This window comes from Saimiri boliviensis, chromosome 11, assembly GCF_048565385.1.
Source record: "Saimiri boliviensis isolate mSaiBol1 chromosome 11, mSaiBol1.pri, whole genome shotgun sequence".
In the NCBI taxonomy this organism is placed as follows: domain Eukaryota; kingdom Metazoa; phylum Chordata; class Mammalia; order Primates; family Cebidae; genus Saimiri; species Saimiri boliviensis.
In genome coordinates, this window is record NC_133459.1 from 65,971,086 (window position 1) to 66,259,443 (window position 288,358).

At 41.8% G+C, this 288,358-nt stretch overlaps 2 protein-coding genes, 1 non-coding gene and 1 pseudogene across 4 annotated transcripts; 2 read left to right on the plus strand and 2 right to left on the minus strand.

Annotated features, from left to right (window-relative positions):
- The first annotated feature begins 18,725 nt into the window (after positions 1–18,725).
- On the plus strand, positions 18,726–20,501 carry LOC101047831 (leucine-rich repeat protein 1 pseudogene; annotated as a pseudogene).
- A 3,593-nt stretch (positions 20,502–24,094) lies between these two features.
- GADD45A (growth arrest and DNA damage inducible alpha) lies at positions 24,095–27,226 on the plus strand. The gene is made up of 4 exons (XM_003921437.4): positions 24,095–24,453; positions 24,930–25,031; positions 25,269–25,506; positions 26,568–27,226. Exons 1-4 carry the CDS (start codon positions 24,410–24,412, stop codon positions 26,679–26,681), a joined length of 498 nt encoding a protein of 165 aa, XP_003921486.1. The 5' UTR covers positions 24,095–24,409; the 3' UTR covers positions 26,682–27,226.
- Positions 27,227–40,593: 13,367 nt separating this feature from the next.
- On the minus strand, positions 40,594–173,279 carry GNG12 (G protein subunit gamma 12). Of its 2 annotated transcripts, none has more exons than XM_039473968.2 (4): positions 173,153–173,279; positions 118,792–118,841; positions 46,383–46,501; positions 40,594–44,677 (listed from the first exon to the last, which is right to left on the minus strand). In XM_039473968.2, exons 3-4 carry the CDS (start codon positions 46,473–46,475, stop codon positions 44,552–44,554), a joined length of 219 nt encoding a protein of 72 aa, XP_039329902.1. In that variant the 5' UTR covers positions 46,476–46,501; positions 118,792–118,841; positions 173,153–173,279; the 3' UTR covers positions 40,594–44,551. The 2 variants fall into 2 exon arrangements, with proteins under 2 accessions (XP_039329902.1, XP_003921483.1); XM_003921434.4 differs by lacking the exon at positions 173,153–173,279 and adding an exon at positions 171,595–172,364.
- Positions 113,670–113,731, minus strand: LOC120366210 (U7 small nuclear RNA). Its single transcript, XR_005580946.1, has one exon. It is a non-coding gene; the product is annotated as a U7 small nuclear RNA (small nuclear RNA).
- Positions 173,280–288,358: the final 115,079 nt, after the last annotated feature.

Genomic DNA, 288,358 nt, shown 5'->3' on the forward strand with positions numbered 1-288,358 from the left:
CAAAATTAAAAGAAAAAATGACAGGGTAAGACTTTACAAAACTACTAGGAGCTTTAAAGGAAGTGATAGTGAGACTAGGCTTGGGACAATGAACTCGGGAAGGACAAGGATGGGAAGAACAGTGAGCATGTGCTGAAGATACTAGGGGAGAGGATCAGGTGAGCAAATTGATCTTAGGTGCCTAAGTAAAGAAATAATAGGATAGGATTTCTAAACCCCATCATGTGCTTCAGCTGGGTGTGGTGCCTCATGTCTGTAATCCCAGCACTTTGGGAGGCCAAGGTGGGTAGATCCCCTGAGGTCAGGAGTTTGAGACCAGCCTGAATAACATGACGAAATCCTGTCTCTACTAAAAAACATACAAAAGTTAGCTGGGCATGGTGGCACGTGTCTTTAATCCCAGCTGCTCGGGAGACCGAGGCAGGAGAATTGCTTGAACCTGGGAGGCAAAGGTTGCAGTGAGCTGAGATTGCACCTGGGTGATAGAGCAAGACTCTGTCCCAAAAACCCAAAAAAGTCATTCTTGCCGTTGGTGCTGTCTCTGTCGCCATCCTCCCCTTCCTCAGCCTCTTTTTCGTCACCCTTGATTATCTCCAGTTGGTCCCCACTGTCTTGAGTATCATCGTCATCCGGCAGGTCTTCTTCCTCAACAGAGCCATCTGTAGCCCCTCAGACTCTGTGTTCACGTTACTCTCACCTTACTTCATGGAGCTGCTGCTCTACCTGTCATCTGACTTCACATTCTTCATCCCTACTCCTTGTTTGCTCTCCTCCTTTTCAATTTTTTCCAGATTTTTAGTAGAGAATCCACTTTTTGTTTTATCTTGGTCAGTTTCTTCTTAATGGCTTGAAGGTCATCTCCTTTCAGTTGGGAAGCTCCTCACTGCTCACTCTTAGAATTGAAGTCACTTTTGCCCCTTTGTGAGGTATTTCCTGATAACATGCTGGAGTTTTGTGGGCATTATGGCCCAAGCGCTAGGAGGAGGAGGAGGAGGAGGAGGAGGAGGAGGAGGAGGAGGAGGAGGAGAGGCATATGTTGGATCACTGTGCATCCTGTCATAATAATCCCATTGAAAGCCACAGTCCAAGTCAAAAGAGAAGCCATACGTCGCTGCAGATCATCTCACACTGGCTTTTCCTCAGGTCACTTCAGCTCTGCAGCCAGATCAGTATCTAAAACTTGGCCGGCAATCATTCTGCCATCCTCTCCTGCCACAGAAGCCTGCATATTTCTCTCATGAACATAGTAAATGGAGGCAAAGCCCTTATGAACAGAGCAACCCACAATTTTGCCATACTTTGAAAAGATTGCTTCCACATCAGACTTCTTGACCACAAGAGTGTTGAGGTTCCCAATAATACTCTGGGGTTCATAGAGTGAGGACCTGACTTGTGAGTAACATTGCTTGCTATTGTGTTTGATGGGAAGGTTTCTCACAAAGTCAGAAACAGGAGTGGGGAGGGAGTTTCTGTGTCTCTAACTCCCGGGTTCCATGTGGAAAAGCCAACTGCTGCTTGAGGTCAGCAACATGGTCACAACTACTCAGCCTTCATCTCAAAGTATTATTTATAAGATTCAACTGTGTTGGTCTAACTACAATTCATTCATTTCACTGCTGTATAATCTTCCATTGTGTGAATATACCAACACTTATCCTTTCTTTTGTCCATGTTTGGCTAATTTTAATTTTGTGCTATCACAAAGATTAGTGGTATAAGGAGTATTATATATATGTCTCCTAGTAGGCATATGTAAGAATTTTTCTAGGTTAAATTCCATGAGTGAAATTACTGGGTTTTAGGGTAGACAATGTCCATTTTTTAGTATAATGCCCCCTCTTTTCATTTTTCAATCTACTAGCCTACTTTTACTTTCTCAATCTCTTCCTTTACTGGCTCAGGACCTGTGCACAAACCATTTCCTTTACTTAAAACACTTTTTTCACTTGCCATTTACAAAGCTTGTCTTTGGCATTCTTTAGATATCAGCCTAATATCGTATCCACAGAGAGGCCTTCTCTACCTACCCATCTTAAAAGCAGATTGCCTCACTTTATTCTTCATCATAGCGCCCTGTTCATTTACAGCCTCTGTCTCTCGCCAGGCTCTAAGGTTCGCGAGTGTAGGGACAGTGGCTATCATGTTGCACATTGTTTATCTAGTGCCTAGCTCGATGCCTGGGATGCAGTAGGCAATTAAGAATATGTTTTCTGAATGAATGAATACATAAGCAAACTAATAAAAGACATTATCGTCATTTTACAAATAAGGATATTGAGGTTCAGGAAGGGTTGTATAACATAGCAACATGATACAGGTAGAAGCCGAAGAAGCCTGGATTTGAATATAGGTTCTGTTTTTCTAGGCTTTGGATAATATAATTAAAGTAACAGAACTTTCCAATAGTTATAAAGGTGATCTCTCTGTTAGTTTCTGGAACCCCTTCAGCATCTTGAGTTCCTGGCCTTTAGGGAAATTTCTTAAGCAGAAGTTAACTAGAATTCATCCTTAGGCTATTGGCCATCTCTTATTCTAGCATGCTAAACACAGGTATTTTATAGACTGTTGCTATATCACAGTAAGGTTTCTATGCAAGATGGGGAAGGATAATACTTGGATATATTCCACAAATTAAACTTGGACTGTTCCACAGACTTAGTATCAATCTTATCTGTGCCTTAAACATAAACTAGAATCAGATATCATGAGTTCTTTGAGTATAGGAACCACATTCTTACATCTTAATGTCCCAAATGTCTAACAAGAGTATTTAACTTACAGCAGGGAATCAACACCTATAAGATGAGTGAAAAGTAGCAGAAGCTGAGTTATGAGGGGGAACGCCATTTCACCTTAAAGGTAAAATCATGCAAATGAGATTATATGCACATGTATTTTATGTAATATATAAAAATACATACATAGATATGTGAATGAAGTAAAATGAGAGAATAGCATATTTTGAAGAACTCTTTCAGAAATGAGCATTATAAGTTACAGAAAAGTTACACAACAAACCAGCTGTTCTGGGCATGACGCATATTAGAGTCATGGAATTATTGGTAGAATTCTCCTATAAAGTAGAAATACATGCAACCACATACTACACACACACTCACACACACAATCCAAAAAGAATTCTAGCAAATACAATGTGGTAGAGACATGAAAGCACAACTAAAACCTAAGTGATAATATGTACCATCATGTTAGCTGTTATAGAAGGCTATGTGGCGTGGTTAAAGATAGGGGGATGAGCATCAAACCTTGGTTCAAACCCGGCTGTGACATTTAGTACTATAAGAACTTGGCAAGTTACAACTCTGAGCTTCAGTTTTCTCATCTGTAAAGTAAGGACAGTAACACCTACTTCACATATTTCTCAGGAAGGTCAAATGAGACAACAGGAATGTTTAAAATTGTTGTTGGCACATGTTAGGTGCTAAGGAAATGAGTGTGTTACTATTGTCATCCTTTTCATCATCAGTATTATCATCGTACTGGCAATTTGAGCAGCACATTCTATTGGTCATCTCATGGAAATAGAGATCTATCATGTCTGTGATAGTACAGAAAGTATTTATTCCATATCCTTGCCATAGCTTCCTTTTTCTACTCAAACAATAGACCATTGTAAAGTACTTGGCCAACTTGATTGATTTGTTATGGTAACAGTTAATGACAGATACATTGGAAATATAAATAATATGAATGCCCATTCCAGGGGAGGGATACTAAGTCCTCACGATCATGGGGCACAGAAGCTCTTGATAACAATTAGAAGAAACAAACAAACACAAAGGTTTGAGAGTGGGAGAAGCACTCTCTTGCACAGTAGAGAACAGACCTACAGCTGAATCGTTGAAGCCAGATACCTTTGTGAGCAGCAGTTTCTTGATTTATAAATTGGGGACATACTGGCCTGTTAAGATTTCTGTGAAGACTAAATCATATAATCTCTGCTAAATTACCTAGTAGAGCACCCAGCACAAAGTGATACTAAAAAAATAAAAATAAAAATAAAAAAATTCAAAACCAAAACAACAAAACAGTGGTCTCCTCTTTCCTTCCCAAACTTCTTGAGTATTCTAAAGCTTCTAAAAGGAAGCTAAAAAAAATCCTTTTTGAGAGTAAGAGGCAGCCGGGTGGGAGTGGGAGAGTCTTGCTGGAGGACTTAGAAGTCTTCCTGTTTTTACAAAGGCGTGAATCAAGAAAACAATAAATAACGGAGCAGCAAAGGAAGAGGAATTACTGAGTGCCCTCTCTTTGATTTTTCTTTGATTTCCACATCTTGTCCTCCTAACATACCTTCTTCTTAGGGTTGCATTGTAGCCTAGATGCTTTTAGAACAAATTGTTCAGATAATACAACCATGCAAATTAAGAATTAAGTATCAGAAGTAATGATAAAGATATCACATTGGCATACATTTTTAGTGGTTATGCATTTTTTAAGGACTAATAAGTTCTGTGAAGCTTCATTTCTTCTTTCGACTCAGAATTATTAAAGATCAACTGTCTGTTAGAAACTGTGCTAGATGTTAGCAATACAGAAAAAAACAGTCAGTTCAAGTTGTTTGCATTCCACATTCTTTCTTCCCAATCCCACAAATGTGTGACTGCAAGAAAGAATATTTGCACAAAGACGAAACTCATCCTGATCTATGACCATTGTCAGCCTTTATAATGAAAGGAAGTCAAAGGGGGATAATGCCAGAAAGCTACAAAGGCAAAGCAGATAGACCCATAAAGAAGAGGGAAGTAATTAATCGATGCAGTAGTTTCAGTATCTCTGTCGATTCTTTTAATCATTTTTAGGCAGTATCTGAAAAGTCTGCTTTCAGTCTTTTTATTTATAAAAATTAAATCAGAAAGATTAATTACTTCAGTTTTGTTTTTGGTACACAAAAAGAACACAAGGCTGGATGTCGTGGCTCATGCCTGTAATCCCAGCACTTTGGGAGGCCGAAGTGGATGGATCACTTGAGGTCAAGAGTTCAAGACCAGCCTGGTAGTGAAACCCCATCTCTACTAAAAATACAAAAAAATTAACTGGGTGTGGTGGCTCATGCCTATAATTCCAGCTACTCTGAAAGCTGAGTAAGGAGAATTGCTTGAACCCGGCAGGCAGAGGTTGCAGTGAGCCGAGATCAGGCCACTGCACTCCCATCTAAGCGATAGAGTGAGAATCTGTCTAAAAAAAAAAAAAAAAAAAAAAAAGAATGAAAGAGTTGGTTGACTTGAGTATCTTGAGATACGTAATTTTCTTACATGTTGTATACTAGTTTCATGCATAGATTCCCACTGAATTTTCTTATATTAAAATTCTCTTTGTTCCATCTTTTGTAGTTATTTTAAATTAACTTTTCGTCACTATATTATTTGCATTGTTTTATGCTACTCTAAGAGCCGTTGGAATCAAGGGAAAATAAATAGAAATATGCCTTTGGCCATTACACTAAATGTGTTGAGGAAACAACCTCTCTTTGTGTGTTCTTTCAGAAGCACAGATTCTCACAAGATTCTTTTACCAGTGACAGTTAAAATATAATAATGGTGGTAACAAATGCCAAATTTCTAGGGTTTTAATTTATTTTCTGAATAAGGATAATAAGTCTGAGTATTTATTTGCCATAGTAACCTACATTTCAGAGCACTTCCCACCTAGTTACAAATAAAATATCTATTAGTAATATTTATGAAAATATATATTAATATATTTACATCTAAAAAACATTGCAATTCCTTTATTCCAATCATTTTCTCACTATATGTAATCAGCAGGAGGGTTAGAGGTTCAAACAGCCCCCTGGAAGTCTTCCTTTTGGGATATCTGCAGCTCATAGCGTGAAACAATATAGCTGCTTAAATTATTAATACCACTTTAATCCTCCGATTAAAACTGTAGTGTGAAGCAGACTGTTTTCCTATGTAAGCCACACCATGGGAGCATGTTAAGCACCTTTAGATGTTATTCTAATTCTTTCTGCACTTAGCACAGAGCTTCTCAGCACGACAAGCTCCATTATACATGGTTTATTTGCTGGGTTCAGATCATTTGAGTGCTATTTGATACACTAAATCATTAATAGGTAAAACGGGATTCATAATTCAACAAACATTTATGGAGAACCTACTATGTAATATGATCACGTCACTCCCATGCTTAAAATCTTTCAGTAATTCCCTATGGCTTTCAGGAGAAAATCCAAGCTTCTTAATACAGAGTAAGAGGCCCTACATAATCCATCATAATGGCAGATAGATGACATGCAGGCTCCCATGCTCCCACAACAAAGGGAATCAATGTATCCTATCACTGTCTCCCGCTGAGACTGACCATGGCTTCAGAATCCTTCACAACACAACATTCTAGGCAGCCACCACCAATAGACCAGAGCAAAAATCTATTTTCTAGTCCTTCCTGATGATCTCGCATTCCAGAACTTCACCAAACACCATTTGCTCCAGTCACATAGAATGACATGTGTTTCCTAAACATGCAAGACTCTTTACACTTATGTGTCTTTGCATATGTTCTCTCTTCCCAGAATAATCTTCTTCCTTTTCCATGTTTAGGTAACTCCCACTCATCCTGCATAATTCAGATGAAGCTTCAACTTCTCAGTCTGATACCAATACTTTTCTTCTGTGCTCTTGAAGTAACTGACACTTAGCATTTTTTTTGGTTTGTTTTTCTTTGTTTGTTTTTTGTTTTTTACTGGATCATGATTATTAGTGGCTCATCCCTCTTCTAGAATAAAGTTAAATTCTTTGAGAGTAAAGGATATGTCTTATTTTACTTTGTGTCTCAGGAAGCCACCACAGAGCCTGGCATACAGTAGGTATTTAATAAATGTCTAAGAATAAAGGTTCTGGGAACACTAAAAAGAATAATACATAAGAACAGGTACATTTATTCAATATTTATTATGAGCCAGGCATTGCTCTGAGCATTTTAAATGTATTATCTTATTCAAAAGAATAATACATAAGAACAGGTACATTTATTCAATATTTATTATGAGCCAGGCATTGCTGTAAGCATTTTACATGTATTATCTTATTCAAACAGTACCAACCCTTCAAGGTAGACTCTGTGCTTGGAAGTACTATAATAGATATAGGTTCAATTTAGAGGGGTGGGATAGAGAAATCACATAGTGATTAATGTGGTAGGGAGTGGAGGGACAAATGATCAGGGAAGTTTTCACTAAAGAAGTGGACTTCAAATTAGGTTTGGAAGACAAAGAAGAGCACAGAAAATAGAGTGAAGGGAAAGATAGGCTAGGCAGACAGAGGAGTGAAACAACACACAGAGGCGTGAACCAAGATGACGTCTGGGCAGCAGGGCTAGCTACGTAATCTGCAGGACCCCGTGCAAAATGAAGATGTGGAAAGAGAGAACATATGCAAAGGCATATAAGTGAGACGGGGTCTCACTGTGTTGACCAGGCTGATCTCAAAATCCTCATCTCAAGCAATCCTTCCATCTCAGCCTCTTACAGTGCCGGGATTATAGGCGTGAGCCACCACGCCTGGCCAGCATGAAGATGTGAGTTTTTTGTGTGTGAAAGAATTCGTTCAGAGTAGTTATAATAGAGCATTCAATGAAATGGAGCCCTTCCAAGCTCAGGGCTCTGTCAAACAGCATAGGTTGCACATCCATGAAGCCAGACGTGCTGGGCACCACAAATGCTTCAGTATTGCTGGAACAAGAAGTACCTGGAGAATCAGTACTTTATGAGCAGGAAATGGCACCCATGAGGTCAGCAAAGGCCAGATTATATGCTATGCTAAGTAGCCTGGACTTCGTCCCATAGTTAACAAGAAGCCATAGAAAGGATCTCAGCTGTGATGTAACATGATAGGATAAAGTTGTAGTAAGATACTTCTGGCAGCCCTACAGAAAGTAGACTGGTGCGTAAGAGAGGAAAACAAGGGAACAGCATGGCAGCAGTGGCCATCGTATGGGCCAGAGAGGCTCAAGCCTTGAACTTGATCTTTTCATGAGGGGATATCCAAGAAAATCAGTCTGAGAAATAAATGGAAGGTATGGCTTGCCGGCATTGACACTCAAGATGCACATGAGGGAAGAGGAATAAATTAAAGGCCCAACCAGGGGTGGGGCAGTCAGGAGAAAATGTTACCATTTTGCTTCAACCTGCCAGATAAATTTAAAGCAATGCTTGGTATAATGATTTAGCATCATTTATGTCAGTGACATTCCAAGCCTAGAGAAGGCTAATGTACAAACTGCAAGGAATGAAGCCATTGTGCAGATTTCCATTTCTGTAACTTCCACAAGCAAAGAGGCACATGAAGAGTCTAGTTATTTGTTTCTTGATCTATTCCCAATGAACAGTGGCTTTCGGGTCACTTGAGTTTTTCCTGTGCAATAAAAAGAGATGATCCTTATGCCATTTCAGTGGGATTTTTCAGCTACCAACCTATTGCCAGAAAGTTTTTTGAGTTCTCTTTGGTTTACTTGCACTATTTGAATGTGATCTCCAATATAATAAGGATAAGATTAAATAACACATTAGTTCTCTGGAAGTTCAATGTAAATATACCAATACTGGCTTCATTTATACAAAGACAGTAAATACCCAGATCCCTGAAGGCTGACAAAAGTTCACACAACAAAATTACCTGTTCTTCACCCTCTAATGGTACATTTTTCTGTTCAGTTGTTGAAGATTCAGTCCATTTGTGGAAACTGTCCTAATCATGCTAACTTCCCTTTCACCTCTTTGCTCATAAAACTTAGAGAGCTAGAATATCAACATACACAAATTTAAATAGTCAAAGTATAGATCTGCTTAGGACTCATAATCCTCTTCATTAAATAATAATTTTTAAAAATGGGAACATAGTGGATTATTTTTCTGGTTCCAGGGATAACTGATGTTTTTTCAAACTTTTCTTTAGTGTTCTAATTGTTCCTAAAGAAGTCAGCAGTCATCTAACAATATGCTAACAATTGGGTAGCTTGGTGTAGCTGAAAGATCATGAGCTTTCAGATCAGATGGATGAAGGTTGGTACAGGTGTGGACAGGTTATTGAACTTCTCTCACCTTCAGTTATTATCCTGGGTATCAACTGGGATTTTTATCTGCATTGTAAGGTAAGCAGAGGAGTGAGTGAGCTCAAAGATATGTAAAATGGTTGTTCCCAAGCAGGTCTTCAATAAAGTCAGGTTCCTGGGTAGCCTGTGTGTGTTCGGTAAGCAAAATTAAATGATGCTTAATACCTTTATAGATTTTCCCTCAATTTTAATTGGTTGGTTAGCTTCTGAGGGTGAGTTTCTTCCCTTTGGGTATAACCAAGTGGGAAGATCCTTCATGATCTCAGCTTCAGAACATCAAGTCCCTTAGCCTGAAATCAGCTCTCCCAGGGTCAGAACCTGAGACGGCAACACCAGCATTGGGAAACTCAGAATCTTCTTACAAACAAATGGGAGCTCTTATATTTCCTTCTTTCCACAAAATGCTTTTAGCTCTCATATTTACTGCTTCGGTAATTTCCTCAGAAGTCTCTCCCGACCACCCTGACCTCCTCACTTGATCAGATCCTGTGCTATAAACTCTTATAGCAACCTGTAATTGTTTCTTTGTAGAACTTACCACAATTACAATTGAGCAATTAATTCTGAAATCAGTTGCTTCAAGTACATCTCAATGTTAATTCCACTGGAAATCTGTCTTGTTCAGTACTGTAGACCCAGTATCTGGTGGGTGCACTCCCTTGCACGTACTAGGTGCTTAACAACTATGTATGACACAATGAATGAATGGATGCTGGGCCCTTGTTAACTGATTTGGATAAACACATACATTATTCATACGCATAGTGATTTGGGTTACATTGCTTGATTCACTTGTGTAGTCTTGAAACTAAGGATTAGTCTTCATCTACTAATGAAGTAGTGATTGGTAATCAGTATACTTATTGAATAGTTTTGATTACAGGGGAATGGATTTATACTGGTCCAGCTATACTCTCTCCCTTAAAAATTATTGTGTCCAATGGTATACACTTATAATTTGGTGAGACAAATGGAACTGGGCAAGTACAAAAGGGAACAGAGTTAAGAGAAACACCTCTCAAATCCACTGACTAAGCTGAGTATGCCTGAGAGTGGTTTTCTGAGTCTAGGACTCTCTGCAATGGCGCCAACAAGTGGGTGGTGGGGAAAAGCAGCTAATCCTGAGAAACTGCCATGTGGAAGACACCTAATCCACGGACATTGATGTATCCCCGAATTGTAGTTGAAGAAATGGAGGCTGATGAATGTTAAGTAAACTTTTCAAGATCATAGAGCTATGATTCAAAATAAAGACAACCAATAGGTAAAGAGTACCAAAAAATACTGGAAAAGGGCTCGAATAAAGGGAAACTGAGAGCAATAGGGTACGTCTAGCTGGCAAAGGCATAAGGGCAGCCTCCTTTCACCAAAAAATTACAATTGTAACAACTGGCTCTGTGACTCATCCTTATATCCCTCACATCCATTCCATTCCTCTTAAAAGCCAAACAGTCCACGTATGTAAGGGTTTGGGAGATGGGAAAAAGGCATCTCCACTTTAGAGCCACCATCATCAGTAATCACCTTAGTAGGGATGAGTTATCAGATACCTGAAAAGGATATGAGGGTTGGTGGAATAAAGGGAGGAACATGGGCAAGAGGAAGAAAAGGTCATCAGAAGAACAGGTGATGGGCACCAAATAAAAATCCTTTCAAGTCACCATTTTGCCCTGCACCGGCATTGTAAATCATTGCCTTTGCCCCAGGGTATGCAATGGATACATTATAGATCCATAGTTTGAACCATGGCCAATAGATGTCTGAACCTCACCATAGTTGATTCATCATCTTGGCTTCCATTGCATAATGATCTGGAAGAAAAAACTTAAATGATTCTATCATTAACCAAGTTGCTTATCCCAGAATCTGAAGTCACTTTTGATACCTCTTCTCGTTTATGTATCACAGCCAATCATTTGCCAAGGCTCAGTCCTACTTCGGTATATGTTTGCAGGGTCACCACGTGTCTTCCTCTTTAACGCCTTCCAGTGCCATTCTATCAGTCTCTAAAACACTTTTAATACAGTATCAGTCTTCCACCCAATTGTAAACTCCATGAGGTTAGGAACCATGTCTATAATTTTACCGGTATATCTCCAGGGCTTAGCACAATCCATGGCATCCAGTAGGAGCTCAATAAATATTACTGGAAGAGTAAGTAAATATTTGTTGACTGAGTAACTGAATAAATAATACCCTTTTATTCAGTCCACAAAAATTTAGTGAGTCAATACCCTCTGCCAGGCAATGTGTAAGGTACTTAGGATACAGTCAGTAAGATCAACATAGTCCCTGAACTTTTAGAGCTAGTAAATGTTTCACCTTTTCTACTGGACTGAAATAACAGATCTAAGCTCTTATAAAATCTTACCTGATTATCTGGCTCTTCTCTGAGTTCACTTGAGCTACATAATTTAACCCTTAAATGCTCTGTGCTAAGCTCTCTGTGATTTTTCTCATTTCCTTACCAAAAAGGTAAGATTCTTGAAGGCAGAGAACTGTTTCAATTTTTGTGTGTATCTGTCCTATCTCAGTCTACACAGAAGCTTCTTTTAAGAGACTCAAAGAATGAAACTCTCTGAACTAATGTAAACTTTATATATCTTGATTAGGGATATATCGCTATTGGGGTTATGTCCTGATTGGGCTTTATATCTTGATTGGGTTACACAAGAATATACATTTATCGAAACCCATCAGATTATACCCTTATGATCTGTTTGTTTCACTGAAGATAAATGTTACCTCAGTGGAACATGTATTTAAAGTAACACACTCTTATTACATAAAAATCACCAAATAAAAGTAAGCAAAAATGAAAAAATAAAAATTACCAGTGATCTCATCACTCTAGGAGGAACACTGAGACTAGATGTGGTGACTCATGCCTGTAATCCCAGCACTTTGGGAGGCCAAGGCAGGACGATTGCTTGAACCCAGGAGTTTGAGACCAGCCTGAGCAACATATTGAGACCCCATCTCTACAAAAAAATAAAAGAATTAGCTAAGTGCGCGCCTGTATCTCCGTGACTCACGAGGCTGAGGTAGAAGGATTGTTGTGCCTGGGAGGTGAGGCTGCGGTATGAGCTTATACACAGCATGATTGCACCACTGTACTCCAGTGTGGGTGACAGAGAAAGACTTTGTCAAGAAGGAAGGAAGGAAGGAAGGAAGGAAGGAAGGAGAAAAAGAAAAAGAAAGAAAAGAAGGAAGGAAGGAAAGGGCAAAAAGAAAAAAGAAAAAAAGGAACATTGCTTACATTTTGAGGTATAGCCATCCAAATTTTTTTTTTTGCACATGCATACACACACTATGGATTCATATAGAATGAAGTGCCTTCTAATTTTTTTTTATAAACAGTATACTGAGAACATACATAAAAGGTCCTTTATAATTAACTCTTGAAGGATTAATTTGCTACACTGTATAAAAATCAGAATTCTAAATTTCTTTTCAAAACTTGGAGTCTACAATATTTCATCATCATTACCATCAACACTTGTTGAATATCAAATGTTATCCCTAAAGAGTTTTATTGGCCAAGAATGATCTTCAGACTGGTGCTAAGGTTGCTAAATCTTAACTGCTAGATGATCACTAACAGGAAATCTTGAAGCTGGTACCAGATTTATAGTCAGCTTCAACTAACAACATTCTAGTGTTCTTAGTGACTAAGAACAACAAGCATCACCTCAGAATTTATCCTTCTGTTCCCCTCACATTATTAAGCTATTGTAAGATCCAATTGATGACATGTTACTATGATATTTATTGTTTAATTTGGGTGGATTCTAATTTAATACAGGGACCCACATAATTGTATGGCTAGACTGTTGTGATCTACATCCTCATAAAATTTACCACAATATGAGCTCATACACGCAAATCTCACATTTATATCAGCAGTTCAAGCCACATCAAACTTAAGACATAATATTTGAAGTCAGCAAAGCCACAGCCCACCTCTAACACTTCCTAAAAAATTCATTGCTAAATCTAGTTCACCATGAAGACGGCATATGGGTAAATATTCTAGTGAGTCCTTTGCTGGTTTCCTGATGGTGCTACATAGACAGGCGGGAGAATTATTTGGAACTACCCAGAAAACGAGAAGAGCAAGGACTAGAAGCAAAGATTTGTGAGAAAGGGAAATGTCTTTTGCTTTACACTTTTTGGCAAATGATAAAAGGCAGCTTTAGTGACAGCAGCCAGATGGAGATCAAATGACAACTGTGAGTTCATAATGGTCTCCAGCATTCTGGCAAGCACAGGGGCAGTAGGGGAAGTGGGAGGGGTCAGCTTTCCTGGTACTACAAGTCAATCTGGTGCACATCAGTGTTATCTGACGTCAGCTAAAACCAGTTCTGAGGCACTACATCGGGACCAGCTGCTAGATACTGAAAGCACCCTGGCCTGCCTCTGTGCACTCCCTGAACTCCTCCTGCTCATAACATTTACAGGGCACTACCAGTTAATTTATGTTCCCTACACTGGGGAGGATACAGATGTCAAGGCTGCAGTTGCTGATTTGAAAGGAGCTCGCAAATACAGGAAGCTCTCGGAGGATAAAAGAAAAACAGAGTATTTTACAGTGCACTTGAGAAACTCATTGTTCTGTATTAAAAAAAAACACACACACAAGAGTTTGAATAACATCAAGCCTGTTCCTTAGCATGCACAGAAACACATAATTCACGTTATCAAAACTGCCCAAAAAGGTCGGTTGTGGTGGCTCACACCTGTAATCCCAGCACTTTGGGAGGCTGAGATGGGTGGATCACTTGAGGCCAAAAGTTCAAGACAGGCCTGGTCAACATGGTGAAACCTTGTCTCTACTAAAAATACAAAAATTAGCCAGGTGTGGTGGCACAGGCCTGTAGTACCAGCTACTCTGGAGGCTGAGGCATGAGAGTCGCTTGAGCCCAGGAGGCAGAGGTGGCAGTGAATTGAGGTTGCAGTGAATTGAGGTTGCAGTGAGCCGAGATCATGCCACTGCATTCCAGCCTGGGCAACAGAGCGAGACCCTATCTCAAACAAAGAAACAAAAACCAGCCAAATAAAAAACGGCCTAGAGATCTAAAATGCACTGACAGGGGAACCTTGGTTCATCTGAGTTTAGAAAGGGAACACGTATATTGGATTCATCTGTGGCTTGCATCAAAATTCAGGGGGAATTTTCACAGCAGAAGGTAAGGACCAGGAAGAGCAGTCAGTACTTTTGCCATTAGCAATGATGCCTCAAATATTAGAGAAAATAGAAATAAATACAATATTTTACTTAGATGAAGGAATTAAGAACAAAGAAAATTAGAAAGGACATTGGAAAATGGGTGCCATCTAATTAAGATTCATGATGTCCTGCTACATGCTATGCACTCGAAGTGCTATACGTATTTTGTCTCATTTAATTTTCATGATAAACTTAAGAGCTAGCTTTTGTCAGAAAAGAGGCAAAAGAGATTAAGCGACTTGCCCAAGCCTGATTCCAGAGTCTGCATGCTGAACAGTATGCTCAGATGCCACGTGAACAACAGCTGCTCTAGAGGAGCATAATGTATGGTTAAGAATGTGAAATCTGCAATCCCACCGATGTGCATTTGCATCTTGCCTTGGCCATTTAGCTATGGGTCTTTTGAGTTCGTAACTAGCTTAACCTCTCCAGGAAGCTACAGCTTACTTAGTAAAACCAAGATAATAGTATCTGTCTCATAGATTATTGTGAGGGCTTAGTGACATCATGTAAATAAAAATTTTACCATAGTGCCAAGCATGGTAAGCATTTAACAAATTAGTATTTTTTCTTCTTTTTATATTTTAAAAATTTATTTTAATTTTTTTAGAGATGGAGGTCTCACTGTGTTGCCTAGGCTGGTCTTGAACTCCTGGTTTACATGATGTCATGGTCTCAAGTGATCCTCCCTCCTCAGCCCCCTGAGTAGCTGGGATTATAGTCGAAAATCAACATGCCCAGCACAAATTAATATTCTTATTAATAAATAAGGCCTAGGGGAGGATCACTTGAGCCTGGGAGGTGGAGGCTGCAGTGAACCAAGATTGCACCGCTGCACTCCAGCCTGGGTGACAGAGCAAGACCCTACCTAAAACAAATAAACAAACAAAAATAAGGTCTAGTCAGGGTAGGGGAGGAAATGTCTTTAAAGGAGCTGGCAGTCCTTGAATCTATTACAGTGTTGTGGACAGCACAACTTTGAATTTTCTAAACATCTCAGGAAGCCAACTCACTGCTGCACACAGATTTTATGAGAAAATTTTCTAAAGGGATGCACGTAAGTTGAAGTTCTGACAGCTCTGGTTTTTGGAAATGATGCTAAGTGTCTTTTCATTAATTAAAACTTGGAGAAGAATGAAGGGAAACGCCCACATCATAGATGACAACCTGAGAAAAAGTAAATTGCAGAGCACTGTACAAACCCAGTGTTTAAGGACGCCTCATGGCTAGAACCAAAGAAATTAGGGTGTACATTGTGGTTAGATTTAAGGTGAATACAGCTTCGGGATCACAGATGGATGTGTTTTGAGAGTTTACATAAAAGATAAAAATCCAAACTTATAAAATGGAGTAGAGGGTCCAGTTGCTAGGGATAATTAGGGACATGCCAAATTAACCAAACTTAATTCAGATGGTCATTAAACAATGACCCCCACCTGGTTTTCGGCCGTTTTACCATCTGTTGCAGCTCTTTCTCCTCAGATGGGAGAGTTCTCGCTGGCTCCCAGGTGTGACCTGTTTATTAAGACGCAATGCCAAATCGTACTCCATAGTATTTGGTAATCAGGCAATAAATAAGGGTTAATAAGGCAAGTTGTAACGTAACTCCAACTAACCTATGAAAATAGATTGAAATTTTTGAAAATTGATATCAAAGCAGAGGAACATGAATGTTTTTTAAAATTCTTTAGACACATTATCCGGTGATTGAATTTTTAAGGCCCAGAAAAATAACTTCTTTCTGTGGTAAAGTAAGGTATTTGAGGTTTTTCAGTGACTGCAGAAAAGTATAGAGCAATTATAGAATAACAAAAGTATTAAGTAAAAAATGTTAGAGCTGGAAGGGTCTTAGAGAACAAGACGTTTCCCATTGTGACCAATATGCACATCTCAGGGGCTACGGGGTGCGTTGTGGGAGGGGAGTGAGAGGGATACTAAACTTGCCAATGATCCCTGACCTTCTCCCCCACTGCCATCTGGGTACAGCAGCCACAGCACTTCCACTTTTATCCATCTAAATGTGGGAATTTTGCCTGCTATGACTTTTGGGGAAAGGGAGTTCTTTTCAAAATTGAAAAGAGTTCACAAATATTTGTCAAATGAGGAAACTGAGGAATGGAGAGGGTCAACAACAACCTGCCAAAGATGATCTCATTCAAGCCACATTCTTGGAGGGACATCAAGTTAGATTTATCATTGTTGACTATGTATGCAAAATAGCCACATAGGTCTTAATTTTACAGCATCGTTTCAAAACTTCCATAAATGCAGACCAGATATACGACATAAACAGATAAGCCTATAAACAGGCCTTCTTGTATTTGATGGTGATGCTTTCCTAAAATAGGGAGGACGGCCTGCCAAGAGGGAGTCTCCAGCTGAGAAAGCAAAATCTCAGACACATTTCTGCTTAGTGGACAGTGATACTAATAAGATGATTTTCCCCTCCTGTATCTTAAGGGGATGAGCTGGAACATATGGCAAAAATCCTTACAGGTCAACAACAGAATGTTAAACACAATCCATCACTTTGCCACAAACTGATATGCTCCGCAAAGCAATGAAGTAAAGTGTTCATAATGGACAGCCAGATAGCAGGCTGTTCACTGCATTTTTTGGTTACTAAAAATGAGGCCACTTTGGATTTTTACAATACAAAGTCACATGGGAGGCAGAAAGACTACTGTCACACAAGGATGGCTGTGGCCCACCTCTAAGACCAGCTATACAGAAATGAGCACTCCAAAGACCCTTTTCAAAAGATCACAGTCTTACAGAGCTTGATCTTAAATGATCTTGTTTTAATATTTAATATCTTTCAGACCTCGAGACTGACATTTTATTGCCAAAATGAGGACCAAACAGAAATATAAGAATGCATATTATTCACAGAACAAAAAAAGAGTCTTATAAGCAATTTCAAAGAATAAGTTTTACTGGCAGAAATTTCCAGTTAGTCAAGATTAAATACTTACAAGCACTGAAGCCAGAGAGAGAGGTAGAAGTTCAAATAGTAGTGAAGAATGCTCTTATTCTCTTTTATTTCATTTTCTTTTGTTCTCGGTCTCCTAAATATTACTTTATTTCCTTAAGTTCATCTCCAATTGTGTTTCTTGGATGTTTCTTCTGCAACATAACCCACCTTTACTTTTAAATCTCCCCTTCAAAACTCACCTTTATAAGACCTTTCAAGGTTGTTTTCCTCATCATTATAATCTCTTTATGCTACATTGAAAGAACAAGCCTTGAAGCTTGGCAGTTAAGCACCTTTTAATCTACTGGGTTTTATGTGTGTATACAATACAGATGGGTACAGGTCAAAATTCTTAGCTTACGAAATGGGCCAGTTTATAGCCCCTGGAAAAACCATAAGAAAAACAGTTGGATGGGGGTGGAGGGACTGTGAGAAGAATATGAACGCAGATAAGGGTGCGCAAGCCTCTGTAATGCCAACATTACAAGCAGTTTTCAGATGTCTTAGAGGATTGAAAAAAACATATAAGCAACAAAACAGTATTTGATCAAGACATCTTCCTTTCTAATATACGAAAAAGACTGCAAAGTTTATAACTCTTATGTTCTAATTCATCAATCATATCTTAAATTCTGTATACCTATTCATTCAACATTATCTGATTTAACAAATATTTATTAAGCGTCCATTCTGTATAAGGTACTGTTCTAGTCACGTAGGGACCAATCCGTGAACAAAACAAAATTCTACCCTATACAACTTATTTCTGGATAGTGGAGTGGGCAGGAGGAGAGTCAGATAACAAACTGTATATAAGTAAAATATGTATGTTCGAAGGTGATTATGACATTTTTAAAAATAAAAAACAGGGCTTAAGGGATTAGTAGTGCCAGGGAGTAGAAGTATTGCAACTTAACTAGAATGGGCAGGGTATGCTTCATTAGGAAGGGGACCGAAAGGCAATGAGCAATATCGCATCAGGAGAAAAATCATTCCAAGTTTGCGGTTAGTACAAAGGCTGTGAGGCAAAAGGAGGTCCAGTATGGCTAGAGAGAAATGAGCATGGGGGAACTGTGTAAGACAAGATTGCAGTAGGGATCAGATTTTTATGGCAGCTTTATTGATATAATTCACATTCTGTACACACCCTAAATATTTTATTCAATGGGTTTTACTATATTAACTGCGTTGTAGAATTATCACCACTATCGATATTAGGACATTTTCATCACGGGCATAGATTTTATATGGTATTTTAAGCCATAGTAAGGACTTTGGGTTTTTCTCTGAGAAAAAAAAAAGCCATTAATAACTTTTGGGGTAAAGAATTGACGGGGATCTGACTTACTATGTACAGGATCACTTTGGCTGCTGGAGGTGAAGAGAGGAAGGGCAACAGTAGAGGGAGGTCAGTTGTTAACATTTTTCCAGGTGGGAGATAACGCTGGTGGTAGTGGTGATGAGAAATGGTTGAATAGCATTTTGAAGTGAAGCCTATAGGATTTGCTGATGTGGGTTGTGAGAAAAAGGAATCAATAATGACACCAAAGTTTGTGGGGGGGGGGGCTCAAGAGTGGGAAGAATGGAATTGCCATTGACCTATTGTAGGCAGATTCGACTGGACAACCAAGAGAGTAACAATTGTCATTTTAAGTTTAAAATGCTTACTCTCTATTGATGCAGAAATGACAAACACTGAGGTTCAGAAGAGATGACTGAACAGGTTGGAAATATATTTGGGAGTCATCAGCATATAAATAATTAAGGCCATGAGACCAGATGAGGTCACCAACAGAGTGAGTATAGAGAAGAGGTATAAGCATGAACTGTTAAGAAGTTAGGAAGAAGAAAACTTTGCAATGAAGTTGATGGGTGAATAGAATTGTCTTTTCTATTTCAGAGAGAGGAAACTCACAAATTATCTGGATGCAGTGGCTCACACCTATAATCCCAGTGCTTTGGGAGGCCAAGGTGGGAGAATTTCTTAAGCCTAGGAGTATGAGACCAACCTGGGCAACAAAGCAAGACTGTGTCTCTTTAAGGAATTTAAAAATTAGGCTGGTGTGGTGGCATGTGCCTATAGTCCCAGCTACTCAGGAGGCCAAGGTAGAAGGATCGCTTAAGCCTGGGAGTTCGAGGTTGCAGTGAGCTATAATGGTACCACTGCACCCTTGTCTGGATGACAGAGGGGTGACCCTGTCTCAAAAAAGAAGAGAAGAAAGCAAACTCATACGTCTGTTCAAGGCGCAAAAACAACCTAACAGTGGCCAGTCACCAACTCAGACCACCTAGCTCCCTCACCAGTGGTTCACCTACAAAGCAGAGACTCTTAGAACATTCCTCTCATGGTAGAAGCCTTCTAATAAACACTTACTGACAGAGAGGTGGAGGCATGGGGGTACTGATCTTGAAGAATGTTCTAGTTAGTCTCCTCATCTGACACCTCCACTGGCTGGTGAAATGTGTGCAGCTGGTGGCAGCAGAAGGTGGCCAGCCCAAAGCTCAAATCAATACCATGACTACGGGCGAGATGAAGCTACACTGTGAGGTGGAGGAGGTGAGCAGCCACCACTTGCCGGCCTTGGGGCTGAGGAACCGGGGAAAGGGCGTCCCAGCAGTGTTGAGCCTCTGTCAGCAGACTTCCAGGAGTCAGCCGCGGGCCCGAGCCTTCCTGCTCATCTCTACCCTTCAGGACAAGCGTGGGACCTGCTATGAGCTAGGGGAGAACATTGAGCAATTCTTCACCAAATTTGTAGATGAGGGGAAAGCCGCTGTTCTCTTAAAGGAGCCGCCTCTGGATATCTGTCTAAGTAAGGATTCCCTATGGTTCTCATATCATTCCATTCCAGCTCTGCCAAGATTTGGACACCGCAAAAACCTGTATTTGTGGAAGATTCTGTCTGAACTCTTTTATTCAAGGAACTACTACCATGACTCTGCACTCTGTTGCCCACATTGTGATCTTAATAGATAATATGGGTGGTACTGAAGCACATATTATGTCTTACTTCTGTTCTCTAGGCTGTTATGTAAATTCCTCTGATATGTTAAAGTAATGAATGATACTACAAAAAGAAATTTCAATTACAGATGAGTTTGGGATGCATATATGATTTTGCAGCATCAAATTGGAGTAAGGGAAGCTTTCTGTATAATGCTGGAGAGGAGGAATGTGTATAGTTTACAATCATTTGTCTCCAAAACTTTTATTAAAACCAATTTTAATTAAAAAAATACCATGACTACTACCATGATTCTTAATAGCTGAAGAGAATTTCCAAAGGGTAAGGATTTATTGAACACACAAAAAAGATGGCATTAAGATATTATACTAGTTTTTGTTTGTTTGTTTGTTTTGTTTTGTTTTGAGACCAAGTTTCATTCTTGTCATCCAGGCTGGAGTGCAATGGTGCGATCTCAGCTCACTGCAATCTCTGCCTCCAGAGTCAAGTGATTCTTCTGCTTCAGCCTCCCAGGTAGCTGAGATTACAGGCTCCTGCCACCACACCTGGCTGACTTTTATATTTTTAGTAGAATCAGGGTTTCACCATGTTGGCCAGGCTGGTCTAGAACTTCTAACCTCAGGTGATCCACCTGCCTTGGTTTCCCAAAATGTTGGGATTACAGGCATGAGCCACCATGCTCAGCCCCAAGTAATTTTTGCATTTTGAGTAGAGACGGGTTTTCATCATGTTGGCCAGACTGGTCTCAAGCTCCTGACCTCAAGTGATCCAACCTCCTCAGCTTCCCAAAGTGCTGGGATTACAGGCGTGAGCTACTGTAATAGTAAACATTATATTTCTTTTAGATGTTAAAGCATTGTTTTCTAAAAGAAAGAATAATTCTGCATTATAGAATCAGTAGTGGGAATCTTTGTAGGATAAGCATGACTAAAATATCAAAAAGATCTTTAATATGTAAAGCAGGTAGCAGTGCTAAAATAATTGAACAATTCTTGAGTATACATTTCCATATGATTTGCAAATATAATCATTTGGCATCTTTACAAACATTACCACAAGGGCATCCTACTCCTGTGTACTTACTGTTCTGAGTCACCTATAGTGGTTTTTAAAATGACATCACATCTTAGAGTTATTACATTGATTATAAATATGTATATATATATATGTCTATATATTATACTGATACAGGAAAATTTCTCTGATTTACCATTGAATACCAATGCCCTCCAGGACTAATAAACAGTTGTGATAAATCATCTATGCCCATTCTCATGTATGACTGCAATCTAACTGTGTAGCTAAATGCAGTTTTTACTCCCAGCCATGAGGCCCAACTTTGAAGATAATCACTGATGAAACATTCTAGGTATACTCAGCAATGAGGGAAAATGATGTAACCTATCTGAGTCAGAAAGTATGACAAATGAATATTTTTGCACACTGGAAGCCCAAGCTTATCTCAGAGAAAATCCCCAAAATACTTGGGCAAATAACTTTCTGATGAACTCAAATACAGCATGCAGTTTTTTTGAGTAGGGGACTAAGCCTATGCTAAGAAGTGACCATTTGATACTACATTTTTACTGCATATGGTTGATTTGGGTGGGGCACTTTAGGACTGTGGTTCATTTGAATTGGTGTGAACAATACATGAGTTCTACTGTCCTACAGGCTCCATTCAGATGACTGAAGTCATGGGACTTTCAGCATAGCTAGCTGATGACAGTGCATACTATTTTGTCCCAAAATCCAGTTCAAGCACGGACATACCAATTAGATCCTAAGCTCTTAAAAGGCAAAGGACCAGGAATTGTAAAGTTCTTGGTATAGAGGAGGACATGACAAAATGTTTTTGAACTAACGTTAAATGTGGAATATGTTAGAATTCATGCGATGCACAGGACTGCAGGATTCTGAGATCTTGTTTAACTCTCAGATTCTATTCAACTCAATAAACTTTGACGGTGTTCCTACTAAATGCAGGTATTGTGCTAGAAGCTGAGGAAACCAAACTGATGAAGTCCTTGCTGTCAGGAAACTCACATGATTCCCTAACTCCTTGTCAGCTTGCTGTGATCATATTTCCTTCCCAAGAACCTCTAAGAAATGCCTAGTGGATAGAACCTTGGAGTTCCACGGAACATATTAACAATCGCCAGATGATGACTCAGGCTAGATTGTGTAATTCAGGTTTTGTCTGCAAAACTGAAAATGCTTTGGTAACCTGCCTAAATTTCAATGCTGAGGAATTCCTTAACAAAGACATCGCATGTTAGGATGTAAGACATGGATTCAAGATAATATAAGCATCCTTGGGTGAATTATGCACTGACCATGACCATTTCTTTACTCAAAAGATTGTCCCTGGCTGAACGCAGTTAAAAAAATGAGTGCAAAATGACAGCTCAAATAAATGAACCAGAAAACCTATCACTGTTCTTTTCAACCAAATTAAGATCAACAGAGCTGGAGAATATTTTGTCTAGAGTGATAATAACATAAGGGTGCAAAACTCCCAGGTACCTTTGCAAAAAAATTACTTCTGTGACCTTTGGCTGTACAGCGACCTTAATAATGCAAGCACTGTTTTGAATACAAGCATGTGGGAGACATTTTCACCACTTTTGGTGACTTCAGTAGGCTTAAGAAATGTTTTGCATTTATTGCATAAACCCATAAAACAAAGGAAGGGACTTCTGAACTACTCAGTGAGAATCTATATATTGAAGTTGGTTTTTCAAAAATGTGTAACTACCATTTGCAGTTATAAAGGTCTGCTTTCCACCTACAAGTTGCCATTATCTCAAAGGTGAAATTTTAGCATATGACTAAAAACTTCCTATAGTTACAGCTTCATGATTCAACATCTAACATCAATAATTCACAGTGAGATCATAGGCTCCCTATGGAAGCTGGTGACATACATACTTTAGGAAAGGAGCTTAGGCATAGCGAGAGCACTTTGAATTTAGACGTGTGGGCTGCGTGGGTGTCAGATGGTTGTCTCTGAGCTGGTGGGCGTCCTGAAGGATCCTTGTTTGGGCAGGGTTCTTTGAGAAAGGCAAATCTGGGTTGCCAGGGATTCCCACATGTGGTCACCAGCTCCCCACGCAGACCGGCTCATGACTTCCCAGTTACACTGGGCAGGTGGGAGACCTTTCTGCTTTCTGTGGAAAAGATTCCAACTTGGTTCCCTGCCATACCTGAATACAAACGGGTTGGTTTTTCTTTTTTGAGCTTCCAACCCTTGCAGCCTTCCAAAAATAAATCAAACCAGCCATCAGGGCACCGAAATAATACTACTACTAATAAGCAGCTTCGCCTAGACTTAGATAAACAACACTTATGAGGTAAACTTTGCCCCAGAGGTCTGGAGACACTGTTTTAATGTAACCTGCTTACTAATAATTACCAGACTTCGGTGCATTAACCCTGGAAATAGATTTTAGTAGCCACCCCTTAAAACAAAAGGCATGAAACGATAATAAGAAAAAAGTGCAGCAACTATTATAGACAAACACTTGGCAGCCTGCTTCAGCCCAAGCTGAGGCCACCTCCCGCCTCTGCTGAAGCCCTCCACTCCAGATGGCCCCCGCCAACCGGACAAGGGAGCCCGCGGGACCCGCCAACCCCTCTCTGCACCGCGCCCACCCCAGCCACCCGCTTCGGCTAGCCTCCAGCGTGGCTCCTCCCTTTTCCGCTCGTCTCAACCTGACTCCAGGAGCTGGAGTCAAATTGCCGGAGCAGACTGATTTGCATAGCCCAATGGCCAAGCTGCATGCAAATGAGGCGGAAGGTGGTTGGCTGAGGGTCGGCAGGATAACTCCGGCGAGCCGGGCCCTTTGTCCTCCAGTGGCTGGGAGGCTGTGGCTGGGAGGCAGCTGCCCAATTATTGTCGTGTGGCCATCGGAGAGGAGAGGGTCGAAGAGCGAGCGAGCGAGCGAGCCAGCCAGGCGGGAGGGGTGGCCAGAGAGGCGGCGGCGGACACTGGAGGAGGAGCCGGGGTGGGCGAGGGGCGGCCGGACAGCGCCGGGGCCTGAGCTCTCCGCGCGACGCCTGTGAGCGAGTGCAGAAAGCAGGCGCCCGCGCGTTCGCCGTGGCCGGAGCAGCCCGCACGCCGCGCTCTCTCCGTGGGCGACCTGCAGTTGCAATATGACTTTGGAGGAATTCTCGGCTGGAGAGCAGAAGACCGAAAGGTAAGTCGGCCTGCGGACTATTCCGGCCCAAACTTCTCTCACCCACCCCGGGCTCCCCGGTGCAGCCGGGCGGTGGAAGGCTTGCAGGTGAGCGAGCAGAAAAGTTTGCACGGGGCAACTCTCGCCCTTGCTCCCTCGAGACTCTCCGTGGAGCGGAAAGAGCATGCCCCCCAACCCGAACTAGCCCCGCCGGGGTCTTTGCAAAGGGCAGCAGTGGCCGTCGCTGCCCGTGCGGCTCCCGCGGCTGGCAGCCTGTGGCGGGGGCACTCTCGGGACTTCCCACGGGACGCCCGGTTCTTGGGCGTGCAGGGGTCATCGGGGGTGACGGGGCCGCCGGAGCTCCGGGTTTGCCGAGAGCCCAGGTGCGCGGTGGTGCTTGCATTCGAGAGGGAGGGGCGTGGTACCGGGCGAGGGGGCCGGCAACGGCCCCGAGGGCACCGGGGCTGACGGGACCCCTCGCCCTTGCCCGCATGTAGGATGGACAAGGTGGGGGATGCCCTGGAGGAAGTGCTCAGCAAAGCCCTGAGTCAGCGCACGATCACTGTCGGGGTGTACGAGGCGGCCAAGCTGCTCAACGTGTAAGTGGGGCCCTTGCGCGTCCCCGGTGGCACCCTTCCCCCACCAGCCCGAGAGGTCGCCTTGGCGGGGCTCCCCTCGCCCGGCCGCGCCACTTCCTGTCGCTTTTCTTCTGCCCCCGTGGCTGCCTGCTCCGGCGGGGAGGGAGCAAGCGGGCCGGGCGGCGACCCCCGGGGACCCGGGCAGGGGTTGCGGGCGCCAGCGCTTCTTCGCTCACCGGCCCTGCCCGCTGCCCCCAGCGACCCCGATAATGTGGTGCTGTGCCTGCTGGCGGCGGACGAGGACGACGACAGGGATGTGGCTCTGCAGATCCACTTCACTCTGATCCAGGCGTTCTGCTGCGAGAACGACATCAACATCCTGCGCGTCAGCAACCCGGGCCGGCTGGCGGAGCTCCTGCTCTTGGAGACCGACGCGGGCCCCGCGGCCAGCGAGGGCGCCGAGCAGCCCCCGGACCTGCACTGCGTGCTGGTGACGGTAAGGGACAGGGGGGCTGCGGTCTGCAGGGTAGAGCCCCGGAACGACAGGAGGCCAGGGCTGGGTCGCCTGATTGTGGATCTGGAGTCGTTGGGAGTCAGGAGTCTAGATGCCTTTGCCCCACCAGAGTGAGGCTGGACTTTCAGCCGAGATGTACGAGTTTCATCATCAGGATTTTCTGTGGTACAGAACATGTCTAAGCACGCTGGGGACTGCCAGCAGCGGAAGAGATCCCTGTGAGTCAGCAGTCAGCCCAGCTACTCCCTACCTACATCTGCACTGCCTCTCGTGACTAATTCCTTTAGCAGGGCAGATTAGATAAAGCCAAATGAATTCCTGGCTCACCCCTCATTAAGGAGTCAGCTTCATTCTCTGCCCGTCAGAGCTAAAAATAGAAATGGTGTAGGAGAGAAACCTTGTTAATTCCCTAGAAATACTTTAAGAGGATAGAGTGGAATTTTTTCTCTGCAGTCTTGCATTTTTTTTTTTTTTTTCCTGATAAAAACCTTTGGTAGGTAGATAAGTTATGTTTTCGGGGGTAAATGTACTGCCCTTGTCTTATAAATTTTGCTCTTTTTTGACTGTTCTAGTCAAGTGACAGCCTGATTATTTTGCTACTTCTGAAAAGTACTACTCTGTCTCTTGGGAGCAGAGTTGATGGCAATTCCAGTTAACTCCTGTGCAACTCTTATCTCATTGTGCACACAGCATGGAAGTCTGTCTCCAAACTGTTTCACTCGGGTCAGCGTAACAAGTTTGGTAGAGCAAACCTGTGAATGATACTCTCATGCAAAACTGAACAGATAGGCAAATATATGTATGTGTTCCGTGCAGGTTGCATGAGTTGAGACTTTGCAATGTGTAGTTTAATAGGTGATTACCCTTAACGATTTTGCAAGGAACCCAGCTACCTTTAAAAACTTTAATTTTTTGTGCTTGTAACTTGTCTCCATGTTACATATTCAAAATATAGAATGTTCAAGTGTCTTCTCCTCAAAAGTATAATTACTAGCAAATACTGATTTTTAAAAATAAGTTTATTTTTCTAAATTTGTTTCCAGAATCCACATTCATCTCAATGGAAGGATCCTGCCTTAAGTCAACTTATTTGTTTTTGCCGGGAAAGTCGCTACATGGATCAGTGGGTTCCAGTGATTAATCTCCCTGAACGGTGATGGCATCTGAATGAAAATAACTGAACCAAATTGCACTGATGTTTTTGAAATACCTTTGTAGTTACTCAAGCAGTTACTCCCTACACTGATGCAAGGATTACAGAAACTGATGTCAAGGGGCTGAGTGAGTTCAACTACATGTTGTGGGGGCCCGGAGATAGATGACTTTGCAGATGGAAAGAGGTGAAAATGAAGAAGGAAGCTGTGTTGAAACAGAAAAATAAGTCAAAAGGAAGAAAAATTACAAAGAACCATGCAGGAAGGAAAACTATTAATTTAGAATGGTTGAGTTACATTAAAAGAAACCAAATATGTTAAAGTTTAAATGTGCAGCCATAAGTTTGGGTATTTTTGATTTATATGCCCTCAAGGAAAAGCTGAAGGGGTTAATCATATTTGAAAACCATATTTTATTGTATTTTGATGAGATGTTAAATTCTCAAAGTTTTATTATAAATTGTACTAAGTTATTTTATGATGTGAAAAGTTATTTATGCTATAAATTTTTTGAAACACAATACAATAAACTGGTATGAATAATTGCATCATTTCTCATTGTGTGCTCTTATTTTTTTTAACTTGTACTTTCTTTTAACACATTTTACTGACACGGCTCTATACTAAGTTTATAGTCAGAAAACAGGTGATTGAATGGCGTTGGGGTTAAGGGGAAAGGATGGTTAGAGATTCAGTTTGCAAAATTTGAATAATTAAAGATCAATGATAGGCCAGGCGTAATGGCTCACACCTATAATCACAGCACTTTGGGAGGCTGAGGCAGGCAGATCATGAGGTCAAGAGATTGAGACCATCCTGGCCCACATGGTGAAACCCTGTCTCTACGAAAAATACAACAATTTAACTGGACGTTGTGGCGCATGCCTGTAGTCTCAGCTACTCAGGAGGCTGAGGCAGGAGAATCGCCTGAACCCGGGATGTGGAGATTGCAGTGAGCCAAGATCATGCCACTGCACGCCAGCCTGGCAACAGAGTGAGACTCCGTCTAAAAAAAAAAAAAAAAGTCAATGATAGTAGTGCCATAATAAGATTATATGCAAAATGTTGAGGAAGCAGAGAGGACAGAGTAACCAAAGCTACCTACCAGTTTTTACTGAAGAGAGATTTTATGTGGGTCTTAATGAGCTTTATTTCCCTAGTTACAGAGAGCAAAGGGATATTGCTAGCAGCTGCTCTAGTTTGTGCAAAGGTGTGGAGGCCTGAAAGACCACAAGCAGGTCAATAAAAGCAGAGTGTGTGCCTCTGGTGTAGAAAGATAAGGGAGCAACAGGGCTGAGAACCAAGGTGGGGAGCAGGCCCAGGCTGTGAAGGGCTTTCTGTGTCACCCGTATGCATTTGGGCTTCCTTCTGCAAACTTCAGACAGTTAGTGGAGCCCTTTAAGGAAGTGGTGTGATCAGTGTTCTAGGAAAGTAACACTGGGGTCTGTGAAAGGTGATTATTGGGATGAGCAGCTGTAGGTGGCAAGGCCAATTAGAAAGTGGCTAAGAATCCACAGCTGTGCATTTTGCAGAACCATTTTTATAGAGCAAACAGGGAAGTGGCCTGGCAAAGGTTTTTGGTGCCCCTAGTCTCTTCCTGAACATTTCTATGGTTCTGAGGGGTCTGTTTAAATTCTATCAGATGGAATAGATGGCAGAGAAGAAAAGCAAAAGAAAAGGCTTCAGCAGAACAATGCTTTAAGTTGCAGCAATCACTTGATCATTAACTGCAACAATCTTGTAGGCATAGACCGAAGAGAGTGAAAATGCTTATGGAGTCAAGGCCTAGCCTTGCTTTAGTCCACAGGAATTTTCTTTGCCTGTTTCTCAAACCATCCCCCTTATGGCTCCCCTGCCATCCGTCTTTCATCCTAGTCATGACTACATACAATCAGGAAAAAGGGTAAGGGAAATCCGCTAATAGGAACAAAAAGCTCCAAGTTTCTGCATATGTAATGAATACATAGGTCCCTGAGTCCTTCATCTTGTAAATGCCTCTTTTCCCACATCTGCTAGAAATGTGGGTGTTTAGGCCTTGTTTAGGCTTCTTGTATCTTTTTTACAAGTGACTGTTTTTCTGTATCTGCTAGAAATACGGGTTTTTAGGCTTTATTTAGGCTTCTTGTATCTTTTTAAAATCCAATACCTACTCCAAAATGTGGTATTTAATACTTGTTTCTTATATTTCCAAAAGATTGAGAACGGTGAGTTTTAAATAGTAAGGTGTTTTGCCTTGCCATTAAAGTAAGGTTTCTTTCCTCAGCCCTTTTTCACAGCAGGTTGGTAAAAACCCTTTTGCAGAGAAAAGTGAATTAAACTGGGAACACAGAGTGGATAAGCCTGCTTCGCTTAGTAGAACGAGCACAGTAGCAGCCGGCCTTGATTAGTTCTCCATCCTGTTTTACTCACGTAAAATGGAGATACAGTTACCTATCTTGCAGACTTCTGGCCCCTCCTACAACTCTGCAACCTCCTTCAAGGTAGGTAATAATATCTGCTTCATAATTGTAGCCCAGCAGTTGACACAAGTGCCAGCAAGCAGTAGGTGCTGAATTAATATTTATTGAATAAATGAATGATTACAAATAAGGAATACCAACTACCTGGCAGATGACAGGTGCTCAGTGGAGTGTGGCTGTTACTAAAACCTGGGTGATAGCAATAGGAAAACTTAATGCAGCAGAGAGAACTGTGTTATGACATGTACATCTATAGAACTGTTTTTCAAAAGGAGTTTTTGATCTTTATTCTAAATTCATTATGCTTAGAGATATGTAATAGTACTTATACATTCTTCAGATTGTTTTGTTTGAGGAAAATCTCAACAATTGCTGAAATGCTGTGTGGTTTCTTCACAAATTTTTAACCCTTATTTTCCTTTCCTGATTGAACAGAACACAAAGTTAACACAGCGTTGAAAACCCCAGTCATGAAACAGTTAATTATAAACAAGTATAAAATTACCTGGATGGCTTCTATCTCTAACTGATGCCAATATTTTTCAGTTCTTGTCTTAAAATCCCTTAAATCTGCTTATTACAAGCCATGTTACAACAAGAACAAAAATCCCCTCATTTACCTAAGGTGAACTGAATGTTGAAAAGTGGAAAATACCTATTTTTTCCACTGACAGCTTCATCTTTATGACAGTGTCATAAATAGCATTGCTTCCTCCTTTCCACACTTAACCTGGGTGCTTGGTAAGTTAAACTTTTATAATGAAAGGACCCATGCAAGTAGCTAATCTCCTGTAATATATACCTTAATTCCCCCCAAAAGAAAAAAAGCTCATTTTTAGGAAAGCATTATTTGTATACTGTCAATTGCAAATATTTCCAAAGCATGTTTTGAGATGCCTTACTGTAGCCCTTGTGAAATAATTGCTAAAATTTCAATTATGTAGGCTGAATTTTGTTCTTTGATATATGGTAAAAGACAAATTTGAGAGATAAGTTCTCTTCAAATTAACAAAACTCAGTGGCATGATTTGACGCGAAGAAAATATCCCTCAAATAAATGATTTTTTTCTTTTTAACAATACTTTCATAAACATAAGAACCTCTGTGAAAAGGTTGTATTCATGAAAACCAAGAAATATTAAGTGAGTGCGTACTGTGGGCAAGGGACTAGGCTGGTTATAATGAAGTCTACAAAAAAAAATCAGATATATACTCTGGCCTCAAGGACTTTGTGTCACTACATAAATACAAAGCAGAAAATTACCAGCAACATAAGAAAGGCCCAAAGAACTGTTATGGAAGTTCAAAGGATAGAAATCTCCAGAAGGCATATAGGAATGGAATGGAGAAAAAGGTTGTAAACTCTTTGTTCGTAAGCTAGTATCGTATTTTGCAAACAGCACAAAAATGTGATCGATTGACTGATTGAATATCGAATATAATTCTGCTAGGTGCTACAAAGAATACAAAGATGTAGCCTATTATAGCATTTGTCCTTAAGTTTACAATCTATAAGGAAATCATTAAGCACATTAAAAAAAAGATAAGCACGTTCATTTCAATCGTGCTGTTTATTGAATGCCTATCGTATTCCTGGCACTGTGTTAGGTACCAAGGCCACAAAGGTGAAAAAGCAGCCGCCTTTAACGATGCGCACAACTTAGCAGGGATACCCGATACCTGTAATACCAGGTGATAAGTGATAACGAGGTATATTCAGACCTAAGTGTTCCTGGGGCCAGGGAATGTTTGCCAGGTTCAGTGAGACATGAGAGATGAAGAGATCTGCCAGGTGAACGCGGAGGGCATTTACTCCGGGAGGAGGAACTACAGATCAGGAAGGTACAAACTAAAGGCAAGTTTGGAGCTAGCTTTTGGGGGACAGCAACACTCATACAGGAGTTACTATATCCTCAGCACGGATCTAAGCCTTTTATCTACGGGAACTCATTAGCACTCACAGCAACCCTGTGGGAGTAGGTACTATTATTAGCCCCATTTTGAAAGTAAAAAGACTGATACACAGAGAGCTTCATTTGCCCAGAATCATACTGAAAATGGCAAGACCAGGATGCAAACATGTCCTCCAGTGATGGGTGATGGAGTGGGAAAGATGGTAGAAACCAGAGCATGATTTTCTTGCAGGCCAAGCGTCTTTTCTGCTAGATGATAGAAAGCCATTGAAATTAATTGGTAAACTAAGAGAAGAGACAAATGCTGTCACCACCAAGAGACAGACATGAAAAGATGGTGCTATAGCTTACAGGGTCCTCATGTGAGGGTGATATATATATATATATAACAAATTCTTCATGTAATTCTTATAAGAGAAGTTTGAGAAACAATGAATGCTCTCTTAGAGCTCTCTACAAATCTCACAGAGTAGGGAGGAAGAAGCTCCTACATGATCAGTTTCCAGTTTCCATTGATGTTAGCCCACCAAAAGGGATGCACATTTCTCTGCAAAAATTGCAGGGATTCTCAGGAAGAGGTGTATCAGAACCATTTGCTACCTGGAGACAGAGTTAGAATTTAGTAGTTAACTCAGGTGATCACCACACAAGTTATAAAAACTACAAAAGTGGGAGAGTTTGCAAACAGAATGCTTCTTACCTCTCCTTGAACTGATGGATCAACACACCTGTTATGTGCTAGACATGGCGCTGGGCACTTTGAAGATGAGGCAGAAGGTGACAAGCATGATTAAAATCTGTTGTTATACAATGAGTACTGCTCAATGTCAGACACATAGTAGGTGCTGAGAAGTAAGTGGGGTTTCCATTTTTCTTACAACTATTAGTTCTTTCTGCTGTTCATGAATTTTCACATTTATTAATTCATTTGGTTCTCTGCTAAAGCAACTGAGGCTCAGAGAAATCAAGAAACACCTCCAGAGTCCCATGACAAGGAAATGGAAGAATCAGAATTTTACCATGAATTCAGTCCTCTTTGTGCTAGGTCAGTCTTTCAAGGAGGCCAATTAGACAGTAGAGATTAGCCTGGGGAAGGATGAAATGAATCGAATCTAATCTTTTACTTATCCAATAAGTGGGACAGAGCCTTGGGAAAGCCAAAGGAGACAAAATACAGGCAAGGGAGAATTCTAAGTATTGTCTTCTTTCATCTTAGAACTGGGAAAGTTCTAAGCATCATTGGAAAGGTGATCTTCATATCCCTGTATGCTTTTATGCTAACACCTTTTCTATAATGATCTGAGAAAATTTATACAGAAAAGCAGCAAACTTTCTTAGTAATATCACTTACATGGTTATATCACCATATTGTAATCATCTTACCATCTTCGAAAGAAGCACTCAGCAAGAAATGGGTCACCTGGAGAAGTCTTCAGATTTGATTTTGCTTCTTTGTATAACTGTGAAGGACAGGGCTAGCAAAAGGTAAGGACGAGAGCACAGCAGTTAAGACAGTGGCGGCTACTCCGGGCCACTGTGTTAATATCAGCCTGCAATACCGGCACTTTGGGAGGCTTGTTTGAGGCTAGGAGTTTGAGATCAGCTTGGGCAACATAATGAGACTGTATTTTTATAAGAAAGAAAAGAAGGGAAAAGAGGAAGAAGAGAAAGACAGTGGGCTCTTAGAGGCAGAAAGATCTGAGCTCGAATCCTGGCTTCTAGCTAGAACTTGGGAAAGTTAGTGTAACTTCTCTAAGCCTCAGTTATTTCTCCTGCAAAATGGGGGAAAAAAACAAGGCTTTCATCATTGGGTTATGGTGAAAATTAAAGGAAACAAGATATAGAAAGCACCTAGCTCAGTTCCTGGAAGCACTCAGTATATGTAAGCTAATAATAATTGCATTTTACATGAGTTCGTAATTTTCTATGCATTTTTATATTCCATTAATATTTGTATTGTTCTGTTTGTAAATTAGTTATGTAAGTAAAAAAGAAACCACCCAGTAAATTACATCGCCCAACATAACTGAATTCAGCAAGACACCATCCAATTAAATTATGTTAATTTTCACTAATTTAGTTTCCCCTCTCTATTTCCGTTAACGTAATTTAGTTCTTTATCTCTCATTTAGGCTACAGAACAGTTTCTGTTCAAAATCAAGGTCTTGAGAACCTAAGTACTGCATATCAAGTACTATCCTAGAGCTTTCTCCACAAAGATATTATGGCGAAGTTTCTACCTGCAGTTTACTAGAGGAAATATAGGAAGCTGACAGACACAGACAATTTTCAAGTCAGTATGGTGCCATGGCAAGCATGGGTATGCACAGTGTGTGTGTGTGTGTGTGTGTGTGTGTGTGTGTGTGTGTGTATAGGGGGTAGTCAGGAAGCCTTCCAGGAAAGGGTGATGCTTGATGTGAGTCTTGAAGTGCATTTAGGAACTCATCAAGGGTGAGGAGTGTGGCAGGTGTGGGGCTCTGCGGTGTTTGCTAGAGGATTAAGTGTTTAAGGAAGAGACTGGAGAAAGGCAGGCTGAAGAGGTAGACAGAAACAGATCACAGAGAAGGCAAATAGGGGGTGGGATTGGAGGAGGGTGATAAGGATTTGGAATGAAAAGGAATTGAAGTATTAATAAAAAAATAGTGAATACCACCCTCACTCCCCACTCCCCACAGAGATTAGAAACCCGAGCTTCAGTTTTTCTTCACCAGTTTATTATCCTTGTTCATTCTAATTATCTTCATGTCAAGACCATGCTTAAAAACCTCTTACCAACTACCCTTCTCTCCCATAAAATTCAATACAAACTCTTGGCCTTTGATTATTTGACCCAGCCTTCCTTCCTGGCCTTGTCCACATTCTCATTTCCATACTTTCGTTGCAAAGATTCCTGCTGCTCTGACTTCCAGGCTTCCTTAGATCATGGGGCTTTTGCACACACTATTTTCACTGCTGAGAATATCCTTTCCTGATTCTTTACCAGCAAACTCTTACTTATTCTTCAAAGTCCAACTAATATATTATCTCTTCTGTTAAACCTTTTCTGACTCATTCAGGCAGAACAATTTCTTATAATAACATTTACCATATTGCACAGAAATTTAACTGTTTATCTTCTATTGCCCACACCCCCATTACCCACACTCCCACTATCCTGGGAGACCCTTGTCTTTTCTGGGTTTATCCTAAGACATACCTGCCATAGTGCTAGTAGGAGCACTACAAATAAATAAATTTCTCTTTGTTCTGTTTCTATAAACTAAACGCATTATCATTTATATTTAATGTTTGAGTGGACTATTTTTCTTTTTGTAGTTACGTTTTATGATCTCATAAGGTGCAACTGACAGTTTAAGTTTGTTGAACTTTGCTCACTTAATTCTATTAGTGGCAGGCTGTCAATATTCAAAATGCATTTCTATAATTCATTTTTCCTTAAAATTCTTTGTAGTCCTGTTGATGAGCCAGTCGCTGAAGTATCAGGAGGTGATTGTTTAAGTATCTTTTAAATATCTATAATTATATACCCACGTATCCTCCATACCCTAGACCAGGCGTCCCCAAACTATGGCCCACAGGCCGCATGCGGCCCCCTGAGGCCATTTATCCGGCCCCCCGCTGCACTTCAGGAAGGGGCACCTCTTTCATTGGTGGTCAGTGAGAGGAGCACAGTATGTGGCGGCCCTCCAACGGTCTGAGGGACAGTGAAGTGGCCCCCTGTGTAAAAAGTTTGGGGACGCCTGCCCTAGACTTTGGTTCTTCTGATTTTCAATTCAAGGAGGAAAGTGTAAAATGACTTGGGGCGGAGATGGCAAGCGGGTTGCTTTCCTCTCAGATTTACAGATTTACATAAAATGTAAAGCTAGAGGCCGGGTGCGGTGACTCAAGCCTGTAATCCCAGCACTTTGGGAAGCCGAGGCGGGTGGATCACGAGGTCAAGAGATCGAAACCATCCCGGTCAACATGGTGAAACCCCATCTCTACTAAAAATACAAAAAAATTAGCTGGGCGTGGCGGCGCGTGCCTGTAATCCCAGCTACTCAGGAGGCTGAGGCAGGAGAATTGCCTGAACCCAGGAGGCGGAGGTTGCGGTGAGCCGAGATCGCGCCATTGCACTCCAGCCTGGGTAACAAGAGTGAAACTCCGTCTCAAAAAAAAAAAAAAAAAAAAAAAAAAAAGTAAAGCTAAAGGAAATGTTAGAAATTACCTAGCCTAAATTTTTTTTTTTTTTAATTAATGAGAAAATAGGATCAGAGTCATAAATGTCCTAAGGTGGCACAGTAAATGATTAGTAATCAGTCCAGAACATACATTTCCTGATTCCAAGATACATATTCTTTCCCTTACATCACACTGGCTAACCTGAAAAAATGGTTTTCTGAAAGCATATCCAATACACTTTTGGGCCTCCCCAGGGCTTCTATTTCATCATCTGTTATGTAGGAATAATAGGGGTGGCTATCTTCTGGATTTGTTGTGAAAATTAAATAAATTAACAGATCCAGGCCAGGTGCAGTGGCTCATACCTATAATCTTAGCACTTTGGGAGAATGAGGCAGGTGGATCACCTGAAGTCAGGAGTTCGAGACCATCCTGGCCAACATGGTGAAACCCTGTCTTGCTAAAGATACAACAATTAGCTGGGCATGGTGGTGTATGCCTGGAATCCCAACTACTTGGGAGGCTGAGGCAGAAGAATTGCTTGAACCTGGGATGCGGAGGTTGCAGTGAGCCAAGATCTTGCCACTGCAGTCCAAGCTGGGCAACAGAGCAAGACTCTGTCTCAAAAAAAAATCAACATCCCCACCACCTCCCACCCACCCCCCCAGAAAAAATAACAGAGGGAAAATGCTAAGAACAGTACCTAGTCATAGTAAATGCCTGAGATATAGCACTGTTTAAGCACTGTTTATTCTTTTTTAAAAATATATATATTTTGTTGTGTTTTGGGTTTTGGGGTATATGTGAAGACCATGCAAGATTGTTGTATAGGCACATACATGGCACTGTGGTTTGCTGCCTTCCTCCCCATCACCTATATCTGGCATTTCTCCCATGTTATCCCTCCCCAACTCCCCACTCTTTGCTGTCCCTCCCCTAGTTCCCCCTGACAGACCCCAGTGTGTGATGTATCCATGTGTTATTGTTCAACACCCACCTATGAGTGAGAACATGCGGTGTTTGATTTTCTGTTCTTGTGTCAGTTTGCTGAGAATGATGGTTTCTAGGTTCATCCGTGTCCCTACAAAGGACATGAACTCATTGTTTTTTATGGTTGCAGAGTATTCCATGGTGTATATGTGCCACATTTTCCCTGTCCAGTCTGTCATCGATGGGCATTTGGGTTGGTTCCAAGTCTTTGCTATTGTAAACAGTGCCGCAATGAACATTCGTGTGCAAGTGTCCTTATAATAGAATGATTTATAATCCTTTGGATATATACCCAGTAACGGGATTGCTGGGTCAAATGGAATTTCTATTTCTAGGTCCTTGAGGAATCGCCACACTGTCTTCCACAATGGTTGAACTAATTTACTCTCATCAACAGTGTAAAAGTGTTCCTATTTCTCCACATCCTCTCCAGCATCTGTTGTCTCCAGATTTTTTAATGATCACCATTCTAACTGGCGTGAGATGGTATCTCAATGTAGTTTTGATTTACATTTCTCTAATGACCAGTGATGATGAGCATTTTTCATGTGTTTGTTGGCCTCATATATGTCTTCTTTTGAAAAGTGTCTGTTCATATCCTTTGCCCACTTTTGAATGTGTTTGTTTGTTTGTTTTCTTGTAAATCTGTTTTAGTCCTTTTAGATTCTGGATATTAGCCCTTTGTCAGATGGGTAGATTGCAAAAATTTTTTACCTTTCTTTTGGTTGCCGGTTCACTCTAATGATTGTTTCTTTTGCTGTGCAGAAGCTCTGGAGTTTAATTAGATCCCATTTGTCTATTTTGGCTTTTGTTGCCAATGCTTTTGATGTTTTGGTCATGAAGTCCTTGCCTATGCCTATGTCCTGAATGGTTTTGCCTAGATTTTCTTCTAGGGTTTTTATGGTGTTAGGTCTTATGTTTAAATCTTTAATCCATCTGGGGTTAATTTTAGCGTAAGGTGTCAGGAAGGGGTCCAGTTTCTGCTTTCTGCACATGGCTAGCCAGTTTTCCCAATGCCATTTATTAAACAGGGAGTCCTTTCCCCATTGCTTGTTTTTGTCAGGTTTGTCAAAGATCAGATGGTTATAGATGTGTGGTGTTGCCTCTGAGGTCTCTGTTCTGTTCCATTGGTCTATATAGCACTGTTTATTCTTAAGGCCCAGGATATTACACTCATGATTACTAACAGACTTATTTGTTTACCTTACCTTTTACTTAATTTAACAATTCCCAAAGTTATTGCCTTTTTAACCTTTATTCAAGCCATACTATAAATATCAAGATAGTCCGTGTGCCGTAGAATCTGCTTGGGTGTATGTATTTAGGACCCACCCTTTTATGTTGTAAGATCCAGCACAATTTTCTTAACTTCTCTGACATTCAGTTTCCTCATCTGTAAGATGGGGTTAAATCACATCTATTTTCCTTTAAAGAGTTGTTTTGAGGCCTAAACGAGAGAACACATGAAAAATGGCCAGTCTAGTGTGTGGAGTTCAGTGTTCCTCATTGCCTTGCACAGATGTCTATAAATGTTGACAGATGTTGCATGGCCAATGTTGAAAGGTACATACATCACCAATGTCGGATCTCAAATATTTAGAACAAAGCACTTCTAGTGCATTGGCCATGGGAAAATGTTTTAAGGTTAAAAGCAGAAATGTGAACCTGTCTGCTTTACATGGGTGATTCTTGGAGCATGATTCCCAAAGGGGACACTTGTCTTTTTACTTGCTTGTATTGTAGGATTTCATTACAATTTTTTCCATATCCAAAACAAAGGTGTGCTATTACATACTTACATTTAAGAATACATAAATTGGTTTTATATTTAACTCTATTTTAGAAGTTAACTTTATATCACAACTTGTGCTAGTTCGGTTTTCCTAATACATATACAACTACACAATTAGTAAAATGTTAAAAAATTAACATGTGTACTACCTAAATCTCACGTGCCAACCTTTACTTAAGGTCAGGGACATTAATGACCAAGTCTTTTAGTGCCTGGCTTAGAGGAGGTAGCACTGCCACGTTTGTTCAGGAGTGACACAAACTTATGGATCCACAGTGCCTTTGCGATGTCACATGGTTGGTGAATGTCTTCTGTTGGAACCATATTCAAGGTATTTTGGTGGATGACACCTTCCCTTCTATCACTAAGAGGGGTGTATGTGTGGAGGGTTGGGTCTGGTTGGCTCTAGAGATCAGAAGCAGCTACGTGAGGCCGGGTGCAGTGGCTCATGCCTGTAATCCCAGCACTTTGGGATGTTAAGGCGGGTGGATCTCCTGAGGTTAGGAGTTTGAGACCAGCCTAACATGGCAAAACCCTGTCTCTACCAAAAATACAAATATTAGCTGGGCATGGTGGTGCACACCTGTGGTTTCAGCTACTCAGGAGGCTGAGGCGGGAAAATTGCTCAAACCTGGGAGGCAGAGGTTGCAGTGAGCCAAGATCACATCACAGCACAACAGAGTGAGACTCTCAGAAAAAAAAAGAAAAAAGAAAAAAAAAAAAAAAGGTAGCAATGTGCACATAGATGTCTCAGCTGCAAATTTCTTGGACTTCCAAACCTGGCATCTTCCCATTATGGATGTCAACCATTTCAATTAATTGCTTTCATCATTGAATAGATTGTCTAGGAGGATTTAGAGGGTAAAGGAATGCTTCATATGTAAAATTAATTCTCAATGCCTAAACTTTACTATGAACTTCCATTTCTTTGTGCTAAGTGTCACTCTCTCCAGAGTTGTATTTGACAGTGCCAGTGGTCCCCCACAGACCGATATATTAAGTCATTTGCACATTAGCATACATTTACTTGGACTGCATTTTCCTCCAGTGCAGAAAAAAATTTTGAAAAAATGGGTGATCAAGGTGAGGGTTCCTTAGACTAATTGCATGTTTGCCTAGGGCTGGCCTAAAGCTAAATGACCTTCATGGATTCGAATGACTCAGACAAGAGAAAGTAATTAGGGTGACAGAGGGTTCATCTGAGGGCAAAGTTTATTTGCCACGCACAGTGGTAAAGGGGTACAGTAGCAAGTATGGCCATGCTTTGAAAACAAGCACAAGGCCCTAGTCATGCCAGGCTGTGCAAAGACAGCTAGAGCTGAAGGTGGGACCAGGCTCCACAAACATGGTCAGAGTCCTAAGCTGAGATTATAAACCTGGCATAGAGAGTGAGAGACAAATACTCAAAAGATGGTCTGCCTAGCCCCAAATAAGGCTTCAAGAGCCCCACATAAAAAGGTTTAGAGACTATCCATGTGTTTGTGTACCTGACCCTCCTACTAGTGGAAAACTGATCATGGCACATATCCAGAATAGGTAGACCCGGTGACATGCATCTCCACACTGAGCTCCCATGGTCACCCACAGGCCTGGGTCTCTTGTCCATGTGAAGGTAGTATACATCTCACCTGCCTCTCAGCTTCATTACCCTCTCTCCTCCCACCTTTTAAATTCACTGCTACCTCATCTCATTCGTCATCCCCAACACAGTGGTCCTATACTGAGAGTTACAAGAACTTGGTGATTTGGTCAGAAGCAGTAAAAACTGCTTGTTGGTTGTGGCCTGTTTTTCAAAACCAATGTTATCTAAATCCTTCAGTCTTACTAGAGAGGGCTGAGGGCCTGTGTTTTGCCCCTACCGTTTCTAAGTGTGGAGTGCTGGTTCTCAGAAGCAGGGCTATCTCTGTAGCATGCCCAGTTCAGTCTGGCACTTGTTGGCTGCCTCCCACCCTTTTTCTTCGATGATTTTGCCCTCCCCTCATCTCTGTGGGAATCCCAGCCCTGGGGGAAGGGGCAGGAGACAGGGCATCTTCAGCAAATACATAGTGAGTATGAGTCACCGCAAGTCTAATGACCTTTCCATGTTATCAGTTTCCATGGCCACAGCTGGTCTCAGGATGGGAAACAGTGCTCCACAAGTTAGAGTCACTACGTCACTCCTTAACAGCCTCTCTAGCCCTCTTGCTGGTTTCAGGATAGGAGGGCGGGATGGGGGGCCTTCTGTACACTGGCTTCTCCTACTTTAGTCTCCTCTCAGGACCTCATTCCAATGCATACTGTTCTTCTCTCATTCGGCCCAAACATCACCTCCCTTGGAAGCCTTTTCAGAGGTCTTTGTCTATGTGGAGCTAGTTCTTCTTTTCTCTGGGCTCTCACAGCACTCCGTGTTCACTTGAGTTATGGCACTTGCCACATGACACTACAATGATTAGTTTACATATCTGTCATTCCCACCCTCCCTGCTCAGACTGTGAGCTTCTCATGGGCTGGTGTGTGTCTTACTCATTTGAGTGTCACAGGAGCCTGACTCTCAGCAGCTTGCTCCCAGGAGCTACTCAGAAGATGTTAACTGAGTGAAGGAAGGGAAAGAGGAAGAGAAATGGTCTTTTATTTATTTATTGAGCAAAACACAAGTAGGATGATACAATGAGGCACGGATGCGGTAAAGAAAGCAATGGTGCTTTTAATGAAACTTCTTTCAAACCTGTGAACATGCTAGCTGTGAAGTAAATGCTTTTATTCTTTCCATAGGACAGATTTGCAAACAATGATCACAGTGTTATGGTTAATAAGATGCTGGATAGATGAGTAGCCAAAGAATATTATAAAACAACAACATCTCATCAATGATACATCAAATGCAAATTTACTGAGACATCAAGAGAATATATGTTTACAGTTACACAGCTAAAAACAAGACATTATTACAGTAACCAAGTCCATAAAACTAGAAAAAAAGCACTGTATAACAAAAAGGCCTTTTATAAGCTATTAAATGAACAAACATTATAGATAAACCAATTTGATATCTGAAGCAGCTTGTAGCACCAACACGTTGGCAGGACCAGCAGAGGGCTAGGGTCATTGGACCAAGGCATCTGGGAACAGGAAGGGCTCTCAGCCATCATCTACTTCAGCCCTTTGTTTTACAAATGGAGAAATGGAGGCCTAGAGAGATGAAGCGCCTTGTCCAAGGTCACACAGCACAGGACAGACTGGGAAATGATCCAGGCTACAATCCAGGCCACTGACTTCAGGTAAGCGCTCTATTTTAATATACATATATAAAATTCTATTTAATGTATTTTTTTCCCCATTAACAGGTCACCATAAAAGAAAGCAATATAATGTACTCTGGCATTATGTTTATTTCACTGAGAAATGACTGGCATGTACTCTAATCATTTTGGGAGCCTATATAGATATCTTTTATCAAAATTCAGAGGAATTAGTCAGATAACACTATGTTAGTTATAAATTGGTTGAGAAGGTGGCATTTGAAGAGAATATTTAGCACATCCTCCACTACATAAGCTAACCTATGCCTCAAAATTACTAAATAATTGGTATAAAGTTTTGGTTTTTTTTTTTCCAGATAGTTTAAAGATTAAAGTACAAAAGCAGTCTAAATTAGAAAGAAAATCAGATCTTTCCTTTAAAAGGTAAGTATGGCACTTTTCATTTTAATAAGGTAAGTAATTAAAAACCCTTTTTTCGGAAGAAAAAAAAATTAGCTACGACCCATCACTTGTGAACCATCTGGTATATAAAATATTTCCCTTATTAAAAAAATGTTTCTGTAAAATACTTTGGAGTCACAAACTCTTGCCATGGTCCTGAGGCCTCAACTGGACAGATTTATGATGAACTAACGAAGATATAAGAATGAAAAAAAGAAAAAGACCACTGTTAACAGAAGCAGCATTAAGGACAAAGTATACTGAATGTATTGAAATAGCTTCATGGAAATGAAGCTAAGAAGTTGCATGTATATATGTAAGTATATCATTACAGTGAGTTGGAAAAAGTAACACACCCTGGGCATTTGTCTATCATTAACATAAACCAACTGCTGCAGACAGTTAAACTGTGGCTCTGTAAGGACAACAAAGCCTGATAAATAAAAGTGACTTCTGCATTTCATATATATGTATACATGTATTTTCTCACATAGGTGTCTAGTTATAAGTAAATCAATATTTAGCTACAGTTTTTCCCCTCTTGGGTCCAGCATCAAAATATTTGATATTTATGAACATGCCCTCTACCTGGTTAGGAAGTTACATAATATTTATACTCATAGCCTTTATTGCATCTGACCAGGGCAAATAAAACGAAATCTCCTGGGACCTCAAGTCCATTTCTTACCACGATAAGTCTATTAACAGATATATAGCTGAACATATTTACCGTTAGGTAAAATAGCATGTTTCAGTACTAAAGAATAAACTATGCCTGCTACCAATAACATGCACATAATGGTATAATAAAAGTAATTTTTCATGAAAATATTTTGAAAGAAGCTGCATTATAAATATTTCAAGAAACCTTAAAAATCAGAGTGAAAATCAGATTAGTGTTCTGAAACTGAGTAGAAAAATACACTTATAAAAAAAGAATGTCTCATTAAGTGAAGCATTAAGTGTAAAATTGTCTTTTTAGTGTAAATTTCAAATCATACCCTTTGAGAGATAAAAATCTTTCTCTCTCCTAAACAGGTACCTATAATTTATTTGGGAACTGGGCATATTGCAGAATGAAGCGGCAGATGATACAAGGCTAAGGGCAGTGCTGTGATTTTCACATTGTCTTAGAAAAGTGAGGGCCATTCACAAGGCTGAGTAGATAGCAACCTAGAGAAATACTGAATAAATGTGAGCAGTGTAAAAATAGTAATGTGTTTGCTCACCCTCAATGAGCATAATACTCAAAGCCCAGATATTTGATTTTAAAAGGGGTTTACTTTCCAGGATAGATTGTACAAAATTTGGGAAAACTGTTATAAATAATTACTTCTTGGGGTTGATTCCCTTTTGAGAAGAAGTTTTTAACCTTTTCTTAGTACTTTTAATGAACTTAAGATGAATTAAAATATCAAAGGCCTTGTGTTTGATTTTACCCTGATGTGACCCTCTTTTCTACTTTGATAAAGTCAAGACACCTTATTGGCCACAGGAGATTCCTCCTTTTGGGGCTACCCCCATGCCTGGAAATTCCAAGGGTGTGAGAGCTCCATTTGGGCCCAGAGGAAAATCAAGGAACCCCATGCCCAGCTGCTGAAGCCCTTGGGCCCAAGGAGTACACCACTGAATCCAAGACTCTCTTGGGTAGCCTATGTGCCTCTCTGATGGTGTGTGGACAAGGTAGGGATGAAACTGCAGACATCTGAAAAGAGCTTAAGCATTTTTACACCTTTGCTTTTTTTTTTTTTTAATGTTTTTTTCCTCACTGTGTTCCACACACCTGTGGCTGGGGAGGGTAATGTTCCCTTTGCAAACAGATGCTCTGGTAAGAGGAAAGATACAGGGAAGGCAGAGACAGCAAGACGGAGGGCTCAGTCACAAAGCTGGGACAAGAAAAGCAGCTGGTTTTCACACATTCCTGCTCCTCTCAGCTGGGCTTATGTTCACTCCGTCTCATGCCAACCATCAGGGTGGAGATTTCAGAGGTGCCTATGCCTAATCCAGTAGAGAACATGAGCCCTGGGAGCACAGCTGCTTGAGGTCCTCCCAGGACTCTCCTCCTCTTTTCTAGACTCAGCATCAATGAAGCTCAGAAGGGTCCCTGTGAACTAATGTCTCGTATTATCAAAGGACTGTCAGTTTAGCGTGGTGCAGTTTATCCTAGCCTAAGAGGTCCAGCAAGACTTCAAGAGAGGAGAGATGACTGCATTATTTGATTACAGTGAATACAATCTTTAGGATATTCTTTCCTTTTTGTACAATAAAGTTTGAGAGGAACTTTTTATTCTACCTATGCACAGCTCAAAATAAAGGTGTAACTTCTGGAACTGAGAAGCTGATGGTATGGAGAGAGGGACATTTTCATAAGAAAATAGCTTTGATATGTGTATACACAAAGTCATATATATATATATATATATACACAAAACACTCCCCTCCTTTGTATACTATATTGGCTGGCACATGCCTTACAAAGAATATGATATAAAGGCTTTAGGATTTCAATTAATTTTGGCATTTTAATTTGACAGGTGATTAGGCAATTCAGGTCCTGACATATTGGAATCCACTGTATATTTAAATTATATAATTATGTTTTTAAAAAGGCCCAGATCAACTTTCCTTAAACAGTAACCCAACATAAAACCATAGTTACCAAGTGAAAAACAAGATTGTTATTCTGTATTAAATCAGTAAAGGGCATTTTAAGAGAAAGGACAACTGGGAAAATAGGGACTTCAGAGTCCATGATTCCAAGTTGAGAATATTTTAGTTATTAGCAGTGGTTACCAAATAAGCTGAAGGTCAATCTCTTCAAGGAGCTGCTCATAATTTGCTTTGTTGAGAAGAGGCGAGGAACTGTTTCTCTATTCCACTATAAGATGATGCAAGTTTTTTTATCCTTGAAAGGGTTTTCTGAAGTTGGTATCCCTATCAGCAAAGGGTCACTCCTGGCATGTTCCTCACAGTAGGACATGAGGTCCGCTGATGCCTTCGAAACCTGACATGGAGATAAATCAAACAAACAAGAAAGAAAATATTTTATTTGTAAACTTTCGGAGCGTATTTGAATGCTAGGCTATCAAGCGGAAGACTGATTTGAACAAGATAATCAAAGTCTCAGAACGTCACTCTCAGATACTTGTCAGATAAAAAAAGGAAATGGTACCTTTAAAATCGTACAATTTGGCAGGTAAGGTCTTTCTTAACCAAGCGACTTAACAATGATCAGACCAACTGGCACCACGCATCCCTTCATGAGAATGCTGAGTCCACACCACCAGCTAATGAGCTAGCATTCCTGCCCAATGTTTAACTGGGGTCCAATCAGTAAACGATCACACCCAAAGTGAGGGTGATTCTGCAAAATAGGTGGCCTGGATTCTTCAAAAATGGCCTGTGTGTTAGGTAGTCTTATGAGATCATCTTGAACTGCAAATAACTTTCAAGAGTTTAAAGAAGAAATTATATGTGTTTTTTGTGTATTTGTGTACAGACAGAAGAGGGGGAGAGAGAGTGCAGGCAAGTACATGTGGTCAAATGTTAATAACTGGCAAACCCTGGTAAAGGGTTTATAAACGTTTGTTGTTACAACTCTTCTGCAGGTTTGAAATGTCTCAAAATAAAAAACTGGGGGCCAGATGAGAAAAAGCATATGTGAATCAAAGGAAGGTTGTATCTTGTTTTCTACCCAAGAAAAAACAGATTGGAATGCAGAACAGACTTTAAGAACTCAATGATGGGCTTGGAGCCAAAACTCTGGAGCCATGTTGTGGTGCTTCAAGAGTTACTGTTAAGAGATTGGGCTTGGGGAAGTAAAAAGAGAGACAAAACCAGCATGGGAAGAGGAGGCACCTTACTCCAGCATGAATTAAACATAAAAACTATCATGCCCTGTTTCAGAAGCCTGGGAGGGAGATTCCACAGAAGAGGATCCCCTCCTACGGGATAGGATCTCTTTGCCCTACGCAAAGAGCAGTGGGGCAGCCAAGCCCTGTCTAGTACAGCCCAGGTGGCCTCAAGCTGGCAACACAGGTGACCATCTCTAGGTCCAGAGGAATGGATCAGGCGACTGCTTCAGTTTCCAAGAAGAACTAGTCACAACATCCCAGGGCACTCACTGCATAGTTCTCTTGGGATTTAGGAAGAAGACTTCAAAGTCAGGTGATCTAAGAAACGCATTCCAGTTTCTCTATGGGATCTCAACTAAGGCTGGCATTATTACTGATTCTGGGCACAGAAAACGCTCACTGAGGGCCAAACACATTTAAAAGCTTCATTTCCCTAAAAAGGAAGCCTAGACTGTTGCCTGGTTATGCAAAGCTGTCTCAGCTGCACTGATAACTCTAGAACACTTGAATTCCAGAGGAATGACTAGGGTGTTTATGAAGCCGACTTGGAACCCCTGTCCCACTTTAGAACACAGAGATCGACGGACTTGACTGTGTTCATTCAGGGAGGACAGGTCCTTGGGAAATCCTGTCCAGGGTTTTACAAACAGAGGGGCTAACGCAGATGCCTTTGAAGTGAGGCCCTTGCTAGATAGGAAAATGGAAGTTAAAATTTGGAGACTCTCAGCCTGCTCTGGGAAAATCCTGGAAGCAAGTGGCATTAAATGGCATTACCTTCTCTGACATGTGGCCCGGCCTCCAAGAAGCTGGGGGAACTGAGCAGAAAGTCCATGTTATCCAATCAGGGCTTCTTACCTTTATTCTTTCAATGGAGGCTTCTAATCTTAGCTGCTGCACAGTTCTCCTTGCCTGGGCTATGTTGTTGGTGCTTGCTGTTTTGCTGGACATCTTCAATGACTGTTTTTACCTGAAATCTGAGAAAAAGTCTTTTTAAAGACAAGTAACAGGCATCTTTCAGTTATTTAAACATTCATAACAATATGTTCTACTTCAAGGGAAATGGATGAATTTTCCCAGTTATCACAGCTTCTTGGGGACAGCTACTAAAATGCCCCTTAGAAATCTGAATGGTGACCTAAGTATCTAAGCTTGTCACCCGTTTGAACTCCTACATACATCTTTAGTTTGCAGAAACCCAGCACTAGCAGCTTAATCGATGCACCCCAACATATGACATAAAGCTAGACTTTTCTAGGATTTCCGAAGAGGAAACAAATTCATAAACATTTGTAGTAGTTGGAGGACCCGTGGCAGAGAGAGCATTTGCTATGGGAGGCACATGACATGTCACTTTAATATTACTGCGACCTACTTTAACAGAAGGTTTGATTTTATTTATTTTGGGTTCTTGCACCCAACTTTCAGGCTCATCGAAGTCCTGGCGACAGAAAATGAGAAGAGAGCTCCTCTAGAGAACTTTGAATAAAGGGTGCTTACTTTTAGGTACTATCATGATGTGAAATTGTTTTAAAAGTTCTAGCACGTAAGGAAGTCTTTATTCATGAAAAAGTGAAACCTTTCAGTGGAGACTCTCGGTGACAGATCCACAGTAAATGTCAAATGGGACACATGAGAAGCCTACAGTCTGCAATAGTGAATGAAACTTTATTTTTATTCCCTCCTTTGACCTCTCCCTGGTCTCATCATGGTGACCTGGCCCCGTGCTAATCCTGTTACTCCATCATGTGTTTGTGGATTGATTCTCTTCTCTGGTCTGAGCTGTTGGCCTCTAGGCTGCCCTGCTGCCCTCTCTCCTTAGCCACCTGGTGTAAAGCAATGGGAACATCCTGACCCTTGAGTTACAAACTGGTTGTCCGATAGCACATTTCAAGAGGAAGACAGGCTGGGGGAAAAGTGCTGCCTGGTACCCTGACACATATGGCTTAAGTTCATTCTCAGCCGGGTGGCAACTGGAGGAAAATGCAGGGCTGGCAGGCCTGGCAGCAGTGTGGCAGTTTTATGACTCATGAGAACAGGTGGACAGTAGGTGTGCCTCCCCAGCACTATGTGAGGGCTCAGCAAAGTCTTAGGGCTCCATGGCGCCAGCAGCAAACCCAGGCTGACTCAACCTTTTGGAGAAGCCGCAGCTGCATAATGCAATTCTACCATAAAGGGTGAGACCCGACAAGGCTGCAGAAAACACCAGCAACCCACAGACTCCAGGGCATCCATCATGTGGGCACTACGGTGCCCCACACTGAGTTTTAACCAGACTTCGAATATTCCCAAAGGCCGAGTTCCAGGACTTAGGGCTTGTAGCCTCTGCAGTTAGGGGAAGTGTTGGGTCAAATGCACAAATAAAACGGTGCTTTTAACTGTGTGCAGAATTCTGAAATCCGCCTAATCAGCAACCTTCACTTTCCAAAGGATTTTTTGGGGGGACTCAATTTGCTGTTGCACATCAAGTGTTTCCCGTAGGACCAAGGCATTCCATAAACTGCAGCTGCTAGTATTTTTATCCTCGGGGGTCACATACAGCACAGTGAATTGCAATTCCCTGTTTACCTGTCTGTTGCGTACCTCCCCAGCACCTGGTCGATGAGCCCCAAAGGTTTTGATTGAGTGGGTCTGGGTGGGGCTATGAGCACCAGCGCTTTTTAGAGTCCCTAGGAAATTTGCGGCCCTAGTGTCAGAGCAGAATGCAAAGACTAGTGGCAGCCATCAGAGGATTTCCCTAGGAATAAGGAAGCTCTAGCAGTATAGGAAACTGGGAGGATAAAGCGTGTGGCAGGGCAGGGTGGCCTTGCCTTGTGCTAAGCCGTGGATAAGTTCGTTTCGACACAGTCCTGGAGTAGCTATGTCTTCCTCAGATTCCTGTCATCCCTGCCCCACCCAACGGAGAGGCCTAAGGTTTCTTTTGATTCTGCTCACACCCAGTGGCCTGGCCCAACCCCTTCTGTGCTCCTAGGCCAGCACTTACTAACAGAGCCTCTGAAATGCAACTGAGGATGTGGGCAACCAAACGCTGAACAGTGTGCAGGGCTCTGACTCACAGAAGGTTGGATATATACCTTGTTCCCTGCAGCAAGTCAAACTGGGCTCCCCTTCTAGCTGGTGCTGCTTCTGAGGCCCCCAGACTCCTGAATGCCAACATGACAACCTTTCTCAGTGACCTGTGGTTTCCAGGCTGCACCCTGATGACCTTCTAAACGCTCCCTTTGCATGAGGATAAAGTCAAGCATTGTCTTCTTCCCAATCTTCGGGGCATAAAGTTTCCAAGGCCTGAGCAAGTTTTCTGGTAACTGCAGAACAGTTCACACATATCTGGACTGGACCAGTAATTGCTCTCACCCGGCATGGCCACTGGCAAGCAGTCCACAGTCAGACTCTATTAATATTTATAAAATGCTTGGGTAGGTCCCCGTAAAGTTGGCGAGACACTCAGCATTTAGTACATGAAGGTCTTTCTTACTTCCTGACTATATTATAGTCAAGATTAAAAACAGGCAGCAATTCATGATGCTTGCCAGCTCCGGCTTCTTGCAGCTTTCCCTCATTCTGGTATCTATGTTCTGACCTGCTCCTTCGGAGAGCTTTCTCCAACCTTGTCACTCAGAGGCTCCCTGCTCCCTCCCGATGGGGTATTCCTGCTGGTCCCAGGTTCTACAAAGTCCACGCAACACATTTATAATTGAGTGCTACTGCTACTAGGTACAATACGTTGGGAATAAATGGGTAGGACAGACACACAGCTCCCGCTCCCACAGAGGCAACATTAAACAAGCCATCAGACACCTTCTTCTGCTTCAGGCATAGCCTAGCCCCTCCTCCTGCTCTGCTACTCCTCTCAGGCTCCTAACTCAAATGCAATTTCTCTTCTGAAAGTCCTTTCCCATCTGCTGGTACACATATGGACAGCCTCACCCAGAATATAAATTAAAGTTTAGGAGATAGGTAATTTTGATACCTTCATAGATTTATTCAACACAAACAACTTTCTATGAGTACTGTATAGAAATCACTTTGGGAAGTTGATTCAATGGGGGTAATTGTGATTGTAAGGGAATAAAAAATGACTTCCCTCTACCTTTCTTGGTTCTGTGGCTGGGCTACGAATGAACCTGACACATAAACAGAGTGACAGGAAGTAAATCGTATTTAATTATGTATGTACGCACAGGAGTGCCACAAAACATGAGACTCAAAGGGGTCAGATGATGAAGGCTCACAAAGGATCCTGAGCTACGGAAAAGAATGGGGGTTCAGGGTTTCTGGGGGTGGTGGCAACATGAGTTACAGGAGGTGAGCGGAAGAAATATATGGTGAATAAAGGTGGTTTCATCATGTACACACACAGTCTCTCAGTTAATACAAGCTGTCCCACAGCAGCCCTGAGAAGAAGAGGTGACCGTCTGCCTGGATGTGGTGTCACCTCCAGTATCCCCTCTTGGGATCCAAGTTAATCTTTCCCTGTTGATAAGACTTCCGGGAGAAGATTCTTGAAAACTGAGTTCCTTTTGGAGGATCTGTCTTTAGGCTGATAAGGGGAACTCAGAGAATGCCTCTGCCTACATCTGCTGTTCCCCAAGTGCCCTCGGTTCAAAGTAATCAGCACACCAAAGTGTTATACTTTGGGTGGCATTTCCTGAATTCCTTCATGGTCATTCTGAGAAAAAGCTGTATACCGGGCCACTGGAAAAGAAGAGAATCTCTGATGGTAACATTCTTCCTATGGAGAGAGCAGATCAAGATTACACTGTTTCAAGTTAAGGAGCCTCTGGTCTGCTGAGTTGCCACACGTCTGCACAAAACGGGCCACTGCGTGATCCCTGAGAGGCAGAGGTGTTTACAGGAACTGGAGGTCTAGCTAAGGACTTCAGAACTTGCAGGGGCTCTGCGCCGCCTCAACAGCTGGGCTGTGCAGGTCAAGACAGAAAGTCTGGGGAAACAAACATCTCCAAATATCTCCGTGCCTTTGGAGGGTTTTCTTTGGTCTTCCCTCAGTGGTGAGGAAGTGTGGCTGTTTGTTTGTTTTACTAGGTAGATAAAAAGCTTGCTTTATTCTTACACCAAGAATAGCTTCCAAGGCAAACAGTACCTGATATCTGCATGGAACCTGTGAGCACACATGTTGCTTACATATGCATTATTCCATGAAGCCTCACTATAATCCTGAATGGTGTATTAGTAGATGAGGCAATCAAAGTTAGAACATCTTGCTTCAGAAATTAATCCAGGCTGGGCACGACGCTCACACCTGTAATCCTAGCTCTTTGGGAGGCTGAGGCAGAAGGAATGCTTGAGTCAAGGAGTTTGAGACCAGCCTGGGTAACAGTGTGAAAACTCGTCTCTACAAATAATAACAAAAGGAGTGGTGGCACATGTCTGTAGTCCTAGCTACTCAGGAGGCTGAACTGGGAGAATAGCTTGAGCCCAGGTGGTTGAGGCTGCAGTGAGCCTTGATTGTACCATTGTACCCCAGCCTGGGCAACAGGGTGAGAACCCATCTTAAAAAAAAAAAAAAAAAAAAAAGTTAATCCAGCTCATAAGCCTCTTTACTCCAGAAGCCACCTTTCTCACTGTACCAAGGAAAGGATTAATTCCAATTAGTTTGATTCATAAACACTTAGGGCATCACTGAATGTTCCACCATGTGTTTCTTTTCTTTTTTTTTTTTGAGATGGAGTCAGGCACCCGCCGCAACGCCCAGCTCATTTTTGTATTTGTAGTAGAGATGGGATTTCACCATGTTGACCAGGCTGGTCTCACACTCCTGACCTCAGGTGATCAACCCACCTCGGCCTCCCAAATTGCTGGGATTACAGGCATGAGCCACCATGTTCAACCACCATGTGGTTCTTAATCAGGGGTGACTGACACACTGTGACCTAAAGAAGGGGGCTTGCTGACTGCCTCGTGTTTGTGTAATACCTCCTTTCTCCTGTATACAAGCTAAGCAAGAATGTTCTCACTCTTAGACAAGGACTGAAGTTAGTTAGCATCTGGAGATCCTGAGCCACCAAGTATTCTATCCCACCCAGAAGGGCCAAGGCCTGTGCATGCCTGTGCAGACTGCCAGTCTGATAACACTCTGACTATCACTTCTGCAGCCTTGCTTTCAATTTTGCATATGGGTAACAGATTTGAATAAACACATGTATTTAGCTATTCAAATATTTCACTTGGTTTTAATGCTGTGGTTCATCGGAATTCTCAGGTTCCTAGAAATTCCGGGGAACATGATGGTCCATTAGGGAAATACGGGTATTTTCATATTTGTCAAGAGGGGCCTGAAGCAGGGAGAGCAGGGTGGGGATGGAAAGAGTGTCACAGAGCCCACTCTGGGAGGAAGGCACCAGGAAGCCCCAGGGTGTGAATCCTGAGTCATTTACAGCCTGGCCAGTAATTGAATCCATGGAGTGAAGCCAACTTTCATGAGCAAACACCCCTGTGGCTGTAATAAAAGAGCAGGTTAAAAGAAAAAAAAAAAAAAAAGCCACTGGCTTCCACTTACTCCCTGGTGTTGCCTTCAACTTACTTTTTTTTTTTTTTTTTTTTTTCTGAGATGGCGTTTCGCTTTGTGGAGTGCAATGGCGCAATCTTGGCTCGCTGCAACCTCCTCCTCCTGGGTTCAAGCAATTCTCCTGCCTCAGCCCTGCAAGTAGCTGAGATTACAGGTGCCCACCATAACACCTGGCTAATTTTTGTATTTGTAATAGAGATGGGGTTTCACCATGTTGACCAGGCTGGTCTTGAACTCCTGATCTCAGGTGATCTACCCGCCTCAGCCTCCCAAAGTGCTGGGATTACAGGCATGAGCCATGGTGCCCGGCCCCTTGCCTTCAACTTTAAATGCCTTCCTCTAGCTCTTTATCTGCCTCTTCTTCTGTAAAAAAGAGGAACTATAATGCTGACCTCAGGGTTGTCAGGAGAGAAACAGAAGCACCTTCCCTTGCACATAACGCACCTCACACATACAAATGTTTACTAAATGCCGGGCCCCTAGGCTCACTAACAAGATAAAAAACATGTGCTTGCTGGAAAATGAGAAAGACTTAGGAAGCAACGGAAGAATTTCAAGCTTATGTGACCAGGTGGCATGAGCTTTCTAATGTGGCCTAAGTGAGAAGGCAGGTAATGCAGTTAGGTTCTTAAGAATAGTTCTTCTATTTTCACGAGCACTTCTTATTTATATCAAAGCCTGCAGGCTCAATCCAGGCTGCAGATGTGTTTGGTTGGGCCCCACACAGTGCTAACTCAATTGTGTGTTTTACCTTTAAATTGAATGTCAACAGTTAAAAAATGGAGAGACTTCACTTTAAAAGGAAGACTTCCGGAAAAATCAGAAAATCCTATATAACTGGGCTGGATCTGAGCAGCTGCCCCTCAAGCACTTGCCAGACCCTCTATCTGAACTTATGGCACTGCCTTTACACTATGCCTTGGATATTTAGTTCCAGGGACACATTCAAGGATTGGATATTTAGTTCCAGGGACACATTCAAGGATTCGCCGGGGGCATCTGGGCTCACTCTTGCCCTGCCACTTCCCAGATCTAAGGCCTTGGGAGAGGACTGGTAATCCATTTAAGCCTCAGTTTACTCATGGGAAAAATGGGGATAACAATACTTTCCTGTCTCAAAGGACTATTAAAGAACATCAGATAAAATAAGTATGTGAGTATAATCACTATGAAGGATACTTAGTTTCTGAGTGTTTAGTACCTGCATTCCTTTTTTCCTTTTTTTTTTTTTTTTTTTTTTTTGAGAGAGTCTCGCTCTGTTGCCCAGGCTGGAATGCAGTGGCATGATCTCGGCTCGCTGCAACCTCCACCTCCCAGGCTCAAGCGATTCTTCTGCTTCAGCCTCCCAAGTAGCTGGGATTACAGGTGTGTGCTACCATGCCTGACTAATCTTTGTATTTTTAGTAGAGACAGGGTTTCGCCATGTTGGCCAGGATGTCTTGAACTCCTGACCTCAAGCGATCCACCCGCCTCAGCCTCCCAAAGTGCTGGGATTACAGGGGTGAGCCACCGTGCTCAGCCTGCATCCTCTTACACGTGAAGTACACCCAGAATTTTGCATTCCTCAATGGACTGGAGCCAGGCAGCAGCTCTACCCTCCTCCTAGCATGCCTCACTGGATTGCGGGGCTGGGACGTGGAAAACTACATCTTCCAGTGTGATGGGCTGAACTGTGTCCCCCAAAAGTTATATGTTGAGGTCCTAACTCCCAGGAATTCGGTACTTAGAAACAGGTTCATTAAGCAGGTAATCAAATTAAAATGAGGTCATAAGTGGACCTTAATCCAAAATGACTGGCATCCTTATGAGGAGGAGAAATCTGGACATAGACGGGTACAGAGGGAAGACCATGCAAACACAGAGGGAGAAAATGACCATCTATTACTAAAAGCCAAGAGCAAGGCCTTGGAAGAAGCTAATGTTGTCAATGCCTTGATCTCAGACTTCTAGCTTCCGGAAACGTGGGAGAATTCATTTCTGTTGTTGAAGCCCCCTGGCCTGTGGCAGTTTGTTGTGGCATTCCTAGCATACTAGCACACCCCGGTTCTCTTGATGCCAGGGATCCAGATGATGCACTCTCTGCCAATTCAATGCGTTTAGGAGAGATCGGGCCGTTACAAGTGAGGAGACCAGTTTCTTGCGGCTTGGCTTATTTCTGCTGACAAGCAGGGTGGGCAAGCTGCTCTTAGGGGAAGTGGAGGCATCACAGTGTCCAGCCACTAGCAACACAGGACTGAGAAGCTGCATGGCTGCAGCAGCCTCTTGACTCTCTACTCCCCACCAGGCACCTGTGGCCACTTCTGCAGTGGTGTCTGGGAGTTGTTCCTGGGGACAGTATCATGAGCCTGCTCCTCCAGCCCTTCCAATGATTATGCAAGCACCTCAATTCTCTGTATTGAAGCTCATTCTGGAACTCTGCCAAGAGCACCTTCTGTTTGCTGTAACTGAACCTTGGCTGACCCACAATTGTTGATCTCTTGCTTTGTAAACTGCGAATAACTTATAAATATTAGCTATTATTTGGATTACTATGACACCATCATTGCTGGACATCCCAAACTCTTAAGACTTGAAGAGAGGAAGAAGTTAAGACACAAAATTCTTTCTCCTTCTTCCCAAAGTTGCAGGTCATTAGGCCAGGGCGCTTGAACCTGTGGCCAGCTGCAAGCGCTGCCCTGGTCCTGCACAGCTTTGAGAGCAGAGAGCAAAAGAGAACATGTTGCTTACTTACAGGGAGCAAAGGAGGGGGAGAGATGAGGAGGGGCCACATAGAGAGGTGGGAAATGTGGTTTGGGGTGGGAAACAGAGTGTCCAGGGCTTTTCAAAGAGAAGTTAACATAGGTTCAGAATCAGCAGAATGAGAAAGAATGAGAAAACAGCCCTCTGAAAACCTCAACAGAGAACATTCTGTAACAGCAGCAGGCTTTCAGATTTGGAAATCCTTTTGAGGTTCCTATCTGGTGTCTTTCATTAATTGATTTTACCCGCCATCCAGGGTACATGTCTCGGAATAATAATAATAAAGATAATAAGTCATAATGATTAATTTTGACAATGACCACCATTCACTGAGTGCTGAGTCTGTGCTAGGTAAGTAAATTCCACGCGTCACTGCATTTAAGTCTCTCAACATCTCTAAGAGATGAATCCTTCTATCATTTCTGTTGGACAGATGAAGCAGAGGGAGGTTAAAAAAATTCTTGCCCAAGATCACACAGCTTTACATGGCAGAGTTGGGACTCAGAGCTACCTGACTTTCAAGATTATCGTCTTTCTTACCACCCTTTGCTGCTTGCCTCTGAAGAGCAAGAATCCAAGGAAGGGGATGGGAGAAAAGAGAGGCAAGGATCAGCCAGAATCACTGAATAAAGAAGACATGGTCTCCATTCAGGGGCTGCTGCTCATTCAGACAGGTGGTCCCCATAGCAATGTCATTCAGACAGGTGGTCCCCGGAAGTGTGGTGCTAAGTGGCTTTGCCAGAAGACCTAAGTGAAGGAGAATCGATTGTTCTTATTTATAAGAACGATTGCCCCAGATTCTAGATAGGGCTATTGCTAAAGACACGAGACGATTCTCCTGTGCCCGAGAGAAGCTGGCAAGGATCCATGAGAATGAGCCAATCTTCAGCAATAAATCTAGAGGAGAGTGAGCTGCAGAGCCTGGGCAGCAAGTTCCTCACTTCACTGTGTGTCTAGAACACCTGAGGAACTTGTTTAAGAAAACCTGATTCAGTAGGACCTGGGAACGGCCCACAGATCTGTATTCAAAGGCCTCCTAGATGATTCCGATATGGCTCCTCTCAAGAAACAGCTATAGTATGATCAGAGTCTCTGCCTCTTGATCCCACCCATGTTTACTTCTGCCTGGGGATTAAAACATGTCAATTTAAAAGTACACTACTCGGCCGGGTGTGGTGGCTCATGCCTGTAATCCTAGCACTTTGGGAGGATGAGGCAGGCAGATCACTTGAGGTCAGGAGTTTAAGACCAGTCTGCCCAACATGGCCAAATCCCATCTCTACTAAAAATAGAAAAATGAGCTGGGTGTGGTGATGCATGCCTGTAGTCCCAGCTACTTGGGAGGCCGAGGCAGGAGGATCCCTTGAACCTGGGAGGCGGAAGTTGCAGTGAGCCGAGATCGCACCACTGCACTCTGGTCTGGGAGACAGAGTGAGACTCTGTCTCAAAACAAAACAAAACAAAACAAAACAAAACAAAACAAGAAGAAAAGACACTACTTTTTTCTGTGCTTAACGTTTCAAAGCTCTGAATAAACTCTTAAAAATTCTAACTCCTTTTAATGACCTTAGGATTAAGTGTTCTTCAGCTTTAAATTTTTCCTGCCATGTAACATACTTTTTTGTTACAAAAGCCTAAATTTGTTTTCCTAACAGCCATCGCTTTCCGGAAAGCGTCTCCTCCCTGGCTTCAGTGATGCTAGAGTCTCCTGTTCTTGCCCTATCCAGTGGTATTCCTTGGGTACAGCTCTCGCACCTTCTGATTAGGTATTCTCAGGGGCTGGAACTCTAGCAGAGTGAACATGGGCTTTTATAGCCAGATAAATTCAAATACTGGCTCATCACTTACTACCCCAAGTTGCTTTACTTCTCTGGGCCTCATTTGCTCATTTGGAAAATGGGAAGGAATAACAATAGTACTTACCTCAAAGAGTTGTTACCAGGATGAACTGAGAGAGCACATACAAGTTACTCAGCACGTGCCTGACATGTACTGGTCCTCAGGAAAGGCAGATGATGCTCTCTCCACCCTATGACGTCAGCTATGACCAACTCACTTCACATACAGCCTCGACCCTTCACCTGAATTCCAATGTGTAAATGACAGCCTATTTAATTTTATGCTTGAATGCTTCCCAGTTGCTTCCAACACAACACAGGTAGAACCCAAGAACGCACCACTGTCCTCCCTCATCGCAGAGACCTCCTTTTGCTTCTGCCCTCCTTCTAACTCCTCAGGCCATCTCTGTTCTCATAAAAAGGCGACCCACCTATGTGATTTAAAATGTTTTAATAGCCGCATTAAAAAAAAAACGTGAAATGTAGTCCCAGCTACTCGGGAGGCTGAGGCAGGAGAATTGCTTGAACCCGGGAGATGGAGATTGCAGTGAGCCGAGATCATGCCACTGCACTCCAGCCTGGCGCCTGGTGACAAAACAAGACTCTGTCTCAAAAACAAAACAAAACAAAACAAAAAAACAAAACCAAACTGTGAAATGAATTTTATTTTATTTCACCCAATATGAAAAAAAACCTGACATGTAATCATTGTAAACATGATTGAAATGTTTTTTGTACTAAACCTGTGAGACCTGATATGTATTTTATATTTACAGCACATTTCAATTTGGTCATGATAGTGGCTGCCTTATTAGACATTGTGACCTGAGACTCTGGACTCTGAAAATTCTCTTGAATTCTACATCTTGACATCCCCCACCCCCATTTTAATTTCCTACATTCTTTCGTCTTCTCTTTTACCTGAGTCTTGGCTCTCTGCAGCTCAGGTCAGGGCTACTGCGTGAGCCCTGTAACAGCACTCCCGGCCTCATCCTTGTCCAATCTGATCGACCCTGACCACTATGCTCAGATATAGTACCCCTTTCAGCCTGGCCCTCTTTGGCTTTTCCAGGACCCCCCAGGAAAAGTCCAAAGGGCTTGACTTTATCCTTGAGCTCCTCTCTAATGTTTTTGCCATCATAATAAAAATCCTAATCATAAAAGCACCTAATTTCTACCCGGAGTTTACTATATGCCAATCAATGCCAATACATTACCCTACTGAATCCTCAAATGGCCCTGTGAGGTAGGCTCTATTTTCATGCCCATTTTACAAATGAAGAAACTGAGGCACAGAGAGGTAAATAGGTGTCTCGTGTCAAACAGCTAGCAAGCTGCTTGGCCGGGATTTGAGACCAGGCAGGCTGATTCCAAAGGCCCAGTGCAGAACCTCTACTGCCACACTGTCATAGTGTCAGGGGAGTGTCACCCCATTTCCTGGCTTCATGGGCTGTGTCTACAATTCTCGCCTGCAAGCCTCCACTCAAGTTCTTTGTCTTCTTCTCTTGACCTACTTAAATTCTCCTTTTGTAGGCCTTAGTTCACATCACCTCTTCCAAGGAAGGTCTGTCTCTCCACAGACTCCTGGGGGTGGTGCATGCATGCAAAAGGTAGGCAGGGGGAGTTGCGCACTAATGCCCTAAAACTGTGTGCAAAATTCGGTGTGTGTGCCTACATTTTGCTTTTTGTTTTCCAGAGGAGAGGACTGAGAGCTACCATCAAGCTCTCAAAAAGGTCTATAACACCATTTATTTCAATGCTTCATTGTATGTTACTTAGTGGTTACTGTGGGTGAATATTGTCTTCCCACTGTTAGCTCAGTAGTAATACAGCAACTACACTTACTCATTACTATGTGCCAGCTACTGTGTCAAGTACTCTATGCAGATATTGGTTCATTTGATATTTTCTGCAACTACAGGAATGAGTCTGGATTTATCATACCTACTGAGACCAAAAGCTCAAGACGGTTACATAATTTATCCAAGAGCATACAGCTATTCCATGACAGAAAGGGGATTTCAACCCAGATATCTGACTTCAAAGCCATGCCCTAATCAGGCAGATGAGTTATCCCATGACATCTTCTCTCTCATATTGACTAATGTGGAGAATGAGGCCTCCATAAATACCTGGATTAGATTAAGACATGTGATGTAGCAACCAACACATCAGCCAGTGTGAGCCTCGCACCCCAGGTGTTTGTGTGCCCAGCGTTTGTTTTCTTAGAAACAGGATACACCTTGCTGCTCCTTCCCACAGGTATCCTGTGAAATACTGACCGTCTTGAGCCCATAGATGGCTCACCTACTTGGTGGCCTGCACAGCTCTGAGAAGCCTGGGAGGACCTCCGGACACTTCCATGCACTTGATTAGGGCCAGTTGCTGGTGCTCTGAACTTTCACCCTCAGCACGAGATGGCCACTTGTGTGGCACCAAGATTCCAAGAGCCATGGTGCCATGCATCCTCATCTTGTGCCTCAAATAAGTTTGCAGCTGGTGAAGTGGGCCCATGGGGAGTAAGTAGCCCTCGGATGGGGACCCACGAAGGAGTGGAACTTAGCCCCTTCTGTCCTCTCCTGGGCCAGAATCCAGCAACACAGATGTGTGTTTATAGTCAACACTAAGAATGACGTTTGCAAACAAGTTTTACTCTCTACCTAGTGTAGCAAGACTGGTTGAGAAAAGATTTGCTTCCATCTGCACGGCGAGCTTAGGAGAGCCAGATATCCCATGTGCCTATCCATAAATGAATAAATGCATGGATAAATTCAGCAACTATTTAATACTGAAAACAAAAGCTAACATTTGGAGTGCTTTTTCTGTGCCGGGCACTGTGTTAAGGGCTTTAGGTAAAGTTATTTTATTTACTCTTCACAACATCCCTGATAAAGGCATTATTATTATTCATTAACTAGTTTTCCAATTTTAAAGGAATTCGCACATTTAGCAAAAAACTTAAACAGTCTAAAAGGTTATACAACAAAAGCTAGGTCTCCTGGTACTACTACTGGCTTTCCTAGGTAATAACTGTTATCAGCTTTTCATGTTTCCTTCTGACATCCCATGCATATACAGACATGATTATGCTTATATCTGTCTTTAAAAATACATGGGGGCGTGTTATACATATTGCTCCAAACCCTGTCTTTATATTTTGATTAACAATGTATTCTTAAAACCGTGGTAAAGTTAGCATTATGAACGCATTTTCCCAGTGAAGCTCTCAGGGATACCTAGTGAATAAGTGCCAGGGCTAACAAGAAGCCTCATGCTCCTAGTCATCATTCCACGCTGCAGGCCTCCCGCATCCCTCAGAAAGTTTCTGAGCCTGGAGAGAGGAAGTGGGAATGATCAGGGAAGCAGAAGAAAACAATTCCTGCCCTAAAAGAACTCATTGCTTTTAGGGCCAAACAATACTATATGAAGTGAGAGAATATTTCCAAAAAACATAAGAAGATATCCAGGACACAGTTTGTAGTACCCCAAGGTGCTGGCAAGTATGAGAGAAGGAGCCCCAGAGTGGAGTGACTCCAGTGAGGAACTCTGCTACAGCTGTGGCTCTCAATGCGGTCATACCAGCCACCAGTGTGAGCATTGTCTGGGAGCCCCCTTAGAACTGCAAATCCACAAACCCCATCCCAGATCTACGGAATCAGAAACTCTGGGAGTGGGCCCTGTCAGTCTGTGGTTTTGTTTGTTTGTTTTTGGAGACAGAGTCTAGCTCTTTCCGCCAGGCTGGAGGGCAATGGTGCAATCTCGGCTCACTGCAACGTTTATCTCCCAGGTTCAAGCGATTCCCCTGCCTCAGCCTCCCGAGCAGCTGGGATTACAGGTGTGCACCACCACACCCAGCTAAGTTTTTGCATTTTAGTAGACATGGGGTTTCACCAGGATGGTCTGGATCCCCTGACCTCGTGATCTACCTGCCTTGGCCTCCCAGAGTGCTAGGATTACAAGCATGAGCCACTGCGTCCGGCCACAGTCTGTGTTTTAACAATCCTCATGAGTGATTTTTATGCTCCCTAAAGCTTAAGAACCACCCCACTTAAAGGAGGCAATTTCTAAACTAGGGCTTTTCACCAGAAGGAAGATCCAACTATCAAGTAAATTAGTATCAGTCTATTTAAACCAAGATTGATCCTTATTCTTAGCATTATCCTAGGACTAAGCTGAGAGTGGAGGATATACAGACAGATCCCACATCTTAAGGAGGTTATTCCTGGCAAGGGACGTAATATCAATCTGTCCAAGAAAGGAGGCAGAATATTCCAAATTCCCTGGTTGAGGACTGCACCTCTTATCTGTGATGGTGGTCTGTGGCCCTTTCCAGACAACTTGTAACTTCCTTTGTATCTATGTGACCAACTGGGAATCTGTCCCATCAGTGTTTCTGGAGGAACTGCCTTTGACCCTCTGCCTGCTCCCTTGGCTGGGCAGGGCTGGAGCAAGTGTCCAAAACGGAATCCTTTACCCTGGATATTACCCACAGTCCAGTGAATCTACCCCCAGTTCCTGGTGGGCTGACAAAGCAGAACAGAGAAAGAACAACAACACAGATACTTATGATTCTAGTCTTAAAGGCCTAGCATCTGACCCACATTAAGAAGAGGGCATGCTTTTGAATATTGCTAAATAAATAGGAGCTCATCCACTTTCTTAGGATGTACTTTAAAAAAAAAAAAAAAAGAAACAGAAACACCTATCCACCTAATGGGGGAGTTAAAAATGAGGCAACAGGCACATGCTGCTGCATCTATTTTAGAATAAGAGAAATTCCCAGGGAGCCACTCCTCTGCGCTGAGTTGTGTCAGCTTCTTGAAGGGGAAGCAGAAATGGATTGAGGAGAGAAAAAGGCTGAGAAAGGACAGAGAAGAGTGTGTGCAGCTCGCTGACATTTGCAGTCGCCAGCTGGGGCTGGGCTTCACCAACAAACAATGAATGTGGGCGACTGGGCTGGCGGTTAAAGGGCTTACCACTCCAGCATGATGGACTGAGCCCTGCACATAAATAAGGAATGTAAGTGGGTCAGTAAAACATGCCAAAGGCAAGCATTAGGCGCTTAGAGAAAGGATGGTCAGTGAGGACTTGAGCAGCCAGAAGACAGACGGAGGAGAGAGGTCTTAAATGGGTCAAGCCTTGAAGGGCAGGAACTTGTCAAGTGGGGGCGGGAAGAATTTCAAATGGTTACTGAGCAGTAGAGGGCAGATTAAAGTTGACTTTCTCATATAGAATAGGAGCCATCAAAGGCTTCTAAGCAAAAAATGGCAGCCATACAGGAACACGGTGGGGAAAATGAGCGAGCAACCTCCCATGCAGGGTGGAACGGAAATGGGAGACAGTGAAAGACCAGGTAAACTACTTCCATACAAGGTTCAGGAGCAGGCAACATGGTCAGGGACTGGGGTCAGATGGAATTGGGTTCAATCCGGATTCTGCCACTTAATGTTGTATAATATTGAACAAATCACTCTCCCTGAAGCCCCGGATTCTCTATCTGTAAAATAGCATAACAATAGTGCCTATCTCACAGGACTATAATGGTTAAATGATACAGAAAACATCCGGCACATAGAAACCACCCAGTGTTCATCTATCAAACATCATTATTATTAGGAGTTAGCGCATGAGATTTCAAACAGATGGAAGCAATTAAAATGCAAAAAAAAAAAAAAAAAAATTTAAGCTAGATGTGAGAGCTGCGAAATGTAAGAATGAACAAGGCTTCTTGTAGAATGGGAGTGACAGTCCAGAGATGGCTGTTGATTTCTGAGGGACTTATGAAGAAAAGAGCCGAGGATGGCTTTGGACTTTCTCACTTGGATAGGGATAGCAGGGCAGTTTCAAAGGAGCAGAGACGGGCTGGGGAAGCCACCCTGGGCAGGGCAACAACCTCACAAAAGGCAGGAGAGAGAGGCAGTGTTAGGGAGGAAGGGCAAGTTAATGCTGTATAAATAAGTTTAGTTAAAAACATATATACCCAGAAAACAGAGTAGAAAAATGTACTTCAACATTTAGCTATTACTAGGCTGTACGAATTTTAGGGGATTTTTCGTGTTGTTTTCAATGCACTCTGCTGGTTGTGAGCTTTTCATTTTTTGGAATAGTTAATACTTATATAGCACTTAGACTTGCCAAGCATTGTTCTAAGGGCTTTACAGATATTAACTTAATTTTCAAAACATTGCTATGAGGTTATTCCTATTGTTCTTCCTAGTTTAGAATTAAGGGAACTCAAGGAGGCAGACACTTAGAACACAGCCAAGGTCAGAGAGAAGGTTAATGGAGGAGGCAGCACTCTAATCCTGGCAGCCTGGCTCCAGATTCTATGCTCTTTAACCACATGAGATACTTTTATGATTAAGAAGAAGAAGAAAAAAAACCACCTAGTAGTTGTTATTCACAAAACCAGGGGGAGGAGTTATTAGTCACTTTACAGGGGTAAAAGGAAGGAGAGGGCAAGAACAGTTTACTGATGACTGGGAGTTACTGGGGACTGCGGAGTAGTTTCCACAGCGTGAAGGGGACGGAGGTCAAATGAGAAGGAGCTGAATACAGAACTATTAATTCAGGGATGCAGGCAGTACTATATGGGAATGCTTAGAAAAATTTGACAGTGCAGTCAAGTTGGAACTGTACAGAAACTTTCAGGGGCAGGAGGGTTGTTTGAGAAATGGTTGGCATTGGATCATTTCCAAAACAGAGGAGGAGTGTTGAGAAACTAGGGGGAGTGAAGATGTGCACAGAGGAGGGTCACTGGGAGGGCGGAAGGGGGTGAGCTCAGGACTGTGTTCAGAAACTGGTCAAAAGAGGAGCTGAGAAGCCAGACCTGGAGGACAGAGTGGTGGAAAAGCAGGAAGGAATGAACTGCTGATACAACACAGGTGACTCTCTCGGACATTATATTGAACAAAAAAGCCAGTTACAGAAGAGCATGTACTGTCAATTCCATTCCTTCATTCATTTGAGACAGAGTCTCACTCTGTCGCCCAGGATGGAGTGCAGTGGTACAATCTCATCTCACTGCAACCTCTGCCTCCTGGCTTCAGGCGATTCTCCTGCCTCAGCCTCTTGAGCAGCTGGGATTACAGGTGCCCACCATCATGCCCAGCTAATTTTTGTATTTTTAGTAGAGACGGGGTTTCCCCATGTTCGCCAGGCTGGTCTTGAACTCCTGAGCTCAACTGATCCACCTGCCTCGGCCTCCTAAAGTGCTGGGATTACAGGTGTCAGCCACTGCACCCAGCCCAATTCCATTTATATAAAGTTTGAGAACAGGCAAAATACATCTACAGTGATAAGAATACAGAGTGAGTGGGGATGTGGATGAAGAAAGACTGGCTGTGAGTTACTTGTTAACTGCTGCAGCAGGGTCACTAAAACAGTTAAGGTGCATGAGGTTCATTCTACTTTATACATTTTTAAAAATTAAAAAAAATTAAAAATAAAAATTATAGTCCTAAACACGTCATATTATACAATAATTATTAACATCATCAGTTGATATTTGTCATAAAGGAATAGAAGATATGTTAATTATTATCTATAATTTCCTTCTTTAGATCATGATCTAACAAGTATGTCCAAGGTCCACAGTGTAAAGGAAGCAGTTGCCTTTTGAGGGAGCGTGGCCATGATTTAAAAAGCCACAATCTGGGCCCTCTGCCCATTTCAAAGAATGCTCAGGCTCTGGTCCACAGACACAGAGGTACCCATGACAAAGGAACGGCCCAGCATTGTGGTGCAGGTACTCATAACTCGGACATGCCAAAAAATGCACAATAAGATAATTCTCTTTCTTCCCTCATCTTCCAAGGAAACATGCCCTCACCACCTTTTAAACATGTCTGGACTTGAGGAAACATGTCTATCAAATGTGCCTGGACTTTGAACAAGGTCAAAATCTGTGGAATTCCTGGGGTGACCAACAAGAGAAATATTTTGTGCTGGCCCTCATGGTTAAAGTACTTGTTATGAGACTCACAGTATCTAAACGTTTACGTATTTTCAAAGGGGAAAGGACTGATGATACAAGATGTTCCTAAGTCAACTTCTGACAGGTCTAACTCAGTTTTTATTTAAACTGATTAGAACTCTCTCTCTCTAAAAGCAAACTTGATTAACAGTTTCTTTTAAAAATGTTACTTGAGAGAAAACATGGGACAGAAATCAAAGCCAAGTCATTCAAAGTGCAAACCCAATCAGCAACATCAATACAATTTAAATAACATGGCACCCATACAGTACGCTTACATTTTAGTTCACTGAGTTTTGTTTTTCAGAATGTCTCCAGTTCGTCTTAAGGAGTGACATAAAATTTCTCAGAAAAACAGATTCAAATTCATTAAAATTTTTCTTTAAAGAGGTATAGAACTTTTAACAAATGTGGTTGAGTCCAACAAAACATGACAGAGCACCACTTATAACGAATCAAAAGATGACACCAGTTTGAAGACTCATGTTACTTTAAACAACTTGCTAAGTTTTCTCACTTAAATTTAAGAATATCACAAAATAAGAGCAAGAAATGGAATGGAGTGGGAGGATTCCTGTCTATAATACCCCCACAAGAATTTCCATGGCTGTTTTCAGACCCAGGTTTCCTGGGCCAGACCTATTTGAAATATTCTGCTCCTTTTGTTATATCAGTAAGTGACCAGACCATGGATCTCAGACATTGGCTTTTTAAAACAACAGTCAGCAGACTTTTTATAAATATTGGCATCTACTTCACCCATGAGAGTCTTTAAGTTGAATCCTCTATCTGATGGTGGGCACCTCATATTATAATTATATAGTCCTTTATATCTTCCCTATGCCTTACACAAAGAATAAATATGTCCTGATTTATTATGAGTTACATGGATGGTCTTGGCAGGAAATGACAGCTTGATCATTCTTCTCAATTCAGGAAACAGGAACAACACATGCCGTGGGTTGGGCACAGAGTGAGAACTCGGTAAACACTTCATCCAGTGAAATGATGACACAGAAATCTGTGGCAGTGTTTTAGGTGAGTGATGATAAGGGCTTGAACCCAATGTGTTGAAAACCAGAATTTGTGAAACAAATGAGATGTCACATTACAAAAGGATTCCTCCAGAGAATACCTTCCCAAATGTATTATCTATTGAATGAAAAGGTTGAGTCAGAGAAACTAATTGTTTAGCTTTTTCTCTAATTAAATATCAATTAGGAACTGTAATAAATATCTCTAAATCAAAATACTACATTTTTGCACAACATCTTGTGTATTTCGAGTACAGTTCTACTTAAGTTTCCAAAGCACACTACCAGTGCATGTGTTCTCATCATTTTTGTACTTGTGAAAGGGAGGGTAATATAGACTTTGGTTTTAGGCTACCTGCTACCTTCGGTTTCAAAAGGAGCCCCTCTTTTGATCTCTGGTCTTGGTGTATTAAAGCCAAATATTGGAAAGTATACATGTTGACTCTGCAAGCTCTGGCAAGAAAGAAGTGCACCACGTGCCTCCATTGCTTCAATCTGCCTGTGCAGGTCAATTACTTAAAGTGGAGGGAAACAGGGCTGCGTCCAAGAGTAATTCATCTTATGAGTGGAACTGGGCATAACATACACCTTAAAGCAAATCCTAATAGGTAATACAACAATGTTATGCTTTTACAACTAAATACGTAAGTAAATAAATTAATGTCAATTAAACTTTTCTAGCACTTAATTGGTCCAGGGATTAAACTCCTGGGAGAGATCACAGGAGACCAGTATTTAGTTGTCTGTGACCAAATAAGAGTTTCAGAAAGTTGAAACAAATTCTATACGAAGTCTGTTCTTGCAATGTTTTCAGAAGTGTGTGAGATTCTTTAAAACACTTTTATGCACAACGTAAGTCAAAATAAATGACATATTTATATTACATGTAGAAATTATAAGATTGATTTTAGTAAATTGACTAAATACAGGCATATATTTATCATAAATAACCATTACCTGTCAGTGTCAGCATTTATAAATGAACAGATCTGGCACTCACATAATCTCTGGATGCAGGTGCCTTCAGGGGCTGGAGGGATTTATAACTGAAAACCATTCTCAGCTGAATTCTGGGAAAACGTACCTATGTGTCCCAAGTAGATACCACCACATCTTTGTATGTCCCCTTCTGCCTTTACCCAATGTAGAAATCTGGTATTGTATTTCTAATGTGGTACGTCTGCTATGATAATAATGCCATCAAAAAGATCGCAATTTACAAGGCACTTTCTCATATCTATATTAGAGAGGGCCAATTAATTACTTAATTTTATTTCATTTCTACTTATGGTCTTGCATGAACCTGTTGAATTTAGCACACAAATACAGGTGATTAATAAGACTTTTTGCAGTTAACTGGAAAAAAACAGAACCTTTTTGCCTCATTAAGAATCCTGGTTCTTAGTGCTGTATCAGTTGCTTTTCCTCTTTTTAGTGTATTTTCACTTCTAATAACCTCATGGACCTTAAACAGAGGAAAATCTTTTTTTTCCCCTTTTAAACAGAACCCATTTAATGATATTTTCTTAGAAGCAGATTATACCTGCACTTAAGAGGTAGGGCAGAGTGAAAGACAAAAATCACAAAGCCACCAGATGGATTCCTAACAGGGCTGCCTTTCAGAATCACCTGGGCATCGGTTTTCAGGCATCCAGGTGCAAGCCTCACCCCATATCTCCAGAATCAGAATATTGGGCAGGGTAGGACTTGGCAAAGTGCCCTCTGGAAAAGCTCTGGGTGAGTCTGACCTGCACTCCTGGTTAAGAGCCATGGGACTAGAACACAGAACTGTCAGTCACCAGGTGTGGTCTCCCCGATTGCTCTGCTTGGTGGCCTTGGTCAAGTCATTTCTTTTCCTGGGCCTCAGCTTCCGAACAAGGGAGAACAACAGAGATGCTCTGCCCCACTTCTTTGCTTCTTTCTGAACAGCCCTCCCTTGCTTGCTCTTCAGAACTACTGAAACCACCAATTTAAGGTTTTGATACTTATATGGTATCATAATGGTCAATGCAGGGACTGTAAATCTCACTAGGGTGAACCTTACAGGTGATAAAAACAGCTGCTGCACTAGTGCCTGACAGAAATATGCACATGGGGAGGGGAGACACGTCAGCACTTAGCAGCTTCTGAAGCCCCAGAAGACTTCACAATTGGGGACTAGCTTATGGGAGAGGCAGGGCAGGGCAACTTTCTTTACCAAGGGGGTTCTCAAGCAGGCAAGCATTCAGGAGAGAAAATAGCGCTAATGGATGTTTTAAGAAAACGTGCCCACACGCACAGAAAGCTCTCCTTCAGCCAGAATGGTTTGGGGAAGGGCATGAGAGCAAGTTGAAATTTCTGGCTGAGTTACCATGAGCAAGGGCACCACTATTGGTAGTTCAAAGAGAAACAGCACAATATACAGAAAACTTGGAACATAAGTGACGGTTAAGAAGCACTTCTGTGAAATGTCATGATTCTGGATAATGCTGAAGAACGCTCTGAACAAGTCCATTTTTTGGCACTGATACTGCTACCCTGGCCTGCTCTCATTTCAGATCCTGGCCCTCCCTTGGGCATGTCTTCACATTTCTGACTGCCCCATGTCCTGGGCTGACATCTTTCCTGCTCTGAGTGCTCTAAACTCAGCAGTCCTTGAAGATTTTGCCCGAGTGCATGTTTTTCCCTCACTTTGTCATCTCTCCTCTCATCCACCTCCAAGGGCTTGCAAAGCACTCTTAGATCTATCTGACTCTGGTCCTGGGGACCTCTCTGTGCGACCCCCACCATTTCATCCAGACAGCTTGCCAGGTACCGGAACACAAAAAGTTGAAGTGCCCTTCTGCCACACAAGAGGCCAATTCTTTGGACTCAGCTTCTCTCTCTCTGCTAATAAAATAACGTTTATGACAGTTACCTAGACTCAAAACTTTAGTTCTGTTTCTCAGACCACCACCTTTGCCCACTTACACCCAGAGCTGACTAGCCCTGCTGGTTCTATCTTCTAATCAGCACCTCCCTTCCTAGTCCTGTGCATCAACCTTTGGCTCAGGCCGTCCCTTGATAATGTGTTGAGAGATTATGGCCTTGGTTTTCTTGGTTGCCCCTGTGCTCTACTCTAAGGCTTTTGATCCATCAGACAGTTGGCAAAAGCAAATTAAACAGGTATGAGCCAGCCTGCTCTGTTGGAGGGTGTGAGGGAAAGGGTTGCTCAGAGCACTGCTACTAACTGGCTTTCCATTCTCCCTCCCCAGTGGCAGCCTCCAAGGGGTCTCTGCAGATTCCCAGGGCTCCCTGAGACAATTTGAAATCGCTGCTGCAAGCCACCAGAGATAGCACAGCCAGATGAATCTTCCTAAATTTCGGCTCTAATGATATTACCCTCCTCAAAAATCATCAACTGGTTGGTGGGAATGTAAATTATGGCAGTACTGACTTAGGTATTGCCATTCTAGTCCTAGGTGTATTCCCAACAGAAACGTGTACCCACTTTCACCAAAAGACAGGTATTGAAATGTTCACAGCAGTAGTATTCAAAACATGTCCCAAATGGAAACTGCCCAAATGACTAAAATAAGAGCAGAATGAGTCACTCAATGGAATATTATATAGCAAATGGCAATGAACAACCTTTAAAAATACACAGGCTGAGCGTGGTGGCTCTAGCACTATGAGAGGCCGAGGCAGGCGGATCACCTGAGTCAGACCGGTCAACATGGAGAAACCCTGTCTCTACTAGAAATACAAAAAATGTAGCCAGGCATTGTGGGGGGCGCCTGTAATCCCATCTACTCAGGAACCTGAGGCAAGAGGATCGCTTGAACACAGGAGTCAGAGGTTGCAGCGAGCTGAGATGATGCCATTGCACTCCAGCCTGGATGACAGACCGAGACTCTGTCTCAAAAAAACAAATATAAATAAATAAAAACACAATATGGATGAGTCTCACAAACATAAAAGTGAGTGAAAGAAGCCAAATAAGAGTGAAAAAGAAGGCTGGGTGTGGTGGCTCACAACTGTAATCCCAGCACTTTGGGAGGTCAAGGCCGGCGGATCACATGAGGCCAGGAGTTGGAGACGAGCCTGGCCAACATGGAGAAACCCCGTCTCAACTAAAAATACAAAAAATGAGCTGGGCGTGGTGGTACACATCTGTAGTTTCAGCTGCTCGGGGGGCTTAGCCATAAGAATTGCTTGAACCCAGGAGGTGGAGGTTGCAGTGAGCTGACATCATGCCATTGCACTCCAGCCTGGGGCAACAGAGCAAGACCACCTCAATAAAAAAAAAAAAAAAAAAAAAAAAAAAAAAAAAAGAAAAGGAGTACATACAGTATAATTCTATTTACATTAGGTACTAAAAACAGGTGAAACTCATGTATGCTGTTAGAAGTTGGGATACCGGTTTCCTTTGAAGGGAAAGGTGGGAAAGGAAATACAAGGCAGCTTCCAAAGCTTCCAAGTGCTGGCTGTGTGTTTTACTTATGATTACATCATTACGATTTGGGTACTTTTCTGTATAATATTTTACTTCAACTAAAAGCTTCAAACAAACAAACTATCAAATGTTCCCAATTAACTGTTGCACTAACTTTCCCTGGGGCCCGGAAATCCTTTTCAATATGGCTGTAATCTGATGTTTCAGGGTATTTTTTTCTCTTTTTACTGGGGGGATTCTTTACCCCTAAGGGGTCCAGATATTCCTATGGAGTGTTGTGGGGATACGTATTTTCTGAGGAGACGCATTCACATCATTCCATAGCATCTGTCAGCTTTTCAAAGGGGCCCCACAACCCAAAAAAGTAAAACGCCATCACTCTCCTTGCTGCTCCTCTGGAATTTAACTCTGTGACTTTTATTCCTATTTTTATTCCCCCTCCACCCCCAGAAAGCCCTTGCCTCTCTGACTTCCCTCTGTTGAGATTCTACCCATGCTTCTCGGGCCTGTGAGTCAGGTCACCTCTACCAGCAAGTCTCTGGATTCCCCAACCAAAAATTACCCCTTTGTTCCCTGCCACAGCTATTTATCGGGGGACTGCTGTGATGCTCTGGTAGTCCCTGAGGATGTACAAATATGAATCTCTGCTCTCAAGGAATTTTCTATCCAGTAGAAGGAAAACAGGTATAAATTTAAGCACATGTAAAATCCACATGTAACTTTAAGCAGAAAGAAGAGAGAGAGAGAGAGAGTTAAGGCCAAAGGAGAGAGATTCCTTTTGGCTGGGGGAAACCAAGCAGGCTTCATGGAGGAGGTGGCACTACCTTGCAGGATTTGGCCCTAGAAGGAAAGCACATTCTAAGTGAAGGACACAGGCAAGTGTTGCGAAAGCCATGAGCTTGTGCAGGCAAGGGCAGGCAGTGTGGTTCACCCAGAGTAGAGGCACCATGAAGAGCTGGAAGGGTGCAGGCTGGAATCAGAAGGTTAGCTTTCAGGCTCTCGATTTTGAATTTTACGCTGGAGACAAATAAGGGCCACTGAAAAGTTTTCAGCAGCGTATCGTATGATCAGATATGTGCCTTGGTATCTCAGAGGGATTAAGATTTTTAGATCCTCTTCCTCCTTCAAGGATCTAAAAGGCATTGTTCTGCCTCTGTGGTACTTCACTGCCATTTCCTTCATAATATGGTGATTTTGTATGTTTATTTTTTTATATTCTCCACCCCAACTTGACTTGGCCCAATGGAAGACAAAAATGGTTTCAGTGCTAGCATACTCTTACATGCAGTGGCACAAAATAGATACTGACTTAATGAACGTGCAATGTCCACTTAAAATCATTTATGAATGAATGAGGAAAGAAGGTGGGAAGGTGCAAAGGAAAAGAGACACAGGAGTAATAGAAATAAGCTGGATGAATTCAGGGAGTCTGTTCAGCCTTCAGATTCTCTATGCCTAAATGTGCACTATTCTGAATGATTAACATCTAGAGGAAAAAGCTGCAGTCATAAAGGAGGGTTTATGGTTACTTAAGGCGCTATGTGAAGTGTAGGTGAGGAATACTGTCCTACATCCTGTGTTCTCAAATGAACTGCTGACTATTGGGGGACCCCAGAATAAAGTGACTATTATTACTGAGAGGCCTGTTCAATGCTTAGCACCTAGAACATGAAATCAGAAAGTCCAGCCTCACCCTTTGCTCTGCTCCCTGACTTCTGGTGGGATCTGGAAGGTGGGGAAAAGAGACCATTCAACCTCTCAGGCCCTTGGATTTCTTATTTTAAAAGAGGGGATTCAGTACTTTAAATACTGCAAAGAAAGGGGATCTGCCTCCAAATCAAGAAAGAACAAAACACTCCATTGGGAGAGAAGTCAGCTCAGGAACTGGGTGCCAGGTCCCATAGCTCTCTACAGCTAATGATATTCATGGTGCTTGTTTCCTTTTTTTTTTTTTTTTTTTTTTGAGACAGAATCTCGCTCTGTTGCTCAGGCTGGAGTGCAATGGCACAATCTTGGCTCACTGCAACCTCCACCTCCCGGGTTCAAGCAATTTTCCTGTCTCAGCCTCCCAAGTAGCTGGGATTACAGGCACCTGCCACCATGCCCAGCTAATTTTTGTATTTTTAGTAGAGACAGGGTTTCACCATGTTAATCAGGCTGGTCTGGAACTCCTAACCTCAGGTGATCCACTTGCCTTGGCCTCCCAAAGTGCTGGGATTACCGGCATGAGCCACTGTGCCCGCTCATGGTGCTTGTTTTCTTTGTATAATGTTGCCTTTTGCATTTGAAGCTCTTTCATGTCTATTACCACACCTCATAATTTTGTCTGGCTAGCATAAGAGGAAACTGAGGCAAAAGGAGATTTAATGACTTGCCCAAGGTCCCCCAGGACTAGGGAAAGGAGCCAGGTTCCTGACCCTCAGACTAGGGTCTCTCTACTCATCTCCAGGCCTTTGTGGGAGCAGCAAGGTTTCTGCAGGGGTGACCAGTGACAGCTACTGCCCTCTTGACAGTTGTGATTAGGGTGGGCCCCTCCATTTGGTCCAGGCCTGGGTGATTAAGTGTTTTATCACGGCCAAGGGCAATACACGGGAAGCTGAACCTTGGAGGATCTGAGCAGCTGGTGTGGCTTACCCAAGGGAGGGTGTGGGAAAGGAAAAGCAAAACTTAGCAACATTTGCAACTGCACAGACTCTCAAGCCACACACTGCACAGCCTAGTTTAGTGTGCACGGTGCAGGGCTGATTGTGACTGGAATCAGCCCATTTTCTGATCTGAGTTTCCTTCCCTCTCACTGCAAAACCCTCCAGTCAGTTAGGCAACAACACCTATCACAAGCTACCAGTATTCAGCCCTATTTTTGGAGCTGGCTTGGGGTGTTTGTCTTTTCGTCTTTTTTTTTTTTTAATGAAAAAAATGCTGAAAATTCAAACTATATGCACGTGTATTGAATATAAAGTTAAAACTCTTTCCTTCTAATTTCACTCTAAAGGCGTAACTACTGTCAATACAATCTTTTTCTTTCCTTCCATACCCTCTTCTGGCCTTTGCAAACATATAATCATATACGTGTGCATGGTCTCTTAAACAAATGGAATCATATTTGCATATGCTTCTGCAATTGCATTTTTCACTCAATAGTAAACATATCACAAGTAACCATCCTTACCCATACAGAGGGTTAGCGTATTTTTTTCTTTTTTCTTTCTTTTTTTTTTTTTTTTGAGATGGTGTCTCGCTCTGTCACCAGGCTAGAGTGCAAGTGGCATGATCTCGGCTCATCGCAACCCCCGCCTCTGGGGTTCAAATGATTCTCCTGCCTCAGCATCCCTATTAGTTGGAATTACAGGCACCTACCACCATATCTGGCTAATTTTTGTATTTTTTTTAGTAGAGACAGGGTTTAACCATGTTGACCAGGATAGTCTTGATCTCCTGACCTCGTGACTCGCTTGCCTCGGCCTCCCAAAGTGCTGGGATTACAGGTGTGAGCTACTGTGCCTGGCTAGTGAGTATATTTTTCTAATTTTAGTTTCTTATTTTTAGATACTTAAAATTTATAGGAAAAAAAAACCCAAAAAACAAAAAGAGCAACATAAAACAATACCTAAAGTCAATTTTGAAAATTTGTAAGTTTCTGCAATTTCTTTCCTTCTCCCCAATGGACTTCCCCTAAATCTTCCTGGGAGTCATTGCAGGATCAACTTCAGAACACACAGGGGAGGGGAAAGAGAAAACCCAACCAAATGTTATCTGCCTGTTGCAGGACTTTCCAACAAATAGCCTAGACAGGCTCTGTGCTGAGAGATGAGCCTAGAAGCTGAGCCTGCAGAATTGTACGGTCCCTCATCCAGCACCCATTTCCCTTGGAGGATGGTCTCAGGTGATGGGGCAGTGGCAAATTCAGTGAGTGTACAATGCTTGAAGATATTTTCTCCTTCTGGAAATCCAGGGGCCAACGGTTTGCAGAGGCAGCTGCCTTGCTCAAATGCAGGAAACTTGAATTCCTTTCTCACCAGAATGTTCTTTTTGCAGATTCTTCCGTGGCCACCCACAGCGTGTGGCTAACCCTGATAGCTGTCTGGTGTCCCAGGGGGAGTGTGTGTTATTCCTGACTTAAGGGCAGGGCAGAGACCTACTGCCTAGACCTGAGCCCAGGGCTGGGGTGCTATCTGGAACAAGCAGATGGTGAGAGGCAGAGAGCACACGGCAGCTAGAGAGAGTACTAGAGGAAAGGAGGGTGATGGCATGCTTCTTTCGTAGGTTTTCTGAAGACCTGTTAAACAGCCTTTTGGCTGTGACCAGACCCCACGGATGGCAAATGTTTTGATTCCCTCTGCCACATTCAGAACTCTGGCTACTTCTCGATGTGCACAACAGTGCCCAGGTCCTTTAGATGCACTGACTAATTTACCCCTCACAGTCACCCTATGCAATAGTGCTATATTTTCCTCACTACACAGATAGGCGAAGTGAATCACAGGAGGCTAAATAATTTACCTGGGGAATAGTAGATATTAGACTTGAACCCATGTTCTCTGGTTCCAAAGCCCTTGTATCTAACCATCACAGTATGCTGCCTTCTTTATGATTTTTTTTTTAAAGATGGGGCCTTGGTCTGTCACTCAGGCTGGAGTACAGTTACAGGAGCATAGCTTACTGTAGTTTTGAACCCTTGAGCTCCAGCAATCCTCCAGCTTCAGCCTCCTGAGTAGCTCGGACTACAGGCACACTATGGACTCTGGCTCTAGTTGCTTTCTTAGTGTGTTGTTTCTCAAAATGCGTTACAATTTTTTTTTGAGATGGACTCTCACTCTGTCACCCAGGCTGCAGTGCAATGGCATGATCTCGGCTCACTGTAACCACTTCCTAGGTTCAAGCGATTCGCCTGCCTCAGCTTCCCAAGTAGCTGGGATTATAGACAGGCACCATCATGCCCACCTAATTTTGTATTATTATCATTACTCTTTTAGCAGAGACAGGGTTTCACATTGTTGGTCAGGCTGGTCTCTTAACTCCTGACCTCAGGTGATGCACCTGCCTCAGCCTCCCAAAATACTGGGATTACAGGTGTGAGCCACTGTGGCTGGCCTCAAATGTATTACAATTTAATAGGCATATCTTAAAATGGGTTCCATACCGTATATTTTGGAAAGCCCTAGTTCACACAATGATAAGCAGGCTTCTTTCATGCAAGACTTCTCAGAGTCTTTTCCTACACTAAGATGAGTTTGTGATCGGGCAAGAGGCTTGTGGCTTGCAGAATTTCCCCAAATTATTTGCACGTAAAAATATTTTCCAAGGCACATCTCATGAGATCGGTGGTCTGCTGGTCATACTTTGAGTGAATGCTGGCAAAGTGAGTTGTTAGGAACAGGGCTTAGGTTCTGGTTTCGCCCTTTAACTGAGTGACTTCTGAAGCTGCTTCATTGGAATGTGTCCTCATCTGCAAAAATGGGAGTAACAACAGTCTCTCCAGCTCATGGAACTGTCTGAGGATTAAATGCCTATGCAAAGTTCCTAAAACTGTGCCTGCCTCCAAACATTCAATAAATGCGACCTCTTACAATGATGATAAAGAATATCAAATCATGTAAGAAGAAAGGAATGATGAGAATTCAATTAAAAGGGGCAGAGAATCACTGCAAATACTATCACCTCTGAGTGATCTTCACTAACAATAGTGAAGCTCCTGTCAGAAAAACATAAAAAATTCTTCCATGAAAGAAAATCCTAAACCATCACAGAGTGCAATATTATTCTAAAGAAAGAAAAAACAAGGAATTTTTTTTTTTTTAAATAGTTCAGACAGTGTCTTTGGCAAAGAGAATCTTCTGATAACATAACAGATGCAAATGAAAGACAAGGGTCAATTTCCTGGGTGCTAAACCAAGTGGAGGGGTTCTCACAAGCGAAAGAGCCAGGTGCTGACCCCTCTGCACTGGGGAAAGGAGGAAGACACACATAAACGTTCTTCGAGGTAGGGGGGTGGGTAGATTCTCATCACTGAACTGAAAATGGCTTGGCATCAATAGGACGTCTTCCTGTTCCCATCTTTTGAAGTGACTCATGCATCTGCCATTTCGCTTGCAGTCACTGTGGGAGAAGAACTAGGAGTCTGTTCATTAGGAACCCTGGCTCCACAAAGGCACCCCCTCCCAGCCTGACACAACGCCCACCTCTTCTTCCGGTTGTGCCTGCCAAGCGTGAGAATGTACAAAAACCAAAGCAAAACAAAAATCCCAACTTCCCCAACCAAGCAGCAGGCAGGGAGAATGTTGCAGTAGAACGCTCCCGCTTCCTGATGCTAACGTGGATGCCACAGGCATAGCCCACAGTTCCAGAACCCACAGTACCTGAAACAATTTGCTCTCAGTGGGCCAGAGCAGCTCTAAACACTAGGCTGCTTCCTGTTGTGCAGCTATGGAAATGAGCCCCGTGCTGGGGCCAGGGCCCAGCTGCACTGTGCAGCAGGGATGTATCAGTTATGTAGCCACCAGGGCAGCTTCTCAGTGGAACTTGCTCGTGCAGCCTGCAGGCTCTACCTCATGATGCCAACCCCAGGAGCAGTGACCCCCTCACAGGGCACCACCTCTGCCAGGAAAACCACCCATGTGGTGGGGACAGACAATTCCCTGGCAAGCACTGTCTGGATCCAGTAACCTCAGCAGATGGGGACTGAGTTGGAGGATGATTAAAACCTAGGGGATTGGATTCCAGACTGAACTCGCAGTGGTTTCCTTGGGCTATTTCTAATCTGCCTCAGTTTCCTCATGTAAGATGAGAGGGACCCATCTCTTTCTCAGGGCTTCATTTGTGCAAGCACCAAATGTGTGTGCTTGTTAATATCCACAGCAACACTGGAAAAGAAATATCTCATTTTGCAGATGTGTAAACTGAGGGTTGGAGGAGTGAGTCAGTGTGACCAACATCATGTAGGTACTAAAGTTGTAGAGCCTGAATTTAAACCAAGAATTGTGGATATTCAGGTGTGTCCACTCCAGAAATTCCACATAGGCTGCTAAGCTTCCTTAAAACGACATTTGCAACTAAAACCAAGTCTTTTTTTTTTTTTTGAGACGGAGTTTCGCTCTTGTTACCCAGGCTGGAGTACAATGGCGTGATCTCAGCTCACCGCAACCTCCGCCTCCTGGGTTCAGGCAATTCTCCTGCCTCAGCCTCCTGAGTAGCTGGGATTACAGGCACGCGCCACCATGCCCAGCTAACTTTTTGTATTTTTAGTAGAGACGGGGTTTCACCATGTTGACCAGGATGGTCTCGATCTCTTGACCTCGTGATCCACCCGCCTCGGCCTCCCAAAGTGCTGGGATTACAGGCTTGAGCCACCGCGCCCGGCGCTAAAACCAAGTCTTAATTTTCTACTTAAGCAGTACTCACTGGGCAAATTATCTATTGCAAATTAAAAATCATACTTTCATTAACCCTTCTTGGGCTTACTTAGTCTTTTGTATTGCCAAATCGACTGTGCTTAGGGGACTGTAATAAATCATTATCTCATAATAAATCATTATCGAATAAACCACTAATATAATTTCATGGGAAAATATAAATGATTTCTGTTCCAAGGCAATACCTCATTTATTGGCCTGAAGAAAGCTGGTTCTGAAAGACAGAACAGTCACATGGATGGTGAGAAGACCTCTGGACCCAGGGTGAAGAGACAGAGGGTCTCTTTAGGTTCAGGTGTTAGTTGGTAAACTGTGTAATTTATGCAAGTTACTCAATCCCCTTCCCTTTCCCTTTCTATATCAGTAAAACAAAGGGCTTGGATTACATCAGTGTTTCCCCCTCTTTTCAATATGAAGACTTTTTTTTTTTCTTTTTTTTTTTTATATGTATAAGCACTAGCTTCTTCCTGCTCCAAAGACAGCTGTGTTTTTGGAGCCTACTGGTTACAAAAATACATAGTAACAAGAAATTAACACAGATCTCTTTATTAATGCAACATCTTCATACACTTTACCAGAGTAGTGGCTTTATGTTTAAGACACTGTTATTCAGTTTATTGTCAATATGTGGCCCCTATAAACACAGGCTCACCCTTTGCAAGAAACTGTTCACTCCCCTTACCATTCTTTGCCTCTACACTTTGAACTTTTGAATGAAATGGCCTCTAAGATTCTTTTCAGTGTCAAGCTTTATTATCTTTTTTTTCTTTTTTTCTTTCACCCAGGCTGGAGTTTAGTGGTACGATCATGTTTTACCTCAGCCTCAACCTCCCAGGCTTAGATGATCTTTCTCACCTTAGCCTCCTGGGTAGCTGGGACAGGTGTGTGCCACCATGCCAGGGTATTTTTTGTTTTGTTGTAGAGATGGGGTTTCATCATGTTGCCCAGGCTGGTCTTGAACTCCTGGTTTTAGGTGATCTGCCCACCTCAGCCTCCCATAGTACTGGGATTACAGGCGTGAGCCACTATCCTTTTTTGAATTTTGTTCAGTTAGTGATTTTGTTTTGTACTAAATCACAATCATTGTGCAACAATAGCCACAGATTTTTCATTAGATATACATAATTGAATGCTAAGTATACAGAGGTGGATAGACACAGTCACTGTCCTCACTGAGCTTTGGTCTACATCAAGTCTTTAACCACAATCCTGAGCGCTCCTCTCTGTTTATCTCTAGCCTCAACATCCCCCTGGAACTCTAGTCTCTAATGTCTACCTGACTGCTCAACATTCCACTTGGATATCTAAAATGCATCTCAAAGCTCACACGTGTAGGCCAGGCATGGTAGCTCACACCCATAATCCTGGCACTCTGGGAGTGGGAGGATCACTTCAGACCAGGAGTTTGAGACATGCCTGGGCAACATACACAGATCCTGTCACTACAAAAAATTTAAAAGGTAAGCTGGGCATGGTGGCATATGCCTGAGATCTCACCTACTCCTGAAGCTGAGGCATGAGGATTACTTGAGCCTAAGAGTTCAAGGTTATAGTGAACTATGATTGTATCACTGCCCTCCACCCTGGGCAACTCAGTAAGACGTTGTCTTTTAAAACAATAGCAATGGGGCCGGGCATGGTGGCTCACGCCTGTAATCCCAGCACTTTGAGAGGTTGAGGTGGGCGGATCACTTGAGGTTAGGAGTTCAAGACCAGCCTGACCATGTTGAAACCACATCTCTACTAAAAATATAAAAATCAGCTGGATGTGGTGGTGGGTGCCTGTGGTCCCAGCTACCTGGGAGGCTAAGGCAGGAGAATCGTTTGAATCTGGGAGGCAGACATTGTGGTTGGATTACATCAATGTAATCCAACTGGAATTTCTCTACCCCGGGTGAGAGAGTGAGAATCTGTCAATTAAAAAACAAACAAATAAACACACAAAAACCCTTCAGCAACAACACACTTAATATGTAGAAATCTCTGGATTACACCCTGTACGCCTGTCAAAATCCTTCCTCCTGTGGCATTCGCCATCTCTGAAATGGTAATATCATTCACCCAAGTGCTCAGGCCCAAAGACTCTTCGTGTTCTGAAATCCTCTCCCTCAAGTTGATATCCCCAGATAGTTGATCACAATGACTAGTATGATTTTCACTCAAGCTAAGTTAATTGGATGCCTACTATGTGGTAGGCCACATATAGAGTCAGAAGACAGAGGGTAGGCTGACATCACACAAGTGATGAAAAGTACTGGCACTGCTATGTTGGAAAATCATCGAATAGGGGCTCTATCTTGTCCTGGGGATCAGGGATGGCTTTTTGAAAGTGGTGTTCACAAGCTACATCTTCAAAGGAAGAGCCTGCTTCAAAGCAGTATACTTGTAAGTTAGAAATGTACTCATGAGTATTCAAAGTATCAGACAGATGAACTTCAGGGTTGAGGGAAGAGTTATGTTCTCACTCCTACAAACCAGAGCAAATCAGAGCTGGGTATAAACCAGACATAGTGAGTTCAGCTACCTGAAGACCAAACGACCTGCTTAATCTAAACCTAATCCAGCCAGGAAAGCCACTGTGAAACTGGAACTTCACAATGGGCCAGGAAGTAGTTACGACTCTGTTTTAAAGCCACTTTCAAAAAGCAAAAAAAGGTTCATATTCTTTGACCCCATAATCTGAACACAGGGAATTTATCCTAAGGAAATAATCTAAAATATGTGCATGGAGATCTTCACTACAGTATTACTTGCTGAAAAATTAAAAATGAAAAATAAAAATTCACAAAACACGGACATGGATAAATTATGGTGTGCCAGCTGGATAAATGTACCATTGAAGGCATAATTTTTCAAGATTATATTGCCATATAAAATATGTTTAGGATGTTACAGTAAGCAAAAAATATATAGTTTTACCTGTGCTAATTAAAAGGTATATAAGATTATATATAAAATGCATAAAGAATGAGAACATACAAAATGAATTAATTTGCTACATAGGACTGTGAATACTCTTACCACTGTTATTTGAACAATAAGAACAATTAAAAATAGAACAAGTCTCCTGTATTTTTTCCGTGCTGATCTGGGGCAGGGGTCTGTAAACTACAGCCCATGGGCCAAACCCAGTCTGCTAATGATTTTTGTAAATAAAATTGTATTAGAACACAGGCATACTCACTTGTTTATGTATTAACCATGGCTGCTTTTGCCCTGCAATGGTAGAGTTAAGTAGCTGTGTTAGAGACTGTATAGTCCACAAAGACTAAAATATTTGGCCCTTTACAGAACAAGTTTGCCAATCCCTGATCTGGAGTAAGGAACGATCATGCTTCATTCTAAAATTTACTACATATGTAACTGCTATGGTTTAAATGTTTGTGTCTCCCCAAAATTCATATGCTGAAATCCTAACCCCAATGGTGATGGTATTAGGAGCTGGTGATTAGATCATGAGGGTGGAGCCTCCATGAGTGGGATTAAGGCCCTTATAAAACAGGCTCAAGAGAGCTCATTGACCCTTCCCACCATGTGGGTACATAGCGAAAGGGCACCATCTATGAGGAAGCAGGACCTCACCAGACACAGAATCTGCTAGAGCCTTGATTCTGGACCTCCCCTCCTCCAAAACTGTGAGAAATAAATGCTGTTTATGAGCCATCCAATTATTGGTATCTTCATTGTAACAACCATGAATATGAATGAACAGGGAATCAGCTACGTTTTATATTTTTATCTACCAGTTCTTTAAACAAAAAGATACAACCCAAACTAAAGAATAAAACCATTCCCCGAAATTATTCTTCCCATTTGTTTCTATTTCAGTGCATATATAAAGGTCATGCATTAATCAGATAGCTTATTATCTAATTTGAACCTCAGTTCATTTTCATAAAATATAGACTGGGGAAACGTGACAGAGAAATGCTCAAGTTAAAGATTAGTGCCAAGAACTGAAAAGCATTTTTTACAACCTAAGGTTTTGTTTGCTTTTTAAAGCTTCTCTGGCCTTTGGGAAAAATAAACAAGTCAGAGTTCCTGGCCATTCTGATTACACACCTGGACTTCATGGCCACCACCTTGTGTAAGGTCACTGACACATGCAGACTACATGGACTTAATTCCTCCAAGCTGTTCCTCCTTGTGCTAATAAATGCACTGACCCTAGAAGAAAGTTCACCGTATTCTATCCAAAGTCCCTCACAGCTACCAGTGCTATTAATTGCCTGGCATCTGTTTCCTCTGCTGAGAGGGAAAGGACTGATGGCTATGTTTAGGGTTAACAGCTCATTCGGAGATTCTAGAGGGGCTGGGATCACCCTAAACAGAAACTGATCATCAAAGGTCTTTGATTCTAGCATCTTCGGGTCTGTAACAATTAAACGAGCTGTTTGATAGTAGAATAAATTACTTTAAAATACTGTATAACTTGAAAAAGCTCTAGAATTAGATTCAGGAAGTAAAGTCTAAGTCAAAAGTTCCAAACTGGCATTTGGAGGGCTGAAGTTGGCTTGTAAACCTGTTTTATTTGGCCTACAGAGAATTATTATACTTTTTGAATGGAGCTAACATTCAGAAATTGGGAGTTTTCACATAAAAATCCAGATTTCTGGCTTTTGTACATAAAGCACATTCCCACGTGGCCGCTCAGTTGGAGCTGAGCAGCAGATGCACTTGGGTATGGCCTGGCCTCAGCCGCTGCACTGCTGTACTTGCCTGGGCCACAGCTGGCTGAGGCTGTGATGGTGGGGTAAGTTATCTTTTGGAGAGTCGTTCCAACGTTTCAAGCAGGCACTGGGACCAACAAGTTTAGGAATTAAAATCATTAAAGTGCTGTGAATGAATTTCAGTTCTTCTGCTTTTCTACTTCGAGGGGGCATCAATGAGGGTGAACTGGGAAATTCTCTAACACCCTTTCAGAAATGACCTAAGTAAATGTTCGCAATATTCAAAAAAAGGCTCACCCACCACAATGTGCATTAATTAATATCAAGAAATGTTTTATTCTCATGACTCAAGTTCTGTTTATTTCCCTGACCTACTCTAAAACAATCTAATCCCTAATAATTTAATAAATACATGTTGGCATCTTCTAGGGGCAAGCTATTATACTATATACTCACAAAGAATTCAGGAATTCTCTGACTCCAAGGATTTGGTAATTCAGCTGGGAAGAAAACTCCCACACAGACCAAAGAGAAGCTTATAGCTCTAACTCTGTGGCAGGCACCGTGCTCAAAGCTCTCCTCCTCAGAATTACTCTATAAGCTATGATTATGATCTCAAAAGAGGAATAAATTTTGGGGTCTGAAATGATAGGTAGGGTCCAAAGAAGTTGAACAAAAGTAGCAAAGAACAGTGTGACATAAAACTATGTCTAAAAAAAGATCTAAAAAAAGAGAAATCTTTTTATTATAAATAAAGTCACTAAATTTCAGTGGATGACCACAGGCAAATTATACCATTTGATTGCGCTCTAAATCAAACAACAAAATTTTCCACTTTTGGGAACGTATAATAATTTCTGTTGGTATATGAACATACATTTATTTTAATAAAAACACCTCATGTTTATTTGAAAAAGACAATTATACATCAAACTAGTGGGTTTATGGATATTGTTTGAGACAAGTATAAGTTAAAAAGTGAGTTGATTTAAAATGGATTTAAAGAAAAGCAGTAAACATCTGATACTAGATAGTATGCAGATTTGAAAAAGACAAAGACAATTATACATCAAATTAGTGGGTTTATGGATGATACTGTTTGAGACGAGTATAAGTTAAAAAGTGAGTCGATTTAAAATGGATTTAAAGAAAAACAGTAAACATCTGGTACTAGATGGTACACAGGTCTGATAAATACTCTGATGGTGGCATGCGAAATACTGGTGTTTAGAATACACTGGCTTATTAGACGAGTGAAGATACAAGCTATCTACTTACTAATCAGGAAGAATAAAGGTTTCTTTTTGCCTGCTCAGCAGAAAACTCCCTTACACTGGGTTCACTAACAATAGCATCTCTGGGTAGAGTTAACACTGAAGCCACCTGCCGGGATCTGCAGCCTAGGAGAGTAGGAACACGGGCAGCTGGATGAGAATGAAACGCTGTCTAGTGTTTTAGGAATTAGAATCTTGAAATCTCAGCATCAAGATTTAGTATGCACTGAAGCTAGTACCAGAAGCAGAAGCAAGGTTCTTCACGCTACTATTAGCTGGGTAGGCAAAATAATCCAAAAACAACAAATAAAACAAAATTCAATACATTTTTGTTAACAATAAAAACTGCATCTAATCTCATGGCATTAACATCTCTATACGGCAAATGACAGAGAATTTTTATTTGCTGCTAAATGCAACAGAAGTAAAGAGTGAAACTCAGAAAAGCCTACATTAGATCAGGACCATGACAGGCCAGAATGCCTTTGCATACAGGGATTTTGCAAGGTAAGAGCCAGGGAAATAAGACAGTTCAGGGTTACTCACACCTGCCTCTATTTGGATTTGCTACGTGACTGCCCCCTACCTCCCCTGAAAAAGCCCTATATATAGCATTTATTTTTTAAAACTTCAGAAACTCAAAGAGCAATTAATTTAGGCTGCTGTAATGCTTAAGACACTTCTATATTTATATTCATAAATAAACTGATTTCTTTAGGAGGTAAGTTATGAGGTGAACCAGTCATCCAGCTTTTTATAAGAATATTGGTCTCTAGGAGGCTGAGAATGTTAGTTGCACGTTAAACAATTTTCTGGAAATATATCACAATGGAGAAAATGGTATTTATCTGTCAGTGAAGTACTGAAAATGGTCAGCAGATTATAACATAGTAAGCCACTTGGGTGTGCTCCTCTGAGTGAGTTTTTGTGCGTGTGCATGGGGAAGAGAATCCTCAAAGGGCATTGCTTGAGTATCGATGATGGTACAAACGATAAACATAACAGTATTTATTGTTTGCTTCCTATGTACCAGGAATAATTCTGGTGCTACACAAGAATTACCTCATTTAATCTTCATACTAACCCTGTAAGAGGACACTACTATCATTCTCACTTTATATATGGAGAAACAAAGGCATGAAGAAATCAAGTAAATTAGAGCTTGCAAGTCATAGAGCTGGGATATGATCCTAGGGTAGATCAACTCTTAAATGTTGGTCTCCCAGCTCCTTCTAAGCAAGGTTGTTCTGGGTTAAACAGCAGAGTCTTTGTACTGCCAACTGCTGTCCACAACTCCAGAGCCTGAGATGAAATTCTCAGTGTCCAAGAAAAGGCAGAGGCTACCCCTGGTGTTTCCCCTCCAGTGTGCACCACACTGTGCTTGAGTACTTGTTTAAATAACTGATTTCAGATACGTGAAGAATGTTTGTAAGAAGGAGCATCAGTTTACAGTCTGCAGAGAGGGCCCACATATCTTAGTCCAGCTCTATGGAAATGGACAGAGACAAGGCACAGTTCCAGAACCCCACATATGTGACTGCTACTCATGGGGCAGGAGCCAGGTGGCTCAGATGTTTTTGTGAAAGGCTATGCAGATGCTATTACCTCATTTCATCCTCTCTAGAACCCTACAAGGTATGTAACATGTCCTCTGTTACAGATGGAGCTCTGATCATCTGTACCGAATTATACACCTAGCAAGGGGTAGATATGGCATTTGAATGTCTACCTCCAAATTTTCTGTCTTTCCTCGCACATCTCCTAAGAGAGAGTGTGATCCTATTTAAAACTACAACCAAGAGTAGTGGCAAAGTTCACAGGCTCAAGCCAGGATGCCTGGGCTTGATCAGCTCTGCTCAGTCCTAAGGGGACAGACACCATTTTCATATGGTGTCTGCTTGCTATATGACTGAGGGCAAGTCACTTATTTTCTCTGCACCTCTTTCTATATCTGTAAGAGGAGAATAATCATTGCACATAGCCTATTGGGTTGCATTGAGAAATGAATGAATGTATTAGTATTTGTAGTGTTTAGCATAGTGCTTGGCACATGGTAAATATTTACTTAAGTGTGTGAAATAAAAAAAAATGTAAAACCTCTCTTATATGGGTAGCTACATACAGATGACAAACCAGGGTAACAGATGTGTTATCACGGCAAATGTATATATCAACTCTCGCAGTATAGCAAGCCTACCACCAACGTAGCAAGCCCACCACAAACACCGCTGTGGGACCTGACAGCTTTCCATCTGCATTGTTGATCTGAAGAATACATTTGGAAGAGTCCTGGGCTTTAGTCTCAGATCTGACATAAATTACTGTGTGACCTGGAGAAGGCATTTCATTCTTCTGGGCCCTGCTTCTTCCCAGGTGAAAAGCTGCCCCAGTGACCAGGCAGCATGGCACAGGGAAGGAAAGAGCCCAGCAATGGTGTCCAAGCCCCAGAGGGTCTGGCTCTCCCACAGACAAATTTTACAACTTTGGACAAAACTGCTTTATTTCTTTGCATCTCTATTTCTTGTCTCTAAAATGGAGAAAATGGTGTCTCTCCCCTTATTTCACAGGGTTGGGGCAAGTAAGAAAGAAAAGGTTAGAGCCCCTTTGCAAACAGGGCTCTCCAAGAGCATCTCCTTTGCTGGGTAGCAGGTGGACACTTAGCAAGTATTCGTGGTTTCCAAGTCACTGTAAAAATCTAAGAGATAAATAAATACATAAATAGATGTTTGTGGAAATGACTTGTAGCACCTACCATTATCTGATGTCGTTTTCCTTGTTTGTTACCTGTTTCTCCATCCCCCTAGAAGCTAAGGGTCCTGAAAGCAGGGACATCTCTGTCTATATCCCTGCAGCTGGTAAACAGTCAGTATTTAATAAATATTTATTGACTGAATTTGTGGAAAGTATGACTATATGAGCCAATGAATAAATGACTCCGAAGTTACATGAGTTACGTGAAGTTACATGAAGTTACAAACTTACCTAAAGATATTAATGAAAGTCTAGTCCTAAGAAACAAGTGATGGTATGCAGGGATAAAGCTCTTGCTGTATCGTATCATCTGACTCCTCTAAATTCTTTTCTTAGGGAAGTGGTTTGGGTGGAGAAATGGCAGAGTTAAGATACTATAAAGTTGTTAAATTAACAAACTCAGCAGGTCCACAGATTTTCTAAAGCTGAATACCAACTGGGATAATTAAAGGCCAGAGCCTTCTTTTTTCGACTCTCCAATAAACTACCTGCTGACAAAGGCATAGTTGAGTTGATTCCTCTAAGAATAAAGAAACTTTTCTCTTCCACTCTTAATTTTTTAAAAAAAGTCCCCCCTTTCCCCTCTAGTTCAATGAGCACTTAAATTCACCAGAATTAAAATGAAAGTTAAAAAATACTTTTTTTTTTTTTCCTTTTTTAAAAACTAAGCCTGTAACATCCCTTCTTCCCAGCAACCAATTCATAAAGGCACGGAAGTGGCTTGTGCTGAGGAAGGCATTTGAAGGAAGCTATGGGGGCGGGGGAGGTGGTCACATCAGCTCTTCACCAAGGGATGGAGAAGTGCCCAGGAGCCTCCCTCACTATTATCCAGCCCTATAGTTCAAAACAAAATCTGCCATATAAAAAATACTGTTCTAAAAAGAGGGAGTGTGGCTTAAATCCACCAGTTGGTGTTTTTTTAAAATTATGTGCAAAAAAATTATGCTTAAGACCCACAGAGCATTAGTAAGTAATTCAAGGAGGTTGCCACTTTATTTTGATTCCAAAGTTCTAAAACATTTATTCTCTCAGAATCTGAGGAAAGGTGAAAGGAGACAACAGAAGGGTAGGTAATATGATGTAGAAGGCTTAAATTCCAGTTTGAAAGTGAAAGGCAGCTAGACGTTCCTAAAGCAAATAATACACTTTAAAAGTGTATTTTTTGTGTGTGTGGGAGGCGATGTGGTGCTGTAATTCACTCTAAACAAACAGAAAAAAAAAAACCGGCGAGTTTCAACTTAATTACTCCTATCTTTCCTCATGTCATTTTGGGATCCAACTTTTATGCACACAAAACTGCAAATAATTATTAACATGCAGCTTTAAAAGCATAAGGAATCTTCCCCCCAACCCCCCACCCCCCAACCCCAGGCTGGAGTGGCGCAATCTTGGCTCACTGCAACCTCTGCCTCCCAGGTTCATTCACTTCTATTCACTGGGGTAAAATGGGAACCCAAAAGAGAGTGACTGAAATGTTGTACTATCCTAATCCTCAGAGAACAAATAATTACAGAACATTGCATATCAGAACAAGAGACTGGTAGTCTGCATGAGACGGCAGGGAGAGAGAGGCAGAGGGCAGAGATAAAGCAATTCTCTTGCCTCAGCCTCGAGTAGCTAGGACTACAGGTGCCTGCCACCATGCCCAGCTAATTTCTGTATTTTTAGTAGAGATGGGGTTTCACCATATTGGCCAGCCTGGTCTTTAACTCCTGACCTCATGATCCGCCTGCCTCAGCTTCCCAAAGTGTTGGGATTATAGGCGTGAGCCACGGCGCCTGGCCCATAAGGAATCTTTTGAGTGTTCGGTGGCCCAAGACTGTAACATGTTTGGAATAAAAGTTTCAAAGCCTCCTTCATCACCCAGCAATTACAACCAGAATGTATTTTCAGAAAGGTGTGCTATTACAGTATCTTGATTAATAAAGATTAATTTCCACATGAAATTGGGCTATTTTAAAAAAGCTTTTACCTAATGAGAGTGAGGTGGGTGAGGAGTGTTATAAATAGAAGCAAGTATTCATACTATCTGCTTCTGGACAGAAAGACTGAAGTACCTTAAATGTTAGATTTTACATGTGAACTTTAGCAACACAATTTTTAGCTCATCTCGACAGACTATAAAGATTTGGACTTGTGTGTGTGGGTAGCATCATGTGTGGACCATGAAAGTTGCCATCTCTCCTCCTCTCCCCGGAACAAACACCCACAAACTGATGGGATGCTCTGAAGGTTAAATCGGATCTTTTAATTGTCCAGGAATGTATGCTATGCAAACAATGTTGGCTCCCTGTGCCAAGGCAGAGCTATTGTGGGACTTGAGGCTGCCGGCTACGAGGAAAAGGATGGTGGGCATAGTTCTATTCACTGGGGCAAAGTGGGAACCCGAAAGAGGGTGGCTGAAATGTTTTATTATCCTAATCTTCAGAAGACAAACAATTACAGAACATTCTATATCAGAACAAGAGACTGTTAGTCTGCAAGACGGGGCAGGGAGAGAGAGGCAGAGGGCAGACATAAAAAACTTCCCTTTTTCAGGGGTGGGGAAAGGAGAGAACCTCAAGAGTGGACTACAATTCACTTGGTAAAGGAGTTTTCTGTTGGTAACACGCTTCCTTTGAAGAGTGGAAGTTCTGAGCGTTTAGGAGTTTGGTTATAGATCAAGAAAGAAATTCCTGGCTTTCCAGAGGCTGGTGGCTATCAATCAAAAGTCAATCAGAATGAAGGTCAGAGTAGCCCTGAGACCGTATCATAGGCTACTGGGAAGATACAACATGCTTTATAAAAAAATCAAAATCAAAATCTCTTCCATGCATGTTTTTTTTCTCTTCAGTGAAACACAAGGGATGTGAGAAAGGCACAGAAGGCAGAACTCGGGGCTTGGTGGACAAGGAGAGAGGGTGGAGGGGACGTGCGGCGTCTCTCGGATGGCAGCTGTTTTATCTGCACCCTTGAGGAGTTCCTGAAATAATTAACGTGCACTGCCATTCTTGTTTTTCCAGTGGTGATTTCATCCAGTCCCTACGGAAACTCAGAATTAAATGTCACGGTTTTGTGTTTTGGAAAGCAAAACTCTTCCCAAAACAAGGGAGTTCTGAATACTGCAGAGAGCATGTGAGATCTGAAATGTCTGCAGAACGCTAAACATTTACACGCTACTTTTGGAGGCAGGACTGCCTCTTTCTTTGCTATCACATTTCCTTCTATTTGATCCTGTCCTGTCCTGGTTTACTTTCTGTTTCTCCCACTCATTACCACGCATTCTTCCGTAACACATGTGAAGTCCAGAATAGCCTCTCCCTTTCTGTTGGCCAATTCAACACTTCCCTTACAAACTCTCCTTTAAAAAAAAATTCATCTCTGACTTACTTTCCAAAGCCTTTCCCTCTTCCCACTCCCCTGGGGGAAAAACAAAACTCTCCATTCCTTCCTGAATAATGTAGAATAAAGCAGAAGTAAAGTCTACAGACGTTACTAACAGTAACTGCAAATAAAAATGTGTCTAAGAAGAATAGTCTGCTAATTTAGTTTGGAGGCAGACAGATTTGGGTTTACATCCTGCCTTTGTCATTTGCTCATGGTGGGACTATGGATAGGTTGCTTAACCTTTCCCTAAATCTCAGGTTTTTTCACCTGCAAAATGGAACTTTACGTTAGGGTAATATTTATTTTAAGATCGCAGTATTAGGAGTTTTAATAATTAAAAAAAAAACTCCTTCCAGGGCTGTAGAGGGAATTAAATGAGACGAAGCATATGGAGTGCTTGGAATACAGTAGGCACTCAATAAATGTTTGCTGCTACTGATGATGTTGTAAATCGTTTGAAGAGAAATGTTATCCTTTCCCCCACTGCATATATCGTAACAAGGATTGTGCTTCTCAAAGCTAAAAGACAGTACCAGGAGGCAGGGTCTGGGTACAATTCTTTGCTGATTGCAGTCCCTAGGAAGCACGCCTCAGAGGCAGCCTGCACAACAGAGCCAATGGCTTATTTTAGGAGCCTCCGATCAGGACAGACTGGTTGATCTGGATGCCTCACCTGGCAAAGCAGCCTCAGTCACACGCCCCTCTCCACAGGCTACTGGCATTCCCGGTGGGATGCACCACAGCCCGACTCCAGGAATTTTACCCACAACTTGTTCCCCTCTCCCAATCTCCCTTCTCCCTTTTGGAGACCTCAAGACTTGAGAGACATGAAAATCAACAGCTCTGCCTGACAAATAAGGTAAGGGCTCTGCCTCTCAGGTCCTGAGTCACTGGTTAGGAACTGTCCCATCTGCAGATTCACCCAGAAAATTACACAGAAACAAAGTTGGGCTCCAAAGCTTGGGCACCCTCAGAAAGACTGATTCACTAGGGCGTGCTTCTGAACTGAAACTCTGGGGACAGAAGGTAACCACTGCCCAGCCTGCCAAGAACCTACCTTCCTTTGAACAACAAAAATGAAGCAGAAAGAGGAAAAAAGCCTGAACTTTTCCTAATAAGGTAATACCACATGCCATTTGTAGTTTCAAATCACTTGGCACGCCAGGATCATATGACATTCACTGCAGCTACGGCTTCATGCCTGTGTGAGGCTCTCCAGGAAAAATGAGAGAGTCTTTGGTGTGCCTCTGGGGATTACAACTGAATAGGGACCATGCTCTGCCCCTGGAACCTCACATTTTCCCGATTCACCACACTTGCCTCACATCCCTCTTTCACACTGCTGCCTGCAGGCCTTTTGCTCTGTGGGCTCGGGCATTGTAAAAGTTCTCAGGTTGCTTTGTATGCAGGTTTTCTCTCTCCAACGAGGTACACGCTTCTTGAGGGCAGAAACACTCCTTTATTTCTTTTGTTTCACCCTTGCTATGCTTATCACAGCGTAATCCACCCAGCAGTTACTCAATAAATGCCTGATGACAGACTAGTGTTGAGAATTTTACAGATCAGTAGGTGATCATTTTAGATCGCTGGCCCCCAACTTACAAATCGGCAGGGTTTCAAAAGTTGGTTTCAAAGAAGGTATTTATGGCACATATTTTCCCATAGAAACAGTGTTAGAACTGGGGCTTGGGTTTCCAGGCCTACTCATTTCTCAGAATATCCTATACCTACTTATGTGCAGTCTTACCTCTCACTTGCCTCAGACTCACGTTAGACTGTCCTTACATGTGCAGAATAAACCAGTTCTTTCAGTTACAGCAACGCTGACTTGCACAGATTTCCTTTCCCACTTATTAGTGGTATTTTCCTATTTTATGACACTATATGTAGCAGCAGGTAATAAATAACTCATCAGATACTTTAAAAATAACACCAACAGGTAAGGAATTATTTCTGTTCCTTATTAAAAAAAGACGCATGCACTTCTGTTTCTCCTTCTGTATTAAAAACTATTTTTCAACAGTTTTTAACCTCAATTATTATTTGGGCCACTCCAGACTTTCCCAACCATCTACACACACTCACCCCCTCACCCAGCCACCCACCATCCACTCATAGTCTACCTATAATCAAGAGAGATTTATAGTAAAAATTGAGCCTCCAGGACTGACCATTTACATGGACACACAGACACACACACACACACACACACACACACACACACACACACACGCACACATTTTAAAATGTATTCTGGATCACCAAAAATATTTATTAGCCATGATAGAAATGAATGACATTAGCTTTCAAAGCAAAAGCTACAGTTGTTCAACAGAGAGGCAGAGCTTGTGAGTCACTCCTCACTAGAGCATAGGCAGAATGTTTAATGGTCTACCTCTGGGAATAATATTATATCTGAAGAAAAAAGCTTTTGGCGGCTCAGGGGGGAGGACAGTCACAGTTGCCTGTCGCACAGTGAGACTCTCTGTGCCCAGTCTCCTCTAGAGTCTGAAGAGTGGCAGCTGCCTGGGAACACTGTCCCCTGTCCAGGCTGGATTCCTCAAACAGGTCAGGGTTGCTGTGTTTGGAATCATGAGTACAAAAGTACACGTACACAAACGTCGGCTGGTGCACTGCTTCTTGGATACTTAGGTAACCTGTAAAGCCATACCCTGGCCCTTATTCCCATTCAATAGCATCCTGAAAAGAAATCTAGGTGATTTTCCAGCATGGCATGTGAGACATCTCGTGTCTCTAAGGCTGGTAGGAAATTATCATGCAGACGCTCTAGAATAGTTAAACCCAAACAATCGGCAAACAGAAACCTCAGGCCTAACATGCTGAACGCATGTGCTAAATGACATGAGCCTCTCTCCATTTTCTAGAGTTCACAACTGTCTAAGTTAAGTCAATGTTTATGGTGGCACAACACAGATGCCAGGTTAACGGCTGTGAAGTGTGACAAGTATCAGTATGGTTGTATTACATGTTTTTAAGAGTTATCACCAAGACACAAGAAACTGCCTTGTAGCACCTCATAGTTACTCAGTGTGGCCCATCCTTGATTGATTATGCTGACCCTTTAATGAGAAGTTCTGATAACCAGATACTCTTGTTAGCATTCGATCAGCTGACCTTTTCTTTGATCAGCTCTTATAGAAAATCTAACATAGGCTCCTTCACTCTCCCAGTGTGGGGAAAAGTATAGTTGAATCAATGCAGTAACTCAGTACCCTGTACTCATCTTTCCTTGGTGTTTTGGGGTGTGGCTCTGGTTCCAGGACTGACGGGTGAGAAGAGGGCAGCTGTCTAGAAGTAGCAAGTATGAGACTGGTCGGAATGTACCAGGATGACAACAGACATTTTGAAAGTTTACTTTGATTGTTTACTTTGTCTCTGAAAAATGCCAAGCATGTAGGAGTTTGGGGTTAACAGGTCGCATGCAGTTAGACCCCGGTTCGTTGAACGATATTCTAATTTAAGGAATGCAGACATGTAGCATGTAGGTTGTCTCTCTTCCTCTTGCATTCACAGCAGACGTCACTAAAGGATCAGCGCTCATGGCAGGTATCACTCATGAGTCATGATGTTCTTTTCTGTTGGGCCCAGATATGAGTTGTTAATATTTGTTTTCAACACCTCACTCCAATCACATACGTTGGAAACAATGAACTATTTTTGTTCTAATTGATTTCGTATGCTTTGATTTCTTTCCTTGAAGCAACCAACAGTCGAGTAAGGCATCACTATTTTAGCCACAACCTCTCTACACTTGTCAGCTAATTCCTCCATTAATCTGAGCTACACATAGTAAGGGGGATCATCCATTGCCAGATACTGTTAGACACTAAGTGCCAATTTATAACCCTGTGTCCTTACAAAATCTCAAGGCAGGGAAAGGTGGCTCGACTCTGGCCTGCATGACAGCTTCCAGGAACTTTCCCAGGTGACTGCTAGGCTGAATTAGTGGCCTCCCTTGGCTTCCTACAGTGTCACCACTGCATTCACTCTGTCGTACTATGATGGTCCGTCCATGTACCCTCTTCCCTCCTTAGCTCCACAACAGCAAGGCCATGTCTCACTCGCCTTTGGATGCCCAGCACCTGGAGCACTGCTGAAAACAGAGTGCGTGTTTGGTAATTGCGTGGAAATAAGTTTTTTTTTTAGGCTTTTGTTTTCAAATACAAGTTGAGCATCCCAAATCTGAAAATCCCAAATCCTCCAAAATCTGAAACTTTTTGGGCTGTGACATGACACTCAAACAAAACGTTCACTGGAGCATTTCAAATTTGGGATGCTCAACTGGTAAGTATATAATGTCAATATTCCAAAATCTGAAAAACAAACAAACAAACAAACAAACAAAAAAAAAAAAACCTGAAATCCGAAACACCTCTGCACCCAAGCATTTCAGATAAGTGACTCTCAGTCTGTACTCGCTGAGTTTCAATTCATGCTCTACAGTGAACGTGACCCATGACAAGTGCCGCGACTGGAGGTGACTGACTTCACAAAGCAAGGAGTGGTGGACAGGCCAGCCAGACCTGAGGCAGGGGCCAGGGCGGCCCCAACACCTTCCCTGAATCTGGCGTTGGCATGCACCTCCCCTCTGAGCACGGAAAGCACCATGGTCGTTTACAGCTCAGCTTCTGCCTCCACGCTTCACTGCCGCGTTTGCTGCTTGCCTTTCTGTACCTCCCACACTGGACTGTGCTCCGTATCTCTAGCACTCGAAGTGCTGAGTCAGTCTTTGAAGGGGTCTGTAGTAAACAGAACACTGGCCCGAGACCCGAGAATGGGCAGCTACTTCCAGAGCTGCTCTGACCCCTGGGGTGGTTTCTGTCTGGGTTGTTTCTGTGGTGGTGGGCATTAAGTGTGGCAGCGTATGTGAGCACTCTGCCCAGGTAAAGGCAGGCACTCCCTTCTCCTCTTCATGAGGCTGTCCTATACAGGCCAGTGTTGTCATTTCAGCGTGCCCTGCCACTCTCTGCCCACTCTCCTCTGGTCCACTTCGTGCAGCTCAGGGTGACACCTTGCTCTTCTTGCTTGTGCCGGAGGGCTGTGAGCTCTCCACCTCTGCACGGTATTTCCTTTTCTTCATCTCTCCTCACCTCCAACTCTGCTGCACAGGTTCCCGGGCAGCTGGATTGGGGCAAGCTCTTGGCCTGGCCCACAGGCCCCGTGTGCTGTGACTGCCGGTCAGCTCTTCAGCTTGGTCCCAACCCCACTCGCCTCCCACACACTGAGCCCCAGTCATACCTGCACTCATCATTCCTGTCCCCACCACAAACCTCCGCCTACTGTTGTGGTCTCCAGCTCAGGGAGTGGCACTGTCATCTGGGCAGCTGCCCAAGCCAGACGCCCCAGAGTCATTCTGGACTCCCTGCTCCACCACGCCCCTTCTTCTGTCTCTAATTCCTGCTTACGCCACCTCAGTATTTCTCAGATTAGTATACTTTTACCCCACTGCCTCGCCCCAGCCGGCACTTCAAGCAGCTGGCCACTGGATCACTGCAGCACTGCCATGGCTGTCTAGTTGGTCTCTCTACGCTCTCCCACCCCCACAGAACCCCTCAGTCCACTCTGCACAGCCAGAGCGATGTTTCTGTAATGAAAAGCTGACTGTGACCCTCCCCTTTTACAGCTTTGTCCACAGTTTAGACGTCGCTGCCCGCAGGAAGCAGTGCTGATGCGGGAAGCTATCGCACCTCCACCTCCTCCATCGGGACCCTGAGCATACTTGTCGGTCTTCTGCATTAGAGGCCACTCCGGGAAGGCTTCCTCGCTCTCCTCTGAGCAGTGGAAGGTTTTTAATCACTCCTTCTGTAGCAGCCTGGAGTGCTCCCCTATCCTTCCCATCTTCTAGGTTCAGGATGGGAAGCGGATTTGACTTGGAGGCAACACGGTAGAGCGTGATGGTTTTAACCTGGTGTGGGTGTGTGTGTGCATGTGTGTGTGACGTGACTCTCCGCCTCCTCATTCACCACACCCCACGTTTAGGCGAGCACAGGCTTCTGTGCTCTGGCCTTCTGTAGCAGGCACTCTAGCCTGCAACCTGGCAGCCATCTCCTCCCTCCTCCTCTCTTCTGGTAGAACAAGTTCACACTTTCCTCATGTGATGAGGGTAAATCCAGAGTGGTCTAGGCCACACAGATGGCCTCAGCTCACTTATGTGTGTTTAGCAGGGGGCATGTGCCCCAGTTCGGACCAGTGAGACATGGGGGGAGGCTGGCTGGGGAGTTTTGAAAGGTCTCTTCATTCATAGAGAGACGCCTAAGAAATAGTTCTTTCTCCGTCCGCCTTGGCGTGGGTCTGAGAGGATGTGATGACTGCGACCTCTCTGTACCTAGGAGGAGAGCCTGCTGATGCTCTGAGGACAGCAGGATGGGTGGAAAGAACCCGATGGTGTTGAGATGCTGAATCACCGAACTGAAAACAGACTACATGTGAACTTCTTTTTATATAAGATGTTAAGTCCCCTTTGGTTCGCGTCATTTTGAATGGGGTTTCTCTTACCTGGAGCTCAAACAGATTACAGATTATTGGGCACTTTTCATTTTCTATTTTATCTTAGAGGTACTTATTAGGTACAAATCTTGTTTCTTTTTTTCTAGACTGTGGGGTCTGGAAGGACAGGGTTTGCATTTTGATAGATCCTTGTATCTCCCAAAGGCTGGTGGCTTATCCTACTCTTGAGCTTGAATGAAGAGCCAGCACCGTCTTCCGGCCTCACACTATAAGGTCTTACGACCTGTAGATGGGTCTTCCTCAGGGGCTTAATTTGCTTCATTTATTTTTAACAAATGTTCAATGTAGGAAGAAACATAAACAAAATATAAAAGCTCTACGGTCCACTCTAGGAGGCAAACCTATCACATCCATCCTCACACACCTTATCATACTGAACACATGCTTCACGCAAAGTGGATACTCAAAATGTTTGCTAAGTGAATAATTTGCCTGTAATGAGTCAAGAGCACTTAGGACTTTTATAATGTCCTAAGGTCATAACGAACAGTAATTACCAACAAATAGTGCTAAATATATCCTGGTTCCAGGAGATCACTAGTGGTAAGTTTTTGTTTGTTTATACGAGACCCTTGATCCACCAAGATGCTAAAGCCTTAAAATAGAATAAGTAGAACTAGGCATTGCACAGTGAAGCAAAAAAAATAAAGTTTAAGCCAGGTGCAGTGGCTCATGCCTGTAATCCCAGCACTTTGGGAGGCCGAGGTGGGAGGATCACAAGGTGAGGAGATCAAGAACATCCTGGCCAACATGGTGAAACCCCATCGCTACTAAAAACACAAAAGTTAGTGGGCGTGGTAGTACATGCCTGTAGTCCCGGTTACTTGGGAGGCCGAGGCAGGAGAAGAACTCCTTGAACTCAGGAGGCGGCAGTTGCAGTGAGCCAAGATTGCACCACTGCACTCAAGCCTGGTGACAGAACGAGACTCCATCTCAAAATAAATAAATAAATAAAGTCTGAGCAGCAGAGCTGCCCACTGGATGTGTACTGAATGTCCATCTTACTTGTGCCTAGCCCTGGGGCTCAACCAGGTAAGACAGACCTACTGTCCTCAAGGGGCTTAGAGTCTGGGAGTGGGAGGAAGAAAAACAATTTCAAAAGAGTGCAATAAATGTTACAACAGGTAAGTTACAGGGTGCAACAGAGATTCCAAGGCCAGACTTGGCGCACTGAGAAGGTCTCTCAGAGGAGCATCTGAACACAAAGGGTAAGTTCATCAATCAGGAAGAAACAAAGAAAAATAAAAAAAACGACTAGCACAATCAGGTCTGTAGTTTATAAAAAGCTGATTCTGACTGTAATATGAGGTAAGAGAGACAAGGCTGAAGTCAGGGAGGCCAGCTGAGGGGCTGCTACAGTAATTCACTGTGGAATACCACAGGTTTCTCAGGCTGGAAACAGGTTAATGTCAAGCCTGGGCTTCAAGAGCTTGTGGTACTACGACTGCCGCTCAAATGATGATGGCTCTGGACACCAGCTCCCATCTTCTGGGTTCAGGATGGGGAGTTGGTTTGACTTGGAGGCAACATGGTACGGTGTGACGTTTTTAACCTGGTGTGTGCATAGGCGCGCGTGTGTGTGTGTGTGATGTGACGCTCTGCCTCCTCATTCACCACATCCCACGGTTAGGTGAGCACAGGAATGGCTCCAGTCCCAGCATGGCCATGGATTCCTCTGTGATCTAGTTCAAGAAGTCATGCCTCTTTGACTCTCCATTTTTTTCACAGGTCCTATCAAGAGGCTGGGCCACACAATCTCTAAAACCAATCAACTGGCCTGCAGGGGTCGTGTGCACTGCAAGGCTGATGATTCTCTAGACCAGGGCTTCTCAGCTGGTGTACCCTGTTGAGGTTCAGGTATGCCTCAGTCCCAAGTGGCCAGGCAGGGCCTGCGCCATCCAGAGCCTTCAGCTATGGGCATCTTCCTCCATGCTATAGTATGACTTTTTTTTTTTTTTTTTTTTTTGAGAAGGAGTTTCGCTCTTGTTACCCAGGCTGGAGTGCAATGGTGCAATCTTGGCTCACCGCAACCTCCGCCTCCTGGGTTCAGGCAATTCTCCTGCCTCAGCCTCCTGAGTAGCTGGGATTACAGGCATGCGCCACCAAAAATTAGTCTCTACTAATTTTTGGTATTTTTAGTAGAGACGGGGTTTCACCTTGTTGACCAAGATGGTCTCGATCTCTTGATCTTGTGATCCACCCGCCTTGGCCTCCCAAAGTGCTGGGATTACAGGCTTGAGCCACCGCGCCCGGCCGAGTATGACTTTTCTAAGTGTGCCATTCAGGTTGAGGATCTATTACACCCCGAAGATTAATGTGGCCTGGGTCCTGCTCTCCATCCTCAGACCTAGTATTTCACCATGACGATGAAATACTTTTGGCTGGTAGCAGCGGCCAGCTTGCTAACCTGGGCAGCAGACCCCACTCTGCCCTTCACACCCCTTGGCATTGGCCTGGTGTCAGGACTGGGGAGTGTGCTGGATGGGGGCTGAGTGGCTGCCATATGCACACTGGAGCACACACCAATGGCACCGCACAGAGGCCTGGGCTCATCTCTGGTAACCCTTCAGCCCTGGCTTTCAGATGCTCAAGAGATGAGCCTGGATACAACGATACCAGAACAAACCCACCCCAAAAAAGGTCCTTGGCAGAAAAACATGAAGCAAATAAAATCAGATGCTCCTTGTGAAAGTGTGTCTGGAAAACATTAGCCTTTTCCTGACTGCTCCAATGGAGGAGTACCTTATTACTAACAAAAAGTTGGGAGTGATGTGTGGGAGCTAATAAAGCAGATCTCATGGAGGTAGAGCAGGCGTCCCTAAACTGCGGCCCCCTGAGGCCATTTATCCGGCCTCCGCCGCGCTTCAGGAAGGGGCACCTCTTTCATTGGTGGTCAGTGAGAGGAGCACAGTATGTGGCGGCCCTCCAACGGTCTGAGGGACAGTGAACTGGCCCCCCGTATAAAAAGTTTTGGGACGCCTGAGGTAGAAAGTAGAATGGTGGTTACCAGAGCTGCGAAGGGAAGGAGGGATGAAGAGTTGGTTAAGGGGTACCAAAATGTAGTTAGGGAGTAGGAAAATTAGAGTCAACAATTTACTGTCTATTTCAAAATAGCTAAAAAAAAAAAAAAAAAAAAAAGAAAGAAATTGCAATGTTCCCACACAAACGAAAGAGAAACGTTTGAGGTCACTACACATTGTACATGTGATCAAAATACCACATGTATCCCCCAAATATGTACAACTATTATACGGCAACAAAAAATGTTTTCAGAAGTTAGGAGTGAAGTCCAGCATGCAGAACACCACATACATCCCACAGTACTAATGAAGGTCAGAGGGTGTGTGGCTTTGGGTGGGAGGAGCGTCAAGTTTATATGGTTCCTTCGTAGGCCGTCTTCTCCATGTTGGCTAATTATAGTCTGAGAACTATGCACCTCGGTAAACGTTCGTCAAGCACCTAACTGCACCCAAAGTACTGTGGGAGGAAGTGCAGTACAGCCATTAAAAAAAACGAACTCTGGAGTCAGGAAGGCCTGGGTTTGTGTTCAGACTCTTCCACCCATTCCCTGTGTGACCCTGAGAAAGCTATATCACCTCTCTGTGCCTCAGTTTCCTTATCTGTAAAATGAAGGTAATAATACTGACCTTATAGGATTATTGTGAGAATAGTACTTACAGTTGCTAGAATAATGCCTGATCTCTAGTAAGTACTTAATATTTGCTGGCTATCATTATTATAATCTTGGTACACCTCAATTTCCTCATCTGCAAAATGGACGTAAGAACTACATGTACCTCAGAGTTGCTGTGAGGGTTAAAATCATGCAAGTATTCTGCATAACACCTTACACATAGTAAGTGTGCAATAAATACTAGTCACTGTTACTCCTAGAAGTTTCCCCAAATTCTTTTAACAAGAAGACACCTAGATCTAAATGATGGTGCAACAAAGAAATCCCTTTCTTGAGCAGTTTCAACAATGCTCAACAAGGCCATTTTTCAACAATGCTCACTCTCATTTCTCTCCACTCTGGGTCCCAGTTATGTACAAAACACTCTGCTTTGTGTGGATTAAGCTCCACAGTGACACTCCAAGGAGTTCTGGTGTCCCTCCAAATATTCTCAGCTTCCCTTTTAACCTGAAAGTGATACACTGTCCACTCCGCTGTTTAAGGGGCTGTTTAAGAAACTGGCTTTGTAAAACAGGGAGCAAGGCAGAAAGCCTGCAAAGCTTTAGCACTTGGTGTGGCAAGGAACAGAAAAACAGCATTTTACAGTATCAAATACCAGAAGTAGCCCTCATAGCCACTAACTCTGTGGTTCTCTTCCTTCACTATGGCAAAGTGCTGACCATGTGACATGCATTACATCACTGAAACCAAGGCTCCGTGACGTTCCAGTGTGTCCAAGGTGCTAGCTGGTGTGAGCGCAGCTGTGGGTTCTAACCTATGCTTCACTTCAAAGTCCATGCGTGCAAATCCTGGGCAACTCCTTGTCTTTCCAAGGCAACCCAGCCAACTCATCCAGAGGTAACTAGCTTCCAATAACTAACTGTATAAGCTCACTCCCATCATTTGGTAGGCTGGTAGAGCAATCAGTTAAACGATTTATTTTTTTGCTTTCTCTGATAATTGACCAACCACGACACCTAGTGGCCACTGCAGCACAAACATGGGTTGCCGGAAAAGGCTGTCGGACGAGTGGGTCCTTTACCTACAGGCACACGTTGCTCATGACCAGGAAAAACCTGATGGATTGTGTTCAAGGTGAAAAGGCCAAGGCACAGAGAAATGAAGCAACCTGCCTACAGCCAAAGCTAACGTAGAACCGTGTGGAAATACTGAACCTTAGCGTTAGAGCTCATATTCTGATTCAGACTTGGCCTAAATTTGATCCTCAGCAAGATACTTCCTTTAGTCATTCAACAAACATTGAGCACCTCCTGTGTCAGGCACTGTGCCAGATGCCAGGTACATGGCAGGAAGCGAGGACACGTCTGAATCCTCGCAGTCAAACAGGAGGAGAAGATAAACAGGGAATCCACAGTAACAACCCTAGCCAATATGTATTAAGGACTCTGCTTCAAGATCTGATGTACACCAACTCGCTTCATCCTTGACACAATCCTATAAATGGGGATGCAATTATTATTCTTGCTTTGAAAATGTACAGCAGAACATTTAAGTTCTGGGTAACAAGCTTAGGGCTCTTATGCCTTTTTAGGTCTAAGTTTCTGAAATAAAGTTGTGCTAGATACTAAAAGATTTCTAAGGTCTCTTTCCAGCTCGGTTTCCCTTCACGTCTAAGATTTTGGGGTAGAGCTGGGATTAGACTTTGGTCAGGTGTACTGACCAGGAGTCCAGTGTTCACTGTCCATACACTGTGCTGGTCAATATTTATGAAAAACTGGAAGTTACTGAAGCCTTACTCTGTGCCACGCCCTGAATTTCGATCAGTTCATGCAATCTTCTTAACAACCTATGAGACAGCTTTAAAGTAGAAATATTTCCTGAGCAAAAAATCATGCTCTAAAATAGTTTAGAAGATTCCCAAGATAAACAGAGAGGCTTCCAACCTAACCCAGCTGTAGGATCCTTAACCACTGTTCTGATTTTGCTGAAGATGGATTTAAAAACTTACGTAATGGTGTCCTCAGGCTCTAATGATGGGAATGGATAATGGGCCCAGGCAAATGGTTCAATGGTAAGTTACTGTTCAGGGAAATTGGGAGAATCTTGTTCAATAACAGCATTACTTGGGGGTAATTCTGAGTCTCTAGAAGTATCTACAAAGCCTGCAAGGTCAAGTGCAGGCCGACTTGGCCCTTTGGTTTTATGATTGCAAATGAATAAAACAAATTTCCAACAGTGTAGCAGGTATATCTGAGAATGGCAAACTCTCTCAAAGAGGTATTCCTATTAACCCTTACTCCCTTTCCCTCCCTGAGGGTGTGTGCACACCATCTAACTTCTCTCGGGTGAGGGAGGGGGCAGGGAGAGGAGCAGGGCAATCAGGAAAACTCTCTCAGTGATCCTGCAAATGGGGACATTGAGTTTAATCAGGGCTCTGTTCCGAAGAAAGCAACTCCTGCCACCTGCAGTCAGACCACTCCCTCCCACGCCCAGGAATGCAGACCCAGCAGGACCTGGAGCTTCCCAGGTCTTGCAAGACTCTGGCCTCGTTGTTCACGGCCTCCAGAATGATACTCCGGTGGGTCTTGGGGAGAACATCCACTAGCTATGCTGGAATGTTTAGCCTAGAAGGCTCTGCTAGGTTTCCCAAACGGCAAGCTCTTGCTGAACTTTCTAGGTCTAGAGATCAACGCCTTCTCCTTTTGCCTGACCACCCTCCCTGCCCTCAACCCAAGCCTGTCCACGGTAGAAACTGCTACATTTGCACAGTACCTAGCAGAAGATTGTAATCACTGACTTGTTTATCTGCCTACCCCATGGACTTGAAACATCTATAAAAGATGAAGTGGGTGGCTTAACCATCCTTACATACTCAGTACCTAGCTAGCACAGCATCTGGCTTGAAGAGGTGCTGACTCCCAAAGAGGTGGAAAGTAAGGCAAGGAATTGCAAAGCTAGAAGAGGCTTAAGAGGTCATCTTGGCCGGTCACAGTGGCTCATGCTTGTAATGCCAGCACCTTGGGAGAACAAGGTGGGCGGATCACCTGAGATCAAGAGTTTGAGACCAGCCTGGCCAATATGGCGAAAACCTGTCTTTACTAAAGATACAAAAACTAGCCAGGCATGGTGGTGGGTACCTGTAATCCCAGACACTTGGGAGGCTAAGATAGGAGAGTCACTTGAACCCAAGAGATGGAAGTTGCAGTGAGCCAAGATCATACTACTGCACTCCAGCCTGGGCAACACAGAGCAAAATTCTGTCTCAAAAAAAAAAAAAAAAAAAAAAAGAGGTCATGTCATTTAAAATCCTGTCCAATATAAGATTTCCCTCAAAATACGTTAAACAGGAGAAAAGCTTAAAAGAGTAGGTATTTATATACATATATACACTTCTACATGCATGCCCACACATATGGCGTCTTCCACTGGAAGGGGATACGTAGTGGTAAAGACACACAGAGCAAGAGTCACTCAGATTTTTGAGTTAGCCTTTGTCTCTTTTTAAAGCTTTTTCCCCGAATTTTTCAAGAAAGACATGCAATTTAGAGAAAAATTTATAAAATAAAGTGAACAGAAGATAAAAGTCAACATGCTGTTGTATTTCCTTCTAATATTTTCTTGGGAGTTTTTTTGTTTTTCCTTTTTTAAAAAAAATCATAGAAAGTCTTGTTCAGATTAATGAGTTTTTAAGGTAGTCTAAATCATAATCTGCTATACAACTTTATATTTCACTCCATTTTAGCAGAAGATTTTCTCTATGTGATTATAAAGTCTTTATAAGCATCATGCTTTAAAACTTTTATTTTTATGTAAGTTCAGACTTAGAGAATAGTCATAAGAATAGCACAAAGAATTCTCTGATACCCTGCACCCAGATTTGGGTTCCTCCAATGTCAACATTTTACCATACTGTATTTAACACCCTACCCTCCCAGGACAGGAAGAGAGAGGGAGAGAGAGAGGGGGAGGGAGGGAGGGAAGGAAAGAGAGAGGGAAAGTGAAAGAGAGAAAAAGAGGGGTGGGGAGAGGGAGAGAGAGAGACATGACAGTGTTTTACTCCTAAATACTTCAGTATATATTTCCTATGAATAAAGAGTTCTCATATATAACCACACCACTTAGTCAAATCAGGAAATTAACTTTGAAATCTTACTATCATCTGATCAATAACCATATTCAGATTTTGACAACTGTCCCCATAATGTCCTTTACAGGGAAAGAAAAATAAGAAATTATACGTTATGTTCAATTGCCATGTCTCTTTAGTCTTTCTTAATCTGGGATGCTTCCTGAGCCTGTCTTTGTATTTTACATTATTGATATTTAAGAGTAAGTGCTGGTTATTTTGTAGAATGTCCCTCAATTTGGGTTTGCAGATGCTTCTTCCTGATTTGATGCAGGTTATGCACTTCTGGTAGAGATACCACAGAAATAAATATGCATCACTTTTTTTTTTTTTTTTTTTTTTTGGTAAGAGACAGGGTGTCACTCTGCCACCCACGTTAGAGTGCAGTGGCACAATCATACAGCTCTACAGCCTTAAACTCCTGGGCTCAAGCAATCCTCCTGCCTCAGCCTCCAGCGTAGCTGAGACTACAAATTCCATTTTATAACAGCATCTTCTTTTTGCAGAATTTTAGGTTGCTTTATAATTTTGCAATAATTCCCAATCAAACCCCCTCCCACCCTATGAACTACCAATTGGCTTTCCACCATTAATTTTTATATTAATAATTTATCTGTTTAAAAATATGTTAAGATTGTCATTAGATTAACAACTTTTGTCTAAGAAGCTCTGCCAATCTGCAGTCCAACAAAGGCTGGAGTGTGAACTCTATGTTAGGCTGACAAGCCTTGTGCACTGACATGCTAGTATTGTATTGCTCTCAGCTTAAAGCATGGTTACAAAGGGCATTGCCCCTCTCATGCCTCTGAATATATTCCTTTGTTCGTTTGCATGTTCGTTTGTTCATTCTTTCACATTCACTCAGTAGATATTGAGTGTATATTCTGGGCCAGTACTTTAAGTATGAGATCAAGATCTCAAAGAAATAAATAAGAAAATATGGGTTGGCTGGGCATGGTGGCTCATGCCTGTAATCCCAGCACTTTGGGAGGTCAAGGCAGGTGTATCACCTGAGGTCGGGAGTTCAAGACCAGCCTGACCAACATGGAGAAACCCTGTCTCTACTAAAAATACAAAAAATCAGACAGGCATGGTAGCGCATGCCTATAATCTCAGCTACTCGGGAGGCTGAGGCAGGAGAATTGCTTGAACCAAGGAGGTGGAGGTTGTGGTGAACCGAGATTGTGCCATTGCACTCCAGCCTGGGCAACAAGAGTGAAACTCTGTCTTTAAAAAAAAAAAAAAAAAAAAAAAAGGAAAGAATAGAAAAGAAAAAGGAAAGAAAATATGGATTGCGGTCAGGGATATGAAATACACAGGCTGGTGCAACAATGAGTACCTGGAGGCAGTGCTCCAGGTAGACAGGGAAGAGCCTGGTGCATAAAGAAAGACAAATGAGCCAGTGAGCTGCAGCTGGGGGACCAGGAGAAAGAGCTGGGGCATCTCTTGGCACTTATCACAAAATTCTATCAACATGCCTGCAGAACACTGCTCTGACTAAAAATATAAACCCTTATTTGGATCTATCCCAAATACCCACCTCCAAAGCCTACCCGCCTAACCTTCTCTTCTGTCTGTCCTAGTCAGCAGTCTAAACTTTAGCATGTTGTAATTTCTGAATAAAATGAAAGCCTGAAAATGCTTTGAAATGAAAGAGAACTTAGATACCATCCTGATGTTGCTCAGCACTGCAATTACCTGACTTCAAGGAACAATTAATGAATGAGTCTGTCTCAACATTAGGTTAATGGTCACTTTCAACAGTGGAAAGAGGATAGATGTCCAAGAAGACAGGTACTAACAGCTGTGTGTATATGAGTGTGTATTCTCCCACAATAACAGGGATGGTGGCTATGGCCACAGGAAGATGGTGTTCATGGGAAAAAAAAAAAAATCAACCTGCCTGTGTTTTGGAGTTAGTCTGGTTCAGCAGAAGTTGCAGCTCCCCAGGCCTCACATCACCTATGGACTTCATCAGAGTAAGTCAAGCAGTAAGAATAGAGAGGAATCCTCCAGGAACTAGACCTGAGAGAAACACCTCCCTCTTTTTCCAAATAAAGCCTGTTTGGTACTTCAGGCAATTAGTTTCCATGCATTCGGGTCAAAAAGCAACAGATTATATTGTAAAAAATTATTTCCTTGCATAAAAACTGCATGAAATTAAAAATTAGACAAAATACAAAATATATAAAAATCAAAGTAGACAGAATATATAAGAATGTTACCATTAGTAGAAACTGCTGTCATATATTGATAAAAAAAACCTCATAATAATCTATAAAATATATGTACACTTTTCTTTCCACATCTTTCTGAGGGAAACAGCCTCTAGTAGGCAATTAATCTGATGCATGGGTAACGATCTCTCAACAATGCCATGCTCTCAAATACTGAAGTACAGCTCAGTGTTTCTAAGGGCAGAGAAAGAAAAAAAAAAAACACTAAAATCATTACTAATACAAACACTATGATTGTATCCTGCACTTGGGGGATGAAAATCTAGAACAATGAGGATGATAAACATATTTACTCAGAGACAAAAGATAGTAGATGAGATTCTCATTATAAAGGCTTTGTTTATAAGGGACACATTAGAAGCTAAATAACTGGGTAAGATTTGGTAATTAAAAGCAGCTGAATAATCAACAATGGCTTAATAAAGGTGTCAGAATAAGATATTTTAACAGAAGAGGAAATATATAGAAAAGTTTATATATTTCAACCATTATCCTTCTGCCTGTTTTGCATTTTTCTTTTAAAAATACACAAAAAGTGTAGGAAGTAGTAGTGATTCCTCTCTATTCTTACTACTTGACTTACTCTGATGAAGTCCACAGGTGATGTGAGGCCTGGGGAGCTGCAACTTCTGCTGAACCAGACTAACTCCAAAACACAGGCAGGTGTTTTTTTTTTTTTTTTCATGAACACCATCTTCCTGTGGCCATAGCCATGACCCCTGTTATTGTGGGAGAACACACATTCATATACACACACTAGGTAGTGAAACTACCAAGTTAACCTGTGACTGAACCTGGCAGTTGATAGTAGCAAGTGTAAATGAAATGATGCAAATGAACTAGCAGGACCAAATCAAAAAGATTTTAATGTGGGTGACATAGCTAAAGTCTATACTTTAAAATCTCTAATACACATCCAGGGGTTGAAATTTTCTGCTTGCTAGTGGGCTTTATGTCTGCTGCAACCCCAAGGAGTGAAAAGAAACTCAAGACTAACAATGATTTGTTGTAGCCAGCAGTAGTGGTGGAAATCTGGCCCAAAAAAGTCCACTAGAAATGTAACAGTTGTGAACTTTACTCTTTATAGCTATAAAAGAGTATTCAACCCCAAGTTTATAATAAATATCTCAAGGCAAAAACTCAAACAAAACAAAGCATGAGCATGCGTGTACACACACACACACACACACACACACACACACACACACACACACAACCCTTATAGATAAGCCCTTTTCACCTTCCCACCTAATGACAGGCTGACAGTCTTTCCAGATTATCAATCAGGGCTCATTTTAAACAATTCTCTGGTCCTCCTCCAGGGGGCGAAGTTGGCTCGCATTTTCCTGAAAGGGGAAATTATTTTCAAACCCTGATTTTCACATAGTGCTAGAAAGATATTCATGTACAAAGGGGACTTTCCCTGCTCCTGTTTCTTCTCAATACATTCCACTTGGGCTGACGAGCAAAGCAGCCCAGCCCAGCCCTTCGGTGCAGGGAGAGGGGGGAAACCGGACTACAGCTGAGCATGAGCAGGGCTTAATCAGCACAGCCCCAAAGGCTGGACAGCCCATTCTCAAACTTGAGATCACAGCTGTGGTTTTGCCAAAGATGATACACTTTCAAGAATATATGGCTTTTTTTTTTTTTTTTTGGTCAGGAAAATTTTCCACTGGGGAAATTCTGAAGCCTCGCACGGGGCTCCCTCCCACCCGGTTTCCTCTGCAGGGCCTCCTCTGAGAAACCACAAAGCTGCTGGAGGTCTGAGTGCCTGCCCTGCCTTCTTGCATGAATGGGGGCCCTTTTCACCCTGAGGATGGCATCTGGTGGCCAGGAAGGTGACTGGACAGCAGTCACCTTCCTGGGCCTCACTTTCCCCTCACAGAAAGGGTTAGGTGTTCCCCCGAGGGAACACAGGTCTAGCTGCAGAAGGGGCACACAGGGGCAATGCCTATTCCCAAGGGAGAATCAGATGTGAGTTTCAGTGCCTTGGCGACCACACAACAGGATAGACAGCACAGAGTGTGTCCCTGGCCCATGGATAGATCCATATTTTGTGGGTTCTAAGCCCTATGCAATTGTGGGGGTCCTCTTTAGAAAAAGGATACAAAATTAGGAATACCACATTAGCTACAGGGCATGGGAACGGGGTGTTGCCAGTGACAGATCCTGAAACTCAAGGCTCTTCACTGCTAGGCCAAGCAGTTATCGTGTTCAGCCTGCCACCACCGGCCCCTCCCCTGCAATAAAACCCCATGTCTCGTGTGCTGGCTCTGGGTCTCTTCTTGGTCTCTTGAAACTGGTGCTGCCTCTCATGAGGCTGATATGGGTTCAGCAGAGGGCCTGAGTTCCATCCGCTTAGGACTGCCCATTGCCTGGAGACAGATACCGGGGTGGAGTTATTGAAAGAAACCCCAGCCCTGCCCAAAGGGAACAAACTCCTCTGCTGAGCCAGTTCTCCACACCTACCTGACCAAGCCTCAGTCACCAGTTCGGGTCACCCCATCAGTTCAGACTCCGCCTTCTCCTCCTTCTCTACCCATGGTAGGTAATTCACCCCCCACTTCCAGACCTCCTTGAGCTGCAAAAAGGTGCGAACTACACTAGTCTTTACTGAAAGACAGGGAAATACAGTGATCTGAATCGAGAGCATTTACCTAAACACAGTTTGTTTGCATATTTTCAGTCCTTGTAAAAATAATACACAATTTTCTCCTTATCTGGTGGCAATATCACTTACTCAAATTTTAACAATAAAATGAGGCAAGGTCTCATAAAATGGAAAGTTGTTTAAGTTTAGTTAATGTAGCTTGTTTTCACATGTGCTACAGTTTGGAATTGGTAAGTAAACCAGAGGTAAACGCTCTTCTTTTTGAACAAAATAGTAAGAACAACTTTTTACATATGAAAGTGTCTTCATAAAGAACAGTTACCACACACACAAAAAAAGTGTTCTGCAAATTTGACTTAAAACCTTTTTTTGGAGACAGATTCTTGCTACATTGCCCAGGCTGGACTCAAACTCGTGGATTCAACCAAATCCCTGGCCTCAGCCTCCCAATTAGCTGGGGCTACAGGCACGTGCCACTGTGCCTGGCCTCCTGCAAATTCTTATCTGTAAGATGGAGTGTAATGGGAAAATAACAGCCACCATTATTTGAGTCCTTACTGTGAACCACACGTAGTCTAAACATTTCACATAGACTATTTCACTTAATCATATAAATAACCCTAGGCAGTATTATCCCTATTTTATTGAAGCAGACATTGAGGCTTTAAGAGGTAAGTGACTTCTCCAAGGTTTCAAAGGGCTTTTGTGTAGATCTGAGTCTGGGCAGGTTGAGCCTCATTCTTAGTCCCTGTGCCAGGCTGCCTCTGTAGCCAAAAATCACTTTCAATACTATAAAGAACTAGTGAGTTTCACAAGATAGTTATTTTTAAAAAGCAGATAATTGCACATATTTACATTTTCCCCCAAATTCCTATTTGATTGAAAAAAAAAAAAAAAGAGCTGAGGAATTGGGCTACTTTTTTCCCAAGGCTTTAAAACTTTTTAGAAATCATCATAATAGTTAAATGCAAACCATGATCATAGCTACCATTTATTGAACATGTATTATTTGACGGGTCACTAGCTAAGTTCATTATGTGCACTGTTTCCTTTAATACAGTTATCTTGTGAGGCAAATGGTATTATGCCCATTTAACAGATGAGGAACCTGAGGCTCAGAAAGATTAACCACTCTGCTCAAATTGTCTCAATAGCTGAGGAAAGTGTGAACTCCAGTCTATCTGCCCACACTAAGCCACTTCCCTACTGTAAAATGTATACAAATAAAAAGCATGCTTTAGTTAAGAGCCTGTTAGTTATTTGAAATACATATCTAGATCTCTGAATAGCCAATGGAAATCACTCAGGCCAAGAGAAAAATAGGTGAGCAGTCCCTGGAGAGCTGAGTTCTCCTATCTAAGCTTCTGTCTCTAGTATCATCTCATATGATGGATCTGGGGGAGGAGGAAGGAGGGAGCTATATCGTGTCATCTTTGTTAACAGCCAGTAAAAATGAGGATATAAATCAGGCTCACATCTGGATACATAATGTTCAGTTTTGCCAAGAGACTAGTAACTGATGGAAATGCATTGGATACATTCTTAGGCCATTGCACCAGAGAGACTCCAACTTTAGCTGACCCAAGCATCTTCCTAGCGTGTGTCACTTGCTCATTTAAGACGCTGCCTTCACTGGGGGTTGGGGTAGGGGTCTACACTCAGTGAGTGACCTAATTGTTACAGGACCCAACATCATAGTGGTCCGAGTGCACATGACAAAGGAGGACACGTTGGCAGACAGGCTGAGTTCACAGCGCTGGCACTGGAGAAGGCAGAAAAATATGCTGACTCCAAACATCACAGAAGCATGAAAAATACCTACATAAGTGAGTGTGGGTCTTTGGGGGAGGTAGGATACATTCTGCAAGGCTTGAATTTGCAGAGGTCAAAAACTCTGCATGGAGCCCCGATCAAATGCAAACAATGGTAATAGCTACCATTTATTGAATTATGTGACGGGTCACTTAGCACAGCAAATCAGTTCCCAGACCAAGAGAAACTATGTTAGTTAGGGTCATGAGCATGAGAAATAGCATGAGCAGTTTCCAAATACGAGCTTTCTGCTGGAGTTATACAGGTGCACACTGGTATCCAGGTAGAGGAAACCCACTGAGGTACACAGGTCAAAGGTTTCCCTGTGGGCTTACAGAACAGAGTGTCTAAGCCTCACTTTGAAATCTCTGAGGCCCAGGCAAGAATTCCAATTTTCCCAAACATTTCCCATTTTTCCAATGTCTGATTTTCCCAGACAAGGCATGCACACACACACACAGTCACACCCACTCACCCACTCTCTCTCTCCTGAGATCCCATTGGAAAGAACGTTACAGGAAGCTAGGTTTGGCTCAGTAGGAGCAGCATCTTTCCAACATCCCCAAGTTATCTGGAAATCTGAATGGGATGATTTGGGAGGGAGGGAGGGAAGAGGGAGAGAGGAAGTTGCTCACCAGATGAAGGACCGATTTGAGAGTATTGAAAGAAGAGTAGTGTCTCATAATGGGTCTGAGGTTAAGATGCTAAAGTGGAAGTTTCCACCATCTCAAGATGTAACAGATGGGAAATTCCAGAGCAAGGGGTCAGATCATTATGCGGAAATTTCTAAGAAGCCGGCTCTAAGACCCAGGAGGACACAAACAGGTCAGGACAGTGGAAAGTGATGGAGGATTCTGTGAGTAAGATTCTTTGGAAATGCTCTGATTCCCCCAGTTTCCAAGGCGGGTGGGATGGAGAGGGCTCAGCCTTTCTTCTCCAGCCTAGAGAAAAGGGTTTCAAAAGCTGTGCTAGGTTTGACATGCATCTACTAGAGTTCCTGGGTTGGTATGTGACATCTGCCTTAGGAAACAAAATGTGAGAGGGAGCTGACGCTGGCTGAGCCAGAAGGGTGGATGCCACATCAGAAAGTGAGCACCGCTCTCTTGCCCCATGGTGGGGGGAGGGTAAAAGGAATATGAACATTGGACACCTCAAGTGCCAGCCTGGGTCTCTTCACAACAGGTTCTCCCCAAGAGGGCTCTGGCATGAGAGTGAGAAGACCTCAGAGAGAGTCCAAGAGGAAACCAGAAGGTGCTGATGGATGGCCACAGCGGCAGGAGGAGAGAACCAGCCGAATCCCAGGGGGCCCAGAGCAAGGCCTCTCAGAGAAGTCCTGGAGAAGGCCACGGAGGCAGCCAGGAGAGAAAATGTCTCACCTTTCCCCGTCGGCCAGGTTCAACTAACTCAGCACCAGGTGTGACAGTCACAGTCAGGTAAGGACTTGCTGCACACTCTCCCCCTGCCCCCACAACCTGGAGAGACCTGAGCACTGGGCAGCTGGAGGCCACTGGAAGAGGAAGTGGTCCTTGGTAGCCGGATGGAGAGAAGTCCTCCCTTGGAATGAATACTGTTTTTTATAGACCAAAGAGGGCATTTTACATTTCCAAAATGAACCTGTGTGCATGTGTGTACGCATGTTGTTGGGGGGGCAGGGGGAGGGAGAGACTGACTTCAAGTGGCCTTAGAACTTCTCATTACCTAAGAGTAACCAGAAAAGTCATGGGCCTCATGAACTTATTACTAGGAAATGGGGTACAACACAACTCCTTGAATAAGCTTTAAAGGAACAGTGGGAGACAAGAATGAAGCTGAGTCTGAATTATGATCATGAGTCACACGGTGCACTATGTTCATCACACACAGTTAACCTTTGTTAAGTCCTAACTACGTGCCAGGCTCTGGGCCACGGACTTCACAGACACGACCTCATTCAGTCCCTCTACCGATTCCTTGAGGCACGTATTTGACAGATAAGAAAACTGCGGCTCAGAGAAGTTAGGCAACTTGCCTAGGGTCACACAGGTAAGTAAGTAAAGTAGCAGGAACCTATACTCAGCCTCAAGCCTGGCATCTATCCGTGACCTCTTCTGTTGTCCCGGATGAGTGGTTTTGAACAAAACCTTTGTGACTGAAGCCGGAAAGGGACTTGGGTCCTGCCCATCCTTCCTCCTCAGGAGTCCCTGAGCTACAACACCCAAAAGCAGAATTTGAAAGCCACTGACAAGCATGATCTTAAGGGTCTCGTACAACATTCTGATTTTATGATGCACCTGTGGGTGGGAAGGTGGAGAGAGGTGGCTCCACCAGAGCAGACATAGGGGAGAGGAAAAGCTCAGAATTTGATCCAGTGTTCCCGGAGAGGCAGCTGGAAGGAGCTGGTTCCAGCAGGTGGATCTGAGGTTCACAGAATTATAATCATATGTATAAATATAGAGTTTAGAAAATGCATGTAAAGCACTTAGCACAGAGCCTGGCATTAGGTAAATGGCAACTATGATTGTGGAAAGTTTACATATATGGCTGAAAACCCCAACATATAATTTAATGCAACATGCTCAGCCACTGATGTCACCACTGTGTCTGTTCCATAAGGAGCTATGTTTATCATGGACACTACACCTTACTAATTGAGCCAAGACAAGAAAGGAATGTGTGAGATTAAGCTGGCCAAGACTAAAACAATTAGAGTGAATCTGAAGCAATGGTTTTTAAGCAAGGGGGACCAGCAGGAGAGGGCAGGCATGGAGTCCCATGAGATGATGATGGAAAACATAATCCTTTCTCCAGTTTAAAAAAAAAAAGTGCGTATGTACAATTCGGCAAATAATTATAGAAGGGTCACAGATCTGCTGGTTTATTCACAGTCTCAAGATGAAGAACTATTCCTGTAGATCATGTGGATTCAACATGAGGTCCTCAGGCCAAGAGCTGCTCACCGGATCCCAGAGTGGGGCCACCTGTCCTTGTCCTCCCCACATGTTCATCATGGGTCGTCTGGATCATGACACAAAGCCTGAGGTAGCCAACGTAACTGTGCAGACTCTAATTTCCAACCTTTCAAGTTTAATAGACTCCAAAACCAGTGGACTCCGGTACCTAGAAAATTTCTCTGCTTGGCATTCTCTTCCTTTCCTTCCTTTCTTCTGGTAGCAACACCCCTCCTTTTAATGATTTTTAAATTTTTAAAATTTATTATGTGTGGGGAGTCTTCCAGTGAAAACAGGAAACGTGCTAAACAAATTCTAAAAAAAGCTGTAACACTATCCCTCCTTTTTCCATGGGGAACCCATTCTGTGTAATTCTGGTGGGACTTACCCCATCTCACGGGACACATGAACAGGCCTTGGCCAAAGGGATGCTGCTTACTGTCTATTGCCTGCTTCTAGCCATGCTGATTCAGGCAGGCAATGCAACCTGAGCTGGTTAAGGGCCCTCCTTGGTACTTACTACTGCTAGAAGCATGGCAAAAGAGGCACCCCCTTCCCTGAGATCTATGGCTGTGAGAATGACAGAAACCCACCTCTGCCCCAAGGGTGAGCGAGAACATGCCTGAGAATGAAGCTGACTGAGTTAAGCGAAGTCAAGACAGAGTGAAAGATAATGGCCTTATGATAGCTTTGGAACTCCTGAATACAGCTGTGCCTGAAGCCCTAACCAGCATGGTCATCCTAATCATATGAGTCACGAGACTAGTTTAAATTGTATTTCTGTTGCTTGCAACCAAAATACTCCTAATAAACTTGATCTAAAGAAAACGTCCCAAAGGAAGTCCCCCTTCATGAGTAGTCCTTGTGGAATTCTGGGTTCCTCTCCGACAATAATCCTGAATGAATTAAAATTTTTTCTTCCGATGACATACTTGACAAACTTCTTTTTTTTTTTTTGCAAAAAAGTCTGGGCTTAACATGATTCCCTTTATCATTCTCTGCACCAGCAGTTCAACTTACCAGTGCCGCCAGTCAGCAAATATCTTTCTCCCCACTCTCGATCCTGCACTCCTGCTTACCTTCCCTACACTATCAGATACCACCTCTTGTAATAAATATTAATGTTACTGATTAGAAGAGGAGAGACCCAAAAATGGACAGTGGTAGCCTAGTTTATAGTTTTCTACCATCAAACAAATACTTGGAGTCAAGTCTCACGAGCATCTCAAACTACCCCCAAAAGGCACTGAATGTTCCAGTATAAGAAATGAACCTAGAACCACGGGGCTCAGAAGAGAAGGAGAGAGACATGGAGCAAGGGAAGAGAATCATGCAGGGTCAGTGTAAATTCTGTGTCTCAAAAGCCGCAACACAGACTGAGTCACAGCGTAGAATGACCTGAGAGTTGAAACAACATTCACAGACCACTATCAGGAATCTGTTTTTTCTTTTAGCACAGGGATGGTAAATAGATTTCAACTCACCTGCCCAATCTGGTCCACAGCTAAAATGCCAAGGCTCAGCATCAAGACAGCCATGACAACCTCAAGTCCATTACGAGGTGGGAAGGGGAGGAGGGTTGTGAATATATGGATTTGTTATTTCAGCTGAAACAATTACATTTCATCCTTGGACTAAGCAAGACCAACAGAGAAATACATACCTGAACTAGAGGGGTTTCTCTGGGACGGCACTCAGCTGTCACATCATTCGCCTATACCAAGGCAGTCCTCATTGTTTTAACTACAGGGAAGTTGTCAGCCACTCTGTGTGGCATCCTCTTTATAAGCACTCTGAAGACATTTCTCTGAACCTTGAATCACGATCAACCTTGCTTCTTCTGAGTAGCTGGTGTGCTTTTATTTTCCAGCCACTGTAAGTTATTAACAGAGCATGTTTTCCTTCTGGTACTGACTGCTCAGAAGCTCAGAGGTAAGACTGTAGGACCAGCAAGTGAATAGCCTTTCCCCAATGAACCAGGGCCTTATTTTATCTCTGACTTCACCCCACAGATTTCTTCCCTTACTTATCCTTCTTATTCTCATTACATTATACCTATGTTTAAAGGCCATCTCAAAAATCTCCGAAGACAGGTACATACATCAGATCAACAGTAATCAACACAAGAAGAAACAAACCAGATGGTGAGTGAAGGAAGGTTTTACAAATGTTGCCCTGCAGTGGCAGCCACAGGGTGATGGCCTTGAACCAGGAATAGCCCTGGGCCAGCACGTCAAGTCAGCAAATATCTCATTCTTCCCACCCGAGATCCTGCATTCCTGCTCACCTTCCCTACACTCCATCTCCCATGGGCAGAGTGCTCCCTGGGCCATTCCTGAGCATCCACACCTATTCTCTCTTTAGTACTACTGGTGGTCGCTTTCCCTCTCCCACCAAGTCAAAACGCCTTCCACCTCTGTCTAGAACCTTGGGCTTGACTATATGTTGCTAACAGTTGATAACAGCATAGTGTCTTTCCTCTCTCAAGGACAGGTATACTTTGTTTTTGAGACGGAGTTTCACTCTCGTTGCCCAGGCTGGAGTACAATGGTGCAATCTCGGCTCACTGTAGCCTCTGCCTCCCGGGTTCAAGCGACTTTCCTGCCTCAGCTTCCCCAAGTAGCTGGGATTACAGGCATGCCCCACCGTGCCAAGCTAATTTTGAATTTTTAGTAGAAATGGGGTTTCTCCATGTTAGTCAGGCTGGTCTCAAACTCCCGACCTCAGGTGATCCACCTGCCTTGGCCTCTCAAAGTGCTGGGATTACAGGCATGAGCCACTGTGCCAAGTCTGGACAGGGACATTTTAACCAGGCATTTTGAAGAGGAAAAAAACCCAAAGTAGTAATTCACTTTGGGTGGAATATACTGCAAAAGCAATTGAAAAGGAGATTCTTCTTGTAAATCTCAAGTAATTCTATATAAGGCAGTTAGCACAGTACTGGGCACACAGTACTCAATACACAGTAGCTACTTATTATTACTATTGTTGCTATTGTTAATCCCACCACTACCGTTTGATCACTCACACTGGCTATTCCTTTTACCTCTACCAAGCAGGCTACTGCCCTTTTCAGAATACTGGCAGACTGGAGATCCACAATCAGTTCATTCATTTTAATCATACTTATAATTTATAATGCACTTTTATGTACATTATCTTTCTGGGTCTTCCTAGCAATCCTCTAGTTAAACATTCTTCTCATTTTGTAGATGGGCAAACTGAAGCTCAGGAAGATTGAGTAAGGCTCTAACCCACATCTTGTATAAATTTATTGCTCTTCCTGTAACAAGTGGTTGCCAACTACAGTGTGATCATATCAGAATCATCGGAATTTTGAAAGTCATAAAGATACTGAAAAAGCCAAACATTAAAGAGTCATCTGAGTGCTTTAAGATTCCTGGGGTCTACCCGAGACCTAATGAATAGAGATGGCCCAGTGGAAGGGACTATGAGCTTGTACTTCAACAGGTGCCTCATGCGATTCTGATGAGCTGCTGGTGGATGAACAAGTGTGATGCCCATGCCGCTTCTGGATTCACCAAGTACCTGCTGCACTCTCAGCCCTGTGCTAAGTACTACAAGGCAGGCATATGTTGCCTTCAGCTCTCAAAGAGCAAAGTGAGTAGGAAGCCAGTAAGTAAGTGAGTAGGAGCTAGGAAGTGAGTCTAGCCAAGTGAAAAAGGAGTGAGCCAAGGAAGGCAATGCTTGCCTTTGAAGGAGGTCAGAGCAAGCAAGATCACAGATGGCAGGAATAGATAGGAAGGCCGTGCCATGGAAAAGAGAAAATTCCAGTAGGTCTTGCAAAATGGGAAGGATTTCCAGGTAGAAAAGGGGTAAATGGAATGAACTATCCTCCAGAGAAATGCTGAATAGATCCTCTGGCAAGAATAAAGGGAATAGCGGGACTTGAATGAGAGAGAATGGAGCCAGAAAACGAGAGGGGAGAAGCCAGAGAAGAGCCTAGGCTGGTGTGGGAGGTGGTAGGGAGGGAGGGAGGTGGTTTTCAAAGAATAACATCCTGAAAGATGAACCAAAGAATGGCGGAATGAAGGGAGGACTGGGGGGTAGAAAACCTGGTCTTGGCAAGACCACCTAGGAACTTGTTGAATTGATTGAGACCCCAGACGGCTAGGGGTAAGACTCAGATTTGACAGTGCTGGCAGTCAGAATGGGGTGAAGAGATGGGGCTCTGCGATGGGAATCTAAGTCCTCTTGCACTCCATGCTCTTCTCATTCACCGCAGCTGCTTTCATGTGACCCATAAACACTACAGCAGATTGCTAAAAACAGCTACATTTCTTCCCCTCCCTGTATCCATGCTCCTTGAAATAGGACTCTGCAGCTCCTTTTTCATATATTTCTCGAATCCAGGCTAGCCATATAGCTTGCTTTACAATCAAGATATACTGGAAACAATGTTGTGTGAATTCTGAGTCTTAGTGTCAAAGATACTTCTGCTCTCTCCCGGAACCCTGCCCAATCATCATGTGAACAAACTTGGGGTAACTTGCAGGATGATTAGATACATGGCTTAGTCACTGTTACCCCTCCAGCTGACAGCCAGTGACCCCCAGAAACAAGGCTTAGCTGACATGGACCTGCAGCTATCTGTAGATACATGAATAGTCCCAGATGAAAGGAGAAGGATCATGTAGCTGGGCCCAACCCAAATCACCAATCCACAGAATGGTGAGCTAAATACAGGATTGTTATTTTGAGCCAGTAAATTTTGACTCAAAATGCTGGCAGCAAATTTTGGGGTGATTTGTTATGCAGCATAAGCTAACTGATACACACTGCAAAAAACTATATAGCTATAATGTTAGGGAGTGATGCCATATGAAGCCCCAGAAGCTTTCTCACTTTTAAAAAAAGTGCATTGTTTTCCTAGCTCTTAAGTAAGTTTTCTACCATGGCAGAACTATTACCTCATAATAATCACATTTAGTTTAGATGAGAGAAAAAATAGAGCAATATGAAAGAGTAAAGCCCCGGTATGTTGTATGTTGTAGCTGTGAGCCAATTTTCATTACAACACACAACAAGGGACTGTTTGAATTCCTTGGCTGAAGTAACACTCTGTTGTTTTGGATACTGCCTGAAACAAGCAGATCATCAACAGGGGACTGGAAATAGTTTCATTACCCAAAAAAGTTTTTAATAGTATTTGGCATGTAATCATGGATCTTTATCCTGTCCATGGTCTTACAAAGGAACATGGGTTGCTCTGTTTTTTTAAGGCATGGAGCCATCATAAATCATTATAGAGATTAAAGAAAAGTACAAATAAATAGACATCTAATCATAGCACTGGTTGGGAAGCATGTAACTTAATAGTGAGTATCTCCTCAAAAATAAAGTCAAACAGTCACTTTAAGACATGAAGAACTTACCAGTAAGACACTGTGTGGTCCACTGTTTTCAGGTTTTGAGTGGAATGAATCTGAAATAGAATTAAACAAACATTCCATAAGTAAATCGCATTTGGAAAGGGTGTGTTTTCGATCCCAAGTGACTGCCATGAGGTTGAACATTTATTCATGTAGTTAAAGATGAACAAAGCTTTTTCTGGCTCCTGATGGAAGAGGGAACATTTTTTGCCGACATAGTTCAACTTCCTGAATAGAGAGAGCATGCTGTCATCTACTTAGGGGAGCATTCAAAGTCTGAGGCCAGTGTAACTATAAATGGTAGTGTTTTTTTCCAAAACTCTCCAAGTCAGGGGAAGCTTCTCTAGCTGTTGCCCTTGCCGTGGTCTCTCAATCTCTTTATGCTAGGACCCAGCCATGGGTCCCTCTAAGACACCACCTAAAACACTGATGGTCCAACATAACTTGAAGGGCAGAGGAGCAGTGTACAAGACCTTCTAATAGTGATTATCTAATCATATGCATAAACAGATTTTTGTCTTCATTGATAATAATGAGCCTAAGGTAGTGCTGTTCAATAGAAATATAACCCAAGCCACATAATATTAATATTAAAACATAGTATTAAATATATTTAATAATTAGATTAACAATATAATTATATTAATATTAGATTAATATAATTATGTATGATACATATGAATTATAATTATATAATTATAAAATATATTTAAGAACATATTAAATGTTCTAGTAGCCACATTTAAAAGCAAAAAAGAAACTGATTTTAATATTTGATTTAACCTAATTTATATAGACTATTATCGTAACAGATAATCAACACTGAAATCATTAACAAGATATTTTACTTTGTGATACCAAATCTTCAAGATTCAGTACATCTAACTTGAGCTAGCCACATTTCAAGTAGTCCACGGCCACACATGGCTAGTAGGTACCATATGAGACAACACCGGTCTAGGGAACCCATTCTTGGCCTTCAGGCACTGGTAAGGCTTCAAGGAGTCTGATGCATAAGAAGCTCTTATTCACCTGTTTTCCTTCTCTCAGTCATCTATCATCACTCCCATTTCGTGATGTCATTTTAGTAGAAATCAGACATAATGACAGCAAATAATTATATATAGCACTTACTATGTGCCAGGAACTGTTCCTGGCATGCCCCTATGTTACCTCAATTAAACCTCACAATAACTTTATGAGGTAAATATATTATTATTCTCATTTTGTAATGAAGCAACTGAGGCACAGAGAGGTTACATCATTTACACAAGACTGGGAGACAGTGACAGACATGGGATTCAAATCTGAGTCATTTGCCTCCAAAGTCCCTACTTTTAGCCACTACCCTCTCAATTAAATTTGAACAGCTCAAAATAAGATAATTACTTTCAGTTTTAATTATAACTATCAAATGATCCAAGTCTGCTCTCATGATAACATGGTTAGATAATAGCGGTGATGGCAGATGGAAGAGTTATTGGATGCGCTAGCAAATTAAATTTAAAACAATTTGGGATACAAGCACGAAAACCATAGCAGGTGGGGTCAAAAAGACTGCACGGGTCCAGGGGCCTGTCTGGATGACCACAGTGGTGGTGGTCGGGGAGGTTAACGTGAGGTCTGTGGAAAACACTGTCTTCGTGATTTTTCTGAGGGAAAGGCCGAATGTTTTCATCAGATGCTGAAAGATTCTCAAAGAGGTCTTTTAGATAGATATCTCAGTATCTGTCTCAGTGGGAGTAGGGAGTTAGGAAGAACCCAGTAAAAGAATTAAGAAGATACATCCTTTTCACTTTATTAATCCATAGGCCCCCAAGGAATCACACTCAGTGAGCAATATCAGATCCCCACATGTGAGTTTTCTGACAAATCAGAGATGGAGGCTGGTCAGTGACACCGTGGGACTGAGGCCACTTGAAGCGCTGCCACGCAGTCTCCTACGGAGAGCCCCGAACCTGCTGAAAATCCTCCCCTGGCTTCCTCCAGGTTTTAGGATCAAGGCCAAGCTCCTCAGACTACTCTAAAAAGCCCCTGTGGCCTCATGCCCGGACTCTCCCTCAGGCATGTCACTGACAGGTCCCAAAATGCACACCCTCCTCTTGACTCCTCTACGCCTTTGCAGATTCTGTTCTTTCTGCCAAATATGTCTTTTCTCTATGGTATCAGTGGGTTCACATCTCAGTTCAAAAGTTACCTCTGGAAAGCCTGTGTGAACACCCTCGACTAGCTTAGCAATGACTCCTCTGCAGTAGCGGCAGTAAAGTAGTATTCATTCAATTCAATTGCAGTTACACTCTACTCTAGTTCCTGAAGGAAGGGGAAGCATTCTGAGAAATGAACTGTTAGGGGATTTCATCATGTCAATATCATAGGGTGTATTTATACAAAACTAGAGGGTACAGCCTACCACACACCTAGGCCACATGGTAGAGCCTCTTGTGCCTAGGCTATAAACCTGGACAGCATGTTACTGTTCTGAATACTGTAGGCAACTAAAACACAGTGGTAAATATTTGTGTATCTAAACATAGAAAAGGTATAGTAAAAATATGGTGTTATAATCTTTAAAATAGGTTTTGTTAAAAACCAGTCGGTACCAATGGTATTGTAGTTTTATGCGAATTCTGCCACAGATGTGGCCTGTAGTTGACTGAAATGTCATACAGCACATGCCTGTACTACCAGTAATATTAAAAGCTGGTTTTTAGGTGCTAGGCACTGTTTAAGTGCTTTACACGCTCCTTTGATCCCCTCAGTAATCCTATGAGGTGGGTTCTTTCATTATTGCATTTAGTGGGATAGCAAACTGAGGCACAGAGGTTAAGCCATAGCCTAAGATTACACTTGTAAGTGGCAGAGCCAAACTGGTTTACAGGCAGTTTGGTTCTAGACCGCGCACTCCATGCCTGCCCCGACCCAGGGCCCACTTCCCTCTGCTCTCATTGCCCTGGTACACTGACTTTACTCCAGTATCTCCAATATTTTAGATTTCCACTTACTGGTGTCTCTCCCCACATGTTTGCAGAATCCCTGAAGGTTAAGAATGTGTCTAGCTCATCTTTGTCTTTCCAGGACCTAGCGAGGTGCTTGGTATATGGCACAGGAAAACACTGGAACAGGAGCCAGGGATATCAACCCAGGGCTGATAAAAAAAAAAAAACACACACACACCAGGATGAAGAATCTTCAAATACACACTTGAACAAAGCAAGTTTTGACTTCGCCTTTTGAATCCAGCCAGTACCAAGGAGATGGTCACTTCCTAGGCCTGTTCAGAGGGAGGAGAGGCAACTCAGAGCTTGGTAGCCTTGCTCACACCTCCAAGTTCATCAGCTTTATTTTACTTTGCATGTGGAAATAAGTAATAACAGGCCTAAGCAACAGCACACCCAAAGTCTTGGCTGGCCATTATCAAGCAACGCCAGGAAAGACACATGCTGAAAATCTCCTTTGGCTGCTTGGACATGGTTTGGATATTTCTACCCTGAGTTCCAGGATATATTTATTTCCATTACTATCTAAACTCCCCTTGGATGGCTACAAAATTTGAACTTGTAGAAAAATACTAACAGTGAGAAAGGCAAAAAGGTTCAAGATCGAGAACACATACAGACCTCTAGGGAGAGATGAAGCTCTCTCTAGCCCAGTCAGAGATTGCATCAGGACTGCGGCCCAGCCTACCCACTCACAAATAAATGCTGTCAGCCATAATATCCACCCTTTATACTGCATCTAGAATGTAAAAGAAACCACCACCTTCCCATGTACATGGATAGATGTCAGCATCACCTGTTATTAACAATCAAACCGTAAATCTGTATTGACTCTTGCCATCTCATCTCCTTCCATGACAAGAAGTAATGACATTAATTTAGCTATTACTAAGGGGTTTACTGAATGTAAATCACGTGCCAGGGACGGTCGCAGGTACTGGAGATGCAGTGGTGAATGAAGTATATTACATTCTTGACTTGAGGCCCTTACATTGATTGTAATGAGAGACAGCAAACAAACACATATATAAAGAAGTAAATAAGATCATTTCAAACAGTAAGTTCTACAAATGTTTTCATACATGCAAAGAGTGAAGTGGCCTAATGAAGAGTTTAACAAGGTCTCTTCAGCAGCTGTGAGGAGGTGTATTGAAGAGGCAATAGTGGACAAATGGTGACCAAGTATGAGGCCATTTGATTGTTCAGGTGAGATATGGTACCTCGGATGGAGAGAAGTAGACAAATTTAGTATAGGTTCTGGAGGTAAAACAGCTAGGACTTGCGGATGAAGTGGATACAGGGGATCAAGCAACTGGGTCAATGATGGTTTCATTTCCTCAGGGAGAAAACAGGTTGAGGGAAGAAGAAAATCAAGAATTCGGATGTGATCTGGTTAACTTTGAGACATCCAAGGGGAGATGTCAAGAAAGCATTAGGAAGCCTAGAACCATGCTGTCTAATAACAGGCACATGTGGGTCTTTACATTTAAATACAACTAAAAACTCACTTCCCAGTTGCATGAACCACATTTCAAATGGCCAAGCAGCCACTGAGGCAGCTACTCTATGGAACAGCACAGGTCCTATATGGTTTCACTTGCAAAGTCTGATATGATGGTATCTCAAAAGGCAAAACAGATGTAAAAGGGCTTTTGACACACATAAAGGCCCCTACGGTAGGGATAAAAGGTAAAAGCTCCACAAAGGTGGGGCAAAGTTGAGGGAAATATATCCTATGCTTTAAGTCTATCCTAAAAATTTGTCTTTATTAGATGTTTGCAGGACTACCAATTTTGTAAAGTAATACTATGTGTCAAAGAATCATAAATTCATTCTTGAGCTCCAAAGGTTAAAGACAATAGGGATTAAAATGCTGGCATTTTGCCCCATTGTATAAGAGCTCTGTCCCAGGGAACAGCACACCCCAAAAGGCTGAAGTGGCCTACTTTAACGAAATGGTACCACCCCATTATCTTCACCTTGGGACTGGCTCCTGGCTGGAAGAGCTGGTCTAGGCTGTTCATCAGGAGAAACTCTTTTTACCTGGTTACTGTCCTAATCCACAGAGAGCTTCTGAAGACTAAGTTTTGTTTTTAATTGAGGAGCTGGTGGTATATGTACTCAACTAACTTAAAGTTGGGAGAAAAGTATTCAGATAATGCCAAAAACAGTATGAATTTTAAAAATACACATAGATTCCTATTTCATCATGCTTTAAGAGAAAAAGTGAAAAAGTTAGGGTAAACAAGAAATTGAAATGTTATACTCAACACATTTTTCCCCCCATTTTTGTACTGAAGGGACAATGGCAGTTTTAAAAGGATGGCATGCTTCTTCGGAATTTACCCATGTTTCTAGCATCCTAGTGCTGCTATTTGTTTTTGCATGTTACCCTTGATGGACACGTGTTTTTATGTGACTATGGCCATAGTTTATATGCTATTGATAGTAAAGGCTTTGGAATTGGACAGATCTAGATTTGAATGTCGGATTGTCAACTAATGAGATGCAATTCATCTCTAGTCCTCAATTTCCTAAAGTGTAAAATGGGGTTAATATTACCTTTTTTTTTTATTTTTTAAGATGGGGTTTCACCATGTTGGTCAGGCTGGGCTTCAACTCCCAACCTCAGGTGATTCGCCCACCTTGGCCTCAAAGTGCTTGGATTACAGGCGTGAGCCACCGCGCCCAGCCAATATTACCTTTTGTATATACTTGCTGTAAGAATAAAAAGAGAAAAGCTTAGCACAGTGCCACTAGAAAAAAACTCCATGATTTATGGCTATTATTCCTTTTAAAAAATTCACTTTAAATTTTAAATATTTTAGTATTTCTATAAATAGACATAGTGTTTCATGTTGAGAAGGCACAATTTCCTAAATCAATCGTCTAATGCTGGATAGTTAAGTTACTGCCAGTTTTTATTATCAGAAACATGATTACATTGGACATCTTCATGGCTTAGCTTTTTCATTCCTTTATCTTCTTTCTCTGGCTTCTCTAAATTCCTAATACAATTACTAGTTTTTGATTTTAAAAGGGTTTTTATTAGCATAAAATAATATCACCTACAAAATAATGCACAGTTCCTGAGATCCTCATATTTTATACATAAAATATTCTTAAGACTGTTTTATTTTGTATTTGTAAGATAATTAGAAGCAATATTTTTTCATGTTTGGTTATGAATGGTTTGCCACCTTGAAAAACAATAGTTTTATGTTTTTTGATCATTCGGGTACTATGATTCTGATGCTTTTCTTGTAAGTTTGAATGAGTTCTTTGCAGTGCACAATAATCAACAGGTAATATATATATTTGCTACAAATAGATTCCCAAAACATATGCAATTTTAAGATAAGTATCTTTTCATTTAGATAGCATTTAATAAATAATATGCCACAACTATATTTTGTACAAACTTCAAGAGCTATGATATTGCTTCTTGGCAAAATGTTTGGCTTTTGATTGTTTCCAAGTCAACTTACATCCACTTTGAATCTTCATAGCAACCCCGTGAGTGAGCTGGGGAGTATAATAATGCCTCCTATACAGCAGAGAAAACAGATCCAAACAGGCCAGGTGACCTAGACAGGATCACTGAATCTTGCAGTTGGCACAACCAGACTCTGAATCCTTCTTTCTCTGAGTCACAGGACCCCTTGTGAAAGGAAGCTTGCAAAGTAAAAGTGAAGAGATGTATTTTGTGCAAAATGGATTATTATTCAAAGCACGAATTCTATATTGTTTCCTATAAGAAAGCCTTTACACAGAGCATGTCTGCTTCACTGGAGGATCTCAGGAAATGTTAGCATCATTTCAGCAAATTTACTATAACAATGGCTTACAAAATGGACCCATCCTCACACAGGTTTTTATAAAGGCAAAATAATTTAAATAACTTAAACCCAAATTAAGTTTTGCTTTATTATTATTATTATCATCATTATTATTACCTGGCATAAATACCACTTCATCTCCCAAGTATTCCCTCATTCTCTGGTGCAATGAAACCATTCTTCTCTTAGAATTTCTACAACCTTTTCTACCTCCTTCTTTTTATCACAGATATTTGGGAATATGTTGCACTTCTGTGGCTGGGTGGTAAGGTCTCAAGGGTCCACATTTTATTTGTATCTCCTAAATTGCCTGGCATTTCACTCTGCATGGAGATGCACTCGTTCAATGTTTTACAGATATATGGGGAAGAATTTTACATAGTTAAGAGAACAGTTTTTCAAAAATGTAATTTCATTAAAATAAGAGCATTAAAGTACAGGTTGCACTAACTGTATTCACTTGGCTACACCATTCCTTATTTTGGCAAGCATACTGTTATGAGACACTTGTAATGCATTCTTAGGCTTGAAGTCTGTATTAACAAAACAACACTAAACTACATTAAACACAACGTCTAAAAATGTTTCCAACCTTATACAAATCTGTATAAATATGTAGCTATATCTGTGATGCTTTTATTTGCAAATTCAGATATAATTTATTTCTCAAAAATTCACTGTGTACACACACAGACACACATATAGCACAAAAGCACTAAAGCCTTGGTCAGCATTTGGGAAAAACTCAGATAAAAATATGGGACATCTGTTTCCTAATACCAGGAAAATTCACAGGAAATGATTAATGTTAACTAGGGAGAAAAAAATAATCTGGATCAAATTATGAAATGAAAACATCCAAAATGCACAGTTTAATACAGTATAGCCTGTGAGCCATCAGATCTTCAAAACTAGGGATGATTTAACATTTTATTGCAATACCTGTCACAGTAGAAACATTTTTATTCCATGTATTTACCAATAAACATAAAACTGAATGCCTCAGCCTATATAATACTCTCAGATTCTGTGTCTCCCCATTGATATTTATGTAATCCTTGGCAGTTGGGGTTAGCTGTTTCATGTGTATTTCAATAATGTGCCCAGTGCCTTGTGGGACAAACTAGGACCTAACACTAAATTGGACAATGGTCCCCCAGATAGAGAGGAGGGGCTCTTTTGAGAAAGACCTAGCATAGCTATGCCTCCCAAGGAGAACTGGAGGGATAATGATGGACAGCCACAGAGCAAAGCCAAAGAAAACTGAAGATGAAGAGGGTCTGTAGCTTGTTGGCTCTTCCACCATGCTTGTAAGTGTCTCTAACTCTACTGTGTGTTTGGCAATGTGGAAGGCGGTAGGGACAAAACAGAGAACAAAATATAGTCCCTCTCTGGGCCGGGTGCAGTGGCTCACACCAGTAATACCTGCACTTTGGGAGGCTAAAGCGGGTGGATCACTTGAGGTCAGGGGTTCGAGACTGGTCAACATGGTGAAACCCCATCTCTACTAAAAATACAAAAAACAAAACAAACAACAACAACAACAGGACAATAAACAGAAACCTAGCCAGGCATGATGGCACGTGCCTATAATCCCAGCTACTTAGGAAGCTGAGGCAGGAGAATTGCTTGAACCTGGGAGGTGGAGGTTGCAATGAGCAGAGATTGAGCCACTGCACTACAGCCTAGATGACAGAGTGAGACCCTCCCGCTCACCCGCACTCTGTGTGTGTGTGTGTGTGTGTGTGTGTGTGTGTGTGTGTGTGTGTGTGTTAGTCCCTTTCCTCAAGGAATCCGCAATCAATAATATAAACACCACCACCATACAAATACAAACAACAGGCCACCATAACTCCAGTGGTACATAATCTAACTGCAGTTAACTCTGAGAAGACAGGGGACACTTATACCAGGCTGGGATGATCATGCAAAGCTTCCAGGAGGAAGCAGGGTGGAAGCTAAAATGTACAGAATAACCAGGGTTTACCACAAGAGGAAAGGAGGGAGGTAGAAGTATGGTAGAGGGAACAGCTTATGCCAAGGCCTGAGAGGAAGCAAGTCCCTAAGCACCTTGAGGGATGCAAAGAGCTTGGTGCACTGGGGCAGAGAGTTCTCAAGTGGAGAGAGGCCTTTTTAACTAACAGGCAGTAGGCAAAACCCAAAGCAGGTGGCTACAGTGAAAAACCACAGGACCAACTGAAATGACCCAGAATCTCCAGCATCTTCACATCAGAAAGGGCTAGCACTGATGGGGGAACAGCCAAAGCCCTTTAAGGTAACAGGCCTCTAAAAGGCAGATGATAGATCGTCCCATGGCCACAACCTCACAGAGCCAACGCTGGTTTCAATTCCAAGGAAAAACCAATAGCCAGCTACCCAACCCAACAGACAGGAGAAGTGAGGAGGCACAATCCCAAGAGGAAGAACAGAGTTATCTCCATCTTACAGACAATTGCTGGCTTTAGAAGACAGTATTTATTAATATTCCTTTCTGTTAATTGATCCAGCTTCTCACTAGGAAAATCAATTCATCTTGCTTTGCCTGGGACTTCCCAGATTTTGTAGTCAAAGTTTCATTCCCAGGAATCCCCTCAGTGCCAGGCAAGCCAAGATGGTTGGCCAACCTGTTCAGAGTTTGTGAGATACATGAAGTGGGCAATGGGATTGATGACACAGGTTTTTGTACCGGGACTGGTGCAAAGTTACATGTGACTGACCTCCCCAAGCTAATTTGGATCCTTTGAACCACGGACCTTTTGGAATAGCTTAGTGGCTTTTCCAAGGCTCCTATATAATTTGCCATACTTTATACTGAATAATATTTGCAAAGCAAAAGCCTAGCTGAGGACTTAGTGATTACTATCTGTGTGCTAACGTCGAAGAATTGCATATTTCACAGCAATTAGCCAGAAGAGTGGTCTGAAATTAGTTGTTGTTAACTGAAAGTTAATCAAGTATCTTTCAGCTTTAACTTGTTTTGAGACAGTGTCTGTTTCTGTCACTCAGGCTGGAGTACAGTGGTGGAATCAGTCACAGCTCACTGTGGCCTCTACTTCCTGGGCTCACACAATCCTCTTCAGCTTCCCTAGTAGCTGGGACTATGGCGCACTTCACCATACCCAGCTAGTTTTTGTATTTTTTTATAGAGACAGTGTCTTGCTATGTTTTCCAGGCTGGTCTTAAACTCCTGGCCTCAAGCCATTCTTCTGCCTTAGCCTCCCGAAACATAAAGATTTAAGGCATAAACCACTGTGCCTGGCCAGCTTTAACTTTTGACATTGAAGATCTTCCTAAAATGAATTAAGTCTACTTACACACAGCATAGTATACATATTTTCATATATCTTTGTTAACTAGGAATCCTAGCCTTACTTATTGCAGTGGCTTACATTCTTACTGTTCAGCAGACTTAAGAAGGTTTAGAAGACAGCAAGAACAGACTATAGTTTCCAATAAATACAGTCACAACAGAGTGGTTGACAAATCTTTATAGAATGAATGATGGTGGAAAAGTGGGTCATACAGAACTACAAAAAAGAAACTGATCAGGACTGTGAATGAGATAAAGGCTATGCTTGTGCTTTTGCTACAGTGCTGTTGACAAAAGCAGCAGGAGCTCCGAACTGATGCACAATTCTTGTCTGATAAAACAAAGCAAAAGCTCTTCAAGAGCAGTCCTTCCTTTACAAGGGTGGTAATGAATAAAATAGGCCATATGGCCTTCAGTCAGCAGAAGATGCAGAAAGACTTCAATGGTTAAAACCAAGGGCCTACTATTAAGTCCCGATTCAAAAGGCATCTCCACTCCCAGGAAGCTCAGGAAATGTCACCCAGGTGAATGCTCCTTGATGAGAATCCTGACATAGGAATGGATGAAGATACGTGCCTTAGAATCTTTCTCTGACAAAAACTGTGATTTCTAAGACAGTTTTGGTTAGTTTTCAATGAAAAGATATTTCTAACATCTAATTGTGTTTGAATGAAACTATATTAAAAACAGCTTTTCGGCCAGGTGTGGTGGCTTACACCTGTAATCCCAGCACTTTGGGAGGCTGAGGTGGGCGGATCACGAGGTCAGGAGATCAAGACCATCCTGGCCAACATGGTGAAAACCTATCTGTACTAAAAACACAAAAATTGTATTACAGGCGTGGTGGTGCATGCCTGTAATCCTAGCTACTCAGGAGGCTGACGCAGGAGAATCACTTGAACCAGGGAGTTGGAGGTTGAGGTGAGCCAAGATTGCACCATGGCACTCCAGCCTGGTGGCGGAGTAAGATTCCATCTCAAAATACAAAACAAAACAAAAACAGCTTTTCATTAGCCTCAGCAAACTAAAAAAAAATTAAGAGTAAAATTTAGCAGTATTTTTTACTGGTGCTATAACAATGATTCCCTCTAAAAATTGCAGTTTTATTAGAGCATTCTAGGTAACTGAGACTTTGCTATATGTTGAAAATAAACATTTTTCCCATGAGGCTTAGTTGTCTAATGCTAATACGCCTTCTGCCAACACCTTTGCATCAGACACAGATAGAATCACAGCAAACATATTCAGGTTTACATCCGCTGCAGAATCAGGCAGCACAATCGGGCACTGCCCTGAGCCTGGATCAGAAAAACAGCCAGAAGGGTTTGTTTCCACTCTGCCAAACCTTTGGTGTAGATGAGCGCACTTCCAAGGCCTTGGACTCAGAAGGAGAAAAGAGAAGTGCTTCTCAGGTGAGGCTGTGAGCCACCCTGCAAGACCTGCACATTCACAGATGTGTGAGGTGGGTGTGATACAAAGTATCCCATGCTGGTTGTGGGACTTTGACTCAGCAGAATAGTGTCTTAGACTCTACCCACCAAAACGTGGATTAGCAAAGAAATTTTTCTGTCACTGAAAACCAAAAGAGGAGGTAAGAGATACGGATTCTAAGGACTTGCTCTTCTTTTCCTGTATCATCAAGAGATCAACAGCTTATTAAAAAACGAAAGCAAAACACTCAACTGTGTTCAACACAATCCACTCAAAGACACAACTCAACAGGAAGACAATTCTGAAGAACACCAGCGTATCCAGTACAATCTACCTGTTCTTATACCTACCACCTGCTTCCTGGGTAAAGCCACCTTTGCTGCCTTTATTGTAATATTAGTTTGCACCCCCACCTCCACCAGGCATCCTTAATAGATCTTTCCATTTCACATACATTCTGAACTACACAGACTATCTGCTGCCCATCATTTGGGGAAATATACAAGCATATAATCATCGTCCCAGCCAAAAAATCCAGAGCCAAGAAAAAAAGTCTGTCATCCACTATACCACAGTGGGGAGATTTAAAGGCAGCTCAGGGCATTCAACAACGTTTTATCTGTCAAGTCAGCCACTTCTGTGCCCAACCCTTTCCCTCAGATCTCCTGTTTCCCATTTATTTATATATCTGCATCAACAATTTGATTCTAAGGTTCCCTGACTGCATGGGCCATACTTTATTCTTATATCTATTTGTTTTCCTTCCCAGAAGAATAATCTCTTTACTTGGAAGCACCCTAGGTTTGTAATAAATGGAAAAAAAAAACTGTGGATGTACATATTTATTCCTAATTATCTAAAATTGAAATGTTCACAGTGGCTCAGGGAAAGGGTAACACAAGAGCTAATTCTGAAATTCAGAAACTGTTCACAGAAACAAAAGCCTGCTTTTGTGCATGTGAGCATGTCTCTAATTTCAGGAACAATTGTGGATATTATGATGTAAATACAGTTTTCCTTAATCTTTTAAAATTCGCACTCACTTCTGCTAACCTTACCTTCCCTAGCCAGATTCTGATATACACATCCTTAGCTGTCTTAGGAAACTGTGATATATATTTTCAGCCTCCTTTGCTGAATTCTCTCCTCTTCCCCAAATCTGATGACTCTCAAATCTGGATCTCCAGTCTCAGCTTGCTCTTTGAAGTCCAGACCTAGTCATCTGAGTGACTTCTTAACATCTCCCCTAGGATGCTTATAAGGCATCACAAACAATTGTGCCGTGGCCACAGTCATCTCCCACACTGCTCCCCCCTTGGGGCTCCCAGGGGACATCAATGGTACCGACAGGACTCCATCATTCATGCCCTCGTTCAAACCAAAATATTCATTCATTTTTGGCTCCTTTCTCACCAACTGCATATCCAATCAATCTGTCAGCAAATCCTCTCAGCCCTACCTTCAAAATACCTCCAGAATCCAATCACGTGTTGGCATCTCCTCTGCTCCCATCTGGGCAAACTAGCAGCATCTCTCACCTGGATGACTTCAAGAGTTCCCTCTGCTGATCCGGGCTTCACACTTGCTCCCCTCCTCAATCCCATACCCACCTCCGTCTAGTCTCCATGAGTCACTACTCCCTAGCTCAAAACTCTGCAACATTTCCCCGGCATGCCTGATACACTCACTCACATCCACTCCTTGGCCCACCAGGCGCTACGAGAACTGGCCCTGGCTCACTCTATCCAGCCACACTGACTCCTGCTTCTCCTTAAATCTGCCAAGCCATGCCGTGTCTCAAGTTCTTCCTTCTGCTTAAACGTCTCACAGTCACTGCAGGCCTGCACGTCTCACTGCCTCACTTCCTCCAGGTCTCTGGGTCAAGTGTTAACTCCTCAGAAAGGCCCTAGTCTCTCTTCCCTGACTCTGCTTTGCGTTTCTTCGTGGTACTGAACCCTTCCTGGCACTCTATTTTCGATCTGTTGAATTGTTAGCCCTCTCCTTCACTGGAATGTAAATGTCGTAAGAAAAGGATGTTGTTTGTTTACTGTTGTATTCCCAGTGCCTGAGGCAACGCCTGACACATGCTAGGCATTTAAGAAAAATTACACATTTTTTGGTTATTGAATGAATGCATATTCTCAACTGGCCAGAAATATTTTATTGCACTGGATTTTTCTGATGTTTGTATTATGAAAATAAATATTTCCCCTTTTCCCAAGTGAATCATAAGATAAGGCATGATTTTTAAACTACATATGCCTTCTCACTTAAGAGTCAGATATCCGCCCATTGGGGTGTTTCAATGTATAAAACCTCATGGCTACATTCTGAATCTTTACCAAGCATCTGGCATGTTTTGTAGTCTTTTGCCTCTATCTAAAGGCTTAAGCTTTATTACCTTTAAAAAATGCTTGCAGAATTAAGCTAATAATGACATTGTCTGCCTTATCTGTGGTAGTGGCAGTGCTTTTTTTTTTTTTTTCCCTCAGTTGTGTCTGAATAAGGCTGGCTTAGTTTTCCATGCCAAGTAGTTTGCCACACAACTTCCGTTGTATGGTTCCATGCAGTTTGGGCCCAGCAGCCACAGAAAACACTGTGGAATGTTAAGAAAACTCCTTGGAGGAGACCCAGAAGGAGGCACAGACCCCTCTGCCAGCAGTCTCCAATACATTTGGGTTTCTGGTTGCTTGGTCGGTAGTGGTGCTTTTGAGCAGTGTTTCTTTCACGAATGAACCCATTTATCATGATGCACTCAGTGGGCAGAGCTAGCTCTCAGGGGACAGCCATTCTCCCAGCCTCTGACATTTTCCCAGTGTGACAGTGAATACCACCCCAGAGAGACTACTATCACTCTGTGAATTCCACCTTGGACGCTTAGCAAACCTCAGCTTCAGAGAGTTCAGTCAACTGGAAATTGTCTCGTGTCTTTTCTTCTTTTCTTAAAGCATAATCTTTCCGGATCTTTTACATATAAGACTGGAATTCTTGTGTAAAAACCAAGATAGTCATAATCCTGACTCATTTGAGAAATAAGTCAGACACAGCTTAGTTCAAAGATCTGGTCAAATTCTAACATCAGTAACATAAATAACACAGATGGGTATCAGTTCTGCCCTTTTACCCCCTTCATAAATAAAATGCCATAAATCATCTGCAAGCCTTGGTGAACTTTGATTTCCAGGCATTTCTTTAAAGCTTAAAAATTTTGATCTTTGTGATATGAAATGCTATTTAACTGTTTGGGAATTTAACTTGTTAGGTGGTTTGTCCAAAAGAAGAAAATGGTAGATATCAAATACAAAAGCATTTGGTCATTCAAGTCAAAAGCTCCCACGAAAGCACTTTGATTTTTTTTTTTTTTTAAAAAAAACACAAATCCAGACTCGTAGAATGTTGTCCTTGAGCAGTTCAACTCGGGACCGAATTCCACGGCAGTGTGCATCCCTCTTGGGCTGTGCGAGTGGCTTTCTTCCTCTGTTCTCTGAATACTGAATTTGGGAAGAGCCAACATAAACCCCACGCTGCTGACGTTCTGAACGACCCCCAAATTCCTGCAATCTTCTGCAAACCTTCCCTGCCAACCCTCCTCCCTGCCCCCTCCTTCCTCAAACACTGTTTTACATGTTTTTCTCTTCGCTCACTTTGTTGGGGAAGTATTTTGTTAACAGTCCTTTGACCAGTTTCAGCACACGGTTTCTGGCATTAGTCAGCGTTGCAGCTTTTCGGAGGCCCACCACTAACTCCAGAACACACTTCTCTATTTGCCTTCGTTCACTCTTTTCTTTCACCATCCAAAAAGGAAGAGTGGGGATCAACTCTCACAAATAGACATACAGTCACAAAAACCTTTCTACTCAGCATAAAATCAACAGACTCTTAAGACACCAAATGTGGGCTCGCAAACCCTGAATCCCTTAACCCAGATAATAAAGTCTTAGAAGTAAACCATATCCACTAAGCTTTAATATTTGCTTTTTCTTCCTGCTTATTACTTCTGTGAAAGTGTGGCCAACATAAGGCTGTCCATCCTACCAGACGGTCCCAACATCTCCTGCTAACAGAACCTGGGCTTGCTGGAGCAGAGACCCTGTGAGCTCAGGAGAGATGGGAGCCGTAGTTCAAGGGTGGGCCTTTGCCCCGATCACTCCAACGAGGCCTGAGGGGAGATGACAGGAGGACGCTGGGGAAGGATTCTGCGTCCTCACAGAAGCCAGGGGTAGCGGGATCCGTGCCTCCTTGGTTCCCAACTTTGAAACTGGTCATGAGGCACAGAACCATGATGGCCATTTGATGACCACGAGAAAGCAGGTCTCAATTTAAAAAACTTAATACAACAAAGAGGGTGGGTCACAGAGATGAAAAGAGCATAGGTCTTCCACCACAAACAGCAGAAGCAGCTGCATCCTCCGAGCTTTAGGAAGATGTGGAGAAACAACTCCCTACTTGTTAGGGCACAATTAGTCCAGTTTTTCTGTTACTTACAGTCTTGATAAATATGAGACAACAAAAGAAACGCTTAAGGCTTCTTAATTCGGTCTCCTCTAACGTAGAATTGAGAAAACTTTTGTTTAGCAAACTTCAAGCTAATAGGGCAAGTATGACTTGCTTCAGATATATATATATATATGTGTGTGTGTGTGTGTGTGTGTGTGTGTGTGTGTGTGTGTGTGTGTTTGAGATGGAGTCTTGCTCTGTTGCCCAGGCTAGAGTGCAGCGACATGATCTCGGCTCACCACAACCTCCGCCTCCTGGGTTCAAGCAATTCTCTGGCCTCAGCCTCCTGAGTAGCTGGGATTACAGGCACGCGCCACCACACCTGGCTAATTTTTTAATTTTTTTTGTATTTTTAATAGAGACAGGGTTTCACCATGTTGGCCAAGCTGGTCTTGAAGGCCTGACCTCATGATCCGTCCACCTCGGCCTCCCAAAGTACTGGGATTATAGGTGTGCGCTACCATGCCCAGCCTCCAGATATATTTGTATTATTCAGTGCAGAGGCCCTTGGGCTTTCTCAATCCAGAGCAGTTGCTCCATCCAGCTATCCAAACAACTAACCATCTATGCACCCACCCACCCACCCACCCATCACCTACCCGCCAACCCATTTCTTCTTTTTTTCCTAATAACAACCAACTACTAAGCCAGGCACTTCACTAGGCACTGTGGATACAAACAATCCAAATGACAGAAAATACGATACCCCTTTTAGAGACGCGGACACAGGTTTAGAGGGTTTCAATGTTTTTCCTGAAGTCTACAAGTATAGAGTTAGGATTCAATGTAGGATGTGTGGACTCAAAGGCCTTGTGCTTTTTAGTAGCCCACGCAGCTTCAAATGCTGGTCATCACTTTGTTGGCCTGATTTAAAAATAACAAAAACTGCTTTTTTTAACCCAATCCTGCTAGTTGCAGTTAAAGTAGTTACCCCACACCCTTTCTTGACATTTGATGTACCCAGACCAAAGATCCACCTAGAAGTCTGACGGATACTACGCCTGCGGGATGGCAGCCCACCATGACGATCTCTTTTTCAACCGCACACCCGGCACATCTGCAGGCTGCTGTCTGCACTGAGAGTCAGAGACCTTTTCTACCTTGCTTACCTGTGCTGAGTACACTCTGTGGTACTCACTAGGTCGTCCATACATATCTGCTGATTAAATGTATAAGAAAAAATAAGCCAAAGAGTAAGATGCTGTCTCAGGAAATCCTGAATGCCAGTTCTTAGGACTCTTAATTTAATGAGTTGGTATCACTTCAAAACCCTTGGCAGAGAGTCCCATTCCAGAAGGTGTTTAATAAGCTGCTGACTAAGCTCTCTGGACACAATGTTTATAGCAAATATGTCCTCATCCGTGAAACCCTGGAAACAACCCAAATATCCAGTATTTGGAAGAAAAGTTGAACCAATGGCCACTTATCAGTGCAGGGGTTTATTTTATTGCCATTACAAGAAAAAGGATGTGGAGTGTGAGGACACAGGAAAAGGGCAACACGAACCAAGGTCAGATGCAATGGCAGACCAACAGAGAATGAATATGCTGACTCCAACTATGCAAAAATATGCACGTGGATACTAAATGGCATGAGAATGTGAAACTGAACTCCTAAGAATACTTTCTCCTACATGTACAATAAAAATTCGGAATTTAGTAACTGACAACTGGCTCTTCTTTCTCCTGTTTAATCTCCGTAACGCTTCTTATGATCAATGTTATTGAATCTTATAAAATGCAGGCTCACAATTTAACACGTGACTGATTTAGAAAAACATGCTGTCTATGTGCCTATGAGGAAAATAAATGCCCTACTGACAAAAGACATCCATTTATTTGGCAGGCTAAACATATCTATTTATTTGGATCTATTTATTTGGCAGGCTAAACATATACTACATTATTCCCAGTGTCTGAATGCTGTGTGTGTGAAAAGCCTGATACACACATACTCTTTTCACGTTTCAGATTCAGATAACCCAGTCTTTCCTTTTCAAGGACAACCATTCCCTGCGGAGACTGGCACACTCAGGATGCTTTCTGCTTGAAGCTTGTATTTACATGCCTTTCTCTTAGCTAAATCTGGTTCATTCAAGAATTCTTGAACTTGAGTGTACCTTTCTCAGATAATAACGAGTACCATTTGTTGACTATTTTACTACACACTAGGTATGTCTGTAAGCACTTTCCCATGAGCTCATGTTAATCATGTTTTCTAGTATGACCTCAAATACAGAGTATATGACAGATAGCAGGCACTCAATAAATACATATTTACTAGTCGAGTTACGCCTTAGTTCATGTAACTCTCATGTCCACATTATTAGAGTGGTATTATAATTATTGCAGAGAGGTAAAGTCAATTGCTTAATGGCCAATATTTTGCTAAGGTCAATAGAAATGGGGTAGTATTACTTGTTTTTCATTGCTATAAAGTAACACCTGAGGCTGGATAATTTATAAAGAAGTTTATGGGGCTCACAGTTCTGCAGGCTGTGTAAGAATCATAGTGCTGGCATTTGCTTCTGGTTGGGGCCTCAGGAAGCTTCCACTCATGGTGAAACGTAAAGGGGGAGCATGTGTGTCACTCGGTAAGACGGACGTCAAGAGAGATGTTTAAACAACCAGCTCTTGTGTGAACTAATAAAGTGAGAACTCACCCATTACCTTGGGGAGGCACCAAGTTATTTATGAGGAATCTGCTGCCATGACCCAAACATCTCCACTAGGATCCACCTCCAACATTGGGGATCACATTTAACATGAGATTTGGAGGAGACAAACATCCAAACTAAATCATGTAGTCAGCCTCCTACCCCGGCTAACCACATTTCAATCCCTGGCTCATTCTCAATGGGAATGTTACACTTTTATAAGTTAAAAATTAAATGATAAAGCACAGAAAGTCATGCTCATCAGAGTAAGTTGCAAAATTATTTTTCTATTCATATCTAACTCGTCCTGCCATTAAGATACAGGTTCTTGAAAGGCAGATACCTCCTGCCTTTGACTGAGACCTCATGCCCTTTGAATGCCAATGGAAGGTGGAAATACTCTCCCAAAATGCCTCACCAAGTAAGGACTAGACCATCCAGAGGCAAGGAGTCCCACTGCTTGTTGCACACTGAGATTCAAAAGCATAACTGAGTCAGGCAGCGCAAAACCATAAGTTAAATCACCTGTGAAAGCAAAACAACTCAAGTATGAACTACGTAAAAATAAAACTTAACCCTCCACACTCACTCTACAGAAGCCAACTAGAAGAGTGTAGCTTAGGGAAAACAGCCCCTCATTGTGAAAGTTCTGACTTTTGAAAAATCTCAACTTATTTCACTCAAATGATTCCCAGTTAAACTGTCTATACTTTACCAGAAGAGGTTCTGACCTAGAAAACAGAATGGGAAATGGAAAAAATAATGATCAGTCCAATTCCAGTCAACCAGGGCGCTACATGTCCACATCATGGCATGCACATAGCATTCAACGAGAGAACCATCCCCTCAGAGCCATGGCCTTCCTCAGGCGACCGCGCCAGCTAGGTTTATCAAGTTCTATCGTAAACAGGGCTGAGGTGACACACGTCTCCACTGGCCACTGGTTAACCACAGTGGCCTCGAAACCAGCCTCTCTGGCTCATATGCCCTTTCCTCAGATCTTTCCTACTCCTTAAACTGGTCCACCCTTGCCCAAACTCCATTTTCAGTCCTCTGTTCAAAAAGCTACAGGAGGTCCCTCTCACTTTCTGCCTCAGCTGGCCCTTTCCTGTTTGCCTTCCAATGCCCTGCACCAGGGGTCCCTAACTCCCAAGCATGGACTGTTAAGAACTCGGCTGTACAGCATGAGGTGAGTGGCAGGTGGGCGAGCATTATCACTTGAGCTCCGCCTCCTGTAGGTGCAGCGGCAGCATCAAATTCTTAGGAAGTGCGGACTCTATGGTGAAATGTGCATGCAAGGAAGCGATGTTGTACACTCCTTATGAGAATCTAACTTAACACCTGATGATCTGAGGTTGAACAGTTTCATCCTGAACTCCTCTCCGACTGCCGGCCATGGAAAAATTGTCTTCCACGAAACTGGTCCCTAGTGCCAAAAAGGGTGGGTTTCTATACAGCCACTGCTGTATACAAACATTTTTGGAGAAATTGAAGAGAAACTGGTCCCTGGTGCCAAAAAGGTTGAGTTTCTATACAACCACTGCTGTATATAAACTTTTCTAGAAAAATTGAAGAGAAAAAGGTCAGACAAAAATTATGATGTATTTCCATAAAGTTACCCTGAGTATTCCTGCCTCCCTTTCCACCTCTGCCACCCTTGAACAGCGAGACCAATCCCTCCCATTCCTCCTCCTCCTCAGCCTACTCAATGTGAAGATGATGAGGAGGAAGACCTTTATGATAATCCACTTACATTTAATAAATAATAAATACATTTTCTCCTTATGCTTTTAATACATTTGTTCTCTAGCTTACTTTATTGTTAGAATGCATTACATACAACATACAACATACAAAATGGGTGTTAAGTAGCTGTATATGTTATGAGTAAGGCTTCTGGTCAACAGTAGGCTACTAATAGTAATGTTTTTGAAGAGCCAAAAATTATACATACATTTTCAATTGCATGGAGGGTTGTAAACCCTTACCCCTGTGTTGTTCAAGGGTCAACTATAGATAGGAACAGGGCTACCCCTTTTTACCAAGTAGTCTGAGTTTGCTTCCCTTAGCAGAAACTGGGCCTTTTAAGAAGGGGCTCTAAGGCATGGCAGACATGTTTACTGGTCTCTCCAGGGAACTGTTCTTTTTCACATCTTTGTTGTACTTAGAATGATATATCCCCAGGCTTGGCCGTAAACAGCAGAGCATTGTATAGTATTCTATAACCATTTCATGTTTATTTGTCCTGACTTTGTATCTAGTGAGGTAGTGCTAATGAACCCAGACCACAGTGATGTTCATGAATAAGCTTCATTAGAGGACTTAGTTTTCACATGTATACCAGCAACTAGAACCATTTATAGTTAGTTCTATTATAGTACTTCTCAAACTTTTTGCTCTCAGGACCCTAAAAAATTGATAATCCCAATGGGCTTTCAATTGTTAGCTTAATCTATTGATACATATTGTTAGAAATTGAAACCGAGAAATTTTTAAAATACTTATTAATCCATTAAAATATAACAGTGACACATTCATTAGATCTTAGCAAAAACATGTATAAAATTATATTTTCTAAAACAGAAGAAATTTTAGTGAAAATTGTTTTGTATTTTTGTAAATCTCTTTAATTTCAACTCTGCAAATTTTTTTAATAGGAGACAGCTTTTTTTTTTTTTAGTTTCTGCTTCTAAATGCAATTTTTGTGATATGTTGTTTTAGTTGTCGTGTATGAAGAGTCTGGCCTCACAAAGATACAGACGAAAAGACTTTTCAGGTAAGTGTGGATATTCTTCTTTGAAACTAAACAAAACTTGATAAGCAGTGGCTTCTTACAGGTTGGCTGAAATCCTTTCAATGAATTTCCTGTATTCTGTGATATTAAAATTGATTAATCTCTCTTGCATTAGGATAGAACGTTAACCCATGCAGTTTTTAACATCACATATCCCAAAGGGGTTGCTCACTGAAAAATATTGGTTCACGGAGTTATACGGGTTTTCCAAATGTTGACACATTACATTGTACAATACTGAAAATGTGCTCATTAATATCATCACTGATCTCATCAGCACTGTCTTAAGTATTGGGAAATGGTCAAAGTTCATGGCGGCAGACACATGTATTTCAAAATTCCAAGTTTTGCTTAAAAGCATTATTTTAGCGTTAAATATAGGTAATCATTTTTCTTGAAGTGATAGGCTATTCTTTTTTGAGAAAATGTCTGCCAAATATCCAGGTCTTAATAATCAGAGCCTGTCAGACATTGTTTCAAGCAAAAACAGTATTAGGTGAAAAAGGTGGCTAGTTCAACTTGGAGCTGAAATAATCACACAAGCATTTTTCCTTGAGACATACTTTATTAACAGCACAAGAGCTTTAGTTTCCCTATTATGTGACACAGAATTTTTAAAATATGCTCTCAAAATTATGAGACTTAATAAATAATTTTTACTACTTCAAGCAATTCTTAAGTGAAAATGGCATTTTGGTTTGAGTGTGTGGTGATAAGGAATATGACTACTGCCTTGTTTAACTTGCAGTTTTATCCACCCCTGTTTTTGTAACATCATTCAAATGTCAACACAATGAAAACATCAAATAATATCTTAATATGATTTTAAAAACACACTTGACCTCCTGAAAGGATCATGGAGACCTCCAGTGTCTATGTATCATGCACTGAAAACAGTTTTAAAAAAGTGTTTAATAAATGTTCTTAAATACCTCAATAAACAAATGTAACTTCATATTATGGAGGGAGGTTCTGCGAAGGTCTAGGAGACGTTTCCAGTTGAGGCACCAAAACCACGCTGGATGTTTAAAGGTAAAGGAGGTTGGGAGGACCACAAGACAAAGCAAAGAGCCAGAAATGCGCAGGGGACTCTCCTAGAGCAGAAGAGGCAAGCGCAACCTCAGCTGAGTAGCACCTTCCACACGGCCAAGTGTGCTACGTGCAAATTACCTGTCACTTTCTCACAATGGTCCCAGGAGCTGGGTCTTATCATCCTCACTTTTGCATCCCTGCTGCATAGGTGAGGAAAAAGGCCAGTGTGGAAACTCTTTGAAAGCAGGGATCATGCCCGTTTTCTTCACTCATGAATATGTGGAAAACTCACACAGTGGCCAGCGCATGGAAAGCACACAATAAATATTTACTGAATGAATAAATGAATGAGGTTCAGAGAAATGCATTATCTGTTCAAGGTCACATAGTTAGGAAGTGGCGGCCACACGACTGAACCCAGGTCTTAGGCACTAAATCCCATGCTGCTTCCCTACACTGATTTCTTCAAAGTGACAGAAAGTCAGGCCATACAGTGGGGGCTTGGATGTCAGCGCAGGTAGTCTATGAACCGAGGAGTTTTTATTAAGAGGGTAACATGAGCACATGTGTGCTGTAGAAAGATTAAACCCAGCAAGATCTGGGATGGCTGGAGTGGAGAACAAAAAGGAAGAGGTGAGAGCAATTGGTGTCCTATTTCAGCATTCTGGGTGAAAAGGCTTGTGTCAGACCTCACAGGTTTCCCCAAATTCTCGCTTATACAGTGTGAATTTGGAGAGATTACCTTTCTTGTATGATTCTTACGTTCCCTATCTGCAGAATGCAATAATAATAATAATCTATAATGCCATAGAGGGTTAAATGAAAAAATATATGCAAGGCAAACAGCATCATTCTTTGCTCAATTAATTTTAGCTACAAAAAAGTGGAAGAAAGGGAGGGAGGGAGGGAGGAAGAGAAGCGGGAAGGAAAAAAAAAAGGAAGAAGGTGAGGAAGAAAAAGGAGGGAGGTACAGAGGAGGAAATACGGCTGAAGGAAGGAAGTATCTGTGGAATGCCTGGGTGAACCTGGGCAGTGCCAGAGGGAGAGCAAATCTATAAGCCCCACTTATAGATGTGGATTCTTCACCAGGGAATGAGAAAAAGGCTTTTAGATCATTCCACAGTTTCAAGCCTGGGTGACCAGAGGAATGAGCTGATATGAAGGGGCCAAGGAGGCTGGTATTGTAGCTACCAAAGGGCAAAGACCTGGAAGGCCTCTGCAGGGAAGAAATGGGTGAGGGAAGGGCACAAGCGAAGGATAAATATTGTTTGCGGGACATGTGATACTGTAAAATAGGGCAAATGGAAAAACGGGAGAAAACAGTATCTGAGAGATGAAAAAGACACACCTACTTAAAACCACTTAACTAGCTCCAAACCCTTGTAGGCAAGGCACACTTAGGCTCTGCTGCTCCATGTCTAGCTACTCCCTCCTGCTGCTCTGTCAAACTTGAGATTTCATGCTTTCAGGCTCCAGACTTCTGCATACTCTGCTCTCACTGCCTCTTTCCCAGAAGCAGAGTTTCTCAAAAAGTGGCACCTGTTATTTTTAAGGTCATATGTTAAGATGATGGAAAAACAAAACAAAACAAAAAATCATCAGGGAGAGCATCATTTAAGGCTCGGGCTCCCTCCCCATCCCGGAGGCAGTCCTGTCCCAGGGTACTTCTCCTTGTCCTCCTGCTGCATCCTCTATGCTCTGGTGCATGCGTGTGCACATACACACACACACACACTCACACTCACACACTCTCTCACACACACACACACTCTCTCTCCCTCCCCACCCACCCACCCCAGCCTAGACAGCCTTAGTTCATTCCTTTCTCAGGGTTCCCACTGGACTTTGCTCCTCCTACCCACCACTCCCTGGTTGGTTTCCTGCTAGAGCAAAGCTAGGTGTCTCCCTCTACACAAGACCCTGTCCTGGGCATCTCTGCATGCAGCAGACGCTTAGTCCCTGTTGTATGGTTGATGAAGCCAGGAAAACAGAGATGGAGCCGTAAGAGAAGCAGCAGGAAGAGGAGCTAAGAGGTGTTAAGGGAAACCAAGAATGATGAAGTCCAGAAGAAGCTAATGCATTTCACAAAGGAAACACTGTTGGGATCTAAAGCGGGCATTCTCCTCCGGAGGGACATTGCCCCCGTTAGTGGGTAGAAGCTGGTTCTCTGGTAGAAGTAAAAGAATTTTCCGATTACATTGATCTGTGGCCCTCCAAAGCTCAATCCTATGTCCCAAAAATCTTTTTCCTTAATATTTATCTCATTAGGGAGAAACTTTTAATTTAAAGTTCATTAGCTGGGCACAGTGGCTCATGCCTGTAATCTACCACTTTGAAGAAATCAGCATGTAGGGAAGCAGCACCGATTTGGTGCCCAAAGATTCAATCCTAGTTCAATACTGTGGCCACCACTTCCTAGCTATGTGACCTTGAACAGATATTGCATTTCTCTGAGCCTCATTCGTTTATTTATTCAGTGAATATTTATTGTGTGCTTTCCATGTGCTGGCCACTGTGTCAGAGTTCCACATATTCATGAGTGAAGAAAATGGGCATGATCCCTGCTTTCGAAGAGTTCCCACACTGGCCTTGGTTTCCTTCTCAGTGCAGAAGGGATGCATAGGTGAGGATGATAAGACCCGTTTCCTGGGACTGCTGTGAGGAAGTGAGGCAGGAGGATTGCTTGAGGCCGGGAGCTCAAGACCAGCCTGGACAACATAGTGAGGCTTCATCTCTATAAATTAAAAACATTTTTTAAAGTTAATTAAATTTTTCTTAATGTTTCTCCTTATATGGTAACAATGAAAAAAAGGTTGAGAAGCAGTGATCTGGAGGACAGTGATTCAGTAAAAGTGGTGAGAGGACAGCAGCAGCCTGGAAGCACTGACTGCAGAAGCAGATCAGGAGGAAACAGTGGTGACAATGACTTTTCTCCTTTTCTTCATGGGTGAGCCTCCTGTGTCATATCTATAATGAGTGTGTACAATATATCAGGCCAGGTATTAAGTGCTTTGCGAGCATTATTTTACTTTTATCTTCACAGCAACCTTATGAAGTTATGTTCCCTTGTTATAGATGCTTAGAAAATGCAGACAACACTTCCAATGTCTCATAACCAGTCAGTGGTAAATGATGCAAGATGAATACTTAGCAGAAGTCTGACACAGGGTAAGGGTTTAATTATCATAACCATGAGCAGAAGAGGCAGGCCTGAACACATCTGTTAGAGAAGGGAACGATGTTTCTGCTACCCAGTAAGTGTACCAACAAAACAAAACAAAACAAACCCACGTTATTTGAATGGGACAGCAGAGAAGCAAAACAGCAAAAACAAAACCAAAACAGAAGTGCAACTGGAAAGGAGATGATGGTGGGTAAGGAATCTAGGCAACAGGATGGATAGAGTCCAGGCAGAAGGGCTGGGTTTGGCAAAAAAAAAAAAACAGAGAAAGAAGAAGGATAGGGAGAAGCTGAGAAAGCAGGTTAAAGGCTGTGGGCAGTAGATGAGGGCAGGGCCTCAGGAGAGAGCAGGAGGGAAGAAATCCTGTTCCCACTGGGGCCCTGCAGCTGAAGTAACATGGCATGAATTCCTGGTGGAATTAACCAACATGATAGTGTGACTTTCTTCAGTAACCTCTTCAAATAAAAATCAGTTAATTAATATTATGTCTTCTTACTTCTCACTGCCCTCAGACTTAGAAAACGCAATCAAAGTGCTTTAGTGAAATAATTCCCAGTCTTTTCCAGTTACGAAGAGAACTTTGTGCCATTAGAAACAAAAACTGAAAACTTCCCAAGCACTTAGCTGCAGAAGTTGTATTTTCAGTGTGCAGTGAGAAAATGCTAGGTGCACATTAACTCTGTTCAGCTGAGATACCTGATATGACCCCATAGTGTCTTTATTATAAAAATGCATTTGAAAAACAGACGTTTAGCCAGTTGGGCATGCAAGGAATTTAGTTGTTGTCAGTCACTCCTAACAACTAAAAGGCTGAACAAACAGAAAAATCAACAACGTTTCTTGGATGCAGTAGAGGTGACAGGGCAAACCACTGCCCCAAAAGTTGGAGAGATAGGCAGGTGGATACAGAAAGTCATAGCATACAGGAATAGAAACCGTCAAGCAGAAGTCTCCGTGGGAACCAGCACGGAGGTAGAAAAACCTGAGCCTAACTAAAAAATTACTAGAGATTTTGTGTACAAGTCAGAGTGTTAAAAACTTCAGCGGAAGCTAGTAATGGGGGGGGGGGGGGTGACATGTGATTGTGAATTTCACCTTCAGAAACTCTCTCAGGTCTTCAGTGGATATAGAATAAAAACCCCCTTGTTTCTGGCAGGGGGAGGGAGAGAAAAGCACTTTGAAATATATCAAAACATTCTATTCTTCCTAATATAAACTGCCCTCAAGGGGAACTATTTTTTCAGAGCCTAACCTGTTTGGATTTTATTGGAGCCTAACCTATCTGGGGAAAAAAAAAATACACAACTCCAGTGCCCTCCTGTTATTATGTACCACCTAAATGTAGAAAAAACACTGGGAAACACTTGTGAAGTTCATAGTCTCGGGGGCAAGACTCATCCAAAGACTGAGATCTAACCACAGAGCAATAGAACACTTCTGCTATGCCACATTTTTCCTCCACGTTACTAAAAGCCTCTTTATCACATTTCCATCACCTAGTACATCATGTCTGCCTTTCAACAAAAAAATTACAAGGCATACTAAAAGACAAAAAACACTGACGGAACTGAACAAGCATCAGAACCAGAATCAGAAATTGCAGGAATGCTGGAATGATCAGACCAGGAATTTTTTAAATTTAAGATTAATAATGTAAGAGCTTTAATGGAAAAAGTAGACAACATGCAAAAACAGATGAATAATGTAGTAGAATTATGAAAATTCTAAGAAAGACTTTTAAAAGACACAAAGAATGTGTTTGATAACCTCATTAGTAGACTGAACAGGGCTGAGGAAAGAATCTCTAAGCTTGAAGATATGACAACAGAAACTCAAAATATGAAAAGCAAAGAGAAAAAAGATGCAAGGAAGCAAAACAGAATATCCAAGAAATATGGCATGTCTACAAAAGTTGTAATGTACATGTAATGAAAATGTTAGAAAAATAAAGAGAGAAACAGAAGCACTATCTGAGGCGATAATGACTGAAAATTCCCCCAAATTAATGTCAGACATCAACCCACAGAATTTAAGCTCAGAAACACTAAGCATAATTCTAAAAAAAAAACAAAAAACAAAAAACAAACAAAAAAAAACCTAGGCAAAAGATATTCCAACTTCAGAAAATGAAAGATAAAAACTTTTGAAAGATGGAAGAAAAAAAAAATCTTAGCCATCCAGGATCAAGGATAATTTCACGGACTTCCCAGAAACCATGTAGGCAAGAGTGGAATGACTCATAAAAAGTATTGAGAGAAAAAAATCCCACTAACCTAGAATTATGCATCCTGAAAAATTATCCTTCAAAAATAAAAGAGAAATAAAAACTTGCTTAGATTAAAAAAAAAAAAGAGGGAATTTGTTGCCAGTAGATCTACCTTGTAAAAAATGTTAAAAGACGTTCTCCAGAGAGAAGGAAAATGATATAGGTCAGAAACTCAGATCTACATAAAGAAAGCATCAGAGAATGCATACGTGAAGGTAAAATACTAATTTTAATTTTTCTTAATTTTAATTAACAGATGACACTTCAAAAAATAACCGCAACAATATATCCAATGATCTATGCTTATGTGTATACATAAAATTCATCCTTGAACAATACAGGTTTGAAATGAGAAGGTCCACTTCTACCTGGATTTTTTTCAAACAAACAAGGATGGAAAATACAATATTAACAAAATATGAAACCCATGTATATGGGGGCCCATCTTTCCATATATGCGTGTTCCACAGGGCCAACTGTGGGACCAGAGGTGTGGTCCTGGAACCAACGCCCTGTGTATATCAAGGGATGACTGTAAAGGGAAAGACACACCATGCTAAAACTAATAGAGAAAACAGGAGTAGCTATATTAATTTCAGACAGAGCTGACAAGGAAGGTTACCAGGAATAAAGACAGGCATCACATAATGATCAAAGGGTCAATTCTCCAAGACAACATAACAATATTTGTCACGTATACACCTAAGAACGGAGTGTCAAAATAAGCTAGGTAAAAAAACTAATAGAACTTCAAAGACAAATAGATCAATCCACCATTATAACTGGAGACTTCAATGCCCTTCTGTAAGAAATGGACAGATCCATAAGGCAAACAATCATTAAAGCCAAAGTTGAACTTAAAGGCACTATCAATCAATTGGATATGACTGACTTCTATAGACTACTTCATCCTACAGCAACAGAATACACATTCTTTTCAAGTTCACATGGAACAGTCACTAAGAGAGACCACATACTGGGCCATAAAAAAAAAAGCTTAACAAATTTAAAAGACTACAAATCATACAATGTCTGCTTTTAGACAACAACGAAATTAAACTAGAATTCAGTAACAAGAAGATAACTGAAAAAATCTCAAGATACCTAGAGAATAAACAACACACTTCTATGAAATACACAAGTCAAGGAAGAAATTATAACAGAAATTTAAAAATATTTTAAACTAAATAAAAATGAAAATATATCTAATAAAAATTTATGGACTGAGCCAAAGAGTGCTTAGAGGAAAATGTATAGCATTAAATACATATATCAGAAAAAAGAAAGATCTAAAATCAGTAATTTAAGCTTCCACCATAAGAAACTAGAAAAAAACAAAGTAAATTCAAATTAAGCATGGGCAAATGATTACTATACCAAAGAAAAATAAAATAAAAAAAATAAAAAAATTAGAACAACATTAAAGCAAAAAAAAAAAATCAATGAAATTAAACGCAGAAAACCAATTGAGAAAAATCAATGAAACCAAAAGCTGTTTCTTAGAAAAGGTCAATAAAATTGATAAGCATCTAGTGACACTAACTGAGAAAAAAAGAAAGAAGACAAATTACCAATATTAGATATGAAAGGGGGGACGCTACTACAGATCCCCTACACATTAAAAGGCTAATACAAAATATATGCACAACTCCATGTTCACAGATTTGATAACCCAGATGAAATGGACCAACTCCTTGAATACAATCCGCCAACATTCACAAAAGAAACAGATAATCTGAACAGGCCTATTTTTATTAATGAAATTTCATCAATAATTAATAACTGTTCAAAACAGCACCAAGCTCAGATGGGTTCACCTGTGAATTCTTCTAAATACTGAAGGATGAAATTATAACAATTTTCTAGAATCTCTTGTAGAACACAGACGCAGAGAGAATACATCCTAACTTAATTTATGAGGCTAACATGACCCTAAGACCAAAACCAGATAAAGATGTTGCCAGAAAATTTAAGCATATCTCTCATGAATGAAGATGCAAAAATCCTCCTAAAATATTAACAAATTGAATCCAACAACGTAAAAAAGAATTATACACTGCTACCAAAGGGGATTTACCTTAGAGTAAGTAAGTCTGGTTCAACATTTGAAAATCAATTAATGGAATCCGTCCCATCAACAGGCTAAAAAAGAAAAGTCACATGATCAAATCAATAGATGCAGAAAAAGCACTTGACAAAATCCAACATCTATTCATGATATTTTTTTAAAATTCTGTAAACTAAAAATAGAGGGGAACTTCCTCAACTTGACAAAGAACATCTACCAAAAAACCCCATATTTAATAGTAAGTTAGAGTTTTCCTGCTCTACAATTAGGAAAAAGGCCAAAATGTCCTTCTCATCACTGCTTTTCAACTTTGTAACGCAAATCCTAGATAATGCAACAGTAAGTAAAAGAAATAAAAGATATACAGATAGGTGAAGAAGAAATAAAACTGTCTTTTTCACAAATGATGTGAACATCTACATAAAAAATCTGAAAAACTGACAAAAAATTCCTGGAATTAATAAGAAATAATAGCAAGGTTGTAGCATACAAGGTTAACTACAAAAGTCAACAGCTTTGCTATATACCAGGATGAAGAAGTGGAATTTGAAATTAGAAACACATTACCATTTATATTAGCACCCCCCAACATGAAATGCTTAGGTATAAATCTAACAATACGTATAAGATCTGTATAAGGAAAACTACAAAATGCCAAAGAAATATATCAAAGAAGAACTAAATGAAGAGATAGTCCATGTTCATAGACAGGAAAACACAGTATTGTCAAGATGTCAGTTCTTCCCAACTTGACCTATAGATTCAGTGCAATCACAATCAAAATCTCAGAAAATTACTTTATGGATATAAACCAACTGATTCTAAAGTACTATGGAGAAGCAAAAGACCTAGCATACCCAGCCCAGTATTGAAGAACAAAGTTGGAAGACTGACACTACTTGATTTCAAGATTTACTATAAAGCTAGAGTAATTAAGGCAGTGTGGTATTAGCAAAGAAATAGGCTAATAGGTCAATGGAAGAGAACAGAGCCTATAAACAGACCCACATAAATATAGCTGATCTTCAACAAAGGCGCAGAGGCAATATAATGAAGCAAAAGTCTTATTTTTAACAAATAGTGCCAAAACTGGACATCCACATGCCAACCCTCTCAAAAAAAAGAAAGAATCTAGACACAGACGTTACAGCCTTCACAAGAATTAAGTCAAAACTGGTCACAGATCTCAATGTAAAAGACAAAACTAGAAAACTCCTAGAAGATAACATAGGTGAAAATGTAGATGGCAATGGATATCGCAGTGACTTTTTACATACAACACCAAAGGCATGAACCACAAAAGGGAGAATATGCTAGAGTTCACAAAAATGAAAACCTTCTTCTCTGCCTAAGACCATTTCAAGAGAATGAGGAGCCAGACTGGGAGAAAATATTTGCAGAAGACACTTCTGATAAAGGACTGTTATTCAAAATACATAAAGAACTCTTAAAACTCAAGAATAAGAAAATAACTTGATTGAAAATTGATCGAAAGTGACCTGAACATATACCTTACCAAAGAAAACATACAGATGGCAAATAAGCATCTGAAAATAGGTTCAGTATCACGTCACTGGGAACTGCAAATTACAGGAACTGTGGGAATGCAAAGTGATATGATACATCAACTTTGGAAGACAGTTCGGCAGTTTAAAAAAAATTAGACACAGTCTTAATCATATAATGCAGTAATCATACAACTTTGTATCTACCCAAATAAACTGAAGACGTACGCCCACAAAAAAACTTGCACATAGATGTTTATAGCTTTGTACATAATTGCCAAAATTTGGAAGAAACCAAAACGTCCTTTAGTAGGTCAGTGGGTAAATAAACTTTGATACATCCATACAATAGAATATTATTCAGTGCTAAAAAGAAATGAGCTATCAAGCCATGAAAAGACACAGAGGAACCTTAGATGCATATTACTAAGTGAAAGAGCCGATACGAAAAGGCTACGTACTACATGATTCCAACTATTTGACATTCCACTATGGAGACAGCGAAAATATCAGTGGTTGGTGAAGGGTTAGGAGGGAAGGAGGAATAAATAGGCAGAGCATACAGGAATTTTAGGACAGTGGAACTATTTTGCATAATACTATACTGGTAAATACATGGCACCATATATTAGTCAAAACCCATAGGATGTAGAACACCAAGAGTGTATCCTAATGTAAACTATGGACTTTGAGTGATAATGATCTGTCAACTTAGGTTCATTGATTGCAGTAAATGCACCACTCTGGTGTGAGATGTGGATAGTGGAGGAGGTTGTGCATAGGGACAGAGGATATATGAGAACTCTCTGTACTTTCTGCTCAATTGTGCTGTGAACCTAAAACTGCTATAAAGTTTAAAGTTTATTAAGACTAAAAAAAGACTGATCTGTGAGACATTCAATATGCCAGCAATGTCTGCTTTACATCTGGATTTGCAAACCAATACAATAAATCCTTCTTCCTCCTCCCCACTTTGTACCACAGGTTGGGAGCCACAGGTCTACAAGGAAAGCAAGTGACATTTTGGATATGGAAGGGGTCTGGCCTTACCCAGACCTGGTTCAAACTCCAATTCTGTGATGATCAGCAATGTGATGACTGGCGAGTTACTGAAACTCATTATGTCTCAGTTTTATTATTTGTACATGGGGACAGAAATACTTTAAAAGGTTTTTAGCACCAAACGACATTGAATTTATCACATGTAATACAACAGGTAGTGTTAACATTTGTTTGCTAGAATCAGTGGTTCACTTTTCCAGGTGTACCCCGGACCAGCAGCATCAGCATCACCTGGAAACTGGTTAGAAATGCAAATTTTCAAGCTGCAACTCAGCCTCACTGAATCCTCTGGTGGTGGGCCCAGCAATCTCTGTTTTAACAGCCCTCCAAGTGATTCTGACACTCATTAAAATTTGAGAATTGCTGCTCTAAAGTTGTGGTTTTCAACTTTTTTTCTTTACAAGCAGAGGACTATTTTCTTTAAAAGGGAGCTTTTAATATTATTTATTTATTTATTTATTTATTGAGACGGAATCTTGCTCTGTTGCCCAGTTGGAGTGTAATGGTGCAACTTGGCTCATTGCAACCTCTGCCTCGCAGGTCAAGAGATTTTCCTGCCTCAGCTTTCCAAGTAGCTGGGATTACAGGCACCTGCCACCATGCCCAGCTAACTTCTGTATTTTCAGTACAGACAGGATTTCACCATGCTGGGCAGGCTGGTCTTGAATTCCTGACCTCAGGAGGTCCACTTGCCTCGGCCTCCCAAAGTACTGGGATTGCAGGCATGAGCCACCATGCCGGGCCCAAAAGGGATCTTATTCAGAATGCTCATCTGTGGAACACACAAATTTGAACTGGTTCTGATTGAACTGGGTAGGGAGGGCTCACTGTGTGCCCTTGAGATCTCACCTGGTTCCCTGCAGCCATCCCCCAGGGACCTCTGGGGCAGGGCAGTGCTCTTTGGCTGTTACAGATACTACAATTTTTGGTGGCACCATTGACAGAATGAAAAGACTAACACAACACTAAGTGATTCAACCATAATTATAAGGCAAACCCTGCTGTGGTAAAATAATACTTCCTGGGGTTTCTAGGAGCATCCACAACTAAGCCACTCTACACTGGGTCACCCTCTGGTCTGACGTGGCTATCTTACTTTCTTGGGACAAACTTCAGAAGTGCCAACTAGCTCTCTTTCCTTGGCTTCAACTTGATGTTACACTGCCTGCTGCCCAAAGCAGGTCAAAAGACCTGCTTTGTGGTTTCAGAAACACATTTTATGTCTCAAAGTTTGGTGGCACACTCCTGAAGAGAGTTGAGGCTCACCAGCTAGTGACAGACATGCCAGTTAAGAATGACTGTCGAGGAATTAAGTTTGAAAACTACTGATGTAGAGGCTATAACCAAGGAGACAATCATGAGAGAGTTTTGACTGTATTTGTTTGCTGGAGAACATGAAGTGCCAAGCATTCAAACGAAACTTACACGGCTGACAATGAGTAAAGGAGCTAAAGAAAGAAAATCAAGATAAAGAGTCATGGTTCTTAGGAAAAGGGATCTGCTTTGGGTTCCCAGATAAACAGCTGAGTACGGAGTAATGGCTTAGGGAATGCCAAGTTAAGCAAGTTAGTATAAAAACTAGCACCCACTGATCAAATCAGTCATTTTTCACGAGTACCATGTCTCCCAACTCATATTTCATATGGGCTGTGGGTTATTATTTTCTCTACTCTGGCAATGAGGATCTGCTGCAGCTTATTGGGGAAAAAAAAAAACCCTCTGTATCAAAACCAGAAGTATTTCCAGACACCGACTATTAAAAAATAAAGGTTGCACATGGAGCGCATCTCACTGATTTTCTACTTTGAGCCTCTCCTAATCTGAGAGGGCAGAACAGGTATTAATTTCAGCAGGACACTGAGGTACGGGAAGACTCTGTGCCCTACTAAAGGTCACTGGTGATCACTGGAGAGCCAGGTCTACAGTCATAATGCTTCAGAGTGGAAGAGGCCTCAATGAGCTATCTACCCCACTTGTGTCAATTTTACAGAGGTGCCAGCTTTCATCTCCAGAGATAGGAGGGGAGGACATGAGACCGAGAGTGATTCTCTTGGTTTGGCACAAAGCAGTTGCACTGGAGCCGTTGGGAAAGAAGGCCTCTCGCTTGGTGAGAATGAGGCAGGCAGTGAGGATAAGCCTTTTGCCCCGCCTAAATGTCTGTAAAAGCTGAGCTATCCCAAACGGTAGCTATATATTCACAAGTTTAATTAAAATTAAATAAAGCGAAATTTAACTCCTCATTTACAGTAGTCATATTTCTTACGCTCAAGAGGCACAAGTGGCTGGTGGCTCCTGCACCAGGCAGACCGAACCTGTCCTTCATTGCAGAACGTTCTGCAGAGCTGCTCTTAAGTCTCTTAAGTACACCCTTTATGAGATGGATATAGTTGTTGGAATGGGCAGCTGGAATCAGAAATCCCGGAGCTGCCACCAATTAGCTATGTGAACTTGGCAAATCTCTGGGCCTCCATTTCTTCACCTGTAAAAAGAAGTTAGACTCGATAATGACAATGGCCCCTTTCTGTTGTAACATCCCATAATTCTGTCCCCAAAGCTCCAGGTGGCAAGCTCCCAATTCTACCCACTCTTCTTTCCAAACTGGGCCCTTTATCAAATTAGATCAAGAGAACATGCTCTTGGACTTCATTATTTCCCGTAGAAATGCAGTTACTGAATAAGAATAGCATCCTCTAATTATTTCAAGGGTCAACATAAGCAATAGCCACAAGAAGAATTTCTCTAAATATTTACCAGGAAGAACCACTTAAGATAGTAAAGGATCGATCCCCAAAGCCCCTTTTCTAAGAACCTACATGATAAATCTGTTGCAGTTTGGAGCCAGAAAAAAACTGTATTTCTCCGGAAGAATTGGTATGTTTCCTTTTAACCAGAGAATGAAAACTACATTGCTCACTTTGATTTTTAAGCATCAGTTAGTGCCTAAGCATGGGAAGCCCCAATTCCAAGGAAACTAGAACAATTATGTCTCCGGCACAGAGCTCCTGTCTTACTTGACCCCACTGAAAGTACATTTTCAGCAGGGGACACATTTACCACTTTCTAAAAGTAGAGTTAAAATGTTAAGTTCTAAAGAAATAGTTCATTGATCTTCCCAGTATACTGTACTATAGTATGTAAACATGGAATACGACGAGAATAAAACAACATGAACTTCAAATCACCGACCTAAACAGAATTAATTACGCTGAAAGAATTTGCAGAAGGCTGAATCGTGGCAACTTTTGCATCTTTTCCTCCCTTATTATCTCTATCACCTCCTCCAATTAAATTAATTAAGTTCCAATTAATTAAAATAATGGCAAGCATTTTTGAGGATCTAGTCTACTTAGTGTCAGGCACAGCTGTAAGCAGTTGTATACATACATATGCATATACTAGTAGCTGCACATGTATATATAATTAAAGCTTATGCCTCACAATAACCCCAGGGGGAAGGTAAAGTAACTTGTTCAAGGTCACACAGGTAGCAAGTATCAGAGCTGGGATTTCAAGCCTGCCAGTCAGGCTCCTGCTCCCTGACACTGCATAAGCCCCCTTTTTAATACTGACAATGAACTTTCTCCTACCTTTTAAAGTAAAAATTTAAAACATCAGTAGAAAACATTACAGAAACACATAAACAAAACAGAAATTGTGCTTGCTTAGCAAATGGCTTCCAGAGTTGTCCCTTAGCAGTCTTCTGCACTGCCAGCCTGAGCCCTTCCTGTTTAGAAATTTTGGAGAATGCCAACCCTTTAATTCTGTCGCTTTTCCAACATTTACTCTGAACTTCCTCCACACTGATTTCTGGTAAAATAACTAAAAATCTTGCATGTAGTGTAACAGTCAACTAAAGGCATAATAACCATCAGCAAAACTGTTCCTACTTATTAATTCCTTGTTTAGCAAGGGTGGGTCACAATAATAAAAAGACAATTGAACCGAGAACTGACAATTCAAGTCTTTGCAGCTGTTATGAGTCAGTTTAAAAACAAATTTACATAAGTGATTGCTGGGCTTTTTATAAACATGGTACCTGCCAGGAAACAGTTCCACTTTCTCTTCCCTGGACTTTCTGTCCTCTCCTAGATGCTGACTCCGTTAAGCCTCGAGCTTTACAATGCTTATATGAAGCATATGGCTTTTACGTTTTATATGCTCATCAGGACAATCTTCTGTGGACAACAAAAGGAAACAGGTCTCTTCAAGGTATTAGAAATTCACACTTGAGCTATGTGTTTCTTTCATCCTGGGGTGGTGTAGTCAAACAGGCACAGGTTTCCATTCTGGCTCTGCAGCCTTGGACAAGTTACTGAAACTCTGAGTTGCACTGTCGTCTGTAAAATGAACTAATTCTATTGCCCAAATGGAGATGTAATGCCAGGTCAATAACACGCACACAACCAAGTTACTTCCCATAATCAAACTTGTAAAAAGTTAAGTTTCAAAACCAAGCTGTACTTTTGAGATTCCATTTTTCATCTGTATTGAGTTTGTAGCCACAAAAGTTCCCAAAGGACTCCTTTCAGGTGCTTCTGGCAAGTGTTACCATACAAAAGATTTCTAGCTTTCGACAGGGAATGAAGAAATATATGTGGATTGGAAATCCAATCCAAACAAAACCTCTCTAAAAAAAATTTTAAACGGTATTTGTATTCAGGAAATCAAGGCCGCAAATCCTTTTGATGAATGAGAATTTTACAGGTTGCCTTCCCTCACAATTTTCCCTTCACTTACATCCCTGATAAAAATAAGAAATGCTGCTGGATATAAAGCAAAATTATCGTTCACCACTAAAGTCATTTCTAGTCTACATATGCCTCTTGAAAAAAAAACAATTTGCTTCCAGCCTCCGTATGATGAAGCTGGCCATGAGTAACACTCACGTCCCAGAATCACCAGATTTAGCTTTCTCAAGAAAACTTCCCATGATTTGCCAGGGCAAGGCCTCCCCAAGGCCAGTGACCCTCATCCGCTGAGTGCTGTGCTGTTACCCTGTGGGTTACTGTGTCAAAATGCAAACGGTGACGTTCTCCCTTCAGTGACATTCCTTTTGTTTTTACCTAGCAGCATATACCAACAATTTGTAAGTAGGAAGTGTTTTCTGTTTTCATTCTTTTTCTTAATGAACAGATTGAGAGAGCCCAAAAATAGGGCTCGGTGTGTGTTGAGGAAGGGGCTCAGGAGGACTGGCACGAGGGACGATTTGTGCCCAAAGGCTTCTTCTCACAACCTCCATAACTGAATGAAGAAATGAGCCAGGATCCACAAAACTCCGAGCAGCCAAATCCGAGTTTTCCTCCTGTCAATCATCTGCACTGCAGAGACTTACCGTACACTCTGGCAGCAAGAAAACCACTCTCCCCGTGCTCCTACCTTGACCGTGCCCTGGAATCACCTGGAAGCTTTATCAGAGACAGTACTCTCTGGGCCCGATGCCAGAGGGGCCCATTGATGCCACAGGGCTGGGTACAGCTGGGGCTCCATGATTTTCAGTCCCTCCTCAGCTGATCCTAACCTGCAGAGAAGTTTATGAGCCTCTGCCCTGGTCCCTTCTGCCTTCAGTGAGGCTGCAGAAGCTGCTAGAGCCTATCTCTTGAGACTTTTTTTCTTTTCTTCTAATGAAAGAAAAAGAGAATGTATGAAATCATAACATTTTGAGCTTTCCTCAAGTCAAGAAAGTTGAGGTCAGAGTCCTTAGCGTGAATGTATCCTTTGCCCCACCCACCTAATGAAGATTACAGTCGATCGAAGTGACTGCAGCCTACAGCATGCTTCTGGGCAGAGTGTAAAGGGCACCCTTTCAAACAGGGTACAAGGGAAATGGACCAGGAAATTTACGAGGGGGAGAAAAGAAGTTTAAGAAACAGATTCACTGCCCTTTGGATATGCATTCAAGGGCTTTCGCAACTTTCCAAGCCCCTGCCTTCATCTGGGCTCCTGCTTCTCTTGGAAGCACTCACCCTCCAGCCTAGTTACAAATTACTCATTCTTAGGACAGGGCCTTCTGGCTCTAGCTCAAGCCAGCTGGAGGCCTCTGCCCTCATCTCCACCCCAGGTTTCCAGGTGAGCTCCGCCACTTAGGGTGTAACCCCTAAATACCTGTGGGGCAACAGTGAGCAAGAGGGGTGGGGAAGGGTGTGGATGGGGCTGTCTCCAGGACTGGCTCCTGCCTACTCAGCCGTCCTCCCAGGACAGGGGCTGGGTGATAAGAGGTCCTGAGCCTGGCCAGCACCTGAAAGCTCCCAGCTCACTAGGTTTAATGAGGCAGCACAAAAGCAGGAAAACCAGAGCTGTGGGGCTCTAACTCCACCTTTGCCCTTTGCTAGCCCATGACCTTGGGTGAGTAACAGAAGCTTTCTAGAGAATGCCTCAGTGTCCCCATCTGTAAAGTGGAAATTAATGTTTGACTAGACTCCTCACCAAGCTTCTTGAAAAGTACAAAGTGCTTAAAGTTATTTCGATACAACTTCTCTGGACATTTATTGAGTCTTCTATGTATGGGACACTGCCTGTCGCTGACAATATAAAGATGAAAAAAAGGCCATTGAATTCAAGGGGTACTATACATCCCGCAGGGAAGACAGAAATGTGGTAGGTAAAGCTACATAATTCAATGCAATAATCGGTATGATGGCTGAATAGCATGCTACTGGGCACCCAGACAGCAGAAAATTTAAATATGTCCAGAGATGGGAGAGACAAGAGGGCAAGAAGGTTGACAGACATCAGGTAAACACTGAAAGTCACGCAACCCTGAGTGAGTCTAAAAACCACTTTGTGAGGTAGGTAGGTACTGCCTTCCCCATTTTATAGATCAGGAAAGCAATACCTACCCACCTCACCAGTTGAGAGAGGCAGGCTCTCAAAGTCACATGGCTAGTGAATGGCAGAGCTGGGCTTTGGCTTTTTACCTGGATTGTAATCTTTCCATAATGCCTCCACCCTAACTATGACCCCACTCCTGACCTCCCCAGTGCCTTGCCCGGGCCCAGGCATCGTGCAGCACACCCCTCCTCTGTGCTTCCGTACTTCTGTATCCACACTGCCATATAACACGCCTATTATTCTGTCATTATTTGTTCATGTGTCTGTCTTCCTCATTAGCTTACTGGTCCTTAGGGAAGAAAGGAAAGGCAGCAGGTGCTTAGTAAACAGTTGGTGTTTGGTGTTTAATAAATTTTTTTTTTTTTTTGAGATGTCTCATTCTGCTGCACAGGCTGGAGTGCAGTGACATAATCATGGCTCACTACAGCCTCAAACACCTGGGCCCAGACAATCCTTGGACCTCAGCCTCCTGAGTAGCTAGGACTACAGGCACATGCCATTGCGCCCAACTAATTTTTAAATTTTTTGTGGCGATGGGGTTTCACTAGGTTGCCCAGGCTAGTCTCAAACTCCTAGCTCAAGCAATCCTCTCATCTCAACCTCCCAATCCAAGTGCTGGGATTATATGTGTGAGATACCACACCTGGCCAATAAGTGTTTTCTCAATGGATGAAGGAAAAAATGAAATTATGCCAGGCTTCAAGAGATGGGTAGGAATTTACTAGATGGTCTGAACATTCTCAAAAGTAGAGGCGGAACCTTATTCATCCTTATGTTCCCAGAGTCTTGCACTTATTACAGGTGCTTAATAAATGTCTAAAGAACTCTAGGCAGAGGAAACAGTGTGAGGAAATCCAGACAGATTTAAGGTTACCCAGTGAGTTTGGATAACCTGGCCAAAGTGAATGACATAGTAGGTGTGTGGGGACACAGAAGTGCTTCTCAAACTATTCATGGGGAAAGACCAGGTTTTTTTTTTTTTACTTCCAATTCAATATGGGCCAATTCTTTCATAAAATTCAGCAAAAAGGAACTGCTAAAGATGGGATGAAATGCAAGTCCAGTTCTTAATCAGATTCAATAGATGTAAAATGATGGTCAAATTGCTATAAAAATTACCAAACACAGACTTATCTAGCTGCAGATGGCTAACAAAGAGGTGTGTCTGCTGACTAAGCTTTGCCTGGCACTGAGAAAGGTAGAGGCAGGGGCCATCGTGGCAAACCACAAGAAAGATGAGCTTCAATTGTTCTATAAAAGAAAGAGAGATCCATAATAAGGTTCACTGAGGATTTCTGTGTGCCCGGCATGGTTATGAGTGCTTCTCACCTATTACCTCATTTGCATTTCACAACTTGTCTGTGAGGTAAATGCTATTACACACCTGTTTTAGAGATGAGTAAACTGAGACACAGCTGCTAAAAATGTTTCCAAGAGGCTGGGCATGGTGGCTCAAACCTCTAATCCCAGCACTTTGGGAGGCCAAGGTGGCCAGATCATGAAGTCAGGAGTTTGACACTAGCCTGACCAACACGGTGAAACCCCGTCTCTAATAAAAATACAAAAATTAGCCAGGTGTGCACCTGTAATCCCAGCTACTTGGGAGGCTGACGCAGGAGAATCTCTTGAACCCAGGAGGTGGAGGTTGCAAACAAAACAAAACAAAACAAAATTTCCAAGATTCCAGAGCTGGTAAGAAGCATCACCAGTCCTAGGACCTGGGCAGTGTGAACCTTCATTACTAGACTGCAATGTCTTCATTACTAGACTAGATGTAACCTTCATTACTAGTCTAGAACCTACTACATCTCCTACTAGTCTAGTAATGAAGGTTACATCTAGTCTAGTAACGAAGATTAGATGAGTTCCCTAAAGGAACATATAGATACCTTTCAGACAGGAAGTGACCCATGGAGATTTATGTTTTAAAGAAGTCATGCTAGTGGCAGTGTGCAGGGTAAAGGTCAGTTAGGAAGCCACAATAACAATCCAGGTGAGAGGCATGGGGGTAGGGAGAAGCAGACATGCGGGCACTTCAGGAGGTGGACGCAGGCTTTGGTCTGGGGCAGGATGTCTGAGGTAGGGAGAGATGAAGAGGAGGGAGGAGCTCCTGATGACTCAAGGGTTAGCAACCTGGTTAGACGGTAATATCTTAGGGAAAACAGGAAGGAAAGCAGGTTTTAAGGGGAAGATGATGAGATCAGTAATCAGCGAATGTCTGTCTCAGGCTCTTCAAATTCAAATAATCTGCAGTTGTGTCTTAGGAAAATTCTACAGACTGTGATCTTCATTTACTGAATTCAGACAGTCACTATTTTTACCCTGGTTCTGCCAAACCATTTTCCTCCTCCTCTTTCCCCTTTGCACTGGTTACACTTAAAATAGCTTAAAAAGCAGGAGTTCCACAACCCTAAACTTTCCTCCCTTCAAAAATAACAACAGTGTATATGCAAAACGCCACACTTATTACAGCTTGTTTCTGAACAAAAAGCAGATTTCCCTGCAAATTCTTATTTGCATTTTCATTAAATCCAGATTCTTAATAATGGCTTATGTGATCTGTTTCCTGTCTACTTCTCCTACCACGAATTCATTCATTGTTCTTTACGCTCCTACCACAGGAGCCTTCCTTTTGTGCTCAGACACGCCAAGTTTATGTGACGCTCCTAGCATATGCTGGTACACAGCTGACTATTATCAACTATCATCAACTTCATCCAATTTACTGCTGGGACACTGTACTCTCTCAATTAGGGTTTCCTAAATGCATTTAATTGTAGAAATAACTTTAACTGATATTAGAGATGATGGATATTACGTGACCACTATGATGATGACGTCAATTGTTAACAATCGTTAACACCTAAGCATTCACTAGTACCACCCTAAGTACTTTATATAGTATCAGCAGCTGTTTTATTCCTAAGCCAAAGATAGTATTTCATCAGTTCTAAGAAGCATATTTTGTTCACATTTTAAGATCCCTGATAACTTGAATGCCTTCATGGTAGGCAGAATGCTCCCCCCAGGATGTCTGTGTCCTAATCCCTGCAACATGTAAATATATTACATTACATGGCAAAAGGGACTTTGCATTATGCAATTAAGGTTATTGACCTTAATATATGGAGAGTGCCCTATAGGTGGGCTCGATCTAATCAAAGGAGCCCTTCAAAACAACTTTCTCTGGCTGTAGGCAAAGAGATACAGCAAAAACAAAACAAAAACAAAAACCAGAGGTTCCAATCATAAGAAGGATTTGTCATAATTTTGCTAGCTCTGATATGGGCTCAAGGGCAAGGACCAGAGGGAGGTCTCTAGGAGTTAAAGAAGGCTCCCAACTGAGAAGCAGCAAAGAGCTGGAGGCCCTCATCCCGTAATTGCAGGGAACCGGATTCCACCCACAACCTGAATGAGCCTAGAAATAAATTCTTCCCAGAGCCTCCCGATAAGAGACCAACACCTTGATTTTGGCCTTGTAAAACCCAGAGGAGAGAAACCAGCCAAGCCCACCCTGACTTGCAAAGTACAACACTGTGAGATAATTCATATTTGTTATGTTAGGCTGCTAAATTTGTGGTAATTTGTTGTGGCAACCATAGAAAACTAACAGACTCCTACAGCTGATGTGGGTTATAGTTTAATCTGCAGCAATTTTTTTTCTTAGTGGCACATAGAATACTGCACATCTAATCAGTGACATCTTAGATTTGTTGGAATATGGTGTTATTATCTCTGTTCTGCAAACGGGAAAACAGGATCTGAGAGGTCAGGTGATTTGTCCAGGAGAGTGAGACTGCAAATTCAAGCTCTAAGCCAGGCGTCCCCAAACTGCGGCCCCCTGAGGCCATTTATCCGGCCCCCCGCCGCACTTCAGGAAGGGGCACCTCTTTCATTGGTGGTCAGTGAGAGGAGCACAGTATGTAGCGGCCCTCCAACGGTCTGAGGGACAGTGAACTGGCCCCCTGTGTAAAAAGTTTGGGGACGCCTGGTAAACCCACGAGTGTCCAATCTTTTGGCTTCCCTGGGGCACATTGGAAAGAGAGGAATTGTCTTGGTCCACAAACAAAATATACTAACGACAGCTGATTAGCTGAAAAATAAATTGCAAAAAAACTCAATTTTTAAAGAAAGTTTACAGATTTGTCTTGGGCCACATTTAAAGTTGTCCTGGGCTACACGCGGCCCACGGGTTGGACAAGCTTGCTCTAAACCACTCTGCATGCTGCCAGAGACTGCAAAAAGCTAGCTTGTCCAACCTAAGCAGCACATGTGGCCCAGGACGGCTTTGAATGTGGCCCAACACAAATTTGTGTTAGTGTATTTTAAGCGTGGCCCAAGACAATTCTTCCACTGTGGCCCAGGGAAGCCAAAAGATTGGACACCCCTGAGCCAGGTTATCTTGTCAAAAGGCCAAGGAATGGCTGACATGACCTTCTTCAGGCCCATGTCTGATACAAGACCACAAATACCCAGCTAGGTCCAGAAGCAGTCAACTTCTTTTGATCAAGCATACAAAGGTGCTAGGTACGCTTCTGGGGACTGGATCAAGATCCTGGCCTTATGAAGCCGACACTATAGTATGGGAGGTTAATACAACAAGAGACTGAGATAAGTTCTAGAAGAAAAACAAAACATTCAGAGAGTTTTAAACCAATCTTCACAAAAGTCAGAATGTACATACTCAGGAGCTGAAAAGAAACAGAGCACTGGGCCTGGAAGATAAAATTTTTTCATTGGGATTTCTCATTGCTAACATGGGAACTCCCAGAGACAGAGATTTACATATATATACATATTTGCTTTTTTTGTTTTTTGGTGGAGATATAGGCTAACTTTATACTAAAATAAATAAGACTGTCACCTCTTATGAATTTCCAAAAACAAAGCCACAGTCATCTTTCCATCAAATCATAATTTCCCTTTCGATGGCATTCAGTTTTTAAAAGATGAAAATTAATTCTATATTAAAATAGCATCCCAAGAGCTGACTGAAAGAGCACTTCAAAAAGAAAGATGATTGTACGCAATCCAAACCCACACCCTTAGGCTCCTGAGCTCTGGCTGGTCTTCTTAGGTTGTACTTTTACTTTCACCTTCTCTTTCACCCTGGAAATAGAGTAGACAGAGCTCTGATAGTGAAATGAAGGAAGAGCAGGAACCCAATTCAGAGAGTAAACAACAACAACAACAAAATGTGGCATGTATAACCTTCTTTCAGGAGGTATGTGTAAGCAGAAAAGTCTAGTCTTCTTAAAAGGAAGTTTTTAAGTTTCGCAGGAAATGTCATTGAGATGTATATATTCTCAATCTCTCTCCTTTGCCTTTGTTTGAGAGGGAGAAATTCCAGACTAGAAGATCATCTTCATCATGTTTTTTGGAGAAGCCCCAGTTTAGTAATACCATTAGCTGAAAACTATTTTTAATTCAGACATTAGCAACTGGCGTAAAACCCTACTTTCCACTTCTCTTGATTTTGCACTGACAATTTGGCAGCCCACTCTACCCTTAGGCCCAAAAGAGCCATCACATTCATAAGTCTTTATTTAGGAGATTCTGACAGTGATGAATGCATGAGGAAGGTCAACAAATGCCCACAGGAGGATCAACATGCTATAAAGATGTAAGAATGGCCCCAAACCACCATCTCGCTCATAATCAAAAATATTTCAACGACTCTAAATTACCATTGTGCAGAAACCAGATTAGTACTTTTATGGCCGGTGGCTGTAAAGAACCAGGCCATCTAATACATCGAATACATCCCTGATGCGAGGGGCAAAGTGGTTCAACCTTTCTGGAGGGGTATAACAGAGCTCTGTGATTCAACAGTCCCACTTCGGGGAATCAATTTTTGGGTACACCTTCACAAAGCAAAATGATTTATTACATCTTTATTCATCACAGCACTGTTTGTAACAGCAAAAGACTGGGAAACAGCCCAAAGGTCCAGCAGTAGGGATTGGTCAAATAAACCATGGTACATCCACATGATGGAAAATTTGTTATTCTGTGTGTGTGCGAGATAGAGAAAGATACTTGCAGAGACAGATGTCTAAAACATACTGCTAATTTTAAAAGGCAAGGTAAAGAAGAGTATATATATACCATCTTTAATGAAAGAAGGGAGAAGAATTAAAATACCATATATTCTTATATGCTTGTATTTACAAGTTGCTACTTGCAGAGAATACGGGAAAGGCGTGGTAAGATGTCAGCAATATTTTTGAATTTGAAAACTTTTGATTTTTGTGAATTTTCTTTTTAAACAAATTTTGGGGCTGGGCGCAGTATATCATGCCTGTCCTCCTAGCACTTTGGGAGGCTGAGGCTGGCAGACTGCTTGAACCTAAGAGTTCGAGACCAGCCTGGGCAAAATGGTAAAACCTCATTTCTCCAAAAAACACAAAAACTAGTGAAGCATGGTGGCAGGCACCTATAGTCCGAGCTATTCAGGCTATTCAGGAGGCTGAGGTGGGAGGATCACCTGAGCCAGGGAAATGGAGCCTACCTTGAGCTGTGATTGACCCACTGCACTCCGGCCAGGGTGACAGTGAGATCCTGTCTCAAAAAAGAAAATAAAATCAATCTTGTAGGAATTCTTGTAAGAAACTGTCAAAAATGTTTATCTTTGTATCTGGTTATAATGTTTCTTGGACTATATATTATATATTTTTAAAAATAAAGAGGTGGTATAAGCAATTTTCTCGGAAGTGTGAAGAAAAGGAGAAAATTGGCATGGAAGAGATAAAGGTGGAGTTCAGCAGCTCAGGAGGAGTCAGGAAAACCTGGGTTTAGGCAGGTAGGTTCTCACGAGAAAGTCGATGAGAGAAATCTCAGTTCAGAGCTCAGGAGGTGAGCACAGTGAGCCTGGAGAGGGTGATTTCTGCCTTGTGTTATATTACTTGCTGGATGTGGGTGGCTCTGAGCTCCCTGATATTTATTACAATCAGAAGGAAGTCAGAACTGTAGGTGAACAGGAGGCAAAGACAGGAACACTAGTATTACCTCCCAGGCAGCCTGCCAGGAGCCTTGATTTGCTCTTGGATAAAGCATGCTCCTCATCAAATATTTACGTTAAAATAAAAGTGGGGCGGGGGGGGGGGTAAGGCATTTGCTGGAATATTCTGCTTAATTTGACAGAGATATTCCTTGAAAACTTGTGACTCTTGGAATTCTGTGTAATCAAATCATACTATAAACACAACAGGTGAATTTGCTATTTAAAGAAATACTGTAAGAAATTCTTAGGAATGCCATCTTCTGTTCTTTCTGCTTTGGGAATCTGAGTATGTCTGAAGACGACTGCATTTAACCAGGTTAAATGTGAAAGGCATTTTCACATTTCTACATCCTCTGGGTTTCTTTTTCTTTTCTCACAAGGTATAGCGTCCCCAGAAAATATCAGATGGCCTAGGTCCAAAGTACGAACCGGCACCTTGATCTTGAGCACCACTGCCTTAGCAGTTAGATTCACTAAGCATAGCTGATTCTACAGGCTGTGCAAATGCCTCCCAGAAGACGAGCCAGAAGGAGGAAGTCGATTCTGACTACAGGCTTTCTAAAGGATCAACTTAAAAAAGCATGCGAGTAGTACCAGTTGGCACTAAGGGGAACACAGATAAACTCTCTGAGTTTGTGGCACCTTTGGCAACAAGACTCTGCATCTCTCAGCATAAACTAGAAGCCTTTTCCTAGAAGCAGCAGCTACTCATAAGTAAGTTCCAAAGGCTCCTGCAACCACTGTTACTTGCATCCTGACCCCAAGGAAAAAGGCCTATGGCTGGTCAGTAAATAACACGAATCCCCGTCCACATTCCCAGTAGTTACTACTCCTCCATTCCCTGCAGCAGGCCAACTACACAGGGGGTGCCAGTGACCCCGACAAGTTTCAGGCAATACTGAGTGTGCTGATGTTTAACTAGCAAGCAACATCAACAGCACCCCAAGTGCTGGTCTTTACCTGCCCCTCAAAAGTAACGAAGAGAAAGAAGCTCCTCATAGGCAATGTGTACCACTGAAGGTGTTTCCTGGCATATATAACCAATATTACTTTTTTACGTGTACCTTGCTGACACACACCACAGAAAGCACGGTTTTATTCCTTCATTCCACTGGCATTCATGAAGTTTATACGTTTCCCAATAAAGCCTGACATGATAAGCCAAACGGAGAAGTGACAGGCTCTGCCAGCTGATGTCACATAGAGGACTACTGTGGCTACAGGGGCTTTGCAAAGCAGAGCTGCTGCTAGCCATATTGTACTTCTGCGTGCGTTCAAAAAGGCCATCCCTCCATGTGCACCCAACTTTTTGCAGGTTTGATAGCACCAGAAAGAAGTTCCCTTTCATCCTAGCAGAGGCAATCCTACTCCAGGATGCATGTGGTTTTTGTTTGTTTAGCAGATGTGAACCTCCCATTTGCCTCCTTGGCTAGGCACTCTTGTGCAGTGAACAACCTGTATAATAGTTCAAGGCATCCCTGCCAAGAAGTCACAATCCATTCCTTCTGCTTCCTGGCCAGACATCCAACTCTCCCATGACAACTTATCTGAATAGCCAATCATGACCTTATATACCCACATGAAGCCCCACGGTCTAATGTGCAGGCCATGGTCTAATAATTCAGAAGACTTCATTAGTCTAAGTACAGATCAAAGGTTTCATTAGTCTAGGTACAGCTCAAAGGTTTCAACACCTTTCTAATTTGCCTGAGATTCTGGTTAAATAAACTGTGTATGATCATGTTACCTCAATAAGGTCTTTGATAAGCCTCAATAAAGCCCAAGAGGCTTTTAGATTTCGATTGCTCTTTCCATCCTTAGATTTAGTTCATGTTGGGATTTAATGGATTTCCGTTTGAGTTTTCGAGAAAAGACTTCATGTTTTTCCTCTGCAATAATTTATCCCACCCCATCAAAAAAAAAAAAAAAAAAAGATTTGAGGTAATTGCAAGATTGCAAGCTTGGGGTCTGAGTCAAAGGGACCCAGTAGGGAGCTAAGGGTTTAGTGTCCAGTGGTCAAGGATGTCTTGACTAGTACCATCTACAGCTAGATAAAAGCTGATAATTTCACATCAGCGAAGTTAAGATTCTGCCTTTAATGGGTTCATGTGGGTTTGCACCCAGCCAATTCTGAATGAAGGCAATTCTCTACACAATGCAAGTGCAGACATGGCAACTGATTCAGACTTCACTCTAGTGAACATGTGCAAACTCAAGTCCAACCAGAGCTTATACTTCTCTCTTCCATCAACCAAAGGGGATCCTATGTCAATTACATGACCTTGCCTGCAAGAGGAGTGGTGGCCTGCTGTGCCAGAAAGCACACGGAATACAAAGCCTTCCGACTCTCTGGGCCCAAAGGCATCCATTTCTTGTACAATCAATGCAAGTGAAAATTACAGAAGATTTTTAGCAACCATTCACTTCGACTTAAAATAAGTTATTCTTTTAGCTACTAACCCTCCAGCAGGACTGAAAGTATTAAGTCTTAACAGCCTCCAACACTCCAGTTTTTATTATACAGTAATTCTCTGAAATGCAGACCCATTGAAAGAAGACAGAAACCCTCCTTGTCACAGGATGGCAACCAGACACTTAACAACTAAGCACTTTTATGATACCCAATAAAGCCTGACATGAACAACCAAACACTTAAGTGACACTAGAAATGATTTTCAAAACAGACTCTCCAATAAACGGAATAATCCAGCTAGAAGTTATCTTCAGTCAAATCACCTACACTGTCTGCCCTGGATCCATGCCACCTGTTAACTACTCTCCTGTTGTTCCCAAGGGAGGAAAGTGGGGAGGTCAGGATCTGTGAGTATGTGCTGGCTCTAGAACAGGACTTAGCAGGCCAGTTCCCTCCTCCGTACTATCCAGGCCCCCTCTGGGAGTCCACGGATGAAAGACGTAGACTTCACAGGGTCACCAAGGACTGGGCCTTTGTGTTTGCTTCAGGCCTGCTGGGTCTCGGCAGTCATTTGGCAGTGCTTATTGCTACAGCTAAAGAGTGGCAAGTCTGATAGAGAGGCACTGATGATTCTCCTCAGGTAGGTCACCTAAAAAGAGTCTCCTCCTGTTTCTCTTGATTTGATTTATAGTCTTTAAACAAAACTGACTCCATAAAGCCCTCTTCACTCTCATCTCTGGCTGGATGCACCTCAATCTCCGTGCAGAGGGCATAAGATGTGGAATTAAGATGCTTCTGGGTCAAATTCTGTTCTTGCCACCTAAGCAAGGCTCACACCTTTAGGGAACCTCAGCTTCCTCCTCTGGGTTGTTGTGAGAACTGAGCAAGACTGCATATAGGAAGGGTCTAGAAAGGTCCCAGGATATGGAATACATGCAATCGTGCTGTAATTATTTTTTATCTGTCCAACCTTGCTGTTAAACTAAGTGCACCAGTATCTGCCTCATTACTGTCTTCCAGGTGTCTGATAGATTGAAGGTGCTGTAAAAACACAGTTCATCAATGCCGGCCTGGATCTGGAAAGTCACAGCTTCCATAAAGTCAAGGTTGCTGGACTAGGTCTATATGCAGACCCTAATAACCCACTGGTAGACTCTTCAGATATTCCTCATGAAGATCAACCTCCAAGCTTCTGAAAGGGCTTCTCTTTTACTGCTAAACAATTCTCACTGCAAAGGTTTTGACATTTCACTGAAGGAAATTCAACTGCCATAAAGTCGTTCTTTTTCCAAAACAAAATCCTGCCATTTGTAGTTAATAAACCAGATTTGTTTTTTAATAACTATTACACAAATGATTTTTTAGTATTTGTAGTTAATAAACCTGATTTATTTTTTAGTAACTATTACACAAATGAATTATTTTTTAGTGTATATATAGAGGATTATTGTGAAAAATAGGGGAAAAGCAGGGTGAGGGTGGGGGTGGGGGTGGGGGCGGGGGTGGGGAGCATCATAATCCCATCACCAATTTGTCTGTATTTTCTTCTAGCCTTTTTTTTATGGTTTAACAACAATTTTTAAGCTACTTGTAATTGTAGTAACACCCTGTAGCTGTGCACATTGCTTTTCCCCATTTTAAACTGTAACAGACTTCATGCATTACTGATTTTTAAAAATCTCTAATAAAAAAGAAAATGGAATTGAGATTTGGGAGAATTTAACAAATTAATATTGCAAACCATTTCACATTTAAAAGACACAATGATGATTGCTTAATTCTCTTATTTTGTAAGTATTATTTTGCGGGACTATTAAATTACTGAGCTTTTTTAGATTTGGGGGAAATGTTAAAGTTTTGTACAGCTGTTTTCCTTTTACAAAAATAATGCATGCTCCTTATACAACATTTAGAGAAAATTTCAATAATTTAATGTTAATATTTATTGAATGTGGACTATGCACCAGGCACTATTCCAAATGCTATACATAGATTAGTTCATTTATTCCTCACAACACTTCACTGAAGCACAGATTAAGTAACTTGCCCACAGTCTACTCACCTAGACGTATGAGCCAGAAATCATTATGCTATGACGTTCTAGGAGTGAAAAGAATCAATAATTTATTCAATCGAATGTTTCAACTGCTTCAGTGCATACTGTCATAGGCAAGAAAAAATTAATAACACTGTACCCTTTATAGTTATTTAAAATTATTATAAACCACATCTGTGTCCCAGTGGAGCAATTAGCAAAATAAGAAATCATCTGTGGCATGAGCTAAGATTCGGGTTCTGCCCAATTCTGTGCACCTGACGTGCATTAAGACAAACACAAGAGGCTTTAAAGGGTTGTTTTAAAGACGAAGGCATTTAAAAAATTTTTTAGATTTTAGAAAATGAGCCAACAATGTGATGAGTAGATTCCCTGAATTAATTGAACACCCATTCTCATGAAAGTTTAAAAATAAAACAACCACTCACAATCAGCCTAACACTTCTTATGACTTATCTGCTGGCCTTGGACATCAGTACACGCAAAAGTAAATAACCAGATACCCTTGGGTCACATTTTTTCATGCTTTAATTAAGAATTATACTTGGTTAAAGATGAATACTTCTGTTCCTTGTTCAACTTCCTACCTGGGGCTAGCAAACACAATTATTTGAAATACAAAATCTCTGTAAATGTAAAGGATAATGTAATGTTTCTGTCAAAATTACGATGCAATTGTAACTTTAGCACGAAAAGCATATTAAAACTATTGATCCTTTAATTATAATTATTCATATTGCTGTGGTAGAAACATCACACATACACACACACACACACACACCCCAGTTACTTTCTGTGGAATTTGAGACTGCTCTACCTAGCATTTCCAGAAGGTTCAAGCTGCCACCTTGCAATCCATCCAGGAGCCTGCCGCGCAAACAAGCTAGATAAATATCTAATAATTTTGACCATGTACTGTGTTAAGTTCAGTGTGTTTTCCAAATTGTTTCATATACTTTCTTTAAAGCCCTACAGATAGAGACCATTTTTATCCCCATCTTATAAATCAGACTGAAAAAGGTTAAATAGCTAATATTCTCATCTAAGTCTGACTGACTCCAAAGCCAACACCCCAAATCACTGTTAAACAAGCTTCTCTTCCAAGTTAGGGCTCAGAAAAACTTACTTGACTTTCACAGCTTTCCTTCCTAGGTTAAGCTTAAGCTGACATAAAACTCTAAAACAAAGCAAAACACAATAAATCACATATTTCTAAATTTGAATTTTTTTTCCTGTTAGAAGTTTTCAACAATAATTTAAAAAGAAAACTAATTTGATCTTGGCTAACCACTTCCTCCAGGTTTTTGACCGTGAAGCCCTTTGCTCTCACACTTTTAACAAACCACAGATATTCTCTAACAAGTGACAACACAAATCCACAAATCTAATTGTTAAAGAGCTAGCTTTTCAAGTAAGACTGGAGCTTTCTGGACAGGAAATTTTTATAATACCATTTTTTTTAGGCACTTGGGAAACACGGATTCACATTTTCACATATTTCTATACAAATCGAAGTGCTGTGTGCCCTATTGGGGGTTCAATATCCAGTAAATTACGCGGGTTAAATACAGCAAAAATAGTACTGCATTACTTATACGGTCTAACGACAGCAGTAGACTGTTGAGCATTTTTTGGACTTAAACCAGGGCTTTACGGCGCTGGTTAACTATTAGAGAAGGCAACGGGACTGAATATTTTATCTGAAAGTCCTTTTATCACTTGTCTGTAAAATGTTCGATTACTTTAAAAATTGTGCGTGTGTGTTTGTGTGTGTGTGTGAATCACATGTTAGTTTACTAGAAAAGGGGCTTGCTAGTACACACAATTTGGTCAAAAAAAGAAAGAAAGAAAAACATAACAGCTCCTTACTTGAATGTGATTGTTTTGGCAATGGTAAGATTCAATCCCGTCGTTCTAGCGCTGCCTGCCTTCCTGGTTCTCCTAGGTGAGGGCCGCCATCCTGCGATAATTTACTTCGAGAGCTGAGAAGCGCTGGCAAGGGTGCAGTCTGGTGACTAGCACTTTTAAAAACAAAGCCAAACTCCGCTTTTAAAATAGAGGAGGCACAGACGCAGACCCTGCCTCTGACGACAGCCAAAAGATTCATTATAGACAGCCTATTCAGGCGAGGCTACAACCGCCCCAGGAAATATAAACTGTGTCGGCAAAGACAGCAGGGGGGAGAGGAAGTAACTGATGGGAAGGAAGCTAATCATGTGAAGTCTGTCCAACTCCACAAGGTCTAATAAATTCCCGTTTGTTTCCGCTGGGAGCAGCCATTAAACGTGTCCTGACACGTGGGCGCAGGAACCTCCCTTCTACCTCTGGTGTGGAGCGATTTCCTTCGCGATCCACTTGTTTGTATACAACCACGCCCGGCAGGATGACCACCCGATGACCGGCCGCGGCGGTGCCTCCACTCACTCCCACTTGGGCAAAGTTTCACTCCGCCGAGGCGACTTGAACCAGAATCACGGCCTCCTTATCTTGAGTTATGAATGATTTAAGCCAAGTTTACAGGACACGCAAAGCGAGGGACGAGTGAGAGACGGGAGGCGCTAAGTGACAGCGTTTTAAAGTTAGGTTTAACTGATATGCCCTAATTAAAACGAAAAACAGAAGTCACCCTGATCCATGGGATAATTGTCGGGGCAATAATTTTTATTATTATTATTATTTTTTTTTTTTTTTAGAAAAAAATCACTCAAGACTGAGCCTCAGCCTCCCCCTTACCACCTGCAAAAACAGTCTGCAGAAGGGCAGCCTCGGGGCCCTGCTCCGGGGTCCCTCGCGGGGTGCGTCCTATGGGCTACTCCCTCTTCGACCGGCTGTTTCCCTGCTAGACCCCCAGCGCCCAGCGGGTTCCAAGGCTGCGCTCCCGCCGGCTGGTCCCGAGAGGTAGAAAGCAGGCAAAGGGGCGTGGCGTCCCTGTCGCCCCCAGATGCCAGCCCTCCTCCAGCGCCTGGCACCACCACGAGCCAGGGCTGGGAACACTGGGGCCTCGCAACTGGGCGCGGGGCACACGGCCGCAGGCTGGCGAAGAGGCGAGCTGGCTGGCGGGGAGACCTTTCCTCCCACCCCCAGCCCAAGCCCCAGCCCCAGCCCCAACCCTGGGGGCGCCGGCTTCCCGCGACCTCTGGCGGCCGCTCGTCGAGGGCGCGCGCGCGCCGTTTCTGCCTCTGGTCAGGGTGCCCCTGGCCCCCTTCCTCCCCTTCCCCCCGGTCTCCGGCGCCCAGCGCCCCGACCAGTCCCCGCCCTCCAGGACACTCTTCCCTCCTTCCTTCCTTCCTCCGCTCCCTCCCTCCATCTCGCTTCCCAGCACCCGGGACTCGGAGGCGGCCCCCGAACTCGCCGGCCGACGCCCCGCGCCGCGCCCCGACCCCGCGGGGACCCGACTCGCCACCCGCGCCCGCCGCCGGGTGCTCACCCGTCTGCCGGTGCGCTGCCCCGCCGTCGCCGCCGGGACTCGGTCTCTAAGGGCTCCTGGAGACTGCTCCGACCTCTCCTCCTCCTCCTCCTCTAGCTCCTCCGGGCGCCGGCTCCGCCTCGCTGGGGTGGGCGGGGCGGCGGCGGCCCCGGGCTCCTTCCTCCGCGCCGGGCCCTGCCTCCCGCCCAGACGCCCTGGCTGTGCCTCCCCAGGCCGCGGAGCCGGCGCGGTGGCCTCGCTGGAGGAGGGGTGAGGCCCGGCCTGGGGAAGCTCACGTCTGGCCGTCCTTGGTCGTCCTCCTTCCCCGAATTCTCATGGACGACCTGAAGTTCGAGGACTTGGGGGCCCCCACTTTTCGACCCACCCTCCGCGGGGCCGCCCCGATTCCTCGCAAGTTTCCCTCGCGTGCGAACGCCTCGCCAGCCCCTGTGCCAGCGGTCCCCAGGGCTGCGAGGATGAGCGCTGCCAAACCCCTACACAAAAGTTAGGCTCTGCTCCAGAAACTTCTGAGGAAAACACTCACAGTCACATTTAAAGGGCCCTGGGGCCACAGAGAGATGTTTCCCAGAAAGTGGAGGTGTAACTGCGGATTGTTGAGTTTGTGGTACCTCCACCCACCATGAGCTTCCAGTCCATCTGCCCCAACCCGGTGAAATTTGTTTCCGAATGTCCAGTACCTGGCAGAGTTCTGCCTAATGAATTAATTGGATTTGGTTGGTCTTTTCTGGAAGGGTTCAAAGTTGGGTAAATGGAGGAGCCATTTCTACTTCCACAGATTTCGTGCCAGGGTCATTTGACAAACATTACGGAGCATCTGCTGTGTACCAAGCTCAGTGCTAAAGGTGAAGGGAGAGGTACAAAAATGAATCAGACAGGGGGCTTGCCCTCTTGGAGTCCAGAAAGAGTAAAGAAGCCGGATGTTCAGAAAACCATTCATCGGACTTCTAGAGTATCCCTAGGTAGCTGCTTTCTTGTTTGACAGGGTGGAAAGAAAAGAGGTGAGGCCAAAGTAGGTCACTTAGAACCAGTGTGGGCAGAGTCCACACTTGAAATGGAGTCTGAAAGCATTGGTGAGGGATGTCTGTGTATTGAGTTTCACCAACTGAAGACAATGGGCCCTGGGGAATCTAAGAACTAAGGACTGCAGGGCATGATATTCCCTCTTGCTTTCCCTCTGACCCCTAGGCAAGTATCAGGTTTAGTGAAATCATTTGCACATGTAGAAGAGGTGTCACAGATAGAGTAAGTGTATGAGTGCATGCCTTGCGCCAGGAGTGTGGTCTTAGCAAGCTGCTGATGGCAGTGGTTGCTGGGGTGCAAGCCACAGACTGCCAGAGGGGTCTTTATTTCCTGTTCTATTGAGAATTGGGAAATGCTTGACTGATTCACATATACTCACAGTTCAAAGGATACACCTGAAACAGAACAGCTTGACACTACAGGGACTGAGAGGGTGGCATACTAGAGTTTGTATGTTTTGGCCACAGACCACAGAATACTCTTCTAAGCCATACCACTAATTTCCCTTGCTGGGACACTTCGTCGTTTAATAAGTGCTTTCATGTACTTACTCTTCTCTCATTAGTCTCTTGCAAAAACCTGGAAGCTGGACCACCAATAACTTAAGTGGCTTGTCGAAGGTTTTCTAGTTGAGTGCTGTTCAAAGTGTGGTTCATATAATAGTGACAATCTGCAAACCGTTACCCATCTACGAGGGGATGAGCATAGAAATTGAAGATGATTATGTAGAAACTTACAACAATTTGACTGACAGAGTAATTTTATGTCTGTTGAATCATTTAAAATGCAGCTTTGTATTTTATGTCTGTTTATTTCATTTTTCTCTTAAGTACAAAAGCATCAGCCTGCAACAGATTGAAAATAAAATATCACAGATAATTTGAGAAGCACTGATCAAGTTAGTATTAGGTTGGTGCAAAAGGTATTACTGCAATTACTTTTGTACCAACCTCATAGCAAGACAGGAATGATAAGAGCTAATACTTAACCAGCACTTTCTGCCTGGCAGATGTTGCTTTAAGTGCTTTACATATTTCGAACCTTTTAATCTTCCTAACAACCCAAGGACGCAGTTACAGGAAGGTTAGGTCATACAGAGCAAAAGTGGCAGAGCCAGGATTCAAACCCTGGGTGGCTGACCCCATACTTTATGCTTTTATCCGTGGGCCTTGATCCAGTGTCCTTTCTACTCTGCTGATGCTTCTCAAACGTCAGTGATTCAGATTCCATTTTCATACCACTGTAACATTCATTTTTATTTATTTACTTATTTAGAGATGGAGTCTCGCTCTGTAGCCAGGCTGGAGTACAGTGGTGCGATCTCGGCTCACTGCAATCTCTGCCTCCCACGTTCAAGCAATTCTCCTGCCTCAACCTCTTTGACTCACTTTTGTTATTTTGTACACGTGTTATCCTGGCAGTTAGTAACTCCAAGCATGTAATCATGGGCTTGATAAGGAAGTGTCAATCTTTTACCCTAGTTCAAGTTAAAGCACATGCCTATTCCAGCAATCTCTATCAGTACTTGGCCATACCCCCTCCAGTCCTTTTCTAGTTTCATGCACACTGATTCCAGGCATGCTTTGATTCCCACCTGCCAGCACCTGCATCTTATTGTCAGAGTACCAGCTCCAGCAGCAGGATTTGCTTTGCCCGGGCACAGGACAGCTGGAAATACCTAAAATCAATGTCCTCTACCTCCATCCCTAGCCTTTAGCCGGTGTGGAGTAATAAACGTTTCAGCTCCTTTTCCCATATTTGTGATAATTCTGGTTGGATCTATATGTCTGTAGAGTTCTCTATGCCATTGGACCAAATTCCAAGAGTCTATTTGGTTTCTTATTTTTGTTTTCTTTTTCTGGCCTTCTTTTAAACATTTTTTCCCTTTTTTTTAATGTTCTTGCTATAAAATTGTTAATGAACTATTTTCTACCCCTTCCCCCAGTGACAGTCAGAACTAATAAATCAGTTGCCTATGAAAGAGTGTCAGTGGAGTGGAGTGAAATTTATGCTTATGAGATAAGGTGTTTGGGATGAAATCTTCGTTTTGCCATGAACAAGCTGTGCAAATTTGGGACAGTCACTTAACTTTGCTGGGTCTCAGCTTGTCTTTAAAATAAAGGTAGTGTAAGAGAATGTCTCTCAAGTCCCAATTCTAGGAAAATTAAGTTTTATTTTTTAAAAGTGACTTTCTTGGCCATATAATCCCTCATGAGGCAAGCAAGAGAAGCGATTTTGTAATTCAGGACAGTTGATTTTTTAAATGAATTGCAATTCATATGTCAATCTACTGTGAATTTCTATTCAATATTCAATAACAACACTGCAGCTAAAGGATGAGTCAGAAAGAGATGAGGCAAATCAGTTAGTCTCTGGGCGATTAGGTCTCCACAGACTTTAGAACAATTCTTTTTTTTTTTTTTAAGAGATGGGGATCTCACTTTAGAACAATATTTTTAGGATATCAGCTTTTGTTCCCTGTGGATTTTATTGGTCCTATTGCACATGGCTACTGTCTTTGTCTGGACCTGCCCTGGAAGGGAGAGAGAGCTCCTTCCTTCTGAGTAGATCACCTGGGTATAAGTGTCTTCCAAACTGGTTTTTCTGCTCAGTCAGAGGCTGCCATATTTCCATGCAGAAGTTAGGTCAGGGAGAAGCACCTACAGTCTTGGAAATCCCCAAGTAACCTGTTGAAACATGTATTGCCACAGGCAGGAGCTATGACAAAAACTGTGGCTACAGATCAGAAGGAAGTTAGCATAGTTCCATACTCACATAGGTGGTAACCTTCAGAGGCCTGGGTGTGAGTGGCCCAAAATGGAGGCATCCGTGCAAGTTAGTTGATTACTAACTCAGTATGAGCTTTCTGGCTGATTACTACAATAGGCCCTGTCACTCTAGAGAGTGGAAGTCCCCAGATACTGTTGTCTAGAAGTCAAAAATATGGGCTCAAGAGTTAATGAATTTCCTATCATTGGAAGAGTTCAACCAGCAGTCATGAAGAAAGTAGAGACGTAGAGGATATCAGAGATGCAACCCAAATGCCCATCCGGTCTAAAACATTTTGAAAAAAAGATACAGATCTAAATATATTCACATGAAAAGATGCCCTCAATGCATTCTTGAACCTAGATGGCAGGTTATAGACCATCATGTGTAGAATTTTCCATTCATGTATAAAAAAGCATACATACACACGAGTCTCTTCTATAAGTGTATCTGCAACGATATTTGGCAAAATATTAACATAGATTTTCTCATTGTGGTAAGATTTCAGGTAACTTACCTTTTTTTATACTGCATGACTTTTTTCACAATGAATGTGTAGTTTTTCTATAAATCGTGTCTTTTTTCATATTATAAATGTATCTTTGTTTTCATAATATAAAAAGACAAAAGGCATTGTGTAGACCAGGAGTTGGCAAATTATGGCCAGAGGACCAAAGAACCACATCTTCTTGTAAATAAAGTTTAATTGGAACACAACCACACTCATTCATTTCGCTGTTGTCTATGGCTGCTTCTGTTTTATAATGGTAGAGTTGAATACCTGTAACAGAGCTTATGGCTTGCAAAGCCTAAAGTATTTATCTACCCCTTTAGGGAAAAAGTGTGGCAACCTCTGGTGTAGACAACTGAACTGAACACGTTTTTAGTATGGCAAATTGCAACCTAGATTTTAGTCTTTCAGATTTTGATTTATGGCTTATGCCTGTACTCCTAATACTTTGGGAGGCTGAGGTGGGTGGATCACCTGAGGTCAGGAGTTAGAGGCCAGTCTGGTCAACATGGTGAAACCCTGTCTCTACTAAAAATACAAAAATTTGTGGGGTGTGGTGGTGCGCACCTGTAATCCCAGCTACTTGGGAGGCTGAGGCAGGATGATCACTTGAACCCCAGAGGCAGAGGTTGCAGTGAGCTGAGATTGCGCCACTACACTCCAGCCTGGGCAACAAGAGCGAGAATCCGTCTCACAAAAAAATAAATAAATAAATAAAAATAAAAATGTATAGGCTATATATTTTAAAGTATATCCCAGTTCTGAGTAGTGGTTATAACAGGGCAAAATGTCAATATTAGTATTTGGGTAGCTAAGGTCTGTATATTGTCCTTTTTCTTCCTCTTCCTTATTCTTTTCCTCCTCCTCTTCCTCTTCCTTCTCATTCTCCTGATTAGATCACCATCTTCTTCTACAGTTTGCTTTCAGATGCTGTTCCACTTGAGAAAGTGCCAGAAGGAGAACTGAGGTTTCCCTTTCCTGGCTTCGGTCTCTCCAAGACAGAGTAATTGAGGAAGTCCTTGACAAAATAAATTGTCCTGGCAGAAGAGGGGCAAGGTCCTAAAGAATAGACCTGCCTGGAGGAGAAAAAAGCAGGGAAGCTGAAGGAGCCCAGCTGAAGTGGAGGGGAGGGTGTCAAGCTCCAGAGGAAAGGCTGGGAATTGGATAGAGTGAATCTCTCTTTTCCCATTCCCCCATGACGCCCTTCCCACATGATCCATCTAGCCTTCAGGTATATAGAGGAGGTGTGGGGATTTTTCTTCTTCGCAGTCATCGGTGTCCAGCGTCAAAGCTCCCGTTTGCAGAACTCACATGAGCAAGGCTAACTAATGCCAGTCTGAGCAATGCCAGGCCCTTGCTCATTTCCAGAACTCAGCCAGAAAAGCTGGATATTGGCCTTGACATGGAATGTACTCTGATACCAAGCAATTAAATGGTTCAGCAGAAGCATGCTCTTTGTCAGCCACTCACCTCAGACTTGCCCTGAAGAAAACATAGGTCCCTGCGGTGTCAGAAAGAAAAGCAGCCTGTGAGATGATGATTAGATTATTGGTTCATCTATAGCCTATGCTATTGGGTCTTGACTCATACACAGGCAACTCTGTGGACCTAAGTGAAGTTAAAATGGGAATGGAAAGTATTTGCTCTGGCACTTTGATAACAAACCTGTTGATTTCTTTTAGCTTTGGATACTGGTGAGAATGGAAAGTACCAAGCCAGCAACCTCAGTGACTCTAATTTATACCATTCCCAAAATACACAAAATTGTTTTTCAGAATATGGGGGAATCTCAGAAAATGTAATACAAATGCTATTTTCTTTCAGTATTCCAGTATTATGTATTTTAGAGTATAGAAATCCTGGCCTTGTTGGTATTATTCAGTTATCTCAGTTTTTTTTTTTTTTTTTTTTTTTTTTTTTTTTTGAGATGGGAGTCTTGCTCTGTCACCAGGCTGGAGTACAGCGGTGCAATCCTGGCTCACATCAACCTCCACCTCCGGGTTCAAGTGATTTGCCTGCCTCAGCCTCCCGAATAGCTGGGACTCGAGGAGTTTGCAACCATGCCCAGCTAATTTTTTGTATTTTTAGTAGAGTTGGGGTTTCACCATGTTGGCCAAGATGGTCTTGATCTCTTGACCTTGCGATCCCCCAGCCTCAGCCTCCCAAAGTGCTGGGATTACAGACGTGAGCCACCTCGTCACCCTTATCATACAAATATGAGCCATTTCTGTCTTGAGACTACCCAGAGAATTACATACCACATTAAAATGTTAAAGGTAATAGAAATGCATTAGTTTAAAGAGTGCTCTGACCATATTTCTCGCCTGTTTAAATCCTCCACGGATGTCTTATTGTTGTTTTATTTCCAATTTCTTGGATTACTAGGGATGTTGAGCACATTTTCTTCTATTTATTAGTCATCTGCAGTCCCAATACCAATTTGGGCATGGATCTACTTGCAGAGGTCTTTGATGGATTGTGCTGGATATTTCTGTATTCCTATAAATATCCTTGAGCTTTATTCTGGAATATAGTTAGGTTATTTGGAAACAGATTTATTCTTTCAGTTCTTGCTTTTAAGATTTGTTTAGCTGGATTGGAGCAGCTACCACTCTGGGTTTTTTGCCTCTATTGAAGCAAAAGGGGACTGACTGTGTGTCTATCCAATGCTCCATAAATCTTGAGATTTTTTTCAGCCTGGATGGTGAGAGGAGGGACTCTTCCTTACCCTGTGTGAGCATCAGACACTGTTCCCTCTAATCCTTGCACATGGTTCTTTTCTCAGCCTTGGGTAGTTGCTTCACCTGCAAGAACCCATCATCACTCATCATATTCATGCTAGTTTCTGGGTTTTCTTTCTGTACAACTCTCTTCTCTCTGGTTTTCTGTCTTATGAATTCTAGTTGCCTTAATCTATTCTTGTCTCCATCTCCTTAACTCACGGAGTCCACCAGATTCTTCCTGAATTCCCCCTCTTTGCTGTGGCCTGGAAACTCCCTCAAGGGAGTGTGCTGGGGGAGTTGTAGGACATACCTCATCTGTTTCCCATCTCTCAGGGATCACTGTCCTCTTGTCACCTGATGTACAGTTTTATCCTAAAGATGGACTTGACAACTGAACAACTTTATTAAAATCCTCACTTGATAATTACAAAAGCCTCTTTTCTGTTTTTTTTCGACTCCAGTCTCCAAGACAGTCCTCTGAGGTGCAGGAAAAAAATGTTAGTAATTGTAGCTACATTTAATTTTTGTTTTTTCCTTTTGTTATTATGGTAGGTTGGGTATATAATTTATAAAGACACATATGTTGTTTCATTTGTTTTACCCATTTTTAGGTTGCTACAGGTAGGGGAGCAAAACTAGTTCTTTACTCCATCTTGACTAAAAGTAGAAGTTGCCCCTATCCCTCTAAAACACGCATTATTCTTCTTTTTAACTTACTGTTGAGGAAGGAGACCCAGGCATCTAGGATCACCTCCCCCATTGACTTCCACACTGTATTTCAATAGAAGAAAAGGCTGGCCAACTGGCACCTGCTAAATCACCTTCCTATAAATAGTAGGCATGGTGTGGGAGAGTCTCTCTGGAAGACACTGTTTTTCCTTTTTTTTTTTAAATTTTACTTTAGGTTCTGGGGTACATGTGCAGGTCATGCAGGGTTGTTGCACAGGTGCATACATAACTAGGTGGTTCGCTGCCTCTATTCCCTCTTTGACTATATCCAACGCTTCTCCCCATTTCATCCCTCCCCACACTCCCCATCCCCCACTGTCCCTCCCCTGGCCCCCCTCAACTGCCCCAGTGTGTGATGTTCCTCTCCCTGAGTTCACGTGTTCTGATTGTTCAACACCCGCCTATGCGTGAGAACATGTGATGTTTGGTTTTCTGTTCTTGTTTCAGTTTGCTGAGAATGACGGTTTCCAGATTCATCCAAGTTCCTACAAAGGACACGAACTCATCATTTTTTATGGCTGCATAGTATTCCGTGGTGTATATGTGCCACATTTTTTTTTTTTTGTCCAGTCTATTATTGATGGGCATTTGGGTTGGTTCCAGATCTTTGCTACTGTACACAGGGCTGTAATGAACATACGTGTGCATGTGTCTTTATAGTAGAATGATTTATAGTTCTTTCGGTGTATACCCAGTAATGGGATTGCCAGGTCAAATGGAATTTCTATTTCTAGATCCTGGAGAAATCGCCACACTGTCTTCCACAAGGGTTGAATTAATTTACACTCCTATCAACTGTGTAAGAGTGTTCCTATTTCTCCACATCCTCTCCAGCATCTGTTGTCTCCAGATTTTTTTTTTTTTTTTTTTTTTTTTTTTTTTTTTTTTTGAGACAGAGTTTCGCTCTTGTTACCCAGGCTGGAGTGCAATGGCGCGATCTCGGCTCACCGCAACCTCCGCCTCCTGGGTTCAGGCAATTCTCCTGCCTCAGCCTCCTGAGTAGCTGGGATTACAGGCACACACCACCATGCCCAGCTATTTTTTTTTGTATTTTTAGTAGAGACGGGGTTTCACCATGTTGACCAAGATGGTCTTGATCTCTCGACCTTGTGATCCACCCGCCTCGGCCTCCCAAAGTGCTGGGATTACAGGCTTGAGCCACCGCGCCCGGCCTGTCTCCAGATTTTTTAATGATCGCCATTCTAACTAGCGTGAAATGGTATCTCAATGTGGTTTTGATTTGCATTTCTCTAATGACCGGTGATGATGAACAATTTTTCATGTTTGTTGGCCTCACATGTCTTCTTTTGAAAAGTGTCTGTTCATATCCTTCACCTGCTTTTGAATGGGGTTTTTTTTTTTTCTTGTATATCTGTTTTAGTTCTTTGTAGATTCTGGATATTAGCCCTTTGTCAAATGGGTAGACTGCAAAATTTGTTTACCATTTTGTTGGTTGCTGTTTTGCTCTAATGATGGTTTCTTTTGCTGTACAGAAGCTCTGAATTTTAATTAGATCCCATTTGTCTATCTTGGCTTTTGTTGCCATTGCTTTTGGTGTTTTAGTCATGAAGTCCTTGCCTATGCCTATGTCCTGAATGGTTTTGCCTGTTTTCTTCTAGTGTTTTTATGCTGTTAGGTTTTATGTTTAAATCTTTAATCCATCTGGAGTTAATTTTAGTGTAAGGTGACAGAAAGGGGTCCAGTTTCTGCTTTCTGCACTTTGCTAGCCAGTTTTCCCAACACCGTTTATTAAACATGGAATCCTTTCCCCATTGCTTGTTTTTGTCAGGTTTGAACAAGATCAAACCCCAACTCCACTCCTCCATCAACCAAGACCCTATCATATGTGATTTCTAAAGCTGTAAACCCAAGACCCTTTCATATGTGATTTCTAAAACTGTAAACCCAAGACCTTTCACTTGTAATTTCTAAGGCTATAAACCTAAGATTCTTTCATGTGTAATATCAAAAGTGTAAGCCTATATAAAGGCAGAGCTTCTCTTTGTTTGATGAGCTTGGTTATTTAGATAAATTGTTGCCTGGCTCCCGGCAGTAACACTAACAATACTAGTGGGGGGCTCCTGCTTCATTGTTATCTAACATTATTGCCTGTCTTCCTCATCAGTTTATAAGCTCCATGAGAGAAAGTGCTATGCCTGTTTTGTTTACTATTGTCTCCCTAGCACCTATAGCATTGCTTGACACATAGTAGTACTCATTAAATATTGAATGACTGAATAAAAGCTAGATCAGGATGGAGATCATGTGAGAACTTGAATGATGAGCAAGAAAATTGAACAGATTTTGCTGAGAATGGAGGCTCCTATTTTGAAACCAGAAGAATGTAGGCCAAGTTCTAGTCACTTGCAAAGTGGGGACCTTGAACACCACAGTGCTGGTGACTTCACTCAAGCTATTTGTCTGTAAATTTGCCAAAGCTCTTGGCAGATTAGGTCACATTTTTGGAATCTGCTTGGAATTCAGGAACATGGCATTAATAATGGATCATACTTTTGGCCCTTCCTCTTAATCTGATTGGCTGTAAGCCCTTTACAAATATTAATTATGTCTCACAATGGAATTGCCACCCTGATCTTTTTTCTTAGAGTGGTAACACTGGACATTGCAGTGTTTAGCCCTCCTATCCCATAATAGCATACCTACTCTTCCTTCCTAAAAAAGGAAAGGATAGGATTCTGTTTCTATCAACATCCTTAAATTATTTAGTCACTATCCTAAAGATTGACAATTGAACAATTTTCTTAAAATCCTCCCTTGATAATTACAAAAGCCTCTTTACTAGGTTTTCTGACTCTAGTCTCCAAGACAGTCCTCTGAGGTGCAGGAAAAAAATGTTAGAAATTGCAGCTACATTTAATTTTTTTTCCTTTTGTTATTATGGTAGGTCTGGTATATAATTTATGAAGACACATATACTAGGACCACATGCTCAAAGTCCTTACTGATGAAGTATACATAAAAAATGTTTGGACATCATAGATGTGGTCTCTGAATTCCCTGTAGTCGAGGCTGGCTTACTCTTCCCATGAGGTACCTCTAATTGTGCCCCTTTCTTCTTCAAAACAAACAAACAAAACCTCAAAACCTTCTGAGGTTTAAGTGTCAGAGAACAACTTTTGCAGTAAGCTGAAGTTGAAAAGAAGGGAGTTTTTCTACGTAGATCAAAATCCAGCTGCAACTGTCAGTCCCCACATTTATGTAGCACATTATAATTGTATACTGCACTGAATGTGACCACAGGCCTTCTGATTTCAGAAGGACGTGAGTCTGCTCTCAGCCAAGATTTGTACATATTTAGTTCTCTGTGAAGCCTCTCAGGTCCACTAAACTATGGACCCAGAACAAATACAAGGCCATGAATATTTCCTAGGTACCGTATTAACAGACCGAATTGCTAAAGAGATGATAGAAATAATGAACTTTAAATATATGAAGTTATTTACAGAAGTAGCAATAGAGTAAAAATGAATCTGCAATATACTGTGGGGTGTGTGTGTGTCTAGGGGTGGCATCAGGGAATACCAAAGTGCCAGACACATGAATGAAGAAGATACTTTGGAAGAGGAAACTCTGACCCTGCCCCTCCTCCCCATCTGACACCAAGTAGACTAGAAATGAACTGCCCAGTTGAGCCTTTCTTAAATTCCTAATACACACACACGCACATGCAGCACACACTCATGAACAAGGTCAAAAGGTTATTTGACTTCTGTTAGTTTTGGGATGGTAGACCTGAGAGTTGTACGCATCATCTGAGTACCTGGATCCAACTCTGCCTGCAGCAGGACTACCCTTGGGTTTTTCAGTAAGCCAGTCCATTGCTTTCAGTTTGCTCAAGCTAGGACAAGCAGAGTTTCTGTCCTTTGCATCCAAAAGAATTGGGAATAATGCAGTAGCATGCTCTCTTTTAACTCCAAAGCAAAAGCTTCAGCTAATCAAATTTCTCAGTGGTTGACTTATGCTCATTTTTGATCTCTGCAATGGCCATCTCTTATTTGATTGATTGATTTATTGATGGTTTATATTCATATCCTTTTTTACCCTGTTCCTATTCCATTTCTTTCCTGTTCATAGACATTCTAAGTGTAATGTGTATCTAATTCTAACACACATCTTTTTATTTGCAGGTGTCCTTATAAAATGTATAAAATTTATTTTTGTGTTATTTTAATGGTACTATATGCTCTATATAGGAAGAATACTTATGAATTCTTCAAATTAAATGTCATGGTGGTCTATAATTTTCTTCAAAAGTTATACATTTCTTCTCTAAGAGATATACGTTCTAATAGTGTCTATTTTTCTTGACAATTGTTTTTTCTTCTTGGCATTTTAAAAAAGAACTTTTATTCTCTGAATGCCTACTTCTTCAACCCCACATATACACTTAATTTTTTAATAGTAAATATTCTGGTTATATGGGTATAGTATAGTATAGTATCTCATCTCTTTGACGGTATTAATTATATATATTTTGGACTTTTCTTGTTCTTTTTATTGTCTTTGTTGTTGCTTTTCAGTTTCTTTTCTTTTGTGTGTTTTAAAACATTTCTTCTTTTTATCTGTGTCTTTCATGTTAAAAGCCTTCCTTAAATGTTGACTGATTCTTGGCTAATTCCAATTGGAACCCCTGTGTGTGTTCAGAACTTACCGAGTGGTGACAATAAGTAATAGTGCAGAGATTTGGCTATTTTGTCTTCAGAGCTCTATTGGTTTCTGTAGATTTCTTCTCTAGGGATAGTCAGATATCCCCAAAAGGAGATCAGATACCCGCTTGGGTTTAGGTGAGGATTTAAGCCTGGCTGCCAGCATTCCAGGAGCCTGGATGTCTCATCATGGTTTTTGTTTGTTTTTAATCCAGATATTCATTTAATCTCCTTGTTTTCAGGACAGTACTCTATACTCAACTGTTTGATCATTATTCATTAAATACATATTGAATGTCCCTTTAGTACTTTGTGACAGGCACAGTTCTAGGTACATGGGGATACATTAGCAATCAAAACAGATGAAAATCCCTGTCCTCATGGAGCTTACATTCTAGTAGGATACACGTCCAGTGTTCTGCCAGAGTCAGAGAGGGGTGGGTGACTGGCTGCAACAGGAAGTAGCAGAAATCTGGAGTTCCAAGGGGCCCTCATAAGGACTTTCAACCAGTCTTCCTGCTATGGTTTGCCTCTTTAACCCTTTCAAACCTCATGTTGAAATTTGATCCTCAATGTTGGAAGTGGGGCCTAATGGGAGGTGTTTGGACCAGGGGGGTGGATTCCTCATGAACAGATTATTACCCTCCTTGGGAATGAGTGAGTTCCCCCTCTACTAGTTCCCATGAGAGCTGGTTGTTAAAAGGAGCCTGGCACCCTCCCCGTACCCAACTTCTCTTGCCCGCTCTCTCATTATGTGGTCTCTGTATTCAGCCTGAGGCCCTCACCAGAAGCAGATGCCCATCTTGAACCTCCCAGCCATCAGAATTGTAAACCAACTAAACCTTTTTTCTTTATAAATTACCCAGCCCCAGATATTCCTTTATAGCAACATAAAACAGGTTCAACCCACATTCTTATCTTCAAAAGTGCTTAGTGCCTGGGATCTCTGAGCCTTTCTGGGATTTGGTGGAATGAGCTAGCTTGCTTTTGTTGGCATTCACCCAACGGACTGAATTACTAAAGGGATATTTAGTAATTCAGATTACTAAAGATTCTAGATATTTGGATTTCAGCTTCCCTTGTTCTGCTAAGCCAGTTGCCTTGCACTTGGATGTTCATCTACTTTCCATCTCTTTTCCCATTTCCTCCTTCTATGCAGGAAAATCCTTCTACAGGCTTATACTTTTTTGTTTTTCATTTAATGTCATTTTAATGTGATTTTTATTAAAAAGGAGGAATAGAGACAATCTTGTGTTCAATCACCTATGTTTAATCATGGGCCAGCAACTTTCTATACAGGCACAAAGTTATTTGCGTGACAGGCAAAAAGGAGGGCAGCCTGGATGGCGGTAGTATCAGGTTCTGATTTCTGATAGTCACATCTTTGTCAAGCTGTATTGCTTGAATTTAGAGTAAGATCACAGAAAGGTACGTCAGCATGGATGTTTCTAGCCTCCCACTGTGGCTCATTTTCTTCCTTTCTCTCTTTTACTTTCTCTCTTGTTTTCATACTTTCTTTTTGTTCTCAGAACATGTTTTATTTAACTCTCTTCCCCCTCAAACTACATTTTTCTTCTCTTTTCTATTATTGACCTGCACATTTTCTCTTGTTTTATAACAATGTAGAGAGAATGTTTTTGACTGAATTTCTAGTCATTTCATGCATGTATTGTGATTTACAGAATAAGAGTATTTTTTAAAGAGTTGAAAGGAAATGATAGGAACACTAGCAGCAAACATTAAGCACTTACTGTGTGCAAGGCATTATCCTAAGAGCTTTATGTGAATCGCCTTATGAAATCTCTATTATCACCCTATGAGGCAGGTATCATTTCTACTTTATGGACGAGATATCAAGTCTTACCACCTTATTTTATAAAATCTAAGCCAAGAGAGAGTAAAAACTTGCCTAAATTCTTACAGCAAATGGGTGAAATTATAAGAATATTCATGAAATGAACATGTTTTATTTATTATTAGAATTATAAGTATTCCTCATTCGGAGTTTGAAGTGGGGTTTTGTACCTCAAACCTCTAAGGCTATCTGCTGAGGGAGCTACATAGCTAAAGATCAATAGCTAATAACAAAACGAAGAACCAGATTTATTTGATAGAATAGTAGCGATTGTCTGGTTAGCTGCGCTGGAGGGTTGAGTCTGGACGCCAATGTGGAGTTTTCTATTCCCTGGAGTAGAGACTGGCTGAGTCTAGAATGGTTAGTCCTGCACAGCAGGTCCTAATCCACTGACCTAACGAGCTATGTAGTAGAGAGAGGCTGGCTTGCCTCACCCACACCATTGCAGACCAGAAAGCTGGGCAGAGAGCACAAGTATTGCTAGGCCTACCTCAAGGAGACAGCTTGTGTCCAGGGTGAGAGTCTCACAGGGGAACAGGATGGGAAAATCAGCCCACTGCACATGGACGCATGGAGGAGGAGAGGACATAGGACACAGACGAGGAGCCATCAGGAAGTGATCCAGTGCGAACCAGGTGTCGTCCCCTGGGATTGGCACCCTCTTGCTTCCTCCTTGGGCATCTGTGAAGTGGTCTTAGAAGTATGGGCAGGAATGTTCTCTCTCCTAGGAGCTGGGTGGAAGTGTCCTCTTTTCTGTGGGTTAAGGTGGAAATGTGAGAAGAAAAAAAAAGATTCCCTTCTTAACATTTCTATTTGGATAAAAATTTAAACATTGCTCATGACTAGTTCTGTATTCTAAATTCAAAACAACCTTTTTTTTAAAAAAAAAAAAAAGATTGAATTATTTGAATTATTTTTTCTGTTTGTAAGGTATTCTGATTTTTTTTTCTTTTATTTCATCTTTTAAATCAATGCTGGTTACAACCCACTCAGGATTTCTTGAACCAATAATAAATCAGGACCATCAACTTGAAAAACACTCATCTAGGAGGTTTGTTGACATAATTTTGGAGCAAAAAACCCCCCAAAAAACAAAACTATTCTTATTTGTAAAACACATAAGTGGCGCTTTGTTATTACATAGAGCAAGAATTAGGGCCTAGATTAGATAGGACTGGTCGAGACAAGATGCCCCGTTTAGTAAAACTGCAAAGGTTGATAAAATTTGATACTCTTCTTGGGTAGAGAGACTATTCTGAAGTTAACTGATTCTTATTTTCCTGGAGTGGTATGAAGGTAGTGCCAAAGATGCAATGCTAGGGAAAGACAAAGACTCTGAGGAGAGAGAGAATTGAAGAGAACACTTTGATCTACATGGAAGTGGGTCCAGTACTGAGGTCCAAATTAGTGACAGCTAAGGAGGCCCTGACTGTTCAGGGATTGGTCCATGAATACCAGGAGCAGAAATATCTGACACTGGGTTTTGAGTGCTATTTATTCACTGCATCATAATTACCCCAGGATATCCTTAAATCTTTAGTGAGGCTGGTTAATAACTAAAGTCTAGTATCAGGCTAGTGACTTAGGGAAGGAAAGGCAAAATTGACTCTGTAGTGGAGGCACCAATACAGTATACCAGCACAAGACAGTACAAGAGAAGACAGTGCAAGTCAAGACAGTAGTTAATAGCCTGTAGCAGCAGTTATGAGATGGTAAGAAGAGACCAGCAAACCTGGATGGAGAAGCTCTCTTCAATGAGAGGTGGCGAGTGCTAACAAAAGATGTGTACCTTTATCAGGAAGCCTACGTCTTCTTTAGGAATCCTTTTTTGGAAGGAAGTACTTTTTTAGAAGGGTGGCTGGATTTCTTGCTGCCACAGAGGTTTAGGGACTTGAGTTGTTTATTTAGGTGTTTCTAGATTTTAAAGAAATTGACTGTGCCTTACATCTTGTTTTCCCTACTAGATCCTGTTCTGTGCCCCAGGAACCTGACCAGCATGAACAGCACCAGTGCACTCCCTTGTCTTCTTGCTTCTGGCAGGGTTTGGCCCATGGGAGGAAATCAAAGAAGGGATAAGACATCGAGATGTTTATTGCCCTAATTTCTTCCCATCTGGGTGTCAGTGGGTTCACTGCATCTTCCCAGTGAAGGCCATAGCTCCTATCAGATGGCTGTCTCCACATAGCTAAACTCCCCCTCTTCTGGTAACCTGTTACATCCCTTACCTCTTCAGGCCTCGGGTGATAACGGTTCCCCTTCTTGCTAGCATCTGGATATATACTACCACTTGCTGGTTTTCCTGAACACTCCCAACATCTTTGTAAGCAGCCACTATTAAACTTTCATCAAATTAATGATCTGTTTCCTGTCAGGTAATACTGAGCTTAGACTCAGAAAAGAGAGGTCTCCTCTATCATGGCTCTCTAGCATGGTCCCATGCCTTACAGGGCCCATTAATCAAGATGAGTGAGTGGAGAAACCTTTTGTAAACTTCTGAAGGAATGCACAAGGACTTCTTTCCCTTAAATCTAATGCTCAGTCCTGGTCTAGTACAACCTGCATTCATACACATGGGCTTTCATGACTAACACTGCTCACACTGCAGGGAAAATGTTTTTCCACATCTCTTCCCTATGTTCTCAATACAAAAGGCCGCTACGTGTGGATGTTGTGAGGGCACATGACTCATGCTACTGCCAGTGTTGGAGATGGGCACTGTTTTAGCATGTGGAGATTTGAGTGATAGAAGCACTTAGGTAAGAGAAAAGACAGTTTGTCAAATCGTTCCTCTCATTCATACAGAGTTTCTGCAGGAAGTGCAGATCACTTAAGCTCTTTGGTACAACAAAGAGAGCCAGAAGGCAGGAAATAAACTCCACAAAACTTCAGGAGCCTGCCATTACAGTGAAATTTCTAGGAACTGGAGTGTGCTGGGGCACCCCTCATGGAGAGGACAAGTTACTGCAAGTGACTCCACTAAGACACGGGCACCATGTATGAAAGCCTTTTTGGAATTTTTTTTTTAATGGCAGTAAGGTCTCACTATGTTGCCCAGGCTGATCTTGAACTCCTGGTTTCAAGTGATCCTCCCACCTCAGCCTCCCAAAGTGCTGAAATTACAGGCATGAACCACATGGCTTTTTGTTTTTTATTTTTTTGTTTTTGCCACCACCAAAGCATTAAAAGATTTTTTTAATTGAAATATTTATTGAGTTAAAAGATTTTTATCATACAGCCCACAACGGTAAGAAATTATATGGAAAGATCTCATGTACTCTTGTCCTGGTTTTCTCCAATGGTGACTTTTGCAAGTCATTTCATGACCAGTTCATTAATGTTAACATAGTCAAGATATAACACATTTACATCATCACCAGTATTCCTAATTGGAAACTGTACCTGGAAAACAAGCACGTGATGTTCAAGTGCAGTGGGAGCAAGAGGGACTCAGCTAAGAGAGCAGCGTATGTGAAGGTCCTGAGGCAGGAACGAGCTTGGGATGTTGTAGAAACCCAAGGGAGGGTAACGTGGTTGGAATGCAGAGTAGCAGTGGAGAAGTGAGGTGAGATAAGTTTAGCAGTATGGGTAGGGCCCAGACCAGAGGCATAGAAATTGCATTAGTTTAAGCAAGAGATGGTAGCTTGAACCAGTGGGTGGACAAAGAAGTGGATAGTTCTCCGGTATATTTTGGAGATAGAATTGACGGGACATGATGAGAAGCTGTACAGGAGAGGCGGGAGAGGAAGACGGAGGTATCGAGAATGACTCCCTGGTTCCTTGACTGAAAAACCTGGTTGATGGAGGTGACTTTAGCAAGATGGTGGAAACAGGAGGAGAACCTGGTTTGTATGGAGAGGTAGGCAGTGGATAACAGTCACAGTTGTAGGTCAACATAAATTCCAAAGCCTGATGCATGTCTACAAAATGAATAAACCCTATTTAATTGCATAGTACAAGCAAGAGTCCTACCCGCTGAGGCTGAAAGAGCTGAGACTAAAAGAGACAACTCAAGTTCAACATATATCACCCTTCCCTTTGTTTTTAACATTGCTCATGAATATTTGTTCAAAGTATTGGCTGGGTGTCCACCAGATGGCAACATTTCTTTAAAAAAAAGCCCAGATCTAGAAGCCATGCCTTCTTAGCTACATCAACATTGATTCCTGAGGGGCACGCAACCAGAGTCTAGTCAAAATCCCGGAGAGTGCAGCCCATCCTGCTGAGTTCTTCCATTAATGTGCACAGCCCATTCTGCTGAGTTCTTCCATTAATGTGCAGTTTTATGAGAAAGATCCTTCTGTGGCCTCTTACAAGGAGGCTCATGTGTGTCAGTGTGTACCTGTGTGCATGTACTAGCCAGGACTTGTGCTTCATATCATGAAAAGCCCCTTAATCCTAAAGGCTCTTAGTGCAAGCACCTGAGTAACATTGGAAGCCTGAGATAAACTCTCTGAGCCTCTTTCTTCATCTGTAGAATGTTGTATATGTATTAGTACCAACTTCATTGGGTTGTGAGTGTGAACATAGATAACGCATGTCTGTAATGTGTCTAGCACAGTCCTGGGACAAAGGAAGCACTTAACACATGGTAGCTCTTATTATTTCCATAATGACCCTTATCCCTACTTTCCCTGCTCCAAGACTCTATTCTTTGCCAGCCTTAGCTGTGAGCAGCCTGCCAGGCATGATCTAATAAGTGAAGCATATGAGTCACGGCAAGATGACTGACTCCTTTTCAGGTTCTCTTAAGCCTTGGCTCCTGAAAGGTGCTCCTCCTTGATAATCCTTCCTCCCAATTGCATTGACACAAGATGGAGTCTTTCTGCAATTGACCTGTTTGATTGGGCAGGCAAGCCATGAAGATGGAGAGGGAGGACGCTCCTGAATGGAATGTGGATGCTGGAAAATCAGTGTCCTCCCAATACACTGCAGTGAATTAAATTACTCTCTATTTAGTAGCTTTTCTTTATCTATTGGAACGTGTACAATGGCTATCTGTTATGATCGTATATTCCCAGCCTTCCAGGTGGGATAGGTCCAAGTGCTCATTTTGTTTGGAGCTTCACATAGTATGAATATAGCACAGATTTACCTAGGGAAGAGGTTGACTTGATGCTAGTGCCTGTGAATCAGCTACAGGGAATATTTATATAGCAAAGCCAGCCAGCTGTCCCCACTGCGTTTATCTACTTCCCCTTTCTCTCCTGGCTCAGGCCAACAGATACTTCATTTTTCTTTATGAAAGTCTAATATTTGGGTGCTTTAAAAACAGGTTTTCAGAAATACTACCAATTAATACTATCTATCTATCTATCTATATATTTGAGACAGGGTATGCTGTGTCACCCAGGCTTGAGTGCAGTGGCACAATCATGGTCAGTGTAGCCTTGACCTCTCTGGGCTGAAGTGATCCTCCCACCTCAGCCTCTTGAGTAGCTGGGACCACAGATGCATGCCACCACACCTGGCTATTCTTTTAAATTTTTATAGAGATAAGATCTCCCTGCATTTCCCAGGCTGGTGTTCAACTCCTGGGCTCAAGGATCCTCATGCCTTTATCCCTGGAAGTGCTGGGATTACAGGCATGAGCCACTGTGTCTGACCTAATTAATACTCTTATTATCTAATAACATTGCTTTTCAGTGGGAGCTTTCTATATCATGTGGGGGCTTGTGAGGGGAAGGTAATAAGGGTGTGATGAGAAATGGATAGGAGGTGTACCTTTATCATAGAGTTTTTTTGGTCTTTCACCTGTATTGCAAGTAGCAAAACAAACGTTCATGTATTTAGTCCATGTGAAAGATCGCTAAGTGAGCAGGGTGTTAACATGTGGTCATGTGGGAAGCAGGCTGTCATACGTCCTCACATGTGCACAGAGCAGCTCTGTTTACAAGGCACACTGTTTCATTGGCCATTTATGTAACTCTTATATTGTAGGCAGGGTTGTGTCCTACATTTTCTTCAACTCGTGCTCAGAAAGATCAAGCAACTTGGCTCATTCAGCAAATTTGTACTGAACGCATACTATTAATATGTGCAAGGCAGTGTTGTAAGTAGTGAAGGAAATCCCTGCCCTCGTGCAGTTTATATTTTAGCAGGGAAAACACACACATAGACAAAGTGTATAATATGCCAGATAGTGATGCGTGACACGGAGAAAATAAAATGGGAACTGGAAAAGGGATTGTGTGTTAGTGTGTGTTTGGAGGTGGCACTGTTGTTAATTTAAGTAGAGTGGTGAGGGAGTGCCTGATTGAGATGATGGTATTTTGGTAAAGATCTAAAGAAGGTGAGAGAGGAAGCTTTGTGAATACTTCGCTGAAAGAGCATTCTGATAAGAGGCAAGGACAGTTGCAAAAACTTAGGGGAAGAAACATGCTAGAGCAGAGCGAATGAATGAGCCAGCCAGGAAATAGGGCTTTGAGAGGTTAGGAGAAGATTGAGGTCTTCGGAGCCATCGTGAGATTTTGAGGGGGATATATGATCTGATATGGATATTTAAGCATCACTCAAGGCGCTGTGTTTGAAGCTGCAATATAGGAGCAAGGGTAGAAGCAGGGAGATCAATTAGGAGGCTATTACACTAGTCGGGGAGAGGTGAGGACGGCTTGGAATAGCAGGACAGTGGTGGGGTGTGAGAGGCAGTTAGATCTGCAGCCGACAGGGTTTGCTGGTGGATCAGCTGAGAGAAGTGAGAGAAATTCAGGAGTGAAAGGTGACACCAAGGTTTCTGGAAGGATGGCGCTGCTGTTTCCTGAGTTAAAAGACTATGAATCAGGCAGAAGAAAGTGGAGAAATAGATTTGGACATAAGTCTGAACTTTAAGTTAGACATCTCAGTGGAGATGTTGAGACTTCAGTTGGATACGTGAGTCTGGGGTTCAGTGTAGAGGTTCTGCCTGGATAAATAAAGTTGTCCACCTTCAGCATCCTGATATTATTTAAAACCTTGAGATTGGAGGGACCTCACCACGGGAGTATCGATAAAGTGGGAGTCTGAGGGCTGAGCCCTGGGGCCCTCCAGGACTTTAAGGGTGGGGAAATGAAGGAAGGATCTATCAAAGAGAAGGAACAGCTGGTGAAGGAGGGGAAACCATCAGATAAGGTTTCTCCAGAGCTGAGCGAAGAGAGTGTTTCACGGAGAGGGAGTGATCAACTGTGTCAAAAGCTGTTGACGGTTTATGTAAAATGAGGACTGAAAATGAGCAACTGGACTTAGTCAAGCAGCCGCAGCTATTCTATCCCATAGCAATCTTTTCTTCATTGACAGTGTCTAAATTTTTCCCTCCCTCCCTCTCTTCCTCCCTTCCTTCCTTCCTTCTCTTTCTTTCTCTCTCTCTTTCTCATTTGCCTCTTTCACTGGACAGTAACAGTAACCCCTGTGAGAACGGGGACCGTGACTGTTTTGGGGCTTAGTGCCTGGCACATATTAGGACTGTGTTATGTAATTTATGTATTTATTTATTTTTGTTTCTGTTTTGACCATATAGTGTCCATTTCCCTTCTCACCTTCCTAATGTTCCAAATCACTTTGGGGAATTACCTCTCTTCTGTTGTGTGTGGTCTTGATGGGATGGCAAATTCCGTGTTTGCCTCCTACCGTGGAAGCCAAAAGATGCTGCCCCAGACCCCTACACCAGGGGGCAGGCTCTGTCCATCAGCAGCTCCTGAGTTACCTGTGGACAAGAGGACTAGTTGAATCTCAGCATCTGTGTCCTGACCAGAGCCCTCCTGGTGAGAGCTGTTGCCATGGTTTCTGCTTCCCAGGCCTCAGCGCTCTCCTGCTTCCTGCCATCACCAAGCCTGCTGCTCCAGCCTCTGTTTCTCTGAGCTCCCAATATCCTTCCAGTAAATCCTCTTTTGCTTATGTTAACCAGAGCCGGTTCCTATTCTTTGCAACTTAAAAAGTTCCTGACACCTAAGCACTTAATACATATTTGCTGAATGAATGAAAAGGTATGGAAGGGGGAGTCTCAAGTTCAGAGAGGCTTACCACGTGTCTAAGGCCACATGCCTTCCAACAATTCTTCTAGGCTTCCTTTTCGCATTCTCCGATCTCTGAAATCAGGATGCTTTTTACAACTGGCAGTGTCTTACAGTCAGGTGGAAGTATTTTTCTGTTTTTAGTGTATATAAAATAATGGATCTTATATTAGCTTAGATTCAATGAAATATGGTAGTCAGTATTGAAGTCAAAATTTAAACATATTTCAAAAGTCTGTATATTTTGACTTTTCAAGGAGCTTACTGTTTAGTTGGAGAAAAAAATAAGTAGGGAAGCCCCACAAACCTCTCAAATATAGAGTAGGGTTTCATAAACACGGAGTGGAGGCCCTCACCAAGGCTGCAGGGGTACATGACTCTGAAGGGCTGGGTGGGGAGCCCAGGGTGGGCATTGATGTTATCTTGATAAGAAAGATTTGGATGGATGGAAATATGAGAAGACAGAGAGGTGGGAGGACTAGGTTCTAGATGATGGCAACCCTGTAGACTCTTAGATGCAGGACTGAGGCATGAGGCTGAGTTTTGTCGTGATGGTTGCTTGGTGTCTCTTTTATGACTCTTTCTCTTCTCCTTCTCCATGGTAAATTATTCTTCCAATTCTCCCTGTGTTCACCATTATAATTGTTTTCTGCTGCAGTCTTTTTCTGGAAAGTTCTCCTCTTCCTACCTCCTGCCCTTTCCTCCCAATCAATTCAGAAATCCCTCTTGGCAGCCTGGGCAACATAGCAAGACCCCCAACCCTACATTTTTTTTTTTTTAATTAGCCAGCATGGTAATGCACACTTACAGTCTCAGCTACTCTGGAGGCTGAGGTGGGAGGATTGCCTGAGCCCAGATAGAAGTTCAAGGCTGCAGTGAGCTATGATGGCACCACTGCATTCCAGCCTGGGTGACAGAGTGACATCCTGTCTCTAAGCAAACAAATAAAAAAGAAATTACTCTGGGATCCAGAAATAAGGGAAAAAGTATTTCAGAGGGAGGAACAGCAATGAGCATGGAGGTGTGATGCATGATGTATGTGAGGAAGAGTGCCTCAATGCCGTGAAAGGGTAGGCTGGGAAGAGGAGTTTACTCATTCATTCAGTGAATGTTTGAGTATACACCAGGTACCGCTCTAGGCACCGGGGATGGAGCAGTGAAATAAAAATGTTTCTACCTTACAAGGCTTACATTCTAATAAGAGGAGATAAGCCATAAGCAAATAACTGTTTAAATACATATGTATATATACCTATGGAAAAAAATCGCAGGTGATATAAAAGCAAAGAAGAAACATGTTGAAAGGATGAAAGAACCAAGAGTGTTTGGGTACGAGCTGCTCATTCAAATAGAAGGGACAGGAAAGTCCATTCTGCTAAAATAATATGTCAAAGGGGATCTGAAAGAAGTGAGAGGCAGAGTCTTTGGAATCTTCAGGTGGAAAGTGTTCCAGGGCGAGGGCACAGCAGATGCCAATGTCTGGATGGGGGCTCACGTTTGGCATGTTTAAGGAATGGTGAGTCTACCATGGAGTGAGTGGGGCAGTGCAATAGCAGAGCACGTGTGGTGGGGACGTTAGCCAGGCTGCAACAGGCAGACCTTGTCAGCATTGCAAGGGTTTTAGATTTTATTCCAAGAGGATGCAAAGCCTGTGGAGAAATTTGAGTGAAAGAAAAGGAATGAGAGATAGATGGGGCCTGATCTTTGAGAAGCTGCAATGTTGTTCTAAATAGTTTGAATCCAATTCTCAGAATTTTCATTTCTGAGTCATTTAAACTGAGCAGGAAATCTATTCTGATGAATAAATACGGTTTTTCTTTCTTTTTTTTTTTTTTTTTTTAAGCACAGAGAGGCCTCCACTTAGAACAGATGTAAGGAAGCGATAGTTTGTTTTGACAGAAAGAGGCTACGGAAGGTTATGCTCCCTCCACTCTGTCTTTGGTTGTCAAGGAGATACCTCTGGAAATCTCGTCTTTTGTATCTAAATGTCACTGGAGAGCACTTAGATTTTTCATGTTCTCCTTTTATTATGTGATTGTAAAGTTCACTATGTAATTTTGCTCAAGAGTTAACAATTTCATCACTGTTGAGTCTATTCGTTGCAATAGAAAACTACCTTTTCTGGTATTCTGATTGTCTTTCTCCATCATGAGGCTGGCTTCCAGGAGAGGGCTGACCTGAAAACTCATCAAACCTGGCTTTAGAAAGGTCCTGAGGGTCAGATAAGCTGAAAAAGGCTGATTAATTCTGAGAAACTGATGCAAAATGTGAACTGATGGATCCAACTAGAGAAAAATACATGTGCTGGGTTGCTTTTGGTGGAGAGCATTATTTCAACTGCTGACCAATAGGGTGGATGTTGTTATATTCAGTTGACAGAGGAGATACTGAGATGCAGTGGTAGAAGACTTAACCACGTAGTGAAGGTAGTCCTGGAACGAGCATCTTCTAGTTTTTAGTGTGCTTTCTATACCACTGTGCTTTTTCAAAGATATAAGCTGGAGATGACAGGTTAATTAGTTCACTCACTTATTCAACATGCCTTTTTACGGAGTGCTTTCTGTGGGCTGGGCACTGTTCAAGGCACTGGGAATACTGTGGCAAAAGAGACAAGCTCCTCATCCTGTTCACACTCCTTCCGTGCCCAAGTAGACATTACTTTTGACTGTCAGCTGGACATAGATGTAGAATTTATTATAGATCAAGATTGGCCCTTTAGATGAAAATCTGCTGTCCATGGCTTAGGTATACATGGTTCAGAGATCAAAAAAGCTAAATATGAAATCAGTTCTCCCTCTGAAAGGAAGTTGAGGTTTTTCAATAAGCTCCAGACTAAAGGACCGGGAAGACTGATGTACACGTTAAGTTGGCCGTGGATCTTGTTGGCCAGGGATCAGCCTCTTTGCAAAGTGTTGTTTCACAACTGATTAAACAATTCTGAGGAGCAAAATTTTCTCCCAGCTTTTAAAATCATGTGCTTGAAAGTATTAAATCTCTGTGCTGCTGTGCACAATTAGGAGTAAACGGTGCACCCTGTTGTCACCTCTTTTCAGCACAAGGGAGGAACCAGGCTGATGTCTTTGGACTTCGTGCATTGCTTGCCCACGGTAGCCATTCTCCCTTCTTGTGATGGGAGGTCTTTAGGGTTTCCATCTGCTAGCAAAGTGCGTTAATAAACACTTTTAACTGAGGAGAGAGTGACGGAGTTTTTATATCTACATGTCTTTTTGAAAGCTCAGTCGGTAACCACCTCATTTAAAGAGGAGTTATACTATTTGTACTACTGTCTGCACATCTTAATATTTCAAGTCTTCCAGGGCTTACCTAAATTAGACAAAGAGGAAATTAATGAGATGCATTATAATGTTTAGACAGATCAAATGAAAATGTGTCAGATACAAATAGCTCACACTGCATTATCTGATTTTGTCCACAGCCTTTGCTTTTTAGTCTGGAATGTCCGGATGTATGTTATCAAGAGAGGCTTGTCTCCTCTCTGCTGTGCTGTTTCTTGAGTGGTCATTTTAGTCATTTAATAAGGGCTATAGGCACCCATTATTCTGGCTTTGTGGCATATCTGAATTTTGTCAATTAGGGGAACTTGGGAAACTGATCTGCAGGAAGATGGCAGTTGATTTGCATAAGAACCCCAGGCATATTGAGACAAGGGAACAATATTCCAAACTCTTCCCTGAGATCTAGTTAGGTAAAGCTTCTGAGAAGGGTTGAAGGGCTCTCTTTAAAACCAAGGCAAAGAAGGCCTATGAGGTTCTTAAAGTTCCTGAAATAAAATCAACCTCAAGGTAGGGATATTTAGGCTGATGATATAGGATCAAAGCCTTAAAATGTCTGAGGTAGGGCTGGTTCCGACACAATGCATCATTTCTACCAGTATCCCTTCCGGATACAGTGAAAACAATGACGGGAAGATTTTCTGAGAATGAGAGTGTCAACTGAAAGACCTGCAACCTCAGAGGCCAGGTGAGGAGGTGAGCATGCGAAGGACCGGGCAGAACTAGTCCCCCACAGGGACAGCAGGCAAAAGACATGCAGTCCTGGATCCCTCAAACCACTTCTCTTTCAGCTTGGGGGCAAGGGACGGGTCTGAACATTGTTGCCTTGTATAAGCTCCAGGGAGGTGGTTGGACTAGTCAGAGTTGAAGATAACTCGAGATGCCACTTTTGTTCATAGGGCATGATGGTATTTGAGTAAGAAATAAAAGAAGTATGGCCATATTTGTGCTCTGAATTCATACAACAGTACCTACTGGTTACTGTGTGTGCGCGCGCGCGCGCGTGTGTGTGTATAAGAAAAGGGTTCACACTCATAGGCGGGTTTTGAACAATGAGAACACATGGACACAGGGAGGGGAGCATCACACACTGGGGTCTGTTGGGGGAAAATAGGGGAGGGACAGTGGGGTGTGGGAAGTCGGGGAGAGATAGCATGGGGAGAAATGCCAGATATAGGTGAAGGGGAGGAAGGCAGCACATCACATTGCCATGTGTGTACCTATGCAACAATCTTGCATGTTCTTCACATGGAACCCAAAACCTAAAATGCAATTAAAAAAAAGAAAAGAAAAGAGTTCAGCTGGAATTTTACAACTCATTGGATACAAAATATCTGCCTCATAGACTCATCACCCCTAGAATTGTAGCCACTTAGTGATCGAGATAGGGGCCACTATCCTTCTCCCTCTTAGTGAGCCTTTTCTGACTGCTTTGTTTCAACTTGACATTCACGCTTCCCCTCCCCTGCTTTATTTCTCTCTATAGTCCTTATTACCCTCCTTATTGTTCACTGTCTATTTCTCTACCAAGATCTAAAAGGAATTTTTGTCTGTCTCTTTTTCACTGCTGCATTCACAGATCATATGAAAACACACTGAACAGTTCTATTGCACAGGTGCTAAAGATGCAGGCAGCAGCACTGGGGCAGGCTTCCCGAGAGCCCCTGCTGAGCCAGGCACCCTGCCTTTGGTTGCTAGATTGTGGGAAATCCAGAGTCCTGGGGCAAAGGTTGGGGCAGATGTGAAGTCAAGGGTGAGGATGATGTTTCTTAACAACCAGTGATGTTGGACTTGTGCATCCTGGCTGAATCCCCAGTGCTTAGAATGATGCTCTCACATGGTAAGTGCTCAGTAACTATTGGTTGCATGAATTAACTCCCATTTTATGGATGAGGAATTTGAGTCTTAGAGAAATTAGGTAATGTGTGCAAAGACACAGCTAGTGAGTGACAGAGCCAAGCATGAGTCCGTTCCCTGCACCAGTCTGGCTCCAGAGCCTGCGCTCTGAACCATTAGGCTCTGTGATTGCAAGACAGTTTATATGAAAAGAAAGATAGAGGAAGAAGCTGCTATTCCTGTACCAGACACGTCAACCTTATCAAATTCTTAAGGACCTTTAAAGGTTCTTAAAATTTTTCTAGGACAAGGTGAAGGTCTACACAAATGAACTAAAATACAGTTCTAAAAAAAGTGACAATAAAATTGATCGATTTTCGTTTGCCACTTCTTCTCATGTGAGTAGCTACTAGAGAATCCAGCAGCATAACACAGGATCAGGAAACATTGAAAACATGACTTCTTACAGACAAAACAATAACTATATGATGCCAGATGTGGCAGGCAGAATAATGGTCTTCTAAAGATGTCCTTGCCCCAGTGACCAGAACCTATGAATGTGTTACCTTATGTGGCAGAAGGGACTTTGCCAGTGTTATTGGGCTAGGAATCTTGAGATGGGAGATTGTCCTGGATTCTCTGGGTGGGTTCAATCTAATTATAATTCTAAGGTCCTCCAAAATTGCTGGCTTTCAAGATGGAGGAAGGAGCCAGGACTCATGGAATGTAGGTGACCTCTAGAAGCTGGAAAAGGCCAGGAGATGAATCTCCCCCAGAGCTTCCAGCAAAGAAAGCAGCCCTGCCCACACCTTGGTGTTAGCCCAGAAAACCTGGGCCAGACTGCTCACTTGCAGAACTGTATTTAAGCTGCTAAGTTTGTGGTAATGTTACAGCCACGATTGAAATGAATGCAGCACATTAAGTAAAGGTGAAGTGGAAAATTCAGTCAAGCTATCAAAGTGTTAAAAAAAAAAAAACTAAAAAAGACCCAACTGTTTTTTTTTAATTGAATTCATTCAAAATAATTGTATTCGTATGTGCATGGATATAATTACTTAAACATTTTTAATTGATATGTTTATTGATATCAAATAAATCCAGTCTTTTAAAATCATGTATGATTTTCTTAATTATTAACTAAGAAAAATAAAGAGGAACATGCTGCTATCTCAGTTAATGAATCTGTATTCCTTTATTAAATCAAGCAGGGTGTCATTTATAGGAAGCCGACTTCATATAATTAGAAGATCATTGCCAGATTTTGAGCTCCCAAGGCTCCTCCACTCTTGTGGCTCCCCCGGCAAATCTAATCAGCCTCCAACCCTGTTATTTCTTCCATCACAACGATCCTTGCATCTGTTCCTTCATTTTCCTGCCACTAATTCAGGCTTCATCACTTTCCACCTGGATAGATAAAACAGGACTCTAACTGACCACTTTGGCTGTTGCTGTCCCGCTCTGATCTGTTCCACACACGCCCTCTAGATTCACCTCTGTAAGAGCCCTTCTCCATCATGCTGCCCTCCTCGGAGAAAACACTCACACCTCTTGTCATCAGGCATAGTAGCGGTTCTCAGCTATCAGTAGGACCTGACTAGTGATGAGGGGCTGCACATGACTTGTGTGTATTCAGTAATAATGGCTAAAGTTTGAGATTTTTTTTAAAATTGAGGCAGATTTACTCATTTATATCATTTCACAAATATGTATTAAGTATTTATTAGATGCCTGGCACTAGTCTAGGTACTGGGGACACAAGGGCAAATGAGAGAGACAAGACAACATTCCAGTGTGGGAGAGAGGTCATGCTCAATGAAATAAACAGGAAATATCTGGGAGGGTTAAATGTTATCCAGAAACATCAGGTCAGGTGAGGAGATAGAATGATGGGGCAGCTACTTTGGACTGAGTAATCAGGGAGACTTGTGGGAGGAGGAGACATTTGATCTGGTGTCTGAAGATCCGGAGGAAGAGCAGGCCAGGAAGAGAGAAGAACAAATACAGAGGGTCTCAGGTGGCTGTGATCTTGGCATGTTCAAGGAATAGAGAGGAGAGTGTGGCTGGACGGAGGAGTGCATAAGCATCCAGGAAAGCAGTTGTTGGATCTCACAGGTCTCAGAAACAGAATACTACATCTCAATTTCCCTTTTAAGGTGGTAGAAAGCTCCTAGAGCTTTAAATCAGGAAATTGACATATACAAATGTTTGTCTCTAAAAGCTCGCTTTGGCTTTTGCGAGGCGACTCTATTATTGAAGAGTCCAGTTGGGAGGCCATTCCTGTGATCTGGACAAGTGACTCTAGTGGCTTGGGCTGTCAATATGATGCTGGCGAGAAGTGTACAGACAGATTCAGAACATATTTTAGATTTATGTCCATCATGACTTGCTGATGGATTAGTTATGTAGGATATGGCAAAGATAGTAACTTCCATTTTTTTGGCTTGATCCACTGGTGGTTGGTGATACTATATTAAGATGAGAAGACTCAAAATTGTCATTATGAACATATAGTATTATAATGTGCTTTCTTGGGTTTATGAGGCATTCAAAGCAATTTGCCCTTGCATGAAATGGCACAAGACCATTATGCTTTATGAGACTTGTTTCTACTTTTCTTTTTAACAATTTTACAGTGCTTGCCTTTTTGACAGGATTCCCACCACTAGAAGTTTCTCCTTTCTCCCTGAATCTGTCCTGGGCTAGGAAACTGGATACAAATGCTCACTGAAAGTGTATGTAAAATACCAGTAAACAGGAGCTGAATGAAGAGATGAAACATTTCTTTTGAGTAAAAGATATGCATTTTGTTTCATGGGCTTTATGACGAAGATTGCTCAGAAACCCTTTTTGTTTAACTTGCTCTGTGAGAGAAACTACTCAATAAATGACCTCTGCATACGTAAGGAGTTACTGTGGCTTTTTTGTGCTTAAGAGTTTCCTGTCTGCCTTTCCCAGAGTTCTCTACCAACGGCGGAACCACCTTGATCTCTATGTCAGTAGGGTTAGCCCAATTGCGTCATGTCATACTTGCTGCTAGTTAAAACTTGATTATGTGTCCCAATTTTAGTTGCTGTGTTTCTGCTCTGCTATTATCACTTGGTCTCCCACACTTAAGTTAGCTATCCAGTGAGATAGACTTTATTATACAACTTTTAAAAATGATGAAACTGAAGCAAGGAGACGATAGCTACCTTTTCTTAGATCACAAAGCTGGTTAGTGGGTGATGGAGTGAGGATGAGAAACCAGAGCAACTGAAAATTCCTTCTTTTCATCATGATTCTGACACTGCCTGTATAGTTTGATACACAAACTTGAGGCCTGTGACTTGCTCAGTAATTTCCTTTCTATGTCTCCCTGCCTCTAAGTTGATGTCCCTCTACGGTGGACTCAGATTCATGCTTCTTTACTGTCACAGGCTCATTTCATTAGCTATGTTAGATGGCCAGGAGCCTATGCTAGGGGGATAATTTGTATTTTTATTTAGCTCCAAACTTTATAAATAGTAAGACAGTAGTTAATAATTGAAGAGTGCACTGGTTAGCTAGCTTCTAAAGTGGGTGTCATTGTTCTTTTTTTAGAAATCAGATAACAGAAGAGATCTTGTAATTTGCTTAAGATCATGTAGCTACTTTAGGATGGGTCCTGGATTTCAACCCATGTCTGGTTGATTTCACTGTATCCTCTTAATTAATTTCTGGGAACTCTTTTTCAAATGGCTTTAGCTTTGGGGCTAACAGGCTACCTATTTTACATGCAGCATTCTGTTATTTTACTTCCCTATAAATCAATGTCTCTATGAGTTTTTATGGTAATAGAAATTTTTAAATGCATTTTCATGCTCTTGTTCAGTCACTCGAAACGGTAAAATTGATAAATTGTTTATGTTCATCTCATTTTGGAACACAGTTCACCTTTTTCTTATTTTGTAATTATGCTTTTGAATGTTTGTTTTGTCTGATCCATGACTTGAAATATTTTGTAAATTTGAGTATATTACTATCTTAGGAAAAGGGAGCTTTTTCTTAATAAAATTGAGTAATGCAATTTCTATGATAAAATTCCTCGATTATTCTGAAATAAACACAATATATCATGGTTAATTCATCATTGAACAACTTAACCACACAAATGCTCAAAACCAAGAGAAAAAGTGGTAAAGGCCAATTTAGTGGAAAACTGGAAGTATTTAATTTTCCTGAAAGTGTTTTTTGGGAAACTCATTAGTCTTTTTAAATATTCTGTCAAAAGAAAATTTTTTTTTGTAAAATAATTGAGACATGCTCTGTATTTTATCTCCTATTAAGGATTCAGAAAATAAGATTTGCTAATTAAAGGCTCTGAGAAGTCCTACTCCTACAGTAAAGAAATCTGATCCCTAATTAATTTTTCGTGTTGGCCATCTGTTGTTATTGCCTGCTTAGTATGTGTTCTCTTTTCTGGGAATAGCAAATAGCACCATAATTTTGTTCTGGGAAACTATGCCTCTTGATTAAATGCAGTGTGAAGGGGGTGTTAATCAGGGGGACTTCCTATGCTCTGGCCAAAGTATGGGCACGTGGCCCAAGATGGACCAATCAAATATTTTCTCTCTGGAATTTGTATCTTGAATGAAACAATGCAGTCATTCAATATGGTTGAAATTCATTTGTCCTGGTGATGGTGCTCCACTTCCTGGATCTTTGGTGCTACTCTTCTTCTTGTGCTTTTAACATTCTGCTTATCTAGCCTTCCTTAGTATGATTGTACAGGTTGTGCACTGCTTAAGGGCACCATGTCTAAAAACAAAGAAACATTCATGTCGTAGATCTATATTAACTCCTGTGAGAATGAGGTGGATAATGGAGAGTCTGGAACTTCTGGTTGCATCTGGAAGTAGTAGAGGGGAGCTCCTGATGAAGTCAGCCTGCAGCAGCATTCAGGAATATACATTCACTTTGGAGACCTGCATGCCCACTTTGGATGCCTTCACAACTAGGTTTTGCCCCTATGCAGCCCCAAGTATTCCATGAGATTGTTTCTCTCATCCTTCCACTGCTCTCAGATACTCTTAAAAACCTATGTAGACACAGTCCCTTTGCATGGAGTGTGCCTTCTGTCAGTGGTGTGTATGTTCCAGTACAGGATGTGGACGAGCAGCCAGGAAGGTGGGCACTGGCGTGCATAGCAATACCCAATCTCTACAGACCACCTGTAGCTCCGCCTGCCAGGGCCCGTGCAGACTTTCTTTGTATGGACTGGAAAACCAAGAGCGTGTGTCCAGGCAAGAGGCTTTAGTTTTTTTTTTTTTTTTTTTTTTTTTTGAGACGGAGTTTCGCTCTTGTTACCCAGGCTGGAGTGCAATGGCGCGATCTCGGCTCACTGCAACCTCCGCCTCCTGGGTTCAGGCAATTCTCCTGCCTCAGCCTCCTGAGTAGCTGGGATTACAGGCATGTGCCACCATGCCCAGCTAATTTTTTGTATATTTAGTAGAGACGGGGTTTCACCATGTTGACCAGGATGGTCTCGATCTCTTGACCTCGTGATCCACCCGCCTCGGCCTCCCAAAGTGCTGGGATTACAGGCTTGAGCCACCGCGCCCGGCTGAGGCTTTAGTTTTATTTTCTTCTGAGTGGGACACGTATATCTGGGTTGCCAGTTTTAAAGAAACATTCAATTTATAAAATAAGAGCCATCATTCTCTTGGCCCTCCTTTTATCCATGAACTTCATTTCCCTCCCCTTCTCTTCCTTTACAGGTAAGGTAGCTACCTGCTTGGTGTCTGCTTTTCCTGGATGGCCTGAGTATGGTGCTTGGTTGTGCAATAATATGCTAATAGAACTATCTTTCATTTGAGGGAGGAGCATTCTTTTAAATTTGTGCTAGTGGCAGTCTTGTCTCTGAGCTGCCTTGAATCCTTCCAGCATGCTTCAGCTACTTGGGTTGCCATTTCCCAAAGCTTAGGTAATGCACTCCTGTCATGTTTTAATACTCCTCAAGTTCCTCAAAATCTTTGGAAACCCTGGCCAAGTGGAAACAGCATAGGATTAGGGAGGAAGAAACCTAATTTTATTGATGAGAAACCCAAAGCCCTTTAAAGTAAATTTTAGGCAGTACTTTCAGTAATGCAGAGTGGAGAAGATAACAAATCCTCTCTTCCAAAAACAGATGGAGAAAACTGTCCAAACCAAACATTTAGGCTTCTGGAAATGGACAGAGGTCAACAACAAGTTGGGAAACATTTATACATGGAGCCCTGCTGAACTTTGGGTAGGAACAATGGGAGTCTGCGACGTTCTTGCTTGGCGATGCCTCATAACCCTAGATTTGTTGACACAATAGTGTTACCAGGGTAGGTCCGCTTGTGCCAGAAGGCGCTGACTTTATTCAAAATGAAAGATACTGTCAGCAAAATCAGAAAACTGGAAACACAGAAGAAGAACCCACAGTTTTGCTAGCCTGGGATTGTGGCCAGAAATTCAACAGGGAGACCTTGGGAATTAGGTAAGTTCTCCACACATCACTGGTTGACTGAGAGGATATGCATGCACAGGAAGTCCTGGTGGGCCTAATGGAAAGTAAAAGCTGGGGCCAGCCTGAAACCCACCTGAAACTTGTATGCACAAAGTTCGACCTCAGGTTCATCAACATTAGCTAAAGTCTTATTAGCTGAAGGTATTTGAGCATTTTCTGACCAATTACTGACCACTAAGCTATGCAGACACAGAAGCAACTCCTAGAAAACTAGACTAAAAAGTAAAAGTAGGAATTAAAAAATACTTCCAGTACTTTGGGAGGCCAAGGCAGTAGGATTGCCTGAGGCCAGGAGTTCTAGACCAGCCTGGCCAACATAGCAAGATCCCATCTCTAAAAAAAAAAAATAAAACAATTATCTGGGTATAACGTCATTCACCTGTGGTCCTAGCTACTTGGTAGAATTTTCTCTCTTTTTTTGAGATGGCATTTCACTCTTGTCACCCAAGCTGTCGTGCAATGGTGTGATCTTGGCTCACTGCAACCTGTGCCTTCTTGGTTCAAGCGATTCTCCTGTCTCGGCCTCCTGAGTAGATGGGATTACAGTTGCGTGCCACCATGCCTGGCTAATTTTTATATTTTTAGATGTTGGCCAGGCTGGTCTTGAACTCCTGACATCAGGTGGTCTGCTGGCCTCAACCTTCCAAAGTGCTGGGAGTACAGGTGTGAGTTGCCATGCCCAGGACCCCCCACCCCTCACCTCCCAGCTGCTTGGGAAAATAAAGTGAGAGGATAGCTTGAGCCCAGGAGTTCAAGGCTGCAGTGAGCTATGATCATGCTACTGCACTCCAGCCTGGATGATAGAGTGACACCCTATCTCTTAAAAAAAAAAAAAAAAAAGGAGAGACAACTGCTATGGCTGCATACTGCAGAGGAGACAGATTCCACAGATTAAGTACAGGTAAGTTACTAAATAAAGAAAAATGAACAAAAAGTTAACGAGAGTTTAGAGAAATAAATGAGAAAACAGAGTTACTACAATATAGTTTGATAATTTTTGATTAATGTCCAGTTGAAAAACTAATTGTGAGATGTGCAAATGCCAGAAAGTGTGGCTCTTACTTAGGAAAAACCCAGCCAATATACATAACCTTTAAGGGAACCCAGATGGTGGATTCAGCAGACAAATACTTCAAAACAGCTATTATAAACATGTGCAAGGAATTAAAGGAAACTGCCTGTAAAGAGCTTAAGGAAAATGTGACGAAAATGATTCAACAAATGGGAAATCTCAATATATACATAAATAGGTAGTATAAAAATGGAAATATAAGAGTTAAAAAACACAATAACTGAAACAAAAATTTACTAGATGGATTAAAAGTGAATTTGGTATCATGGAATAAAGAATCAGGTAACTTACACAGAAATTATCCCATCTGGAAAACACAGAGAAGAAATATTGAAGAAAAATGTCCCTCAAAGACCTGTGGGACAACATTAACTGTCAATATGTATGTAATGAAAATCCCAGAAGTCAAGGAGATAGAAGGAAGGCAGTAAAATTATTTGAAAATGTAATGGCTGACATCTTTGCAAATTTGATAAAAAAAGTTTTTCTACAGATTCAAGAAGTGAAACCATCAGCAAGTAGGGTGAATACAAAGAGATTTACACTGAGATACATCAAAGAAAAACTGTTGAAAACCAAAGAAAACCTTGAAAACAAGACAAAATGACTTACGTACAGGGAAACAACTATATGGTTAACAACTGACTTCTCAAAAACAATGGAGTCAGAAGGTCACAGAATATATATTCAAAGTGCTGAAATAAATAAAAAGGTCAACCAAAAATCTGTATTCATCAAAACTATCTTGGAGAAATAAAGGTGAAATGAAGACACTCCCAAATAAACAAAGATGGAGAATCTGATGCTAGCAGACCTGCCTTGCAAGACGTATTGAGGAAGTCCTTCAAGCTGAAAGCTAATGATACCAGACAGTAACTTGAATCCACAGGAAGAAATGAAGGACGTTAGAAATGGCAAATTTAAACGACAGTATGAAAACATAATTTTTTCAAAAAAATTTGAAGACATAGATTGTTCAAAGCAATGACTGTGATATTGTATGGCTGGGTTTATAATCTGTATAAGATGCCATATAGGTGACAGTAATAGCACAAAGGAAGAAGACAGAAATGGAGTTATATTGGAGTAAAGTTGGTTATATTTAAACAGAATTAAGTCACTGTTCACCTGAAATAGACTGTAATAAAATTGATATTATAATTCTTAGAGCAGCCACTAAGAAAATAACTATAAAAAATTAGTTAACAGGTGAGTTGATTTGCACAGGGTCACTATACCAAGCTAGTGCAAGTAAGACACTTTAGTTTCCTGGCTCAGTTTCTCCATATGTTATTTCAGGATATTAATACCAGCCACACATCCTCACTATTAGGCTTTGTCCTCCCATACTAGAGTTTCCTTAAATCTTTGAATTAAGCATCCAGCATGCTGCAGTCTGCTTAGCCTCTGGCTAAAGTTTAAAAAAATCTAACATGGCTGGTCAGTGAACTCTCAGTTCTTTCTCCAAGCAGGACATGGGCTTGGCTGTGCCTGCTGAAGTTGAAGGGCTTAGCACTGATATCAAGGAAGTTAGGTTTCTCTGGGGACAACGTGAGTATCCCAGGTTTTCCATTCTCTTTCAGGGCAATGACACCTAGTGAAGACCTTTGCACTATACTTCAATCAATCAGTTGTTTATAGCCACTTGAATTTCCTACGGGTTTTAGTTACTCATGGAATGAATTTTAGTACTATCCCATTTACCCCATACACATATACACTGTTCCCTGTCCCCACAGACTTCACTCTCTAACTCCAAATCTTACTCTTTGTAGTCCAACATATCAACTCTGTTACTCAGTGTCTTAGACTTCTCCACCAGCAAGATATTACTTGGGGTTTATTACTCTGCTTAGACGAAGAGTCTGATGCCAGAGGTCAAGGCTTCTGGACTAACCTACTTCTCACTCATTGTTATCTAGAATGTAGACCAGTGCTTCTGAGACTATATGTGAATAGCAATCACCTGGAGAACTTATTAAAATATGGATCCTGATTCAGTAGGTCTAGGGAAGAGCCTGAGATTCTGCATTTCTAACATGGTCTCCGAAGATGGGGATGCTTTGGTGGACCATACTTTATTTAACTAGTTTCTAGACTAGAGCATAACTATGTCATAGCACGCTTCTTGGAGCTAATATTAACACAGCACTATTTTGAGGGTACTAAAGATAAGAATGGAAAAGAGGATTCTAAACTATAAAAAGCAAAACATTTAACTAGGTTTCCAGGCTTCAAAATGAAGAGTTTTTAAAAACCTTTAATATTAATTTGTTTTGTTGTGTTTTGTCTGAGTTTTACTATAACCCATTTCCTCCTGTCTCTCTTTCAACAGAATTAAATATTATACAGATTCATCTTGAAGCCCTTCCAAAAGAGTGTGTTGATTGAGATAACAAAAATAACATATTTATCCACCCAACCATCTGTGCAGCCATCTGTTTAACCATCCATTTCACCATCTCTCCACTTATCTGCATTTCTAGAGTCCACTATGTTACAACTATGCTGTGAAGGATGTAGGTGTTAATGAGACACAGTTCTTGCCCCCAAGGAATTTCAGCTCTTGTAGAAGTGACACAGTTTTCAGGATATATTCTCAAGGACTGTATTAATGTAAATCCCTAAATGTTGTCAGAGTGCTAGTTAAGTACTTGGCTGTAAACTTGAAGAATTTATGATGAGATCATTCCACAATACAAATGGTATTGTCAACAATATAAACAAAATAGAATTTTATTTCCTGGATAATGAACTTACTCCTGCCTACTTTAATACAGAGTCAAATTAAATTTTTCTTTAAAAAGTTGGAAGTATAGCTTCTTTGCTTTCAGAAAGATGTATTCTTTTCTTTAGTGCAGGCAAAAATAAGGAAAATAAGCAGAGGTGTCTTGAGGAGGTAAGTACTACCAGTATAAAGGCTAGTGTTGATTTATTTGGGTAAGGAAGCTATTTAGAGATGGCAAAAACTCTGAGGTGTTTCCAGAGTACACAGCAGAGTCATAAAATTTTAAAGTTCATGTCACTAATTTTCTTCCAGAGAGGTTAAGTCAAATAACCTATTGGAGGTATGTTCAGAATTTCTGCTTTTAGTTTCTTCTCCCCCAGAAAAATCAGTGTAGTTTAGCAGCGTTTCTACTATTATTAGTTTTTAAGGACTAGTCAAGTGCAGTAGTGAGAAGGGAGTCTACTAGTATTTTTATTAATGCCAATTAATCTTAAAAATTCACACCATAGCAAGGATATGGAATCAACTGAAGTGTGCATCAATGGATAAATGGATAAAGAAAATGTGGTATATATACACAATGGAATACTATTTGGCCACAAAAAAATGAATGAAATCTTGTCATTTGAAGCAACATGGATAGAACTGGAGACCACTGTGTTAGTGAAATAAACCAGAAACAGAAAGACTAATATCACATATTCTCATTTACATGTGGGAGCTAAAAAAGTGGATCTCATGGAGGTAGAGAGTAGAATGATAATCAACAGAGGCTGGGAAGAGTGTAGATATGTGTTGGGGCATGAAGAGAGGTTGATTAATGGTTGAAAACATATAGTTAGATAGAAGGAATAAGTTTTAATATTCTTACACATTCTCTTCAACTTTCTTTCTGCCTATCCGAGCCAAAGCAGTAAGGTGTTCAGATTGACCTTCGGAGTCAAAGGGCCCATTGTAACCTTTATCAAACATTGCATTTGGTGTTAAGCATTGCATAGGGTGACTACAGTTAGCAATAATTCAAAATAACTGGAAGCGAGAACTTGAAATGTTCCTAACACACAGATATGATAAATGCTCAAGATGATGGAGATGCTAAACACTCAGATTCTTACACATTCTGTGCATGTAAACAAAATATCACGAGTACCCCATGATATGGTTTGGCTGTGTCCTCACCCAAATCTCATACTAAACTGTAGTTTGTATAATCTCCACATGCCATGGGAGGGAGCTGATGGAAGGTAATTAAATCATAGGGCAGTCACCTCCATGCTGTTCTCATAATAGTGAGTGAGTTCTCTATAGGGCTGATGTTTTATAAGGAGCTTTTCCTCAACTTTGCCTGCGCTTCTGCTTGCTGCCGCCATGTGAAGAAGGATGTGTTTGCTGCCCCTTCTGGCATGACTGTAAGTTTCCTGAGCCCTCCCAAGTCCTGCAGAACTGTGAGTCAATTAAACCTCTTTCCTTTATAAAATACCAGTCTCGGGTATGTCTTTATTAGCAGCGAGAGAACAGACTAATACACCCCATAAATTTGTGCAAGTGTACTAATAAAAAATAAAAAGTTAATACATATTTGATGATAGTGATCATTTCCTGCCTTATTAATACTGCTCCCCACAGGTCAACTTCCCCATCACCGTTCCTTCCTTTTCCTTCACACACACACGCTTTTGCCTATTACAGGTTTGTACAAATTGGAAAGTCTTAGCTCTGCAAGTGTCTTCAAAGGGACAGACAAAAACAGAAATATACACTTCATCAAAGCACTCCCAATGGGGAAGAAGAAAAGACTAACACATACTGAAGGAAATTCAATAGTTTTTACTTCTCTGCTCCACCTGGTCAGCCCCTTCTGATTTATCCCATGACTTCTTTCCATGCTCAACCCCCTTCTCTCAACTCCTTGTTAGTTCCCACCATGGAAAGAGAAGTTAGTTTGAGTGGTCAGAGTTTAGGACAATTGATTGATCCATGTGGTCTAGTGAGCAAGGTTGCCATACCTTAAAATGCATAGACTTCTTCTTTTTCCCTCCTCCTTCTCACAGGTGGATGAACCAGCAGATTCTAGATGACTCCGTTGTCTTACCTTCTCTTCAACTTTCTTTCTGCCTATCCCAGCCAAATCAATAAGGTGTTCAGATCAACCTTTGGAGTCAAAGGGCCCATTGTAACCTTTACCAGGCATTGCATTTGGTGTTAGGCTTGTGTAAAACTAGTAATAAGTGGTATTTTGATTTTTATTTATTACTCCTTTCATGGACAGCTCCCTCAGGAACTCAAATGGAAGGGAAGATAAGCATAACAGAATTTGGGCATTCCTGGGTCTCTGGCCATGAAAATGATTCATATCCTATTATAACCTTGCTAATGCTGGAGGTAGAAAATAGAATAGTGTATCAGTTAGGATTCAGTGCAGGAAGGAGAGCCACTCTAGATATTTTATGTAAGAAGCAATTTAATGCAGGAAATTAACTGCTAGTAAAAGTCATTAGAAAGGTGAGAGGAGAAAAATCCTTGCCCCAAGAATAACACAGAAACTCCTAACCCCTGTGGGAGTTACCATCTATGAAGTTACCCCTGGACATTTTGAGTAGAATTAGAAGAATTCACCAAGCCATAGTCAAGGATCCTGCACTGCATGATCTGAATGGCATTTTCAGATCAGAAAGCCAGATCAAGAGGCTACAATCGCTACTGCCTCTATTGCAACGACTTTCTACACTCAGGAATCTGGATAATAGACCCTGCAACCTTGCCATAGAAAAAGCTCCTGTCTCCAAGATAATGTTGGCCAGAAGAAAACCATTCTAAAAGGGGCAGGGAAAAGGCCTCTGCCCCCTTTCTGCCTTCTGTATTTTGCACAAGTGCATCTGTTTGATGGGAGAAATTTTGTATCTACTCTCTAGGTGCAAAAACTGGAAACACAGCTTTTAAGCTTTCCAGATTCTGCAGTGTGGACAGGCACATTTGAAGGAGAGAAAAAAAGGGAGGAAATGCAAGATAACGTGGATATGTTATTTTATACTTAAAAACATATGCCTTATTGTTTCATGCTCAAGAACCACCTAGAAAATGATGAAAAGTATAAAGAATGTGATAAACACCAGGTGACGGTTGTAAGTAATATAAATCTTCTAAAGCAACCTGAAGTCAAAAAGGAGTATTTATGAGAAGGGCATGCAAATATCTCCTGGAATAATGAGAAAATTTAGAAGGAGACAAGGACAGCTACCTGGATTCTTAATGCTTTTCCAGTTCTCCTTTCAGGCTCCTGTGAGGTTCTGCCATTCACCTTGTCCTCTTCCTGGAACAGAGTAGATGCTTGTGTTATTTTTCAAGATCAAGAATATGGAAAAAATGACTCCTTAGCTCTTCCTATCCCTAAGATTCCTCAATTTTGTAATCTGTCAATTACACGATTCTCCAATGTTTAATAATTTTGAGACTCAAGAAAGTAATATATTTTATAACTTCAAAAATCAGACTTAAATAAAGCTCAGTGTTTCAAAACCAGCCAAACAAGAAATAATATAGAAGTTTGGGATGGGTGAGGAATGCAGTCAGATGGTCAATTGAAAATAAAGTATTTCAGGACCAGAGAGATAGGCCTAGGAGCAGTTGGCACAGATGTGATTGTTGGGGCCCACTGGGGCTTGAGGGGGTCTTGGACCATATTCCCCTCTCTTTCTGAGTTAAGGACCAATGCAGAAATAAATATAGATACCAATAGATGGAGATCTATGTATCTGTTTCAGTAGTAGCAAGGCTGGCTTAGATCTGTTGTCACAGTAGGGTTTCCTAAAGCTGTCTCCTGATGTGAAATGACTAAAGTTATTCCTATTATCCCTTAGACCTACAGTTCAGCATAGTACATAGAGGAGAGCAGAATTTGTGATTTCCACAGGCAGGCTGGTCCAAAAAGAGAGAAGGCAGGCCACGTGGGAACCATGGACTTTAACATTTCAACCTCTCTCCTATAAGGGACTATGTAAGAATGGGAGTCAGATAAATCACTCCTCGCATGAGAGCAAGGAGGGGTTCATTCAGGAGGGTTCTTTCAATGCTATTCTTGATAATGGAAGTTCTTCATCCTGAAACATGAGGACAGGAACATAACATTTCTTCTAACAGAACTGTAATCATTGATGTGCATGTCTGGGAGACCAAGAATAGAAGCGGACAAAATAAAGAGTCTGGAGAAGTCTCCAAAATCACACTCATACCAAACATTGACAGAGCAGATGCGGTCCAAGAAGCAGGTGGAGAACCAGAAAGGAAAACAAAAACGTACAGACCACCAAAACCGATGCTCAAGAAATGAAGGGAAGGAAGAATTGGAGAAATGGAAGGAGTAGATGGTGGAAAGTGTGAGTTTCTATGAAAAACAGATGGTAGAAATGCATGAATTGAAAATCTTTACATTTTAAAAAGAGCTGTATTGATGTATACTCGACAAATAATAAACTGCACATGTTAACAGCACGAGTTTTAGCCTTGAGCAAGAGCAGGGACAATTTTTCTTCTGACATAGGAATGGAGGAAATGAGGGCTAGCTCTATAAATAAGTGAGTTGAAAGTCAAGAGGAGCAAATCTTACAAGATTTGAGACTTGATGGTTTCTTTCCTAGTAAAAGGGTTGAATAATCAGATTGAAATGAGTAGCGTAAGTGTGGGAGAAGAGAGGCTAAGGATATGTGGCAGAGACTTTTAGAGGCTTAACCCAAATATGTTATCTTCTTCATTCCTTACAAGACTCTTGATTTGTTTAGGTTGACAACAAGCACAGTTAAAAGACTGCGTTTTCCAGCTTTTCCTACAACAAAATGTCACATGATTAAGTTACAGCCAGTGAGATGTCAACAGAAGTGTTGTATGGGACTTACAAAGAAGCTTCTTAAGTGAGATAACGCAGCTTTCAGTGGTGCCCTAATTGCCCTGCTATTATTATTTCACCTTCTTGCTGTCTAGAATGTGAAAATGATGACTGGTGCACTGGCAGCTATTTTGGATCATGAGATCATCTTGAGGATAGAAGCCATCTGCTGAGAATGACAGAGCACAAAGATAGATACCAGGTTCTGATGATTTTGTGGTATCTGCATAGCACACTTGGATTGTCAGCTTCTGAATTTCTTTTAACCTGATTGAGAAATAAACTTTTAGCATATCTGGGCCACTGTTATTTGGCTTTCAGTGATATGTACTCAAATACAATCCTAACTGAAATAGGACCACGTTAAAGCTATGGTGAGTGGAAAAGGGAACTTAACCAGGGTCTGGTGAAGTAAAGGGATTCATTAGCTGAGGCCTCAGCTGACCAAGTCATGAACCTGCAAGTTATGTGCTTTTCTCCATTCTTGGCATTCAGGGATCAGAGGCAGAGGCACAAGCTTGCTGGATTTCCCAAGGTTCAGAGCCATTTAGACAGATGGGGCAGAGTGATAGTTGAGAGAGGAACGGAGGAAACAGTTGTCATTGGGTTTGAAGAATTTGATCTTGGGATCCAGGTTGGACAGGAAAGAAAGTGAAGCCAGATGAGGAGTGAGAACCTGAGAATCCCAAATTCTCGAACAGGGTTTTGGGGACAGTTTTATGGTCTACAGGTAAAATTTGAGGAAATTGTAATCAGGCTGGGAGATTTCAGTTTAATATTTTGTGGTAAAATCAAGGTCATAATAATGCTGAGGCCTGGGTGTGGCTGTGGGAGCGAGGAGATGGCTGCTGTGGATTGGAGATGAAACTACGGGTATAAGGAAGGGCCCGAAGATGCAGGTTTTGGTGAAATGAAGGATGACTGTTGATAAGGGAGGCCCAGAAGATGGAGGCCTTGGTGGAATGAAGGATGACTGTTCATAAAAATGACCCAGTGGGATATCAATCTGAAATCTGTTAAGGTAACCGACACCAAGAGGAACAACAGCTTCAGCTCTAATCTCAAAGCAGGCAGGTCGCATGGAAAATTTTTGGGAAGAAGTTTAAAATAGACTGATGAGTGATATAAACGGGGCAGGTGGAGAACATGGTAAGCGGAAGGCGTTAACCACCCCCTCAACAAAAATCCAATAAATGAATCTCCAATTAAGCAAACAGAGTTGAAGTTTGTCTAGCCAAATATCCCTGAGGTGGACAGCGACTTTGGGAAAAGCACCGGCAAATTACATTTGACATTTTCTGTTGAGCCATTTTCTGAAACACAAACAATATTTCAATTAGTGTCACAAAGAAAGAATCGTTCCTGTTAAAATAAGTGATTCTTCTATAGCTTTCAGGGATATGATGCTTCAGAAGAAAAGTACAGATCTGGAACAGTAATGCTTGTGTATGTTTTTGGAGAAATCATCATTGGTTTTGTATTGACTTGTGCAAAAGAAAGTGTAATTTAATGAAATACATAATGTTCTCAGCCAGCAAAACACATCAGCCTGGAAATGGGGACAAAATGGTTAGTAGATTAAATTCTACAGATGATGGCTAAATAAGTGAGCTGTGCTTCCAGAGTGGTGGCCATTAACCTTTCCATCACGAGGACACCATGTCTCAGTGTGGCATGGGGGTAACAGTGAGTTCTATAATCAGACTATCTGACTTTGAATCCCTGCCCTTTTGGATATTAACTAGGGCTCCCTGGGCAAGTTATCTAACCTCTACATGTCTCTGTTTCCTTATCTATAGAAGGAGAATAATAAATGTCACCTTAGTGAACTGTAAAGGGTAAGTGCTCAGCTACACATCACCTGTGTCTATGTATCTATATCTACCTAAACATTCTGTAGATTCTAAGATGAGACTAGCTATATATTAGGATCTCTAGACTGAGAAAATATGTATAAAACCTACTTCTTATTAGATGTAAAAATAGGAACCTTCTATACCCATGATAAATCCAGGATAAAACAAAGCTCATACTTATGAATAGGAGTATCAAAGAGTAGACATAAGGAAGCCTTGATGAACTGATTTCCACAGAGAAGCGTTCTTGACCGGCAAGCAGGGAGCTGCAGCAGTTTTCTGGTGGCGAATGGATCTGCGTATGAGTGGGAAGAGAGAAAGTTTACAAAGATCTTAAGACTTTGCTGGGGAGAAGAGGCACCCATCAAGCTACTGGTAATGGTGAGGCAAGTATGACACCGGACTCTGAAAGTGTCCTGAATGATCAGCCTGACACTTCTCCTCAACCCCCACCTGAATTGTTACTAATATGGCACTGACAGAACTGAAAACCAGAAGGAATTCATGGATTATTTCCATGGTTCCTGGAAACAGGAGCCTGCACTCATTGAATCCAAGGAAGAAGCTGAAACCCAGACACCCTGGCTCAAATGCTAATAAGAGCAAAGAAGTTAGGTAGCTGCTTCTGCAGCTGCAGCACAACTAGGGACTGGGCTAACCAAAGTGAGCTCAATCTTAATACAGCTGAGGTCTGTCCCAGAAAAATGTGATGCTTAGTGAATACTGAAAGCTTACTCTCTCTCACCTTAGCTACCAGACATAGGAAAGAGTTTGCATGCACTAGAAAAAAAAAAACTCAAATCTTACAATCTCCACTCCATATACAATAAAAAAAACAAGACATGTAGAGAAAAAAACCAAAATGATCATTAGCAGACCTATAGATCATCCACATGTTGGAACTAGTAGACAAGAACTTCAAACAACTTTTATGAATATGTTTAAAGATCTATAGGAAAAAGAAGGAAAGAATGAGTGAACAGATGGATAGTCTCAGCAGAAAATGGACACTCTGAAGAAAAGCCAAATGAAAATTCTAGAATTTGAGATATGCTCTTTGAAAAAAAATAAAATAAAATCGGACTGGTTTAGCAGCAGATTGGAAACTGCAAAAGAAAGGCGTGGTGAACTTAAAAATAGACAAGTAGAAATTATTCAAAATGAATCATGTCCAAAACTTTTTCCAACTTTTGTTATGGAAAACATTAATAATCAAATCTAAGAATCTCACCCCATTCAGGATAAATACAGAGAAAGTCATACTTACTTGCACCATAGTCAAACTGTTAAAATATAAACATAAAGAGAAAATTTCATATGAATTCAGAGAACATTCCAGGGAACAATAAGAATGATAGCTGACTTAGTAAAAACAATGCCTACCAGAATGACATATTTAAAGTGCTAAGAATACAATAAAGTAAGGAAAAAAGTCAAAAGGCTGGAAAAGAAAAATGAAACTATATTCACTGATGACATGATTGAGTACAAAATATATACAAAGGAATCTACAAAAAACTCTCACTATTGAACCTATTAAATGAATTCAGCAAGGTAGCAGAATACAAGGTTAACATACAAAATTAAATGAATTTCACACAATTAGAAAATAAAATATGCCATTTATAATATATATAATATTTGTAATAATACAAAATATTTAGGAATGCGTTAAAAGAAACATGCACAAGACCTGTATAATAAAAACTATAAAACATTACTGAGGGAAATTAAAGAAGACCTAAATAAATGGCAGTAGAAGAGTAGATGGGAAATCAGAGAGAGAAATTCTGGGTGTAGAAATTTTCCAATTAGAGTCCGTGTCTATCCTAAGGATATTTCAGAAATTCTTCATGAATTACGAAGTTTTCAGTAGAGTGCTTCAGAGTTGGGGAAGGTAGGCAGGGACCCTCAAGGGCTCATAAGACCAGGAATTCTGTTACACTTGTAGCCTCAGTTCCATATTCTTATTTCAGAGTAAAGACTGGAAGTAATGGATTTTGAATGTATAAGCCTTTGAGAGTGGATGATCCATCCATTCATCTGACCTACTATCCAACATGGACTTCCTGTTTTCTTTGGAGTCATTTGAAGAAGGCAGTGAAAGGAGCTTAGCTTACATCTATCCCAGCACCATCACTGCCCAAGACTTCTAACAGTGTAAAACTTAAGGTTTCTTAAAGGGCTGTGACCAAAAATTTGTCTCTCCTGCTGTATGCCATTTCTGAAAGCTGACACTGTACCACGGTGATTTGACTCTGTTGGGTCAAGATATTGTTCCTTGCTAGTAAGTAAGTTTTCCTTTCATGATTAATATGTTAATTTTATGTTAATAACTAAGATTTATTTCAGGGGTCTCCAAAGTACGGCCTGCAGGCCGCATGCGGCCCCCTGAGGCCATTTATCCGCCCTCCCCGCACTTCAGGAATGGGCGCCTCTTTCATTGGTGGTCAGTGAGAGGAGCAGAGGATGCATCCGCACTGTAACCATGACTACACAGTACAATGGTCTCCATACTCCCCCAAATGTACAACAACATAATGGCCCCTATAACCTCCCTGTGCCCAAAAGTCTCCCCCGACACTACTACACACCATGTTTTCCCTATTATAAGACCCTGTCTTATATTAATTTTACCCCCAAAAGACGGGGGTTGTCTTATTTTTAGGAGGTGTCTTATAATAGGGGAAACATGCAGCAGTGGGCTTCCCACAGAAGAGGCCCACCGCTGCTGCACATGTCCAGGACGCTGTATACACAGTGTCACGCTGTATACACAGCTGATGACCGCCATCCCTGTATACAGCACTGGAGGTGGTACTGGGCCTGGGACACTGTATACCGCTGTCTGGGACAGTGGAGGCAGCAGCGCTGGCTGTGAAGGGTGTCACACCTTGCATAGTCCGGCCCTCCAACGGTCTGAGGGACAGTGAACTGGCCCCCTGTGTAAAAAGTTTGGGGACCCCCTGGTCTATTTATATAATTTTACAGTATACTGAGAGCACTGGTCACAGGAAAACTCAGCATATTAGGAATACTTGTTTTAATATTTAAATCTAAATATTATTTTGAATAGTTAATGTCTTCCTAGGGTTCCTAATTTGGAGGTTCAAAATGACATATAGTAAAAATTCTCTCTCATGATATAGAACACACACTGTAACCTTTCTCAGGGGTTAGTAATGTGTTCGTGGGTTTTCGTGTTTACCTCCAGACATATGCTATGCATTTAACAGAACATAGGTCTTCCTTCCTTCCTTCCTGCTTTCTTTTCTTTTCTTTCTTTCCTTCCCTCCCTCGCTCCCTTCCTTCTTTTCTTTTTTCTTCCTTTCCTCTTTCCTTCCTTTCTCTTCTTTTCTTTTTTTTCACAAAAATTGAGCATTTTTCTGTACCCTTTTGTAAAAAAGTTAACAATGCTTTCTTGGAGATCATTTCACAATATTACACAAAGAGCCTCCTCAATTGTATTAAAACAGCTTTCACATGAATTATCTTACTGAAAATGGCTGGACATGGATTAGGCATGATTTACTGTTTTTTTCCTTATGTGACAAACTTAACCTGCTGATGCACAGTGAGGAAGTGCCAGAGCACTAGGACACAGGCCTTCCAATTCCATGTCCATTGTTCTCGTCTTATCTGTGGTATCATCCTGTCTCTGAAATTGATGTGAAGATTCAATGCTTTCTCTATAACAAGCCATCTGGATGTTTGCATTTAGTGGTACCGTTGCCCTAGCCCAGTGTCTAACTAAATATAATTGCTCTATAAATGTTTGTTGTGTGGAATAGGATTGGTTAATTCATAACCCTGGGTGATGATTCACTTTTTATCATCAATCTCTCACGTTTCCTAGGAGATATATCCTTAGCATATGTGGTGACAGAAATGCCGGGCACGGGTGCAAATACAAAATGTCCTGGTCCCAGCCAAGTGCAAATTGTTTAGCAAGTTGGAAAAATTTAAACAGTCCTCGAGCTAGCACACTGGTGAGTCAGATAGCACCTCTTCTGCCCTGCAAGGCCTCCAGTCTGTGAATCTGAGAAATAGAAATAGCGTCTTCAGTCTCCTGATTTTTCTCTTTTGTGATTCCCGTATTTATTGGACAGAAAAGGATGAACTGGGCAAAGTGTGCCTTGTTTATAAACTCTCATTTTCAGGAATCTGCAAAGTGTGCTTGTTTCTTTGGAAAGTGATTATAGAAATTCACTCCCTAGTTGTGAGCTTGTGCAAATGTGTGTATTAAGAGGGGTGACCATATGCTTCTACATGATGAAAGAAGCCCAAGGAACGATTGTCAGTATCCTATTTCACTCAGTTTTCTGCATGTGATGATGGGTAAGGGAGCCTTCTCACTCAGATTACACTTGATTAGGTTCCCTACTTGGGCAACATTTTTTCCCCCCCTTCAGCAGTTTATACTGTAATTGAGGGGTACAAGTGCATATTGAAAAACCAAGTTGGGGGCTGGCACAGTGGCACATGCTTGTAATCCCAGCATTTTGGGAGGCTGAGGAGGGCAGATCACTTGAGATCAGAGGTTCAAGACCACCCTGCTCAATATGACGAAACCTTGTCTCTACTAAAAATATAGAAATTAGCCAGGCATGGTGGCACATGCCTGCCATCCAGGCTACTGGGGAGGCTGAGGCACGAGAATCACTTGGACCTGGGAGTCAGAGGTTGCAGTGAGCTGAGATTGCACCACTGCACTCTAGCTTGGGTGACAGAGTGAGACGCTATCTCAAAAACAAAACAAAACAAAACAAAACAAAACAAAACAAAACACCAAAAAAAAAAAAAAACAAAAAAAACAAACAAGTGGGGAAAACTTGATCACCCTATTTGAGCCATGGGTTACTTAGTTTCCAAGCAAGTTATTTTATACTACTAATTTTTAACTTAATTCCAGAGGACACGCTTTGAATAATTCAATACTTCAAAATTATTTGAGGCTTGGTTTATGATCCAGTTTACAAACAATTTTGATCATCCTCAACAACATTCTGAGATACATATTATAAAAGACCCATTTTAAACATAAGGAAACTGGCACTAGAGGGTAAGAAACTTGTTCAAGATTGAGTTGAAATCTGAATGCAGGCATCTTGGATCTTAAATCCAACTCCATCCTCTTGAACACTGTGCTTTAATGCCTCTACCCACAAGAAGGGAAAAAGGGCAGATTCTTAAAAAGGCACTGATCTAAAATCTTAAAGTCTTCTCTGAATAAAGGCCTTTACTTAGCACAGGTGAAACATAACGAACCCGTCTTCAGGGTTGTGTAATGGGAGGGAGGTATACACATACACTGATGCTTATTCAGAAGTGAGAAGGATAGGTCCGTGTGGGGTAGGTCCACCGGTCCAGGGATCTTTATGTGAAGGAACTTAATTTAAGAAAAGAGGCTGTTGAAAGAGGCAGGCTTGGGTATGGACCAGGATCCCTACTGGGGCAGACTTACAATAGGAGGTATCTTATTTATACTTCTGTGGGTCCTTGCTATTGCTCCAGGAAGTTTTGCCCAAGACCTGGAAAGAGGAGTGGAAACAAAAACTGAGTGGCCTCTTAGGTGAGGAGTGTTTCTCCACTTGGCTTGAAGTGGCTACATTTCAGAAGGTTAGAGTCATGGAAGACTAGTCAATGATCCAGACCTGGGTTACCTCCCAGGAGCTGCAATATAGTTCCTAGTGATCCTGCGAGTCACCGGCAGGTGTATAAGATGCACCCATCTAGACTTCAGTTGTGCACCCCAGGAGGAGAAGGATGCCAAGCAGCGATGGCAGAAAAGCACAGTGGTCCAGAGATCTAGGAGCTGAGCAGGAGTGAGTATCTGCTGAAGTCCCCTAAAAGTCCCCTAAGCTTGGAAATCCCAGGTAGATCCAGAGAACTCCTGCTTGGTTACATGTCCCTATTTCCTCTCTAGGCTGATAAGGCCTGGGAGATATGACATGCGTGTTGTTTTTTCTATGGTAAGAAAAGCATCAAACTATTCCCAAGGAAGAAGGAGAAAAGCAATACATAAAGAAAAGCAATACATAAAGAAGGAGAAAAGCAATACATAAATTGTGTAAAACAATTTATGCTTTTCAATGCAAATTTGTGATATAAGATGTTGTAATCTATTTGTAATACAAGATAACAATATTGTGAACTCACCTGATTCTCAAAATTCATTGTTACTTGCTCCTGGGAGTACAGCTTAAAAGGGTGATTTGTGGTGACATACATAATTGTCTTTGTATTTTCAGTCTTTAGCCAAATATTGTGAGTATTTAACACAATGCTTAGGATCATGGTGTTCTTGTGATGATACCAGAGAAAGAAATAATCTAGACGCCTTTAAATACCTTATGTACAATTCACATGGAAAGGCTGCAAATCACCACTTGATTCCTTGTATTTTTCTTAAGACTCTATTGTTCATAAGGTACTTTCACATAAATTTCCTGGTTTGATCTTCAGAATAACCTTAGGTATGGCAGATCTCAATATCTTCATTTTCCTTATGGAAAACTGAAACCCCATGAGGTAAAATGCCATATCTAAGGTCACATAGAGGGGAGTAGAACTGAATATGAACTCTGTTCTCCTGAATTTAATTCCAAAGTTTTTTCATTTTACCTCACATTCCTGTCCATCCATTCACCCATCCATCCATCTTTCCATCCTTCCATCCATCCATTCATCCATCCATCCATTTATCCATCCATCCATCGTTTTGTTATCAATTCAGTCAACAAAATTTTTTTAGTGCCTATTATAAGCCAGGCATTGTTCTAGGGGCTGACTCATAGAAATATGAGTCAGTCATAGATCCTGTTCCCAGGGACGACTTTTTAATATACTAGGGATATCAGCTATGGAGCTGAGTAATTCTAAATGGAGACAGAAAGTGATAAGTACTATGAGCAAATCAGAGTGCCTCACAGGAGTTCTGGTGCAAAAGGGATAACTTAAAGCTGGAGACAAAGGCCTAAGGGATGGATCAGGGAGCATTTACGTGGGAGGGGCCATCTTACAGGGATGCTATGTGTAAAAAGAAATCTTTTGGAATTAATAGGCTGGGGGAATGGCCCAAGCGTAACCTGAAATGACTCTTAAGAGAACAAGTAAAGAAAAAGAGTGAACATATCTAAGATAGAACAAAAAAGGAAGAGTTTTAGTCAGTGACATGACCTTTTGAAAGAATATTCATGGTCTTTAAGGTTCTGAACCAAAGGGTGAGAATCTGAAAAGTGGAGGAAGAGACTTAAAAGTAGGAGGATCCAGAGAAACAATGTTTCCAGACAGTGGATATTTTCTGCTCAGTTTGAATACTTGGAGCATCTTGTGGATAAGAACAACATAAAATCTTGATATAGCTGCTTCCACAACAGGTTGAAGAAATATCAAAATCAACACATATACAGCAGAGTTAGAACAGCTAAGAAACTTGGAAAATTGAGCTTTTGGAAGTGGTTCCATCTGTTAGGAGTGTTAGGGTAGCAGTTGTGGTGAGCAGAGTAAGTGAGTTTTAAAAACACGTCACCCAAGGATTCTTAGTGTTTAGATGTGGTTTGTATATTTAATGTGAAATATATATGTTACAGAGCATTTCTGTTAATCTATGTTTTAGTATGAATTTGTGATGGTTGTTTGCCCTGTATGTGTGTGATTTTTTTTTTGTTTTTTTTTTTTTTTTTGTTTTTTGTTTTTTTGTTTTTTTTTGAGACAGGATCTCACTTTGTCACCCAGGCTGAAGTGCAGTGATGAGATCATAGCTCCCTGCAGCCTTAACCTCCTGGGATCAAGTGATCCTCCCACCTTGGCCTCCTGAATAGCTGGGACCACAGGCATGTGCCACCACCCCCAACTGCTTTTTAAATTTTCTGTAGAGATGAGGTCTTGCTTCGTTGCTCACACTGGTCTCCAGCTTCTGGGCTTAAGCGATTCTTCAGCTTTAACCTCCCAAAGTGTTGGAATTACAGACATGAGCCACCATGCCCAACTGATAGTTTTTTATTGTGGTAAAAAAAGAAAGTAGGGAATATGTCCATGAGGAATTATCCCATGAAACAAATTGTCTCAAATAATTAACCTAAAAACTGCCCCGACTTACGGTAACATGTACCTTATAAAAGGTCCCAAGTCATACCCACTAGTTCTGGAATTAGGTGAGATCAACTCCTAAAAGACCAAATGATAATATTTCCACCCTTCAATTCAACCAGGGGGTTTGTGTACAGGAAGGAAATGTGGCTAAATTTGTGTATTCCTTCCTAGATTATAAAACCCTACAAAGCGGGGGGACCATTTCTTGATCATCTTTGCATTGCTTATGCCTAGCGCTGCACCTAGAAGGTAGAGCTGTTTGTCTGATCACATGCCTACAGCCTCATCTGCTAGCATTTCTGACAGTCATCACAGTTCTTCACAGACTACAGAGATGGTAGGCCATTTAAGTGATATAGACATTAAGTGCCACAGGAACTCACAGTAGGGGAAATCACTTCTGACTGAGGAGGTTCTAAAAGCCTTTTTCAGAAAAGTAGGACTGAATTACACCTGGTGAGATTTATCCTGGCAAAGGGAAATGGGGAGAATGATGTGTTCCCTAACCCTTCAGTGTACATGGGATAGTTGGGACTTCAGAGGGTGCCCAGGGAGGAATGAAGCTGGAGAAAGAGAGCTTTGCAAGCCACAGCTACCTGCCGGAATCGTGGAGTCTGCGACATATCTCTGAGGCCGTGCACCTCCAAATACAAATGAAAATGTGAGCATGGAGAGAGAAGAAAGGCAGGAAGAGAGGACCAAATCTCTAGGTTAAACCTCTTGAAAGGGATAGGTAGAAAAAAGAAGTCAACGCAGCCGAATTCAGAAAGAGATGAAAGAGGATAAAAGCCCCATCCAGGCCAGAAGCAGTGCTCTGGGTGAAAGACGTTTTCAGTAAGATGGTGTCAGGGAGGAAAAGCCAATAGGGTTTACTTGGAATATATGGTCTTCTTAGTTCCAAGGCTAAAGTAAACAAAAGACAAAAGAGAGCGTGTTAGAGGAAGCACCTAGAGACAGAGAAAAAGTCAGCAGACCTCCAGTAAGGCGCAGCACGCTTCCTCGACTCTATGTCTCTTCGCTTCCTCGGTTTCCCCGAGCAACAATTCTCCACCGGAGCATTCAGTGTGATTTCCCTTCTTGAAGGTGGTACCGATTCACCAGGCTCTAAAATAACCCCTTCCTCCACCCTCTGCCATTGCCTCCTCAGTGCTGTTGGAAGAATTATTTTATTAAAATGCATTTTCTTTTTGGTCGTCTTTTGAATTCTTGCAGGGCTAAATGTACATGTATTTTATAGGACAAGCTGAAATGTTGTCCCTTAAGCCTAAGAATTTGTCTGAAACAAGAATGTGATGCCCCTTCATTTTTTTTCATCTCCTCTTCCACATCCCCATCTCAAATCCAGTAGGGCTTGGGGTTCTCTCCAAAGAAAGGGAAAATAGGTTTTCTCTGAGAAGTGATCTGGCGGTCGGCAAGCACGATCACTAAGCGTGATGAGCTGTGGTTCCTTCTTCCCTACAGTGGCTGTGGCACTCCCCATCTCAGGGCCTTGAGGAGGCACAGGGCCTCTGCAATGTTGATACAGAAAAGCCAGTGGGGGATCACTGCCTGGTTGAATGGAGGAGGAAGGGAGTTAAAAGTAGAAGTATTCATAAGCCAAAGTGGGTGACGTAAGGCCCTCCACAGCTGTGTCGGAAGAGAGATGTCATTCCTGAGTAACAGGAAGTTATTGTAACATCACTTTTTATTGCTAAAGATGACAAAAATACTACGAATGACATTTATTGGAGTACTTACTACGGGACAGGCACTGAATAGTTTATATATATATATATGAATATATATATATATATATTTTATTAGATGAATGAATATATATATGAATATATATATTCATTCATCTAATAAAACAACTTTGAGTAGGCACTATCATTAAGACAATTATGTCCCAAAAAAGGAATTAAATAATGCAGATAAAGCAGTTCACTTTGACTACCATATACAAGCCTCCCGAGGGTTTAGATGTTTCTCTTTTGGCATTCGATGGCTATTTAGATGGTGCCCGTTTTTCTCCATTATAAGCACGATGGCATTGCCCACACTGGTACCTGCCTTCCTGGGAACTTGCAAGTCATTCTGCAGCATAGAGACCAAGAAGTGCAATTACTAAGGTGGAAGGCAATGTGAATTTACAAGCTTTTTTAGATACTACAAATTGTCCTCCAGAAAAAGGCTTTTTTTAATTCATATCCTCACCAACAGTACCCAAGGGATATATCTTTTGCTACTCCTCGGGAAAACCTGCTGTTACTCATCTTCTTACATTTTGTGCTAATCTCCTGTGTGAAAAATGTCTTGTAATTATTTTAGTTTGTTTTTCTCTAATTACTAGTGAGGCTGCGCATCTTTTCACATCTTTTAACACTGGCTATTTGTCTTTGTCTTGCTGATTTATAGGACTTCTTTACATATTCCACGTTTGTCATCTGTTACGTGTGCTGCAGATATTTCCTCCTGATCTATAATTTCTTTTATTTTTAGTTTATGGAGGCTTCTACCGTTTAAAAGTTTGATGTATCCAAATTTATTTTCCTTTCCTTTCTTGCTTCTGCACTTTGTACCTTGATTTGTTTTGCTGTGTTTTATCTCTTCATGGCTTTGCTTTCATGTTTGGCTCTTTAAAACATCTGAAACATATTAAACATACATAGACCATTCTCTTTTCTTACCTCTAGACACAGAATATAATAAAGAAGATGCTAATTGTAGAGCTGAACCCCAAAACAAGAGTTAAGTAGAACCAGCCATCATCCCATCTGGAGGTGCTGGCAGTTTGCCAGAGTTTCCTAAGGCCTGCGTCTCCAGTGCTCCAAACTTCTTAGAGAGCCAAACTCTTCCAAAGGGATTTCTCAAGGTGAACCACCCTATATGGAGTATTTTCCAGAATACTAACATATTCTGGGATATTAGTAAAGTATTAACAGTTATCACATGAGGAAAGGCTTTTGTGGTCCTATATGGCTGGGAAAGACTTGGTTAAATAATATTAAATGGGTTTCTTTGAAGGCAACTCAATTAATGAACATCTATTTTGGTCAGAGGCTGCAAGTTGTCTTCTGATAGAAGTTTACAGTGTGTTTAAAAACCCAAGGGATAATTTAGTTCAGAGCAAAGTTTCTCAACTTTAACTACATTTTGGAATAGCCAGGGAGCATTAAAAAAAAATGCCTAAATTCAAGTCTCTTAGCTTCTGGGACTGTATTTAATTGTCTAGGGTGCGGTTTGGGTATGGAAATTTTAAAATTTCCCTGATGATGCCTATGTGCAGCCCAGGTGAAGAATCACCTATTAGCTTCATGGCTTCATTTAGCAGACAGGGAACACAAGGTAGTTTGGGGAAGAGCTGGGACCGATTCAGAGGTTTGCAACCCTAGGCCTGGCCTCTCCCTCTATACTGTGCTGCCTTCCCACAACACTTCCTTAATGTGTAGGTTTCAACCTGGACCACACATTACAGGCACTGGCTTTGTCCTATGTCAGATGCTACTTTGTATCGCTTGTTGGTTCTAAATGGTTTTAGTTTTCTTTTCTGTAAAAGGGGACTAATACCCCTTCTTCCTAACGTCATAGTTTTTCTTTGAATTGAATGAGCTAATGTGCATGAAGGTTCTGAAAAATGTACATTATGCAAATGGAAATTCGAGTGGGCAGGTAAGGTCAGGTAACACGGTGCCAGCAGAGTGCTCCATTCATAAACAGGCTTGGGAGATGTTTATTGACAGTAATTGCTGGTGGGAATAAGAAGCAGCTGCTCTTACAGAACAACTTCCTCACAAACACACCTGGAATCCCTCACGTCCCTGCAAGCTGTCAGTGTTACCTCCCTTGGGGAACTCTTGATTAAGGTTACCGTATTTTCAGCTCCAGGCATTCAGAAAATAAATTCTACATAATTAACATGCACATGCATATGCATGAACACGTATATAATTTTGCATGCTGTGTTGAATAGTCTCCAACTTAATAAAGTAGTACACCCTGCGGTTGTCATGCTGAGGCTGTCTCTTTCCCTGGGCTATCCCCTAATATAGAGGACAATTGTCAGGGACCAGGGAGACTTAACTAATGGAAGGAATTGAAAGAAGCTGCAGGCAAAGGAAGAGGCATCCAGGGACTGGAATGGGAGGCCTCCCTCCCGCTGACAGCAAAGGAGCATTGTGGCTTTCTCAGAGCATCGAGCAAAGCTTTCCTGCAGAGGCTTTGGAAACATTTAGGGCTCTGTACGAATCTGGAAATCCAGCCGACTTTGTGCTTTGCAGGCCACCCCTTCCTTAGCCACAGAAGGAATTTAGAGAAGTCTGAAAAGGGCATAAACGCCACCACGGACTTTCCCTTCAGCAATAGAAAGGCAACAATCACTAACAACCCAGGTAGTCTGTGTTATTTGTAATTAATTCAAAATATGTATGTGGTAGGTCCTGGAGACACACAGTGGGTGTTCAGACCCTACCTCTCTACTTGTGGAGAAGGCAGTTAGTTGCATGGAAGATACTGACAAAAAGTCAACGGAAAAATCAAAGAATGGCATTTTGCTGTGTTATGCAGGAAGCAGATGAGAGGCTTGCAAGGGTGGGGTGGGAGGGCATTTGCTGTAGTGATGATGGTCAGAGGGAGACCAGTGTGGCTGGAGAGTGAGGAATAACCTGGCAGAAAAGCAGATGTGAGTGGAGACCCTGGCAGGGAGCAGATTATGCCAGCGTGTGTGGGTGTGCCACATCTATTAGACAGCCCTGTCCACTATGTGGGTGATAGTCAGGGGCAATATTTAAAATAGTCAACACCTGGCAGGGTGGACCTGGTTTTGCTTAAACACTTTTGGGGAGAGGGTCTTCTTTAAAAAAAGAAATTTTAAAATGTCTTCTCAATGACTTTTTATTTTTAAAACAAAACAAAACTGATATGGCCTTGTAAATACATGGCTAGGGCCTTCGAAAGATGTTTTGCAAATGGGGGCCCTGAAACTTAGGCTCCATCAGCTTCACAGTAAATACACTTTTGAAAATCATTCAGAGCAGATGCCAGCTGTAAGCACTGGTACAGCTGTCCTGAGGCATCCCTCTAAATGTCAGATGCAGATACAGAAGTTCTTTCAGGGCTGAGGAGAAAACTTTGGAAGGAGTAGGGCAGCGATGTTAGGGATATTTACAAGGGAGTGGGGGTAATGATGCCCTCTGAATCTAAGCTGCAAAGTTACGGAAGTTAAAATGCATGTTATAGTAATATATTATAATATATAATAACAATGTATGCAGAAAGAGGAAAATAATGGAGGGGTCAATGGGTGAGAGATGTTATAGAAGTCCTAGAGTTGTACTAGTGGGCGTGCCAGAGAAAGTGAGCTAAAATGACAATGAAAATGAGTCATTAACATCTAGATGTTAGAAGTGGCTCATTTTCTGGTGGTTGCGAAGGGCAGGAAATGACCATGCAGTGGGTGGCTGGGGTGCTGTGGCGGAAACATCATTGAAATTGAGGGTCGAAGTGTGGGATGGTTCACCCATGTGGAACTTTCAGCTACAAATGATGTCATGAGTTGGGTGGAGAGGAAGAGAATGAGAATGTTTTAAAAATAAAATTTGAGAACTCTTCATTGTGTAAGAAACAGTTATAACTCTCATTTACTTAGTTTCTAGGTGTGCTGTCCACGATCTGTAAATAAAAGTGCACACAGCATCTAAATTTTTCTCCCAGTGGGAGATTCCATTGTGGGTATTAGAATCACAAGCAGGCATCACTGCACTTGTTCAGGCTTGGCTGAGTCCATGATCAGTTAGATAGTTTTATACGTCTGTGCTTTTCCTCTCCTTGCTAGTGGTGAATGTCTTTCAAATGGTCATAATTTCTAAGGGGGGGTGTGTTATTAAAAAGGAAAAAAAAAGGCTGGGCGCGGTGGCTCACATCTGTAATCCCAGCACTTTGGGAGGCCGAGGTGGGTGGATCACGAGGTCAAGAGATCGAGACCATCCTGGCCAACATGGTGAAACCCCGTCTCTACTAAAAAGTACAAAAAATTAGCCGGGCGTGGTGGTGCCTGCCTGTAGTCCCAGCTACTCGGGAGGTTGAGGCAGGAAAACTGCTTGAAACTGGAAAACAGAAGTTGCAGTGAGCCGGAATCGTGCCACTGCACTCCAGCCTGGTGATAGAGCAAGACTATGTCTCAAAAAAAAAAAAAAAAAAAAAAAAAAAAAAAAAAAAAAAAGGAAAAAAAAAGTAACAGATATTTTATAACATATAATGGTTTTTTCTTGCAAAAGCCTTTCACATTTATCTCATTTGATCCTCAGAACAAACCCATAAAACAGTGAGCGTATTTCCATACAAGACAGAAAAAAACAGTCTCAAAGAAGTTAATTAAGCAAGCCACGCAGCTTCCACATGTTACAGCTACCAGAGCTGAGGCTTGAATCCAGGCATTCTGCCTCCCTATCCAGTGCTCTTACCACCATAACATGGTCTCATGTCTTTCTGGAGATGTCACCGTCTCAGCTGCTTCTACTAAATTGTTTGCTCCTAATGTTGCAAACCTGTTGGTCTCAGAGAAAAGGGGCAAATGAGAGAATCCTGGACCTGAGCCCTCAGATCCATGAGATATTTGCTTCCTCAAACTGGAGTTTGCTTGTTAAATGAACCGTGCTGGTTGTAAACATCATGAAGCCACCTGAAAAAGATTTATAAGCTGTTGGGTGATCATCATTAATGGGAATAAATGGGAGTGTGGGCAATCTCTAACTTACCACCTTGGTTCCTGAGGGTGTGTACTCTGGTATAGATACATGTACAACCCAGGTAGCCTGCTATACCAGCTTCTAAGCTGTCTTGCTTCAGTGCATGCACACACATAAATCCTGTCATTGGGTATGTCCTTCATGGCATCATTTCATGTCTCACTCAATCTCATGTCCCAGCTTAAATACTCAACTCTTTGGACCACTCTTGATTTTCCTAGATAAATGCAAAGATTTCCTCCTCTAAACTTTCTGTCACCCTACTGGGACCTCACATATGGTACTTTTCATCTTGAATTAGTGGGAGTTGAAAAACAACCAGTCTTTCCTACTCTATTGTAAATGCAATACCTTAAGGCCAGGGGACATGTGTCATTCATATTTGTGTATGGGCCAGTGTTACCTTGCACCCTGATGTAAAGGAGCTTTATTTGCAGTCTGCAAAGAGGGGCTGCTCATAGGGCCCCCAGTCTGCACAGCAAATCTTGATTTGAGGCATCCAGAAGGGTTGACTGCGGGGTTGTCTGGAGCTCATAAGAGAAAGAAAGTTGAATTGTGGTCCTAGAGAGGGAAGGTAAAGTCACAGAGCAAATAAGATCACCCCAGGAAACTGTGAGGACTAGTAAGAAGTGATGCGAGCTGAGGACTGAACCTCAGGCAAACATATAAAGAGAGAAAAGAAAAAGAGGAGCCTCTGGGGAGGCAGGGTAAATTGAGGTCACAGGAGCCAGGAAGGAATGGTGAACAGTGGACAAATTCAGGGAAGGCAGATAAGATGTTTTAAAAGTGTCCATTGGATTTAATGTCAGAGAGGGCATGATGTTCTTTGCCACGATCGATTCTGTGAGGTGGCGGCTAAGGTGATCAGATGTCCCCCATTGCCTGGGGTTGAGGGTGTTTCCAGGATGTGGGACTTGCAGTGCTAAAACCAAAAAAATTCTGGGCAAACTGGGATGAGTTGGTTACTCTAAGTAAGAAAAATAAAAATCAAACTCCAGGGCTGAAGAGCATATATGAGGGAAAAAGCAGCAACTGGAAGTGAAGAGCAGTTTTTGGTTCACAGCAACGGAGCAGAAAGCACAGAGTTCCCATAGACCCCTGACCCTGCACACACACAGCCTCCTGCCACTGTCCACATCCCACACCAGAGTGGACACTTGTTCCAGTCAGTGAACCTGCACTGACACATCCTTATCACCCAAAGTCCATAGTTTACGTTAGGGTTCACTGTTGATGTATGCTGTATGAGTTTTGACAAACGTGCAATGCAGTTTAGAGTGTCGATATGGGAAGAGATTATTAGGTGTAAATGGAAGGGAAAGGATACACGGATATAGGAAACTGCATTTGCCTGACACTTTACATGAGATTGAAAAAGTACCAGCTGTCCACATCGAAGAATAAAGGGCTGATAGAGATTTGGGAGGAAGTCAAACCCTACCTCAAACTCAACTCCTGTGTAAATCTCTAAGCAAAGCCTTATTCCTTATGCCACCTATATGAAGCTGAGATGCCAGTAACACACTAGCAAAATAAATAAAATTCTCAAGGATATATGGATTCGAGACTAGATCTGTTACTCACGACTCATTCATTCCCTCAGCAATGCCTCTCAAGAGGTCCTGGAAGACATTTCTTTAAGCAGAACATTAAGATGAAATTTCTGCTTTTGAAAGCATGGTATGGAAAACTAGATGCTCTGTCTGGCTCTCTTACCAAAAAAACAGTTTAAACATCTGGATTAAATAATTTTTAAAAAATTAAGTGCAAGCAGGAGCGAGGATACAACAGTGAGACTTTAGAGTCCTAAACCAAAGTGAATAAAAAGGAACAAACTGTTAATACATGCAACAGTATGGAGTAATTCAACGCCATTGTGCTGAGTGAAGGAAGCCAGGCAAAGGAGAATACGTACTGTATGATTTCATTCACACAAAGTTCCTGAATCTGCAAAGGAATCTGCAGTGGTAGAACTAGGTCAGTGGTTTCTTGGGAGTAGGAGTAGTTGGAGAAATTGTTACAAAGGGGCAGGGAGAAGCTTTTGGAGTGATTAAAATGTTCACTGTCTTGATTATATGAATGGTTTCATGAATGTATCTTGCAAAATTGATCAAATATGTGCAGTTTATGGCACTTCAATTATACAGTAATAAATATCCTCGTAAAAATACCCAGAGTAACTCACAAAAAAAAGTGATAATAGGAACTTGAACATTGCTTTAAGTGATTTTTACCCTGAGGGCATACGCCAAACTCTTCTAATCCTAAACTTCCCTCTCACATTCTGTAAGGGTAAGGGGAAAGAAGAAAAAGCCTGAAATGGAGAGTTTAATAGGGGAGCCCCTGTAGGAAGCTGGGACCTCGACGTGCTACACTTTTAATGTAAGGATGACCAAAACATAAACCAGTGCCTCACTCCCCCTGCCTGCTCAGGGGATAAGGTTTTATGTTTATCTATAATTATTTTATCCTTTTTTTTCGAAATAGAGTCTCACTGTGTTGTCCAGGCTGGAGTACAGTGACACAATCTCTGCTCACTGCAAACTTTGCTCCCTGGGTTCAAGCGATTCTTCTGCCTCAGCCTCAGCTGGGATTGCAGGCGCCCATCACCATGCCCAGAGAATTTTCGTATTTTTTGTTTTAGAGAGATACAGTTTCATGTTGGCCAGTCTCAAACTCCTGACCTCAAGTGATCCACCTGCCTTGGCCTCTCAAAATGCTGGGATTACAGGCGTAAGCCACTATGCCGGGCCCCTATACTTTTATCTTGATAGCAAACAAGGTTTCTAGATTAGCTATCAGACCAATTATTTGCTTACAACAGTATTATTAATGGTTCTCCATGCTCCATTTACCCCTTTGTGGCGATGTGATGAGAGCAGATAGTCACCTTTCATGTACAGAGGGAGTCAGTCCTTCAGGAGGGAACCCCAGAAATTGTGAACGTCAGGGTTTATAAAGGAACTGCTGCCCTCCTCTCTGCAGAGAGGAAGAGAAACCTTTGCTCTCTAATGTAAACAAATCCTCTACAGGAAGAGAAGGGGAAGGTCCCTAGGTGTCCACAATCCTTTGAAAGTAAATAAATAATAGTTTCGGGGAAAATAAATCTTCAAATCTCTCTGGGGTAATAAACTATCTTTAAATTCTAGGGCTTGTTTACCATTCACTCATACTTTGCCAGGAATTTTTGCTCATGCAGAAACATGAAAATATTCACACTGTTTCTTGACAGGATACATGGGAACACTGCCTATCTTGAGCTTAAATACTTATTGGAGAAGTGAAATACTCAGTTGAGCATTAATAAACAAAATACAGCTTCATGTAGACTGAATTTGTATTACCTGGATTGTAATAATAAATTAGACACTTAATTGATTATTTAGCAGCTGATTAGATGTAACTCAAAATAGACCTGAGAAATAAATCTAAAGAGATCAACCAGTGTGCTGCAAAGAGAGACAGAAAGACGGAAAATATGAAAAAGCAATAGGTATGGGAAAGAGAATGAAAACATCTATCGTGAGTCTAAATGGCGTCTCAAAAGGAAGAAAGAGAGAGGATAGCTAAGTGGCAATTTTTGAAAAGATAATGACTGCAGAATTGATGAAAGACTCTAATCCTCAAATCAAACAGAACAATAAATTCTGAGCAGGTTAAATTAAAATAAATACATTCCTAGGTACATCGTAGTGTATATTAAAAACAGCAAGAGCGATTACTCTCAGAACATCTAGATTACTGGCCAAGAAGTCATCAGATTTTTTAAAAACTGAGATGTAATTCACATACCATTAAATTCACTCATTTTAAAGTGTACAATTTAGTGATTTTAAGTGTCTCCACAAGGGTGGACCACCACCACTACCTAGTTACAGAACATTTTCATTACCCTCAGAAGAAACTTGTACCATTTAAGCAATGATTCTGCATTCCACTCCCCTCCCGACCCTCTGCCAGCCAATACTCTATTTTCTGTTTCTATGAATTTACCTACTTTTGACATTTCATACAAAGGGATTTATATAATATGGCCTTTTGTGCCTGCTTTCTTTCACTTAGCATGATGTTCTCAAGGTTCATTCATGTAACGTGTATCAGTCAGTTCTTCATTCCTTTTCGCAGCTGAGTAATATAATAATATTCTATCGTATGGATATACATTTTCTTTAATCCTTTATCAGTTGACAAACATTTGGGTTATTTCCACTTTTTGGCTATTATTAATCACACTATTTGAACATTCATATATATATTTCGTGTGAACATATGTTTTCAATTCTCCTGGAATATACCTAGAAGCGGAATTGCTGGCTCATGTGGTAACTCTAGGTTTGGTTTCTAATAAAGTGCTAAACAGTTTTCCAAAAGTGGCTGCACCGATTTACATTCCCACCAGCAAGGTACGAGGGCTCCAGTCTCCCCACACGCTTGCCAATGCTTGTTTTTGTCCACGTTTTTGATGACAGCGATTGATGACAGTGGGTGTGATGTGGCATTTCATTGTGGTCTTGATTTGCATTTCCCTAATGACTAATGACGTTAAGCATCTTTCCATGTGCTTATTGGCCATTTATACGACTTCCTTGGAGAAACGTCTCTTCAAAGCTGTTGCCTGTTTTAAAAAATTGATTGTATTTTTATTTTTGACTTATAAAAGTTCTCTATATAGTCTGCATTCTTGATCTTTATTAGATATATGATTTGCAAATATTTTCTCCCATTCTGTGAGTTGTCTTTCACTTTCTTAATAGTGCCCATTAAAAAAAAAAAAAACCATTGAACATCAAGTTCAAAAAATTTAAAGACTATTATAGTGTTCTCCTGATTTGCTGGTGACCTCTTTTCAGCCTTCACTGGGTAAATCTGGCAAAACAAATGTAAGCTTACGTTGGATGCACAGTGAACATACCGTAATGTTTGTAAATTCTGTGCTACTCATTTTTTCCTCAATATCAGATATTGCCTTTGTGGAATACAGAATGACCGCCCCTAGACAATAACAATTTAAAGGTGGTCAGTAAGAGGAAGTAGCAATTCCAAGTTATTTGCCTCATGCATGGGCACATTTGTATGTGAGTGTGTGCATATACGTGCCTTGTAGATCCAGAGCTATTGGGATAGGTTGGTAAAATGATTGATGGTCTTCCCCAGGAGGACGATCTATATTGACTACATGTGGATGGTGTTCCTTGGATTTCTTGTGCTTTATATTTTCCAATTCACTTTATTGGACAAGTAGGAAAAAATGAAGTTGATCCTCTCATTTCCCTCCAAACAGATTGAGGAATTCACCTTGCATAGCTCCTGTTTCCTCATACAGCCCCTCCTCACAATCCCTCCTCATCTCTGCCCTATGGGCCACTGAGTCGCATTGATTCAGCTAATTCAGTATCTCCCACCTAACCGTGTCTTCCTTCCGTTTCCATCCGCACCTTCCTAGCTTAGGGCTTCATGGCTGGCAGCCTCCTAACTCACCTCCTTGCTGCAGTCCCTCGCATTCCACTCTGACCTCTGCACCACTGCCCTAGCATCCTTCTAAAAGCCTGTGGCTTGTTATTTACCCTCTGCAAACCTAACAAGGGGGACCAGGTCTTTTCATCTTTACAAACTGCAGCTCTTGGTAAATTTTGTTGAAAGAAAACATAAATGAATATGCCACTTTTTTGGTTAAAAATCTTCCCTGGCGCCCCTCTTCCTTTCTCCTGCTGTCTGAAGAACTTGGCATGGCATCCAAAGCAGCTTCTTGGTACTGCCATCATCACACCTCCTGCCTGACTGCCCACCATGCTCCTGTTCTCTCATAGTCCTGTCCTTGCCTCCACCGTGGCTGCCCTGCAGCACTCTGCCACCTATCACTGAGGGCATCTCCGTGTCTCTGCTGTAGTTCCAGTGCCAGCTCTTCTGTGCAGACTGCCCTGAATGCTTGAGCAGGATTCTTCCTTCACTCCCACTGCGCTTTGTCTACGCCTCCCAGACAACGGTTATCGCATGCCTCCTGTCTCCTTCCTGGAAGGCGGGGATTTTGTGAATTCATGTATATCCTCTCAAGGCCTGGCTAATTATTGATGCTCGATAGACATTTGTTGAATTGAACTAAATTTTTATGTACGAGCTTAACTTTAGAAAGAAAACCTCAGGGAGGAAAATCAGGAGAAGAGGTGGGTGTGGGTTTCATAGGATAACATTGTCTCTTGATTCCCCAGAATTTTTAGATGTTTCGGATGCCACCAAGCTGAAACCCCTGCTTCATGCGGCCCTTGTTGCTGTCAGTCTTTCTCCTCGTCCCTCAGTCTCTGGCTTGCCTGCCACCCCTCCTCCACGTGGCCAATGTTTGTGGTATCTGCCTCCTTCCCCTCTGGCTTGTCTGTTGGTCCCACGAAGAGGGAGGATGGTGAACTTTTTTGGGACTGTTTCTATGGCAACTTGGAATGTAATAGACGGTCTTTCTACTGCAGGCAGGCAGGCAAGCAGAAGGGGCAGGAGAGGGAGGCAAGGTTTCAAGTTCCTTTCCTCGCTTGCCCTGGAGTGAAATGCATGCTTCATATTCTGGGAGGAGAGAATTCAGAGCAGGTGTTTCCTCCTCTGAGAGGCAGAACATTTCTCCAGCAATTCATCTTTTCTCCGGCATATCTGATAGTTGTTCACCACTCCCCAGAAATGTATTTCCTATGGAGTAAAATCTAGGGTTCAGCTGTAGGACAGGAAGCAAAATCATAAAACCCTTACATATCAAACTCTCTGACCTGCTGATGTAATTCATTTGCAAGGACACTATAAGGATGTTGTACTTAGATAGGGCTTGCATTTGGCGTCAGCTTTTGGGAATTGCTTTCCCTTTCCCTGCACATAGCAATGATCATTCCTATTCTTATGCTGGGGTGTGGCACCTACCCTCCTTAACCTCTATTACCTAGTTGCTTACCTAGGGGCTTCCCTCTTATAACTTCTTGAAATGGCTGTACTCAAGCTCACATAACTTTTCTGTATAGTTTTGAAAACAGATCTCCCCATCCAGCCCTCCTGTCGCTTCATGCCTTTCCTAAGCTCTCCCCATCAAAACACACTTATAGGGCTAGCCCATGCACAGCATCTACCTACACTGTTCAGCATGGTATCTATTCGTTCTTGTGTCAGATGCCTACTGAATTCAATAGGGATGGCACTATGTTCAAGAGGCTGAAGAGACCCAGAGCCAGTGAATGAGACATAGGGTTTATTGAAGGAACTTACACACTGGGTGATTTGGTGGCAGTGGGCTAGAGAGGAGAACTGCCACCACTGAAAAAAAGCATGTAATTTATATAGCATTTTCACTTTGTATCCTCTCCCTAGCAACCTCCATCTGGCAACCTTCATTCAACACAAAACAAACGGCCTTGAGCCCCTGTATGAGCTGCATTCCACAGAATGGGCAGAGAACATCTGTGTCAGGGGTTCAGACGTTCCTTGTAGCTAAGGAATAAATCTCTGGGTTGGCCTTTCCTGGATTCCTTATCTTGGAACTTTAAACAAGTTCTTCTTAGACCATAGGGTCATTCTCAGGGTATGCTTACATTACCCTATTGCTGTCAGTATGTCTGCCATCCACTAGCAATATATTGCTACTTAAATGTAAATGAAAGAAAATTTTCCTAGCCATAGCAATCAGACAAAAGAAAGAAAGGACATCCAAGTCAGTAAAGAGGAAATTAAACAGTTGCTGTGGGCTGATGATATGATCATATACCAAAAAAGCCCTAAAGAGTCATCCAAAAAGCTCCTAGATCTGATAAATAAATTCAAGAAAGTTTCCATGTTATCCCTCCCCAACTCCCTAGTCACTATCCCTCCCCTAGTCCCCCTCACCGGGCCAGACCTCAGTGTGTGATGCCCCCCTCCTTATGTCCATGTGTTCTCATCATTCAACGCCCACCTATGAGTGAGAACATGCCGTGTTTGATTTTCTGTTCCTGTGTCAGTTTGCTGAGAGTGATGGTTCCCAAGTTCATCCATGTCCCTACAAAGGACACGAACTCATTGTTTTTTATGGGCTGCATAGTATTCCGTGGTGTATATGTGCCACATTTTCCCTGTCCAGGCTATCGTCGATGGACATTTGGGTTGGTTCTTTATCGACTCGTCAGTTGATGGGCATTTGGGTTGGTTCCATGTTTTTGCAGTTGCGAATTTTGCTGCTATAAACAGGTGTGTGCAAGTATCTTTTTCATATAATGACTTCTTTTCCTCTGGGTAGACACCCACTAGTGGGATTGCTGGATCAAATGGTAGTTCTACTTTTAGTTCTTTAAGGAATCTCCACACTGTTTTCCACAGTGGTTGTACTAGTTTACATTCTCACCAGCCACTTAGAAATGTTCCTTGTTCACCACATCCACGACAACATCTATCATTATTTTTTTAATTATGGCCATTCTTGCAGGAGTAAGGTGGTATCACACTGTTGAGAAACATTAAGTTTACCGTGCCCCCATGGTTCCTCTGTGGAGGATACCTTTTAGTTTGTAATTAGTGGTAGGCGGGTAACAGCTGCCCACTTGGTATATTCTTGAGTTATGTGTAGATATAGAACACCTGTGTATTAGTAAGAATCACCTGTCTAAGAGCAAATAAATATGTGGCTGCGAATCTGCTCAGGGCCTTCATCCTAGAGAGCTGTCAGTCCCACAGGCTCTCAGGCTGTTGGTCACCAGGGTAGATCCACTCTGTTGTGCTCTCTGGGTGTCTGCCTCTCAAATACCTTCATGCCACTTGGGTGGGGGTCTCCCTACCGAGCTGGTTCTCCGTATCACATTGTGATTTTGATTTGCATTTCCCTGATAATCACTGATGTTGAGCAGTTTTTCATGTTTGTTGGCCATTTGTGTATCTTCTTTTGAGAATCGTCTTTTCATGTTTAGCCTACTTTTTAATGAGATTGTTTTTTTCTTGCTAATTTGCTGGAGTTCATTGTAGATTCTGAATATCAGACCTTAATCAGATGTATCGATTGTAAAGATTTTCTTCCACTCTGTGGATTGTCTGTGCACTTCGCTGACTGTTCCTTTCGCTGTGCAAAAGCTCTTTAGTTTAATTAAGTTCCAGCTATTTATTCTCATTTTTATTGCATTTGCTTTTAGGTTCTTGGTCATGAAATCCTTGCCTACACCAATATGTACAAGGGTTTTTTTTTTTTTCAATGTTATCATCTAGAATTTTTATGGTTTCAGGACAAGTCCTTGATTCCTCTCAAGTTTGATTTTTTTATAGGTGAGAGATGAGGATTCAGTTTTATTCTCCTACATGTGGCTTGCCAGTTACCCCAACACCATTTGTTGAATAGGGTGTCCTTTCATTGCTTTATGTTTCTGTTTGCTGTGTCAAAGGTCAGTTGGCTGTGAGTGTTTGGGTTTATTTCTGGGTTCTCTGTTCTGTTCCATTGGTCTATGTGCCTATTTCTATATTAGTACCGTACTGTTTTGGTGACTGTGGCCTTATAGTATAGTTTGAAGTCAGGTAATGTGATAACTCCAGGTTTGTTCTTTTTGCTTAGTCTTGCTTTGGCTAGGGGGCTCTTTTTTGGTTTTATGTGAATTTTGGAATCTAGTTCTGTGAAGAGTGATGGTGGTATTTTGATGGGAATTGTATTGAATTTGTAGATTTCTTTTGGCAGTATGGTCATTTTTACAATATTGATTCCACCCGTTCATGAGCATTTGATGTGTTTCAATTTGTTTGTATTGTCTATAATTCCTTTAGCAGTGTTTTCTAGTTTTCCTAGAAAACACTTACAATATACCTGAATAAAACACTTACAATTATACCTAATCAAGAAGTATTCCACTTCCTTGATTAGGTATAATTGTAAGTGTTTTATTTTATTTTATTTTTTTTTTTGCAGCTGTCGTAAAAGGGGTTGAGTTCTTGACTTGATTCTCAGCTTGGTCATTGCTGATGCATAGAAGAGCTACTGATTTGCAAACATTAACTTTGTGTTCAGAAACTTTGTTGAGTTCTTTTTTTCAGTTCTAGGAGCTTTCTGGAGAAATCTTTAGGGTTTTCTAGGTAAACCATTATATCATCAGCAAACAGCAAATTTAACTTCCTCTTTACTGATTTAGATGTCCTTCATTTCTTTCTCTTGTTTGATTGCTCTGGCTAGGACTTTCAGTACTATGTTGAAGGGAAGTGGTGAGAGTGGGCATCCTTGTCTTGTTCCAGTTCTCAGAGGGAATGGTTTCAACTTTTCCTCATTCTGTCAGTTTATCATAGATGGTTTTTATTACATTGAGGTATGTCCCTTGTATGCCAATATTGCTGAGAGTTTTATTCACAAAGAGATGCTGGATTTTGTCAAATGCTTTTTCTGCATCTATTGAGATGATCGTGTGATTTTTGTTTTTAATTCTTTTTATGTGGTGTACCACATTTATTGACTCATGTGTGTTAAACTGTCCCTGCATCCCTTGCGTAAAAACCCACGATCAAGTGGGTTTCGTATTGACTTGTGTATGAAACCCACTTGATCGTGGTGCATTATCTTATAGACATGTTGTTGGGTTTGGCTAGTTAGTATTTTGTTAAGTATTTTTGCATCTATGTTCATCAGGGATATTGGTCTGTAGTGGGTTTTTTTTGTCTTTTTTTGTTTGTTTTTTTTGGTTATGTACTTTTCTGGTTTTGGTATTAGGGTGATACTGGCTTCACAGAATGATTTAGGGAGGATTCCCTCTTTCTCTATCTTGTGGAATAGTGTCAATAGGATTGGTACCAATTGTTCTTTGAATGTCTGGTAGTATTCTGCTGTGAATCCATCTGGTCCTGGACCTTTTTTGTTGGTCATTTTTTTTTTTTTTGTTACCATTTCAGTCTCGCTGCTTGTTGTTGATCTGTTCAGGATATCTAATTCTTCCTGATTTAAACTAGGAGGGTTGTATCTTTCCAGGAATTTATCCATCTCCTCTAGGTTTTCTAATTTATACATGTAAAGGTGTTTATAGTAGCGTTGAATGATCTTTTGTGTTTCTGTGGTATCAGTTGTAGTATTTCCAATTTTGTTTCTAACTGAGCTTATTTGGATTTTCTCTCTTCTTTTCTTGGTTAATCTAGCTAAGGGTCTATCCAGTTTTATTTATCTTTTCAAAGAACCAGCTTTTTGTTTTATTTATCTTTTGTATTTTATTTGTATTTGTATTGATTTATTCCTGCAGTTGTTCTGGAGCAAAAGTTCATGATGTGAGCCTCTATATGCTACTCTGTCCATCTGAGTGGGAGGGGCAATCTAGCTCTGCTTCCCGTCTGCCATGATCTCCTCCTTCTGAAGCCAGAGTATCATTTTCTAAATTGGGACTTGATTTCACCAGCATGGATATACAAATGGAGGCAATATAAGAGCAGCAACTGTTAGGCACTGCCTAATTTGTACAATGTACCATGCCAGGTACTTTCTATACGTTACTTCTGATTCACCAGAACATTGTGGGTTAAATATTTTTATTTCTATTTACATATATGGAGACTGAAGCTCCGAGAGGTAAAAATAACTCAAACCTACACACTAGTCAGGAGCTGGAATTCCCATTCATGTCTATTGGGTTCCAAAGTCTTTTCTAATATATGTCTCAGCACCCCTCCAGCATGAGAGATCACCTCAAATGAAGACTTACCCAAACTGAAACATTTGGACTTGGAAGATCTAGCATACAACCGTTGTTCTCAGAGGTCTTTCAGTCTAGCCAGACAGGCAGACGATCTCATTGTTACTGTCATCACTTCGTAAATATTTGTATGACACTATAATTTACAAACGGTGCTCTCATTCTTTCAGTATTCCAGGAGGTGTTGTCGAGCTGAACTTACTAAGAGATATAGAAGTATATGCACCTGGATGGCAGAGATACTTCAGAAGGAGCAATCATTAACTGTGATTGTGTGGGAGACATAGAGGAGGTGTCCCAGGAGTTGAATCTTAATGAATGAGGGAGATTTCTACAGGCAGAAGGGTGCTCTGGGCAGAAACAGCCACATGATGAATGGTATACACCCATGCTGCAGCCTCATTGTCCTCTAATCCACCTACCTTCCTGCAGTCAGAGTGAGCTTTCTAAAACACAAGACTGTTATTTCCCGGTTTAAAAGATTTTGGTGGTTCCCATTACACTGGGATATAGTCCCAACTCCCTGGGATGGTTTGGATGGCTGCACAGTCTGGGTGAACTATTGTTCTCACATTTCCACCTCTTTCTTATTACCCACCCTACGTGACTCAATACCTTGAATATACCAACCCTTCTCTCACCTTGGGCTTTTATTCAGACTCTTCTTGACTTGACTGTCCTTCCTTTCACTGACCTCCTGCTTTTCTTGCTCATGCCTTTTTATTCCTTCAAGATTCAGTTAGCCGCCTCCTCAGTGGTCTGTGATACCCTGTGCTTGCCTCCATCATAATTGCCATCCACCTCATTGAGATGGCCTCTCCTGCGTGACTCCCATATCACACAGACAGTAAACAGCTTGAGGGCAAGGACTGTGACTTATTCATTACATACAGAGCATTTAGCATATTGTGAATGATCAATAAATATCTATTGAACAAATAAATGAAGATATTCCCATTTACTAAGAATGCTGATCTGCCCTTAGGATATATCATGCTGGGTTTCATGGTGGATATATAAGGACTGTAGAGAAACCGGTATGTTGAAAATGCATGACTCGGGATTTTACCACACATCAATTTGTGTCTCTCCATGCTGCTACACATTTATTCAATAGGACTAGTTCTTCCCTTACCACTGGATTAAAAAAAAAAAAAAAAAGGCAGTCCTATGCCTTTTCTAGTAATCCTTAGGTTATACAAATCATCTCAATTTACTAATTAGGCAATCAGCAGTCAAGTCTGAGCTTCCCTGATGGCTTGCTAGACTGGTCCCTCCTGTTTAATTCCCCCCATTACTCTCTATGATAAGTGTCCATTATCTTTCACCTGGAGTGTTGCAGTAGCCTCCTCAATGGCCTCCAAGTTTGTCTCTAATTTTTTTTTTTTTAAGATGGAATTTTGCACCTGTTGCCCATTGCTAAAGTGCTAGAGTGCAATGGCTTGATCTTGGCTTTCTGCAACCCCTGCCTCGGGGATTCAAGCGATTCTTCTGTCTCAGCCTCCTGAGTAGCTGAGATTACAGGCACGCACCACTACGCCCACTTAACTTTGTATTTTTAGTAGAGACAGGGTTTCTCCATGTTGGTCAGGCTGGTCCCAAATTCCTGACCTCAGGTGATCCGCCCGCCACAGCTTCCCCAAGTGCTAGGATTACAGGTATGAGCCAACGTGCACGGCTGTCTCTCTGATTTTCTAAAGGACAGGTGAAGTTCTTTCTGCAGAAATTTTCATTGGCTCCCAATCACCTAAAGAATCAAATTCAAATTCCTAACCTTACATTCAAGATTCTCCATGATCTGTCTCCCGCCTTTTCTCCAGTTTTATCCTCCATCAACCTATACAGTCTGTGCTGCCATTAAATTTCCCAGTGTTCCCTGAACATGCCTTTGCTCATGCTCTTCCATCAGCCTGGATGCTGACCCTCTTCTTTGCCTACCAAGACTGACTCCATCCTCCAAGCTGTGACTCAAACACTGTCTTCTCTGGGAGGCCTTCTCCAGCTCTTCAGTTAGAATTACTAAATCCTTTCTCAGTATTCCCATAGCTGCAGTAGGGCGTTTTAGAAGCCCATGTGTTTCCACTTCAATGAAACACGTAATTATTAAGTGCCTAATTGTATGCAATGCATCAGCTGTTGGCTACTGTGATACAGAAGTTTTATGAGGGTTGCTGAACAGGAAATTAAGATCTGTAGATCAGTGAACTGTGAGGGCCTCCAGAAGAAATAGGAAGTGACTCCCCACCTCTTTTTGGTGAGGGGGTGAGGGATAGTCTGGCCATGGGTAGATAGGGGACAAGTGCAGGCGAATGGAGATGATCACTGGCTAAGGAAATCTCCGTTTGCTCCAGTTGAAGGCTGCAGATATGCTGAAACCCCTGGGTTCCAATAAAAGCAAAAGAGGACAGCGCTCAGTTGATACGTTCCTGACACTGTGACGGTCTGCTGACCCAGAAAAGCTAAAAAGTAGGAATTCAACTCCAGGCCTATATTTCGTAAGTGAAGTAAAGGGCACTCTGAAGCTTAGAAATTTGGCAACCTGGGGAAGGGGCTTGCCAAACGTCTTACTGTTTCCTGACTTAATATCTTTATATTATGTTAGGTGGATAAAATGTGGTAATATAACTGTGTGCCAAGACTACTTCCAACATGTAGTGTGGGAGGAAAAGGAGTCCTGCCTGGTTCAGTGTAAAGGATGGTCCAGCTGTGTTTAAAAAATCAGTGAAATGGAGGTTGGCAAGCATCTTTATGGGGCCCTAGAAGCAGCAAGTGCTATTCGTCACCAGGGTGCCCAGCACTTACTTGATCCCATGTTATTGAAAGTATTAGTTCTGTGTAGATCTGATGTCCCATTAGACCCAACCATAGAGTCCACTTTGCTGTTCGCACACAGAGAATGCTCCGTATATTCAGGTTTTGGTGGGTATTTGTTTATTGAATGGTGGCTGTGTTCCTTATTTCAGTTTCTTTGCTGTTTGTGGTTGATTCACTCAGCTGCCTGAAGTTGAGGCCTAATCAGAACAAGGCTACAGGTTCAAGCCGGTGTAAGTAGATTGACTTCATGCTGTTTTACTTTACCAATCAGGCCAAAAGTTTAGTTTGCAAGCAGTGATGAAATAGTGTCATGGGGCATACTGAGCTATATCATGTTAGTTTGCATTCATGGATTGGATAGTCAAGTGCGGTGAGTATGACTATGAATAGATTTGTTATGCTACAACATGTGTTTTCATAATAACAGTTAGTTTACAAATCTTTGATTAAGAGAGAGACTGGTATCTATATAAAGTTCAAGTTGTATTGGTTCATATATAATTTTTTCAGGTAAGGGGAGCTGCAATAGTGGCACTAGAATTATAACTACAGTAGCAAAGAAAATGTCCTGAGCTTGGCTGCCATCTTAGAAGAAGCTTTCTGAGCATGTTTTGGGAAACTTAAATGTGAGCACCTGGGGCTTGTTTCCTGGTGAGGTACTCTCTGTGCTCATACGTGCACCTTGCGCATGTAGCAGATTCCCTGACCTCCTGTACCTGCCTGAGTGGCAGTCCGACTTCACTGTCTTTGTGCCTGCAAGCTAGCGGTTCCACTCTTTTGTTCTGCACATTTGTGATACCTCGTTAGATGGTGCAGTGTTTTGCAAATGTGAGGTACTTGATGAACAAATGAAAGACTGGCCTCTGAACTTTTGTATCTAGCTGTGCTGCGTTTCAGGTAGGAGTCACCACCAGTCATGCTTATTTGAATAAGTAATCAGTAACACTGTGCTCCGGTTTTTTGCTGGGCCGAAAAAAAAAGGGCCACTTGTGAGAAGGGACAAGTTTGTTGTTATGTGCCAAGGAGAGATATGGAAGGATCTCAGTTTAGTTCACTTGTGCCCTTTTGACTTTCCTCATTGGCTTTAAAGCTCCCCCAAATTAACATAGAGTCATACAGCTTATACTTGGGGTGCTCATTAAAGAGCAACCATCTGATTGCTCCACCACACACTGTACCCTTCATTGTATAGAGGAACATTATTCGACTGCTTTATCAGTGCTTACACTCCCAATTTCTTCTTGTAAAAGCTTTTAAATGCCGAGAATTGCAACCCGCCTTAGTATTTCTATTGTACTTTTCCTCCTATTTGAGCTAAACTAGGACAATGGTATGGTAGGATGAATAACAGTTCCCCTAAAAGTCCATGCCTTAATCCCAGAGATCTATGAATATGTTGCCTTATGTAGCAAATACGGACTTCGTAGATATGAGCAATTTAAGTATATTTAGTTGTGGTGGTTATACTCAATTATGTGGATGGGCCCAGAGTAATCACAAGGGTCTTTGTAAAAGGAAAAGAGGAGGGTCACAGTCGGAAAAGGCAGATAGAAAAACAGAGACAGAGGTTGAAGCGATGCTCTCTGGAGATGCAGTGAAAGACCGAGAGCCAAAGAATGCAGGGAACCCCTAGAAGCTGGAAAAGTCACGGAAGTAGATTCGCCCCTGGAGTCTCCAGAAGAAATGCATCCCAGCCAACACCTTGATTTTGGCTGCATAAGACTCCACTTCAAAATTCAGACCTCCAGTATGGCTAGATAGTATATATTAATTGTTTTTGCCACTAAGTTTGTGATAATTTAATATAGCAACAATAGAACCTAAATACTTCAGGTAGTCAGAAATGCAGCATCCTGGAGTTAGGCCACATCCATAACTCTCCTCGAGAGATTGCTTAGTTTTTCTCTCCATACTAGTCTTCAGATTTCATTACTGATTCCCCTGTGTCATTATTAGTCCCTCTTCTCTACTTTTTTGTTACCTATTACAACACAGAGCTTGAGGAGAAAAAGCATTTTTTGATTCACGTTAGATACAAGTATAAGATGCTTCCTCTAACCCATTTTAAAGAAGACAGGTTGTAAAGTTTACATAAGAGGAAGGAGAAAAAAAGAAAAGAAGTCACATGGGCTTGGGAATCAGAGTTGAGCTTGAGTACAAGCCCCGCTGGGTATTAGCAGTGTGTACTTGAGTGCTATGGGATGAATGTTTGTGTTTCTCCAAAATTCATATGTTGAAGCCCTAATCCTTAATGTAATGGTATTTGGAGATGTGGCATTGGGGAGGTAATTAGAGTTGGATTAAGTCATAAGAGTAGGATCCTCATTATGGGATTAATGTCTTTATAAAAAGAGAAGACAGAGCTCTCTCTCTCTCCCTACCATGTGAGAACAAAACAAGGCAGCAGCCATCTGTAAATCAGGAAGAGGGCCCCCAGCAGATACCAGATCTGCAGGCATCTTGACCTTGGACTTTCCAGCCTCCAGAGCTGTGAGAAATAAACGTGTATTGTTTAAGCCACTCAATCTATGGTATTTTGTTCTAGCAGTCCAAACTGACTAAGACATTGTGCAAGTAACTTAATCTCTCTATTCGTTTTTTCATGCATAAACTCGAAAATAATGCTTTTGTTCTTCAAGGACTGGTGTAAAAATTAAATGATATATAGAGGAGCAGCACTCATGTATAGAGAAGCTTAGCCTGTTGCCTGGTGTTATACCCTAAATTGTGTCCCCCAGCCTTGCAATTTGTATGTTGAAGTCCTGATTTCTAGCACCGCAGAACATGACTGTATTTGGAAATAAGGTCTTTAAAGAAGCAATTAAGATCTCTGAATTAGTTTGGACCCTAATCCAATATGACTGGTGTCCATATGTGAAGGGGACGTTAGGACACAGAAATGCAGAGGGAAGATCATGTGAAGTCATAGGGAAAAGAAGCATCTACAAGCCAAGGAGAGAACCCTCAGAAGAGACCAACCCTGCCAACACCTGGATCTTGGATTTCTAGCCTCCACAACTGTAAGAAAATTAATTCCTGTGTTTTTAAACCACCTAGTTGGTGGTATATTGTTATGGCAGCACTGGTCAACTAATACACCTGGAATCCGGTAAACAAATTCTACAATAAAATGTAGGCTATTAATTTTGATTATTTTGGCAGTAGCCTCCACTTCTACTGCATTAAACCATCTGCTTCTGGGCTTGTCATCATTTGAAACCACTTCATCTGTGACACTTTAAAGTAGGGGAATCCCTTTTTCTGATCACAAGGTGTAACCCCTCTATCCCTTTTAAACTAATGGTCTTATAGTCTGTCCTCATTGAGAGGACTCAATCTTACCACAAGATGGGAGGATCTTGCAGAGTGTCTCATCAGTGTGTCAGCACTGAACTGGATTTACCTTGTTCCCTAGCCACCTTGGACCTAACGGCAAGGAAACTTTGTATTTTCACCATTCACTCCATTGACTCTACCAGTCTCTTTACCCTGCCCCTTACAATTGGTCCCCAACTCTGGAAGTATAATTTGCTCTTTTTGATTCTATTCTCAAATAATTGTGTAAATGGCTAAGAAAATTTTACAACCTCGTATCTTGGTGCCACATCTGCTTAATGAGTGTAGAGAAAGCAACACACACTGTTTTAGGCTCGGCTTTCACAACCGTTCTGTGTGACAGTTACTCTCATTTTATAGCTAAGAATAATCCCTACTGCTTAATGAGTACAGAAACTCCTCAACATTGTCAACGGTTTCTTGGAAACTGCAACTTTAAGCAAAACAACATAATGTTGTTTCTTTCAATGTCTGTATAACACTGATTACTTGTGCAATTTGGTGCCCTATGTTGTGGTCAGCCTATCTGTGATTCTCTTAATGGTTCCCACCCCTGTTACACAGTGATTATAAGACAGCCGCTGAAGCGCTAGAATTTGCATCCATGTTCATGGTAATAAGAGAAAACTTTTACCTAACACTGTCTGTTTCATGGTCTCACCTCCTTTAGTCTACTGTTTGCTTTTTTTTTTCCGTTTGTTTGTTTTTGAGATGGAGTCTTACTCTGTCACCCAAGCTGGAGTTCAGTGGCGCGATCTCGGCTCACTGCAACCTCCTCCTCCCAGGTTCAAGTGATTCTCCTGCCTCAGGCTCCCAAGTAGCTAGGATTACAGGCACGTGCCACCAGGCCTGGCTAATTTAGTAGAGACGGGGTTTCACTGTATTGGCCGGGATGGTAACAAACTCCTGACCTCAAGTGATCTGCCCACTCGACCTCCCAAAATGCTGGGATTACAGGCATGAACCACTGTGCCCGGCCCTCCTTCGTCAACTCTTAAATGCTGAGGGTTTCCTCTGGCTCTGTCCTTGTTTTTCTTTCCTATTCTTGCCACACACATACATACACACACTCCATGTGTGGTCTCATCCCATGGCTTGTACGACCAGCCACACCATGCTAATTGATTACGCAGTGTCTGTCTCTGGCTTTATCCTCTTCCCTGAGCTCCGGCTCTTCACCTGGGCTTGAATATTCATGGGGCCCTTCAGAGGGAACATGATCAAAACAAAGTCCTTTCTCTTTCCCTTGACAGCTGTCCCTCTCATATTCTTTTTTATTTTTATTTTATTGCGTTTTAGGTTTTGGGGTACATGTGAAGAACATGCGGGATTGTTGCATAGGTATATACATGGGAATGTGGTTTGCTGCCTTCCTCCCCATCACCTGTATCTGGCATTTCTCATGGCACTGCCATCGTTCCATCCTCCTTTGCTCGCCAAAGTCTCTCTTTAGAAACCTCCCTCTGCCTCCCCTTGGCACTCACCAATGTCTAACAGATCATCAAATCCTGTCAGGTCTCCCTTAGAGAGCAAGGTTCCCCTCTCTTTTCCCCACTGCCCTATTTTAGGTCAGGTCTTTATCAGCTTGCCCCTCCGCAGAAGCCTTCTCTCCCCTCCACTTGGGGGAGGTGGTCTGTGGGGTAGTGCCAGCAGAGTGGCCAAGTGTGAAGCTGGAGCCTGAGAGCCCGAGCTCTTCTCCTGGTGTGCCACGCCACCCTGGGCAAGTTGTTTAACCTCTTGTGCCTGAGTTTTCTCATCTCAGAAATGGGGATAATAGTATTACTTACTTCTTAGGGCCATTATTTTGAATAATAAATGAATGAATGCATCAAATGTATTTTGAACAGTGTCTGGCTCAAATCCTGTGTTACTGTGATTATCATTGACAATCAGGCACATTTACAAAGTGCTTAGCCTAGTGCTGAGCTTGTAGTGAGTACTCAGCAAAGGTTAATACTATTATTAATAGTTTTATCTGTGCCCTTCCTTCTACCTCTGCATTCAAGGCCCTGTTGAAATGCTTCCAACTGTATTTTATAATTTATCTCTTAACATCTGTCTCCCTCACTGGACTGTGTACTTCCCCCAGGCAGAACATGGACCAAGTCTTAGCCATTGCTATATACACAGCATTTAGCACATTTGTTAAATGAATAAGTAGGAATAGCAACCAAGGCATAGCTCCTGATGGGTTTAGGCACTCTTGATGGTTAATAAGCAAACTCATTTTAATCTAATTCTGCCCTACTCTCAGGCCTCAGAGCTGATGTTCCTCCTCTGTGTTTTCATGGCACACAGAACCTAATTTCTTTTATTGTAAAATGATTGCACTTTAAGGTGATTATCTATAACTTGTTGCCTCCCTTAATAGATTGTCAATTCCTGCAGGGCAGGAAGAGTGTCTTATTCAACACTATATGCCCAGTGCACAGCACAGTAACTGACAGTTGATACTCAATTTATGTCTGTTGAATAAATGCATGCATGAAGTAATTCTTTCAATGCTCTAAGATGAGTGTTAATATTATTGTTCTTTTAACACTAGAGGAAATCCAGAATTAATGAGATAAAATACATTCCCCAAAGCACAGGGAGACAGGTTGATGACATATGGAATATGGAAATTAAATTTATAAGTATATACATGTAGCTGCATGTGACAAAGTCCCAAAGTAACAGTAGCTTAGATAAGGTAGACACTGAGCAGGGCACAGTGGCTAACACCTGTAATCCCAGCACTTCGGGAGGCCAAGGTGGGAGGATCACTTAAGCCCAGGAGTTTAAGACCAGCCTGGGCAACATGGCAAAACCCCATCTCTACAAAAAATACAGGCTTGATGGTGCAAACCTGTAGACCCAGCTACTTGGGAGGCTGGGGTGGGAGGATTGCTTGAGCCTGGGAAGTGGAGGCTGCAGTGAGCTGAGATCACACCACTGAACTCTAGCTTGGGTGACAGAAAGAGAGCCTGTTTCAAAACAACAAAAACAAGTAAAAAAAACAAAAACAAAACAAGGTAGTCATTTACCTCTCATGTAAAAGTCTGACCTGGAATGGCAGCTCTGCTTCACAGAATTGGCAGGGACCCTGCTACCTGCTGTTCTGCGGCTTTGCCATTCCTGGGGTGCTGTCCTGTTGGCATGGTCACCCCATGGCTGCAGTTTAGGCAGTGGGAAGAAGAATGAGGAAGAGGCAAGCATGCCTCTTTCCATGCAGGACACATCTGGAACTTGGAAAGTGCACCCTCACTTCACACACGGCCACCCTTCACTATAAGGGTGGCTGGGAAATGTCATCTTTATATTGGACAGTCATGGGCCCAGCTTCAAATTCCATTACTTTAAGAAGGAGGCAAATAATATTGGTAACAAGTGGTCTCTGCTACGGATATTAATGCTCCCCCATTTTCTAGGTAGAGACGGGAGGATGGAAAGGAGAGGGAATGGGATTATCAGTGTTTTTTCTTCTTTAAAATAGCTCAACCCTTTTTCAACATTTCAATCACCATTTTTTAAAAAAGGGGTAGGGTACTGCTCGAGATTAATATAAACTTAAGAGCTATATGACCAATTGTAATCACCTTTTTAATAACCTGATTTGAATAAAATGACCTTAAAGAAGATAATTTGAAAATAATAGCATTTCAAATGTGATAACCCATTGAATTATGATGTCATACTTTGAATGAGATAGTTTGGCTGCTTTTTTAAGAGATGCCTATTTAAGTATGTAGGGACAAAATGACATGATATCTGCGCTTTGCAAGAGAAGGGAGTGGGGCTAGACAAAACAAGATGACAAAGCCTTCATAATTATTCAATTACCTTACTCTGAGTAGATTAAAAATATTTCACAGTAAGATTTCTTTTTAAACAAGCTCGGCCTTGTCAATGGAGAGATTTCAGTCGAAAGATAAAGATAATAAATCAAGGCTGTTTCTCTAAAGCTTTGTGTCCTTGCCAAGCTCAGGGAATGGAGGTAAGAATCAATATCTGTGTCCTTATGACTAAGCCTCTCACCAATGGCTCCCCTAGGGGCTTGGGTTCTTCTTTTAGATTACAACAGCACTGACATTTTAGAAAAGAAAAACAGCCCCACAAAATACTTAACATGCTGGACTTGTTGCTGGCACACGCTAAGAGAGAATGGGGGAAGCGATGGTTGCAGCCTGTGTCTCTCTAGAAGATTGCCTCTCCTTTTTTCCTTAGAATGTGAAAATCCTCTAAAACCCAGAAGAAAAATAATACTATCTGGAAAATTTTACCCACAGCAGGTCATGGCTGCTTTTTCTTCTTAAAGGGACAGCTAAACGTAATGAATGTGCATATGTTTCTGGGGCGGCTCTGTGCTATTTCACAATCAGCCAGGGTGCAAGGGGAACATTTGCTGCCACTTCATCTGTTTTCTGATAGCTAGAACCAGGGCTTGGAAGTTTCAGGGCAAGCACAGCCATGAGGGAAACAATTTCCATGATGAACAGATTACCTGAAAAGTGCCTCTCAGCCTCAGCAGCAGAGCTGATTTTCTTCCTCCTGATTACAGTGTATTGGCTTTTAGAGGAAATTAGAGCCAAGAAGTACTATCTATATTTGCTGCGTCAATGATAAAAGCAGTTTTTCTACCTGTGGTGCTAGAGATATAATATGGCAAAATGCTTATGATGAATTAAATGAATGCAGTTGCTCATGCATAGAAATCCATAAGCCCATGTAAAATCAGTGATGTGTGTGCATATCTGGACATTAAATTTATTCTGGCAAACACTTTTTAAAAAATTTATTTGCCGTTTAAGTTCAGGGGTACATGTGCAGGTTTGTTACATAGGTAAACTTGTGTCGTGGGGGTTTGTTGTACAGATTATTTCATCGCCCAGGGATTAAGGCCTAGTATCTATTGGTTATTTTCCTGATCCTCTCCCTCCTCCCACCCTCCACCCTCCGTTAGGCTCCACTGTGTGTTGTTGCCCTCTGTGTGTCCATGTGTTCTCATCATTCAGCTCCCACTTCTAAGTGAGAACATGCGGCATTTGGCTTTCGGTTGTTGCATTCGTTTGCTAAGGACAATGGCCTCTAGCTCCAACCGTGTCCCCAAAAAGGACATGATCTCGTTCTGTTTTGTGGCTGCGTGGTATATTCCACGGGGTATAGGCACCACATTTTCTTTATCCAGCCTACCATTAATGGGCATTTAGGTTGATTCCATGTCTTTCCTATTGTGAATAGTGCTGCAGTGAACATACATGTGTGTGTACCTTTATAATAGAACAATTTATGTTCCTTCGGGTCTATACTCAGTGATGAGATTGCTGGGTCGAATGGCATTTCTGTTTCTAGGTCTTTGAGGAATCACCATGCTGTCATCCACAATGGTTGAACTAATTTACATTCTCACCAACAGGGTGTAAGCATTCCTTTTTCTCTGCAACCTCACCAGCATCTGTTATGTTTTAACTTCTTAATAATGACCATTCTGACTGGTGTGAGATAGTATCTCATGGTAGTTTTGATTTGCATTTCTCTAATGATCAGTGATGTTGAGCTTGTTTTCATATGCTTATTGGCTGCATGGATGTCTTCCTTTGAAAAGTGTCTGTTTATGTCTTTTGCCCAATTTTTAATGGGGTTGGACAAACACTTCTTGAATACCAATTTGTCCTGAATATTGCCTGAAATACTGAGCAAGAAAACCTAATTCTTGCCCTCAGGGAGCTGAATGTCTGCTCTCTGTTCTTATTCTTTGAAGGTCAGTGTCATAGAATATCATAAAATTCATGTTTACCTTTTCCCTGAGGGACACCGTGCCTTCCCATCTCAGTCTGCTGATTGCCATATATGACATCCCTTACTAGTAAGTGTGTTGACAGGTGATTCTGGCCAAGGTCAAAGAATCATCCGGAAGAGGATTTCCCCAAGTGTCTTTGACAGAAAGCCAGGCCTGATAGCTGCTTCTTGAAGGAAGTGTTCAGTTGATCTAATACATGCTATTCCCTTCTCTTTGAGAGCCATGTGGCTTGCTAGCACATTCATCTTATCCAGATTTTCTAAAATAAATAAAGAAACCCATTTTGACATAGTGTTTACCAGACTTATTTGACCTCAGAAGCCTTGCAGCAAATAACTCTTTTATTTGTGTTTCATGGAACATCTTTTGGGTGATGTCAGTCCAGAGGCATCTTGAACAATTGGAATTTTTGGCTCTGGTCTGAATTAAACAGAATCGGAATGTGTGTACATAGGAACTGCTTTTGTCACCTTCTTTGATTTTTGACTTACTTAAGGCTAAAATCTAAGAGACTGAAAAGCTTATAAGACCTTTTTAATGAGTTTTTTGTTATTTAGCTTTATCCAAGTTAAAACCCATGCTTAACTTACCTAAAGCTCCCTTTCAAAGTGAATTGAATGTTAGAGTTGAGAAACTTCAGGCAGGATCATTCATTGTATTGCGTAATTCCTTGGGCAGCCAGTGAGGTGGTTGTGGTTTCCACGCATATATTCACAATGTGAACAGTGTTCCCTGGCTTTGTGTGACACAGACAGCCTGAAGATTTCCTGTACATCAGCAGGCTGTGACTGTGAGTGAAAGGAAGCTGATTAATTTACCTCTGAATCTCTATTGTGTTATACAGTGTCTGGTGCATAGTCGGAACTTGATAAATGAATGAATAGATTAAGAGATATCTAGCTTCAGGTATTATGCTCATTCATTTTTTTCTTCAGGGAAACTGAGAGTCTGATGGGGCTCAGGACACACTGAACCATAAAATATGGTGCTTTGGCATATTGAATATTTTAAGCTGAAGGAATTTGAGAAATGGCAGGTGCAGGAAGAACTCTGTGACCTTCTCCTGAAGTGGCCACAAGAGCCGCATGTGGGAGGTGTGCTCTCACTACCTGAAAGGAGGAAAGGAGCCTCCTTATCTCTGAAGACAGAGGGATAATGAGAGGGATCTGAATGAATAGGCCCTGCCAAGTTTGCCTCAGTTTACTATGCGCAGCGCATACCTTTGTCCTATCACATTCTTCCGTGACTGTCCTCTCTTCATCAAACCTAGAATGTCAATGTTCAGTTTCAAGCTGTTAAAAAAAATCTTCGGGCAAATTTAACAGAGTTTAATTGAGCAAAGAATAATTCATGAATTAGGCAGCTCCCAGAACCAGAATGGCAAATAAAGCTAGTTTTAAAGTTGTTGGTAAAATAGGTCGGGCATGGTGGCTCACGTCTGTAATCCCAGCACTTTGGGTGGCCGAGGCGGGAAGATCAGTTGAGGTCAGGATTTCAAGACCGTCCTGGTCAGCATGGTGAAATCCTCTCTCTACTAAAAAAAAAAAAAATAGCTGGCATGGTGGGCGCACCTGTAGTCGCACCTACTCAGGAGGCTGAGGGAGAATTGCTTGAACCCGGGGGTGGAGGTTATGGTGAGCTGAGAATGTGCCACTGCACTCAGGTGAGACTCTGTCTCAAAAAAAAAAAAAATGGTAAAATAAAATAGGATATATGCATGGAGAAACCTTTAGGCCAAACTTACATATGTAAGGAGTTAGTTTTAGGCTAAACTTGATTTAACAATTTCCACATTTTAGGCATTGATGTCACTCTGTCACTATCATAAATGAACTAATTTGGTCTTGACTCCCTCTGAGTAATAACAGAATGGTGAGTTTTGTAAGGTGGGAACAAGGAAACAGAACAGTAGAAAAAAACTAGTTAATATCAGGCTACTTCAGATTACTTTTTTATAAGGGTTAGAGCAGATTAAACTTCCTTACTGTGCTGAAATCTTCTGTTTTCAGAGAAAAATGAAACTAGCCTGTTTTAGGATGTATCTGCTTTCTTAAAGTTTCTGTTTGAGAAATGAATAATAGATTAAGGGATAGTCTAGCTTCGGGTATCATACTCATTCATTTTTTCTTCAGGGAAACCAAGAGGGTGCTGAGGTCTGCTTTGTTAGGGCCTAATACATGGACTCGGTCCAAAAGAATGGCCTGCCGTAATTCTGTTTAACCATTTCCCCCTTTTGGTCAGGTTCTCACCTAGGTGAGGGTGTGACTGAGACTTAGGGCTTTAGCACTGCTCTCAATTACCATCATTTTGGGTTTGTTGTCAACATGTCATTTATAGGTTACGGGGTCCATCCACAAGATCATGCATTTCTTTGAGATTTTGCTGTTATAGTTAAAAGAGACTATTTGGTATTCTATGGATGGCTGCATGCATACATTTTAAACTTTTGAGCGACTGTGCCACAGTATACCAGGAAGACTACCATTATGACTATCAAGAGGATAATAACAGTTTGGAGTGTGCTCCTTAGCCAGGGTCTCCAGGAACCAAACCAACTAAAGTCAAATAGATCAAAGAATAAGCTAGACAAAAAGTCTACTTGTTTTAATCAGTCAGCTTGTTTCTCTTGTAACTGAGTCTGCATAGTACCTGATATATTCCTCCTCCATGTGCAACATAAGTGTTGGCAACTGCACAGATATTTCTCTGTTTGGCCAGTAGGTAATCTAGAGCAATTTTATTATCTAGTACACTTTAGCAAGATGACTTAAAGAAATCTGTTGTGCAACCATAGTCTTTGCAGTAGAATCGGCTCTAAAGCATACTATGAGGGATACATTTCTAACCATTCCCTCATTTATATTTATTCCAAGCCATGGCAAAAGGAATCTAAAAAATGATTCCCATTCAGAAGGATGAAGGTATCCTGGAAATGTTCTCTTTAAATTATTATATAGGTTAAGAGGAGTGGACCAATGTTCTGTCTCTGACTATGAAGCAACAAAAATATCATTCAAATTCCTAGCCCACCTTGTCCTTCACCTACCATCCATCAAGACATAAGGTTGCCCATGTATAAGGTTGGCTCTCAAGTCCTCCACAAATAAAAGTGTACCCCATGGGCACACATAAGATCCCCTTTTCAGTTCTATTACTCATAGGGGCAGAAGAAAGAAAAAGTTAAAAGAGGTTAAGAGTTTGATGATGGCAGAGAAATCTTGATCTGTGATTTTGGGAAAGCTGGCCATATCTAAGATGTCTTTGCTTCTGGGGAGAAACTATTCTGATTTGCTTTACTGTAAGATTTCCAATGGGTATATAGTTCCAAGAGTCTGGAGGGATCCTTCGGAGTTGTAAGATTACAGATCCAAGGTTGGAGGTCCTGAAGTTTTGCTGCAGTGTGGGTGGCAAGGGTGGTTTTTCTCTCATGTCATTTCCAGAAGACCCAATCTTTGGATTTTAGATTGTGAAATATTTGTCCACAGTCAGTGGATCATGAAAAGCTTCATCTACCTGGTGAAAATACATTTTGGCATAATACATTAAAGCCATGCAACATTTGGTTGTAATAGAGTTTCGGAGAGTGGGAGATACATGAGGTTCTATTATTGGGAGTAGAGGCCTTCCAGTGACTCTTTTGTAAGTGGTCAACTTATCTTTTCCATTGGAGGTAGGTCTGGTTGTCATCAATCTGCAATACCTTTGACCAAGGCAATCCAGTTGATCCAGTTAGCTTTGTCTATTTTTATTGTATCTGTAATACCTTATTTAACTGTTTAACAACTTGTCTGGTGAAGCAGGTAGCTCAATCACTAGAGATTTCTCCAGGAATGCTTCATAAAGAAACCATTTCCTAGTAACTTTTTAGCTACTATTTAACATTGGTCTTCTTGCATGGGAAAGCTTCTATACAACTAGAAAACATGCATTGAAAATGGCAATTGAATGAAATTCCTCTATAAATATTCAAGTGGCCAATCATGTTGCAGAAAGGTACCTGAAGTTTTGATTGTTTGTCTTCTCAGGATTATGGGTTTGACAAACCAGATATTGGTCATAAATCATTTTAGCTATTTAGAACAGTCATCACATCAATTTTTAAAAATATAATTTGGATCATCTTATCTCTTTCTTGATAAGCCATGGAGTACAAACCTTTTAATACTGGAAGCTTTAAGAACTCAGGAAGGACCAGGTGGTCATGCAGGCTATCCCTGAGTCCATACTCAGCATTGAATTTATATCCTCTTAAGTACCAGTCTTCTTTCTCCAATTCAGGTGGATAGCACTCTTCATTAGATGAGTTATCATAGGTAATTTGACTTGGACCACGAAGTTCATTCAAATTGCATATCAAAACAATTTCAGCATCGACTAATTTAGCATGAAAATCTGGTGAAGTATTTTCTTGATGCTCAATTAATTCTTTTCCTGCTTAAGTTACCAGTTTAACAAACCAGTCAGTCATTAGAGTCGGAGGATTCTTACCCAGTTTGAATGATAAAATCCTAAAGTTATCAGAAACCTGTATTCAAGAGGGCTTGTCAGGGTCCTCTGTATATTCTTCCTAAAATTCCTTGAAGACACACACTTTAGAATTTTACTTACGTACAAAGAGCTTTTAGAAAATGCATCAGAATTAAGCAACTAACTGTGGATACAAGACTTAAAACAGTATGGTTAAAAACACAATTTTCAAGGAATTTACTTATGTCTATGGCCAAAAATAATTTAACATAATAACTGTAATTATGACTGATAACATTACTTTTTTTTGAGAGAGAGAGAGAGAGAGAGAGAGAGAGAAGATCTTGCTGTATTGCCCAGGTTAGCCTCAAAAATCCTGGTCTCAAGTGATCCACCTTGGCCTCCCAACATGTAAAAGACATTTACAGAAATGTAACTCAAATGTTAAACATCATTTCTTATTTTACAGTGCTTCTCATAGAATTCTACATATTAAATAAGTTGGTTTGTTATCTCCTTTGGATGCTTTTGGGGCCCTTTGGAACATCCCAAAGTTAAAGGTAAAAAAAGACAATTTTAAAATTTAAAATCTGATTTTGGGAAACCTATCAAGGATGTCAAGGGTTTAGAACAATCAAAATAGCATCACAGGTCATTAGAGTAAAGGAATAGTCATTCATTTAGCCAAAGTTGTCATTAAAAGGTTTTTAAGAAGTAAAAATCTTTACTCTTTAAGAGAAAGCTCAGTTTTCTAATCAAGAGATCTAAGAAAGACATTATGAGACAGAATCTTTCTCTCCTTTCCTTTTCTTTATTCCTATTTTTGCAGTTTGCTTAAAAGATAAACAAAAATCTTTTACTGTCTTGTTAATACTACACAAAAATCTTGTTCAAAAGAAAAAAACAAATTTTACTTTTGTATTACCGTATTATCAATACCAAAGCTAATTTAAACAATAATTTACAAAACTCATTCTATCTTAGTAAACTTTTGACCACACAAGATTTCCATAAACTTTTAATTACTGCTTACAATTTTTTAGTATTTTTTCTTTTCATTCTTTTCTATGTTTATTTGGTTTTATCTATGTAATTTTCATTCCTTCAATAGGAATCAACCTTTGAATAACATCTAAACCAGAAAAGTTTTTTCCCCAAATGTATATTTTTATGCCTTATAACTTTTATAATCAAAAACATATTTTGCTTTTCTTGTATACCTTGCATAGAGAATTATTTCTTTCAGTTTAATAGTTTTAATTACATATGTAAATTTGAATTTTAACTCTTAGTAACCCTAATTTCTAGTGAAAAGCTAGGAAGTAATTTCAAACTGATTAATATGAGTATTTGTAGATGGAAATTATTTCATAATTCTTTAGAAAGATGTTTCCCCTATTTTTAAATTATTAATAGATCTAAATATATTTAGGTTTTCTATAACATTTAATATAAGATGCCAAAGTATATAAATTTAAATTATATTTAATAAGTAATGTTTCATTATTTCATGTTACTTAGAAATTACTTAGACATTTTATGATTATCTGTTACTTAATTTAACATAACATGACTTTAGGATATTAAATTACTGAAAATAATTTTGAAACTACGATAAATATACCATCCCTAATATCCTCCCCTTTTGGCCTGGGTACTTTGTTCCAAGTACCCACATGGCACCCAGGATGGCTGTGAAGGACAGGACTCATCTGGACCCTAAACTTACACATCAGATATAGAGCTTGGGACAGAGAACAGAGCTGTGAAGAGGATGCCTGCAGGATTTGACTCCTCCCAGCACGGACAGGAAGCACAGCTGTTTATCAGGGAGGATAGAGCCATGTTGGATTTGGCTTTCCCTTGCCCAGGTGCTGTGGCCACGAATATGAACCCACACTTCACCACGGCTGTCTAGACCCCAGAACTGACTAGAAGACACCCAGGATTTTGCTGGGACTATCCAGGATCCAGAAGGCATGAATCATTTTTCCATTTCTGACCTCTCACCCTGCAGCTTTCCAGGAGTCACACATTGTCTGAGGTCCTTCTGTTCCAGGAGCCACAGACCTGTCTGCCATCCTCCTCCTCTTCCTCCCAGCCTGGGCTGCCTCTTTGTGAACTGGAGGAGAGCCGACTTCCTTCATATTCTCCAGGACAAATTGGCCATCCTGGAGAGATTTTAGGGTGATTTTGGCTTCAGTCCTGCCAAATTCTTCCCCAGAGGCCACTAGCACAGAGCTGACCACCCACTATCATGTCAGGATATAGAGAAGATATATGTGATAGATTAAGACATCAAAATTGCACCCCGGTTGCACAAGAATTGCGGTGAGCAAAAACAGAATGTCCTTTATGTTAAAAAAAAAAAAAGTTAACAAAACAGCAAAAGAGTAGCTGGTCTCTCCTCTCTCACATGGAAGTAAACTCTGCTTGCCCCAGTCACTCTGTGGTGATACTGTCATTGGGTGCGTAGCATGAATTACCGGCTCATTCAGCATTTCTTTCCCACCACTTTCTTCATCCTCATGAGGGTCATTTTCCCTGTTGTTGCTTTTTTTTCTTCCTGCCATTCATTGCTTACAAACCAGTTTTCTTCATCTCAAGCCATCTCATTCTCACACAAACACACATATCTTCTTTACCCAGATCCTTTTCTGCCTCTAACCTAATTATACCACAAAAATTCTCTTTCTCTAGACTTGTCATGAACTTAAAAGTGGCCCTAATTGTAACTGATGGGCATAAGGATGTTCTAATGACATAATTAGAGCTGGGAAAAAGAGAGCCATTAAGTGTGCGGGGGAAAATGAAGACATTAGACTAACAGTGTCATTACTTGCAGTCTTCCAAAGTCCTCAGAAGTCTCCTTCAGAATCTTCAGAAAAGTTTCTCTTCTACCTCTCCATCTTCCTCTAATCACTCCTGTCCCTCCTCAAGTAGCATTATGTAAGATAAGTAAATTCAAGTATTCATGCATACCATTTTATCTCTGGGAAGGACTTTAGAGATATTTTATGCTGAGCAAATTAAGACTCAGAGTAGTAAAGTTGCCTGCCAAAGCAGATGGCTAGCTGATGTTAGAGGATTTGTACAAGGCCTCCTTCCTCTGCACTGAGTGCTCATTCTAGAATTTCATGTTTTCGTCTTTTTTTTTGGGGGGGGGGTATTAAAAACCTCTTTTATGCCAATAATTGTGCTTAACAATGGAGACAGGAAGGAATAAGAGAGGAAAGAAACAAGCAGCCAACCAATATTTCATTTAAACCTGTGAAATGCTATACAATTACTGAGGAGTGATTTACTTCCAATAATGTAGTCACTTTTAGAGTAGGTGTGACGTGGTACTGAGAAGAATGCATGTTTTGTGAATTTGGGGTGGAGAGTTCTGTGAATGTTTATTAAGTTTACTTGTTCCAGGTCTGGAGTTCAAATCACAGATGTCCCTGTTAATTTTCTATCTCGTTGATCTGCCGAATATTAACAATGTGGTGTCAAAGTCTCCCGCTATTACTGTGCGGGAGTCCAAGTCTCTTTATAAGTCATTAAGAACTTGTCTTATGTATCTGAGTGTTCCTATATTGGGTGCATATATATTTATGATCATTGACTCCTGTTGTTGCATTGATCCTTTTACCATTATGTAATGTCCTTCTTGCTTTTAGTCTTTGTTGCTATTAAAGTCTATTTTGTCAGAGGTGAAAGTTACAACGCCTGTTTTCTTTCTTTCTTTCTTTCTTCTTTTTTCTCTCCATTCGATTGGGAAGTCTTCCACCAACACTTTGAGTCTTTGTGTGTCCTTGCTTATGAGATGGATTTGAATACAGTGAACTGTTGGGTTTTGACTTTTTATTCAATTTGCCTGTCTGTGTCTTTGATTGGGGCATTTAATCCATTTAAATTTAGGATTAATATTGATATTTGTGAGTTTAATATTGTCATTCAATGCTAGCTGGCTATTTTGCCCATTAGTTGATATAGATTCTTCATTATGGTGATACTCTTTACCTTTTGGTAAGTTTTTGGGATGACTGATACTGGTTGTTCCTATCTGTGTATGGTGCTTCTTTCAGAAGCTCTTGTAAAGCAGGCCTGGTGGTGATGAAATCTCTGCTTGCTTGTTTGCAAAAAATTTTATTTTTCCTTCATTTATGCAGCTTAATTTGGCCGGATATGAGATTCTGGGTTGAAAATTCTTTTCTTTGAGGATATTGAATATTAACTCACACTGTCTTCTAGTTTGTAGGGTTTCAGCTGAGAGATCTACTGTGAGTCTGATAGGCTTCCCTTTATGGGTAACCTGACCTTGCTCTCTAGCTGCCCTTAGAATTTTCTCCATTATTTCAACCCTGGTGAATCTAACGATTATGTGTCTTGGGGTTGCTCTACTTGAGGAATATCTTTGTGGTGTTCTCTGTATTACCTGAAGTTGAGTATTTTCCTGCCTTACTAGGTTAGGAAAGGATATTTCCTGAATAATATCCTGAAGAATATTTTTCAGCTTGGATTCATTCTCTCTATGGCATTCAGGTACACCTATCAAAGGTAAATTAGGTCTTTTCACATAGTCCCATATTTCTTGGAGACTTTGCTCATTCCTTTTTACTCTTTCTTCTCTAATCTTGTCTTCTCATTTCGTTTCATTAAGTTGGTCTTCGACCTCTGATATCCTTTCTTCTGCTTGATCAATTCGACTGTTAAAACCTGTGCATACTTCACGGAGTTCTCGTATTGTATTCTTCAGTTCCATTAATTCACTTATATTCCTCTCTAGATTGTCTATTCTCGTTAGGATTTTGTCAAACCTTTTTCAACATTCTTAGTTTCTTTACATTGGGCTAGAACATGTTCTTTTAACTCACAGAAGTGTCTTATTATCCACTTTCTGAAGCCTAAATCTGTTAATGGAACGCACTTGTTCTCCATCAGGCCTTGTTCCCTTGTTGATGAGGAACTGTGATCCCCTGTAGAGGGAGAGGCATTCTGATTTTGGGTATTCTCAGCCTTTTTATGCTGGTTTCTTCCCATCATTGTAAATCTATCCACCTGTCGTCTTTGTGATTACTGACTTTCAAATTAGGTCTCTGAGTGGACGTCCAGCTTGTTGATTCCCAGTGCTGGAATATGAGCAACTCACTGCACCAGCTAAAACAGCAGCCTTAAGATTTGTGGGGCTTTTCTGCCCGGGAATCCCGGTCTGGCTTCCTTCTTGAATCCCTTTTTCAATCAGCAGAATAGGCGACTCTGCCCTCCCGGCGCTCCAAACGTTGACCAAAAAGGAACCCAGTCCCGTTTACTCTGCACCAAGAACCATCGCGCAGGGGCGCCAGCAAAACTGCCAGGCCGGCCACAAGAGTCACACTGGTGACCCATGGGGCTCCTTCCCTGGGAATCTCCTGGTCCGTGAGCAAAAAAATTTCGTCTGAAAGTGCAGCGTCCTCTCGTTCTCTGCACTTTCACTGGGAGCTACAATCCTGAGCCGCTAGTAATCAGCCATCTTGGATCTCTCCATGTTTTCGTCTTATACTTGGATGCGTAATTGTTGAGTCTGATTTCATTACACTGGTGGCTAATAGAGTGCATCCATTCATTCAGCTAATATTAACTGAGCCCCTACTATGTGCTGGACACTGTTTAAGCATTGGAGGTGCAGAGGTGAACAGGGCAGACACAGCTCCTGCTCTTGCTAAGCTGACATGCTTTTGAGAAAAACACAAAGAAAAATAACGAATCAATGCAGAGTCTACCATGAAAGTTGACTGATTGATAACAGGAATACTCAATAGTACTTATTGATGACAAGCCTCTCAGGTAAGTTAAATTTACTTGGCAGTATTTTAGCCAGATTTAGGGTTAAAGGATGTTTGTGGGCTACTTTAAGAACAAGGCAAAAATGTATTCTGAGTTGCAGAGAAGCTTAGAAAATGTTGGAACACAGTTTGTTTTATAAGGTAAAAATGAAGCTTGTTCCCTGATAAATTCCTTATGAGGATTTGATCATAGGCATGACATAGAAAGAAGAGTCAATAATGTAGAAGATAACCTGAAACTCTCAAGAGAATATGCTGTCAGCATTCCCTCAGGTGTCTATACACACAGACACAGACTAGCAACATAGCAGACATTCAAAAAGTGTTTCCAAAAATCAATACATGGAGAAATTTCCATAAAATTTCAAATATCAGTGGGTAAAAGAACAATGGGAGAAATATTTACCCTATCTTTTTTACTGAAAAGGCAAGACTGGGCTAGATACAGTTGTTCATGCCTGTAATTCCAGCACTTTGGGAAGCCAAGGCAGAAGGATCATTTAAGCCCAGGAGTTTGAGACCAGTCTAAGAAATACAGCAAGACCCCATCACTACAAAAAATAAAAAATATATTCCAGGTGTAGTGGTATGTGCCTGTAGTCCCACTTACTAAGAGGCTGAGGTGGGAGGATTGCTTAGCACAGGAGTTCAAGGCCGCTGTGAGCTATGATCATGCCATTGCATTCCAGCCTGGAGAACAAAGCAAGACACTGTTTCAAAGAAAGGAAAGGACACAATGGGAAGGGAAGGGAAGGGGAGGGGAGAGGAGGGAAGAGAGAGAGAAAAAACAAACAATTGTTTACAGTGGACTATTTGCAGTTCATTGCAAGTATATAGAAATACAATTTATTTTGTGTATTAATTTGTATCCCACAACCTTGCTGAACTTGCTGATTAGTTCTACTGGTATTTTAGTGGATTCCTTAGGATTTTCCATATATAAGATCATGTCATCTGCAAATGCTGATTGTTTTACTTCTTCCTTTCCAATCTGAATGCATTTTCTTTCTTTTTTTTTATTGTACTGGGACTGCCAGTACACTATTGAATAGAAGAGATGCAAGCAGATATCTTTGTCTTATTCCTGATACTAGAAAACACATAGTCTTTCACTGTTTAAGTATGTTAGTAGGTGTTAGTTTTTTTGTAGTTGTTCTTTATCAGGGTGAGGAAATTATCTTCTACATGTATATTGTTGAATGTTCCTATTATAAAGGAATGTTGAATTTCGTCAAGTCCTTTTTCTGTATCTATAGACGTGATCATGTGGTTTTGTTTTATTCTATTGAGATGATGTATTATATTAATTGATTTTTAAATATTAAACTAACCAGGCATTCCTGGGATAAATTGTACTTGATCATGTTGTATAATTAATTATTTTTGCATATTGCTAGATTAGGTATGCTGGTATTTTTATTTTATTTTTTGAAACAGTCTCACTCTTGTTTCCCAGACTGGAGTGCAATGGCACGATCTCAGCTCACTACAACCTCCGCCTCCTGGGTTCAAGTGATTCTCCTGCCTCAGCCTCCTGAGTAGCTGGGATTACAGGCGTGTGCCACCATGCCTGGCCATTTTTTTTTGTATTTTTAGTAAAGATGGGGTTTCTTCATGTTGGTTAGGTTGGTCTTGAACTCTTGACCTCTGATGATCCACCCTCCTCAGCCTCCCAAAGTGCTGGGATTACAGGCATGATGGCATTTTATTGAGAATATTTTACGTTCATATTCATAAATATTTATCCATAGTTTTATTCTGATGTCTGTCTGATTTTTGTATCAAGGTAATATTGAACTTATTGAGTGACTTGAATTTTTTTTTTTTTTTTTTTGGAAGAGTTGTGAAGAATTGATATTAATTCTCTGAGCATTTAGTAGACTTCAACAGTTAAGCAATCTGTACCTGGACTTTTTTTGTGGGTAATTATGATTACTAATTTAATCTTTTCACTTGTTATAGTCTCTTCAGATTATCTATTTCTTCTAAAGTCAGATTAAATAGTCTATGTTTTAAAGGAATTCATCAATTTCGCCTGTGTCATCTAATTTATTGGCATAACATTTTTCAGAGTATTTCATAATACTTTTTATTTCTGTAATGCTGGCAGTGAAGTTATTGCTTTTATTTCTGATTCTAGTAATTTGAACCTTCACTCACTTTTTCTTGGTCAATCTAGCTCAAGGTTTTTCTGTTTTGTTGATCTTTTAAAAGAACCAACTTTTTATTTTATTTACTTTATTGCTTTTCAGTTATCTATTTCATTAATTCCCACTCTTATGTTTATGATTTTCTTTCTTCTTCTTGCTTTGGGTTTAGTGTGCCCCTTTTCCCCCACTATGTCTTAACGTGGGAGGATAGGTTATTAATTTGAGATCTTTCTTCTTTCTTGATGTGGGTATTTATAAGTTTCTCTCTAGGCTTGACCTTCCCTGCATCCCATAAATTTGAATGTTATATCTTCATTTTATAAACACTTTGTTTTCCAATTTTCCTTTTGATTTAATCTTTGACCCATTTATTAATTTCTACATTTAAAATTTTTCCCAGATTGCTGCTATTGATTTCTTTTCTTTTCTTTTTTCTTTTTTTTTTGAGATGGAGTTTCACTCTTGTTGCCCAGGCTGGAGTGCAATGGCATGATCTCAACTCATTGCAACCTCTGCGTCTTTGGCTCAAGTGATTCTCCTGTCTCAGCCTCTTGAGTAGCTGGGATTACAGGCACCTGCCACCTCACCTGGCTAATTTTTGTATTTTTAGAAGAGACGGGGTTTCATCACATTGGCCAGGCTGGTCTTGAACTCCTGACCTCAGGTGATCCGCTTGCCTTGGCCTCCCAAAGTGCTGGGATTACAAACATGAGCCCCAGAGCCCGGTTACTGTTATTCATTTCTAATTTCATTTCACTCTAGTCAAAGAATATATTTTGTATCTATCCTTTTAAATTTGTTGAGGTTTTCATGGTCTAGTATATGGTCTATCCTGGAAAATATTCTATGTGTACTGAAGAGAATGTATATTCTGCTCTCGATGGAAGTGTTCTATAAATGTCTGTTAGATGTACTTAGCTTGCAGTGTTGTTTGAGTCTTCTATTTTCTTGTTGATCTCTGTCTAGTTTTTCCGTTTGTTATTTAAAGTGGAGTATTAAAATTTTCAACCATGGCTGAAATGTCTATTTTCCCTTTATTTCTGCAATTTTTTACTTTACAAATTTTGGTGCTCTGTTACTACGTGCACATGTGTTTATAATTAAGTATTTCTGATGGATCAACCCTTTTATCACTAAAAAATGTCCCTCTTTTTCTCTAATAACATTTTTTTTAACATCTATCATGTCTGATACTGGTATAGCCACTTCAGCATTCTTGTGGTTGACATAATGTCCTTTTTCATCCTTTTGCTTTCAACCTGTTTGTGTATTTGATTGTAAACTGTTTTCTGTGAACAGTATATAGATAAAACATTTTTAAACATCCAGTCTATCAATCTCTGCCCTTTGAATGGATTGTTTTATCTATTTATTGATATGATTGGATTTACATCTGCCATTTTACTTTTTGTTTTATGCAGTGGTTTTTTGGGCATTAAATGATTATTTTTTCATGTAGCATTTAAATTTCTTCAATGATTTGTTTTACTCTGCAACCTCCACCTCCAAGGTTCAAGTGATTCTCATGTCTCAGCGTCCAGAGTAGCTAGGTGTGTGCCACCATGCCTGGCTAATTTTTGTATTTTTAATGGAGATGGGCTTTTTCCATGTTAGGCAGGCTGGTCTCCAACTCCTGAGCTTCAGTGATCCTCCCACCTTGGCCTCCCAGAGTGCTAGGATTATAGGCATGAGCCACCACTCCTGGCCTGTTTTACCTTTTTAAAAGTTCTTAACATATATTACATTATCAGAATCAGCTTCAGGTTTATACTAACAATTTCAGTGAGATGCAGATGCTACTCCTATCTAGCTCTATTCCCCTTTCTCCCCTTTTGTGGCATTATTTTTATACATATTACAAAATGCTTAAGCTAAACAATACATTGTAATAATTATTACCTTATATAACTTTATGTCTTTTAAAGAAGATAAGGAAGGAAAACTAGTATATATTCATAGCTTTTGTTATATTAACCTTCTTATTTATCATTTCTGGTTCTCTTAATTTGTTCTTGTCGATTGAAGTTATCATCTCATGTGATTTACTTAGCTCAGTAAGCTTAATGGAAACCTTCAGGAAAGTTATAGAACATATAATGTATAATATATGGGCACTTAGAAAATAAACTAACATTTATGGAACATCATTTACGTTATAGATTGTACTAGGGGCTTTGTACAGTCATGCCACATAGCAACGTTTTGGTCAAGGACAGACCACATAAACAATGGTGATACCATAAGATTATAATGAAGCTGAAAAATTTCTTTCACCTAGTGACATTGTAGCTGTTGTAATGTCAGTTTAATGCATTACTTACATGTTTGTAGACATGCTGGTGTAAACAGATCAGATCTACTGTGTTTCCAGTCATATAAAAGTATAGCACATACAACCTGATAATGATAATGACTATGTTACTGGTTTATGGCGCTTCTCTATTGTATTTTTTAATCATTATTTTAGAGTGTACTCCTTTACTTCTATATAAAAAAGTTAACTGTAAAGCAGCCTCAGGCTGGTCCTTCAGGAGGTAGTCCAGAAGAAGGCCTTGTTATCATAGGAGATGACAGCTCCATGTGTGTTATTCCTTCCAGTGAGACAAGATGTGGATGTGGAAGACAGTGATTTTGATGATCCTGACTTTGCGTAGCCCTAGACTAATGTGTGTATGTCTTCATTTTTAACAAAAAAATCCAAAAAGCAAAAACAAAAATTAAAAGTTTTAAAATAAAAAGCTTATAAAGATACAAAGAAAGATAATATTTATGTACAGCGGTACAATGTTTCTGTTTTAAGATAAATGTTATTACAAGAGACAAAAATGCTAGGTGCGGTGGCTCACGCCTATAATGCCAGCACTTTTGGAGGCTGAGGCAGTCAGATCACCTGAGGTCAGGAGTTCAAGACCAGCTTGGCCAACAAGGTGAAACCCAGTCTCCACTAAAAATACAAATGTGGTGATACGCGCCTGTAGTCCCAGCTACTTGGGAGGCTGAGGCAGGAGAATTTGCTTGAACCCAGGAGATGGAGGTTGCACTGAGCCAAGATTGCGCCACTGCTCTCCAGCCTGGGTGACAGAGTGAGACTTTGTCTCAAAAAAAAAAAAAAAAAAAAAAAGAGTCAAAAAGTTTAAAAAATTAAAAAATTTATAAAGTCAAGAGTTATAGTAAGCCATTTATTATTGAAGAAAATTAAAAAATAAATGTAGTGTAGACTAAGTGCACAGTGTTTATAAATTCAGTAGTATTGTCCAGTAATGTCCCAGGCCTTCACATCCGCTCACTGACTCACCCGGAGCAACTTCCGGTCCTGCAAGATTCATTCAGAGTAAATGTCCTGCACAGTTATTTCATTTTTTATCTTTTATACTGTATTTTTACTGTACCTCTTCTGTTTAGATACACAGATACTTACCGTTGTGTTATAATTGCTTACAGTATTTAGTACAGTAACATGCTGTGTAGTTTTATGGCCTAGGAGCAAAGGCTACACCATATGACCTAGGTGTGTAGTAGGCTACACCATCTACATTTATGTAAGTACATTCTGTGATGTTCACACAATAACAAAATCACCTGACAATACATTTCTTAGAATTTATCTCCATTGTTAAATGATGCATGACTGTATATTTTAGCATTCAACCCTCAAAGTATTTCTAAATGGCTAACTTTAACTTCTTTAGTTAGCCATTTAAGATACGAGGAAACTGACGCTTTAAGAGTTGATGCAGCTCTTTTCCAATCATCTGTACTATTACACTTTACCGAATGTGTTTTAATCTCTCTCACTTCTGTGCACCAGCGCGTGCTGATTCTTCTGCCTAGAACTCGCTTCACTGCTGCAGTCAAACTCCTATTGTCCTTCAGAATGGAGCTCAAGTGTCACTCCAGGGAGAAGCATTCCTTGGTGTTTCAGTCCATGCAAAAAATTGTTAATTGTCTGTAATATTTAGGTCAAGAGAAATATGGAAAGTAAAACTGCATTCAGAGTAGCTGCTCAATAAATATTTGTGGAACCAATGGCAGTATCATGTATTTAAAGTGCTGGCTTAACTCTGCAGGTGTCAAGACTCTCTGGGTTGAAAGTGACAGAAATGCAATTCAAACCTGCTTAAGCACAAAAGGAGAGACTGTTGGATCTTAAACTCAAAAGGTCAGCAGTAGCTGGCTTCCTCAGCCACATTTTGGTTCTCAAGTGATATGTAGTTAGTTAAACCTACGTGGAGGCAGATTTCAGCTCAATATAAAGATGAATTATTTTTAACCATTAAGAGAGTCTTACCAATGAGAAATATGTGGCTATAATAGCAAGTTTTATTTTTGTTTTCATGTGAAGTCCCCCAGGAGCTAACCCTGGGATGAGGATTTGGGTGCCAATACAGTTGTCTCTTCTATCCACGGGTTCACTTTCCACAGCCTCAGTTACTAGGCTAACTGTGGTCCGTAAATATTGAGGAGAATATTCTGGAAATAAACAATCAGAAATTTAAAACCTCACACCGTCCTGTTCTGTCCTGGAATGTGAATAAGCCCTCAGTCCAGCATATCCACACTGTATACACTGCCTCCCCTCGGTCACCTAGGAGTCAGCTTAGATATCAAGTTGACTTTCTCAGTAGTGCAGTGTTCATATTCAAGTCACCCTTATTTTACTTACTGACGGCCCCAAAGCGCAAGAGTCGTGATGCTGGCACATTGTTATAAGTGTTCGATTTTATTAGCAGTAATTGTTGTTAATCTCTTACTGTGCCTAATAATAGATAGACATGTATAGGGAAAATACAGTATATATAGGGTTTGGCACTATTTGCAGTTTCAGGCATCCACTGGGGGTCTTGGAAGATATCTCCATAAGGGCGGACTACTGCACTTTATTTAGGAGTGAAGAGGGATCATGAGGAGAAATGTCAAGAAGAGTGACAGAGGAGCAACGCAAGCACGGGCAGTTTACGAGCCAGCCAGCAGTGTGGATGAGCGGAGCTTAGTCACAGTGGAGAACCTCTGGAAACACTGGAAATTCTGCAGCTCAAAGCCGTCCCACTCAAGGGTCGAGGGAGCCAGGATCTTTACATACTGGCCCTGAGAGTTGCCAAGGGCTGCTCCCAGGGAGCATTTGTTCTCTGGCAGTTCAGGCCTGCCTTCTTGGCGGCAAAGCAGACCGCAGCAGCAGGAGAAAGGCAAGGAAATGCAGATTCTGGCGGTTGGGAGTCAGGTTGGAGTGCACTGAAGTGGTAGGGTGAGGGGACCCGGCTGAGGGAAGCCATGGCCAGCACCTACTATGCATTTGCTGCGCACTTTATGATGTGCCAGGTGCTTGGCATATATTAACCTGCTTGTTTCTCGGTGCGACCCGGTCAAGTAAATATTATTTTTCTCATCTTATAGATGAAGAAACCAAGGCTCCCAGAAGATAGGTAACTTATGGTACAGCTAAAATGAGGCGAGGTTCGAGGTTCAATGTCAAACCCACGTTTGCCTGATTCTATACTACGCGATTATTCTGTAATGTCATGTTTGTAGTCAGAGTTCTCCAGAGAGACACACTGATAGGACATATGCAGAGATATGTGAAAAGGGATCTATTAGGGGAATTGACTCATCTGATTACAAAGGCTGAGAAACCCCATGGTAGACTATCTGCAAACTGGAAAACCAGAAGAGCTGGTGCAGGGGTTCGGTCCAGTCTGAAAACCTCAACCAGGGAAGTTGATGATGTAACTCTTAATCAGAGGTTGAAGAGCCTGGGGTGGTGGCGTGGTAGTGGGGTGCTGTGAATTCTTGAGTCAAAGGGCCAGAGAACCTGGAGTTGTGATGCCCAAGGGCAGGAAAAAAGAGGGCATCCTTGCTTCAGCAGAGAGAGAAAGAATTCACCCTTCTCCTGCTTTTTTGTTCTGCCTGGGCCTGCAGATGATTTGATGGTGCCTGCCACGTTGAGGATGGCTCTTTTCCATTCAGTCCAGACTCACAAGCCAATCTCTGGACACACCCTCAGAGACACACCTGGAGCTGTCCAATCATTCTAATCAAAAGCAAAACCACCTGGGCTTCTCATTCAGCAAAAGAGGGATGGGCTCGGCCGGGTGCAGTGGCTCAAGCCTGTAATCCCAGCACTTTGGGAAGCCGAGGCGGGTGGATCATGAGGTCGAGAGATCGAGACCATCCTGGTCATCATGGTGAAACCCCGTCTCTACTAAAAATACAAAAAATTAGCTGAGCATGGTGGCACATGCCTGTAATCCCAGCCACTCAGGAGGCTGAGGCAGGAGAATTGATTGAACCCAGGAGGCAGAGGTTGCGGTGAGCCGAGATCGCTGCACTCCAGCCTGGGTAACAAGAGCGAAACTCCGTCTCAAAAAAAAAAAAAAAAAAAGAGGGATGGGCGCAGTGCCTACTGAAGCACTGAGAACAATGAACACCTTACCAACTAGCTGGGTATCCTCTAATCCATTCTGGTTGACACCACAAACCAACCATCACTGCTCCCTTGGCTGCCTCTTAGGCAGCTACTACTAAGCTGAGAGTACTTGACAAACCTGCAGGAGTGTTCTAGAGGGTTTGGGGTTTGGGGATATGAATTCAACGCCTGCTCTCCACCACCATTAAGCAGCCACAAAAGAGCAGCGTGAAAGCAGAATGTGGGGAGAAGCTGGGGAGGCAAACTTCGTCCTTTGCTGAAGCGCCAAAGAGGGTGGCAGAAAGAAATGCGGCTGTGTTTGTGAGCTGATTATAGGGGTCAGATCCCGGAGTCCCGGTCCAGCCCATGCTGACGTCTGAGGGTGTGGGTGGATAGGCAGAAGGAACACTTGGGCGGGGGGGCATAGGCAGGTGAAATGTAGTTTTGTTCAGTGGCTTTCTTATCAACAGTTTTCTCAGTAGCAGCTTACTCATACACTGTCTGCCCTGTCTCAGCTGCTTGAGCTGGTCACCCCCACGCACAGCTGTACGGTGGCTCTCCCCTGCCTTCAGGGTCAGCAGCTTCACTCTTTCTCTCTCTGAGAGCGAGCGAGCTGTGTCCTGGCTCCCTCCCATCCATCTGCAAGATGGACAGCTTTGGCTGTCTTTCTCGGAGCGTCAGTGCACCCATCATTTTAAGTCACATTGAGCTGAGCCAAGCCCCTTCCTTGGAAATAGCATCCTTACAGATTTATCAAATTAAGACAAGGTCAACAGGATTAGGGTGTGTCCTGATCCAGTGACCAGTGTTCTTAGAAAATGAGGGAAATTTGGACGTGGAGATGGGGCTGGGGTGGCGGGGTACCCATATGAAGATAGAGGCAGAAGTTGGAGTTAGGCTACTATTATCAAGACACACCCAGGACTGCCGGCAACCGTGGACGGCTAGAAGGGGCAAGGCAGGACTTTTTCCCTGGATGTTTCAGGGAGGATGGCCCTGCTAACACCTTGATTTTACACTTGTAGCCTCCAGAACTGTGAGAATAAATGCAAATTGTTTCTGGCTGCCCAGCTTGTGGTAGTGGTTCCCTCCCTCTCTCCCTCGCCTTCCTCCCTCCCTCCCTCCTTTCCTTTCTTTTCTTTTCTTTCAAGTGTGGCTCTTGTTTCCTAGGCTAAAGTGTAATGGTGTGATCTTGGCTCACCGCAACCTCTGCCTCTTGGGTTCCAGCGATTATCCTGCCTCAGCCTCCTGAGTAGCTGGGATTATAGGTATGTGCCACCATGCCAGGCTAATTTTGTATTTTTAATAGAGACGGGGTTTCTCCTTGTTGATCAGACTGGTCTCAAACTCCCAACCTCAAGTGATCCGCCCACCTTGGCCTCTCAAAGTGCTGAGATTACAGGCATGAGCCACCATGCCTGGCCTTTTTTTTTTTTTTTTTTTCTTAATTGAAAGACATATACTATGTGATGAAAATTTTTCTGAGCCTCAGTTTCTTCCTTTACAAACTGGAGATAAAAGCGGACACATATAATAGGGTTCTCTAAAGCCCCTGGTTGAATAAATGTGAGTTTCCTTCAAGCAGGTGCGGAGGCAGGGGGTGCCTCACAGTGAGCCTGCCCACGCCCCTGTGCAACTCTCAGGACTGCGCGAACAGCCAGCAGCTCCTGAGAAAATTAGCTGTGGTCTGCTGCTGTAAACATTTTTCTCTTTTCACTGCTGTGGCTCCCTTCTGGCTCTTTCTTTCCAGAGAAAGCTGTCTGGGGTCCCGAATTGCTCCTGGAAGCCAGACCAGTTTTAGCTGGTGCTAAATGGATTGCTGCCCATAGGAGTGCTGCTGCCTGATGTCAGAGATGGCTGGGCACTAATTAAGGGGTTACTGTGTTTACAGGAAGATGGGGAAATAACTGCGAAGACTGCAGTGCTTCACTGCTGTTTTAATAGGGCAGAGGCCAGCTATGACGCTTTTGTCTGAGAGGGTGGCAGTTTGGGAGGCTCAGAGCCGCTCAGGTCCCTCGTGTGGCTGCTGTGGCAAGCAAGGCCTGAGGCCCAAGAGGGGTGGTCTCTCTCACTTCCGCTCTTTCCCCAGGCCCTCATCTTTTCCTCTCTTATACTTTGTTATAGGAGGAGGAAAAACGAGGTAAGAGAAAGTCTGGCTAGCTAAATAGAGACATTTAAAAAGAAGCCACGTTTCCAATCTCTAGCCTGGCTGCTCCTGATCTCCTGCAATCCTGCTGTTGATATTTGGAACTGATAAATCAGTCTTTCTAAACAGGTCCTAAGAGGCTGCTTGGATTTTGGAGGGACAGGAAATTAAAGAGCCTTGGGGGTGATGGGGGTGGGCTATCAGCCTGCTTTGCCACACTGTCCCGATGCCAGACGGTGACTATGGTAGGAGAAAGCAAATGAAGGGACAGAGGCAAAAGCTTGAGGGGATATTTGGCATTCACATCATCGCCAGAGATCCGGGCCAGCCCCATCCAGGACTGACAACTGTGACACAGGAATTGATTGGCCAGAGTTCCTAGTTTAAAGTTGGCTGCAAATCAGAATCTCATTCCTTTCTGCCAGACTCCCAGCCAGAAGCTTAATTAGCTAGAAGGGTCAAAAGGACTGAACTTCCACACTGTAATTCTGGCCTATAGTTCCTAACTCTGGAAGGCTTTTGGGGTACTCTAGTCATGGATAACTAACAAAGAGCTTCAGGTTCAAAGGAACACAGGACAAGGGGGACTAGGAGGCATGCTGGGGATGTGGAAGGTGGCACCCCCAGGGAAAAGCAGCTGCCAGCAGGACACAGTTCTTGTAAAGGGCTCTGACTAGGAAAGCATCCTGGCAGTCTGTTTAAATTCAAATGAATCAAACTAAAAATTTAATTGCAGCAAGGTTTCCGAAAACATTTCTGGTTTTTTATATATAGGAGGACCGAAAGCTCAGCGATAATTAAAATGGTAACTCATAGCTACCATCTATTAAGTGCCCTTCACACCTACAAGTCTGCATACATTCTGTATATTCCTTATAAGAATGCTGCAACGTATGTGTGATTATTCCAACTGGATATTTGAGGAAATTAAGACTCAGAGAAGGTGCTCGAGGCTGGGCACCATGGCTCACGCCTATAATCCCAGCACTTTGGGAAGGCAAGGCAGGTGGATCCCCTGAGGTTGAGAGTTCGAGACCAGCCTGGCCCAGATGGAGAAACTCCATCACTACTAAAAATACAAAATTAGCCAGGCGTGGTGCCACATGCCTGTAAGCCCAGCTACTTGGGAGACGGAGGCAGGAGAATCACTTGAACTTGGGAGGTGAAGGTTGCAGTGAGCTGAGATCACGTCATTGCACTCCGGCCTGGGTAACAAAGCGAAGCTCCATCTCAGAAAAAAAAAAATAAAAAAGTGGAAGAGCCTGAAATCAAATTTCATCTTTTTCTGTGACCCCTATGCTTTCTCCTCTCTCGGTGTTCTAGTTATCTATTGCATAACAAGCCACCCCCAAAGTCAATGGAGAAAGTCAACAAACAATTTTTGTTATGTTCATGCTTCTGTGGAGAAGGACTTAGGCAGTGCCCAGTAGAGAATGCTCATCTCTGCTTCACTAGGACTGGGGCCTTAGCTGGTTGGCCACAAGAACTGGAGATAGCTGAGCTAGCTCAACTGCGGCCGTCTGCCTAGGGCTTCAGTTATAACTTTCTACTGGGTTCCTCCGTTCTTCCCCATATCCCATCTACTGATGTCCAAAATGGTCTCCTCACATCTCAGGTGCTTGGATTTCAATGGCTGGAACAGCATCTCTCTCGCAGTCTACCAAGCTTCTCCACCTGGCTAGCTCAGGCTTCCATGTATCAGGAAGGGTCTTAGGATAGTCGCACCTTTTACATGGTGGCTGGTTTTCCCCAGACCAACAAAAAGAGACAAGAATTAGAAGCTGTCAGTTTCTGAAGTACTGACACCAGCAACAGGCTCAGTATCACTTTTGCCATATGATTTTGAACGAAGGGGCCACAGAGTCTGTCAGATTCACAGCCTGTCAGATGCACAGCCACAGAGCCTTTCAGATTCCCTTAGATGCGTAGTGAACATCACCTCTACCCTTTACCAGGGCCCCGGCAACAAAGGAGCTTTTTCACTCAAATTACGGTGTTTTGCCGATAATGATAATGACTCAATTTTGTCTCGCTTTTTAGATTTACAAAGAGCTTCCGGCTATTTCTCTTATTTGAGCTTCACAATAGGACTTGAAGACCAGCAGAACAGATTGTACTACCCTCACTTTAAGGGAACCAAGCTTTCAAACAGCAAAGAGGCCCACCAGGTTTTATGGAGGGTAAACTCCCAGCCCACCTGACTCCATGAAGCTCGGCTAACTGCAGTTAAGAGCTCTTTCTGCTGTACCCCTGCACTGCTAATGTGCTCTAATTTGCCATATATTATTATTCTGCAGCTTAAAAAAAAGAAAAACAACTACATTTCCAAATGGCTTTCAAAATAATAGCTCTGTTAATAAAACATAGAGCTAGAAATAGCTTTATTTCACCGATTTTAATGATGAAAAAGACATGCATTTTACTTCTACTGAAGTTACACATTTGTTTTTTTATTGAAGTAAAATTCACATAACATAAAAATAACCAAGTGAAAGTGTACGTTTCAGTGGCATTTATTACATTTACAGTGTTGTGCAACCATCCTCTCCACCTAGTCGCAAAACATTTTCATCACCTCCAAAAGCCCATTGTTTTATAATACAAAATTGATATAATATTCACCTTCTACTTAGAACAAAACACTTTGTAGATAATTATTAATGCTTAGTTCCACTAAAATGAAATAAGCTTAGTCTTTGGACTCAGGCTAACTTGGATTTAAATCACAGCTCTTCAGTTTTCTAACCATGTAACTTTTGGCAAGGTATTTAGCTAAGCCGGCTTTCTCATTCCTCGTACAAAGAAATAATGATGTCTATTTCGATGGAAAATTGTGAGGACCAGTGAGATAATGGACTTCAAGCACCTCTGACAGCGTCTGGTTCTTAGTGTTTGCCTGAATGAAGGTAGTTGTTATTCATAGTGTTAATAACAGGAAATGTGTTTTAGGACCTTTGGAAAACCATCATAGGCTTCTGGGCTGCAGATCCCCAAGTGGAAGCTGAAAGTATGGCCCTAAACGACGTCTAAGCTCTGATATTTAAGATGACGAAATATCATACAGGCTTATTCTCCATCTCAATGTTCAAAAAGCCTCCTGCCAATTTCCTTTTTTCCCTACCCGTGGCACACACAAACACACACACCACACATACACACAAACACACCACACATACACACAAACACACCACACATACACACAAACACACCACACACACACAAACACACCACACATACACACAAACACACCACACATACACACAAACACACACACATACACACAAACACACCACACATACACACAAACACACCACACACACACAAACACACCACACATACACACAAACACACCACACATACAAACACACCACACATACACACAAACACACCACACATACACACACACAAACACACCACACATACACACACACACACCACACATACACACACACACACCACACATACACACAAACACACCACACATACACACACACCACACATACACACAAACACACCACACATACACACAAACACACCACACATACACACAAACACACCACACATACACACACAAATGCTATTTCTCATCCTGATCCTGATGACTTTATTTTTAACAGCTTTATTAAAGCATACTTGACAAACAAAAAACTGCATATGGTTTACATATTTACCGTATGTATAAACCCATGAAACAATCACTGTCATTTTGATAATGAGGATCTTGCTATCCCTGGTTTCTTGTGACTCCTTTGTAATCGCCTCTCCCATCTCTTCCCCACACCTTAATGAGTAGATGGTTGTGATATCCTCAAATTTGTCATTTTTGTTATGCAGCCTGTGCAGAGACATGGGTTCCATAGCAGGACTACGTATATTTTGCTTATTATTGTATCCCTAGCAACTGATACAATACAAAAAAAAACAGAGGATGCTCAACAAATATTTGTTAAATGAATGACTGACCCCTCTGTCCCTTTATTCCTGATGTGGCGATACTTTAGCATTTTCCTCTGTGTGCTATGTTGATCGATGCCAAGACAGGAGAGAGCGCTAGGGTCTGGCATGGTTGGGAAAGTTTCACAAAGGGGGAAAATTGCTTTGAAGCTGTAATGATGAAAAGGGTTTGTTGAGGAAGGCAGAGCTGATGGCTTGAGCACAGGCCAGGAAGTGATCTGGGAAAGATGCGAAAGTAAGGATTGGATCGGAGGGAATGCAGTGACTGATAGAGCTGACAAATGCAAGGATTAGACCCCTGGAGGTGAGGGCAACGGAAGCCTTTCTGAAATAGGAAAACAAAAATAAAAACAAAGCAAGAGCTGCTGGTACCTTGGCTGGAAGTCATAAGATTTTAGAAATGGCATGGAGATTCAAGATTAGACAAATACCCGTATAATGCAAATGAAAAAGATGAAGTCCAGAGAAGTGAAATGAATTTCCCCACGTCCCATAGCAGACAAGTGGGAGAATCAGAAAGAATCCAGTTTCTTATCTCTCTCTAGACTTCATTCATTCATCTTTTAATACTTATTTATTGAATTAGTTGATTGAGCTCTGACAATATGCAAGCACTGTGCTAGGCACTGGGATTATAGAAATCAAACATAGTTCCTGGGATGGGCGTGGTGGCTCATGCCTGTAATCCCAGCACTTTGGGAGGCCGAGGCAGGTGGATCACTTGAGGTCAGAAGTTTGAGACACGCCTAGTTAACATGGGATAACTCCAGCTCTACTAAAAATACAAAAATTAGCCAGTCTTGGCAGTGCACACCTGTAATCCTAGCTACTTGGGAGGCTGAGGCAGGAGAATCGCTTGAACTTGGGAGACGGAGGTTGCAGTGAGCTGAGATCGTGCCACTGTACTCCAGCCTGTGCCACAGAGTGAGACTCCATCTCAAAAGCAACAACAACAAAACCATACATAGTTTCTTTGAATGAGCTCATGATGTAGTAAAAAGGGGGTTAATTATATGCTATTTAATATACAGTGGGACTGATAACCATAGTTAGGTAGAACTCATTGTTTTCTTGAGAAACCACAGATTCTCCAAGAAGGTCCCTTTGGAGATAGGTAATGTTCACTCCATTTAATCTAGCTTCTGTCTGAGTAAAAAGCATTTGCAATGCTATAGTGTAACTGTGTACATGTCAACTTCTTGTTAGATTGGAAACTTCTTGAGGTCAAAGATATTTTCATCTTTAGAATCCCCAAGCTTCCTGGGCTCTACTCCAAGGCCAACGAATGGGACTCTGGGGTGCCCAGGAATCTGAATTTTTAACAAGTGCACCTCAAATGATTGAAGGAAGGGACCAGGGCCTGATGTGTATTATAGGAGGACACCCATGTAAGACCCTGACTCTCCCCTGCCCCATCTGAATTCTGCCCCACCAAAATTCATATGTTGAAATATCAACCCCTGAGTACCCCAGCATTTGACTATATTTGGAGATAGGGCCCTTCAAGAGGTGATTAAGTTAAAATTGAGGTCTTCGGGGTGGTCTCTAATTCAACCTGACAGATGTTCTTACAACAGGAAAATTTGGACCCCCCCGAAGACATAGCAGGGTTGCACCCATAAAGGAAAGACCCTGTGAGGACACAGTGAGAAGGTGGCCATCTGAAAGCAAGGAGAGAGGCCACAGAAAGAACCAACCCTGCCAACAGCTTGATCTTGGATTTTCTAGCCTCCAGCACTATGGAAAAAGAGATTCCAGTTATTTAAGCCACCCCATTGTGGTACTTTATCACAGCAGCCCTAGCAAACTAATACACCATTGCAGCTCTGCTCCAAGGGCTGGAAGACTTGGGATTTGGTCTGTATCTGCTCAAGGCAGTCATTTTCTGATACACAGTAGGTGTTATTAGTTTTCTCAAGATGTGCTGCTTATAAGGGAATTCGTTTTGAGAGACGTATCTGGGACTGCTGGGCTGCAGAGAGAGTGAGGGTACTTTAGCCATCCAGTGATACATTTTCTCCTCGCCAGCTACACTCAGAGGATATAAAAAACCATCTGGTGGATGAGGGCCCTGGCGGTTACCATGGTGAGGCAGAGCCGAGCCGGGGAGGCTGGGGTATGTGTCGTTCTCCCTGACACTTGAGCCCAGTGAAATGTCAGCCTGGCTTGTATTCAATTTGGATAATATTTTTATCTACCTTCCCCCACTCCCCAGCTAAGTCATTTAAAAGACTTGCGTAGGTCCAGTTCTGATCAGTAGGTGCTTTCACCTGCAGAAAAAGCTCTTTGAAAATAAGGACCAAGTGTCTTCCTAATTTATTCCCTCTTTCTGGCGTCTTGTCTTCTCTCCCCCTGTCCCTTGCAGACTTTAAACCAGTGTCCGTCACTGAGTTGATGACTCAAGAAGTATTTGATGGGTTGAGTTGAATTAATTAACCTTTGGCGAAGGTTTTCTTGTTTGCTTGTTTGCTTCTGATTTTTAAAGCCACTGACAATTACCTTCTAGTTAATTCCAGTGGCAAGTTCTGCTGTTTGGTATATAGCTGCCATCAAGGTTGAGACCTGTGAGCAGGGTGCAGGGGTGCCAGGAATTTAGTATACAGACAAAATCTGAGTGTAAGGGCTCTAGATCAGTGGGACTTGGGTTCAAATCCTGTGTCTGTTGCCAACTCCTTGTGTGACTTGGGGACAGAGACTTTATTTCCTTGGCCTCCTTGTCTTCAAAATGGGGATCCTAATCTTACCTGCTTCCTGGGGTGCCTGTGAAGTTTAATGGAGATAGTGTAAATAAAGCTCTGTATCTGGCACTGCTTTATTGATACAGAGATCAATCAATGAGTGGTCCATAAACTATAGCCATTATTGTAATACTATCGAAAGTTTTAATTTCAGTTCTGCCCTTAATTCCGTGAATTTTGGTACTTGTTTCCCAACCTCTAACATTTCTGGACATGTTCTCTCTCAGTAAGGTCAGGGGCAGGTGTGGGCAGCCACAGACCTCCACCTCCTCCCAGGCCAACTGTAGGTTCCCCTTGATAATCATGGGGTATTGGGTTTCTAGTGGCAGAAATGTCTGTGGAGGGCAATGGCTGAGGATGGAGAAGTTACCAAGCCTAAGAACCTGACAGCCAGGAGAGCGCCAGCTCAGACCAGCTTGGCCCAGCCTCAGGAGGCTGCAGCCACCAGCAGGGTTGTGTAGGGAGGGTGGCCTCATTGGCATGCAGTTCCCAGGCTCTGGAAAGTATGAGCCAGTCAGAGGGGAGCCAACAGCAATGGGTGTTGTGAAGACAGCTGGCTTCGTTCCACCGTGATCCTAGTCCACTTTTTCTCTCCTTCCTTTTATTCTAAATCTTAAGAGAACTACCATATGATCTCACAGTTTCACTACTGGGTAAATAACCAAAGGAAATGAAATTAGCATATTGAAGAGATATCTGCCTCCCCATGTCTATTGCAGCACTCTCCACAATAGCTAAGATATGGAATCAACTGAACTGTCCATCAACAACAATCCTTATCCTTATTTTCTCCCCTTGGGTTTCTTTCCAAAAGCGCAAAGCCTTGATTGCAGCTTTGTGTAATTGCTTCTAAATCATAATGAATCTATTTTCCCTTTTGTCAAGATTGAACCATAATAAATTTGTAATGATTTACTCACAAAGAGAATCACAGGCTTGATTATAATTCAAGCTCTTTCGTTCTTTAGCTGTATGGCCTTAAGCAAATTACTAATTTTTGCTTTGCCTGCGAGCCCTTGATTTCTACCTGCCAAGCCTCATTCTTCCAGCCTTCTGCAGCTCCAAAAAGGTGCCACCATCCATTTATTTGCTCAAGTAAGAAGCCAAGGTACCATTTTGAATTCCTTTCTTCCTTACTCCAACTCCCATCAAATTCGCTGGCAATTCTTATTGATTCCACCACTGAAATACAGTGTATCTCAAAACCATCTAGCCGTCCCGCCTTCACCATCGCCTGGAAGAGGCCACCAGCATCTCTTGCCTTAACTTTAACAACCTCCTCTCCGGTTGTTTCCTACTTTCTTTGTCCTTCCTCCACCTACAGTAAGTCTATCTCAATGGCAGCCAGAGTGATCTTGGCAGAACGTAAATTAGACTATGGACCGACTCTACTTAAAATCCTTCAGCCTTTCCATTGCATTCAGAAGAAAAAATCCAAACTACTTATCACGGTCTATGTATCTGTGCTGACCTCTGCAGCTTCCTTCTTGTCCGTTCCCTCCTTTGCTCTCTACAACCCTGGTATGTGAGTTGTCTCTCACATGGGAAAAGATGTTGCGGGTTTCTATTGCCTGAGTCCTTACACACACCAGTTCCTCTGCCTGCACCAGTGGACTCACCCACTCTCCACATTCAAGGGTCTTTCTTATACTTCAGGGCTCTGCTCAAAATTTACCTCCCAGTAAGACGCTTCCCCACTTCCACCATGCAGTCCAGAGTAGGGCCTCTTCCCCCCAGCTTTTCTCTATCTTTGTGACCTGTTAGTTTCCCTTAGAGCACCTGTCACCATGTGTCATCATTTTCTGTTGTTTTTTGTTTGTGCTCCCCCGTGGAATATGACCCTAATGAACCACAGACTGTGTTGAGTGCCTACTGCAATGACTACAAATACTTAGGAGGTGTCCAGTTAAAAAAAAAAAAAGGAGAGAAAAGAAAATCCTCATCACTTCTTTTCCTCAACCTAACAAGTGTGAACATCCCCTCCCTTCCTTTGGCCAAGCTTCACCACATACCTTTAGACTTGCTCTAAGGAATATATTCCTGCTAAATGGATTGACTGAGTTTCTACCATGGGTCAGGCATGGTGCTAATAAACGTAATAAATCTGGAAGGAGGAGGCCTTCTGGTATAGCAGAGAGAGGAGGTTGGCTTAGGAGTCAGAAAGACCTGGGTACTGCCAGCTCCTCTTAACCAGCACATCATCGGTAAAATGTTACTTTCCTTGGCCTCATACCCTCAAAAACAAAATCCAAATCTTAGATGTCCTGCTTACCCGTCCCCGCAGGACCACCCCCATACCCTAGCATTTATCACTGTTAAGTAAAAATCTGCTTACCCTTCTTTATTTTCTGCTAAACTCCCAGGGACCATTCATCTGGCTCACTATCTCCGTCACCTTCTTTTACACACGCAGTATTGGAAGTCTTAACATTTCTTGAGCTGCCTTGAAATCTTTGAGGCTTACAGGGTCTTGGAGGCTTGACTCTGTGTTCCCCTGCTCTTGTCAACTGTGGTCCCCAAACCCGGTAGGAAAGATGCTTCTATCAGCCAGCTCAGTTGCATTCACCTGACCCTCAACCTAAAATAAAAGGTTTCAACTCCCTACCAGCCCATGGAATTATTCAAACAACAAATTACAGCCTTCCACAGGAGCCAGGGGCTACCCTCACCCTCTTGTTACAACAAAGCCTGCCTCTTACAGCTCTGCTTGTTCATTCTGTTGATTGTGACCCCTGTGTGGTCCTGGAGGGTATGCAGTGCCTTCTACCCCAGGCTGTCAGTATATGTGGCTAACGAACTGCTGTCAGTTTCATCTGTCCAGTGTCAGGGGTTGTGTGTTTGGCTATTCTCAGAGCCTTAGGGCAACACTCCCTCTCTCACCAGCGCGGCAAAAAGGAGGCAACAGAACACTCACATCCTCACATGCCTGCACTCACATACACACAACAAGAAGTATGATAGTGATGTAGGCAAAAAATAATATCCCCCACAGGTTTGCAGATGAAACAAACTTCTGTTACAAAAGGCAGGTTAACAAGAGAAAAACAACCACAAGTTTATTAGTGTTTATATTTCTGAGATGCCTCCGAGAACTACTCATTCTCTGAGTGAGAGATACCCAGAGAATGAGTAGTTCTCGAAGAAGTGGCTTTGAATTCCAGCTTAAATAGCATTTTCAATAAACAGTACATTTTTTTACAGAAGTGACAAGACAAAGGAAAAGGACTTTGAATCTCTGCAACTAGCAGTGTGTGGAAAGGTAAATAAATGGCAGCTAAAGGCTGGTTAGTAAAGCTTGTTAATATAAATCCCTGTGGTATCATTTCCAGGTGGTGAGGGTCTGCAGCTGTCTTCAGCGGTTAACCTTTGTTCTCCCGGTAGAGAGGGGGACAAGATCTCTTTCGTCTTTGTAAATCTATGTTTTGCTTTTAAGCAAATGGAGGGAGTACAGAGAACTCTATCATCCTGGAGGGAGCATCTGATGGAGACTCCTGCCTTGGGATGACACACACTTAGCCACAGCTTCCAAAGCCCTCCTGAGCCCTTGACAGACACGGCAAACTGACCATGGTACTCTTTCCTGCCGCACCCGGACATTGCCCCAGGATCACTCTCCATTTGTTGAACGTTGCTATGAGATAAAGCCTATTTCTCACTCTGTCCCAGTGTTCCCCGATCAGTGTCCGGTGATGACAGAAACTCTGTGGCTTACAACTACCTTTTAGCTCTCAGATCTACATCCTACTCCCAGCCCCAGGGCTCAGATCAGGCAAGCTTCTCACTGGAGAAGAATCTCTCGTCCTGGCTCCTGCATTTCACCTGCTCATGCACCAGCACTCTAGGAAGTTTCTTTCTTTCTTTCTTTCTTTTTTTTTTTTTTTTTGAGACGGAGTTTCGCTCTTGTTACCCAGGCTGGAGTGCAATGCGATCTCGGCTCACTGCAACCTCCGCCTCCTGGGTTCGGGCAGTTCTCCTGCCTCAGCCTCCTGAGTAGCTGGGATTACAGGCACGCGCCACCATGCCCAGCTAATTTTTTGTATTTTTAGTAGAGACGGGGTTTCACCATGTTGACCAGGATGGTCTCGATCTCTCGACCTCGTGATTCACCCGCCTCGGCCTCCCAAAGTGCTGGGATTACAGGCTTGAGCCACCGTGCCCGGCCCTCTAGGAAGTTTCTTAATGGCTTTAATGCCATTGGCCATACATCTCAATTTCTCCTTACCTTAATGGCTTCTTTCACAGATTCTCAGCAGTGCCATACCATCTTTCTGTTCCTCTGCTGGTTCTAAACTTCTGGGTTAGACACAGATGGAAATAAGCAAATGTAAATGTAAATTCACAATCACATGATGTGATAGAGGGAACGCCAAGGTTTACAATCAAGGTAGACCTCCCTGCCTCATCCGTGTTGAGCTGTGTGACTACAGGCAAATCATTTGTGCATCGGTATACTTTGGTTTTCTCATTTGCCAAGTGAGGACAATAATCATATCTGTCCTCCCAACATCATGTATTGTTACATATGTAGCAGTAATATCACATCTAATGTTACCAAGTAGCATAAATGAACCTTTGAAAAGTTAAACCTCCAAAGTGTTTAAAGGCAGCAGGTGGGTATTTCTTGCCACTGCAAGAAAAATGTGCCACATTTCTCCAGGGTGGCTGAATAAATACAGCAGCTTTTCCAGAGAGGCAGCCATAATAGACATTCTATTATGCTGCTGCA

Coding starts and splice junctions, on each gene's coding strand:
- GADD45A (XM_003921437.4), top strand. CDS start 24,410: ATGACTTTGGAGGAATTCTCGGCTGGAGAGCAGAAGACCGAAAG. Junction 24,454..24,929: donor GGAGAGCAGAAGACCGAAAG/GTAAGTCGGCCT, acceptor GCCCGCATGTAG/GATGGACAAGGTGGGGGATG. Junction 25,507..26,567: donor TGCACTGCGTGCTGGTGACG/GTAAGGGACAGG, acceptor ATTTGTTTCCAG/AATCCACATTCATCTCAATG.
- GNG12 (XM_039473968.2), bottom strand. CDS start 46,475: ATGTCCAGCAAAACAGCAAGCACCAACAACATAGCCCAGGCAAGGAGA. Junction 44,678..46,382: donor CCTCCATTGAAAGAATAAAG/GTAAGAAGCCCT, acceptor TCTCCATGTCAG/GTTTCGAAGGCATCAGCGGA.